The sequence below is a fragment of the Cavia porcellus genome, unplaced genomic scaffold, assembly GCF_034190915.1.
Source record: "Cavia porcellus strain 051 isolate PalLab524CR breed Dunkin Hartley unplaced genomic scaffold, mCavPor4.1 scaffold_1, whole genome shotgun sequence".
NCBI classification, from domain to species: domain Eukaryota; kingdom Metazoa; phylum Chordata; class Mammalia; order Rodentia; family Caviidae; genus Cavia; species Cavia porcellus.
In genome coordinates, this window is record NW_026947484.1 from 215,738,726 (window position 1) to 216,027,083 (window position 288,358).

The window sequence follows — 288,358 nt, forward strand, 5'->3', positions numbered from 1 at the left end:
TCCATTGTTTCACTCCAGAAGTCAGTTGTCCATCTGTTGTATCTTTTTGTTCTGTTTGCTTTTTCAATCTTTTAAACAGTTTTTTAAACTTTAAATACTTTTAAGTTTTTAACAGTTTGGTTAAACTGTTTTTCATATTACATATGATTTGATCTCTTACTGCTCCGAGATGCTCTTTGCCTGCTTTTCAGTATGTAGTTAGTCTCCCCCAGAAGGGCTGAGAAGAAATGAGGGCAGTGGGCAGGCAGGCACGCTTCTGTGACCTCAGACCAGTGTTCATCATCATCATGGTCAGATGAAGCCCTGTGAGGTGTCACCTGAGAGCTCTTAGGGGGTGACTGCCACAACTTGTGACGGTTTCCAAGGAGGACCTTGGGTCTGACCACTGAAAAGCAGGATCATAGCCCCAGAGCTGGGTAGAGTGACATGGCAGGAGGAGAATGGAGGAGACCCCATGCAAACCATTTTCAACCAAGCACGATGGTACGGTCAGAATTTTGAGATGTACACCTCAAGCCAAATAGGTGGAGTCACAGTATGGCACCAAAAATTCAGCACAATCAGAGCAGTGCAGTGGCTTTTGCCTGTTACGTTCAATGTTTTTTTTTTCCTGGTCCCTCAAAGAGTGTCTGGCATGTAGCATGTAATGAATAAGTATTTATTTCATTACTTGGATAGAATGAGTCCTGAATTCTGCCTCAGTAGATTTCTCCCCTAGTCCACAGGCAAGTGAAGTGTTTTCCCAGCCAGACATTTCCCCATCCCAAAATAAATCTTGAGATTAAATCCTCTAACTGCACATCAGCTTCCTCAGTTCTTCTGGTGACCTGCTTCCCCGCCCTTAAAATGCATACCAAGAGAGAAGTCTGCAGCCTCCAATTTCCCCCCACCCTGGCCTTCATTTTGGAGTGCTGCATGACCCATGAGACATGTGTACAGTCATGAACAGACATACAGCAATTGGTGCAGAGCAGGTAAAAGAGAAAACACTTGGATGGAACAGTCACCCCGGAAGTCTTACCTTCCGTGTCAAAACCTGAGGCAGCCAGTATAACCACACTTCTCCCCACAGTGGCAAAAAGCAGGCCTTCAGTGTACCAGGCTTACTCAGCAAAACGTGTCCATGGGAGAGCTCTTCCCACTGTGCTTCAGGCCCCAAATAAGCCTGAGATGCAGACAGCAGCAAAGAAACAGAGCTGTGAAGAATGCCCGCTGACCACTGCCTTCTAAAGTCTAGCGGTGGGCTACTGCCAACAGGACTCTGAAAGTTCCTACCCTGAGAGTCCCCAGCATAAAGGGCATGACTGACATGAAACCATGTAGGGCTCAAAAGGGCTTGGAATAAGGAAAGGATCAGAAAAATGGGAGAGCCTGGACATGGCCACAACTCTGGGCTGGAATGGGCATGGGAACCTTTCTGAATCCCTTGATGAGGAAAGACACATATCTCACGGATTTCTGTCAATACGGTTGCATCTACCTATCCAGAGAAACAAGAGAGGGGAGAGTCTACTTGGGAAATCCTTTTGTTGCCATTGCTGAAGTTCTCAGCTCAAAGACACTTATCCAAAGCCAAGAAGACCCAGATGAACCAGAGGGCCACGTGTCCCAAATGAAGAGCCTGGCCCATGGGCCCCACCAAGATGCCCGGGGAGAACCAGCCTTCTCCCCTCTGGAGCCGCCTGGCGCTGCTTCCTGACATGCACATGGTGGCTTGTTCCTCTCCCAAACTGGTGTCTGTTTCCACACATAGACACACCCTGAAAACTCATATGTTGGTCATTAGAGCAGAAAAGAGAGACTCACGAGATTCTAAATTCCATTTTGTAAATGGCCAGAAAGGTGCCAGCTGGAAAGAGTAACTCGCTCTGGTGAAAGGGTAGCTTACATTTTTCTGGGCCCAACTAGGGAGACTTCTCAGCTACAATGGCCGGCTTGACAGCTAAGAAGGCCTACTGCCTTCTCCCCTAACCCACCTCCCAAGGAAAATTGGAGCCCCAGCCCTCAAAGGACAAGCAGTCACGACCTGTGCTCATTGCAGACAGTTGAGTGGATAGGAAAATGCCACCCAAGCCTCTCCTGGGGACCCTCACAGGGAGTCAGAACCCTGGATGGCCCGTGTGAACCCAGCCCCCAGTAACATCCCCTCTTCTTGGCCCCCAAAAGCAAAAGGAGAAGCAGGGATGGCCTTTGGGGTTTTCTGTAACTGCTTTGTTTGTTTATTTGTGCAGAAGGAAATACTGAGCCTTAGTCCCAAGGGACGCAAGGAGGAGCGGACTGCAGGGTGTTCCTGCAGGTGGGGCCCTGCTCTCCCTCCATGGAAGGGAGTCAGTGGAGGCCTTTTACATTTTGCCACTCTTCAACCCCATTAGTTCACTCTGATAGGTGAGGTGGAAGGAGGTTTATCTTAGTACCATAACCCAAGGGGCTTAAACAGTAATTCTGTTTTCACGGTTCTGGAGCTGGAGCATGAGATCGGGACACCAGGTCTTTTTCAGGCTGCCAGCTGCCCCATTTTCCTGCGTACTCACATGGTGGGTGCTCTGTGTCTTCCTACAGGAGCACTATTCTTATTCGTGGGAGCTTGAATCTTCTAACGCCAGCCTCTTGGAGGTCAGACTCTCAACGAATGAATTTGGAGAGGATGTAGATTTTCAGTCCATATAATAAAGCCATTGTTCCCATTTTACAAGCTGGGAAACTGAGGCTCTGAACTAATCTGTGAGGGAGTGATACAGAGAGAACCCTTATTCCAAAGGTGAGAGAGAGGTGTCTTATCCCACCCCTTCCCAGCACTTCTGGAGCCTCAGTCACACACAGCCCAGCTCCATAACTGTGTCTTGCTGAGTCTCTTCAGACCACATCACAGACAGGACCTCACAGTGTGAAAGCAGTCCAGTCCCCGACCCAGCTCTATCAACAGAGATGTGTGGCTGCAGCTAGCTCATCCCTGGTCTCTCTGGGCCTCAGTTTCTTCATTTGCAAGTGTTGATAATGGTCTGCATTGCCTACCTCTATCAAAGGATGGAAAGATCCATTAAAGTACCATAAAATGACTTTGCAGAATCTAACACTAGCCCTACCCATGCAGGGTTATTGTCACCATGGCAGTGTTGGAAAGACTCCTTGTTCCAAATTCTCTCCCTTTCCTACCAACTATTAGCATTTGGTTTCCTTTGAGCCTTTTCTCTATTAAAAGGCAGACCCTCCTGTGCTAGCACACACCTCTAAACATTCTCAATTGTGAGTTCCTCAGAGTAGACGAGTTTACCAGCCACCCAGGGTCAGGAAGGCATGTGGCAGGAGGTGTCCAAGAGCCGGCCTTAATAGAAACCATATGATGTTCCTCACAGAAGATGGCCTGAATCACCTCTCTCAGGCTGGGAGCCTCCCTCTCAGTTCTGAGCTGTGAGGGCTCCGAGAAGGATTCAGTGCAGAACAGGGATCCTTTTCCATGACACCCGGCCCTACTCCCACACCACATGCAGATGCCAAGGTCTCAGCTGGCACAGAGAATGCTCTGGGGATCCTGACTACTCACACTAACATCTGTGACTGTTAATCCTCCTATGACAACCTCATTAGATTAAAAAATGCCTCACAGATTAGTGGAGCTCATGCTGAGTGTATCTGGGTGGAGCATGGAGATGTGGCCTTGAGTGTCACTGTGCTCCCTGGCCTCTCCCTCTCTCTCTCTGGCACTGTTCCCCTAATGGGCTTCCCAGCCACCATGAACTGAGCAGCCTGCCCTGCCCCGCCATGCCCTTCCACTGTGATGTCTCTGCCTGGAAACCAGCTGACCACTGACTGAATCCCCCAAACCGTGAGCTCAGTGAACTCTCTTCTTTTCTAAACTGGAAATGTTGGCTATTGTATCACAGTAGTGGAACACTGACTAATTTGACACTGCACGGGGCCAGGCAGCTTGTGACCACAGGGCTCTGGATGGGAGGAAGACAACAGACCACCCGTGTGTCCTCAGGCTGTCTTCTCACCTCCCGTTGCACAGCTGCATGGAAGTACCCTGTGCCCACCTGGGCTGCACCCTCTGCTGCTGCAGCTAAAATGGAGCTGAGCTGTGTGTGACTGGAACACAGTACTGCTGGAAACTGCAGCAGTGGTCAGAGCTGACCTGCTCTTTGGCCACACCCCGCCATCCTGTGTCCCCTTCCCACCTCTGAGACAATGCCCTGGCTCTTGTGGTCACGATCCACTCATGATAGTGAGCTCCTGGTGGCTCATGTGGGGTCTTTCTAATGGTGGACCTAGAGGCACCCGGGAAGTTGGCAGGGATGGTGTCATGGGGCCAGTTGATGAAAGGATGCCTGCCCACTCAATCCATGTCCCACTGAGTTTATTGGCCACCTGCTCTGCTACAGAGTTAGCCCAGCCCACCCGGCCCCGAGACCCCAGAACTCTGAGACGTCCGCAGCCTACAAAATTAACCAAGGTGGCTTGAGGGAACGAGGTGGGCATGTGTGCCCTGCTGGAACCTGGCTGCCTGTAGTTCCCCAGCACAGCCCATCGGCTCAGGAAACATAAAAGAGGGCAAGTGTGAGGAAAGTTAATAACTGCTCTTACTTGTTGTGTTTATTCTGTTCGAAGCAGGTTATAAAAAATGCTGTGCAATTAAAGAAAAAAGAAACAGGAAAAGCCTTTGAAAACAGCTTTGAGGTAAGGAACGGGGTGATGCTATGAGCTGGGGGCCAAGTCCTCTGTGGCACAGGGAGTCCCAGGGTGTCAGGCTGCTTTCCCTGAGGACAGGGCGTCATCAGCAAGCCCTGCTCCTGTGTCTGCTTGCTAGGGCCGGTACCACAGTCCCCGAGCCGAGGCGGCTTTGCTTCTCACCTGGTCTGGGCCCCCACGCTGCCCCAGCCAGGGCAGGGCAGGGTGCACGCCAGCCTTCCAGGGACACCTAGGGGAGGCAGCTTCTGCCCCACCCCGTGATGTGGCTGCCGTGGGACTGGCCCTGGTCCGCAACGGTGAAAGCACACTGTATATAATGCTTCATCAAATGATACAGTGAATGTTTTAATTTTAAGAATTGGTTACAGTAAAAGACACATTGTAATTAATCCCACTCAAGTCTCCCAGCTGCTTGGAGTTCACTTACCCCATTACGCTTGCCGCTTTCTGAGGCAGTTCTGAGTCCTCTTTCCTGAATGCCTTTAGTGACACTGTGGCAGCTGCCTCGATGTCCTGAGTCAATCCAAAACATTTGCCTTTCATGGTTATTTTGACTCTGGGGAAGAGCTAGAAGCCACACCACACCAGAGACCGTGAATAGTAAGATGGGAGTGGACAGTGTCATGTATTTTATTCAACAGGAATTGCCATAAATATTTGGTCAACACAGGAAGATCATAACACATACTGCATGTTTTCAGTTAAAAATGTGTTACAGGAAAAGACACGTCGCCATGAACCCCCTCAAACACTCTCACCCCCTCCCTCCACACACACTTGTCTTTTACACACACAATGTGTCTTTTACTGTAACAGGTTTTTTAAAATGTAAGCATTCGTCATAGCTTTCAGTCATGTCTTGGTACCTACCATGTCCCACCGGACACTGCCCCTATCCTTAGTGGCGTGCCCCGGGGAGGGCTGGCTCGCAAGGGCAGAGCCAGTGTGTTCCACGCAGCAGGAAGAAGTGCTCGGCTTTCAAACACCATATGCTGGTCCGGCCTCACCTAGCCCACACGCACACACAGCCTGGCCTCCTCCTGCTCCCCAGTCCCTCAGGGCCCCTGGTCTCCTGGTGCCCTGGCCTGAAGCCTTGGGTCAGAGGCTCCTGCTCAGCCATCTTTACCCTGTGCAGAGGGCTCACCTCCCCCATAGATCAGCTGTGACCTGCACCCAATGCCCAGCGCAGGCCTCTGTCCTGGGCTCCTGGACCCCCATCCCTACTGCCACTGCCCTTCAGTAAGTGTCCCAGGCCCACACTCAGTGGGTCCCCAGCCGCCGGGGCTCACAGACTTCTGAGATGCCACCGCCTACCCAGTGTAGACAGACATCCAAGGCAGCCAGAGAACTGCGCTGGACGCCACTGCAGGGTGCAGGCAGCTGCGCTGTGACCTCCTCCATCCCCCCTGCAGCGAGTCAGGCCAACCCCTCCGCCAGCTGGGCCTGGGTCTGGGGAGAAGGAGGCAGCCTGCACTCCAACCAGGCCTCCCACATCCCTGGGCCGGAAGGGACCTGCATTCTTCTGTCACTGGTGGAGTCCTGTCCGCCCAGGAACAGGCACAAACTCCTCTCCAATGCACCGACCCCATCCTCTCCACACAGCCTGCTTCCCACAAGGCCACCTCAATAAAGAGGCAGCGAGTGCCAGAGGACACCACCTTCTCCCTAGGCCTACAGTGGTGTTTGGAGGCAAAGGATGGTATTCAGCTGAGCATGGTGACGCTCATCTGTAATCGCAGCTTCTCCAAATGCTGAGGCAGGAGGGCTACAAATGCAAGCCCAGCCTCAGCAATATAACAAGTGTGTCTAAGATCCAAAAATAAAAAGGCACCAGGGTACAGCTCCATGACAGAGCATCCCGGGCTTAATTCTCCCTTAGGAAGAACGGAAGCTGCTCTGCCACCAGGCCTACTAGAGTAGGGCTTTGGAGCGGCCTCCTTATGTGACTTTCTATCCCCAGACCCTAATAAAAACCCGAGCATTCCTCCTGCTGTAGGCACATGGAACTCAAGCTCACATGCCCAGTGGCATTCAGGAGTTGGAGAAACTGCACAGAACAGCAAACCCAGTAACAGTGGTTTAAATGAAACACTGGTTCATTTTTCTCTCACAAAATGAAAGACAAAAGGCAGGAAATTCCAAGGTGCACAGCATCTCCTCAGTGTCTGTTTTGCAGGCTTAGTCCAGCTCTTTCCTCTGGCACGATGGGGTTGACTTTTTTTGTGTGTGTGGTTTTTTTTTTTTGTTTGTTTGTTTTTTTTTTTTTTTTTTTGAGACAGGGTCTCTCTATGCAGTTCAGGCTGACCTTGAGCTCACTTTGTAGCCCAGGCTGGTCTCAAACTCGCAACGATCCTCCTGCTTCGGCCTCCTGAGTGCTGGGATTACAGGCATGAGCCATCATGCCCGGCTAGATGGGGTTGCCTTTTAAACTCATGCTCATAAGAGGGTTGCTAGAGTCACTGCCATCACAGCCAGTCCAAGCAGGAGGGAAGGTGAAGGGCTCTGATGCACACTCCCACTGAGTATTCTCTTGTTTTAAGGTGCTGTGCTGGAAGCCCAACCCAACAACCTCTGCTTCCTTTGTATTACCTGGAACTATTTGTGTGGCTGCCCAAGCTTCAAAATGAGGTTGGAAATTGAAGTATTTAAACTGGGCTATTGCCAAACCCTCAGAGCATCAAGAGCCTCCATAGCAAGGAAGGGAGGAGAATGGAGAGCTGGTCAGAAATCGACAGCCTTTCACACATCTCTCATCGCAGTGCTCCGTGGCCTCCAGTCTTCTCATCTTCCCTGGGGCCACCTGTGTCTGCCTCTGCTCCCCTTCCAGTGATGAACCCTTCACAAACAGATCATCTTCATGCCTGCGTGCGTCTGGGGACTGACCCCAGGAACTTCAAACTCAGCAACATTTCCAGTCTTTTTCCGTTTTTGTTTTTTTTTTTTTTGTTTTGTTTTGTTTTGAGACAGTATCTAGCTAAGTCACTAAGTTGGCCAGGCTGGGCTAGAATTTGAGATCCTCCTGCCTCAGCCTCCCAAAATAGAGAGAGTACAAATATCTATCACCATGCAGCTCGTTAATCAATTTTCCTTTCTCTTCCTCTACCCCAACCTTTCCATCCTACTGTCCCAGATCAATAAATGTTTATTGTTTTTAAAAAAGCAGTAATTCTTACTATTAGTGCCTTGGGATGCGTCTTCCATTTCTAACTCCAGTCACTATTTTAACCATGAATTAACATTGTACATCTCATGAGCAGACACAGCAACCCTGACCTCAGTGGTAAACTCGACTGGTCTGGCAGTGCCAAGCCAGCGCCTCTCACACATGGCTAATCAATGAGTTTATTTGGTCTGGGATCCCTGTCATTATCGGTAGCCACAACAATAGTCACTCGGTATCTCTGTGAGCCTTTGAGTCTGTCTAGCTCCTTCACCCACATTATCTGAGTGTCTTTTTAAGTAGCTCTTTTATGTGGCACTGCCGCAATTATCTCCTTTACAGATGATGAAACAGAGGCCAGGAGAAAGTACACTGCTCGCCCACGGCGTGTGATAGAAGTTTGAACTTGAACTTAAATGCCGGTCTTTTGACTTCAGGTCTCGAACTTGGTCATCAGACTTCAGGCCTTGATTCCCTCGCTTTCAAGACGGGGAAATCAATTTACAGAGATGATTTCTAACACAATGTTTCTTTTAGAAACAGAACCTAAGGCGCACTTAAAATTTTTAGTCACCTCTAAAAAGTAAAAGGAAGTAATTGAAATTAATTTTCACAATAGAACTTTATGTGATTCAAGCTATAATTTTAGCATCATGACGAAAATACCAATGAGATTTCATTCTTCCCTCTTCTCCACCTTTAAAAGGCAAAGCGCTGAGAATCACACTCCCTAACCCCTCGTGGCATCTCCTGTGGTGGCCCCTCTGGTTTCCAGCAGGGATTCACCGACAAAGATTTTGCCAAAAGCTTTGGGACCAGCAGCCCCGAGTGCTGGAGCCCAAATGGTGACAGAGCACAGTGGAAACTTAGGAGATGGAAATGTGTGGCTGGGAACCCGAAGACCCCGGCCAAGCGCACTCAGACTCTTTGCAGAAGCTACTGCCTGGGGCCCTGGGGAGAGAAAACCAGGCCAGAGGTCTGACAGGCTCTGGTGTTTCAGAAATAAAAACCCAGATGGCTTGAGATACTTTTCAATGTAAGTGTGTGCGAAAGTTCGGGAGACAGTTACAACGTTCCCCAAAGAAGCAGCTGATGAGCTGGTATCTGGGGTCACCAATTCAAGGTAAGCACTGGTGGCAGATTCAGTCCTGGTCAGGAGCACGTGAGGTGAAGACTTCGTGACCCCTTAAATGTGCTGGTGGCAATGAACATAATTTCTTTTTTTTTTTTTTTTTTTTTTTTTTTGTCTTTTTCGTTTTTATCGGTACCAGGGATCGAACTCACGACTGCCTGCTTGCAAGGCAGGCGCTTATGCCGCTGAGCTAAATCCCCAGCCCCAATGAACATAATTTCAAAGATGGATTGGCGGGCCTGAGCGCTCAGAGATGTCAAAACCTGCAGAGGCAGGAGAATCAAGAAGCTGAAGCAGGCTTCGCCTCAAAGATGCCCCTGACGGCAACTCACTTGCAAAAACTAGTACAGAGAAGCTGGCACAAAGCACAGCAAAACTACGGCCCTGCGGCTCCGAATGCCACACTTAGCTGCCATTTATAATCATCCCCGTGGGCAGAATGGCCACGGATTGCGGCATCTAGGTAACAAGTCTGAATACCTTTTTAAGTTGAGCAACACCTTCGAGATCCACGACACCCCAGAAGCGCTCAAGTGGCCAGAACTATCCCGTGGCTGGGAGTCAGGCAAAGGCTCTGCTGGTCTGCAGCTTGCTAACCTACTTAGAGTCATTTCGCAGTGGCTGCTGTCTCCACAGCAACTTCCTGGTTAAATCGGGACAACTCTGGAGCTCTCCCAAGCCCCTTACAAATTCAGATCACCGTTCCCAATCTAGCAACGTCTCCCCTCCAGAAGGGGCACCCTTGATCATTCAAGATGAACACAGGGATGATGAGGAGGGTTCCTCCATCCCAAAGAATATTTTTAAAAGCCAATGTCTGATTGTACTTTATCACATCTCAGTTCAAGCTAACCACATTTCAGGTGACCAAAAGCCACACATGTTGAAAAGCTCGACTCAAATGTTTCAAAGGTAAATTTAAAGTTGAGCACTGAAGTTTAAGATTTCACAACCAATTTAGTCTATAAATTACCTACAACAGTCACTTGTGTACATTCCCGCCAAAGCCGACCTGTATCTGGAGAAACTCTCCCGAGCAGAAAATGTCTTAGAGCATCACAAAGCGCTACTGCCATCTGGTGTCAATACTGCAAATTGCAAACAGGTTCCCCTAGGAAATAATCAGGTTTTAACAATGTTTCGGGCCTTCTGACCACATCTGATCCAGGAAAGCTTGTTTAAAATGCAGTGCTGCAGACACTCCAGGACAGGCCCCAAATACCCACGCTTTAAATAAATATCCAGAGCGATCTGAGAAGTGCTGATGTAGAGGACATTCTTAGATGATGCAAACGTAGAAAATTCAGGGGCAGCAAATACCAGAAATTTTCCAGTTTTTTGGTGATCATAGCTAGAAGATTATTGTTCTCTTAGTGTACTGGGTTCCATGGAGTTGTCTCTTATTCTAGATAGACACTTCCAATACACACAACGTTCAAAAGAATCCTCAATCAATGTTTTCTACAAGACTTAAAGAACTGTGTGTCACATGCACGCATGTACGTGCCACATAAGCGTGCGCACATGCACACCCTCACCCTTGGGTGCACTCCCTTTAGCGGATATGTGTAACTTCCCACCCCAGCCCCCTCTGCCCTCACCTCTTGCAAACTGTCCCTCTATATGGAATAGCGCCAGCCTTTCCCCTCGACAACCTGCCCTCCCAGAACGTAGGCCAGACATCGCCTGCTTGGGGAGCCTTCCAGGCTGAGCTGGATGTCCCCCCTTTGCCCTTCAAGTGCCCTGTGGGTAACTATGCTTCTGACACAACTGTCACCTTTTCTATGGAAGGGCTGTCTCTCATCTCTGTGACTCCACAACCCAACAAAACCTCTAGCACAAAGCAGGTATAACTAAGTATTTACTAGGTAAATAAGTGTATTCTAAGACAACAGGTAGTCTCATATTTTAAGTTAAAATAATCATGCTAAGGTGTCTACAGGGCACCGACTACAACACCCCCTGCAGCTCGGGCCTTTAACAGGAGTCTGGGCAACTCCCTTCCCAGCTCGGAGGAGTGCAGGGAGAGGGCAGGAAGGAACAGAGCAACCTGGGAATGTCCTCGCCACCTCCCAGGAAGGGAGCCATTTCCCCAGAGGACAGAAGCCTGTCCCATCTCGCCTGGCTAATCTGACAGAAGCCAGCTGCAGCGCTTGGCCTGCCTTGGGGAAGGCGTGCTGAGACCAGGACCCACATGCCGCTGTTTGCCCCCTGGGGACAGGGGCACAGGGGAGGGTAATTGACTTGTCTCCCAAATTTATTAATTCCGAGCTGCACTATTTGATGTGGTTTCCAGGCCAGTGGTTGAAACCTGCCCCCTTCCTTCCCACCTCCCCCGACCCAAGCTGCAGTGACCCCAAAGGAGGTGGTGATATTCCACGTTAGTCCCCCAGTGAGACTCAGTGCTGGTGGGCACTAGAAAGAGAGACTCCATGCAGACAAGAGCTACTGAGATGCAAGTACTGCTGGGCACGGGCAGGTTTTATAGCTAGTGTGCAAGCCCAGGGTGCTCCACAGCCCTGGGTCTTCAAGGCATGATGAGCAGGGGCCCTGGGATGAGTCCTCAGCCGTGAAGAGGAGAAATCAGTGACCGCTGCTGCCGTGTCATGAGGCCATGCGGGAAGACAGGACCAGGACAAGGACAGGAAGTGTTGTTATGGGAAGGGCGCCACCATGCCACTGTCTACCAGAACATGGGACATTCCAGATGGGCAGCACTGTTTATCTCCAAGCACCAGGTTTAGGTCCTAACATTGTTTCCTGCTTTGTGTTCAAATTTCCACATCTCCTACGATTAGCACGAATGGGTTTTATATGCAAGGAAACAGAACAAAGAAAAAAAATGGAAGATTGTGACCCAGAGATCAAGTTTGTGTTCAAATCCGTATCTTGCAGGAAATAAGGCCCAGTGGCCACATCTGAAGAAACAGCTGTGAGCAGTGGGAGAAGGGGGAATCCTCTTTCCAGCAGGGGGGCCTGGAAGGAGGCCCCAAGGGCAGGGAAAGGGGAGAGCCTAGAAGATAAGGGTAGACTGGTGATTTGAATGGAGGTGGTAGTAACAGAACCCAGGCAGAGGAAACAGGAGCCAGGCCTCCAGGGTACTCCAGCATTAACCTAAGGTCACATTCTCATGACTCCAGCCTTCAAAGGCTCATCACAGAGACCTTTATTTAGCCTGAGCATCTGTGCTATATGGTTCCAACAGCCAAAGATGGAGGACCGAGCAACCAGTGGAAGGCCAAGAAGAGCAGTCAAGTAGAGATCAGGGTTTCTCTGCACTGCTTCATGCACACCCTCAGTGTATTGGTCACTGTCCCACTGCTGGGACAAAATATCTGACAGCCACAACTGAAAGGAGGAGCAGTTTATTTTGGCTCACAGTTTCAGTGGGTACAGTGCATGATTGGTTGGCTTCAAGGCAGAAACTCTATGGCCAAAAGATTTAGTGGAATAGCATAGCAGGAAAAAGCTGCTCAGTCCACAGTAGCCAGGATGCAGACAGAGTCACAGACACAGTTGGGAAGAGAATACCCACTTCCAAGTCATGCTCCACCACTTCCAACCAAGATCCCCCTACAATCATGAGAATTTTGAGAAATGTTTTAGAGCTAAATCATAACATTTCACCACTGGCCCCAAAAGGTTCATATCCATCTCATTATGCAAAATGTATTTAGTCCATCTCTAAGCATCAGCAGTCTTTAACAGTTCAAGCACTGCTGAAAAGTCCAAAGTCTCTTCTGAGACTCAAGATAAACTCCTAGCTGTGAGCACCTGTAAAAAAAATTCAAAAACAGTTAAGTACTTCCAACATACAGTGGCACAGAGTGAACATTTCCATTCCAAAAGGAAGGAATAGGGGTAGAACGGAACTGGACCCAGGCAACGCCAATACCCAGCAATCCCCATAGTTCCAGTCCAGCCCACAAGTCAGGTTTTGGTGAGATGGGACTTCCAAAGAGCTGGGGCCAGGCCAGGCCCTGTGGTCTTACTTCTTGTGACCATCATGCCCTTTCTCTCAAGCTAGCATTGCTCATGGCCTGCAGCTCTCCTCAGCAGATACTCTATGTTCTTCACAAGGAGTCTCCAGTACACCTTTGGCTTCACTCTCACAGCTTCACATATTGTCCGGGACTACAAGCCTGTCACATATTTTTCCTCGGTCTCTCAGGTCTTTTTCTGAAACCTGGTGAAAGCCTTTGTGATTCCATAACTGTTCTATTCTGCATGCCTGCAAAACCAGCACCCTGTGAATGATACCAAGGTCAGCTGCCAGCTTGTGCAGTAGCTGGGCCCCTTGGATCATGGCTGCAGTGGCTCCTGAGTCTCTGGTTGGCTGAACTCAGGGATATACTTTCCTAGGCAGCCTTGAATGAGGAAGCATCCCAGGAACTCTCTTCTTAAAATAAATATTTACAGTTTGACACCCTTAGGCATGAAGTTACTGAAGTCTTGCTGATTTCTCAGATGCCTTAAAGCACCTAGTCCCTGTACAAAATACTTTGCTTCCTTTTTAATGCTGATCTTTCCAGCAACCAAGCTCTCCTTTGTCCCAACTCTGCAGGTACTTCCCTTCTGATGAAAATGCAAACTTTTCTTGATTTTCACTGTTGATCTGGCTAAAAGCAGCTTTGAAATTTCCTCTACCAGATTTTTTTTGTTGTTGTTGTCTTTTTCCTTTTTATGGGTACCAGGGATCAAACTCACAACTGCCTGCTTACAAGGCAGGCACTTATGCCGCTGAGCTAAATCCCCAACTCCTCTACCAGAATTTTAAAATCTGCCATATTTAAATTCAAGTTCACATAGTCTTAGGATATGGTCAAATACTTTGCCAGAATGAAATATGCACGGCTTCCAGTCCAGTTTGCAACAGAGTCCTCCTTACCAACGGAGACCTCAGGAGCCTGGGATGCATTCTTCGTCATCCATCAAGCTCTGCTAGGGCTTCCCTAGCCTGCATCTCCAAACTTTTCCAAACTCTCCCCACAAACCAGTTTCAAAGGCTTCTACGTGGTCAGGTACAATCCTGGCAACGACTGCATTCTCAGTAGCAATTTTCTGTATTTGTCAGTTTCCCATTATGGGCACAAAATACCCAACAGCTGCAACATAAAGGGGAAGAGACTTATTCTGGCTCATGGTTTCACAGGCTTCAGTGTGTGGTCAAGGCAGAAATGGCACAGTAGAGGCCATGGGGGAGGACAGCTGCTCAACACATAGCATCCAGAAAGCACAGAGGGAGAAGGAGCTGGGGATGAGAGCACACCCTTGCAAGTCACACCCCAGGGACACCTCCTCTGACCAGGCCCCGCCTAACGTGAGACTATTAGGGGATATTTTAGATTTAAACCTAACATTCTCGGTGCAGTCTAGGTAGGCTGTGAGCTAAGGGTGCAGACTGGCCCCAACCAGCGCAGTCCCACGGAGGTGGCAACGGCTACTTCTCAGCAACATGGCCCTGCCCAAGCCCCAGTGCCACAGCCCTGTCCCCTGGCCTGTGGCTCTCACCACCCTCTGGAGAAGGGGTTAATGAGGAAAATGTGCAAAGATCACAGGAACCCAGCAGTGAGCCACATCTTAGGAGTGCGCAAGCTGGCAAGGCAGGGATGCAGGCCTCAGGCCCCTGTTCTTTGAGATTCCAGGAGAAAGGCTCAGAGTTTCCTCCTGCTTGTGTTTGCCTCTGAGCACCAGCTTCCACAGAATCCACTCACAGACTGGCAGCACTCCACTCTACGTTCATGGAGTTTATTATTTGTGTGTGTGTGTGTGTGTGTGTGTGTGTGTGTGTGTGTGTGTATGTATGTGTTTTCTTTTGTTGTGCAACTGAAGATTGAACCCATCCCTTCCCCCACTGATTGTGAACCTCTCTTAGAAGCGAGGAGTGTGGTCCTCTTCCATCCCTGAGCCTCTCTGCTCTAGGGTACGTGGGGGCCAGATCAAACATTCCTGTCCCTGTCCTTCTCATGGTCTCAGAGCTGGGCGAGGTGGGAACCTAGGCATGGTGGTGCAACCTAAGCCCAGCACTCTAGTGAGCGGAGGCAGAAACATCACAAGTTCAAACCTAGAATGGGCAATTTAATGATGGCAAGACCCTCTCAAAAAATTAATAAGAGCTGGGATATAGCTCAGTGCAAAGATCCTAGGTTCAGTCTCTGGTACAGCAAATGAAAATAATAATGCAAAATATCCAAGATGCATGAAATATCTAAATTTAAAATAAAGGCATGTTTCTTAAAACTGGTTTTCCCTTTTGCATCAGGCCCAACACAATTAAACATGACATGACATAGACTCTAAGGTGACACTACCATAAGCAGAAGGCCACCCTCGACACTACCAGGGACAGCTGGACTCTCAGCTCGGTGGGGCCCAGGAGGCTGCATTGCATTTCTGGGTGCTGCTCCAGCGCTGTGCTGACCCTCAAGACTGTGGCACCCATGAAAAGTCACAGCTCAGCATCCTGCACCAGTGCAGAACGAGACTTGGACCAGAGAGAACTTCACCTGTATGACCAACCCAGGGCTGGACACACTGACTTGCATGGGACTTCCGGCCAAGAGGCAGAGGGGACAGAGAGATGGAAAAGGGAACTGAAGGAAGGGCCCAGAGGCCGGGGAGAGTTGGGAGGTAGCTGGTCATCCAGAGCCACAGAGTGCAGCAGCGGGGACCCTAGCCTGCATGTTTCAGCCTGAGACTCCCACATGCATGGCTGTGAATGCACCCACAGGGAGGGTCACCTCCAGAGCCAGAGATGATGGCACATGCTGGAATTCTTGCTCTCAGGAGGCTGAAGCAAGAGGATGTCAATTTGAGATAGGACCTTGTCTCAAAATAGTAAAAGAGGGTCAGTGCTAGAGCTCAGTGTGAACGGCCTAAGTTCGATGCCTGGTATGAGCCAAAAAAGGGGAAGGTACCAGGAGCAGCAGGAGGACAGGGAAAGGGAAAAGGAAGAAAGAGACAATTGCTTTTCGGTGCCAACAGATGGGCTGCCCACAGCTTGGTAGAGGGGCCAGGCCTTCTGGCCTCTGATTTCCAAGCAGGGAGGTTTGGGCCTGGCTCCCATCTCACAGGGTGAGGAGCTGTGTTCCTGGGATGGGGTATCCAAACCCAGAAGGAAGGCCAATGAATACCTGAAGGTGACACAGATTCAGCTGTGCTCCCCTGCCCCCTGGCATGGTCCCTGGCCTACTCATAGTCCAAGCTTCTTCATCCCAACATGCTCACCCCCTTCTTCTGCTCCCATAGCAGCCTCCAGTCAGAGTCAGTCTGTCCTCTAAGAACCCCACTGCCACCAGCTCGGCCCTCCCCTTGAGAATCTTCAGTAGCCACCCCCGCCCCCATTGCTTAAGGGTGAACTCTGCTTGGCATTTAAAGCCCTACACGTCCCCTCCCTCTGGACTAGTGTACACATGGTTGCCCTGCAAAGGCCTCTGCTGCTTTTGCAAAGCCTCCCTGGATCTCCTCCTTCCCCTCCCCTTCTCTCTCCTTCTCCTGGAATGTCCTCTTGCCCTTCAAATCCCACTCCTGCCTTGCCCTCAGCCCTCACTGCGGGACCAGCGTGCCCTCCCTCTCCAAGAGGCCTGCGTGTCCCCAGCCCCCAGCCCCTCACTCTGCTTCCCTCACCTACACCAGCCCCCTGCTCTCCCTTCTTAGATCCCAGCTCCTTTGGGGTGGGACGGGGCCACCCCCTCTTGCTTGCTGTCTTCCCCAAGCACAGAAGCGGGGACAGCAACTCAGATGCACCAAAGAAGGCCCTCAGGGCGCCTCCCACCTGCACCCTAACCTCATTCTGTGAGGTTGTTGTCCCCTGGAATGGTGTGTCCCCAACCAGCTTAGACGCACCCCCTTCCCAGCTGTCTTGCTGGCTGGGTGGCTCCAAGGCCCTCTGTCAGGCTGGGACCTGCTCTGCTGGGTGGGCGGAACCCACACATTCCTTCAGAATTAAACAAGCTCCCACTGGCTCCAGCGCCCGGAGTGAGAAACATCCGAACATCCGCTGTGCTTTTGGAAGCCACTTTTCCCCCTCCCTATGCAGTGAGGCCCACTTGGCTCCAAAGAAAGTTCCGTGGTCTCTGTTCAGTGACCTCCACAGCCCCCAGGGTGGAGGGGTGAAACGTCATAGCTGTGGTCACTGGAAACTGGGGTCAAGGCCTGAAATGTGCCCTTGGCTACTTCAAGCCTTGTGTTCATCCCGCTACATGTCAGCCATACACACATTCAGAGGCTCAAACACAGAGAGGGACACGCATGTGAGCACATGTGGATAGGCACAAACACATCCACAGGCAGCAAGACATGGATACACACGTGAACACATGCACATTCACACCACGCCAAAATGTACATGTGTGCACATGACATTTTCACATAAACACAAAAGATGCACCCACAAAAACGTGAAAATGCGTATAGGCACAGACACAAGCACGCCAGCATGCACACAGACAGGCATGTCTGCTCCCCCGACCAGCTGGTGGAGGTTAAGGGGGGTGGCCTGGCCACTTGGACAAGGCAAAGTCTCTGGCACAAGCCACCTCTCGTCTCCCCAGAGCAGTGTCAGGAAGGAGCTGGACTGATTTGAGCCATGCAGCTGGACTGATTTTTTCACATTTTACTGTCTTGGCCCAGAGACAGAACACCTTTTAGCAGGGACGAAAAGAGAGGGTGCTAATCATGCTGCTCCAACCTCCGCCAAGAGAAGGGAGAAAGCTAAGTAAGAAAAGAGAGAAGCTAAGTACAGCAGCGGAGAGCGAGCGTGAGACTGAGAGCGGGCTGGGTCTCACTCACTGCTGGCTCTGGGACGAGGCCACAGCCCCATGTGTCAGGAGACAGCAACACGGGAGGAGCTCAAAGGCTGCCCAGCACAGGGCTCCCCACGCCAGCTGACTCCTCTCCCTCATCTTTCTTGTCTTTTCCTGCCTTCCTTTGCTCTTTCTGGCTCTTGAACTAGAAGCATCCAGTACCCAGATGATTCTACCCACAGGGCGGTGAGAGAGGCAATGGTCTGAGATCTCCAGCAGCGGTGGTAGACAGATCCCGGAAGCTTCATGGGGCAGCTTTGACCAAAAGGCGCCCAGGCTGCTCTAGACAGTTGGAGCAGGGCTGGCCCTCCATAGGCTCGGCAGTCTTGCAGAATAGTTGTGTCAGTGGCTGAAGCAGCCCCCTCCTTCCAAGGGCCCGAGAAGCAGCAGCCCCCAGACCTGCCATGCTACGGGGCTGTTGGAGTCACACATTTCCTTTGACTTAGCTGATGAAACTTAGGACATTCGAATGATCCTGCCTGGACTCAGTCAGGATGGCTGGCCACTGTCACAGCCAGGGCCCTGGACAGTCATGGGGCCCGGCCAGTCCAAAAGCACGGTGCTTGTGTAGGCCAAAAGGCTGCTGTTTCAAGATACTCTCTTTCCATTGGTTAGAATAACACGCTGGTAATGTTAGAGGAAGTGCTTTACTGCCATCTGCAGGCCATCCGCCATAAGGAATACACAAATCATCTACCTTTGTAGTCATGAAATTATATAAAAACATGAAGATTTCCAAAGGATTAAAGCTCCCATGATAAGAACAGCTCCTCTTGGCTTGATGCTACTCTGCATGCGGCCTCCATGGCCCCTGTCACAGGCTGAGCTGTGTCCTCTCTAAATTTCTTTGTTGAAATCTTAGGAGATCAGACGTAAGGGCCTTGAAAGAGGCAATCAGGTAAATGGGTAAATAGGGTTGTTAGGTTGGACCCTGACTCCAGTCTGACTGGTGCCCTAAGGAGAATGACAGGGACACAGAAACAGGGGCATGGTGCAGAGGGTTAACCAGGGGAAGAGGGAGCAAGGGGGTGCTCCTGGAAAGCCAAGGAGGAAGCCCCAGAAGAACCTGGCCTTGCTGTCAACTTGTTCCTGGATTTCAGGCCCCCGAGATGTAAAAAGAAATACATCTCTGTCAGTTAAGCCACTCTGTCTGTGGCAGGAGTTCTGACAACCCTTCCTCACTTCCTCTGAACTGTCGCTGCCTCCCCATCCCCAGCTCAGCCCAAAGCCCCCGAGAAATTAAGCTTCACTCTGCAACCTTGGACTGACAGGTCTTTGCCTGGTACACAGCGCATCATGCCTTCAACTTGGACAAGCCCTGGTCCTCAGACCCTGACACAGGTCCCTTCAGGGGCGCTTCTGCCCTCCCAAACTCCACACTTTCCTCCGGAGCCCTCCTCTGCTCAGCCAGGCCCACATGGGACAGCCCAGAGGCCTCCGCCTCCATTAGGCCGCTGAACACACCAGGTCTCTGTTCACATGGCATCAGCCCCCGCAGTGAGACAGGCCGGGGCTGAGGGGAGCCTCATCCTCCCTCTGGTGGGTGCCAGCGGAGAAGGGAGCAGGAGCAGAGAGGGCTGGTCATTCCACAGGGCAGGTGTCGAGCTCTGTGGGACACCAGCCCCCGCAGTCATGGTACCTGGACCAGTGCTTCCTTTAGAGGCCCAGGAAGATGTTCTAATTTCTTTAAAAATCAGAAGAAAAAAAAACTAAATATTGTAATAGTAATGACTAATAAGTACCTCCACCTGGATCATATTCAGTCATACCAGTACAGTCCTGTGATACAATTTTTCATATTTTTTATGAAAGAAGGGGCCTGAGAAGGCCAAAATAATGGCGCAGGGCAGCCCAGGGTATCCTGGTGTTGGGGTTGGGCTAGCATGGGATTCTCTGTGTCACTCCTTGGGAGGGGGCTATGGCGTAAGCCCCTCAGCCCAGGTAGCCTGAAACGGTCTTCCAAAGCTGCACAATGGCCACCTTACAGTCACATAGTAAAACACACCCTGGAGGCCATGGGGCAAGGCAAGGAGGGTCACGCAGAGAGGAAGTGGCCATTGAGCCAGGGTGGCACAGGGGCTGGCGCAGGGCTTGGAAACCCAAGTCCATGCAGGGCACACAAATCTCACTGGTGAGCAGGTCCGAATCAGCCTGGCGATGTGTCTTGGTGCTGGGGCTCTGCTTTTAATGCTGATTTATGGAAACTGTGAGGTTGCCTGAAATCCACTTGGATTCCTCCTCAGTGAAGCAATGGTTCTGCGGAAGGAGGAACAGGGCTCAGCATCCCAAAAGGGTGGCCCTACAACTGGAGCTGTCCCACACCCCATGACCGGAGCCACCCCTCCAGGGTGTGCCCCAGGAGTGCTCCTTGGAGAACCGAAGATTCATACAACAGGATTTGGAAGTAACTGAGCCGGAGTTACTCATGTGAGCTGGTGTGACGCCCATCCGCATGTTGAGAGAGAAGAAAAGCTAATTGCAGAGAACTCGCTGGAATGACATGGTTTACACAGAATTTCAAAGCATGCAAAACACAAAATGTTCTAAGAAAATTTGCATGTGCAGAGGAGAAAGATGGGAAGAGGGAAGGCAGAAGGGACAGAGAAAGGAGGAGGAAGGGAAAAAAGGAAAGGGAAAGGGAAGGAAAAGAAAGGAAAGGAGGAAGGGGAAGAGGAAGAAAAGAAAAAGCGAAACGAAAGCCCCCAATCCAGGGCAGCGGCTCTTCCTTTGGGGTGGGCTGCAGCGGGAGGGAGGAGTCTGGCAGGGCCCCGGGAGGTCTCCAACTGCACTTGTAATCCCATTTCTGAAACCCATTTGCAGCTCCCTGGGTGTTTGTTGTATCACTCTTTGTTTTGGTGTATCTGTTCTTTATTTACTTTTATTCGTGTGTTTATTTACTTTTAATTGCCTTTGTTTTCCTGAATTGTCTTCTTTGTCTATCTGACTTATTGTTGAATGATAGTGCTTTGAGGAGAACAGGACCTGAAGGGGTGAAGAAAATGTTCCAGCCTTACAGACGGTGCCTTTGGGGTCCGAAGTCTCCCAGAAGATTTCCTGGTGCTTCAGCAACTCTGGGAGCAACACCCCTGGGGAGAGAAAATGCCCCCCACCAAGCCTGGGACCTGCACTCCACTCCTGGAGAAGTCAGTTGCCTCCAGGGGGTCCTCACACAGTGGAAGGCACAGGAGCTCAAGGCTGGGTGAGGAAACAGACCCAGACTCCCACTCCACGGCCCCACCCGTGGCTGTCCAGCATCCATGGGCTCCAGGCTCCTTTCCCTCCCCCAGAGCTACTGCCCAGCGTGTGGCCAGTCCCTGCTTCTCCTCCAGCTCCTCCAAGGACCCAGGACTCGACACCCTCCCACCTCCAACAGCAGAACTGGTGGCTCAGTCTCATGTTCCAGTCACCCTCCACGCAGAGCTCGGATTCTCCACCACAAAACCACCAAAGATTTGTGCTCTTAAAACTAGGAACGTTCAGCAGGTGTGGTGATGCACACCTAGAATCCCAGCCCTCTGGGAGGCTGAAGCAGGAGGATCTCAAGTTTGAGCCCAGTCTAAACAAGTTAGCAAGACTCTGTCTCAAAATAGAAGTAAATAGAAAGGAGTGGGGATGTAGTTCAGTGTGAGGGCCCTGGGCTTAATCCCTGGACCTGCACAGTGATGATGACCACAGTCATCCCTGTGGCCGTGGGCCCAGCCCAGGTATCCTGCCCACTGGCTTTCTGTGTATGTAGCCAGCGCCCTGATCCTAGGGTGTGCCCTTGTTCATCCATTCAACATCTAACCAGTATCTACTAGGAAGTTCATGCCTTGACTCGTGCTGGTGAGTTAACAGTGAACAGCTGTCCCCGTGGCTGCTCTGCAAGACACACTGAATTGAGCTATGGTAGCAGCGGGTTAAAGAGTATTAACAGAAAATACAGAAAATGCTGAGGCTGGACGCAGGTTACAGACCAAGTAGCCAGAACTTCAGTTATGTTTTAAATTAAGAAGGAGCCCCAAACGCTCACACACACATACAGGTTTTTGGAAGGTGACTGGATCACAGGAAGCTATAGCTCAGTGTACTCTTAGGAGGTGACCCTGGTTGGAAGAGTTGGATCACCAGAGTGCACCAAAGTGACCTGGAAGGGTGTGTCCCCCTCTTCACTGGCTGAGTCCTGACTGTCCAGATCCTTCCAGGGTGCAGTTTCTGCCTTGGAATCACCCAAGCAGGGATGGTAGCCATGAGCTGAAATAAAGCTCTCCTTCTTTAAGCACCGGTAACACTGTGTCTCAGCAAGGAGCAGGTGACTAAGACTCCTTCCACAGAGGTGGGGACTGACACCCAGGAGTGATATCACGCCTCAGTCACATGCTAATTAAGTACTAGGCCACTACTTGGAACTCTTTCTGATTCATTAGATGACCCAGAAGCCGTGGATATCTGGGACCAAAGCATGTGTCCTGTCCATGTTGGTGGTGGTTGCCAAGCTGGCCTTGGGGTGCCTCAGAATATCTGGGATGGTGCTGGGGCTGTGTCCCCTCCACCTAGATGCTGCCCTTGGGGACTAAACTTACCAGGCTGAATCAAAGGAGGAAAAGTGGAGATTTGGGGTTGTTCCCAGCCCCCAGACTTTCTCTGGGAGAGGGGCCACATCTGCCACCTGCACAGAGAGCAGAACCCAGGAGCTGAGCTGAGCACCCCTTCTCCCCACTTTCAGTCCTGTCACCCCTATGATATGAGGCTCCTTATCCAGGGCCCCAGGCCCAGAAGGCTCCACAGTATCTGCTCAGGAGAGGAAGGAGCCTCTGTCCCTGCGGGAGGAAAAGCAGGACAGCTCGGGCCCCGTGCCTGGCCCTCAGGACATGGGCTACGTTTGTCACCCTTTCAGAACTATAGCAAACCTCTGAGCTGGATTCAAACCCAGGAATTCAGACACCAGTGCAGGTGGAGATCCCGGGTCTTGTGCACATCTCCAAATGTCAGTGGCTCTGCCATCTTTCACAATGGCAGGGGGTACACTGGCCACAGTCAGCCAGGGACGTGTCTCGGTTGACTCACAGCATGTCTGACATTGGAATCTGTTGCCAACACGTAGAGTAGGAGAATTCTCATAAAAACACAGATGCGGAAATAGAAGAACTGGCTTCCCAGGGCTGCATTCCCCCACTACAACGTCCTGCTGCCAAGAGGGGAGACGCCTTGGTTCCTACCACTCCCTGACCGACCCAATGGGAGACCAGGGGCCATTTACCATCTTTCATCAGCCCTGAGTCAGCGCACAGCACATTACCTTCCTGGCCCTGGGGCACTGGAGCTTGGGAACCTCATCTTAGGACCCAAGAATGATTCTGCTAGTGGAAAATGTGGCTCCTCGATCTTTATATTTAGTAGATGGCCCTTTCCCAGCTTGCAGGAGCAAGAAACAGGGTAAAGGAAGGGCAGAAGGAAAGCAGGTACATTAGCCCAGCAGAAAGCGGCACTGTGCGGGGTGTGGGGGTGCATCCCTGCAATCCCAGCACTGCGGGAGGCTGAGGCAGGAGGATTGTAAACTGGAGCCAAGCAAGCCCGGACAACCTAGCAACTTAGTAACTTAGGGAGACCCTGTCTCAAAAAATAAAAGGGGGGCTGGGGATTTAGCTCAGCGGCATAACTGCCTGCCTTGCAAGCAGACAGTCCATGAGTTCGATTCCTGGTACCAATAAAAAGGAAAAAGACCAAAAAAATAAAAAATAAAAAATAAAAGGGCTACGATGTAGCTCATTGTGAAGGTCCTAGATTTCTTCAATCCCCAGCACTGCAAAATAAATAAACCAATCAAGCAGGACTGACTGAGGCCAGGAGAGTGAGAGTTGAGCCTCATAAGGGCTGTGGGCCAGCCCTGCACTTCCGTCTCTTCAGATTCTAAAGGTGGGCTGAGTCCTAGAGCAGGTGCTGGTGGCCACAGGGGAGGGAAGGGGTCCCCAGGCCTTGTGGCCTATGCAGGGACCCAAGACACTCACACAGCACCCCACGCGGACACTGCATGCCGCCTACTCTGCGTTTAAACAAATATCTACTCACTTATCAGAGGCTTGGTGGACTCGCACTGGAATAACCCGAGGTGTGGAGCTGAAAAAGCAAATGAGATGTTTTCCTGCACGTTGGGACAAGAAAGCCACAATCCTATCTGAGCTGGCAGAGGACATTTGTTACAGTGAATGGGCACCCAGCTCCCTCAGGCACGTGGTTTAGGAACCACTGACCTGTACACCATTGTGGCTTTGGGGCCCTCTTGATAGGACAAGACAGACTGCCATGATGGCCTGCCGTGTCTCCAGGCACCAGGCATCACTTTCCAGCCTTTAGTAGCTGCTGTGTGAGATGGCTTCTGGGTCAGAGTGACATTAAAGGGACACAGCTGGCCACCCCAAGAGCCACCAGACCCCTCCCCAGCCCAGTGGCTGTCTGTCCTTCTGTGGCTGAGTCCAAGCATTCAGTCCACTCCCAACCCGGTCCCTGCTGTATCCCCCTCATCCCATTTCTCCGTTTCTTTCCCTCAAAATCCAGTTGTCAACTGGAGATGTCTCTCCAAACAGGCCCACGGAGCATCCCCTCCCCCACCGGGCGGACTGCCAATTCTGAAGGAAAACAGGCGAAATGGCCAGTTACCCAGGCAGGAGCGAGAGCCCGGGCACTCTGCCTCCAAAGGTCACCAGGGACAGGCCTGTGTGCTCCTCGTCTCATGTTCCTTCTCCCACAAAGCCAAGCATCCCCCTTTCACCCTCCCCCATCATCATCCCCCTCCTCCCTCGGGCTTCCCCCTCCAGCCCTTTCACCCCAATAACCCACTTTCCCAACTTTGACTTATGGTGACCAGCAGGAATAGCACCAGCCCCACTGCCAACATCCTTTTAAAATCACCCAGTACTCCTGGGCAGAACTGAGATTCAGAGGCAAACTCTCAGAGCCCGCCATCACAGACAGACCACAGACACACCTCCGCAGAGCCCCTGCCCGCTCCCTCACACCCTGGACCCCAGAGGCTCGGCCCAGTGGCCTATCCTGTCCCGACAGCCATTTGGAACTTCTTTTGAAGAAAAACATGCCACTCCCAAGAAGACTCCTGACAGGACCATTTTTTTCTTTTTTTCTTTTCTTTTTTTTCAGAGTGCCTGGATAAATTGCTTTTGTGCAAAAATAAACACAAGTGGACTGCATTAGCTGAGCAAGTAACACATTGGTTGCAGATGCAGGGCCTGTCAGGACATTGAAGGAACAGCTTTTATTGGGGGAAGGCCGAGAGGCTCATAAATAACCGGCTGGCAATCTCACATAAACATTTGTGCGTTCACATAAACACCACCTCCCACAAATGCAGCCCGGCTGCCAGCACAGCTCGGAAGAGCGCTCGCTGCCTGTCTCAGGAGAATAAGGACCAGACAGGGAGGCAGGAAGGGTCACCAGCCCTTTTCTCCCACAGTTCCCGGCTCCTTGGATTGGCACTCCATCTCTGCAGGGTGGAGGAGAGATCCAAGCTCTGACTCCCAAACGCCTGCCAGAGAAAGAGGGTCAGTGCCCAACCCCAACTGACAACTGGACCATTCTCCTCCCTCTGCAGAGCTCTCACATTTTCCCGGCTGGGCCCAGAGAGAATGAGCTATGTCAGAGCCCTGGGCCCAGCCTGGTCACCCCGGCCAAGTAAAGGATTTGACAAGAGCTGGGAAATTCCTCCTCCAATGCAACCCCAGTGATTCCCATCCGAATCACCGGGAAGGTGAGGTGAGGCCAGCTTCCCCTTGGCACCAAGCACAGAGGCCACAATGCCCTAAGACATGGGCAGCCTGGTCTTCCTGCCACTGACACTCAGGGATGCCCTTGTCTGGAGCCCTGGGCTTCTCTCCTGACCACCACTGCAGGTCACACTGACTGCTTCCACAGAGAAGGGCAAGGTGGCCACGGGAGGTGACAATGACACACTCCACACCTTTCTGGAGCAAAAGCCACTTTTAGGAAGGCTCTCGTGCTTGTGTTTGCACTGAGGTAAAGTGTAGGGGTGTAGTGTGCACAAACATACACACACTCACACACTTAAGGCAAGGGGACAAAGTACAAAAGAGTAGGACTTAAAGCATATGGCAAGCACTCAAAATTGGTGTTGAATTTTTTAACTACCCTGTGGGAAGTGAGGGGGACTGGGCACCTTTTAGGGAAGAGAGTATGGAGAGACTCTTCACAGGGCCCGACCACCCACAGAGGGACTGTGTCCAGCACCCACCGCCCTCCCACAGCTCAGTGGCTCCGGTGCTCCTCCACCTCTCCACCAGGGAAAAGGCCACGAGCCTCAGGCTAAGTGGGTTCTCTTTTATGCTTCCTGTTCCTTGATCTCATCCCAGCCGCCCCTCAACCCGCTGTCCTATCTGTGCCTCAGAATCCTTGGGGTACAGCTCAGCTGAATTCAATTCTCATTCCCATCTCTGTGTCCATTTCTCTTCCAGAGGGGCCTTTCCCTGTTTTGTTTCCATAGGTCCAGAGTAAAATCCACTTCCTTCTACAAGTCTCTGTCTGTCTCTATCTCTGTCTCTCTGTTTTCATTTTCATTTTGTCTTCTTGTTTTGTCTTGTTTTGTGTGCAGTAAGGTCTTGCTATGTAGCTCAGGCTGGCCTCAAACTCAAGACCCTACTGCCTCAGCCTCCTGAGTGCTGGGATGATAAAGATGCTCCCTCTCATCCATTTTTCTGTCTCTCTTTGAACTCTGGGAGAATTCTTCAGTTCTTTTTGTCTTGATAACTTTCCTTTGGTTCTAAATTTTTTACACAGCTACCTGTATCTCCCTGGAGAATTTAAGCCTCCATCTCTGTCACATCATCACTCTCCTAGGTTCCCCCTCCCCCTAGCGCTTATCTGACACCAGGAAGTGATGCATGAGCTACATCGGGTAAAAAGACGGTGCAGGGTCTTGACTTGTGGCAGAGGGCTGACGACGAGGGTGGCGACTGTCGTGATGGAAGCCGGCCAGCAATGCTCCCCTGGGCAGACTCCTTTTTTGCCTTCATTTTGCAGCTGAACAACTCTGCTTTGGAAGAAAAATTAAGATGCCAGGCAGGTACGGCCAGCCAAGCACCACAGCTCTACTGAATAGACTTCCGTCATCCAGGCCCTTTCTTCCCAGGACCAGTGGGGCGCTTTCTGAGGAAACACAAGCCAACATCCTAGAGGGGAACGTTGGATGCTCTCTGACCAGGGCATCCCTCAGGAGAGAAACTGTGCAGCTATAACTTACTGCATTTGATATTTTTACTTGCAATTCTGTTTTTATAGACACAATTTCATAGGCCGCAGCTTCAACACAGATGGAAAAGATGCTGGCTTTGCACTAAGAGATGGTTGGTGGCGGGAAGTCTGCTGCCCTAGGGATGTGCGTGAGTGACCGCACACCATGCATTCTTTAGGTGGAGCTGGGAGGCGCCTTTATTATATGCATGGACCTTGAGCCAGCAATTCTGCCTTCATCTTTCTCCATGGCCAGGCCCTCCAGATACTCCCAGGGGAGGAAAGTGACAAAGATCACAGTGGCCAAGGGAAAAGAGAGACGGCTCAACCTTTGAAGTGTATATTCCTGGCTCTGGTTGGGCCTGCCATCCCTTGAGTCTTCAAAGGGCATCGATCCCGAGACTTGGACCTAGACCCCAAAGGGCAGAGTTGAAGGGAGACTATGATGGTATCTATACAACCCTGTGCTGTGGATTTGCATTCCTTTTACAGGAAGCAAGGGTTGGAGTAGCCAGAAAACCAAGCTCCCAGGTGGGAGCGGTGATGCAGGCCCGTAATCCCAGTACTCTGAGAGGCTGAAGGAGGAGGGTCACAAAGTTTAAGTTCAGCCCGGGCAGTTTAGCAACTCAGCAGGATTCAGTCTCAAAATAAAAAAACAGCTGGAAATTCAGCTCAGTGCAAAAGCCCTGGATTCAATCCTAGTGCTGCAAAGAGGAAAGCTCAGCTCTCACTGCCTATCAGGTCTCCTGAGCTCTGTCTCGCCCCAAACTAGACACAGGCAGTTGCACAGCAACATCCTTGAAAGCGCATCTGGGCTTACGGCATGCAGAGTCTGATACACCAAGTCACGTTTAGCCCCCTTCACTTGGGTCAGGGAGAAAGAGCACAAGACGGGAAGGCGATGCAGAGAAACATGAAGGAAGAAGCAGAGAGAGGGAGGGACAGTGAGGCGGACAAGCAGGACTGGCACCCGAGGCAGCAGCCCCGAAGCCGTGCCTTAGCAGCCCTCCTCCTGTCTCCCAGAGTCTCTGAGAAGTCTTGCGAGTGTGTGTGAGGAAACACCAGAGGCTTGCAGTTGATCCATGGGAGATGAGCAGAGAGAGGAGAAACTCAGCTTCAGGAGATTCCGCGCAGAAGAGCTGCTTTCAAAAGCTTCATGGGTTTCTTATGCATCAGACTATAGCCTGCTCTGGTGGACAAAAGGCACAGCTCCAATTCTTGCAGCAAGGCCTTTGTCTCCTTACACCAGCACGCTGCGTGGTCCGGGGGAGGATCTAAGAGGTACAGCCTAAGATTCCCGGAAGCACTGGTGACTGCCAAACAGTCTACAAGAGGTGCCTAAATTGTTCCAAGGCATTAAGACAGGTTTTTCAGCCACACCCTTGGCTCCGTCTTTACTTGAAACAGTGGTTTACCAGCAGCTCCTGGATTTTCCTTTGCCTTTTCTTCCACGGAAGCTTTTTGCAGAAACAACAGTGCTGCAAAATCCCAGATTCTAGGTTAACAACAGCACACACCCTCTCCCAGCACTGTGGGGCCAGTCTTCCAACATAACCCCAGCGCACAAGTCCTCCTGTGCTTGCGCCTCTGTTCTCTCCCCAGCTACTCCAGGCAAGCCCGAGACTCATGCTAACTAGAGATGTTGGTGGGATTACAGTGCCTAAATTTGGAAGGCACCCAGTAAGACAGTTGGTGACTTCTTTGTCCCTTTAAAATGCTTGTTTCAGGGAGTGCTGAGCGTCTTGTGAACAAGCCCGGCTACTCTGGGAGAGAGGCCAAGGGTCACATGGGTGATAGAAAGGACCAGAACCTCCCGCATCCCAGGGGACTCCTGATTGGCTCCAGCCCCACCCACAACCTACCCACTGTGGCAAGAGACCTCCTCAGGCCAGAGCCAAGATTGGAATGAGCCCCACTCGGCCCAGCACCCCCAAACCAGGAGAGAGGGTAAAGTAGTGGTGAGACCACTAAACAGGGAAGCAATTTGCTATGCAGCAACGGACAACTAAACTCCAAGCACAGCCTTTTTAATCTTTTAGATCACAACCAGAACTAGAAGACAAATCAGTTCTCAGTTTAAAAAATGTGATTATTAATTTTGCCGAAACTAAGGCAAGAAAATTAATCTTACAGGATAAATACTACTAATTTATAAATTATACACCTTCATTACCCATTCCCATATCAGTAGCCCATCGACAGGGTCCCAGACATGCTAACAATAATAATGAAACTCAGTTGTCTTCAATATTTTACGCACTGTTATTCACCTAAAAATAATAACTTCAGCCAAGCATGAAGTGAATTCTAGCACTCTGGGAGACTGAGACAATATCACAAGTTCCAGCCCTGCCTAGACAATTTTCCAACTTGATTAAGACAATGTTTCAGGGGCTGGGGATTTAGCTCAGCGGCATAAGCACCTGCCTTGCAAGCAGGCGGTCGTGAGTTCGATCCCTGGTACCGGTAAAAATGAAAAAGACAAAAAAAAAAAAAAAAAAAAAAAGACAATGTTTCAACATACATATATAAATATATAAATGGTCGAGACATAGTTAAGGGCAAAAGCTTTGGATCCAATCTCCAGTACCTCAAAAAAAAATTATTTCTGAAAAAGCTTGATTTCTTTAGCAAAATTAAAGTAGGAGGGATCTGCTGTGCTTTAATCAAAAGGGGAAGAAAGAAAGGAGATGGGGTGGTTGAGGTAAGGAGGTGGTAGCAGCCCCAGCTCCTTGATGACCAGGACAGCACAGTGAAGACACATGTCCCCTGCGGGTGGATGATCTTGACCCGGGGCCGGCTTCCTCTTTCTGGTCCACAGGATGGGGCTCTCAGAACCTCCCTAGCTGAACAGCGGCATCCAGGACCAGGCCCACAGCTGGGCTGAGTCCCATGTGGTCACCTAACTAGGGCCTCGGGCAGGTTCCTTAGTCCCTTTGTCCCTCAGTTTCCTAATGAATAAAATGGAAGGGGGACAGAAAGGCTGCACTGACTGTCCACCAGGCTGCTGGGAGGCTTTCCTGGGAGATGATGGTGAAGCACAGGGGCAGACTGGCCAGGACGTGAAGCACAGGAACCCTGAAGCCTTGGGCGGTGAGCAGCCCAGTGGCAGTGCAGATTGCTTTCAGTGAACTGCAAACCCAGGCCCAGGGCTTCTGGTGAGGCCCAGGGCTTCTGGTGAGTATGCAGCCTTTTTTCTGGGCTCTGTTCTGGAGAGAAAATGCCCCTATGTCCCACCAAGCCACAGTCAGAGTTGTCTCCAAAGGTCATGGGTCTGGATCACATTCTCAATCAGCCGCACAGAGAAGCACTGTGACTCTTCCGGCCTCTGTCCCAGTTCACCCTGAATTTCCACCGTGTGTGCACTTAGGACATTTGCCCTGTTCACCTTTGTCCTCCCTGCACAGAGCTCCTTCTGTGACCCTGAACCCTGGGTCAGAGTCAAGACCTACCGCTGAGGCCTGCAGGGTGACCGGGGCACACCCCTTCCTACCTCAGGCTCCATTTCCCCACTTATAAAATGAGAAGGCTGAACAGGGTGATCTCAGAGTCTCCAACTTGCTGGAACTTTCCCGGATGACAACTCTTCCCTCAGCACCTTCCAAGCCCAGCTCCAGCTCAGAGCCACACTCAGCCCCACGTCCACTGGGCCAGGGCCACGGTGAGACAACGCGGTGGCCCCTCAGGCTGAAGGCTTGCTGAGCACCCTGGACCTTTCTGCAGAGACCCCTCCCCCAAAAGCCCAGGAGGCCCAGGAAGCCCCTTCAAGGCCTCCAGCTGGGAATGCATGGCCCCAGGAAGGTGGAAAACCGGGTTGAGAGAAGAAATTAAGACAGTCCATGGGGCAGGGAGCAGCATACACAGAGGACGAGGTGGGGGAGGCCAGGAGTCTTGGAGTCCTTAGCCAAGCTAAATCAGAACCCGGTATAGCTATCTAAAGGCTGGCCTGGCATCCTCCCCAGATTCCCCCAGCCTGACCCCTGCAAGTTCCAAAGCTCCCACACGAAGTCTGTGCTTGGGCCTGTGTGTGGATGGCCCAAGAGCCCCTGGTTCAGCTGGCCAGCCCTGAGGCCACACTGCCCAGCTCACTGCTGACTTGCTCTGTGATCCTGAACTGGCCTCCCTGACTCCAGCCACACATCTGTTAAATGGGGTAAATAATACTGCTTCATGAAGTTGTTCTAAGGATTAAATTACATGATCGTTTTACAGTGTTATACAATGTCTGCAGTGTGGTCTGTTTCAAAGAGGTGTTAGTTGTAATTATTATGTGCGTATCCACACCCACAGGTTTAGACTCAGATGCGTGGTATAAAGGTGTATGTGTGTCTTCTCACCTGGAAGGGGAGATGCCAGCATCAAGAAGGAGGTTTTCCCAGGGTGAGGTGTGGCCATTGCCTCCATCTTCTTTTCTCTAATTGGAAACGGCACGTGAGGGGTGGGACCAGAGCCCACCAATCCCAGTCTTCCTTTCATCCATCAATCACAGCCTTCCTTTCTGGCATTGGGCTGATATCTCTCCCAAAAGGATTCCTCCTGCACCAGGAATCCTTTCCACAGTGTGATCCTCCTGTAACCCGAGTGGCAACTGTCTCACTGTGCACCTTCCCCAGGAAGACGAAGTCTCATCCCAGCACAAAGGTGAAGTTTCCTTGTGGATGAGGCACCCACTGTGTACCTGTTATGGTTTCTTCGGTTCCATCATCCACTCTTGGAACCATTTCAGGTGCGGCATTTGAAAATCTGTGGACTGAGTTTTTCTCTTTTGCCTTGATGCAGACCCCATGAGCTTCATCTTCTTCGCAAGCTTTCGGAAACAATCTCTGCTTCAAGAGAAAGTGGGATTTGATAGAAAAAAACATTGTGGGCCATGCATGGTGGCGCATACCTGTAGTCCCAGAACTCAGGAGGCTGACGCAGGAGGATCACCAAGAGTTCAAGGTTAGACTGGACTACATATCAAAATCCTGCCTCAAAAACAAACAAACAACAATAAGACAGAAAAAGAAAAAAAGAGAGAAAAAGCATGGTAATGTTTGGCATCAGTCTTACAAAATAGGCTTATGCTGTGAGCCGGCAGTCTGGTAAACCAGGCTCTCCTCTTGAGAACATATGTTCTGGAACCCTGCATCTCTCCTTGGGTGTGACTGGGAATTTTTTTTTTTTTTTTAAATCGGTATCAGGGATTGAACTTACGTCCGCCTGCTTGCAAGGCAGGTGCTTATGCCGTTGAGCTAAATCCCCAGCCCCATGACTGGGAATTTTTATGGAATGGATGTCAGGGCAGAACAGTTTCAGTCCTCATCTTGGGGGATGGTGGCAAGCCAACTAGGAAGAAGGCCACCAACAGGACCTAAGGGGCCATGTCTGTCCAGCTCACCCTGCCTGGGAGAGGGACCTGGTCCCTTGTGGGCCTTGGAGCTCTACAGAAGATCACCCAGGCTGCCCAGAACCACCGCCTCCGCCACCACAGCAGGGCTCCAGGTTCCCACCCAGCGGCCTGGCTGCTGAGCTGTAAGCCGCCAGGCCTGCCAGGCGCACAGCTGCATAGCTAGGAGACCCCACAGGAGAGAGGGGCCAGAGCTGGTGGGGCTTGGATTAGCCCACAACCCAGGGCAAACTCTCTGCAAGGGGAATCAGTTTGAGATGGTAAGGGGGGCAGGGTGAGAAAGGGAAACCAAGGCCCTGCCAGGAAATCAGCAGACACCACACCCAGGATCCCAACCCCTTCCTCCTGACAGATGTCACACAGCTGTCCTTGTCCATCCATGCACCCTGACCCCAATGTAGGGGGAAGCTGGGGAAGGAATCTGAAACCTGAGCACTTTGATGCGAGAGAAATTAAGATTGCATAACAAGACAGGCTAAGCACTCTGGTCCCATGACATTTAAATCAAAGTGAGCATTTCATTGTTCTTCTCACTAATCATCACGCAGCGACTGGGAGAGAGGCCAGATTATAAAGTAATAAATAAAGGACCCAACCCCCCATGCCACCACTCATATGAACTGTAGAATGATGTGAATTCTCAATCCTTTCACACACACAAAAACAAAAGACCCACCCCTTCCTCGCTGAAATGCCAGCAGCCTTTCCAACAACAGAGGACAAGTCCTGGCCTTCTGGGTCCCAAACTACCTCCTCCCGGAGGGCTGGGAGACCATGGCGGCAGCAAAGGACAGGGTCACTCTTCAGCCCAAGTCTCTCACCCTTTCTCACCCTCCTTTCTGATCTCTGCTTTCTCATTCTCTTTCCAAGACCTTTTAAGGCCAGGCGTTCTGGACCCGCCTTCCCCTGACCCCTTTGCACCTAGGGAAGTGGGAATGTGGCGGTCAGTTGTGCCTGGCTACCCTGATCCTACACATTGTGAGTCTGGAAGGGGGCCGGGGTGGAGCTGAGACACACGGAATGAAATGCTGCCACCTGCTGGAGCTAACAGGAGAAGCAGGCTCCATTCCCCTTTGGGAGCAGCCACAGGAGGGTGTGTTGCAGCTGACGATTCACCTTCCTTTGTCTTCGTTTGATCATCTGCAATGCAGGTTGGAGCCACAGCCACATCCCATTTTTTGGCTGTTTTGTAATTTTATTTGACAATAAGTAGTTAGTTCTCATCCACATTGTCTAAATTTTAATGCTACAACAGAGACATAAATTAGCAAAACATACAACTTGTTTAGTGACTCTTCATCATTCTGTTTCCTGAACAGCTTCGCACAGGTGGGATATGTGGAATGCCTGTTCCTTTGCTGAAGCTGACATCAGTGTGCACTCATGGAATCCCTATTCCCTTAAGGGCAAATTCTGATATCTTTGAGGGTCATGCCCCTCGAAGCCCACTCCACAGCAGCGCTTGCAAATAGTTACGGTTATCCCCAGGCAACCCCTTGTGGGGACAGGATGGCTCCTCTTGTTCTTCCATTCTTCCTTGAGGGGCCCAGGTTGCAAAGGCATCACCCCACTGTATGGATGATGAAAGCAGAGCCTGCAATCTGAGGCCACAGGACGCAGGTGGCACAAAGTGGGTTGCCTGCTTTCCAGCCATAAGCTGTGTCCCCTCCTCGGTGCCCAGACAAGGGACCCCCTGTGAACAGGTCCATATAGGCACTTCAGCATCCAGAGACATGGAGAGAGAGGAGGGAGGAGGGACCAGGCTCCACGCAGGAGAACTGTCCCTGAAGATGCTCCCGGCCCGACATGTACACAGGGGCTCCATTTCCTGAGTGCTCAGAGACATAAACACCATTTTCTGAAATGCAACAAGGACAGATTGGACACCTTGAGCAATGGCTATTATGATTCTCCAAGTCCTTCACTGCCCACTGGTATTGAGGACCACAAATTCACAGCGGCTAATTTTGCATATTTCCTTATGGGATAATAGGAAGGATTGGGATTATTGATACCACCATCTGGGATTTCCCACTGAGTCATCTACACCCTCTTGAGTCATCTCAGGATGATACTCCAGGTCAAGATATTTCTAAACATAAGATTATCTATGCCCTGTGAAGTGGGAGTCTTGGACAAATTGTAATATGCTACTAACCCCACCTATCACTGTATATGCCTAATCAATAGTGGCTGCTCTGGGAGCAGCCGACCCAGAGACACTGCCTTCCCAGCCATTGCTGGAATACTGTATTTGTCTCTGTTTTTATTTTTCTTGCCACATTCTTGAGACTGATGATGAGGATTCTTGCCTGGGTTCCCAATACACTGGGACACCTTGGTCCCTGTTCAGAGTTCTCAGTCTTACAACTTCCCTGGCTCCCCAGTCTCTGAGCTCTGGGTTCTGGCCACCCAGAGGACAGAACTCGTGACAGGCCATCCCCTAGAGCCACCCAGATGATCCTTATGTCCTGACCTCATGCCCTGGGAGTCCTGCTCACTGGGCTCACAGGTCACGATGGCCAGCCTGTGAGCCCAGTCTGCCCTGGACAAGTCAGTTCCCAGACCTCAGCAAAAAGGGCTCCCTCCGGAAGTGGACCCCTCTCAGCCAGCTTGTCCTGTCTTGGATAACTGCTGCTGCTGGCCGAAACTCCAGACAGAGGCAGGACCATGGTCCCAGACCAACTGTCCTCCCAACGCACCGTTCTCACCACTCTAGGCCCCATCTCTCCATCATGTCACTAATGATAAAACATCTCTGAGGTGGATAAGACAGCAAACTATGAAACCATGAGGAAACCAATGAAGAAAATGAGGAAAAAAGACTACTCTCAGGATGAGAGCAACGACTCTCTATACAGAAACAAGATCACAGTGAGAAACCACATGACTTCATACAACCTGGAATCCTGCACATCAAAAATATCCTCCAACACTGGTAATCCTCAGGACTCAAGAAGAAAGTTTTTGCAGCCCCAAGGGTGACACTTTCCACCTGGTTTTAATGCTTCTCTTTCAAGGTCCTTGCCGCTTTTCTGTTAGGAATTGTTGGCAACCGGTTTGTTCATATATTCAGTAGGAAAAGCCTTTTGAATTTTGAACCCATCAGTTTATTACCTATGAAAAAACTTACATGACATTTTAAATTTAAATCAAATATTTTAATTGATTCTATGCAACGAGTTAATGACTCAGCCCTCAGCCCAGAGACGGGGAAAAGACAGAATTAAGAAGCTGATCGCTCTCAGCAGGCTCCCAGCGGTGCTGGGCAGGCTTCGAAGGATTAAACGTTTACAGATGGCAGTGCTGCTTTTTGCCGAGAATCGAGAATCGACAATGGCCCAGTGGAGACCTAGGCCCATGCATAAATCCTTTCTGCATCTTTCTACCAGCTGGGCGGCCAGGACCCTCCTGTCTGCCTGCCTTCCTGTTCCCCAGCCCGGGCCTTCACTTGCCCTTTCTCCCACTCCCGCCCACTGCTCCCAAGCTGCTGTGCGTGTTTTGTGCACCCTGAGGGTCGATCCGGGCCACTGTTAAAGCTACAGAGAGGCTGCAGCTGCAGCTGTCCTGCAGTCTCAGGGTGAAATCCGGCCAGTGGCTGCTCCTGCCCAGGTACCAGAGGTGAAGACCCTTCCTGAACAGGGCCACAGCGCCACCGTGCGGTAGAAGACTGCGCAGCCGGGCACAGCCACTCATCTGGCAAAAGAAAGCCCCTTACCCAGCTCACAGTGGGGGCACCGAGGAGGGCTGGGTTCCAGAGACTGTGGAATGACTGTCAGACCGAGGTCCCAGCCACACCTCTGGGCCTCGCCCTCACATGAAACAGCTGGGGAGGTCTGGACCAAGGTGTGAACAAAACCAGTCACTCTCACCTCCTCTGTCCCATAGAGTCCGTCTAAATTGGGCAATCACACAACCTTATTGAGCCTCAGTGTGTGTCTCCAAAATGGAAACAATAAGAACAGTCAAGGAATACATTAGGCAAGCAAGGACAGAGACCTGTGGTCAGGTCACTGCAGGAGTTTAAGAAACTACAACTTCTCCTTCCCTCCAGGCCTGGCGCCTGGGAAAGTCAAAGCTGGATTGCTCAGGATCCGTCACCAGCCAAAGTGGACACACTCATGCCTCAGCTCCAGCACAAAACCATCCCTCACCATCAGCCACTGTCTGCCATCAGAACACTTCAGCTGAGAGCAACAGGCCACCCTGAGGTGCCAGGGACAAGGTATTTCCTGGAACATGACACCTTCCATGCTAAAATTGGACAAGCTCATGGCCCAGGCCTACCTTCCCCCTGGAGTAGCTCTGGACCTCCTAAGGTACTCGACAGCATCTCAGGGCACTGGGTCCTCACTCAGCTCGAGTCTGTGCCCATGTGCTGCTTGAGTCATCCTGCTTCACGCACTGAATACGTGCCGCACGCTGGTAGCTTGGCACCATGGGGGAGTACAGCCAAGTGATGGGCGATGAACCAGGAACACTGAGATAAATGTGATAATTTTAGATAGTCATCGACATAATAAGCAAGTGCCAAACAAGGCCAAGTGACAGGGAGGGACTGTGCTCAGCCCGATCTGTGAGGAGCTACACCTGGCTGAGCCCTCTCCGTGGAGTGAGCAGCCTCCAAAGACCTGGGGAAGCTGTTCTAAGAGCAGCAGTGGGCCCTGCCAGGCTCTAAAGCAGACACAAGGAAAAGGCAGAGAAAGATGAGACTAGATTCAGCCCAGAGAGCCAGGGCAGGGAGACGGAGCTGAGCTTGAAGAGGTCACAGGGGCCAGCTCGGACACCAGGCCTGCAGCACCACTGCGGGCCTTTGTGTCTCAGTCCATGTGCACGGGAGAGCCCTGCCACGGCAGGATCTCATGCGCGTTCCTGAGGGCTCCTAAGGAAATCTCCTCAGTCCTCCAGGCCTTCCCAGAGCTGGCTACCCCAGCCGTCTGCCTATCCTCCCAGTGGCCATCCAACCAGTGGGGAAAATAAAAACAATTAAGGAGAATTTAGTTTTACAGTTTCAGCTTAAGAAACTATAAAAAGGGAGAAAAAATAAAACTGAGTATAAAAAGAAAGAAGAACAATAGCCACATACCATGTTTCAGGCCCCCACAGACCACATACACAGGGTGACCTCATAAAACTGTAACAGCAATGTGATGGCACTGACAGGGTTAGCAAGCCCACTGTGTTGCCAAAATTCACTACATTCTGATTCTCTAGAAAGCCCTAACTTGTAAGCTGTGGAAATTATTCGCAAAACATAGCCGACAAAGAAACTATCTAAAATATACCCCCAAACTCTTGTAATTCATCAACAAAAGAGGCAAACAATTCCATTTAAAAAGTTCAAAAATTCTGAACACTCACTTCACCAAAAAGAATCTACACAAATGTCTAATAAGCACATAAAAATGACTTCCCACTATCAGTGATGCTCATTGGACATCACCCATAACTCCAACAAAGCTACGAAGCTAAAACATAATTGTCCACTTTTGAAAATCACTAGAGCATCAACTCATTATTATAAAATACTAGTAGAAAAAAGAACCAAGCAATTATTCGATCCTTTCTATATGAATTGTGCCTTAGGAAAACTAAATAATTTTTAGAATCATAGTTATAAAAGGAATAATACCATTAGAAAGCTATCATTGTGTAGCTGGGTGTAGTGGTGCATACCTGTGATCCCAGCACTCAGGAGGCTGAGACAGGAGGATTGCCATGAGTTCAAGGCCAATCTGAACTACATGGTAAGATCTTGTCTCAACCACCCCTAAATAATAATAATAATATTTTTTAAGATAATAATAGATCTAGACACCGATCATAAAAGGTTACTAAAAGCATTTGTCAGTGGTTGATGAGGAAATCACTAATGGTCAGAGTAGAATTACATCTAGAATTACCAACCAAAATCAGCATCATTAGACGAGGGACAAGACATTATGTAGTTTCTGGGGTGGTGTAATCATGCAGAGTCGTGCCTGAAATATATATTTTTCAAATAAATAAATCCCAATATTGTGTCAATCTAACTGCCACTGGAGACTGATGGGCATGTCAAAAGATGCCTTAAGGGTGCAATTAGCCAACTTCTGTGGGAAACTCTGTAGGCAAACCAAAAAGGTACCTTTCAAGGACGTGAGAAGAAAAGGAATTAGTTCAGGTTAATACACGGTCAAATACAAAGGGTGGACCTTGTTTGGATCTCGATTTGAAACGTCTTTTAGAGACAAGTGTGGAGAACTTTTGTTACTCTAGTTAAGTGTCATAACGGTACCGTGATTTTGCTTTTTTTGTTTAAAGTGGTTACCTGTTGCATATATCTACTGCAATATTTGCAAGACAATTTTTTTTCTTTTTGGGGAGGGGCAGTTAGGAGACAGGGTCTCACTAGGCTGCAAAGGATGGAAGAGTCGAGTGACTCAGCGGCAGCCTTTCGCATGACAGCGTCAGAGGCTAAAGGACAGTGACAGGGACTCTAGCAGCTAAAGACCACACGGACATCCAAAAGGGGAAGTGAAGTTGCTGTGGAGGAATAAGGGCCCTGATGGCAGTCTTCTGGGTTTTTGCTAAAACTGGAAATCTAGGCTGTTTCTATGAAATCTCCCAGGATGTCGACAAATGATTTTTTTAAAATATAAATGTAAGGGCTGGTCCGATGGCAGTGGGTTATCAGAACTTATTAACATTAGTGTCACTAAAGTTGGTATACCACCCCCCCCCACTGCTAAATTTGACTGGCTTTAAAAAAAATAAAATAAAATAAATATATATATATATATATATAAATGTAAGTCAATCCTGAAAAGGAAAAAAGAAAAACCGTCTGCAAGCTAGATTTGTTCCCCCACTGACGGCCGTCTCAGCACCCCGTGTGAGGCATGGTACAGAGCGCATTAATAAGCGGCTGCCTCTCCCAGCAGCTGGGTCAACTGCCGGAACCACTAAGCTCACCTGCATCTGAACCCCCAGATCTCCTACACGCAAACAGCTGCGGCGTCTGCCACAACCACACTCTGCACTTTGAACAGAACGTGGACTTGGAACCGTCTCTCAAACCCTGTCTTGTCCCACTTGTCATTTGTCTGCAGACTGGCTCTGCTCTTCCTCCAAATTCTACTGAATCTGTACTATGTCACTCATGGTTTTGAGGAGCCTGTCTTTTTCTAAGCTGTTCCCAAGGCTGATGTCACCCCGGAAGAGTGCAGGCTTCTCTCCTGCTAAGGATTGTTGTGGTCCAGCTTCCTAGTTTGTTTACCTTGTACATAGTCATCTTCCTCCCGGGAGCCACTGTACATAATACGCAGCCCTGATCCACTAGTCTGTCAGTAATAATAATAATAATAATAATAATCATGTTATAGTCTGTATGATTTAGAAAGCATTTTCTCAAAATTTTCTGAGTTGATTTTTATTACCCACCACTACCCTAAAAAAATCCTATCAACATTACTGAGATGCTGGGCTACAAATCTGCCTACAGAGTAGTCTATTTGTTGGCCACTGATAATTTTCTAGTTTGGGTTTCTATGCCACTAGTTTAGCTTCCTTCCTTCCCACTCCACCATTTTACGAGGAAAAAAAAATGATCTCCCAAGCCACCTCAGTTCCAGCCATAACCAACAGAGACAGAAATGATGTGTAAGAAGAATGTTCTAACCACCAGAGTTGCCAGAAAAGAGAATGGGCTGCCTTGAAAGGAAAGTCAATTCTGAGGCTGGATGTTTTAAAGTCAGAGTGAGGTTTTGTACCAGTTGTTTCTCTGCAGCCAGGAAGCCGGAGGGGGTGCTTTTTCACTCATTTATGCTTTTCTATGTTGGCAATCTGCTCTGTGCTCAGCTCTCAGAAGACAACAGCCTCTAGTGGTTAGGGGGTAAGCTCTGGAGGTCAGAAACCTGCACTTGACAGGTCTGATCACTTTCATGCTTTGCACATTTAAAACTAATTCCATCTTGAAGTTTCCAGCAACTTTTCTGTTGAAAATGCCAGCATTTTCTGCAAATAATTCATGCAATGGAATATTGTTCAGTTATAAAAAGAAATGAACAAGGCACGGGGGTGTATTCCCAGCTACTTTGAGATGAGGCAGGAGGATCCCTGGATCCAAGAACTTGGAATATGTGGAATCCTAGCCATTAGATCACCAGGAAGATGATTGCAGGACTTTGAGACCATCCTAGGCAGTACAGTGAGCCATCATCTAAAAAAAAAAGGAAAAATAAATAAATAAAATGAGGACGTACAACAGGTATGGATCTAGAAAAATGTTATAGTTAGTAGGAGAAAAAAAGCCACAAAAGGACACTGCTGTATGACTGTACTTCTAGAAATAGCTAAAAGATAAGGGGTTTCTTGCTGAGGTGATATAAACATTCAAGATTGATGGTTGCACACACGTATCTGTGACTAGATTAAAATCGAGTTGTGCATTTTAAATAAGTAAATTACATTGCATGTGACTTATATCTCACTAATGGCTTTCTGGTTTTTTGTTTTGTTGTTTTTGAGACAAAGTCTTGCTGTGTAGTCCAGACTGGCCTCAAACTCACGGTGATTTTTTTGCCTCAGCTTCCCAAGTGCTAGGATTACAGGTGTCTGCCATCACTCCCGGTATCAATAAAGTTTCTTTTATTTAAGAAGACGTTAAGGAAACTTTTTTTTCTAATGAGTAGAGATTTGTTTCCAGGCCTGTATTGGATCTCTGGAAGGAGGGCTCACCGCTCTGCTGATGATGATCCCACCTACTTGGGGTGCGGACCGACACGCAGCTGGAAACTGCCCTTTGAGAGTGGTCCAGCGGCCTTCTGAGCTCCAATCCAACCCCCCCCCCCCGCCAGCGCCTCAGGGTGACCGAGCGGCCCCCGCGGAGCTGGGGATGGTCCTGAGCTGGTCGCAAACCCGGCGGCCGCGGGGCGACTCCTGAGCCTAGAAACCCTCTCCATTTCAGGGCGACACTTTCTCCAAACCGCACACCGCCCCTGGAGGGCGCTGTCCGGGTCTGCACCCCCGGGAGGGGTCGGGACGGTGGAGCCGCCGCCCGAGTCCCCACCTCGCCGGCCCCAGCTGTCGGCCCGACCTCCTCCGGGACGCGGAGTTTGGCCTTCCCCAGGGGAGAGAAGCGACCTGGATCGCGATGCCCATTCCCCGCCCCTAGGCCCCAGCTCCAGGGCAGCGCCCGAGACCTCCGCCCCACGTCGCCGTCGCCAGTGAGGAACTAAGTTACAGAAGCGCCTAAGAGAAGCAGGAGGAAGCAGAAGGTGGACGTGGGGACCTGAGCGCTGGATGCTGCGCTGGGGCTACAAGTAGCTCAGAAAAGTAACCGGTAAAGAGCTGTTTCCTGCCGCGGCAACGCGGATCGTGGGGCAAATTAGTTAACAGGCCGGAAATGAAACCAAACGACTGGCTCCGTTCGAGCAAGGAGATAAAATGGGGCGTGCGGACACCCAAAATGGTAGTGCTCCAGGTGAGGCTCGAACTCACAACCTCGGCATCGCTCTGACGTACTGCCATATAAGTACCGCGCGCTAACCGATTGCGCCACTGGAGCTCCGTAGAACCAGCCGCGCGATGGCCCTATCAGGGCTCCCTAAGCCCGCCATGGAGCATGCGCAACCGCTTAGGCTCGGACCCGCGCCTTCTGCAACTCGGGCCGCGCTCCCGGGTGCGGTGCGGTACCCGCGTCCCAAAGAGCCGGGGAGTGCGGCGAGGGTCCGGTTCGCGCGTGGAGCGTTGGGTTAGCCGCTGCCTTTAGGGCCTCGGAAGTGCGCAGGCCGAGCCACGGGGGGGCAGCCCGGCCCCGCGGGAGCCGTCGCGCGTCCTCGGGGAGGCGGCGGAGAGGCAGGCGCGGCGCGGAGGGGCCTGGCGGCCGTCGAGACACACGACAGGGGTGGGAGCGGGCGCTGGGCTCCGGGATGCAGGTGCCCGCCTTCCCGCGCGGCCTGGGCTCCGAAAGCGGCCTCTGCCCGCGACGGCGACCGCCGCTCCCGCCCTGCCGGAGCGGGCACGTCCCGAGTCGACTCGCGCGCCCCCTGTCGAGGGGCGGAGTAACCCGGGCTCCGGGGACGCTGCAGCCTAGACGAATGTTTCGCTTTTCTTTCATTTGAAAACGCGCTTTCAATCTTTAAAATGAAATGATCTCATAAAAGCATCCGAATATCCGTTTTGTAAATCAGAAAATGTAAACACTATATCCAGGACCGGATTATGGCTGTTCCGGGTCATAAGCACTTTCGTTTTCCGGGACCGCTTTCCTCAGTTTAAAAAAATAAAAGCTTTTTCAAAAATTATATTTTACTGTGCGATGGTATAAAAAATGAGTATAATTCAAGCTAAATTTGTAGTTACATTCACTCTCTGTCTCTGTCTCTGTCTCTGTCTGTCTGTCTGTCTCTCTCTCTCTCTCTCTCTCTCTCTCTGTGTGTCTCATTTCAAAAGGAATTAAAATGTGAACATTGGTGTTGGCCTTAGGACCATCCTTAAGTCTCCGAGGAATCTATGTCCTCCTTCGATCCCAGCGGTTGCCACCTTCTCGGTCCATCTCCTCCGCCAGCCACTCTTCCTCTGGCTTGTTCTGATCATCTTGTCTCTTGAGCACCTGTTAGCTTGTTTGGTGACCGCTCTACTCACTTAGCCCAGGAGACCAAACAGCACAAGACCAGGGCTCTTCATGCGGGACCAGCGTGAGAAAGCCATGCAGGCAGATCACTGGTGCAGTCAGCTTCATGGTGACTTGACCCCAGAAACAGGTTGTGTTAGGGTGACAAATGTCTAGCAGTAGCTTGGTTCCAGATTATAGAAGACCTTGAATTCAAGCAGGAGAGGTGTCAGTATCCAGGGTGGCAGTGAAGGGACAGCCACAGATTCTATGAAATCTGTGGAGGTGTGGACCTCCTGAGTGGGTTTTTTGTTTTGCTTTGTTTTGTGTTTGTTTTGTGGTACTGGGGATCAAACCTAGGGCCTTCACACTGATCTACATACCAGATCTCTGTACTTTTTATTTTGAGGCGGTGTCTCTAACTTGTCTGGGCCAGACTCAAACTTGTAATCTTTCTGCCCCAGCCTCCCAGAACCTTGACATTACTGGCATATGGGGCCACATCAGCTCTGATGTTATCAGAACACTCCAAGCCATGTTCAGATTGGACTGATCCACCCATAGAAAGGAGCTAGGTGAGGCTGTCTCTGGTTGTTTTGTAACTGTAGGAGACACATCATGAGCAGCTCCAAAATGTGGTGGGCTGCACCCTAGTGTATCCTATCAGACACCTGGCAGATGGGGGTTGCAGGGCTGGGGCTTCCTGGACTGTGTGCAGGCATCGCAGGGTAAAACAAGGGCTGATGTTACCTGGACTTGCACTTGACTTAGCTGAATTTCTTCCTGGTCCTAATCGTGTGTGTCTAAGGGCAGGACACCAGTGAACCAAAAGTCCCTCTTTGGATGGGCTGGCTGAGACCAGGTGGGCCCTAGGTGGCCACCAGAGTGACTGCCAGACAGCTTCCTTATAATCCCATCTGCGTGTTCAGTGACAAACTCCCCAGTACAATGTGACAATGACTGGAAAGAACGGTGAGTAACAGGAAGAGGAGGCACCCGAATGCCCAGAAAAGACGTAACTAACTACTCCTCCCTTTTCTAGCCTATCTTTCCCCCTCTTTTCTTTTACCTTATATCCATAGTCCCTGGACCCCCAATTTGTGGCCAAGAGTGAAATTCTTCACTGTTCCTTCAGTGCTTGGTCTTTTGGTTCTGCTGTTCTGAGACGGATAAAGAACCCAGTTTGGGAGAAGAAATTGGTGGCACAGTGATCCTTTGAAATAAGTTTTTCCCCAAAGCTGAGAAAGGCTGAAGAGGTAGATACAAGGTTTGCTCCAGGATGAACGTAATTTTTTCTCAATAGAAAGAGGTTAATTTCCTGGTAAGAAGGAGAGTACAGTTGTGAACCTTTTTACAGTATTTTCTAAATCCACTCCCATTTGAAGAACGCACCCCTCGTCCTTCCTCAGTCACCCCATGATGGGTGCTCAGCCTTCTCCCCTCTCCGTCCATTTATCTGCTCCTCTATTGGGTTGGTAGACAGTGACACATCCCAATTGTGTGTGCAAAAAGACAGCTCCTTCTAAAGGGAACTAAGTGGGCTTAGCCCACAAGGAAACCGAGGAACCTAGACAGGAAATGCTGAACCTGGAGAGGGGACAGGGTCAGCACCCCAGCTGCTGGAGACCCGGTCCAGTGAAGACCTGTCTGGTGGGACCCGCAGACATGTACCCTCAGCCACGCTGGCTCTGCAGAGCAGTGAGCTCAGAGTTTAGCTCCGCTGCTCCCTGGCCCTGCGTGTAAAGAAATCTTATGTAAGTCTCTTCCTCCACCTCCGCCTCAGCTTCCTCCTGTGTAAATGGAAAAACCTGGAGCAGATTAAGATCACCCCGGCCTCCCTTGACCGGAGAACCCCTTTCACCATGTAACTCCTTCAACACCTTGAAATTAGCTTGGTGGAGGCTGGGGATTTAGCTCAGCGGCATAAGCACCTGCCTTGCAAGCAGTCAGTTGTGAGTTTGATCCCCGGTACTGACAAAAAAGGAAAAAAAGAAAAATGTAAAAAAAGAAATTAGCTTGCCCATTAAAAAACCTGTAAAGTGTCTACTAAAAACTGAATTTTAAATATGACTTATTTTAGATACATGTACAATATTAAAATGGCAATGCCTGTAGTATAAAAAGACTAGTCTCAACATTTTCCCATTTACCAAGTAATGCACGATGTTTAATTTAATTATGTAAGGGGAGACCATGTTTTGTTCATAACTTTTAAAATAACGTGTCCTTGGGTATTGGGACAAATGGACTGTATATTAAAATGTATGAAATTTAATGACTCATTATAGCATCAAAAATAGACAAAGTCTGCTTTCCTAAATGAATGTTCGGAATGTATGCCTGTTGTACTTTTTAAAAACTGGTTTATTTTTATTACTTCCATGTTTTTGTGTCTAAATGATGAGCTAAAACAGAAGAGTTCAAATTGCTGTGTGTAAGTGCCAGTAACACAAAGTGGGTATAGAGGATCTTTATTGCTAATAATGAAAAGCCAAATTGGATCTAACAGCCACTGTATTTTCTCTCTATGAGTTTGGTTCCTGATACACAGGAGACACCATGATGCACCATACAAACATTTTGATTAACTAAATGCAATTTATGGTCTAATGAATGAAGATTATCTTGATTCAAATTTATGGAAAGGTACAGATACAGATATATGCCCGTGTTTCCTCGTGGTTGTGCATAGTGCAGTATTTGATTACAAAAAGTTGCTGTGGAGAAGTCAAATCCCACTTGAGAAGCCACCTGAGCAGTAGTCACAGGAACAGGCTGTGGCAGGCGGGGCCTGCTGTGCCTCCTGGGCGTCTCACATCCACAGGCTCTGTTTGCCAGCCCAGCCTGCAGGAGTGATTCCATTATAAAGGATTTTGTCTTAATAATTATTTCAATTATTATTTTTGTAAACAGAAATGCAAAAGATGCCCCGCTACCTCTAACAGTGGGGACCATCTTGATTGGCTCTCAGAGTGCCTACAATCCCTTTCTGTCCTGATAACCTCCCCTAGTGCCACCAGCACCACATAGAGGAAATGTAATCTACTCAGACCCACGTGGTAAACCCCGGAGCACGTGGCCCTTCACCTGAGTTAAAGCCAAAAAGAAGAAATGATGAGAGCCAGTTAGGTGGAGAAAACTCAGGAGACTCTCCATATTGATGAGAGGAAGGGGACGTGGACACTGTTCTGTTTGGTTTGTTTTTTAAGATCACTTGGCAAAATCTGTCAAAGTTGAAAATATATGTGTCGGTGTGACCCAGCGGATCTTATAGGATACTCCCCTATAAAAGAAAGCTACCCTTTTAACTATAGCTTAGTATTTTCATGTCACTTTGCAGCATCTTAATTACTTCCACCTACAAATCAGCAAAAGCTTCTAGGAGGGAAGTGGCCCAGGGAGTCAAGCTCACCTCCGGGCCTCTTTCCTCTCCCTTGGCTCTTAACTCCTGGGCTGCCTTGATAGTTCACTGTTGACTTTGAGCAGAATGTTTTGCTTTGTTTTGTTTTGTTTTGTTTTGCTGCTGGGATTGAACCCAGAGCCTTTGCATTGAACTCAATCCCAACTCTTTGTTTCTTTTCTTTTTATTTATTTGAAACAAGATCTCCCTAAATCCCTAAGCTTCCTAGCTAGGGATTGCAGGTGTGCCCCACCACATTCTGCTAAATTGTGCTTGTTTATAGTTACAGGTTTTCTAGCTACTACCGGCAGGAGGGTTTCCCAGAAGCAGATGCATCCATATCTAGTGTAAGACCACATAACATTAATAGCACATAGAGGGTGCTATTAATAATACTGCACGAATGGGCATGGACTGGGACTCTTGAACACCTAGAACTTATGGGCACCCTACTCAGCTTCCTTTTGTAAACAGATAATTAGGATAATTAGCTTCCTTTTGTAAATAGGTAACTAGGAGAAACTTCCTTCTGAAGCTTTTTAAATTGTGAGAACACAGATGGGAAGCAGTTCAGTGCTTCATCTTCTTTGCCCATTCAGGGTATCCTGGAACTGGACCCTGAAAGAAGGGTCCTCTATTAGATGGTCACCCCAGTAAGGCTCCCAGGGACAGTGTCAGAGGCTCACTGAGTAGCCTTCTCTCCCTTGGTAAAGGGCTTTTCTTCCTTGGTAAAGGGCTCCTGCAGCACAGCTGCTAGTGGGTGGCTTCCCAGTGGGATTTTGCCAGCTCCCAGCAGGCGATGTCCCATTTGCCAGCCCAGCCTGCAGCAGCACCTCAGCCAGCTCCTCTGCCACCCACAGGGCCACAAGCACACCCTCCCCTGGGAGCTCTGGATCTCAGCCCCAGCTGGGGAAGGGGCATTCACTCCTCTCTCTGTCAGTCCTGGAGACTCTGGAGTGGCTGCTCCTTTAACTCTCATTCCCGTATTCTTCGTCGCCATTTACTGGTTAGCAATTCTTTAAACTAGATTTTCCCTATTGAAACAGCTGGTGTGGTGTCCTGTCTCCTGACCAAATCCTGGCTGATATACATGTATTTGTTCTTTTCAGCTGTCATCTGAGAACAAAAATCCTTCAAAGAATGTAGAGAACATGGTACAAAGTAGGTACAAATACCACACTTCTATAGTGCCAGCATCACCAGACACTGCTCTAAGAGCTTTACACTTTTTTTTTTTTTTTTTGGTACCAAGAATCAAACTCATGACCTCGTGCTTGCCAGGCAGGCACTGTGCCACTGAGCTATATCCCCATCCCTGAACTTTATACTTTATTAACTTTATCCTCACAATTCTCACCACAACCATGAAGGAAGCAGCATGATTTTTCCTCTTATAGATTATGAAATTTTGACACAAAGAAGTGTTAAGAGTCACCAGTATGTTATAAAATTCAGATTCAAAACCAGATGGAACCTGGGTGTGATGAATACCTGTAATCCCAGCTCTTGGGAGCTGAGGCAGGAGGATCACTGAGTTTGAGGCCAGTCTGGGTTACAAAGTGAGTTCAAGGCCACCCTGGACCATATAATGAAACTCTGCCTCAAAAAAGACCAAATAAATACATAAACAAACAAACAAAACACTAGATTAAAACCAGGCGTGGTGGTGCACGCCTGTAATCCCAGTACTCAGGAGGCTGAGGCAGGAGGATCTTACAAATTCAAAACCAACCTGGGCTACAAAATGAGCTCAAGACCAATCTGAACTGCATAGCGAGACCCTGTCTCAAAAAGAGAAGATTAAAAAAAAAAAGGTCAAGTGGCTGAGGAGTCCGTGCCTTCACACACTGCACAGAGAACACTGCTCATCTGTCTCCTTGTAGAGTGCCCGGCACTGGGCACCGTTCCTCAGAGGTCATCAACAAGAGGGGCATGAGCAGAGCTCACAGAGCCCTGTGTGATGGTGGCCAAAGGATGCCCATTTGAAATACAGAAAAGAGCAGCTAGAGCTATGACCACTAGGGAGATGGAAACCAGGACCCGGGTAAACCAGAGCACCCAGTGCCTAGCTTCCCTCCCGCGGAGAGCAGGGGTGTTCCACCCGTCAGTTCTGGCAAGAGCTGGACCAAAACTTAGTGGACCATGTGCAGGAAAGCAGGTCTTAGAGGCTGTGCACAGATAGCAGGAGAGCCTTCCCTTTGGAAAGACAGTCTTAACAGAAGTAACCATGCAGATCTAAGACTCAGTAGTCTCGGATGGTCCTCAGGTCAAAGTCTGGAAGTGAATAGGAAAGCCCACTTGCGGCCAAAGAAAAATAAGCAACTAGAGTAAAACCACCTGTGTTCAGGCCTGTGTTCGGACAGCTAGCTGAATAAGTTCAATAATTTTCGCGGTCGGTTTGGTCTTTCTAATGTGCACGGACATCGTGGGCTGCTTTCTTTTGGGGGCTGTTATAAATAAAGCTGCTCACAATATTCTTGAACATGTCTTTTTTGTTTTTATTTCTTGAGTAAATTCAGGAATAGAATTGTTGGGTCATGAGGTAGTTTTATGTACAGTTTATTTAGCATTTTTTATTGTGGTAAATTACACATAACAAAATTTACCAACTTAACCATTTTTAATGCGTGCAGGTCAGTGACATTTTTGTATTCACCCTGTTATATTACCATCACCATCATTTTATTTGGTAAAATATACACAACATAAAATCTACTGCTTTAACCATATGAACTGTACAATTTAGTGGCATTAAATATATTTGCATGGTTGAATAATCATTGCCACTCTCCAACTGACCATTTTCATTATCTTCCTGTGAAATTCTGCACTTTACAGTAATTCCCCGTGTCCTTCACCCTCCAGCCCTGGTCACCACTAGACTAGATTCTGTCTCTAAAAACTTGGCTATTTTAGGTGTTGGTGTAGGTGGAATAGTACAGTATTTGTCCATATTTCACTAGTGTATTTTAAAGGCTTACCCAAGTTGTAACGCATATCAAAATTTCATTTTTTTAACTCTGACAATATTCCATTGTACGTACACACCACATCTGAATTATCCATTCATCTGCCAATGAACATTTGGGTTGTTTCCATCTTTTGCTCACTGTGAATAACGCTGCTGTGAACACTGGCGTGCAAACATCTGTCTGGGTGTCTGCTTTCAATTCCTTTGGGCATCTCTCTCAAAGTGTTCATTCTGTTGAGTTTTTTAATGAATGCCATACTGTTGGCCGCAGCAGCTGTAGCATTTAACATTCCCACTAACGACATCCCCACATCCCCACCAATACCTGTCACTTTCTGTTTTGGTTTTGCGGTTGCTGTTACTGCTATTTTGAATAACATCGTCACAACAGATGTGCAGTGGTTCCTTGTTGTACTTTTTTGTTTGTTTATTTGTTTGTTTGTTTTGGTGCCAGGGATTGAACTCATGACTGCATGCTTGCCAGTTTCCTTATTTATTTGTAGGGGGTATTGGGGCCACAGGAACTATCGAACTGGACTACTGCCCATAGTGAGCTGGATTTCTAAGTGCTGGCTCTTAGAAATCCACTGTTGTCCAAAGCATGCAAGACCTGTGCCAGGAAGGACGTGGGCATTGCCCCCAGGAGATCTGGGGGAGGGTGGCCAACACAGGGAAAGTTGAAGAAGGGCAATAGTCAGTGGCCCCTGGGAAAGAGTGGGAAGAGGAGCAGCAGGTGTAGAATGTCTCCATGGGGGGAAGGAGGAGAAAAGGGTCAGGGAGCCCTCTGGCCCTGGAGCGGGGAAAATGGAAATGTAGTCCATATATAAGCTAAGCTGGAGCTCAGTACAGAACCGACCTGTGACTGTCTCTGGAGGGCTTCTGCGTGCGAAGTAAGAGGCAAACATAAACCTGCTGTTCTGTCTGCAGAGTCCCAGAGAAATGCCTCTGACTCGAACAGAGAAGGGACTTTTCCTCAGCTGCTCTATGCAGCAGGAATAGGGGGTTCCACACTAAGGAGGCAGTGCATTACAGGGCCAAGCAGCTTTATTATCCGATGTCTTTCCTGATCTTAGATCCTATCCTCGGAGATACAAATCCCAGCCATAAACAAATCTGTGGATATAGCAAGTAAAGTTTAGAAAGATTTAATAGTCAGGAGATAGAAAGCATGTTGGTTACTTAACAGAGAGATTACAACACAGAAAATAGTTGCTTAGGTTTAAAGTTGTTAGGTAATTGACAGATCAAAAAAAGAAATCCGAGGTGTCACATAAGTGTAGTAACTGCAAGAAGCAGCTCCCTGTAGTAAGAAAAGGTTGAATCACTCTGCAAGCTACAACTTGGAGAAAGATGGTTCCAGAATGTGAGCTTGTAGAGGCTCTGACCTTCCTGGAAAGTACCAGTACCTGAACTGCTGTCTCTAATGGGGTCACGTAAAAGCTAATTATGCCTTGTGCTGGGAAAAGCTGAACACTGCATTTAGAAACTGTGGTAGGAAAGAACTGGCGTGCAAGCCAGGAGCCACAGGCAGAGGGGTGGGTAGGAAGCGACAGATAGGAACCAAGTCCTGCCTCCTCCTCCACCCGTGCAGTCTCCCTGCCTTGCCTCCTCCGGGCAGCGCCTTGCACAGAACCAGCTGGCAAAGCGCAGGTGGAGCCTGCAGAGCCTGGAGTGCAGAGTGTGAGCGTGGAGGTAAAAGATGATAACAAAGGGCCTAGTGCCGTGCAGAAGCTGGTGACCTCGCAGACAAATAGAAACCTTTTTGGAATATGCCACCCATCCTCTATTCTACTCACCCAGAAATGGGAGCATTATCGAAAGAGCAAATAGGCCAAAAGGCCACACTTCTGCGATATGGACTTCCTAATTGCTATTTCCTTCATTTGTCTCTGGCTCAGTGGCTAAGTGTCAAAGAGTTACCGCACATTCTCATTTATACTTGACATGAAGAGATTTCTAATTTGATATGCAACTTTTGATGTACTAACTTTATTTATTTATTTTGGTCTTTTTCCTTTTTATCAGTACCGGGGATCGAACTCACGACTGCCTGCTTGCAAGGCAGGCGCTTATGCCGCTGAGCTAAATCCCCAGCCCCTTGATGTACTAACTTTAAAACCAAGCCCCCACCCCCCTCAATACTCATTGAAGTCAACCGTAGCCACGGAAGAAGCCGGGAGCAGGTGGGCACACGTTCCTTTACATCCTGCTGCCTCCGTTTACCCAGCTGTCTAACTCGGTTCCAGTTAATACTCGGAGCCCCAGTTTCAGTTTATGGAGACTGAATAAGAGCGCTGTGGTGCTTCCCACAGGTCTGCTGTGGAGTGGTCACTCAGTATGCGGTAGCCGCAGAGGATGCTACACTTTTGTACTGGTTATTCTCAGACTTTGCACCAGGCAGCAAAGGGAGCCCAGGAAGAGACAGCTCTGGTTCCTGGAAGAGAGGTCTGGTGGTGGAGCATAACGGTGAATAGCAGGTTCACACCTGCAAGAGTTTCCACTGAGTACCCCAAGTGATGCGCCATGGAGAGTCTAAGGGTGCTGGGGCCCAAAAGACGGACAACCACAAACGATTCAAGAACGTGGAGCAGTCAGAAACCTCCCACACAGCTGCTGGGAGTGCAAAATGGAGCAGGAGTCTCTTGAGGAAACGGGCCGGCAGTCTTTCAAAATGCTAAACACCAAATCCAATAAATGAGAGATGCAAACATAAACTGAATCATAAATATACAAGAAGAGAGACTCTCACTAGCAGCTGAGGAGCTGAACCTGCAAGGGACAAGTAAAAGGCAGGGAGATGAGACTAGAGAAGGCAGCCTGAACCTGGGACACATAGTGGGTCCAACAGCAGAAGCCTCCCAGCGAGACTGGGAGAAACCCAAGGGGACTGGAGACATAGGAGGGACCAGGTAAGTGTGATGGGTGGGTGGTCTACTCCAGGCAGGAAGGAGCAAAGAATGTGGGAGTTTAGAGTAGACAGAAAGGCAGCACTTGGTGACTAGGATCACCCAGGGGGACTCGGGAGTGCCATGCCCAGAAGACCAGCTACTAAGGTGCCCTGTCCAGTAGCGTGCCTTGGCTCTCCCCACACCCTCTGTAACTAGCATGGAGCACAATGCTTGTCTCTTTCCCTAAGCATGCTCCACAAGAGATCGCACAGAATAACCAAGAAGGTCCACTGCAGAGATGATTTTGCACGAGGATTTCTAAACTGGAGAAAAGCCAAAACCAACCAAGAGAAACCAGGGAGGAAAGAATGGTACCTGGGAGAATTAATAGGCAAACCAGAACAGGACTTTCTGGCAAAAGCTGCCAAATTGTTACCGATCCTATTTCTTTCTCTCCAGCACATGCTAGGATTTCTCCCAGGTTCCTATGAAGTTAGATGAGACCATGTGACTGGGCTCCAGCCTCCAGAATGTGAACAGGATGGCAAATGTCACTGGGGCAAGGCCTGGCTTATAAGAACCACTACTCTCGAGCAGTGTCTCCTGAGATCCACGCCATGTTGGAACTTAGGACTCTGGGAAGCCAAGCCAGCACCTCCCCTCCCTGGTAAGCGGAGGCAGGCTGGCAGACTGCAGCCCTTCCAGGGGGAGACCCAGCAGTGTCTCCTGAGATCCACACCATGTTGGAACTGAGGACACTGTGAAAACAAATGACCATCCTGCCTCCCTGCTTAGCAGTAGTGAACCTACTGCTACATGGGCTAGAGTCAAATATCCCACTTCCCCTATCCTCCTTCTCCCCTCCCCCAGCCGCCGCCCATTAGCAAATGGGAACCAGAAATCTGAGCATCTCCTGGCAGGTTGACCATAGCAAATAAGGAGGACTTCCTTCTACCATTTCTTTGAAGGCAAATATTTTTATTTCTGTTTTGTTCTTTTTTAATTAATGGTACTGCTCTATTCAATATTCTGTTTTGATAAGTTCTGTAGTGTTCTATATTTCATCTCATTTTGATATATGTGACTCAAAGAACAACTATTATAAAGATAACAAAATATATTGTGATACTTAAAAAAAAAAAAAAATTTAACCCTGAAGAGCAAAATTGACTTATTAAGGACTTGTATACTACATATAATTTTCTAGTTTGTTTTAGATTTTGTTATATGATCACAATTCTAGTTCATATGGTTTAATGTAGCAAATAAATAGCTCAGTTTGTCATCTTAAAAAAAAAAAAAAAAAAGAAAAGAAAGAACCACTACTCTCTCTGATCCTCTTTCTGCCAGTCAGATGTCAGTGCCCAGGCAATGCTGGATGTTACATGGTGTTGCAGCTTAGATCTGAAATGTCTCCAAAAGTTTCATGTGTTCAGGGACGGTGCTGTCAGATTGGGTCATGACGGGGCTACACTCATCGGTGGAATGAATTCTTTAATGAGTTCATAGCTTGAAAGGTGGGGCCTGATTGGAGGAGACAGATCGCTGAGGGTGTTACCTGAAAGACTGAAAGGGGAGCAGGAAGAGGAGGAGGAGAAGGGGAAGAAGGAGCAGAAGCAGATGGATGTGACGGTACCTGTCTATAATCCTAGTACCCCAGAGCTGAGGCGGGAGGATTGTAAATTCAAGGCCAGCCTCGACTACACAGTGAGACTTGATCTCAAGAAAAAATGAAAACCAAAACCCTACAAGTTAAATGCATATATGCATTTATTTAAAGAATAATCACTTAACACACAGGACCAGAATGTAGAGGTGAAATGAATCAAAGAAACTGACTTAAAAGCCAGGGATGCTGGACATTGTTAGCCGCTTCCAAAGTGTTCTTTCCCACCACCCAGTCGTGAGTTTCTCAGTGCTGGCACTGCAGACATTTGGGGCCGGAGAATTCTTTGCTGTGGGGCTACACTCTGATCAGAGATGTTTAGGAACATCCCTGGCTTCTTTCTACCTAAATGCCAGCGGCTCATCCCCCCACCCCAGTTCAGAGTTTAACTGGTTGTTGGTTACAAGACCTCCTGCCACCAGGAGGGTCAGGACAACCAAAAACATTTTCAGACACGCCAGATGCCCCTGGGAGGAGCCCAATTCCCCAGGTGAGAAGCAAGTTTGTTCACTGGCCACCTGAGGCCCTCAGGCCCATACAGGAACCAATTCCTGGGGTAAGCACAGTGGGAGACTGTCAGGTTGTGGTTGATACTTAAAGCTAAACGTGAAATCAGCTCCTCCAAATCCTCCAAAGTTCATGGTCCTGTAACCAATTAAACATTTCAGTTTAACCAACTGGCTGTCTGTTTGACCCAACTACCGCCAACTTAAATTGTTTGCTTGTTTTGTGTTTTTGAGGCTATGCAGTTCAGGCTACCCCTGCCCTGGCTTGTAGCTTAGGCTGGTTAAGTTGTTTCCTATGGATCATTCTGCTTTGCTCTCTCTCCTCTCTCCCTTTTTTCTGTTTTATTATTGTGCTAATGACACAGGCTGCCTCCCCAGACCTTTCTTTATTTTTTTATTTTATTTTCATTGTGTCACTAAGTTGCTCAGGCTGGGCTGGAATTTGGAACCTTCTCGCCTCAACCTCACAGAATGCCACAATGGCGGGCGTGCCCTACCATGCCCAGCTAGACTCACTTCTGTTTTTCTATGAATAACATCAGGTCCCATCATTGGTTGGCATTCTCAGAACCTGCCTGATTACAGGAACTGCTCTGTTAGTAAATCATTTTTATTCTGTTTTGTTTTACATTACTCTTCTTCTTTGCTTGAATAAACTCTATTTGACATAACTGGCCTGCGGAATTTTCCCTTTTAATGGAACAAATATTTCAAGAGTTAAATATGAAATATGAAAGCACTGAATTCAGCTCCTAGGCTACCAGACTGGGTTTTTAAAACTCCAGCCATGTGCCTTTAGGTTTCGTAAGATACGTATCTAAAACAAAACGGACAGTGATAGCTATGGGAAAACCACCCAAACATGTTGTCCCCAAAGTCCACTATAGAGCAACAAACCACCTCCCAAATCAAATGACTTACAGTAACAGCCACTGTACTGCTCCTGCTGCAGGGGTCAGCAACTTGAGCTGGGCTCAGCTGGGCAGGCCTGCCAGTCTCCCCAGGCTCACCAGGCCTGCAGTCATCCACACTGGCTGCCTCCTTGTCACGGGTCCCCTAAACCTCAAGAAGGCCACTGGGAGTGTCTGTTCATAGTGGCGGCAGCAGGCCACGTGACGAGCTCAGCAGCTGCAAGGCCTCATGGGATCAGTCTCAGTTGAGTCACAACATCCGTTCTGGTGCCTTTCAAATTCAGAGCACGTCAGTGACAGTCATGATTCAATAGTCAGGGAAATGGGTTCCATTTCTCACTGGAAAAATGCAGACTCCTAAGACAAGCGGTAAGGACCGGGAAGGGAATGGGTGATGAGAGCAACTTCCCACTCAAGGGACCATGCCTGGAAAATAGTAACACACAGAACAGGTGTGGCGATCTGAGTATCAGCCAAAGCTGAAGTCAAGGTGAAATATTTTCTAGTGTTAAAAGAAATATTATAACAAGAGGGTAAAATACTTATGAGCTTTTTTTTTTCATCCAACAACATAGATTCAAAATATATAACCAATATATATATATTTTTCTTCCCCAAGGCAGGTCACAGAGACTAACCTGCCCAGCCACTGGCCACACCAACCTCCTCTACCCTACTCTTCAGAGTAGATGACCCCACTTCAGGGGCTCTGCTTCACACCCACAGGCGAGTCACACTGCATAGAAAGGGATGTGACACCAACTTGGGGGTGCAGATGTTCTTGTGCTCAGGACTCCTCCAGAGCAGACTTCACCCACTGCATCTCTCCATCTGGCTGCTGACTTGTGTCTTTTAAAATATCCTTTACAATGCACCAGTAAATGTAAGCACAATATACCGTATTTCTTTGTGTGAGTTGTTCTAGCAAATGAATCCAGCTCAGGACTTTGAAGGCACTTGGTCTGAAGCTCCAGAGGCCCAGACTTATGGCTGGCTCTGAACTTGATGACCCTCTCTCTGTGGGATCCAAAGCCACGTCCAAGTAGGCTAATTCAATCGGGACACTGAGCTGGTGTCCAGTGAAGGACAAGGTGTTTGAAGGCTGATGGGGATAAATCTTCACAATTTTTGGCATCACAAAAGCAATTGGTATTGTCAGAAGATCATGGGAGAGAGGCTGGGGATTTAGCTCAGCAGGATAAGCGCCTGCCTTGCAAGTGTGTGGTTGTGAGTTTGATCCCTGGTACGGATAAAAACAAAAAAGACAAAATAAATAAATAAAGCTATATGGATTTCTTTAAAAAAAAAAAAGAAGAAGAAGATCATGGGAGAGTGAAAATTTGGTTTGTTTTTTCTACTTGCCAATGTGTTTCATAATCTAGACCTTTGATTCATACAAAGGGATTCACTCTTAAATATTTGCCAAGTTATATAAAAGGAGGAGAAAGAGGAGACACAGTGAGATAGAGAATCTTTACTAAGGCAGGCTGAGGAAGGATTCTGCTGAAATAACTATTCAGCCCACTGAGGCAATGAAGGACCAGACAGTCATCACCAGCCAGGTTCAGCCAAGCCCCCGACTGGTCCCAGCCACCAGGCAGGCACAGGGTCCAGGGAGGCAAGACCCGGTGGGCAGGACCCAGGCGCACTCTCCTCCTGGGGTAGATGCTGTTTGCTTCTGATTCTGAGGGGCACCCGAGCTTCCTTATTCAGAGCAGGTCAGGTCCAGAATCCAAAAGAGGCCAAGGGCCATTGGCCAGAAGGACACCCAGAAGGCGGTGACCGAACAATGGCAGAAGATCTGGATAAAAGGGACACAGTCCATTTTCTGATATAGAAGTCAAATGGTGGCCAGCAGCCAAACTAGAAGGTTTGCCAATTGAACAGAGTAGATGTGGTGGCCTACACATGGCACAGAGCAGAGGGCAGATTTGACAGTGATTTGACAGATTAGACTGCATATAGATTAACCTGGATAATTCTTTTTTTTTTTTTTTATCAGTACCGGGGATCGGACTCACGACTGACTGCTTGCAAGCAGGTGCTTATGCCGCTGAGCTAAATCCCCAGCCCAACCTGGAAAATTCGGATCCCAAAATTCGACTTATGGCCTCAATTATTCAAGTACTTGACTGCATCCATTAAAACACAGAGCAAAGATCATTTTCCTTTGGACTGTGCAAGAGAACATCTTGGGGCCGAAAGCACTTTTCTTTCCTCTTTGAGTCTGCATTCATTCAGGCCTTCATCCAGCTGCCCACCCGTCTCTCCAATTTAACAAACTTCCAAAACAAACATAACGCATCATAGATTCTTGGCCTTTCCTGTGTCATGGTTTACCTCTGCTCTGAGTACTGGTGGATGACAAAAATAAAGAAGGTGGTTTGAATTCTTTGGGCACCAAACCACACTGGAGAAATGGTCATCCCAAATGTGCTAAATAAATAAATAAAAAGAAAGCGGGGGGGGGGGGGGGTGGACAGCAAGCAGTGGAGTCCTTGACAGGCGGAGTCCCGCCTTGAGTCTGTCTGGGTCTGGACTTGTACCTGGGAGCCTGGTGTCCCCAGTGCGGAGAAAAGCATCCCACCCCGGGCAGCAGGGAGCAAGGGTGGCTGTGACCGCGGGAGAGTTAGAATTTCTGCAGCTCTGCACCCCCATTCCGGTATCAGACCCTCTACCACACCCCCATGTCAGATGCCCACTCTACCTTCCTCCAATTTCCCTAAAAATTCTACTTGGGGGAGAGAGGAAAAGCAGGTGGTAATCGCCCCCCACACCCTCACAAGGCCCCTCCCGCCCCAGACCACCTTGATAAGGCCCCTCCCAGAGCTGGAATCTAGCACCCGGAGATTCGGGAGGGCTCCAAAAGTCTTCACTCAGGCACGGTAAGGCGTGCAGCACAGCGCCCTCTAGGGCTCCGGCGGAGAGCGCAGTGTCCTGCCCCGGTCCCCACACGCCCCGGGCTCTGCGCGCCCTCCAGCCCGCGCCCGGGGTCCCCCGCCCGGCGCCCGCGCTCCTGCAGCGCTGCGCACCGCCGCTTCTCCGCCTGCCGGCGCAGCTCCCGGGCCGCGGGCTGCAACGGCGGGGCCTGCGCCGGAGAGGGCTACTGGCGCCGGGCTTCACCCCCGCTCGCCGCTGCACACCTTTGCTTCCATGCGCACCCCAGCCTCTGTGCATCCAGGTGAGAACACTGAGGCTTCCGTCCAGTGTCGACACCGCTACGCAAAAGGCTCGCGTTTCACATTTGAGCTCTCTCCGCCACATTTCTGAGTTTGTTTGCTGGACTAAGGATTGAACTCAAGACTTTCCGCACTGACCTACCACTCCAGCTCTATCTATGTTTTAATTTTGAGATAAGATTTCGCTAAATTGCAAAATTCCCCAGGTAGGACCCGACAGTTCCATCCTCCTGTCTCAGCCTCCTTGAGTGCTGAGATTACAGGCGTGTGCGCCCCTGCACCCCGCTTCCCGTTACAGTATTTCTTTGGGGCCTCGTCGGGGATTGCCTGGGGCGCAACTAGAAACTCTGGGAACAAACGGCTAGGACGGGTCTGGATCCCAATGGGGGGCAGACTCCCACCTCCAGCTCGGGTGCGGGGCGCCCCGGACGCTGGCGAGGTCGCCGCTCCCCGCCCTGCAGACCACTCGGCCCTGCTCCCCACCAGGGCGCCGAGGTCCTAGCGCTGGGGCTCAGACCTAAATTCCCGCCCGGGAGTGGTGGGCGTTGCTCCGCCCTTTGACCTCCGGGATGTTGATCGGCTAGAGCCCGCAGGCGCCGGGCAGAGCCTCACTCCTCCTACTGGGAGGACACTCGCGACCGCGAAGGCTGGGGGATCGCACCCAGAGGCGGCGGCCGGGCTTGAGGCATGGAGCGCCTCTTGCGCGTGAAAACCTGGGTGGAGGAGAACCGGGCCTCCTTCCAGCCACCGGTCTGCAACAAACTCATGTGAGTCCCCGGGACCCCCATATCCACCCGCTGTCCTCACCTCCTGCTCCTGTTCGAACACTTCGCCGCCCCGCTGCCCGAGAATCCTCTCACGGGGGAGCCTGCAAAAGGGCGATGCTGTTCTCCCCGCTCTAGGATTCAGGGATGGCGAGGACAGCTGTTCCGGGTTCCGCTTGGGTCTGTTCCTCTTTCTGGGGACTGTGGCCTTGACTCAGGCTGTGAGAGATGAGGTGGCACGGTGCACTTCTCCCAGGCCCAAGCACCTTTGCTGCACTTGGGGGAAACTCAAAAGTTGGAGAGCTGGCTTTCAGGGCCCGGAGTGCCAGCAGAACCTGGGTCTGGGGACAGCTGAATCCCTCACTCCAGCCCGGTTCAGGAAGCCACAAGCAAAGATGGAGTCCCAGCATCAGCTCTTTGGGGAACTTTGATTTATTTGTCTTCCCAGGGCCTCTTTGCAGGTGCAGATGTGTGTACTGGAGCATGAACACATACATTTACAATAGAACCCCACCACCACCTGTCCTCTCTCTCCCAAAGACCTCTGGGGCCCTCACCTCTGGTCTTCTCCCTCTCCAGACCCTCAGCTCCCACATCTAGGTCACTCCCCCAAATTACTGCAAGTCATCTCTGCCCAGATGGCTACCTTCACTGCCCCCAGACAGGCCACAGACTCCAAGTGTCATCAACTCATGTGATTCTCACAGGAGTCCTGGGAGGTGGGGCTTAATAAGTAACTTTCTCACACAGCCAGTGCAGGACAGGGTCTGAACTCAAGCCTATGCAACAGTTTGACTCCAAAGTCCAAGGACCCTCTTGGTCACCTGTCTGACACCACCATGGCTCACAGGCAACATTGCCCCAAAGCTGGGTCTATTCTAGCCCCTAGTGCCTGAGCATTTCCTGGGCATGAAAGAACCTCGGTCCTGTTAGCTAAGGGGCGCACCCCGGCCCCCAGTGTAACCTCATCCTAGCATAACATCTGTGAGGACCCTGCTTTTAAATGAGGTCACATTCTAGGACTTAGACACAAGAATGGGGCAGGAGTCAGCCTGTCACACCCCCGGGAGGGGAGCAGCTGTGGGAGTTCTGAGCAGAGGAGGGGCGTGATCTGGCTTATGTGTTCTGACTGGTGGGTTGAAATAATTGTGGCATGGACTTGCAAGGCCTTTCCATGTGCACCTAAATTATAGTTCAGTAAAGTTAATATAAGGAAAAAATTTCTGATTCTCCTAGGTACCCTGAGGCCAAGTCCATACTTGGGGCTGGTCTCAGCATGCGTCCTAGTCCAGCCTCCTCAAATCATTCCCAAGACCAACCCCACCACTAGGGCTGTGCACCTTTCAGCCTCGGCTCTGTCCTGAGCTGTCCTTCCCCCAGTGTCTCAGAGCATGTCTCCCCTGCACACAGCTTAAGATCCTGAAGCTCAGACGTGCAGGGGCCAGCTGCTTCCTGCCAGATAACCTCAACCATCTTTTTAAACTTCAGGGCATGAGAAATGTGTGTTTCTCCCCCAAAACAAGGCACTATGTCCCCACCCCTGGGCTGGAAAATAACTCACAGAAAAGGGCACTTGGCAGGACATGTAATCTAAGTGTGGGGGCTCAGGCCCCCAGCCCCTCACTGCCTTCCTACCTCATCTGTACTGGTAGCCTCTCTGCTGCAGAGATCTGGGTTCACAAATGGTTTCTATGCCTGTCTTTGGTGATGCTCCAGGCCCTAGGAAAGACCTGGCCCCACCTGCTGTTGTTGGGCCCTGTGCACACAACCCATGCTTAGCAACTCCAGCTCCTGCTCCTCCCCTGCCAGGGGGCTGGCTGTGTCCTGCTGGAGGAACAGCAGTATCTGTCCTGTAAAAGATGACACAACAGGAGACAGCAGAGATTTGGCTCCCTGTCAAGTTCCAAACAGCTGGCTGTGTGCACTGTGAGGCAGGGGGTGGACTCTGGCTCAGACTCTGTCACTCTCCAATTATGTGACCCCCTCTGAGCTTGTCAAAGTCAGCTGTAAACAAGAGGGCTACGTTAGGTGTCTTTATGTTAGCACACTTTAAATAGTGCTTCCCATATTCAAGACACTGTTCTGAGAGCCTCCAGATATGAGTTTACATAATTCACTTAAACTCTATGAGTTAAGTGCTATCTCTCCATTTTACAGATGAAGAAACTGAGGCCGGCAGTGTCAAGCAATATGCCTGAGGTTGGTGCCCAGCAGTCTGGCTGTAGCACCTGTACTTTTAAACACACACCACACTGCCTCAGTGCTATCTGGAGCCCCTGCTAGATGTCACAGTCTCCTGAGCTCCCCGAGGCAGGCCTCCCCAGCCAGTGGAGACTGGAGGGTCTCATAACCAGATGGCATGGAGGGTTCCACTAGCATTCCTGGAATTAGAGACCCTGAGCACAGCCCTGGGACCCAGGTAGAGAAGGCATGGACCCCCTGCCATGCTGCTCCCCACTGAGTCAGAGGATAGGGGGGCATACACAGTCCCAGACAGCTGGGGGTGAGGGTGAGGCCCTTCCCCCAAGGGTGCCAGGCCCCCTCCTGTCCCCTGTAGGCCCTGTGCCCCCTCCCTCCTCACTCCAGGACCTCCCTCGCCTCTTCCACTGCAGGCACCAGGAACAGCTCAAAATCATGTTCGTTGGTGGCCCCAACATCAGGAAGGACTATCACATCGAGGAGGGCGAGGAGGTAGGCCGTGGCTGCCTCTGCCCCAGCTTGGCCTGGGTGCCTGGGGAAGGAGACACTCACCTGTGGGCCGGAGACGAGGACAGGTGATTGCAGCTGGAGGAGGACAGCTAGAGTCACAGGGAAACTGCTGGGCGTGAACAGGGACACCTTTGGCAGCCTCCTCAAGGATGAGCCGGGGACCTTTGCAGGAGGAGCTCCAGGGCACAGCCCTGCTCCTGGGGTGACAGCTGTGGCTCTGGGGGCATCCACTCTGGGATACACAGGCAGGCTGTCCCTACTTCAGTGCTCCCCATCCTAACCTCTGTCACACAATTGGTCTCCAGAAGAGCTGCTAGCATTAGGGGACCATGGCCAAGTCACCTCTTCTGATGCCAGGAGCCAGGTTCTCTCCCGGTGAAGACAGGGTCAAAGTCCAGGAACACAAAGTGACAGTAGGCTGGGCCTAGCCCAGGCGGAGGGGATTCAGGGACCAGGAGGGGAGTAAGGAAGGGAACAAAGGGCGGAGTAGTGGGCCTGGGTTGAAGGCCCAGGGCTGAGGAAGTGGGCTAGGGCTGGGTGACCCCTCCTTACCTAGAGGGTGCCCGGGCAGGGACCGCACTGATCGCCCTTTCACACCTTGAATTTTGAACTCTGTTTTGCTACTACCTAACCAAAAACACATAGACAAAAATAAAATGGAAAGTTAGAAACAGCCCCCATAGGACAGACAGACAGGTTCCCAGCCAGTGGTCTCTAGGGGGAAAAACTCAGTATAGAGGCCCAAAGTTCAGCTCGGGCACCAGCCTCCCCCGCCACTGCTGGCATCTCCCTACAGCGTAGGATGGCAGTGAACCCTGGAGAATCACTCGGGCAGTGTTTTCTCACACTGTTCCCTGGCATGTGCCAGCACAGGGGCAGAGAAACTGTGGGCTCCCGGCTCTGCACTGCCCCTTGGGCCTTGTCCCTCTGTGGGCACCTGCTCGCAGCCACGCCTCCCCGGGGACCACTTGCCTCTGTGGAAGTGACAGAGAGGAGAGGGAAGAGGCCTGGTGTGGTGGGCAAGGCATGGCTGGCCTTTCCACTTGCCTTGGGCAGCCTCACCCTGGTGGCTGTGGTGGCCCTGATGTCACCTCCACGACTCCCCACCTCCTTCCCTTCTGGCTTCTAACCATCTGCCCCCCACCCCTCTCCTGGGCTGTCCTTGCTGCTGGCAGGTAGGTGTCCACCGAGGCCCCGAAGGCAGGCAGATGGAGAGGAGGTGAGTCCTGGGTGGCAGCTTAGTGAGGAGCAGGCCGGGCTGTGCAAATGTCCTTGCTCTGGAAGGACACTCAGGTGACCCGGAGCCTGGCTGGGTGTGGCTTTGTGATGGCGTGGTCCTCCCCAGCAGACAGGCAGAGTACCATACATGCCACAGGTCCCGGGTGGGTGGGGAGGCCTCAGAGCTGGATAGAGTCTTCTCTAGCCCTGCTGTCTTCACCCAACTAGAATCTGAGAAGTTGCTTAGATCTGGGTTCAAATCACACCTCTTACTGACTGAGCCAGATTTTCCTCCTTGCTGAGTGTAGCCTCTGTGACAGCCTTCCCAGGGCCCTGGCTCCTTTCCCCGGAGGAACCCCAGCGCCACCACCCACTGCTCTGAGCCCTCTGAGCCCACTGAGCCCATGCCTTGTTTGGGGGCAGACGAATCACTTACTAACCATGCCATCCTGGACAGGTGGAGTTGTGTGCTTCTCTGAACCTTTCCTAGCCTCACAGGGGACCATGCTGGATGGGGGACTCAGTGTGCTCAGCAGGCTTTGGTCCATCCAGTCTCACTCCCTCTCCATCCGCCTGCCGCAGAGCCTTCCCAGGCCCTGAAGCCAGACACTAGCTTCTATCAGCCGGAGCGGTACCCCTAACCTTCCAGCTCTCCGCAGACCTCTCAATGTTGTTTAATTCCTTATGCACTGCCCACAGCGCTGCCATCAGTGACCTGTCTTCTGCTCCAGAACAGGACTGCCCCCATCACCTGGAAGGCCTCTGGCAGGGACAAGATAGGACAATTCCGATGCCTCCTCATGTTTTTGTTCCACGATACTAATACCCTGCAGCCTGTCTGGAGAGGCTTTGAATCTGGCCCAGACATCCCTGCAGACTCCTGCCTTCTCCAGAAGTCTGGGACCTCTGTTTCCCTCCTCTTGAGACACACACACACACACACACACACACACACACACACAGAGGTCTCCTCAGTTTGGGCAGGAGGATGGGTATATTCAGTGGTTCCCTCTAGGGGAACATGTAGGGGTTTTTTTTCTTGCCATTTTTGTAATAATGAAAGTATTTTTCATTCTAGGAAACATGAGTAATACAGAAAGAAAAATGCTTACCTCATTCAAAACCTCACCCGTCAGGCAGAGCCCGCTGGAGCTCAGTGCCTGAGCTAGGCATAGAGCCTCCCCAGTCTCATGATAACATTTTCCATTTTTATTGTTAGTTTTTCAGAAGCTCCATCTTTGTTTTGTTTTGGTGGTGCTGGCATTGAGCCTGGGGACTTCACACTGAACTACATCCCAGGCCCTTTTTAAAAAATATTTTAGGCAGTCTCACTAAGTCACTAAATTGTCAAGGTTGAACTCGAGCTTGTGATCCTCCTGCATCAGCCTCTCAGGCTGCTGGGATTACAGGCGTGTGCCACCATGTCTGGCAAAAGCGAAGTTTTCAATGGCTGCATAGAGTTTCGTATTTTGACTCTCCCATCAAATATTGACATTTTCCTTATTGTCATCAGTTTTAATATTTTGACCTTTTTTTTTTCAATTCCTGCCCTCCTTCATGTTGACAGCTAGAGTGCTTATCCTGTGATGCCGAGTACCTTCATGTACAGATTCCCGGGCAGGTTTCACAGCATCTCGTTGTTAGTAGATTCTGTCATGTTGTAGGTGAGGAAGCTGAGGCACAGGAAAGCTAACTGAGCTGGCCAAGGGCACACAGTGGCCTGGCAGAGCTGAGGGCAGGTTGTCTGGCCCTGGAGTGTATACTTGTAACCGTGAGCTGTGGTCACACAAATGAGTGTGCCCAGCACCAGGGGGCGCTCTTCTCAATGGCTAGGGCCGCATGCTGGAGAAGGAAGCCCAGAGTGGCTACAGGTGTGAACTGGGTGGGGGGTTTGCTTTGCACCTTGCTTTGCAAGGTTGTTCTTCTCTACTTCCTTGTGCTCCCTGCATTTCCCTGCGATGTTGTGAATAGACCCTTTACCTCTTCTAATTCCTCACATGATAATGATAATAATAATTACTATTAAAATCCCTTCAACCATTTGATTGCAGCTTTTAACGCCTGTGTAACGTATAGCCTGGAGAGGGAAAGCTGGTCTGTTTCCTCCCTCTCTCCCTCCTCCTCCTGCTTCGTGGGAGAGCTCATTAGTACATGAAGAGGGATCACGGGACTTAGGGGGGAAGAGGATAAACGTGGTAGGAGCCCCCCGCAGGGAGCATACCCCCCACCCCACCCTGGGCTGACCTCCACAGTCCACCTCGCTGGGCACCTCAAGGGCCGCACACGGGCTCCCATCCCAGCTGCCGATCCACAATGAAGCCGCCCTTGGCCTTGACTGAGCTGCTTTACCCTCTGGGCCTCAGGCTTTTTTTTTCCCTGTAGAATTGGCTACCCTTGGAGACAGTTGTGAAGTTGTTTTTTTTGTTTATCAGTACTGAAAATTAAACTGAACTACAACCCCAGCCCTTTTTAAAAAATTTTTTTATTTGAAAGAGAGTCTTAAAAAGTCACTAAAGTGCCTGGGTGTGGTTTGAATCTGGAATCCTCTTGCCTCAGTCTTGCAGGGTGCTGGGATTCTAGGCATGTGCCACCACATCTGCCTATAAAGGTTTCTGACAACATACAGGGAAGCCCTGGGAACAGCCGCTGACCCACAGCATGCGGGAATTCTGTATGCTGGTGTTCTCCAGCGAGCCCAGTCTCAGTCCCCTGCCACATGCCCTGAACCTGCTGTGGCATTCTGGGTATTTTCATCACTACTCTGCTTGTTTGAGACATGGTCCCTGTGTGACTCCAGCCCTCCTGTGTGTGGCCTGGGTCAGGGAAGTAAGGCCCTCAAAGGAGCAGAGACGGATCTTCGAGAAGTTTCTCGGGTTCAGGGGAACCCGGGGCAGAGGGAGAGGGAGGGTCCCAGGCTCTCTGCTGTTCCACAGGTGTTTTACCAGCTGGAAGGGGACATGGTTCTCCGAATCCTGGAGCAAGAGAAGCACCGGGATGTGGTCATTCGGCAGGGGGAGGTGAGGTGGACCTGTCCCACTACCCTGCTACCACCCCTTGACCAAGGCCCTGACCCACTCTTTCCCTCTCCTGCACACCTACCTGCCCCACCCTGGCCTCAGCACAGTGTGGCATTCCCTGCAGGGGAAGGGGCTGGCCAAGAGCAGGCCCAAAGTGGGCGGGCATGGCCCCTGGTGCCCGTGGGTCAGCTGGGATGCCCGGATGCTGCAGGCTTCGAGGTCCCTGTAAGAGACCACAGCCCTGTGGGTCCCTGCTCTCACCCTGCAGATATTTCTGCTGCCCGCCAGGGTGCCTCACTCCCCGCAGAGGTTTGCCAACACCATGGGGCTGGTGATCGAGCGGACGCGGCTGGAGACAGAGCTGGATGGGCTCAGGTAGCTTCTCCTGGCCCTGGAGTTGGAGGGTGGACAGAGGGTTGCAGCTCCAAACCACAGCAGAGAGAATCCTACAGGGACTCAAGTACTCCCTGGCCATGGAGAGAGGAAGGCTTGGAGACAGGGTGCTGTGGGGAGCCTGCACATGCAGGTTTGCTGGCTGACAGGGCAGGGTGGAGTGGGGGTACGAGGAGGTGTTCCTGTGACCCCCTGGGAGCTGTTATAGACCAGATTCAGAATCTGCGCTTTCTCATGAGGTCTGCTGCTCCCCACGCCCTCAGGGCCAGGGCTCAGTTCCACCAGTTCTCTGGTTGTGTCTCTGCCCCAGACATCGGGGCAGAGACACTTGCTGTGGGCCAGAAGCTTTGTGTGTATTTATCCACTGAGTGCTCAGGGTAGGTACTGCTATCGTCTGTACCTTACCGGAGAAGAAGCTGCGCACTGGGAGATGAATTTGCTAGAGCAGAGCTTGCTACCCTAGCTCCTCAGCTTAGAGAATCACGAAGTTGGGGCGAGCCAGCAGACCCAGCACCATGAAGGGGAAGCACTTTACAACCGAGCTTGTTCATTTTTTAAAAAATGAAGATTTAAAAATGTAACAGAAGGGGCTGGGGATTTAGCTCAGCGGCATAAGCGCCCACCTTGCAAGCAGGCAGTCGTGAGTTCGATCCCTGGTACCGATAAAAACGAAAAAAAGACAAATAAAATAAATTAAAATGAACAATCTCATGCACACTCACTTTCAAAGTCTGGAAAAGCACAGAAATGTAAAATGAACAAAATTAAAATTACTTACTATAAAAAAGGTATGTGAATTATATTTCAAGAACAAAAAAGGGAAAACAAAAGAACACTAAAGTAACCCTAAAGAAGCACTTAGACTTCCCTTGTGGTTTTTTCTATGCATATCTGTACCTTGACCACACTGCAGCCTTGTTATATACATTGGTGTGAGTTTTGTGCATTAACTTTAAAAACTCCTGAATATTTCTTATGTTATTTTAAAAACAAAATGTTGCTGAGTTTATAATTCAGGGTACTTGGGAGGCTGAGGCAGGAAGTTTACAAATTCAAGGCCAGCTTGGGCAACTTATGGAGACCTTGTCTCAAAAAGGGCTGCTGACGTAGCTGAGTGTTCCCGAGGTTCAGTCCCCAGAACCACCAAAAAATAAAATCACCCCACAGTGTTAATGGCTGCATAATAATCTACTGCATTATTCTGTTATGGTCTCTTACAGAGACAGATACTAGGCCGTAAAGTTTTAGAGGAATTTCTCCAAGCCCAGGGGCTTTAGAGAGACAGCCTCCACTGATGTGAAGACAGTGTCCCCAATAACATTTTATAGCAAATTCAATAATGGATTTATCTGGCTGCTTTGACCTTTAATAAAATCCAGGACTCAACATTAAAATACAACTCCAACAGCAATTCCAGGAGGACACTGCAGTCCGATTATGCAGCCTGCTAGTAGCTAGGTCCGTCATAACGGAATTTAGGGTGCCAGCTGGGACCCCATGTGGCTCCTCAGGACTGCTTATCTTTCATGAGGGCTGAAAAGCAGATAGAACTGGCCGGTGGCAGTGGGGCCTTGGGACTCGGTTAACTGATGCTCCTGACACCTGCCAGGCTTAGGCTCCTCAGGCCAGGGGAGGAGGGCACTGCCCTGGTACGGCTCGGGTGACCTATTGAAGGCAGTGTGCGTGCACACGGGCCGCCTTTCAAAGGGGCCCAGAGCTCTGCTATGGTTCTCAAGGGCAGCCATGACCTGAGAGAAGACACTCTCATTGGGGACATCTCCACATGCCGGCTGCTGGAACTTGTTACTCTGACTAAAAGCAGCCAGCCACCAACCCTGGATTCAAACTCGACCTCAGCCTTCTCTTTGGGAAAAATACTTGTGGCTCAGATGCTCTTTAAACCCTGAAGATTGTCATCAGTTGGGCCTGCTTTGGTTGTGTAATCCCTGCCAAGGCACCCAGTGTCCCTGGGTCCCAGAGTTCTCTCGGCTCTCTAAAGGGGCATAAGTGAGCTTTGCAAAAGCAAGGGTTAGGTGTATGGGAAAATCAGCCCCTGGACTGCACCTGCAGAGGTAACACAGGCACGAGACTCCTCTGTGCCAGGGCTCAGACACCCACAAGCAGAGCCAGAGCTGAGTGGGGCTGTATTGAAGCCCCTAGATGGGGCTCTGTTATCTTAGTTACTTCTCTCATTGCTGAGACAAAATACCCCACACCCAAGTTTGAAGGAGGAAAGGTCCAGGTTGTAGAGGTTTCAGTTCATAGTCAGCTGGCTCCCAGATAGCTGGCATGGCAGGGGAGCATGGCAGAGGAGATCCATGGCAAAGCGGGGCATGCGGAAGGCAGCAAAGAAGCAAACAGCATCCGTCTCCCACTCTCTGTCCCTTACATTCCATCCCAGCTACCTGCCCTAGCACTCGCCTGCAGGGCGGGCCATCACAGCAGCACCCCAGCATCACACACGCTAGAACAAGGCACCGCCAAGGAGCTCCACCGAGGACTGCATGAGGCCCGGGGGAACGTCTAGATTCAAGTGGTAACCTCTGCTTTGGCAGGTACTATGTGGGGGACACCGTGGACGTCCTGTATGAGAAGTGGTTCCACTGCAAGGACCTTGGCACACAGTTGGCCCCCATCATCCAAGAGTAAGCCCTGGCATGCGCCTTCCCCTCACTTGCCCTGGGGTCTGCAACAGCACCGTTGGAGCTGCAAACTGGGGAGAAGTCTCCCCTCTTGGGATGGGGTACAGAGGGGCTCCCATAGTGCTGGGAGGGAAAGGTTGGTGAGGACGGAAGTCCCAACACTGGTCTGTCCCTGCAGGTTCTTCCGCTCAGAGCAGTACAGAACAGGAAAGCCCATCCCTGGTGAGACCATGGCAGCCCCCATTCCCCTACACACAAGATGGGTCTATGTTGAGCCCCAAGAGGAGTCTCTTAGAGTACTCCACCTAGTACCCAGGGTACTAAGACAACACCAGGCGTACCTCATATGGCTGCTTGATCATAGACCTGGGTGTTAAATGTTGGGTTCCTGGAATCTGTGGGGCTGGGCAGGCCCACTGACCTAGCTGTGCACTGCGCAGACCAGCTGCTCAAGAAGCCACCGTTCCCTCTGAACACACGCTCCGTCATGGAGCCCATGTCCCTGAAGGCCTGGCTGGATGGTCACCGCAAGGAGCTGCAGGCGGGCACATCTCTCAACCTGTTTGGTGACACCTATGAGACCCAGGTAAACAGCCCTGGGTTTCTGGGAACCCAGTCTCAAACCCTGGCTGGGAGAGAAGTCAGGGAAGGTTACCTGAGGAGGTGACACACACGTAGTATTTTAAAGATTGTGTAAGAATTTGCAAAAAGAAAAAAGGGAGGTGGCGAGAGCATTGTAGGTTAGAGAGAAGCATGAAGATTTAGAGGTGTGGAGGTTGGGTCAGCCTCCTGCAAGCTGCTGGGATCTGTAAGAGCCGGGGTGGGAGGGAGGCTGCGAACTGGATTGCTGACTGTGGAGTGCCCGCAGGCAGGCCCAGGCCTTGGGGATCCGCCGAGCTGTGCAAGGTGGGAGACCTCATCCGAGAGACAGTGGGCTTCCCCAGTGATGAGGAAAGAGGCCCGAGTGTGTGGCCGCATCATGGGACCAATCAGGAGGCAGGGTGTGCAGGGAGCCCTGGGGTTCACTGCGCCTTTGTTTGCCCCCCTGCAATCTGTGCAGTTGGAATTAATCACCCCAGGAGGGATGCTCGCTGGACACAGGCCTGCCGTGCCTCTGGGGCCCAGGGGCCCTTGCACCACAAACCCTCCCTAACTGTCACAACCACAGCCACCTGGCACTCTGCTGCTCCTACCGCACGCTTCCACTCCCTGCCGTCAGGAACCCTGAGTCCTGCAGGTCAGGGAGGCCACAGGCTCACCCTCCTCCTCCCTCCTCCCTATGCCCAAGGAAGGGAGGGAGGTGAGCTGAGGAGTGTGTGGCCCTGTGTACCTAGGAGGCACCATGAGAGGGGCCTCCGGCACATGCGCGTGTGAGGGGCCAGCACACAGGGCACCCTCCTTCCTGGCTCTCAGTCTCTGCTCCTGGTGGTGTCCACCTCACCAGCCTGCTGACTGGTGGCCAGCCAGGGTCAGAGGCATCGACTGTGTGGGGCAGGAAACACCAGAAAAGTCTGTTTCTCTTCCATCAGGTAGTCGCGCACGGACGAGGCAGCAGCAAAGGTCCAGGAGAGGACGTGGACGTGTGGCTGTGGCAGCTGGCACGTGGGACCTGGGATGGGGTGGCACCACCTCCCATCCACAGGGATTGGGCTGCGACTCCCGTAGCCTGCCCTGCAGGACAGACCTGGGACATCCAGACAGGTGTTGGGGCTGGACAGCTGTTAAATTCTGCTGCTTTTCTTTCACAGGAGGGTTCGTCAGTGGTGATGATGGGGGGCCAGCACCTGAGCCTGGCCCCTGATGACAGCGTCCTGGTGCCAGCTGGGACCTCGTGAGTGGGCAGAGGGGACTTTCCCCTACATTCATGACCACCCCCTTTCCTTGGGGTCATCATAGTCTGGCCTCGCCTATGCCCTGTCCACTTGTGTCCCCACAGGTACCTGTGGGAGCGAGCACAAGACTCTGTGGCCCTGTCTGTGACTCAGGATCCTGCCCGCAAGAAGCCACTGGGGTGACCCTCTCGCTGGGGGTCCAGAGCAGCCTCGGTGCTGTCGTGGGAGCCGTGCTGCCAAACAGCCCTCCTGGTCTCCGCTGCTGTTCCATGTTTGGCTGCTGAGGACCTGTGTGGCCCTGCCAGGTCCCGACCTCATGTCCCTCACCCTCCTGCCACTCTCAGCCAGGATGCCAGGCTCCTGGGACACTAGAGGCCCCCTTTCTCTTACCAGCCATCAGCCCCTCAGGCTTGGCCAGGTGGTGTGGTGCCCCACCCTCTGTCCCTGCAGCCCACTTGCTGCCACCAGGGAGACCCTCGATAAGGGCTCCTGGTGAGGCAAGAGGATTGCAAGTTTGGTTGAGCCTGGGCAATTTAGCAAGATCCTGTCTCAAAATAAAAAAAGAATAAGGCAGCGGGTGGGTGCTGGTCAGGGCAGAGGGCCTGGGTTCAATTTCCAGTATCACACACAAAAATCCTAATAAAATAACAAAGAATGAGAGCCGGTGGGTCACACACAAAGGCCGTCCTGGGCATCTGACCCCTTGTGTTCCCCAGTGATTGTGCTGCATCTGGGATGCTACAGCATCACGTGACTGCAGATATTTGTTGATTGGTTGGTTGGTTGATCTAACATAATTTTTTAAAAAAGCTTCTGTTGAGTTTCCTTCCGAACAACAGAAGTGATTTGTGCTACTGTAGAAAACACAGGAAGGTTACAATACAAATACCTGCCCAATGTGCAGCGCCATTAATATGGTTTGGGGCAAGGGCCTGCAAGCGGTGGTGATGGTCCAGGCTCGCCCTGGGACTTCAGTGACAGGCTGGGAAAGGTCACCTAGCAATGCGGAAGCTGGGCCTGGGTAGAACAGCTGGAGGCCAGAGCTTCCTCTACAAAAAAGAACCTGAGCCCTGTCTCTGTGACCCCAGCCTGATGGCTCACAGCTTTGATGACAGCGTAGGGGTCTGACTTTGCTGAAGGTACTTCTGGCCTTGGACGGGGCACCTTCCTCACCTCTGTACTCCAAGGCTTTCCTCTCCTGAAAGTTGAGAAGGGACATCTCTGGCCTCCTCCAAATGCCCATGCAGCCAGGACAGAGGCCTGGTGCACCGAGGCTGTGGCAGTGTGTGGTGCTGCCGTGCACAGAGAGGAAGGAGAACCCAGATGTCCTGGGGAAAAGGTCACAGACGAGCAGCCTGGAGAAAAGTGTGGGCTTTGCACCGATGGTGGGCCTGATCCAAAACAGGAAGGCACGGAAAATACGCCTTCTCTTTTTCTGAACCGCAGCTCCATGCCCCGGCATCCCCTGGTAGTTGTTATATAAATGACCTCACATTCTCCTCAATCTCTCCAAGAAGATGACAGCACCAGATTTTATGACGATGCTCAGCGAGGCATGGAAGCCTCTGCTTCCCCTGTGGTCACAGCCTCTTTGCCTTTGGCCTTGGTCAGATGGAAGTTGGGGGTACGAGTGAAGCCCAGAGGATCCTGGGAGGGTGCAGGGTTCACACTGCCTGAAATCCCGAGGCTGAGGGCAGGAGGTGTAGGACCCTGGAGACTTTGAACCACCAGAGCCCAGTTTTTCAGGAGCCAGAGACCTCATCACCACTGGCCCAGCTGTAAGCTCCAAAGAACACCTGGGGGGGGGGGGCACTTGTACCTTGTACTTCAGAGCCCACCTCCCGTTCTCCACCCTGCAGTGAATGCTGGTGGGGCTGCCAGGGTGGCTCCTGGGAAGAAGCCTCTGGGATCCAGTGCTGTGACAGTGGAAACTTGGCAGGGGAGCCTTCTGCCTGAGGGAACTTTATTATGTACACAGACTTGGAACCATCACAGACTTGGGAGCATCGGGGATCTGGGAGCAATGGAAAGTTGGACTGCAGTAGGCCCGGGACACACCGTAGGCTCGGGACACACAGCAGGCAGACAGAGCTAAGCAGCCCTCGTAGCTGGAGTCAGGAGCAGGATGGTGGGTCTTGCTTGGCTTCTCATCTCCTCCTCCCAGGACAGTGCACTGCTGCCTCCAGAGTCCTGGCAGCCAGCACTGGCGGGGCAGGAGATGCCACTCAGCCCCTACCTATAAAATAGGTGCATGTGACCCTGAGAGCCCAGGGTGCTAGGACCAGCTCCCACCTTCAGGAAGTTAACATCTGGGCTGTGAATACTCTCCGCACCTCATCCCTGCGAGGCTTTCACCTCACCCCTGCTGAGCCTGCTTTCCCCCTGCCAGGGATGTGATGGCCAGACTGGCTCAGAGCCCCCGTGTGAGGCCACTCAGTGCCCGGCATGGAGGGAGGGCTGCAGGGTCAACACTGGATCTCCCTCCACAGTGAAAACCAGGGTGTTGAGCCGCTGTGGTGGCTGGTGATGGGACACTCATCTCATCTTTCCCTCAACACTCACACAGGGCTAGGACTCCAGGATCTCTCAGGTCCCTGGCCCTAGCAGCCTGTGGAATTTTCCAGCCTGAGCTCCCGCTCCCCCTCTTCCTCTCTCCCTCACTTTCACCACTGTGCTGGGGCTTCAGAAGAGGCCTGCTCCCCACTGCTTCCCCACCCACCACCTCCTAGCCTGATGAGGAACAGTGTGGCACTTTACCTTCTGTGTCCCCACCCGGCCCAGGACCTCCACCATAGCGTGCCTGATAAGCCTGGTCCAGGCTGCGTTTCTCCTCACCAGCCTGTCCCCTCGTGGGAACTAGCATTTCCTCTGAAAAACTGACACTTTGAGGCCACTGCCTGTGACATTGGCCTGTTCACAATTTCCCCAGCCACTCTGTGGCTTTAGGTCAGTGTGCTCAGCAGCTTCCTGCAGGTGGAGTACTGATCGGGCTTCAGTGAGCACAGCTCACTCGGGTCAGGCCATCTGGGGCTGGATGGTTGATCTTGATTGTCAGCTTGATGGACTGAGACCCCTGGAGAGGCCCTGAGACTACTAACCTTATCGGGGCTAACCTGTCAAAGTGCTCATCACTGAATGGGTTACGAGGCAGTGGGGCCAGGTGGAGGAAGTGGGCCACTGCAATGTGACCTTGGAGGTGTCACTTTCCCCAGGCCCTTCCTCGCTCATGCTGCTTCCTGGCTGCCATGGAGGTGAGCAACTTTCCTTTGCCACATCTGTCTGCCGAGATGTCTCTGCTTCAACACGCCTAAAGCAATAGAACCAGCAGACCAGGGACTAGAATGCTTGCAGCGTGAGCCAGAATCAACCTTTCTTCCTTGAAGTTGTTAATGTCTGGCACTTTGTCACAGCGACAGAAGACTGACACAGGACAATCTGCTCCCCAACACCGATTCCAGTCTCTCAAGTCTGTTACAGGAAGGGCACGAAACCTCAGGCTCGCTCCCAGGTGTCAGGCACTGCATACGCTGCAGCTGAGTGCCACCGGTCCCCATGCCCTTGGTCATTGTGAGCATCACATTGTGACTGGGTCGCTGGTCAGCCAGATGGGCAGTCCACAGAGGGCTGTGGGCACGCTGGCCATGCCGGTGACCATCTGTGCTGTCTGCTTCTCACCTGGCACCATCTTGGCATGGGTCTGTGGCCCTCTTCTGGCTGTACTCTGGTGGCACCCTAGTTACTGCCCTTGTGCAGCTCCCTGCCTCCACTTATCCCAGTGTGATCCTGGGCCCTGGGTTATGCTGCTTCCCAGGCCTGTACCCTCCACCAGAGCTGGACCTGCTGTGCCTCATGAGGGGCTGCAAGGCCCAGTGAGCTGTGTACCACAAGCTACAAAGGAGGTGCCTGCCAGGACTGAGGGACTGCTGCAGGGGGCAGTGCCACAGGGGTAAGTCCTGGCCTGGAGGAACGAGGTCACTCTGTGCACTACTGCCTCAGCCAGCTGGACACATCTGCAGGCCAGGAGCCAGGCAAGGCAAGGCTGGGCCCAGGTGGGTGGATGGGCATTTTCAAAAGCGATTCCTAGTTGCATGCTGCAAGGAAGCTGATCTGAAAACCCAAGTGTACCTTTTGACCTTGTCTGATCAAGCATCTGTGATAGATACCCTACTGGGTTAACAATGCCTTCCCTGTTTTAAAAAAGCTTTTCGAGAAGTGATAGGTTATCATTTACATAAAATTTAATACACAAGCATGTTCTAGTTGATTACGGGCTCATACATATGCATCGGTAGTATAAAGATAATGAACTGGAGGGGTAAACCAAGACAGGAGCCAATAGGAGGGACACACAGGTGACTAACACCACATCTGAAATTACCTGTGTAAAAACATCTGAAAAAGTAGTTCACAGAAACATCTGAATGTATTTAGCATTGTTCGGGGGCTGGTGTGACGAAGGAAGGAAAGTAACTATGTGACCGAGACCATGACCGCAGCTCCCAAGCCTGCTGCTCAGACAGGGTGGCTAAGAATAGCCCTGCTCGCAGTCAGCAGTCATTAGAGACTTCACGGCAGCAGCTTCCCAGAGCGCTGGGGGAGGGCGGGGCAGGGGCTGGGAGCACTACAATGAGCTGAGGCATGAATGAGATTTGCAGAAATGGAGACAACTCTTGCGCCTTTCAGTAAACTTGCCCGTTAGCCGTGGGGGGCAGAGGTTTTGCTGGCTCAACAGAAGTTGTTTCCTGACTTGAATGGGGAGTCTGGAATACAGTGGCAAGGGGAGAAGGGAAAGGAGATGAACAGGTGCAAAGTGAGAATGAAATGACCAATCCCAATTATCTACACTAATTTTCTTAGGCCTAGGTGGTAGATACTATTATTATCCCATTTTACAGATGAAAACACTGAGGTGCAGAAGTTGAGTGACTTGCCCAAGGTCATACAGCTAGTAAGTAGCAGTCCAACCTGACTCAGGACCCTCTACTGCAAGGCTCAAAAGGAGTGGGGACAGATCCAGCCTATGGGTGGCAGGAGGATGGATCTGTTCTCAAGAGATAGGACACATCCTCAGCTGAGGGAAGGCACCACTGCCACAGGTCTTGGGGTGGACAGGAAGAAGGTTGCCAGGTTCTCAGGAGGCTTGAGTCTGAGTGGGTGAAGCCTTAGGGGGGCACATGACTGGAATAGCTGGTTCCGGGAGTAAGAAAACATGTTGCCAGTGAAAAACCTACATGAGGAGCCTGGAGAGTTGAGCACCCGAACCTCCACTGGTTATGAGATTTACTGCCAGAGGCAGATAGAGGAGAAGCAGCTCCCCAGAAAGCTTGGCCATAAAAACACAGCCCTGGCATGGAACTAAGGGCTGAGAGGGAGGCACTGAGCTGCAGGGAGACTCCAGAAAGAGGGGGCACTATCAGGCCTCAGGAGAAGAAGCCAAGAACCGCAGAGTCCCTTAAGGGCTTATTCAAAGGGACTACTGTGTCTAAGCTTAGCGTCCTCAGCTTCTACAAAACGCTCCCTGACTGTGACTCATCTGTACCTTCTCCTCAGCTCCAGACTCCTACACATCCCGCCGCAGCCATAATCACACTTTCTCATCTCCAGGACCCTTTGCACGTGTGACAGTTAATCTTCATTGTCAACTTGACTGGCTTGGGAGAGGCCTAGTGTAGCAGAGCAGGCTTCTGGTTTGCCGGGGTAGATCATGGGGGGTGACTTTACAGATTCTTTCCAGCTCCTCTCTGGCTCCTTATCTTGCACACTGCTTCCTGGGTGCCATGAGCTAAGCAGCTTTCCTCCGCCGTGCCCATTCACCATGATGTTTGCTTGGAGCCGGCCACGGGGACTGAGACTCTGAGCCCAAATAAATCCGTCCTCCACAGAGTTGTGTGTCACGTATTTTGTCCCAGAAAAGGAAAGTGGCTAATACAATGTGTGTCACGTCTTGTTTTTCCAAGGAAATTTTGGAACTGTGTCTCCTTTTCGGTTTTTGCCCTTCACTCTCTCACAAAGCCCAGCAAACAAGTGTCATCCACGAAGGAAAGAGGGGTCTCAGGCAAGCCACACTTCATCCCCTGCAATAACCCTGGCACAGCAACTGAGGCAGAGCCCACAGAAACAGTGTGGCAAAGCAGCCCTGTGCGGGGCACACCAGCCCCACGCGCCCTTGTGTGTCTCCAGAACGTGACCCCAGCAGTGGTTGATGTGGAAATCTCAGCCTGTTGCTCTTCTCACTACCAGGCCTGGGGGACACGAGGTCAAAGGTCACTATTAGGTGACCTGGGCTGTGGGCCCCTCTGTATGCCCAGCCCATGGCCAGTGAGACAGAGGAAGATGCAGTCCCGAGAAGGGCTGCTAGCGTCCCCGTGTGCCTGGGAGCATGGATCATCTGGCCCTCCCTATTGTCCTGGGGGTGGAGAGGGGGACTCAGCCTGGACGGAAAGACCTCCTGGAGTGTGCAGGGTCACAGCCTCCCAGCCGAGCCACTGCTTCAGCAAAGGACAGCCTAAAACCAGGCAGAATTTCCAGAAATTTATTGGAAACACGATACAAACTGATTAGTAGACAGATCTTTATACAGACAGTCCACTCCGAGCCCACACTGGGATGTGCTGGCCTGGGGAAGCACTCTGGGCACTGAGGCAGGCTCGGGGACAGGATCACTGGCTAGGAAAACCAGAGATGTGCAAGAGAGGGACAGAGGGGTACACGAAAAACCGGGACATGGCTTTCCTGAGGGAAAACAGGGACAAATGTAAAGGAAAGAGGCTCCCCCTCCCTTCCAAAAGCACTCTCCTCTCTAGGAACCCCAGGGAGGCGATCTTGTCTCCTTCAGCAGGTCTCTAGACAAGAGCTACAAGCATCAGACTGGGACAGGACACAGCAGATCAAGGCCAGGGCTCGTGCGCCTCCTCATCCCTCACTGCTGCGTGCTAGGGCTGACCTGAGAGCGGCCGTCCCAGGCCCTTAGGCCATGCATCAGCTAGGAAGGCGAGAGGGACAGAGAGGTCAGCCTTCTCCGCCCTCTCTGCCTGGGACTGTGCCTCTTTCTGGCTCCAGCTCCTAACAAATGGGCCTCTGTGGTCCCAGGCCCGAGCTGGTGACTTGGGCCGCGGGGCTCTGGTAACACGGCCTCCTCACTCTGTCCAGGTTTCCAGAGGGTGGTGGCAGCTTCCTGTTATTCCCCACTTCCAGGTTGCCTCAGCTCCCATTTCAGCTCTTGCTCTGTGTCAAACGAATCACTGGGCTTAAAATCGCTCAGTTTAAATACATACAGTGTTCCTGCTTCCTGGTTGGACAAGCTGTGGACAAGGAAGAGCTGTGAGAGGTTCCAGCAATTACATCCTGACTGTCATCTTTTGCACACAGAGAACATCAGATCTGGTGGCAATGACTGGGCAGAGGAGCTGTCACAGAGCTTATGTCCTTACACAGGAAGCCCAGAGCCAAGGCACATCCACACAGGCTGTGCAGATGGCCTGGGCATGTCCACTCACACCCGCTAAACCATGGTGTCCATCCACTGACACGGCTCCAGAAAGTGCATGACTGATAGCAAAGTCCTCCCCAACACCAAGTGCTCAATCGGTAAAGAGTAGGGGCTCTTTAGCATCTGCCTGCCATTCCTTGGAGAGTTCCACTGCAAGGCTGAGCACTTTCCAGAGATGAAACAAGATCTCTGGCCACATAATCTGCCCAGGGGATGAATCTGCAAAACCAAGAGCTCGTACTGACAAGGTGAGAGGCAGCCTTGCGGGCGTAAGTAGCTCAAAATGAGCAGTTTCCCAAAGCTAACTGTGCATGAGGGCAGGATGACAGCCCTGCTCCTCTTCTGGCCTAGCCTGACTCCGGGTCTCCTGCACCTGGGCGAAAGGGCTCCCCCACAGGGAGAAGGGACAGAGTCAGCAGCTTGTTCTCACGGGGATGCGGATGCTTCTAGGATCAGCAGTCACTGTGTGATGGTAGTCAGGAGAAGGACAGTGAAAGGGAAAGCAGTCACCTCCCCGTGTATGTCCATGGCCACAGTCAACACACAGCAGGGCACAGACAGGCACAACCAGGCACTTTCTCTCTCCTGGGGTCTTGGTGAAAAGGACCTCTCTGTGGAAACCTGGGGTGCCCGCCACCTCCATCTGCCTCTCTCAGAGTACCTCTGACACGGGTCCCGCCCTTGGGGCCCCAAACCAAGACCAGGACAATCCAACAGATGGCAATGGTGAGAAGGATCCCTGCCCCATCAACTGCACAGAAGGCTAAGATAAGAAGCCACCCCTCAGATGAGCCAAGGTGCCTGCAAAACTGGGGAAGGACCAGGGAGCCTGCAACTGGAGACCTGTCCTCAGACATCACATGCCTCACTGTCTGTTGGGCTGAGCCAGACATGAGGGACATTAGCATCAGTTCTGTGCCTGTTCTCTTTTCCTGGGAGGGGGGTCAGTACAATTGTGGCCTCTCTGCCCCGCAACAGCCCATTTGGGCATCACACTGGTCATCTATCTGCTACTCAAGGAGGCTGGCAGTTGGTGTTAAGACTCCGGTCGTATTTTAGACTCAGATCCTGTGCCCAGCAGTCTGTCCCTGCCACCGGAGAGGGAAGTGGCCAGGCTCCATCTGATTAGGGAGCTAACCAAGAACTGAGTTAATCTGACACCTGCACCTCTATGTGGTGGCAGCAGAGTGACCAGCTGAAATGCCACCAAAGGCTGAGCCAGAGGAGACAGGAGGACTTCATATCAATAAAACAGGGGAGGCTCCTGGGCCTAGGCACATCTGCTTGCAGAAATACAGGGCTCGAGGGGTGGTGAGCATGGGCACCTGCATGCTCATGCCCACAATCCTGGTTCTCTCACGAGCCCTGGTGACACCAACAGTGGTCTATCTTCTTAAAATAAAGCAGGGTGATATGCAACCTGCTGCAGGCCCCCTCTGGAGATGGTACTGCACCAGCTGGTTTGTTGTAAGGAAGCAGGGTAGTAAGCAAGTGGCTCTGTCACAGTGTTACGCATGCTTGGCACATTTAACAGCTGTTCTCCTTGGAGCTGCTGGGGGACCAAGCACAGCCGGGCTGGACACCACCTCTCTCTAGTAATGGAGATGCTGAAAAGTGCCCACAGGCTGCCAGGCAATCTTTCCATTAGAGCCCGGTACCCTGTCCAGGGGCAGGATGGAGTGCAGGATGCAGCAGGGGAGGAGTAACACTTCCCCTGCAGGGAAAAAGCAGCCTATCAAGAAAAAGCTGAGACAGTAACCGCGGAGGCAGGCAACACCTAGGACTGCGTAAACACTGGCACGTTTCTTAAGAAGCATCCGCTCAGATGGATGCCACGTCCCTCCTGTACATAATTACACAGCATGAAACAGAGCTGAACAGATGCATGCAGGCCGCCATTCCAGGGAGAGGGGCCCTGAGGAGCAGCGAGGGGTGGCATAGCTCCCTCCTCCCCTTGATGCTCAGGCAGCTCTGCTCCAGGACAGCAACAGAGAGGTCTCCGAGGGGGAAGCGCAGCGAGGTCCACACATGGAGGTGCAGATGCGCAAGGTGCACTGCTACAGGTCCTTCCCTGCCCATCAGGGCACAAAGAGGTCCCCACTGATGGGGCTGCCTCCTTCCCAGGCACAGCTGTGAACAGCAGCAGGACGGCAGCAGGTCTTGACCGTAGGGTGGAACAGGGGTAGCTCAGTCTGACACACAGCACGTGAGTTCTGGCAAAGGGAAGAAATGAGATGATGGTTAAAGGAAGAGTTCTGATGGTAGAAGACGGGAGGGGAGATGGGAGGAGCCCTCCCACCTACACAACAGGCTTCAGGAGAGGAGGCCAAGCTCATGACGGTGTTCAATTAAGGCTGGACAAGGGGGAAGCTCAGGCAGATGAACAGAGTAACTGAGTGGTACTGAAGAGCCCTCAAAGCCGGGTTTGGGGTGGGGAGGGAAGCAGCAGCTGGCCAGGCACTACAGGACACCAGGCAAGAGCTTCCGTGCTTAGCAGCAGACCTTCCGGAACTTTCCAGCCTGACACAAAGCAATGGGAAGCATGACTGGTTGGGAGAGGCAGGACCAGGGTTACTCATCTCCAGGCAGGTACACGTGGGCTAGGAACATGCTTTTTGTTGCAGGGGAATGAACTTCAATCCCCCACAGAATCGCAGAGCTAATCGCTGTTCCTGTGTTCCTCTACTTCCCTCAAGCTTTCGAGATAAATGAGTCAACAAAAAGCAGCCATGGCCTGCAGACCATGTCACCACCATCAGGGGCTGCTCAGCAGCTGTGAGACCTTTCTCTTGGTTATCTGGAAGGGAGCTGCTAAGACAGGGCGAGATGCTCAGGCAGTCTCTCCCCCTGTGAACCTGCAGTCAGGAAAGGACCCGGGGACGCTCACCTGCACAGCCTTGTGCCATCCTGAGGGAGGCTGAGGCCGGAGCAGAGCTGTGCCTTCACTTCATAAGCTTTGCTGGAACAGGGAAGGCACACGGGCTCAGCAAATACGTGTGAAAGCCTCAGATTCAGTTTGGGCATCATTACACTTTTGATTTATTGATGCTTGGGTAGCTTATATAACTGCCTTATTTAACTTTCAGCAGAACCTTAGGCAGATCAGAAATGTTAGGAAATTGCTCCAAGTCACGGAACCCAGATCTTCTTAATTCAGGTCAAGCTCTTCCTTATACACCAAGCCTTCCTTTCCCCATCTAGCCCAGTGTTCTCTAACAGCCCAGTAAGAGCATACCACCCATCTGTCCTCTTCAGCGTCTATGTTAAAGGCTGGGCACACATCAGCAGCACTCAGCTCCCCACCCTGTCTCCCTGGAGAAAGGGGGTTCTCGCACGTACATTTCTCCAAATCCCCATCAAATTAAACTGAATTCCAGAAGAACTAGTTGTATCAGTTTTCCAAGTTTCTGACCTACCATGGCAAATGTGTGCTACATTTATGGCCTGCAGTTTTGAGAGTAACCCTCCGGTAGCTCAGGGTCTGGTACCTGCTTTCTCCACACTGGCTGTGGTTTAAATTGAATATTCGCTTCTTTATGCCCCAGATGAAGGGTCCCAGAGCTTAGCACCTATTGTTGTAAAGCTGTCACTTCACTCTAATATGCTCAGAGTGTCCACAGCCCTACCTCATTTCCTTGAAGCGAAACACAAGAGCCACCCACCCATGGCATCTCAGACACAGAGGGCCCCAGGATAAGGTCTACCTGCATCTCCTGCCTCCTCCTGCAGCACAGTGCAATCCAACTCATTCACCTTTTTGTTTGTCTTTAAATGCATTAACCTACATTTGCCACTATTGTATGTACTCACCCTAATTCTGAAGCATTTCTTTTGGTTTATTAGCAAAATGTTCCCTATTGGTCTGATTGCCCCAAAGTACTTGAAGTTCATGGACTCTGATTGCCCCAAAGTACTCAAGTTCATGGACTCAAGATGCTGAAACCTAATCAACTAATCAATGAAAGCAGCTTCTGAAGGTTGCCAGCTGTTAGTGTCTGAGTTTGCTGCCTTCCCTTCTGAAAATCAGAGAAGAAACCGCCTTCAGAATTTGAGGCTGCAAAGCAGGTAAGAATCGGTAGCAGGGTATGTACTGAAGAAATCAAGAGCTGAGAGTGGCAGCAAGAAAATGTTCCAGAAGGACATTCTAGAAAGAGAATGAGGACTATAGTGCCATGAATCCCAACAGAAGGAATCCACCAGGGAAGACAAACAATTAGAAGGAGGAGAAAAAGGGCGGGGAGCCAACAACAGGAAAACGGCATGACAAGGGTAAGTCAGTACCTATCAGTTCTAACCATCAATGTCAGTGGTCTCGGTTCACCAGTCAGAAGATGCAGACTGGGGCAGAACGGATCGGGAAGCAAGACCCAGCCATATGCTGCAAACGCCAGCGGCAGCACGGAAACTCAAGCGCCGCTTTGCCAAGGGGCTCCGGAGCAGACAGCAGGTGCCTCTGCGAGCGGGAGGGGAACTGAAGCAAGGCAGCTGAGTCCGAGGTTGAGGAGCAGCCTCAGAGCCCCCCTGACTCCAAACCCTGCGCTGCTACCTGGCTCCCACCAGTCTGGGTGTTTATTCTCCAAAAGGAACAAAGCCGAGGGTCCCATGACACCAGGCATCAAGTACACGTGAGGGCCGAACTGCTAGTTCCCAAGGAGGGGGACAGAGGACCACCTGCCTGCTGAATGAGCTCCCAGAAAGCGGGCAGCCAAACATCCCCCTCCGCAGACGAGACAGGAAGAAATCCCTTGGAGAATCTGAGCAGGCGCTTAGAAAACGGAAGACACTGGCACTCGGGGATACCCGATCGGCAGCCGCCAGCCACTGCTGTGACCTGCACCACACAGCTCCAGCACAGCTCTCAGCCTGACCTTCAGCCTCCTACTCTGAAGCATTTTACAGAGCAAAAGGCACCAGGAAAAGGCCCGAAACAAATGCTAAAGATCAAAACAAGTAAATGGAAGAACACAAACTATTCTTGGGAAAGAAAACTAAAAAGAAAAAAAATAAAACAACTATCATATCCTCAGAGAAGTATTAAAGATACAGTATCACGAAACATAAACATTATGCAATTTTTTCATACTGGAGGTAATTAAAGGGGAGGAACCCAGAGAAAAACTGAGGAATTTTGCTTCATATGATGGTAAGCTAATTTATATTGAACAAAGCCTCCAGCCAGTAATTTCTGTGCAAAATATAAAACAGTATCTTGGAAGTGGTGGAGACCAACTAAAATCAAGCAAAACCCAGAAAGGCTCTGCCCTGGAACAGGGAGCCAGGTGAGAGCCACACTCAGCTGTGGTCACAGTGCAGTGCAGGATCAGCTCAGGCAGGGGCCGAGATCGAACTGGGGCGAGGGACCCAGGCTAGGCATATAGCTCGGCCCCTAGCACCAAAAAACAAAACCAAAAGCCAAAAAATAAACAAAACAAAAAACAGGAAGTAAAAGCTAATGGGAGAAACTCAAAAATCAAAACAGGAAAATGAAGCTGAGAAAATAGAAAGTTGAGTGAAAGACGCAGATATGGAAAACTGAAGACAGCAAATGTCCCGTCCTAAATGTCTGCAGTGTGGGTCGCCCTGTTTTCCCAAGACTCATCTCTATCTTGTTTACCACCGGGGAGGCCCCCAAGGCTGCAGTCAGATGTGCTCTCAAGGTCTCTGCGCTTTAGGGACATCCGTCTCTCAGTTAGTACTGGTCCAGGGCTCGGTTTTACATCTATCACTTTTTGTATTCATTTATATGTATACAGTTACTGACAAAAATAAATACGTGGTTGAAGGAGCCAAGTGTACACATTATAACTTAGATGTTTCTCAGCTGAAAGTACGCTCAATCATTTGGAAGGGAAAATAGGAAAAAGGAAAAGATAATAATGAGCAGGGTTGAAAAGCTTAAAATGCTCCCCGTGGGGGTTTCCAAGTCAACTGGACTAGGAGGAACACCTCACCTCCACGTCCTGAGGCTGTGGTCAGCCCTTTCCTTTCATCGCTGTGTGGAACCCAGGAGATCTCTGCAGGTGGAGGAGCCTGAACTGATTGGGTTCTGTGGCTGGTGTTTACTTCCTGGGCATCAAGATCCAACAGTGAGATCCCCATGGCCTCCTCAGACATTCAGACCTGTACTCTGTCAAACTTCTTCTAGCTAAACCTTTCATCAGGAACTTAATTGCACTCTGTTTTTGTTTTTTTTCTTTTTGGTCTCCTTTTCCAAACATCTAAGTTTTTCCCAAAAACTTGAGATCCAGCTCCCCAGCCAGAGGCTCCCTACCCTCCAAAGAGGTCACCCTCTATGTATCATTGACAGAGACAGGTTGGTGAACAAGAAATGACTCTGCAGGTAATCAGCAATGCTTCCTGAGAGGCCAGTGCTGATCCTTACACCTGAGAATCTGAGTGGTTACCACAGGCTCTGTCAATATGTAGGTCTAGGACCTCCATATGGCTGAGAGGGTCTCAAGTCTAGACCTTTTTGGGGCTCCCAACTAGTATTTCACTCAGGAACAAGACGTAAGTGCTCTCTGGGAGAAACTGTGGTATCAGTAGACTCACTCATCAGTAGGTTCACAGGTGGTCAATTTAGCATTTTTCCAGAATATTCCAAAATACCAGACTGTTTACTACTCCTGCTTGACTCACTTGGATCTGTCTTCGATGATCTCTACTCCTGTAGCTTCAAAAGCTGAGAGGATACACGTGGCCCTTAGACAATGCTTTAGTAATCCTGAAACCCACTTGAAGTATCAGGAACTCCACTTTTTAAAGCTCAAAGGTTTTTTAAAAATAGAATTAACCAGGATACAACATGGAATAAGCAGATCAGAAATGAGTCTAGGGACACTTGATATGCTCCCATAAACAATGTTTTAGAACATTTTTTTAAAAAACTGCAGTCTTTTGAAATGGCATGAAATTGTTGACAGAAGGCAGCCTGGGCCTAAGCATGCCTGGGAGTGCCATCAGCTGTCCCCGGCAATCTATTTTTATTGGAGTTTGTGAAGACAGCAGACACGTTCCCAGAGCTCCCTCGCTCACTGTACCATGGCCCCCACCACCCATTTCCCAGGCTGGCATGCCAACAGTTGGAATTGTTGAATCACTCATTTCAGAAACAAGTCATCAAAAGGACAGCCTTCACACCCCAGATCACAATATTATCCTTACAGAGGCATCCACAGTGGCTACCCTCTTCATGGGAGAGTTGGAAAATGATATTACTCAGTGCAAAAGATAAATAAGAAAAATCGGCAGTGTGCTCACATGTCTCAGGGGAAATAAGCCAAAGGAGCAGAGATTAAAAAGGGATTTATTACAGTTTGTCTCTTTTTCTGACCCAGATGTCCTGACTCTGTCCTACTGGAAACTCACCTCTCCTCTGGGCCTGTGGCTCTGGCTTCCCTGACGGGGTCTCGATTCAGTGCCCCGGGACAAGAAAAGTTTAGGAGCACCTCCAACCCATGCTCTCTTGGTCTGTGGCCCCCATAAGCAGACATTTTCTTCCAGCTTCCATCTGATGATGACCGAACCACAGCAGGCAGGTGGGATGGGAGATCTGCAGGTTCACCTTGCAGGGGCACCTGGGTGGCGAAGGGCTATTCTCTTATTCCCAGGGGGTCAGGAGAGGATGAGTCCTGTGTAGCCCACCTACCCCTTCTCTCTGGAATTTTTTGATTCAGTCTCCACCCGTAAGACCATGATGTTCCGGCCCTCTGCTGCCAGGCTTCTCACTATGAAGCCTACAAGAAACTAAGTAAGCCCTTGCTGTTCTTTGAGACAGAGTCAAGCTATGTATTCCAGGCTGGCCTTGAACTCACTGTATTCCAGGCTGACCTCAAATCTAGTGTAATCCTCCTGCCTAAACCTCCTGAATGCTGGGATTACAGGCATGTACAGCCATGCCCAGCAGTGAGTCTTTTTCTACAAACCTAATTTCCTGTCTTCAGTGCCCCTCAGAATTACTTAATGAAGGGTAATTTCTCTTTATAGCTACGAGTTTCCTCCAAAGTACAAACATACTCACTGGAAGGTACTCATTTACTTTCAAGCAAATCTATGGACCCTTTTTTTTTTTTTCTTTAAACTGCATTTTGCAAACTGGGTATGGTGGTGCCTGGCTGTAATCCTAGCACTTGGGAGGCTAAAGCAGAAGGATCATTGCAAATTTCAGACCAGGCTGGGCTACAAAGTGAGCTCAAGAAACAAACAGACAAACAGGGGCTGGGAATTTAGTTCAGTGACATTAGCACCTGCCTGGCGAGTACAAGGACATGAGTTCCATCCCTGGTACCAAAAAAAAAAAAAAAACCTAAAGTGAGCTCAAAACCAGCCAGAACCCTGTCTCAAAAAGACAAATTAATTAATTAATTAAAAATAAAACAAACAGCATCTTGCTTGTGTTGCTCAGGCTGGCCTTGAACTCCCTAGCTCCAAAGATCCTCCTGCCTCAGCCTCCCAAGTAGCTAGAACTACAAGAAGTCATCACTAAACATAGCACTAAAAGTCATTTTTTTCAGACTCATTCTTTTAGGTGAGAAATGTAGTTAATAAAAAAGCACTGATATTTTGTGTAAACTTCACATGACTTTAGTCGACATCTCAATGATTTTTCAAATAACTTTCACAGCATTTATTGAAATGTGGAAGCTGAATCTTAACACTTAACACTGCCACGACTATGCTGTAAATAGTGCGTAATTTTATTTAAACACATTTCATTTTTGGTGATTCTGTAACTCTTCTTTTCTTTTTTCCTCTCTCCCTAACAGCAGTGTAGCTCCTAAGCCCCAGCTCAGGTAAAGGAATGGTGTTGCAGGAGGAACAGAGCAGAAAATGGAGGGAAAGGGATTTTGTTAGACAATGCTGGCTTCTACGGCATAGTCTGAGCACGGAAAACTCCCTACTCTATCTCTTATAAATCTGCAAATATCCAGCTTTTATACATAGAAAAAAAAATATGTACCATATTTATACTGCACTCAACCCGCAAATCTGGATCTTTATTGATTTGGAAGAAAATACTGGATTTGGAGTTTAAATTCTATTGCTGCTACTTGCTAGCAGTGTGACTTGAGCAACTGTTGAACATCTTTTGAGCACTAATGTTTTTCATTACTAAATTGCAAGTTTTGGCCAGGCATGATGGCACATGCTTATAATCCCAGTCCTCGGGAGGCTGAGACAGAGAACTGTTAGGAGTTTGAGCCAGCCTGGGTTACACAGCGAGTTCAAGGCAAACTTGGACTGCACAGTGAGACTTCGTCTTAAACCCGTGATGCACTGCTGGGCCAATAGCCTGAGAGGAAAGACCCTGTCTGCTGCCTGATAAGCTACTGTGTGTGTCTATAATTCTGAGCTTCATTCTTACTGTCGTGAGTGACACCTTGCACTGAAGCTCCTCCTGGGACTTCACCGTCATTCTCAGAGTTTAAATTCCATGAGGGTGGTCACAGAGTCTGGTGGCCAAGTGGCGCAGGGTTAGCATCACAGAGCACACGGAATGCTAACTCCCTGACCGCAGTCCACATCAGGGCCTTTAAAGGACCCTTACCAGGGCCACATAACAACAGTGAGGGGCTGGGGATTTAGCTCAGTGGCATAAGCGCCTGCCTTGCAAGCAGGCAGTCGTGAGTTCAATCCCTGGTACCGATAAAAAAGAAAAAGACAAAAAAAAAAAAAAAAAAAAAAACCACATAACAACAGTGATTAGCCAGGTAGAGTGGTGCACAGTTATAATCCAAGGTCTCTGGGAGGCTGAGGCAGGAGGGTTGCAAATTAGAGCCCAGCCCCGGTAATGAAGTCTCTTAATGAGATCCTGTCTCAAGATAAAAATTTTTAAAAGGGCTGGGGATGTAGCTCTGGGAAGTTCCCAGGTTCTACTTCCTGTACCACCACAAAAAAAAAAAAAAAAAAAAAAAGAAAAAAGAAGAGTAGGAAGAAGAAGAGGAAGAAGAAAGACAGTGACTTTCAGAAGGCAATAAGAAGCTATCCATTATCTTTAAAAATGCCAGGCAAAATCCTTTATGGTAGCAGAAATCAAGAGACTTCCCATCATCAAGAACTCAAAATGCTAACGTGGAAGGTAAGTGGACACGGCAGGCCAGCCTGGAGGAAATCTCAGCCCCTAAGGCAACAGACCAAACATCCCAGGAGAAGCCAGTTTTGTTTCCAGTTAAATTAGTTCCATTCATCAGCGCCCTGTCTGGTGTGCCCCTCTGTCTGACATGCTGATGATGATTAATCAGTTAGCAGGGCTAGCTGATTTCACTATTGCGTCACACAGGGCCAGACTTTCCCTCATACACACTATTTCCGTATATAATGTTAACTACCTCACGCAAACTCACTACAGCCAAACATTTTTTCCCAGATTTTGAATTCATACTGGAAATTCAAATTAGTCAGGATCCTATATCCTGAAGAAATAAACAGACCCATTATCCCAAAGAGGCAGAAAACTCAACTCAGCTTTGCCATGTAGCTCCTGGTTCCGCCAGAAGGTGGTGATGGAGAGCCTGCAGGGCGGGAGGAGCGGGAAGGGCAGGTTTTTTGTTTTTTTGGTTTTTTTTGGTACTGGGGATGGAACTCAAGAGCTAATGTTTACCAGGGAAGTGCTTACACCGCTAAGCTAAATCTCCAGCATGAGACAGGCTCTGCCCTTTTCCTGTCACCAGTGTGTCCCAGAAGCTGCCTCCTCACATCTCCTGAGGATGCCTGCATTGCTCCTCAGAGGTTGGGTTTCAGCTCCTGGGCTGCAGGCTGGAAGATCTGTTAGGATAACCCTCACTTCCTTGTGTGCTCAGCCCTAAGAATAGCAGCTGTTTCCTGTACCTGCCATGTTCCTCATTTATCTACGCTGCTTTTCAATATCTGCTTTTCTGGTAGAGCCTAACATAGCATACTCAAGAGCCAAACATCATCTATAACAGCAGTGAATAACACAGATTCTGTGCCGGGCATAGTGAGGCATGCCTGTAATCCCAGCACTCTGGAGGCTGAGGCAGGAGGATCTCAAGTGCAAGGTCAGCTTGGGCTACGTAGTGAGTTTAAGGTAAGTGTGAACTACATAGCAAAAAAAAAAAAAAAGGCTTAGATTCTGAAACGAGTCACAAGTGATAATTCCAGTGCATTTACAACGAGTGATCAAAATATGATATATGGCGAATGCTTAAATTTTAAAAATTACAGTAAAACACATATGGCCATTTACTCCCACTCAAAATACTTCCCCACCCTGACCCCATTGTTCTCGCCACGTGTGAAGCAATTCTAGAAGCCCTCTTTCATATCTTTATGAGGTGTAATCAAAAATACAGTGAATGCTGCTGCCAACTGCCAGCCAACAGAAAGACAGGCTTCTAAAATCCACGCTGCTGTGTCCTCCCCCAGCTCATTCACTCACTGGATCTGGAGCCGTGTGACTTCTGGTTCTTCCCCGGAGTCAAAATGACCATGAAAGGTAAATGAATCAATTTAGGGCACAGAGGCAGTCACGACAGGGCAACTAAGATGAAGGGTGTGTTTGGAGGAGGATTCACTAGCTATGTGTGTCTATGTAACACATTTTGAAAACTTCAACACTTGCCGTATTTTTCTATCATATAGCATATACAGTCATACCTACTAGTGATGGAAATTTTAATTCACCTCTCTAGATTCTTATTTTCCTTAATCAATTTCCTTCGTATATTTATTAAAATCTAGTAAGCCTACTCAGTACCAGGTATAATGGTATGCAAAACAAATTCCCTGACTTCCCAGGTCTTCCATCATGGGAATTAAAGAGCATGAGGCCAGCGGTAGGCACAATGTCTCAGCTTCAAAGACAAATGGACCCTGCACACAGGACTCTGTGAGCAGCTAGGTCTCTTCAGAAAATGGGACTGAAGCTGTTCCCAGCAAGTCAACATCACACCATGGATTCCTGAGTGCTCTGTCCACACCTCCTGCTCAGCGCAGAAAAGCAACGGTTGGGTGGCAGCCGCGTCATTCAAAAGAAAACGAGACAAATGCCCCGGAGAGGGAACACTATGAAGAAGGTCTGAGGAGCCAGGGAGTTAGCTCAGTGGCACGTGTGCTTGTCTGGCAAGCACGAAGTTGGCAGTTTCGATCCCTGGTTCCAAAAAAAAGAAGCAATTCTGAAGAGACCATTAAGTACCCACAGTACTGAGTACCAGGTGCTGACGCACAGCTGGGACTGCAGGTTCAGAGCCACCACAGAGTAGGAGAGGAGGAAGACACTAGAAAGCTGTCACTCCAGCATCAGAAACAGTGGTTTTATAAATATGTAACAAATCATAACATAGGCTTTCTACAGCAGATTACACACCAGGGAGGCAGGAGGAGGAAAAGAACGCTTCTGGGTTCTACTTAAGCTTGGGTCCAAGGAAAAGCTGAACAGAAATTCAGTCTTTACGTGCTGACATAATCCATCCTCAGGCTTCTACTACTCACACAGTGAACATTTGGGGGCAGGCTGAAGTTGTTGCTGCAAGACTGCTGTGTGGCCAAATTTTTGAAAGTCATATCTACAGCAAATTGAGACCTTATAAATCTAAACAAAACACTCCTATTTTTTCAAACTCATTTTGACATGACTATGACCAGCAAGTCATATTGAAGGAAAGCAACCACAGGAAATTATTGTTAGAAGGTCTGTTCCACTCCTTGCTCTAGGGCCTTGTTATAAGCAATTTATCGTCACTGAATGAATTTAAAGTTCCATAAGTCATGAAAAGCCTGAAGAGTTTTATTCATAAATAAATGTCAACACTTAACAGTAAAGACAGTTTTAAAACTCCAGAACTATTGAAACCAACAATTTATACTGCCTAGATGACTTATTACAGTAGTTTATAGTCCGAATGGTAAGATAATTCAATTCCACCTGAAGAGTCATTATGTTGCCAAGTCTAAGAAAAGTACTTTGGGTAAAAGTAGTATTTCTTGGTGTTTCAATTTCAAACAAATTATTATTTCTGTATTTAGTACATCAACCAGGAAATTCCTTTCATGATTTGTCATACTCTTGGGTAATTAAATATTTTATAAGGAAATAGGTACAAATACTAAATTCAAAAAATGATCCACAGAAAACTGAAGGACCCCCAGAGAGTGCTGATATCTGACATAAGGCAAAATAATCCCCTCTGCTCAAGAAAACTTCAAATGAGCACTGAATGTGCATCATAGCAAGAACATTATTATCCAGCAGAAGCAACTTGCTAAAAACCTGCTCCGAAGCAGTCTCCTAACAGATGTGAGCAAAAGGTGTCCCCTAGGAAACGGAGAACTTTCACTTGGCACAAAGTCTTCACCATGGCACATGGCAGTTTTCCCTTTAATCCTCTTAACACACATTCACATCAATCACAGGGAATCTGTAATACATTCTTGGACTCGGTGGGCCCAGTGGGCCCGGCAGGTAAGAACAGAGGGGCCCTGCTAATCAGAACAGCTTCCAGTATTCCTGAGCTTACATACCATCCAGGCCATTGTGATGACTATAGTTTCTTTTCCCCAGAATGCTCAGAGATGTGTGATTCGGGGTGGTTAGCATCCGCTTGGTGGCTGGGGTTTGCAGGCTTGGTGTAGATCGAATTACATTAGGTTTCTTCGCAGGATGGATCTCTGACAGGAGGGAAAAAGGTTTTTCAACTCAGAACATGGTATTAAAGTCTCTCTGCTAACAGCATAGAGAAGGCTAACAGCACACATCTTATTTTTTAATGAGCTGAGAGGTCCTCATAAGTCAGCCACAGACTCGCATAATGAAGCAGTTCCAAGTGGTGTTGCCATGGCTTTGCTTATCAAATAAGCAGTTTTCCCCCTGCTGGCCAGAGCTAGTCTCAGGTTGTGAATACAAACACAACACAAAAGCCACTTGAGAAGGTCACTTATGATGTGAGAGTTACTAAGGGAATAAAGCGTCTGACTCTTCAAGGTATCAGAAACCAAGTGATTATCTGAAGAGGTAGATTCAGGAAAAAGTCCCTCTGTGCTCTGTTCAGTCAGTGACATGGAACTGGTCTTGTGGGGGCTGTTTGAAAACCAGGACTCTTTTCCCTGGGCCTGCCACAGGGAGTGGGATCAGGGGCAACTACTCCCAGCCATAGTTCAAATATAATAGTCATATAATAGATGAAATGCTTTGACCGAAAACACATGTTAAAAAATGGGAAGTGTAGGTGGTGTGTGTTTAAGTATACTGTTGTGAGCCACACAGCTCAGAACTATCAGTTTTTTGTAGATGGATAGAAATTGCAATACTGTAGGACCTCCATATAGGAACCTCAGTATGTTACCAGTATTTTTTCTCCAAAGCTGAACCTGTTTGCCAACTATGTGCAAGCCACTGTCTCCCCTCTCACCCAAGGAAAAGGCCAAGACAACCTGACTTACTGCAATTCGGAAAAGCCCATTTTGGGGGGTCAGGGATTATCTCAATGGCATAAGCACCTGCCTGGCAAGTGCAAGGTCGTGAGTTTGATCCTCCTTACCCAAAAAAAAAAAAAAAAAGCCAATTTTTCTTTTGGTTTCAGGAATCAAACTTAGGACCCTGTACCTGCCAGGCAGGCACTTATGCTGCTGAGGTAGATCCCCAGGCCCAGAAAAATCCATTTTAATTGTTACAATTTCTACAACGTGGTCTGGCCAAAATCTTATACTTGTCAAAATTTAGGAATGGCTTAAATACTACCCCATTCTTAATTTTTTTTCCAACATGGCATTGAAGGTCTGTCAGTCTTGTTTGTCTTTATAACCTCCATATCCTGTACTTCATCCAGAACAATTTACTTTCTTAATCTCTTCCTTAGACTTAATGGAGACTTTGTCCATCTAGTTTTCTTAGCTTCATGAGAAAATACTTTTTTCCTATATTTCCATCTATTTAAATTTTATCTATCTTTCAAGGCTGAGATCAACTATTATTCTCTTCAAATAGGCAACCCTAAGACACAAGGGCTGGGGATATAGCACTTGCCTGGCATGAGGGCCTAGGTTTGAGCCTCAGCGCGCGCACACACACACAGACACACACAGACACACACAGACACACAGACACACACACACACACACACACACACACACACACACACACACACACACACACGTATGCCCTCAGCAAGATTTTTAAGTCCAAGGCCTTATTCATCTTGGTGTTCCCCAAATCGTGCACTACGCGTATCTTGAATATAGTAAATACACAGAAATGTTATGTAGGGATGAGCTAAGAACAGCTAAGAACAGAACAGTTTGGGGTCATCTGGTGGGACTAGAAGCCGATCTGCCCACAGAAGAAATACACAGGTACCCATGGGAAGGCTGACTACAATGGAGAGCTATATTCTACATTATAACCAGGTACCTTCCCTTGCAAGACGGGGAATTTACATAGCACTGCTAAGGGCATTATCACCACTACTTAGACCATGTCAAAACTGTTTGGTATTTTGGGGGAATATAAAAGCAACTTTTTAGCCCTTGAGAAATAGAGCAAGAAAGTGGCAGAGTAACAACGAAGAGGGAACTGTGAGCTTCTGAGTAGGGACATGTTGATGAGAACCAGGTAATATACTAAGTTCAAGGAGTTTCACTCTGATTTTTAAGTCTGGATGTCTAAATTCTGAATACTTCATAACTACAATCCCTCCTGACAGAGAAATAAGGTTAATGCAACTCTGAGTATATTTCACTTTTACTAAGAGAATGAAAAAGAAATTATTAGAAGCACAAAAACAAGCCATTCTTGCTTTTAGGTGTATTATAAACTATTTATCATAAACTTTTTTTAAAAATTACTGCTTAATAATATTGATATTATTTTAAAATATTCCTAATTGTGGTTATTTCCACATGTGAATGGAACCACATCTTTGGAAATTTCTCAGTTAGCTGGTGTAATAAAAACCAGGAAGTAGTACAAATGTTTCCCTTTCAAAGCAAACCTTTTGGCATACTGATATTGTAACTTTGAGGGCTGGGGATGCTAGTGATCAAATCCAGTGCCTTGCACATGGTAGGCAAGTGCTTTACCACTGAGCTATACATCTGGCTGTGCAGTATTCTGAAAATGTTGGCTAAAGATGGATTTGACAAGGAAGAAAGAAAGAAAGAAAGAAAGAAAGAAAGAAAGAAAGAAAGAAAGGGAGACAGAAAAGAAAAGAAAAGGAAAAGAAAAAGAAAAGAAAAGAAAAAAGAAAAGAACACAAGTGTGCTGGTACACACTTATAATCCCAGCAGTCAGGAGGCTGAAGGATCACTATGAGTTCAGGACCAGTCTGGGCTACAAAGTGAGTTCAAGGCCAGCCTGAATTACAGTGCAAAACTCTGTTTCAAAAAAAAAAAAAAAACAAAAACATAGCTCAGCAGCATAAGCACCTGCCTTGTAAGGATATGGTCATTAGTTCGATCCCTGGTACCAAAAAAAAAAAAAAAAAAAAAAAAAAAAATTAAACAAACAAACAAGTAAAGCAATTATCTACTTAAAGGAAAGAGTGATGTAAATTAGAGATACAGTAATTGGTGGGGCTGGGGATTTAGCTCAGCAGCATAAGCACCTGCCTTGCATGCAGGCGGTCATGAGTTTGATCCCCAGTACCAATAAAAAGTTAAAAAAGACGAAAAAAAAAAATAGAGATACAGTAATTGGTGCTGAGCAGCACAGTAAGTACCCAAAACAACCATACCAAACAAACTGTTTTGGCTGGAAAGGTAATAAACCACAAGGCAATCAACACCAACAATTCTGACTTACAGGTTGAGTACCAAAGAATGAGTATCAGAACAAAATTTTTGCATCAAAATGTGTTGAGTATCAATTTTATGAGAACTAAGACATGACTGAGTTTAAGAATGTAAGTATTAAAAATATGAATACCTATCCTGTAAGTAATAACTGAACTCATTTGCCTCTTTTTGCTTAATCTGTATTTATCTCCCTGAAAATAATTTTCATGCAAATATTTTTGTAAAAAGTAAACATACCCACAATTTCATTTGTGTTGGTAATAAAGTTTCTAAACAAAAAAAGTTATATACACAGAGATAACCATTTTCATCCATTTGGAAAGCTTGAATTTAGTTTAGACATGCATTTAAAATGGCTAAATATAACACGTAGAAATTATTTTTCTTCTTCCCCATTAGCAAATACCCACCTAAATACCCAATGATACATGCCAAAGGCTTCCTAGTGCTTTTGCCTTTCAGTGGACTTCCAGATAGCTCAGCATGTCTGTCTGCATCTGAGGAGAGAAAGAAACACGGAGACAACCAGTGAGGTGGGTTTCTCTACCTGTACCACCCACACCGCAGAAAGAAAGGTGCAAGTGGAAAACAGTGCAAAGCATCTAGCAGGTTCCTGCATGATTTCCTTTTGGGTTAGGAAAACGGTTTCTAGTTCTGGATCTCAATACTACATCAGGGGTTTAACATGAGAGCACTCACTATAAAGCCCCATGCCAGTGCTGCACACAAATACACACACACACACTCCTTTTTCATTGTGTGCCCACCTGAAAAGTGATGGAAATATACTACTGTTCTTGCCATAGTATTTCTGTGGTACAGTAGGAAAGTGCCCATAGCATGAAGTGAACCAGTCCTAACATACAACCGATCTGGTTTGAAATAATCAGAGCTGTGAAGGCAGCACACTCTTCCATTCCTAGAGTGTGGTGGGTTCCTTACTGGCAAGTCTTCACTTATCTTGGCAAAACTCAATTCTATTAGGTAAGAACCTGGCCAGATTAATAACATGGCCATTTGAGCAACAACAGGTTTCCTATCCCTCTTACCCTACTATGACGGCACCTGTGCTGAGATGTAAACAGTTACCCATGTGCAGAGTTATTTCCTCTAACTCTTGGAATGGTAAGATGATGCAAGGGTGGGTATTAGCTCATAAACATTTTCATCACATACCTCATTCCTTATCATGACATTTTAGAGGGAAAAAAAATAAAGTATATAACAGTGTTTTAACTGTCACTAGGAAAGAAGAGTAGATGAGATACAGAAATGTCTCTCATACTAAGAGTTGATATAAAAATTTAGAAGGGAAAAAACAAAATATGCATTGAAACTTTTTAAAAAATCCAGGTATTGTCATAAAACTTAAGAGTGGCTTTAGTTTATTTCATTGTATGTTTATACCTTTCCACACCTTCAAGTATTTGAGAAGAATGTCATACAGATTTTGATTCCACTAGAGAATTTTTCCTTTTGCATGTGAGTTCACTTTTCTAGGAATACATAAAGGAAATGTCCTTTAACAACTATAAATTCTTAGCACTACTTGTGTTAAAATGTACAACTTAATTTGAAACCTCACATAAATTAAAAACTGACTTTGTCATAAGCGCCATCCTTTTTTCTCCAAGAAAATATTTTCCTAGAAACTATTAAACAGATGGGAAAATAGCATTTTTTTAAAAAGCATTAAAATTAGCACATACTGCAAGGGCCTCAAACACCACGAATCTGAGTATGTACTCGAAGCACTAGTGAATTATCATGCAACCATTGATAACCATAAATGATCCCATTCCTTTCCTCCTATTCAGCTGATTTCCTTTGGGACAGAAATAAATTATGAAGCTTTTCACCTGCTGTTGCATTAACAGTGAAGACACAGGCAGAAATACTAATAAGCACATTTTGGAGATATAAGCTAACACACATTAGAAAGTGCCTCTAACCCTGCAAGCATCAAACATTAATACCAAATTCCGGCCTAGCATCACCATTTCACTGAAAATTCAGTCTATGTAGGAAAAGGAGGAAACATTCTTCTCTAATTTAAAAGAAAAAGCTTGAATGAATCATGTTGGTTATTTCCTCAATTACCTTGGACAAAGGGAACTACTGTAATTCTAGGAATAAGGCTAATTTCACTCTTTATTCCAGCTTATTAACGCCTAAGGAAAGCTATCAAAATGGTTGCAACTGACAGACTTTGACATACACCATCACTTTGACAAGAATCAACTAATGCATCAGAGGGTCATTAACACAATAAATCAAAGACACTCCATTCTAAACTACACTAATTTGCTTTTTTTTTCATTAAATCAGTAGAATTAATTATATGATGTTCCAAGTAAAAACTTTATATTATAGGGTACCTCTTGATAAGAGATCAAAGCTCTTTAGAAGGATCCATACTTCACCAATATTCATTATAAAGTAGTTGGTGGTAAGAGTTACCAGTCTCAGTTATTTAAAAATCAAAGTGAGGTGCCAAGGTGACCTAATTATTTGAACATGAGAAAAATGACAGCTACAGTATTTAGTAGAAAGAATCCATTCTGTCCCTAGGAAATGACCATGCATAGGGTTAATGCCCAAGACCAAACTTGATGCCACCTGTCAGTCAGTCCTTGCTTCCAAATTACTCATCCATTTCTATTTAGATAGCTACTAAAAGTGCATGGACTAGGAGCTGGGGATTTAGTTCAGCGGCATAAGCGCCTGCCTTGCCAGCAGGCGGAAGAGCATGGATAAGAAAGCACTCTAAAAAACATCCAAAGAACCAAATCACCTACTCAGAGATGGAAAACACCAGCAGCTCAACCACTTGACTGGGCATAAGGCAGTTTTTAGCTTCCTACAAAATACTTCTGGTTTCCTTGAGGTAAACATGGTAGAATGCTATCATTGTTATTGCAATTATGACCATTTTTCTGCAATGTTTTGAAAACACTGGAGCAGGGGAAGTTACATAGAAAAGCTTCAAATATAGAAACTGAGGTAAAATTCACAATGACATCTACATCAGATTTCAATATCCCAGTCAAAATAAAACCACTGGTAGGATTTGCTTATAGAATTGTAAAGGTATTTCTTAACAAGACACAAAACTCAAGTACTATAAAACAACTTTTTGTTTTGTTTTTTTAGATGGTCTGGATGTAGTTCGGGTTGGCTGTGAACTCATTATGCAGCCCAAGCTGGTCTCAGACTCATGGTAATCCACCTGCCTCACTCCCATGCCGAGATTTCAGGTGTGTGCTACTATGTCCAGCAAAATAATTATGTTAAGTTTAGCAAATATAAACAAGTCAAAGACAAAATGGGGGAGATGATCTGCATCACATCTCTGATCAAAGCTAACTTTGTTAAGATATAAAAACTTCCCACAAGTCAAGAAGACTTCTAACAGAAAATAGAACAGGGTCAAAACATAGCTGACAAAGGAAATACAAATGGCTTTCAAAAAAGGAATAATTTCAGAGGCTGGAGGTTTAGCTCAGCGGCTTACGTGCCTGCCTTCCAAGCAGGCAGTCATGAGTTAGATCCCCGGTACCGATAAAAAGGAAAAAGACGAGAAAAAAAAAAAGGAATGATTTCTGTCATTCAAAATGGGAAATGCAAGCTGATACAAGACATATTTCTCATCAGCTAATAAAGGACTTCAATGGCGAGTGACGGCACGATTCTAGAGACGCAGGTATTCTGGAGAAGTGGGAGAAATTATAAACTGTAATTTTTCTGAGGGCAACAGTGCAACTCAAAACGTACATTCTAGCTAGGCTCTCGTATTTAGATGTCTACCTTACAAAAATGTTTTTTGTTGTTTTGGTCCCAAAAACTGAATCATAGGCCTCAAGAGCATGCCAAGGTGGGGCTCTATCACTGAGCTATACTTCCAGCTTACCTAATTTTCAAGCACAAGGATGAAAAACGTATCAAGAAAATGTTAGAAATAGCAAAAAATTTAAACACAGCACTGGTTACAGTAAAATTGGTACAGTGGTACAGTGGTACAATAAAATTGCACAGTAGCCCTGCCAAAATGAAGTAACTCCCAATGTACAAACATTAAATAAAAAAAAGTGAACAATGAGACTGTATAAAAATGATACATGTAATGGATCCTTAGAGATCCCTAGAATACCTTGAATACTTAAAATGATAATGGGGTGAAAGCTACCAAAACTAGTGACAATTACCTATAAAAAGGGTAAACCAAGAATGAAAAAGATATGTAACCACTTTTATAGTTTAAAACCATTTAAGTACCCGCTTGAAAAAATACACTGCCAAAACAAACCTATTGATGTTATCATGCACAAATTTTTAAAAGTAGTAAAAACACAAAATAGAGGACAGTGGCTACTGATACAAAATGAGCAAAACAAAACTGTTCTCTTTAGGGGCTGGGGATTTAGCTCAGCGGCATAAGCACCTGCCTTGCAAGCGGGCGGTCGTGAGTTTAATCCCCGGTACCGATTTAAAAAAAAAAAAAAAAAACAAAAACTGTTCTCTTCTGATTAATTTAAGACTACACAAATTCAGAAAAGCTAGACAATGACTAATTTTTGCTGAAAAATGACTAGAAAAACTCATGCCTAATAAATTTCTCATGAACAGGCTCTTAGGGTACTTTCAAAGTTGAATAAGTATCTTCAAACAGACGCCCCAAAAATGTCTCAATGAGAAGGCAAGTGTGGTGGTATACATCTGTAATCCAAGCAACTAACAGGCTGAGACAGGAGGACAGCTAAACGTTTTAAGCCAGTCTGGAGACCAGCCTAAACCGCCTCAGAAAACACCAAAAAATGTCATATTGGGAAACACAGCTGCCATGCATTGCTGGTGCATTAATTCAGAACCACTTAATTACCCTCGAATGCTTTCCAGATAACAGGGAAATCATCGGGACCTACATTTTTAGGGACTCTGGTTTCATCTGTGGAGCTGCCAACACATGTACTTAACCTCAGTCTAAGGAGCCTGAATCTTAAACAGTGGTCATCCTAAGATCAGATGCTTTAATTCTGTGTATTTTAGACAAAGCCAACTGGTACCTGAAAGAAATGTCTGGTGGCAATTAACAAAGACTGAACACCACTGTCACATCACAGTTTTTTTTTACTGGGGAGAGGACAGCCAAAAAGGAGACACTATGTCTAAACATGATGCTTTATAAACTGTGCTGTTGGGGTACAAACCTCATATTTTTTTTTTTTTTTTCTTTTTGGTCTTTTTCCTTTTTATCAGTATCAGGGATCGAACTCAGGACTGCCTGCTTGCAAGGCAGGTGCTTATGCCGCTGAGCTAAATCTCCAGGCCCCGGTACAAACCTCATTAAAGACACTGGTAATTTTCCTTATGCTACCTTGGATTTTGGTTTACTACTTTTAAGAGCTACAATCTGCATGGCGGAATAGTTAGGGTATTTTGGCAGGCTTATATATGCACACACGTAAGTACAATATTAACATAACTATCTGGGAAAATTCATTTTAAAAACCACCTTTTCATAAATACATATTCATGTATTATTGTATTATTCATGTATAAATTCATTTTTCCTCTTACATATTTTTTCTCATCCATATTCTTAAATGTTGGTAATATTAGATAGTTGAGGCTTTTGGAGACAAACTCTTGCTATGTAACAAACCCAGGCTGGCCTCAGACTTGTGGTGCTCCTCCTGTCATAGCCTCCCACGTGCTGGGCTTCCAGGTGTGCGCCACCATGCCTGGTTTATATGGTATCTCTAAATCACTTAACAGGGAACATTTTCATAGCTCCAACTGATTAAAAAGGATGAAGGAATCTCCCTTCCACTGGTGTATCTCCTTTGCACTCCTTTCCCTTCCAATAAATATTGGCTTAGGAAGATTCCCCGTTTGTACTATATTAAATGTCTTGGTACACATTCCTTAATGAAAATAAAAGTATTCTGCAGCCAATCAAAAGTTTTTCCTCCAAGTAAGCATTACTTCATAAATCAAGTACTCTGAACTTTGATCATGCTTTCGCTACACTACCTGAGTTTACCTCCTTGTCTTGCTGCTTCTGTCCAGCCTGTGACCCCCATAAACTCCTGCATTGTGATGTTGCCACTAAGGCTAGAAGCCATGAAACAGATCAATTTCTACAGTACTTATTGAAAAATCTCAAGCTCAGAATTAATTTTCTTTTCTCAATATAAAGGTTATTCTAAAATGCATTAATTAGAACTTTTTTTTATCAATATTATAGAATTATAAACTTTCATCTGATTTGAAACATTCACATTGCCTTATAGTGATTTCAAGTTTTTCCAGGGGGAGCAGGGACCAGGGAAAGCGTACTACACACACACACACACACTCACTCACTCTCTCTTTCATTTCCCAGATACTAGACTCAGCTGTCAGACATCAGGTTATTAACACCTAATCTTCTTATTAACAAGGTAATATAAAGGCATCTGCAGTAGAGGATATACAAGATATATATAAGCAGGGAAAAATCAATTCATTAGTTGTTTGAAAATGTATGTAACCTGAGTACATGGCTGCTCAAACGCTGTAATTTTAAATTATTTGGGTAAAACTAACTATTCTAGAATCAGATTCTATGTGAACCTCATGACCAGTGAGTACAAATAACTATGCTCTTTGAATCTCATTCCAACAAATGACTATTTTTCAGAAGCCCGCAGAAATACAGGTAATTTAATCACAACCTGCACCCCCCTTTCTTGCAGCATGGCCTTTTAAGAGGGAGAAAATTAAGAGTAATGTGACAGAAAACCATACTTTACTCAAAGATGGTATGCAAATTAAATGAAAATTAACGAAGAGCCAAGGGAAAAGCAAGTATCTCAGTAGCTAATTAGGTTGATTGTAGTCTCTTTTCCATTATAGAAAAAAGGATGATACTGGATCTTTAATGGGTACTGAACTTTAATGGAAGAACTGCAGTAATTTTTTCTCATGGTCTAATTGTTTTAAGAAACTGTATGTAAATGTAAGTGTTAAAAATCAACTGAATAGTTTGGATCAATACATTTATTTTCCAGTTGCTCAAAATGATTATGATTGCTCAAAGTGATTATGTAAGTCCAGGAACTCAGCAATTCTAGGTCAGACCTAAAGATAAGCCAGACATGAATGTAACATGGCTCTTAAACCTTGCATGAGCCCCTGACATTACTGCCCATTTCTACTCCCTTCACAAAAAGCGTTTCTTCTTACACAGCTTTTGCCAGTAAGTTTTCAACTTTTAATTTTCTGCTGAAAATTATCTCCTGAAACAAAAAGTAACTTCTCCAGTGTCATTCCTTTCATGGATATCCTCTTTAAACCAAAGTGGAAAATCTCATTATACGACTTCTTATATCACAGATGAAGTATCTGAATCCATTTAAGGTTTCCCATCTTAAGCCAGACAGCAGCAAGTCATCTTATTCCTTAGGGGAAAATACTGTATGGCTCTGCTAGCCAGAGCTAACACCAATTCTGTACACATTTCCAGATACACAGTAATGACAAGACAATCCACAATTCATGGTACATATGACCTTTGTTCTGACAAAAATAGGAAACATACGCAAGACCAAATGTGTTGAAAACAACAGTAATGAGTTATGTACGTGTTATATGATTATGAAATGGAAACCAAATTGAACAGATTACTCAACCACAAATTTAGAGGCTAGCTTAAAAAAATAAAAATGTCTTTTCAAAAAATTCACCCAAAATGATTTCAAATTTTATTTATAATTTGTTAAGCTTTCTAATAAATACAACATGTTTTATGAAGCCCTGTGAATTTCCATAATGTTGTATGACTGTAAAGGTTCCTGGGACAATGAATTTACAAAGACACCTGATTTCTAATGAGTATGAATTAATAAATTTTATTTGAACTTAATGAACCCATCCATGTTAGACTGGACATGCATGCTGTCTCCACTGGGGAGTTTCACTGGAATACCATCCTTAAAGGTCATCCTGGGACATCGCCTAACAGGTGAAAGTGCTCTGATAAGAGACCTTTTGGCAATTCCGTCACAAAACCCCACTGGATGTTCGCCTCCCACCCCTCTCTACTGAAAACTACTCTCACAGAGATTAGATTTCAATGCCCACCCCTGGCATGATACAAATGGCAGCAGACAAAAAACAATGTTTAAAAAAAAACCAAATAAAAGGCTGTACACAAGAACTTATGTTTATTGCAAACAAACAAACAAAAAAGAGAGAAGGAAAGAAAGAAAATGGTCAGAAAAGCACAACATGTAAGGTTAAGAATTTAAAAACGTCTTACATTCTGCCCTAATGGCAGCATAATTAATAGCAACAAACGGACGTCTTGCTGCCTGCCGCAACCGGAGGGTATTTTTGCAGACCTGACGAGCAAATTTTGTGAAATAAGTGGTGTGGAGGAAGAAAGCTTGGCGAGTCTTCACCGCAGACTTTGGGCTCCCAGTGTTTCGGACCGGCATTCCCTGCATGGCCTGCCGGGACAGGTGACTTCTAACTCGGGCATCCTGCAGAACCACAAACCAACAAATGTTTACAGAAGAGAACTTGTCCAAACACTGCCATTTGCATCATATACCCACAAAAGTCTGATTTTTAAATCAATCACTGAGGCATCTATACCCTAGGACCCCAGTCCTAAAAAGTCATTTAAAAGTGCGCACTTTCGGGCAGGGAACTTAGCTCTGCAGCACAAGCACCTGTCTGGCAAGCACAGGGTCATGAATTCAATTCCCGATACAACAACAACAAAAATATGTGCTTTTGGGAGAAATATGAGCACAACAGAGGGGAGTGGGATCGAGATGTAATACAACAATCCAAAATCATATATATGATAGTAGTAACTTACAAAGGGGTTAGATTCTTTATCATTAAGGAGTCCTGAGATCACATTAGCACTGAAAAAGAACAGTCCACCGTCGGTGAACACAGGTGTTTGTCATCTTCAATCTACAACGATTTTACCAAAATCATGTTTCAACTACTGCTCACCTCAAAATTGAGTCCAATACCTTCCTGCCCTTCCACAACAGCCAGGCAGACAGAAAATGTTCAATTTGTGTTTACTACTTTACGTAAGACGTTTTCAACAGTATCTAAAGGTTACAAACTGTTTTCCACAGCAATTAAAACATATTTTGTAAATCTCTACTTATGCTAATACCACCCACACGCATTATTCTTTTGTCTGAGCAATCAGACAAGATCATATTTTGAATACCTCAAAGAAAACTGATTTTTTCCTTGTTCCCCTCTCTCTCCTTGTTCCACCCACCCTGAATAATGTAACACTATGTTTACCTAAAAAAGTAGCATTGTTTATTTTTAAACTCTCCTATACAGTACTTCTTCTCTTTCCAAGGAATGAGCCAACTATTGAAAAACATGATGTTTTCCAGGACTAAAACCTACTGTGGTATACCTCTGCAGATGGGCTGGGAGATAACTTCTCCTCTTCTGATTGGGTGGGCATTTTTAGGCCTCCATATTTTTTCCAATACAGCCAACAAGTTGCACACAATCTACACTGCATGTTAGGTGGGCCCCAAGAATACCACTGGTGAGACTGTGATGCTAAAGACAGGAGAAAAAAAAAAAAAAAAAGATACTAAGAATTTTGCAACATCAATAGAAATAGGATCTAATATCTCAAAAATATTCCAAAGCTACTCTTCATTTACAATGTTAACTTTTCTTTCACTAGTTTATAAGTCAAACATGAAAACAACATATACATGTACTTTTCACTACTCAGAATTCAATAAAGCACAGATTTCTACTATGTATTGATTGCCTATACCATTTAACAGAGGCTAGTTGAAGCATCTTATATTACACATTGTTCGGCTGAGTTTTTGTTCTATTATTTTTTTTTAAACATTCCATACTTTTTTTTTCCTTTTTTATTTTTATTGGTACTGGGGATCGAACTCATGACTGCCTGCTTGCAAGGCAGGTACTTATGCCACTGAGCTAAATCCCCAGCCCCTTGTTCCTATTGTTTAAAAATGCTTTAATTACATATCTGGAAATAAGTTTTCAGATGTTATTATTATGATCTTGGGGAGGAGAGAAAAGTCTTCACTATGTAGCCCAGGCTGGCCTTGAACTCAGCAATCCTTCCTCAGCCTCCTGTTGGGATTACCAGACACATACCACTACATCAGACAAATTATCATGATTAATATTAGTATTAAAGGGTAAATCCAAGTTCCCACACCAAGCTCAGAAGGTACCTTACGGCTTACTTGAGGGGCTCCATTTATAAAAGCAAGACTCTAATAGAAATTGTAGTCTATTTGCCATTGCTTCATTTTAATTAAGACAAAATATTGAATTTCTTCCTAGGAAATCAAAATGTCTTTCAACAATATAAATCCATATCAAGTGAGCATGTCAGCTGATATCACAACACATTTTAAGACCCAATCACAGCCGATTTATTGATTGGTTAAACACTGTAAGCCTGTATTTGGTCTGCTTCACAATTTAAACTCCTGTCACGTAGCACTAAAAACACTTACCACGAGACTGAAATTTAACACAGAAAACACTGGTGCTGAAACAGTAAATTAATGAAGTGCATAAAAACCATTGAAACTGCAATTGCCTTGGAAGTTTTCCTCTGAACAGTACACTGAAGGCATCAACTAACACCTCCAGAACCAATGTTAACAAGAGCAAAAGCTTGGACTGGCCTGTGGGAACACTTGCCTAATGGGGGGTGGGGGGTGTGTGCTCGTGCACATAGGGTCAAGGAGAGGAGAAGCAGCGGGAGACAGAAAGGACAGGAAACAGACAGGCACAGTTCAGTGAGCGTTATGTGCAAGGCCTTGGCTTAGGCCCTCAGCCCCTCCCCACAGAAAGACTGCAAAAATACAGTGACCACTGCATTTAATGCTTAGTTTCCTGAGAATATATGCACTCGCTGTTATGCTATTTTGGGAGAATTTCTTATAAATAGAAACCTAGATATTTTCTTCTTATTTAAAATAAGTCAAAATTATTTTTTAAAGAAGTTTTTTGAGTCAGGGTCTCATTGTATGGCAACCCACCTGCCCACAAAAGGAACATCATTTGACAAGAAAATTATACTTTTAAAAAATTTTTATGTGTGTATTATATTAAAATATTTTGATAGAAATACTTGGATAAAAATATAAAATCACTTGTTATACACATAAATGTCAGTAATTATTTGAAGTAATACATATAAGTGGGAAAGGCTTGACGGTTAAAAAAAAAAATGAAACAGATTATTAGATGTGGTTGTGCACACCTATAGTCCCAACTACATAGGAGGATGAGGCAGGAGGACAGTGTGAGCCCAGGGATACAGGGTCACCGTGTGACCATAACAAGATCTTGTCTCAAAAATGATTAAACTACTACCGTTTATCTTCCGGGTTCTTTTTTTAAACTTTCATTGCAATATACATGCACATCAAAATACAAAATTCCCAACTCAAAGACACTTATGATGCTACTTCATGTAAAATCTACACCAGAAGAATCTAGTTTTTTCTGGTGCTCCCATGGTGCAAAAAATGATTAGACATGTCCCAAAGTCCCTTTCTATTATAGTCAGGAATCTGTCCAGCTCACACGTTCCTTGGCACTGAGAGAATTATGTGATTAGGTTTTTAAAGTCTTTTCTACAGCTGATGCCTCGTATAGTGTACAGAGCAGTCATGAAACCCCATGCTTCTATGTCAATAAGGACAGTAAGCAGGCAATTCTAGGTTTCTACCTCCAAAAGGCTGCTGAAAGCCAAAGACTGAGCACAGCAAACTTGTAGTAAACACTAGGTGCCTTTTTCCCCACTCCAGGCCACCTTGATATACAAGATGTCACCCATGTCCTATTAAGAGATTATACTCTTGCTTCAGGTTGGTTGGCTGGCCTGTCATTCATTCATTTACTGGCAACAGGGTCTGCTATATAGTCCAAGCGGCCCTTGAACTCACAGCAATCTTTCTGCCTCAGCTTCCTCTCCCAAGTGCTAGGATTACAAGTGTGTACCACCACACCTGGCTGTTGCTCGAAATTTAAATGAACACACCAATTACCCCACTTACCACCCAAAGAACATATAACACAATACTGCCAGCAGAGATAAATACAAACAGGCCCTGAGGCCAAAGGAAGTATCACAGAGCAGCACCTCCCAAACCGGTGTCCTGAGGATTATAAACAGCACTTTATTTATATACATGCCGTTTCTACAGAATTATGGGGCATCTTTGCCAAAGGACCTAGAGAAACTCCTAAAGGACATTTAGTATGCATCTCAGGACTGCGGTTTAGGCAAAGCTAATACAACTCTGCAAACTCTGTTTAGCAAACACTGCCATCAAATACTCAACAAACACAGAGGCCCAAGAAGAAAATCAAAAGAAACTCTAGGCCTCTTCCTAGTACATATAGAGTAAGTCAGTGAAAGGGCCTCTGTTCCTTACAGAAGCAGGAATGGGCGCCTACTCACTCCAAAGAAACACTGCCCAGCCTCTATGCTGTTCATTCGGAGCACACAGTTCCGAGGCTGCGCGGCATCCCACCCCACAGTGCAGGAGTGGTCCCTGCAGGTTAACACAGGACAGGCCTCAGAGGGAAGGGACAAAGCCTGCTGAAGCAAACTTACCATAGCAGCTCTCACAGGCGCGACCTAACAGGGGATTCTGGGGCTGGAACGTGCTCCCCACAGCTCCATTCACAGTGCCAGGCTTGCCATTGTTGGTGGATATTTGGTTGGGATTTGGTTTGCTGCTTTCAATGAAACGTAAAGTGAGGTGATAAAAAATGTTTTGTATAACAAGACAAAAAGCTCAGTATCTCCTTACTAATTTACTTTAGCTAAACAGAAATACACTGCTAAAAACAAGGTGTTGAAATGAACCCATTCCAGTTTACACAACAAAGCGATATAATAAACAGTCTCTTGTGCCTGATCCTTTCCCAGTAAAAGCAGCACCTCTTGTCTATACAAATGCACTTAAAAGACCATCCTTGGAGGCTTCCGAAACATGCAAATTATTAGGATTCACCGCTCATAAATTCTTAAGAAATAACAGTTTGGCTCAAATAACGAGCTGAAGACAGCATCGTGTAACTGCAGCAATCAAGGCGCTCTCCATTCCTGCCGCTGCCTCTAAAGCTGCCCTGGACGGAGCAGTGTCCACAGCACGTGGGGCGCCCTAACGCCTTTTTCTGCAGCCCGGTTAGCACTGCAGAGATCCTGATCCCCTTTCCTATTCCTAGGACAATTCCCAGTGTGTTTCAATTTCTATGAAGAATATTAAAGAGCACTTAAAATTAGAAAAATCAGTAATTTTGAGATTTAAACCTTTTAACAAAATCATTTGTAAGAGTAAAAGGAGGCATCAAAAGGCTATACGCAAATTTCCTAGACAGCAAGTCAACATAATCACTAATTCTTCACAACTATACAGTTCAGACACATTCAAATACAGCTAACTCCCTGTGGATAAGCCAGGACCAAGAACACTACACAGGTGCACATGGCATGCATAGTTTATTCAGCACCTATCTATTCAGTGTCTAGTATACAAAAGTCTTTGGCTTTAAGGAGCTTCATTCTAAACAATCTTCCATGGGTATTTTCTAGACAGAAAAACTAACTGGCAAATTTAGAAATTAATACTGAGTGAACAAATGGAGATTATGCACATATGCAAACTATGTTCTGTCTTTCGATGGCCACTGATGCAATGCGATGTCTCAACCATCAAGACACCTGGAATCTCAACAGAATGGGCTCGGGGATTTCTTTTCCATGATGTGACTTAACAATCAAAGCCTGGTGTGTAGACTGGTTTGCCTGAGAACACACACCTTACTTAACATTTCCTTTCAGCACTCTCTCTTAACTCTCAGGTGACGCCCCACCCCACCTCCAGGAGTCATCCTAACTTTTGGGTGTACCAAGTGCCTATTTTGTAAGTGAGAGCTGTACTTTACACCTTTAACTTTTGTCAGCAATGCCTTTTACATTTTTTATTTTTCAGTGCTGGGGATCAAATCAGGGATTCACAAATGCTAATTTTCCACAATTGCTACCACTGCACTATAGCCCCAGTATGTTTTTAAAAAATATTAAATGAGACAGATGTTTTCTCTTAGTTTTCAGCTAAAAATATACAAAATGAAAAATGAGTGGTTTAGAACAATCAAGTTTTCCAACGATACATATCTATTTAAACTTTTAAAAAATATTATACGCCAGACATGGAGGCACATGCCTGTATTCTCATCTACTCAGGAGGCTAAGGCACAAGGATCACAAGTCTGAGGCCTGTCTGGGCCACTTAGCAACATCTTGTCTCAAAATTTTAAAAGATTTTAAAGGGGTAGATAGGGATGTAGTAGGAAACTGCCAGGCTCAAAAAGCTAGCAGAAGAAAATCATTTTTTGTTTCAGAAACAATTTGGAAATACAACAAAGACCTCAGACCTTTATCCAATTCAGTAACTCAGCTGCGTAGTTTTGAACAATTTATATGACTTACATATACTTTTTAGAAGTAGGATCTCTAAAAATAATTCTTAAGTTAGGGATTGGAAAACTTCTGTAAGGGGCAGAGAGTTCAGTATTTTAAGTTGTGTGGGTAATACAATTTCTCTTAATTCTGCCATTGTAGCCTTATATTAGACAAAGACAATGCAAAAATGAACAAGTACATCTATGCTATTTACAAAAATAGATGCTAGCTTAAAAATTTGGCCCACAGGGCTGGGGATTCAGCGGCATAAGCACCTGCCTGGCAAGCACGCAGTTATGAGTTCGATCCTTGGTACCAAAAAAAAAAAAAAAGATTTGGCCCATAGACTATACAATTAGATCAAGGCACTAAAGTCAATGTAAAGTTATTGTGTATGCAATGCAATGCAATGCAATGCAGTGTAAATGGGTTTGCATGGTCAAAAATGGTCTTGTGATATAGAAAGCGTAGTGAGACGTAAGTTGCTATGTTTCTGAAATTTTAACAAATGAGTTCCAATGGTAAATTCTTTGGAGAATGTCAATTTCGTACACAGTTAAATAAAATATATAATTTAAATGGAATTAAAAATCATTGCAGAAGGGATGTAATTATGGGCCAAATAAATTATGTATTTTTAAAAAGTAAACATGTTACTTCCATTGAGGTAAAAAATTAATATGAAAGATCATAAGTCATTTCCATAAGTCATCTTATATGTAAAAAACATGTACTATACAATATACAAGAATCCAGTAAACAAGAGTATATTTAAAAAACTGTATTCAGGTCTAAGAATGAAAAAAACTCTTGGAACAACAACAACAAAAAGTTTATAATAGGCGGGGTATGGTGGTGCACACCCGTAATCCTAGCACTTGGGAGGCTGAGGCAGGATCATCACCATGAGTCCGAGACCAGCTTGGATTACACAGTGAGTTGAACGTCAGCTAAACTACACAGTGAGCTTCTGTCCCCTGCCCCCCACAAAAGTTTGTAGTAAATTTCATTTTAATCCCAAAAGTCTAGGATAGTACTATACACACAAGTGTTCAATAAATAAAATTTTACCTAGACAAAGGAATGAGCAAATCCCAAAGATCTCAACAAAGGGGTACAGTAATTCAATTAAAGCACAGTAAACAAAAACTGGCACTCATTTTGATATGACAATGATTTGTAAGCTCAAAGGGTAATAGAATACTAGGCACCTAAAACACACTGAATCCCATGCATTATTTATTAAACATTCACAATAAGTATGGTTCTAATTGGTAAATCAGACAAGACAATGAGGTAAAAACCAAATAATGTGAACAACATACCACCTCGAAGTAGCAATACACACTTTGTAAGGAAAATTCCTTCTATAACGTAGAAGTATCAAAAGGTGCTAACTATGAAACACATTTACTTCAAATAATGTAATTAGCCCCACAGGTTAGGGCTCTGTGTTTTGTTTTGTTTGAGACAGGGTCTTTTTATATGGTTCAGGCTGGCCTGGATTCACTATGTAGCCAAAGCTGGACTCAAACTCTCAGCAATCCTCCTGCCTCAGCCTCCTGAGGCACCACCACACACAGATTAGTTTTCTGATACTTCCCTGAATCCTTTGTAAAGTACATGGCACTCTTTTATCTCTAGCTTCATGTTAATCTGCTATGGTTCTCTCGGTCATTTCTTTTCCTTTTAAAAAATCTATACAGTTGTATAAAAGAAACAGAAAGGCTCCTAATTTTAGGACAAGAAAGTAATATACACAAAGAAATTCAAATTTACCTGAAACTGAACAAAATGACATGTTTTATCATAACAGAATTAAGACCAGGTAAATATCATAAAAGATGTCAGTTACTTACTACGTTGGGATATATACTTGTTTCAGTTTACTCTCAGCTTCTGCAGCTTTTAGCCGTTTCTAATTCAAAAGATGAAGGAAATATTTCATATGCGGTCATTAGTTATTACCACTGCATTGTCTTAAAAACTTCACAATAAATATTAAAGCACACTTTAAAACAAGCTTCTTTCATCATATGCATATCATTAAGCTATAGTAACCTGTGAGAAAAATCACTGGATTCTGGGATACAGAACTGTAAATATTAACAATTTAAACATAGACTTTTGAAACAGAGCAATAAATAGTGCATTCCCCATTCCTCAATGGGTAAGTAAAAAGGAACTTTTTTCATGTTACAGACTGAACAGGGGCCTTTACACACTAATAAGCATGTACTCTACCACTGAGCAATACTTGTGGTCCCAACCAGACCTCTAGAATTCACCCTTTTACGTTTACAAATTTAGATTCTACTTTCTAACTCGCTTTTCTAAAAGAAAAAAAGCACAAAATCTTTGCTTTTAGACAAATATTCAGAGAAAATCAGTTTCTAAACCAAACAAGGGAAAGAGACTTACTGTATGTAAAGCTAAGCAAGCCTTTATCTTTAAATGTGGGGAGGGAAGTAGTCACTACATGGCTGAAGCTAGTTAACCAACGGCAGGGAAAGGAATGGGAAAGGGACGCTGTTCAACACAGTGACAAATGGGGAAGGAAAATAAGAGAAGGTCAGGGTCCAACAGTAAAACAAAACAGACGTAAGGCTATTCTCCATTTTCCCAACTGAAGAAAAGAAAACACTTACGGATAGCTTGAAATTTTTAGAACAGAGCTGAAATCTCAGGACTATTTTTTTCTAAGTACTTTCAACCATTGTTGATGTCACTGTCTCCACCATTAGGGGACTTGATTAAGTAACACAAGTTTCCAGATTACATCACTTTCTCTTCTAACCAACTTGTTCAAACAAGCACTTTTCTGAATTATATATGATGTTGACAGTAGAAACTGCTCCATGGGCAACAGATATTTATTCATTTTCATGACCTTGAGCAACTCATTATAGTACCTTCTAAAGTGATCCTTAAAATGTATTTGTTCAATATCCAGTATGTGTCACTGTGTGACCTACATAACTTACGAAAAATAATGTCTGTGTTAAATCTATTTGCCCTTCTTAATCAGTTCTGACAAGTGGTTGTAAGAATATAAAGCTGTGGCCATTTTAGGGAAATGGGATTTTTTTCCCAAAGGTAATATTATTCAAAGAAAGTAACTGAGTTACTTGGATTTAGAACATTTGGGAGGAACTCAGAATTTAAATGATTCCCTACTTTTAAATAATCTTGGAAAAGAATCCTAAGTATAGTAGCAAAGAATCAAACTAGTCAAACTAAAATAAAAACAAACTCAGGATGTTATCCACACAAATGTCACAGAAGGAGGGTTCAGAAGATACTAATAAATATCTCAAAGTATAAGGCTGATGACATTATCTCAATTTCTGATACTTCATCAAACAGTTTGTTCAAGAGGCTTGTGGCATCACCACTTCTCTGATAATTCCTACCAACTACACTCGCAAACAGATGAAGAACCAGTTAAACGGAAGGAAAATAATGCCTCTTTAGTGGTATGTCTGTGTCTCTCTGAAAAATACTTAATCAAAATAAATGCTAGATTCAAGGACATATTAAGATGAAACTTTAAAAAAGAATATCCTTGAGATATGGAATCATGTAGTTTAAACAGTCTAGAAAAGATAAAGCAAACTAAGTTAGAATTAGTGCACTGCTAAGAAACATTAAAATAAGCAAAGTTCAATGCACGCACACTAGTGACAACGAAAACATTACCTGCTGCACATATCTGTCAGTAGTTTTCCACATGTAATAATATTCGATGATGCTAGTCAAAGATTTCCAAGGGAGCTGAAAGAATATTTAACATGATAATGAAAATAATATTGTATAGAAAGTGCTTTTCTTTAAAGTCATGTAAGTCAAATATTCATACTGAAGACACTATAGAAAGATTTATTCAGAAAAAATGTCTTGCAAATATCAAAATTCTTACCAAAAGGTGCCCTGGACAAGAAAGTTCTAATCAGGAAGAGACTCAATATATTCTGTCTTTCATCAATTCAATTTAAAGTTGTAGACATGATAACTGATAATATTCATGTTTAGAAAAGGGCTCGGGCTACAAGGGAGGCTGCAGCAGAGTTTTAGAAATGCTATTCAATGGCTTTCCCCTGAGCTACTTTAACTTCCCAGGATGACCGCCAAATAAGTGGCTTCTGGCTTCTAGCATATTTCTCATTCTTTTCAAAACCACTCTATTTTGTCTTATTTTGCTATAAATAAAACAAAAAGGTAAGTCTCTCAAAAAGAACACAGCCAAGTGTGTTAGATAACATTAGAAAATTATTAAGCTTGCTATGATTGTTTTCCATGAGCATTCAAAAATGGCCAAATGGGGGCTGGGGATTTAGCTCAGCGGCATAAGTACCTGCCTTGGAAGCAGACAGTCGTGGGTTCAATCCCTGGTACCGATAAAAAGGAAAAAGACCAAAAAAATAAATAAATAAATAAATAAAAAAATAAAAAATGGCCAAATGAAATCCTATTCATGAGCTCTGCAACTAAAGAATACATTCAATATGCCTCCTCAAAAAGGGAGATCTGTTAGCTACCCAAGATGCAAGAGGGCAGATCAGACTTTCCTGATGACATCAATGGCAGATAAAGGAAGCCTTGAGCGGCGGCAGCAGGCTTTACAGGCTCCGTCCTCCACCCTCCGCTAAGCTTCTCCACCACCCTGGGAGGCCTGGAGAGGTAGATAGTACTTCCCCTACTCCTTACAGCAGGTGTTTGCTAGTGGCCACCTGGATAGGGTGCACGCTGAATCTCTCACATTCCAACTGAACTTAGCTGTTTGGTCTGAAGAGAAACAGATGGATTTTTTAGAAAAAAATTGTTTTTAAGCTTAATTGGGTGGCAACTCCAACAGTAGCTACAAATGTGGTCACCCCACAGGACCACAACAGTATAACCATTAACTCTGAACTGCAGGTAAAGCAAACAGTTTTTGTTATGTTTTGTTACTGGTACCAGAAATCAAACTCACGACCCTGCACTTGCCAAGCAGGCACTTATACCACTGAGCTACATCCCCGGCTGGTTTGCTTTTCAAACCCAATGTGTCCATTTGATAGGGTGCAGCAAGACCTGACAGGATCAGTCAAGGCACAGTTTGCTAAGGGATTTTAAGCAAGCTGAGATGCTACTACCTATTCTTCTTCTGAGAAATAGGCCCTGATGTACACTTTCCTGGAAACCTGAGAGAAGGAAGAGCCTGATGACCCTGTAAAAACTTTACTGTGAACTTTGTATTATCCAGTCCAGAGAGTTCCATCAGCTGTGCCTACCAGCAGCACTTCATCACTGGGGAGGTGCGGCAGGCTGTGGCAGCTGCACACCTCAAGCGTGATCCTGATGCAGAACCACTTCTCCTTAAGTCCTCACCGCCAGCATCACAGGAGTTCCCTGCGACACAGCCACTGAGCAGGGAAAAATCTCAGTGTGGCTGTTGGTTGTGCATGATACACTTGGTACCTGCTAGAATTCTACTGCTGCAGCATTTCAGCCTCACGCAGTAGTGGCCCTGTGGCACAGTGAAGGAGGGGGATCCTTTGGGTTAGAACTCTAAGGTGAACATCTGGTTTACTACTTTTAATGGAAGGCAAGATGGCCTCTTAAAATTATAGTCAAAAGCACTCTGGCCAATATAAAACTGATAAGGAACAGCCATTCTAATAACAGATCCTAGAAATGTAGCTCAGACTGACAAGAGTCAAGGTGGAGCAAAACCAAGCCCAACTGGTGGTAGAGAACAGATGCTGTGGTGGGAATTCTGCTGTCACAGGCCACCGCGGGGTTAGACAGCACCTTTGCTTCACTGCTTCTGGCTGTGAAGTATCCAAACCTGGATCATGGCTTCCCCACTAAGTTCTCTTATGCTTCTAGCTCCAAGCAACACATTTTGTTCTGCAAACTAGAGCAGTCAAACAGATTCTAGTATCTCCAATCATGGTTTGTTTAGGACCTCCTCCCAGAATGTTAATTAGCTCACTTTCCTATATTGTAAAGGCGAAAGCTGTTGTCATTTATTCCTGCTAATCAGATACATGTGTCCAGACCCAAATTCAAAACTGAACTAAGCATGGTGGGGCTGGCAATGCCATTCAGTTGGCAGAGCAGTTTCCCACATATTCAAGGCCCTAGGTTCAATTCTCAACAATTTCAACAACAAAATTGTCTGAGAAAGAAAGACCATAATCTATAGTCACAACAGATGCATAAAATATTTTACAAAACTCAACATGCACTCTTACGTAATAAAAACTCTTAGAAAACTACAGTAGAAGGGAATTTCTTCATCTCATATAGAAGACCCATCCAAAAATGGGTCTCATCCCTGACATTAAAGAGAAAAATAAACTGGACTTCGAGTGTGTGCTGGTAATCGAGCCCAGGACCTCATATGTGCCTCTCAATGCTGTCTTCTTTTTTTTCCCAACATTTTATAGTATCAAATACACATCGTATTCAAATGGGAAAATCAAGACACTGGAATTGGAAACAATGTTTATTTCTGAGTAAGTGTGGTGACACAAAACTGACCACTGTGATATAGTTGTTTAGGGCGGCAGTGAAGTTCAACTACTGGGGAGTTAGGCATGGAGAGTTTATTTTACACATACTTGCTACCCATTTCTAGAGAAAATACTTACTAAAATCTCTGAGCAGTACAGGGCCCCAACACCACCATGTCCGTGTGATGACACTGTAGGCTGTATGCATGTGTTTTTCATGCTCTACGGAAGTATATACAATACTTTCAAAAGTGGTGAAACCAGTTTTGGTGTTGTATGCCTGTAATCCCACATAGGGCAACTCAGCGACTTAGCAAAACCCTATCTCAAAATATAAAATTAAAAAGGGGGTTAGGAATGTAGCTCATCAGGAAGGCTACAGGTTCAATGCCCAATATTCTCAAAAAAGGGGAGGCATGGTGGCACATGCATGTAATGCCAGAACTGCAGGAAGCTGAGCCAGAAAGATTACAAGTCCAGCTGCGACAATTTAATTACTGAATGACACTCTGAGGTGTTAGGAATACAGCACTCGGTACAAAGGTCCTGGGTTTAATCCTGGATATCAAAATGAATGAGTAACAACCCTAAAAATAGCCACTACTACAAATAAACACCAAAACTCTTAGAGCAGTTCACCTCTTGACATTCTTTTTCATGAATATTTGGGTATTATTTTTTGTTAGATGCATGATCTAACAAAATTCTCACATGGTATATGTAAGTTTGCATGGAAAGCATAATGAAAAATTAAGTACTAGAGGACATGAATAAAAGACTTTAGACGAGCCGGGCATGTTGGCTCATGTCTGTAATCCCAGCACTCGGGAGGCTGAGGCAGGAGGATCGTTGTGAGTTCGAGACCAGCCTGGGCTACAAAGTGAGCTCAAGGCCAGCCTGAACTGCATAGAGACACCTTGTCTCAAAAAAGAAAGAAAGAAACACAACCTTAAGACAGTGGCCGGGGATTTAGCTCAGTGGCATCAGTGCCTATCTGGCAAGCAGAAGGTCATGTGTTTGATCTCTGGTACAAAAAAGAAAAGACAGGCCTTCTAAAAATGACTCTGTACATCTTACTGCAGGATTGGCTAATGAACAACGCTGCCACCAATGTTGTGACCAGAAACCTGACTATTTAACTGGCTCCAAGATACTCTGCCTCTGCACGATCCCTACAGGCTTGACACTTTCTAAAGCAGATCTCACTCTCTCTCTCTCTGTCTCTCTCTCGCCACTACATCTATGGCACAACCCAAATTATATCCATAATCTTAGATCCAAGGGAGTCTGGGAAATGCAGATTATAACACAGATGCTTCCCTAGAATGTGGTTAGTACATGTGGTTGATAAAGCCAAACTACTTTACATTTGCTGTATTTTGGAAGTTGGAATTGGCCACCAGAGTCAAAAATCTCAAAACTTTTTGTCAGATCATAAAGGTAACCAAAAATTACATTCATTTTCATATAGTAATTTTATTTTGTGACAGTATAAGCCTCTATGTACAAAAATATTGCACCAATACAGTGTTCAGATTCCCTTCCTAGTCCTCTATTAGACACCTGGGAATGGGCCCCAAGTCTTGTACCTGTTTTGACTCTGCCACTGACTCTTCTCTACCTTTATCTTCAGAGATCGAACTGAAACACCAGGTATTCGGGTAAGCCTCTCTTTACTGGCATAACTGCTCCTCCAATACTCCCAGAACAGGTTATCTGATAGGAATGCACTCCATTTTATTTGGCTGTACACTTTTCAATCTCTTAGCCTTGATTAATTCGCCGAAGGCAGAATCATATTCAATTCCTACTGCATGCATTCTGGCTCCATAAGGGCCTGGCATCTTAAAGATGCTGAATAAACAACATCTGTTGAACTAAACTAAGTTCAAAATGACTGTTACAACACAAAATGAGAGTTTTATATACAGCTGGTACAACAAGAAGGGAATTTATTTATTTATTTATCCCTTTAGAGACACGGTCATGAGGGAGTCTAGACTGGCCTCAAATTCATGGCATTCCTCCTGCCTCAGGCTCCCAATTGCTGGAATTACAGGCATGCACTACTACACCTCATTGGAAAAGGAGTTTCACCTAACATTTCTCATCTTCTATTCCTTTTTCAGATCTGTAGATTGTGTGTGTGTGTGTTCCACTTTTTGAGATAGTGTTTCACTATGCAGTTCAAAATGGCCTTCAATTCACTTTGTAACCCTGGCTGGCCTCGAATTCACTGTGATCCTCTTGCCTCAGCCTCTCAAATGCTGGGATTACAGGTGTGTAGCACCACGTCTGGCTAGATTTTGTTCTTCAGAGAAATTTTGCTCTTGCAATTTTCATGTAGTTATGTAGCTCCACTATATGAATAACTGCTATATTAATAACTTTGTACTGTTATGATATTCAGACCATCTGAAGCTAAACACCACTAATGCATTTAAATTCTCAGGTGCACATGACAAATTTAAAGCATGGCATATAACTGTTTGGGTATGAATGAGTTATGCCAGAACAAATGTCAGTGACACTAACAGCTTTAGTTACTGTGCTTAGAATTCAATGTATCAACCCATATTGATACGTAATAATTTTGCTTCATAAACAGTTCAGGAGTGATAACAGCACATAAAAGGCAGGATAGTGGCTCACATCAAACACAAAAGAATCTTGTAGAAAGACTGTATTTCCATAATTTAAAATAAAAGGTAGCTTCTATGAAAAGCTACTTAAAATCTTTATAACAAAATCTTCCCTTATTTCAAAGAGCTTCACTAGAGAGAGTAAGTCCATAAATACAAAGACAAAAGGAAGTACATAATATAGCAGGCAGAATTACGTAGAATTTAAAATGTAAAATGAAGCTATCAGGTCTCAAGTGCCCTCAACACACACAGTAAGTGTCAGAGTACATGGATAAACATACTGTGATTGGGACTATTAAATCTTTTTTTCTTTTTTTGTCTTTTTTGAGACGGGGTCTCTCTATGCAGTTCAGGCTGGCCTTGAGCTCAATTTGTAGCCCAGGCTGGTTTTGAACGTGCAATGATCCTCATATCTCAGTCTCCTGAGTGCTGGGATAACAGGCGTGAGCCACCACAGCTGGCTTTTGTGACTATTAAATCTTGATATGTCAGCTTCATTGGATCAAGAAAACACCTTGCAGATTAGTAAAGCACATTCCTGTGCATGTGTTTGCATAGGTCATAGAAGAGGAAACTCAGGACCCATACATAGCTTTGTTCCTCTCCAGTACCATTCTGCTCTGCTTTGTAGCAGGTAGCTGAGTTCCACCACACCCTTCCATCACAATGTTCTTACCTTGCAACCTGCTTCCCATGAACTGAATTCTCTTAGAATGTGAGCAAAATTAACTTTTCTTCCATTAAATTATGAGTGTTGGGTACTGTGTCCAGCAATGAGAAAGTTGATTAATACAAAATACCCATTCCAGAGATGTAGGTTTTTGCTGTAACCATTAGGTTTAGAAGCTTTTGGAACTGGTTTGTACAAGAATTTTGGAAAGATATAGGGATGCACACTAATGAAGCCTTAGAACACAGTAAGCAAAGCCTGATGAATAATTCCAGTCAAAACTCAGGAAACCAGAATCTTGACAGGAAAGAGGACAATACAGGGCAGGGTCAGGATGTTTCATGGGAGAAAAGACTTTATTGGCAATTATACTACAAATCATGTGTGCTACAATCTGGAAGAAAACGTTACTTGTATTTTGCCCATGTCCTGAGATTTTGTGAGACATGAAGATTAGGGCAATGGACTGATCCAGTACAGAAAATTCTCAAGCAGCCCAACATTCAAGTTGAGGCATGGATACTGCTGGCTACTTTTGGCCAGATTTATCATAAGAACTAAAGGCAAAAGGAAGAGCAGGTAATTATGAAAACCTTAAATTGTGGCCCCAAAGTAACCAGATTTAAGTAAAATCAAGGCCAAAAAGGTATGGTTGCTACAGAGATTAGCACCATTAAAAATAAATCAAGTACCTGCCGCAGGGCCAAGAAGAAAGATGCCTGGAGGGCACCTAAGAAATCAGCAAAATCCTGGCTGGGAATTTAGCTCAGCAGTGTAAGTGCCTGGCAAGTGTGAGGTCATGAATTTGATACTCCGTAACAAAAAAAAAAAGAAGAAGAAGAAGAAGAAGAAGAAGAAGAAGAAGAAGAAGAAGAAGAAGAAGAAGAAGAAGAAGAAGAAGGAAGAAGAAGGAAGAAGAAGGAAGAAGAAGGAAGAAGAAGGAAGAAGAAGGAAGAAGAAGGAAGAAGAAGGAAGAAGAAGGAAGAAGAAGGAAGAAGAAGGAAGAAGAAGGAAGAAGAAGGAAGAAGAAGGAAGAAGAAGGAAGAAGAAGGAAGAAGAAGGAAGAAGAAGGAAGAAGAAGGAAGAAGAAGGAAGAAGAAGGAAGAAGAAGGAAGAAGAAGGAAGAAGAAGGAAGAAGAAGGAAGAAGAAGGAAGAAGAAGGAAGAAGAAGGAAGAAGAAGAAGAAGAAGAAGAAGAAGAAGAAGAAGAAGAAGAAGAAGAAAGAAAGAAAGAAAGAAAGAAAGAAAGAAAGAAAGAAAGAAAGAAAGAAAGAAAGAAAAAGAAAAAACACAAACAATCTCAGCAAGATCTCACCCAGGAGTGCTAAAATGCCAACTTTTCATTTGAGAAGAGTCCCTGCAGTCCTGCTCAGAAAGCGCATCTTAGGGAATTGATTCCTTGGGATTCATTTCACTGTTCTTTGTCAACCAGGTCCCTACTGTATATCCATGATCCAAGGGACCTGCCTGCTGCTCTGCTGACAGCAGATCTCAGCATCAGTCATGAGATGCTGATTTTATTGGCATGTGGAATGTGACAGCTGTGGTATCCAAGAGGCTTCCACCCAGATTTCAGAATAAGGCCTAGCAGACCAGGCAAGAAGTATCTAAGAAGCCAGTAGTACTAGAAGTTATGAGAATATAGCCGAAGTGCAGACTTCGGAAATCAAAGATTCCAGGAATACAAAATATAAGAAAAGCAAAACTGCAGGCTGTACATGCAGTCAGAGGCGGGGACAAGCCTTGTGAGCTACAAGCAGCATCCTCAGAAGGATGGGATTGCTCACGCCTTTTGGAACTCATCTCACAAGGATGTGCCCTGATGCCAGATTCAGAGCTATATACAAGACTTAATGTGTGCCCACATGGATTTTGCTCTTCTTTTGGTCCTATTCTTTTCTATCCCCTCTACCTTCCTTACATAACTTGCTAAACAGTTTACTTTGAATCTTAGGGGAGAGTTGGACTTTTGAAAAGTTCTGGAACTACTGAGATGTTAAGAAAGGGACTACTGCATTTCCTGCTGTAAGCAGGATAGCTGTAATATGTTACTTGAAAATATAAGCTTGCTATTGTCTTTATTTGAAAATTAAGTATGGTTTAAGGTGAGATGAGGTGTGAATTGTGACCTCCTTATCAACTTTACTGGATGAAGAAATGCCTAGCACATTACTAATGTACAAGCCTGGGTATGTCCGTGTGGGTCACTGAGGCATTACCTTGGATATGCTGGCACTGATTCCCTTGCACAGCACCACCACCACACTTTTCTTTCTTTTTTTTTTTTTTGTCTTTTTCCTTTTTATCGGTACCAGGGATTGAACTCACGACTGCTTGCTTGCAAGGCAGGCGCTTATGCCACTGAGCTAAATCCCCAGCCCCACCACCACACCTTTCTACCAAGATGTCTCTGCCTTGGTGCCTACTACTAAACCCTTCTTTAAGCTCTGTCAGAAACAGTGTCCAGCAACAAGAAATTTAAGACAGTAGAAACCATTTCTCAATGTATGTATATCAAATAATTATATTGTACCCCTTGGACATAATTTTTTATTTTTTAATTATACTTCAATAAAGCTAAAATATAAAAAATTTTAAAGTAATAAAGTAAGTAGGATACTGTATAATCATCTGGAAGAGTCAAAGACCAACTCCAACCATAATGTAAATTTTGCTAATCTGCTTCAAGTGATCACTTTTCTATTACAAGTCTGCTTCAAATCTGGGTTCAATGATTACTAAAACAACAAAAAATAAAAAAGAAGAAGAAGAAATTTTAAAGGAGAATCATGGGCCTACATGCAGAGAACAGAAATGCTTAACACAAGGGGTCAGAGTTGTCCATATAACTTAGAGCTAAAGAGAATAATGCCTTGAGAACTCAGGACTTCCTACCAGTGAATGTCATTTACATTTACTGTGCAGAACAAATACTAGTTTCTTCCTTGAAGGATGTACTTTCGTTATATTTTGAGCAGAGAAAAACTAGTATGTCAGGGGACAGGAGTATATAGCTCAATGACAGAGCATGTGCTCAGCCTGCTCAAAGCCCGGGTTTGATCCACAGCTCAAACAAAATATTTACTACATCCTATGTAAGCTTGATAAATTCATACCACAGCAAGACTTACCAGATTTTTAAATGAGATAAAATATTCCTAGCCCAATGTTTTATATTATTCACAATTTTTCTACTTACAAAGTCTTGACGTATATCATTGAAGTCTTTGCCATATTTTTCCAATGCCTCTTCAAATAAGCTAGCTTCAGAGGCTGACCATTCTTCCATTTCATCTCTGCATAAAACCGGTCCTCCAAGTGGTACTAAGACACTAATTGCACTGCTCAAGTCATAGCCATGTCTGTATAATGTATCCATAGCATGAAACTAGAGGAAAAATGGATAGGAAGTGTCAGCTAGATATACATACTTGCTGGATTACTTAGTAAGAAAACATTACAACACGTAACAACAACAAAATGCTTTAGTGCTTTAAAAAAAAAGAGAGAACGGATTACCAAGTACGTATTTAAAATTTCATCTCTTGCTTAAAAAATTGTTGACCTGTTCCCGATGTAGTGGTACATGCCTTATAATTACAACTACTTGAAAGACTGACACGAATTCAAGACCCTATCTCATAAACAGGCTAAGGATACAGCTCAGTGGTAGCATGTTTGTGTATGCATGACCCTGGATTCAATCTCTAGCACCATAGGGGGGGGGATGGGATGTGAAAATGCTGATTTGTACCTTTTTTTAGGGTATGTATGCCAAAGTTATTCCAGTTACTGCATAAAGTACATATAGCTTTCCTTGGCTAGGGAAAAACACATGATGTATCAGAGAGCTGAGAAAAAATATTCTAAGGTTAGAATAAGAGGTAAAATAATAATAAAAGACAATAATAAGAGATGGAAAGAAACCAATAGACTGGCATATGATAATTAAGATGAAACAAAATTACAAATCCATGTTAAACAGGCAAAACAAAAACAAAAGTATGTATCTATGTTAAAATGATAACCTGACCAAGATTTTGGAAGACCAATAACAGATGACCAGGTTTGGCTGTAACAGCTAGGCAGATGTGTTTCCTATACATTTCAACCAAGAGAATTTGAAAAGAGGAAAAACAGATTGGTGAACAGAGTCACCTGGTGCATACAATCAGCTTTTTCTTCTTCCCATTTTTGAAAAAGCATCTCAAGACTAGCTTATTAAAAAAGCATATTTTTCTCCAATCAGAACAATGAATAAAGTAGGCTTGAAAACCTCAAGTTTTAAAATTTATTGATGGTTTTTCTGCTGGAGAGACATTCATTCAGAACATCTATGTACTCTTTGTATAGCAGGAAAACTACAAAACAGGATAATCAGTTGTGTATACCCATGGGTTTGCCAGACTGGTTGGCAAGGTAAATCAACCCCTGCCCAAGTGAAAACTGGTTCTGTTTTCATTCTCTACCCCCTCAGACTTTCTAACATATGAACACCAAGTCTTCCATCTTTTACACTTTTCTGCTATTTATTAATAACTTCACAGATGGAAATAGCTTCACTTCTAAAGAACAATTAAGTCTCTTAAAAATTACTATTTCAGTGATTCCTGAATATGTAGCAGGAACTGTGGAAGGTTCCCTACTTGTATGAGAACATACAATAAATTCAAATATCAACTAATACATATAAGAAAAATTACTAGCCAAGTGTACACTAATAGTATATATTTGCACTGAATAAGAGTGTGTGAATCTATTGGCAAAGCTAATGCAGTATTTAGAATATGCAAACAAGCTTAGAAATAGTAACTAACTGTTTTAACTAGGGTTGACCTCTCACTTAAACCACTGGACTCTACTGAATAAAAGCCAAGCAGAGACTTTATTATCAGTTTCCTAGTTAGAATCACCAAGATCACTAACCATGTGCAGTCTTGCTGCATGTGTGTTGCAGTCATGGAACAGTAACTTCCAAAGTGAATTTCTTCTCGCCCTTCTTTTTTTGCAGGAGTATTTGGGGGGGGGGGGATGGTGCACCAGTATGAAATCAGGGTCTCACTATATAGATTAAACTGGCCTGGAACTCAGTATGTATATCCCGGCTGGCCCTGCAATCCTCTGGACGCAGGTGCACACATGCTAGGATTATGATCGCGCACCACCACAGCTGGCTTTCCACCCTTCTGTGGAAAAGGGACAGTGCAAAAATCTCAGACAAGAACTGATCTGATTCCTTGCTTGTGCTCCACAAATTACAAATATCAACTTAAGTTTGCTCCTCTAGCTAAACTCATTAAGCAGACTGCAATTTAGCTACAACTTGGCGTTTCTTTCATGTACCTCTGAAACTAATTAGTTTCTGAATAACCGATCTATGAAAATGAAAAGATCACTATCTTTTAGAGAGTCTTTCAATTAACAATACCCCATAATCATTATTTTATAACTTCCTAAATTTATAACTGATAACAAAGCTAAAAGATTAAGCTGGATGTGACACTTAAATAGTCTTAGCATTTGGGAAGCTGAAAGCAGGATACCTGAAGCAAGTTCAAGGCCGGCATAAAATACACACTAATACCCTGTGTCTCAAAATAAAACAAAACAAAAAACAAGCAAACAAACAAAACTAACAGCTTAAATGGTTTTCAAAATTCAATAATACAAATTAACCAATGATGAAATTTCTCAAGAGATAAAAAGTAATGTTTATAATTAACAGGTACTCTGAAACCAAAAGACACAGAATTAAATGCATTTGTCTCAGCTAATATTACACCAACCACTCAAAACCTCTCAAGCCCACATGCAAACCACAGCCAGGAGCAGAATGCAGTACTATTTCATAGGGCAGAAAGTAAACATCTCACCAAGCTTGTGCACTTTGGAATTCCTAGGGTAGAATTCTGTTGAAATCAATGACAACAATGCAAGGTGTAGAGAATCACATTATTTGCTAGAAGTCCATATTAATCTCATCTTTTGACAAAGATGTTTTTTCTAAAGAAATTTTTACATAGTCTAACTCTACCCTTTTTTAAAAACCCTTTAACTGGCTAGGCATAGTGGCACATGACTGTAATCCCAGCTCTTGGCAGCTTGAGGCAAGAGGATAGCAGCAAGTTCAAGACCAGCCTAGGCTACAAGGCTGCCTCAACTGCACACCAAAATTCTGGCTCAAAAAAAAAAAAAAAAAAAAAAAAAAAGCCTTTAAATAAAACATAGGTATAATTTCTGCTACAAAAGAGATAATATCCAACAGAGCAACTGAAAAGAAGAACATACCATAAAGGAACATAGTAGTATGACATATAACCAACAACTTAAAAGTTCACCACCAAGACCATAAAAATTTAAAGATCCAGACAAGTTTAAAAACAGGAACAACTAACCAATGGTGAAAAACATCAGAACACTAGCTGGCAAACGACACGAAAGGATACTTTTGGGATACTGATACACTTTCTCTAAATCAGATATTTGTACACATAAATTTATAAAATTTACAACAAAGCACAGGACAATATACATATTACTACAAGTATAACTCAAATAAATTTAATAAGCATAAAACTCCTAAAGTATTTCTTCCAGATATTTTGTAAAACTACCATCTTTCCAATAGATACACACATTGCAAGAAACATTCAAATCTAAATTTTAAAAACCACCAAGCACAAGCTGTTCTCTCTGCCAATAAGTAGTGAAGGTGTTGTCACATTTCATCTCATTCATAACAGATGGAAATGACAAATAGAAGTATTTTAGGAAGAAGACTGACAAGGAAATCTTGGCAGTGGAATTCTCATCTTTTGTTCATTAAGCAAAATCACACTACAGTAAACTGGATTGTTGTTCAGCAAATACTTACTCTTTCCCCAGAGCCTCCCCAGGAAACTATTCTCTCACCCCGCTCATGTGGAACCTGCCCAAGTGACTTGGCCGGCCAGTACAATATTAAGATATGTACCTTAACAGAGACTTGACATGTGTTTGTACACCTGGTCTTGCCCTCTTGTGCACACAGGGCACATTTAGGCCCCACTTATGTCAGCTCATGTAGTCTACCAGAATCCTTGCTGATCTGCAGATGAGTGTATTAGAAACCAATGTTTGTTGTCATATCCCACAGAAATTTGAGGAAATGCAATGGATTGCCCCGACCACTCCTTTTAAGAAGAGAGACTTAACCTAGCTGCTAGAAGGATTCAAACACACAGTCCTGCTCCCCCTTGGTTTTCCCTAGAATTACCTCAATTTATAAAAGTTACTTCTGGGTAGCCTATGCTCAGGGATGAAAGGCGCAACAGAAACAAACCACACAATGGAGTCAGATGTGGCCTTCATTCAGAATGCATCACCACAGCCTGCCACCTTCCTCTTGATAGCCAATCCTCCCTCAACCTCTTCTCTACAGGTGTTAATCCCAAAGACACTTTTTTTTTTTCATCTTTTTCTCGTTTTTTATCGGTACCGGGGATCGAACTCACGACCGCCTGCTTGCAAGGCAGGTGCTTATGCCGCTGAGCTAAATCCCCAGCCCCTCAAAGACACTTCTTAATAAATGTCCCGCATGAAAAGCATCCTTGGAATCTGCTTCCCAGGTGATACAACCTGTCACACGTTAGCACTGTTATGACAATGCTTACATACACATATGTTTGATACTAACTACTGATTTGCAAAGTAATTTTATAAAAGCTTTACACTTATAATTCTAGTACAAATTATAACATGCAAAACATCATCCTCTTAAACATTACTGAGCATAAAGTTTTTTCTCTAAGCAGAAAGTAAATGAATATAAACTCTCAGGAATAAAACCTAAAACTACAATCAGGGCAAAACTTCTATATACCAAAACAAACAGTGGCCAATGTGATGGCACACACCTGTGACTCTAGCAGTCTGGAAGCCTGAGGCAGGCAGATCGCAATTTCCAGCCTACTCTGGGTAACTTGGTAAGACCTTGCTTCAAAATAACAAATACAAAAAGGGTTTGGGGAGAGAGGTAGCCCAGTGTGAAGGTCGTGGGTTCAATCTTTCGTATTCACACACAAAGAGAAAAACAAAAAACACTTTCAATTTTACTGAAGAATCATATTTCAGGTCTGAAGAGAAAACACAATACATGGAAAGAATTTGGTGCATGCACATTCTGGGACCACAAGGCCCTGCTCAAGGCAACTAACATGCATTTACAATCTTCATCTCACCTAGGAAATTATCACAACGCAAATAAAGAATCATAATGTAAATTAGGAGATACGGGGGCTCAGCAGCACAAGTGCTTGCCTAGCAAGCATGAGGTCCTGAGTTCAATCTCTAGTACCAAAAAAAAAGAAAGCAAGAGAGAGAGAGAGAGAGAGAGAGAGAGAGAGAAAAGTGGTTTTAAAAGCTGAAAAACAGTATCAGAGTATGCCTGAAAGAAAAACAGAAGAAAACAATAAGCAAAAGCTTAAATAGAAAACAGGATAAAGAAAATAAAACTATAATCTCACTGTTTTAGAAAACTAATAGTTGGGTACCTTTAAGTCCCAACACTCAGGAGGCTGAGGCAGGAGAATTGCTGTGATACAAAGTGAGTTCAAGGTCAGCCTGAACTGCACAGTGAAACCCTGTCCCAAAAAGACATAACAAGCAAACAAACAAGAAACCTCTGGCAAAACTATCAATAAAAAATAAATAAACGAGATGATACATATTAAACTGCCATGGTCATGAACTACAGAGATAGCCTAAGGAAACATTCACGAAAAAGAGATTATGAGGAACTGGAAACGAAATGTCCTAAATCCTGGATCACAGGTTTTCTTCTTTTACTCTGCAAGAATATTATGGGGATAGCTAACAAACCTGATTATAACAATGTTGTTTTTAAAGGAGATGTTACAACAGTGGCAATTTCTTTCATCTGTGATAATTGTATTAAGCTTGTTTTTTAAGAAATATTCCTACAAACACTGATAAAAAGACATTCATTCTGAAAGTCTGACTCAAACTGACCAGGAACAATAATAATATGTATACATGACTGGGCAGCGTAGTGCACATTGGTAATTCCAGAACTTAGGAGGCTGAGGCAGATTGCCACAAGTTCAAGGCCAACTTGGGCTACACAGTGAGCTCAGAATTGGCCGGGACTACATAGCAAGACCATGCCGCAGAAGCACTTTCTGTATAGTGTCAAAGTCTATCGGAAGCCATTATATATTTGGACAGAGCTCTGCCCTACATTTCAACAAGCCAGAGCAAACCAGAAGGGAGTGAGTTCTGCTAAATCCCATTAATCAAAACTGAATAGGAGATTCACAGTCACTAAGCAGAAGAGGCCCAATTATTTAAGCAGTTAAGGAAAACCCCTCTTCTTTAACCCTGTAAGGACTGTAACTTCGGAAATCTTTCCTGTCCCTGCTTCTGTTTCTTCAGTCCTTTTCCATCCATAAAGCTCCTCTGGTTCAGCTTATCTAAATAATCACTCTCTTTCACAGACTGAGATGATACCACTTCTAGAAATGTATAAAAAAGCCAATCTTTACCTTCAATTGGTTGAAATTTTGTCTTTTTTTTTTTTGGCTTCTTCACAATAGACAAAGAATGACGAAACAAGTAGTAAAACAGTAAAAATTGTGCAAACTAGTTGAAGGGAATAGTGAAAGTCTCTGCAATTGTATTGTATCAAAATACAAAGATAGCTGCAAGAAGTTAGAACCATATGCTATAATTATCTCACATTTAAAAATCAAAATCTCTTTAATAATAACCTAGACAAAGCTATTAAAATTTTTTCCATTGCATTTTCTCAAGCTCAAATCTACAGCGATTGTCTGAGTTTCCCTATATTAGTGTTAAATTCATGAGAGACAAAGTTAGGGAAGGACAATGTTTATCCCCCTCAAAAAAACTTATTTACACTTAAAATTTGAGAAAAAGATGGACAAATAGACAATTTTCCTAGAGGAGGACACAGTACCTCCATACTCATCTGTAACAGACCAAAAAGAGTAAGTGTGGCTAATGGAGAATATTGTTGCCCTAATAATTTATTAAGCAGGAAGAAAAATTTCCTATTTCCTGTTTCCTATTTCCTGCTCTAGAAGAGCGTTGGGCAAAATAATCCAAGCCTTGAAAGAAAATAACCACCAGCCAAGATTGATGTATCCTATACAATTATCCCTAGAAATTAATGGAGAAACAAGATGCTTCCAAGACAAAGAGGAACTGGGGGAATTTGCAACCACCAATCCAACTCTACAGAGAATACTACAGGACATTCTAAAGAGAGAGAAAAGTGCCAGGATTCCAGAAACAATGGCAGAGAGGAAGACAAACAGACAACTAATGACAGAAAAAGAGCACAACAGAAATGAGGTAAAGAAGGTTGGATATAATTTCTAATATAGATGGCCTAAATACACTAACTTAAGGGAAAAAAGAGAAGAATCGCAGGCAGAGTGGATCAAGAGGTGGGTCCACCGAGAGGCTCTTTATAGGAAATATAATTAGCCACAAGAAGGTTATATAGACCGAAATCAAATATGAAAAAATGCAACTCGAAGTGATAGGGAACCAGAGAGTAATAGGGGTAACTGAGCCAGTAATTATGGACAGATTGAACAGACAGGCTTTAATAAATGGAGAAATATAACTGGAAATCCAGTCTAGGAATGAGAAAGTTTGGAAACACTTAGGTAAATAGCAGGTTGCCTTCCCCCAATATAAAACCGTGAGTGATGGGGAGACCCAAAAATACACAGTTCATTCTGGGAGAATACAGAGGAGGAATAGTCTTCAAAAAAAAAAAAAAAAAAAAAAAAAACAGCAGAAGATATAGCTAATAGTGTATCAGGAATTAAAACCCTTATTACTCACGCCACTCTGCTTGGTTGGAACTTGTTCCATCCTAGTTTGTATGCAAGCACTGGATCTGAGGGCACAGACAGCTGTCCCAAAGATATCAGGACATAGCACAGTGGTCATCTTTAATTTCCTATTAACTCAACCAGGATCCCTGTATGACTTAGATTGTTGTATCATGACTGATCTTAGTTAAATATGACTTGTTTGAATATTGCTTATTATTGACAGATTTTCTTCAAAACTGTTATCAAGTTGAGGAGTACAGACAACTACACTGAAAATGACAATGATTCACCATGATACCGTTCTGATTTGATTACTACCTGTTTTTGTAGCTCTACACTATCTACAAAGTTGTATTTCTGTTAATTCTGTTATGTACTGATATGTTCAATTATACTTTATCTGATGATATAGCCAATTCGGTTGATGGTAACAAGAAACAGCACAGTGACCATGGAAGAACTCCTCATACATCAGTTTTACATGTCTTTTTAGTTTTATGTGTCTATGCTTAGTTCTGTCCTGCTTTGTTCTGTTTCTTCCTCTAATATAGAAAGGATAGAAATACATGTTAAGACTCATACTTGCATAAAACCTATAAACAGTTTATGAGAACTGATCTTAGGACCCATGATGAAATGAACAAATACTCTGAAGGAAAGAAAGGGGCACTGCAGTACCCAGTGCTGATTCTGGAGTGTTATGATGTGAAATCCAGCAATGAAGGATTTTAATCTAACGAGTTTTGTTAGGTCCTATTTTGTTTTATCTTTCTTTAAATAAAAGTTACAGAAATCCTTTATTTTATCGATTTTATGTTAATTTTGAAGCCTAGATTTCATGTTAATATCTAAGCATAATATCATATGTTAAATGTGTTAATCAAGAGATTTACGCATTCTGAAGCCCAGTCTGGGAACCAGCACCATGCGTGTGCCCCTGCCAGACTGGAAGAGACAGACCCCAGCCCCTTTTAGTATGCGGGCTGGCAAACAAGAAATATCAATCTTTCCCTAACCCCCACCCCAACCCTCTCCACCAAAAGTGACAGGCTTATCAGGAGACACACAGGCTGATAGCTATGGAAGTGAAATGCAACTGGATGCCTGTGGTGCTTTGGGGTTTCACTAACATTGCAGGTCTAGGGCCAGTGGTCTGCTCATAGGTTTAGAGGACAGCAGTACGCGGTGTGACATCTAGGGGGGATCTACTTCTGAGGGTTACAGCCATTGTTGATTCCCTATGATCTTGTTTTTGCAAGTCCGGTATCATTTCCACTGTTTTGTTGGGTTGGGTTTTATTCTCTTTTGTTTTGTTTGGCTATGTCGAATCTGATGGCATGAAAAGCCACTTCAAAGATAGCAAGATATATTATGGTAGCAATTTTGGATTTACTATTGGCTGTTTTTAAGTCCTTAATTAAATCCATTGTTTTGTTTTTATTGCTTCTATTCTATTCTGTTTTGTTTGATTTTTACTATGTCAGAAGTTACCTGCAGCTATTGTGAAAACATAAAGGGGCATTATGGGAGACCGGGCCATGTTGGGACTTAGGCAGCTGCACAAGGAGGCAATTTGCTCGCCATCTTGGTAAGCGCCCCTGGGGCCGGTTGGGTGAAAACCACTCTGCTGTTCCCATGAGCCTACCGATGCAGGCTGAGAATCAAACATGTCCCACATCCCCCATCAGCAACTGGGGACAGAGTTCTGAGCATCTCTCGGGAGGATGACCATCTGCAATATAGCAAATAAGGGGGATTTCCTTCTATGTTCTGTTTGAAGGCAAAGTTTATTTTCACTGTTATGATTGTTATGCTCTATTCAATATTCTCCTTCAATTGGTTTTACAATGGTCTGTTATTGGTTTGATTTCGCTACATCTAATTGACTGGACAAGTATTGTGAAGATAATGAGATATTCTGTATCACTACCACCCCAGTATCCTGCTTTGAATTTCTGTACCAATGTTACTACATGGTCTCAAATGGCTTTATCTTGTTCTGTTGTGTTTTTACTACATTCTAAATAAAATTTAAGAAAGGGGGGGCCATTATGGTAACTATCGCTGATTTTGTTTTTTTTTTTTTTTTTTTTACATTTTTACCGGTACCAGGGATCGAACTCAAGACCACAGGCTTGCAAGGCAGGCGCTTATGCTGCTGAGCTAAATCCCCAGCCCCCTATCGCAGATTTTGTAATGTTTTGAAGGCCTGTTTCCCTTGCACTGGTTTGTTTAGATTGGTTTTATTTTGTTTTCTCCTTTTTAAAATTAAAAAAAAAAAAGATTTACACATTCTATATGCCTTTTCAACTATCCTCAAATCAGACATGGTAGTCCACACCTGTAAATCTCAGCAATCAGGAGGCTGAGGTAGGAGGATTGCTGGAAGTTCGAGACCTTGCTACAATAGCAAGGCCCTATTACAAAAACAAAAGAAATAAATAAATAAACTATCCTTAAATTCCCAGGGCCCTCCAGGCTCTAAATGAAATGTGTGTTTTGAATAGGACTCATGAATGAACAATAATGAAGTAGACTAAAGTCAACATTTCTACAAAATTTGACCACTGCCAATTAAATTAATAGTCCCTTAGAAAAACAGGTAGCTTTTTCTGAATTATTCTTTTTTTATTGAAAGAAAGAAAAGAAAATTTAAAAAAACAAAATAGAAAAAAAGGTAGAATACAGAATTAAAAAAAATTAACATAAAATCACTAGTTGACATATTACAAATTGTCATCTTAAAAATACTTATACAAAATCTAAGCATAAAAAGTAGCTAGACACTCAAACATTGACAGTGCAAATCCTTCTATTCAATGAAATTTAGTAATATGGTCATCTATCTCACACAGTATACATACCGTTATATCCTTTAAGAGCACTTTCCTTCCCTTTCACTTTCCCAACATCTACTATACCTTTTGGATCCCATTACTCTGTCAGTTTTTATTATTATCTACATTAGAGAGACAATGTGATATTTACTAATGTTAGTCTTGTTTATTTCACTAATGAGGATATTCTTCTAAATTATTCTTAAAGGAAAAATTTTTATTTTATTGTAAAATTTATAGTTTATTTCCACAGAAAGATAATCATGGCAAGGAAAACTTATTTTTGTTAAGTCACTTTAAATCTGTCATTTCATTGTCAATTACATTAAAAGGCATAGCTACTCATTATCTAATGACTATATTCTTGATAGTCTAGTGTATTAACAGAAATAAGGCACAATGAAATCTTTGTGAATAATCAATAAAGGTATAAAATCAGAAACAATTGAGATTCAACAAAAATTAGGTTGAAAAAAATCAAGTTCGTCACTGTCATTATGACCTTCCCAACAACAAGACCTGGCATGGTGGTGCTCACCTGAGGCAGGAGGATAGCCACAAGCTCAAGGCCAGCCTGGACTACAACAGTAAGATCCTTTCTCGGGAAAAAATAAACAAACAAAACAGCAAGGACTGTAGCATATACTGAGTTCCTGAGTTCGGACACAGTGCCAGACAATACTCTAAACCCTTCCAAAGTAACTCACTGCCCGAGCTAAAGCCACATGGGAGCCTGAAGGCGAATTTGTTCAGAGGCTGGAAAGGAGGTGCTGGAGGTCTGGTTCAAACCTCTGGGCACCACTTGCTTTTCTTCCCAGTGTAGGCCTGCCAGAGCCAGGAGAGACCAGTGCTTGAGAACATCACCTGCACTGACAGTCCAAGGCTGAGCTGGCTGCCTAACCCTGAGGATCCCTGCAGTTCATCAAGTTCTGCACTCTGTTGTTACAGGGATCAGCAGCAACTTCCAGAGCAAGGCTGCATACCCTTTTCTTACCCATTTACAATGCTCTGGAAACAGCAAGTAGTCTGCATCATTACTATTACTACTGTGGATGAAGAGGCTCAGACATGGATAGGTTATAAAGCTAGCATAGGGCTACATAAACCATAAGCTATAGGATCCTCGGGTGGTGGTGACCATGGGAACAAACCACAAAAATCACATCAACTTGAACGCCTTTGTCATGGCAGCATTATAAACAATAGCCAACAAAAACTACAAGCAATGCTGGTGGGTGAATATAATGTGCCACGTATTTACAATGGAAGTTTATTCAGACAGGGGAGGAGATAATGTAAAATGATTTTTCTCCTTTTGCATGTTGTACAACACATACTTTCTATTTTAGTAAAACAAGGATCAAATCTATGAAGATTTTCAGTGTTCTTAACAACTACAAATCTTACAGAGATTAGCAGTATTTGAAATTCATAGTTCAGTAGCATTCATAACAAACCTCAAAATGAGGAAGTCAGAGCTAATGATGTACAAATTACCTGCTCCCAAAATACTGTTGGTGACTTGACAAGTGCCATAAGGTTTCACGGCTAAACAAATGTTGGATTAGGAATGTTAAAAGCCCATGCAGTTCTTTTAGTAAAAGTGACAAGGAAAATTACCCAAGAACAGCTGCCAAGGTTCCAGCAGTGTCAGGCTTGGCCCTCTGCCCTCTGCAGCAGGGTGCCTTCACAAGCTGTTGGTTAGCCGAATGTGATGGCACATGCCTGTAATTCCAGCACTCAGGAAGCTGAGGCAGGAGGATTGCTGTGAGTTCAAGACCAGCCTGGGATACCAAGCAAGACCCTATCTCAAAAACACTACACACACACACACACACACACACACACACACACACACACACACAAAGTTGTTGGCTGCCTACTGATGAAAGTGCTAAGTCATACTCTTGTTTCTACAGGGAAATACTCTTTCAGCTGTAGACAACCAAAATATGAAACTATTTTGGAACTCCTAAACTTTTGCATAAAGGATTAATGTAGCAGTCGAGAAAACAAGACTTTTATTTTGTACTAAAAAAGAATTCTGGTCTTTGAGAAAGAAAAAGAGTTTAATAATAGCTGCAGACTACTAATGCTGTCATCACAATCTGCAGCGGTACAATATATATATATACTTAATATGCAGAAAAATACAATATGCTGGGTATAAAAAACAGGATATACACTTCAGACGCATTTTTCATTATCGGTATTTTGCAGAAAGTATCTCAAACTGGAATATAATCATAAAGTAATAAAGCCTATCATTATATTCCCATCCCATCAGAAAACAAAATTGAAATTTTTAGTTATATGGAACGAGTACTGCTCAAATAACTTAGCCTGATCAAACCTCAGTTTTCTCTGTAAAACAAGCACTGCATCATGTCTCTCACAAAAGATCACAGGAAGCAAATAAAGTACATAACTTCTTCTTTTTTTTTTTTTTGTCTTTTCGTTTTTATTGTACCAGGGATCGAACTCATGACCGCACACTTGCAAGGCAGGCGCTTATGCCACTGAGCTAAATCCTCAACCCCAAAAGTACATAACTTCAATTGACCAGCAGGTCTACTTCTTTCAAAGTGCAGAGAAAGAAGAAAGGGCCATCACATTAAGCAGCACAGTGGGCAGAGTGGAAGAAACACACTGAGGGAGGGAAGCCTCAATGGACTGCTAAAGGAAACAGAAAACAGATTTATATAACAACCACAACAGAGTCAAGTAAGAAAGAGAACCTCCTTCTAGCTTAAACACACAAAACCTTAAACATTGACACTTTAAACACTGACACAGGGGCTAGGGATATAGCTCAGCAGCACAAGCACCTGTTTGGCAAGTGTGAGGTTTTGAGTTCAATCCCTGGTACAAAAAACAAAAAAACCACTGACATACAACAGAATAACTACAACAGCAATAGCTTCAAAACATGATTGCTTAGACATAAAAGTAAAACATTATGATGATCTAACTCAGTGAATACATAAATATAATAGATAGTACATAGGAAAGAAGCAGATTATGTCAAAATGGTGAGCTGAATGCGGCCCCAAATTGCTTTTATGCCCTTTATACCTACTCCATGAAACAATCAACTCTTATTTGTCCCATCTCACAAAAAGAAGTGACTTCAGGAACCAAGTTAACCAATAAATCAACACAAATCAACCCACGTAATCAGCAGGGCTAAGAGCCAGAAAGATCTCAAGTCCTTAATACTGCTACAATGGCTGGCTCCTGCTTTTCTTCCACTTTTGTTTTTGAAGACTAGGTCTCTATGTATTCGGGGTAGCCTTGAACCCATGGTGATCCTCCTGCCTCAGCTTCCATGTTCAGCTATAATGATTTTTTAATTAAACAAGTAGCAAAATCAAAACCTCAAAACTTGAAATAGTATCTTACCAAGGTGATGTCTCGGGAAGCAGCAGCTGCACTCATGTGCAAGCTCGGCTGCCTCACAGAGCTGCTGCAATCAAGGGCTCGAGCAAACGTCCCCACGGCACTAAAGAAGCCAAACACAAACAGGAAACATTAAGCTTGTCATTTTCTTGTTTTAAAATTAAAAAAACTTTGAGTACTGAACGATAAATTAAAAAAAAGAAAGACAAAACAAGTTGTTTAATGTTTGAGAATGAAATTAAAAATTTTTTTCTATAAAAGTGGCTATGGGTTTAACAAGCATAATCTGAAAATCAAAAGTGTTCCAAAACCTAAAACTCTGCATAGGATGCAAGTGGAACTCCACATCCTGAAGCTTTGTTTCATGTACAAAATCACTGAAAATATTGCAAAAAGTTGCCTTCTGCTATAGTAATAAGCTACACATGAAATGTAGTGTCCTTATTTAGACTCGGAAACCATCTCCAAGGCATCTAATTATATATATGTACATATTCCATAATCCAAAAATTGAAATCGCAAATGCTTCTGGTCCCAAGCATTTTAGACAACAGACATTATCATGTAACTGACAAGTTAATTTACTACCTACAGAGTTAATTATAACTAAATCAAGAAAAAATAACTTGTGTGGACATAAAGGAAGAAAGGGAAGACCTATCATAAAATGCCACTGAATAAATCATTCAGTAATCACGTGTGCTCAAAAAAACTGCAAGTTATAATCCCCCTTTAACCTAATCATGAAATCCCAATAAAACTTTTTCCCTAGCATGAGATAGCATTAATTAGCAATCCTTATGAGCACTCAATATATATAATAGACTTGTATTAAATCCTATTTTTAAAAGGCAGGCAATTTACAGAATGCTGATTTTCATTTATAGCAATTTATAAGGTCTTCCTGTGATGTAATGCAGAACCTCACCCTCAAGCGTGTAGTACACGAAGAAGAGACTCACTACCCACTGTCTGCATTTTACCTGATATTTTTAACATTTTAATTAACACATACACCAAAAACTATTGCCATATACAGTTAATCGCAAAGTGAGTGTACTCAGGTTACCAGCATCAAAGCGTAGGAACACAATGCAACTAGGCGCAGCAGACTCCTGTGCTCCTTTCCAATTTCTACCTCAGCTTCCTTCTCAACAGGAACCACCACTATGGACTCAACACCACATACTAGTTTTGCACATATTTAAAAAAAAATTTTTTTTTGGCTCACACAATATACAGACAATTTTAATGATCAGCTTCCTTAGTCTAAAATTGTGTTTGCAGAGTCACCTGTGTGGCCAAATGGAGCATTTTCCTTGCTTTGGAGCATTCTTTTGGGTTTCTACTCTCCATCCCCTCCTATACCACTGATCAATATTACATGCTGCTCCCACAATGATTAATATCACTAATGCCATCTGAGTATGCACAGATGTATGCATTTCTGTGGATATAATTTTAAGAAGTGAAACGTAAGAGATATTCATTAAGTGACAGTACAGTACATCCCCGAAATTCATGGGGGTTACATTTGTAGAGCACCAGAAAACTGCACAAAACCTTGAATCCATCAAAAACCAATTGCAGAGGATATTTGTGATTTCAGAGAAATCGCAGGGGGTTTCTGAGAACAATTATTAGTTAGAGTCTAAGGAAAACTCTGGGAACAAAACTGAGGCTACAAACTGAACTGCAATTTCACAGGGATACTGCAAATAGCTTGTCCAAGCAGCTGAACTAGTCTGTAGGCACACAAGCTGGGTGTGAGAACGCTGACTGTTCCATATCTTCATTACTCCTTGGCACTTTAAAATTCAGCCTTTCCAGAGTGGTGCATGCCTGTAATTCCAGCACTTGAGGAGACTGAGGCAGGAAAACTGCTGAGAGTCTGACGCTAGCCTGGGATACACAGTGAGTTCAAGGAAAACCTGAATCACACAGCAAGATCCTGTCTCAAAAACAACCAAAGATAAATAAATAAACATTGGCCTTGACCAAGTGTGGTAGCAAAGGTCTATAATCTCAACACCTGGAAGGCTGAGGCAAGAAGATCTGCAGGCATTCAAGGCAAGTCTGGGCTACTTAATGAGTTCAAAGCCAGCCCAAACTACAGTGAGACCCTGTCTCAAAAAACAAAAACAAAACAAATGAAATTGGCCTTAATTTATATTTACAAAGTATTTTTTTAAAACAAATATTGGAGAAAAAAAAGATACAAGATAATATGCTTTACAACATTCTAGCTTCAAGGAAAAAGAAAACATACCTTTAGCAATGACAAAAGGAAAAAAACAATGCAAATTAAATTTGAACACTTCAAATTGTTTCCTAAAGAATCTATAATTCAGAAACCTTTATTATTGTCTCTAGCCAGGGGTTCCTCCTACGGTTCATTTCTATTTCTGAATCTTCAGAAAACAAAATTCTGCCTTATTCATTCTCCAAAGCAAAGAGGAGCGAAGACAAGCTAGGCAAGCTAAAAGCTCTGAAGAAAAGCCCTAGGCTGCACTTGCGGGCTCCTTCCCACCAGTGCACTGGCATGTGGCTTGATCCAATCCCCTAGAAGGTTGAGCCTCTGACCTCTCACCTTAAAACTTCTGACTCCCTATGTGGTGTGTCCTTCCACAATGACTCTCTATAAACAAGGCTGTCCAAGGATCAGCTAAGACTACTAACGAAGTTCACCAAAAAAAATCAGAATATTATAATGAAGAACTCAGCACCCACTGCCCAAATGTAACTGAGTGTAATATTTGGCTACGCCTGATGATTTGGTAGGGGAGAAAGTCTCAATATGTAAGTCTGGGCTGGCCTTTAACTTACAGCAATCCTCCTTGCCTCCAGAATACTGAGATTACAGGTTGAGCCACAACATCCTGTCCTGTACATTTTTAAAGTACATAATTATCAATTTAACTAGAGTCCCCATATATACATACATCCAAGATTAAATATTCATGAATGTAGTTTTATAAACATGTACCTTAATGATAAATAACTGTTTTACACAATGTATAACTTTATAAATGATCACACTTTATGTACATAAATCATACTGTATCTTTATTCAACAATACTTCTGAGATTTATCTCTTTGCTACACTGAGCTCTAATATATTCATTTTAATGGCTTTAAAGTAACATTCCATTGTATAAGTATGCCTCAATTCTGTCATTGATGGCTTCCTGAAACACTTTTGGGTTTTTTCCAATTTATCCACCATTATGTTATGATAATCTCATTTGCTTTCTGCTTTGTGGCATTTCACCCTGAGAATGACTTACTTTCATAAGTGAAAAAATACAAATAAAATTCTCATTCATTTTCATAAGCAAAGGAGAGGGAAAAGCAAATCAGTCAGGCTGAAAGCTCTCAAAGGCAAGCCCTAGGCTTAGCACGAGGCTTTATGCATGTGTGATAAGACCCTAACCTACATACTTCTGCAGGTACATTTCACTCTATGAAAGCCCTATCCGGATACCATTAAATAAGGGCATTTGAGATGCAGAATTTCTTCATTACGCATTTCTGTTTTCAGAAGGCTGAAGCAAAAAGATAGTGATTTCAAGGTCAGCCTAGGCTACAAAGTAATTACAAAGCCAACTTGGCTGCAAAGAAAAACCCTGCCTCAAAATAGTAGAACAAATCAGGAAACTGAGGCAGGAGGACGGCAGCAAGCTCAAGTGCCAGGCCGGGCTACATATGAGTTCAAGGTGAGCCTGAGGTACAAAACAAAAAAATGTGTTGTTTTCAATATTTGGTAAAAATGAAATCTATTTTCATCTAAAACTGATATACTGACATTAATAACAAATTCTGTTTTTAGGAAGTGATATGACATGAAATACACTATTAAGCTTTCTTACATAACTAGAAAAAGAATGATACAACCAATCTGGGGATAGACTACAAAAAATGGAAAATACATACACCTATAAATTATATCACAAAAAGAATAATCTCTTGATTCACTAATTCCATACTCACCGTGCTACAACTAAAAACTGGTCAATCTGTCGGTCCGTAAGTGGGCTATTTGGATCCCAAACTTTAACCTCCAATTTCGACTGTTCCCTCTCATCTGATTCTCCTGCCCGAGAATAAAGGAAATGGAACACTGTTACACAAAGCACACGGTCACACACAGCTGATGACTGTGTGTGACTCCACAGTACTGGAAATGCTCTTGCGTAAGGTAAACAGTCACAGTTTTGGTACATTCTTTCAGACAGCAGATATACAACACCTGGTAAAGGGAACACCGATGATAATAACCAACCAACTACATGGTATTCATGTAAGCACGCATGTCCATACCTGTGTGAGGCACAAAGGCCCACACCAAGGATGAAGATGAAATAGCAGCTCTGCCACAAGACACCTTGACTACAGTAAAATGCCATTATCAACGTATACGTTACAAAAGAGATGTCAAAGAAACATTATGGTTGCAAGAATCCAAAGATTAGAGAAGTAATTTCAGGCTAGCTAGGAAACAGCACTGTGAACAAGGCAGCAGCAGTTCTATTAAGAACTGATGGTTATGGCCCTGGCATGACGATGTACTTCTGTAACCCTAGATACACAAGAAACCAAGTAGGAGAATCAAAAGTTCTTGGGCTCAGGGGCTGGGGATTTAGCTCAGCGGCATAAGCGCCTGTCTTGCAAGCAGGCAGTCGTGGGTTCAATCCCTGGTACCGATAAAAAGGAAAAAGACCAAAAAAAAAAAAAAAAAAAGAATGTAAAAGTTCTAGGGCTCACTGGGCAACTCACAGTCTCAAAATAAAAAGAGCTAGGAATGCAGCTCAGCATTACAGCACTTGCCTAGAATATGTGAATCCCAAGGTTCACTCCCTGGTATCAGCAAGGAGAGGGGGAAAAACCCTGGAAAGTATAAACACACTGCTATGAGAAAAGGACTTAAAATCATGAACAAAATCACAATATATTAAAATGAAACACTGAAAAAAACAGCACATTTTGCTGGAGGACGCTAAGTGAAATGAGAAGCAATCACTAAGACAAAGGGGATCTGAACATATTACTGAAGATCCTACGTAGGTTCTTTTATTTATTGTTTTAAAAGACAGGATCTCATTAAGTTGTCCAGGCTGGCTCTGAACTAATGATCCTCCTAACTCAAGCAACCAAGTGGCCAGGATTATAGGAACATGCCACCATGCCCAACTCACTGTGTGTTGCTTTTTCTAAAGAGATATTTGGAGGTAAGGAGAAGTCCTGGCTTTCTGAGGAAGGGAATTAACCAGACCAAAACAAAATCTCAAACATCATAATAACTGATTTACTTTACAGACAAACCTAATGAAGTCAGAATGATGAACTCAGTTTGATTGGTTCCACCTGGTAGTAATGAGGAGCTGAAAGGTGACAGTAGTGGGTCAGGTATTTAGCTTGGCACCACAAGCACTGGTCTGGCAAGTAAAGGCCCTGAGTTTGATCCCTGGTATCCCTGGTGACAGTAGCAACAGAGCAAAGAAACAAGATTCTGCAGGCTGTTTAGCTCAACAGCATAGGCACTCGCCTAGCAAGTGTGAGGTCGTGAGTTCGATCCCCGGTACCAAAAAAGAAAAAAGATTCAGAAATGCCAGTGATGCAGGAGTTGTCCAGCGTAGATTTTTGAGAGCTGTATCAATAGAGTAGCATCAATAGAAAGAAAACTCAAACAGAAGGTGAGGGCGAAGGCAAGACACTAGAATGCAGGCTGCTCTGTTTCAGCATCTCACAAGAAGGTATGACCACTGGTGGGCAGTACTGATGACACTACGATGGATAGTAACTGAAAACAGACTGGGGGTCAGTTGAAATTCTGCTTCATAGCTATGGGTTCTGTGAGGGAAGGAGCTTCCGGATAGGAGCAACTGGTTTTGGTTTTGTTTGGATTCTAATCACTGCATACTAGAGAGGATGCCTTATTCTCACTGACATCACACTGTAAAGCCAAAAAATTCGGACAACTAACAAACACAAGCCATGGGGCTCCCGGCAGAGGAGCAAGTAGGCATCATTAGAATGGCAAACGAGAGACTCAGGTCCACGCCCCCTGCAGCCCCCTAGCCAGCCAGTGTTGACAGGCAGGACAGCTGTTTGAAGGCAGCTGTGTCTCCAACTACCACCCCATTCAAACAAGCACAAGTAGAGAGCAAGACCTAAGAAACATGAAAGGATTTTGATTTTCATACCTTTGTTTACCATTATGTTCTTTGTACCTTGAAAAAAATTATACACACACACACACACACACACACACTTTTTTTGGGGGGGGTACAGAGATCAAACTCACGACTGTGTGTTTGTAAGACAGGCACTTATACCGCTGAGCTAAATCCCCAGCCTCCTCAAAATATATTTTATATAAGGTAAGAAAGGTAGTAATGATAAAAATGATTATATAGTGGCTGGGATTGGTATACAACTTGATTAGTATACATGAAGTCCTGGGTTCAATCCCAAATCCCAGGAAAAAATATGAGTAAGAAAATAAACGTATCTTTCATAAATAAATAAATCTTAAGTAATGGATTATATAATGCTAGTCAGAATTTAACCATTTCTGCTATATTCTGCAGAATTTAACGAGGCTATTTATTCAAACTTGAGATAAAATGATAAATTTTGATTCCATACATAGAGTCTATAGCATACAGCACACATAAAGTTTAGTTTAAGAATTCTCAATGAATTCACTGCAAACAATAACAGTACTCATACTAACACCAAATTACAGACAATGCCAGAAGAATAAAAAATAGCAACAAAAGAATAAGTATGTTAATATTCTATGTGAAATAGTCTTCATTAGATGGAAGGTCTCATATTTATATTCATATTACAGTCTGATCACCTCCTCAGAGGAAACACTGCCAAAATTTTGAATTCACTTATAATTTGCATAAGCCTCCAGCAACCCGTGGCAAAAGCCCTATGACAGTAGTGATGAATTCCATGGTCCGGTTATGTCTAGTCTAGTCAGTGTAATTAATCTCCGTTCTCTGTTCCATTTATGATTTTGGGGGGAACATACTGGGGATGGAACTCATGACCTCAATGCTTCCTAGGCAGCCCATTTCCTATTAATCAGGACAACTGCCACATCATTCAAAAAAAAAAACCAAACCCATAGAGCTTCCCCTTGGTGGTGGTGGTGGTGCTGGTGGGGATCTTCCTAACTTCCAATTCCAGAAATGTATTTACCAACTAATTACATGACTCTATGTTTCTTGCTTTCTATTTTTGCTTCACAGATGCTGGAAGAAATGGAGACCCAGAATTGATTTTAAATGTTAGTCCTAATCCTCCCTGGGCTATATTTTAACATTTCTAGAAATCTCTGACAGTGTACTTCTTCAGTATATCCCTTAAGATCACCTAAGGGTATATACATACTCAAAAGAACTAAGACAGTATCACAGTGTCATCCTAGAGGCCCTTTCCTGAACAAGTAAAATATTCTTTGCCCTAAATACAACTCATTTCCTTTGTACTAGCCATCACAGGAATGTGTTTATTATGCTACATTTAATTCAGAAACACAAGATGCTATTTCTCACTTTTTGTTCAACACTGTATTGAAAGTTATGTATTAAGACAGGAATCAAAGAAATAATACGTTAGTAAAGGCATCATAATAATGAATACAGAAGGGGTCAGGGATACAGCTCAGTGGCACAAATGCCAGCCTTGCAAGTGCAAGGTCCTGAGCTCGAATCCTGGTATCTAAATTTTTTTTAAAAAATGATTTAAAAAAATGAATATAGAAACTCAGTGGGGGGCTGGGGGTTTAGCTCAGCGGCATAAGCGCCTGCCTTGCAAGCAGGCAGTCGTGAGTTCGATCCCTGGTACCAATAAAAATGAAAAAGACCAAAAAAAGAAACTCAGTGGGATTCCAAACCAAACAATAGTAAAAATAATAATGTGAAAAATCATATTCATTGTGACAATAAAAATATAAAATACTAAGAAATAAAATTGAAGGTAGGTTTTACATAAATGTTCAAGGAAAAGATGATTTAAATAAAGAAAGATAAAGACAAGTTTTAATGATGTAATTCTAGCTATGAATGGCTAAGTCAGGAAAAACACACATTACAGTTCAGTTTGGACCACATACAAAGTTCAAGGCTAACCTGGATCTGGAGAGAGGTCTCATATCAAAAAAACAAAACAAGACCAAAAAAAAATCCACACAAAACCCAAAAATACTAAAGTTAAATTAAAAAAAAAAATAAAAATAAAAATAGGGTCTGGAGATTTAGCTCAGTGGCATAAGCGCCTGCCTTGCAAGCAGGCAGTTGTGAGTTCGATCCCTGGTATCAATAAAAAAAAAAACGAAAAAGACCAAAAAAAAAAAAAAAGAAAGAAAGAAAGAAAGAAAGAAAGAAAAAAGAAAAAGAAAAATAAGTAAGAGCTGGAGGTGTCGTCCAATGTGCCTCCTAGGTTTGATCCTCGGTGCCACAATTTAAAAAAAAGAAAAAAACTTTATAAAAAGCCTTCCCCTACTAAAAAATAAAAGAATTGAAGTTTACACGTAGACAAATGACTTTAACAATCTATAAATCTAACAGCATTATTATCAAAATAAAACAAGATTCTAATTGAATGGGATTATAATGTAGAGTAACAATAATCAAAACAATGAGGCTCAGTGGCTGAGCATTTGCTTAGCCTACACAAGGCTTGGTTCAGTCGTTAATACCACCAAAAACAGGTTGTTCAGGACTGCAGAAACAGACTAGGAGTCTAAGAGCGTATATGTGAAATTTTAAGTATCACTGGGATTATGTAAACATTTACTAACACTTGTTCAGCACTTACTTTAGCCCAAGAACCAGCATAATAGACACTGTGACAAGGGTTTAGTAGCATTCCTAGTCTCTACTCAGAGGTGCCAATAGCATTTCATCTACCCACTCCGTGGTCAAGAACCAAAAATGGCTGTTCATTGTCTAACACTCCCTGGGAGACAAAACTGCCCTGGAGTTGAAAATTAATGTTCGTAGCATTTGCAATCAATTCTTGCTGGGGGGGGGGGGGCGGTATTAGAGATCAAATTCAGTGTATCACAGAACTACATCCCCATGCCCTTTTTTTGGGAGGAGATGGCAGATGACAGGATCTAATTAAATTGTCCAGGCAGGACTCAAAATTTGCAGTCCTCCTGCCTCAGCCTCCCTAAACCCTGGGATTACAGGCATGTGCCACTGCACCCAGCTTTATGTTTTCCATTTTACTAACATCTTGTAGCACAGACAGGAAATTTGTATTTTACAAAAGTAGATGCTGGGCCAGGCATGGTGGCTCATGCCTGTAATTCCAATATTTAGAAGGCTGAGGCAGGAGGATGGTTGCAAGTTCAAGAACAGCCTGGCCTACAAAGTGAGCTCAGGGTCAGCCTGAACTGCATAGTGAAACCCTATCTCAAAAAGACCAAAAAATAAAATAAAATAACATAAAATAAAATAGTAGATGCTGGGCCAGCCCGGGGAACTAAGAGACCTCATTTGGAAAGGAAAGGAAGAAAGGTGGGGAGGGAAGGAGAGACAAAAGGAAAGGGAAGATGCAGAATAGTTCAGTGTAAAGGTCCCTGATTGAATCTTCAGCACCCACGCAACTTCCAGAAATGAAGGAAACTGGTAATCAAAGCAACATTTTTAAAAGGATGACAATAAAACATTAACAATGAAATCTCTACTGACAGGCCAATGAATCCTTTATCTCCTTAAACTTCAGATTCTGGACTCATGTTTCCTGCTCTGAGATGCAGGTCCTAAAGTACAGTTTCAGTGAAATTAAAGACTGAATACAAGGTGCAGAGATTTTTCAATTCTGTTACAAACACAAGGAAATTTCCTCACAGCTCCTTCATCTCAAAGCTTCCTCATTTGGTTTTTAACACAGTACAAAAAGGTACAGATTTCAAAGCCACTAAATCAGCTTCTACTTGCATTAAAGGAAGACACTTCTGTAGAATTCCCACCTTTTTTCCCTTAAACTCTCCTTAATTTTTCTCTTTTGTTGGGAAAAACCTCTTCTCATGAACAGACACAATTTCTAATTCTTGACATTTTCCTACTTATGAACTGTAAATGAGCTACTTCCAGTTTTTAAACATGTTAGCAAAAGATCTATTAATTCATTCTTCCTTCTCAGAGACATCTCTTGAAATTCTCAATCACTGACAACTGCTATTTTATTAGTAGCAATAAACACAGTGGCCAGGGCGAAACAACAGTAACAGGTAACAAGTTTTGGGCACTGCACTAAGTGCACCAACAACAACATTTCCTTTTCACAACATACTATGATTACCACAATGCTATGATACACCTGTACAAATTACCACTCCCTAAAGAGGAAGAAATGGGAAGCTAAAGGTTAAATCATTTCCCAAGTTTATTCAATGAAAGACTATCAGCTAGGTTTTACCCAAATCTGTGCAGTTAATTCTAGTTTAGTAACATTTTAACATTTAAATTTCTAATTAATGTGTAAAATACATTTCATTCTTTAAATTCTAATATTATAACATATCTAAATTAATAATTCAAAACTTTCCATGTATGACATTTCTTCTATGGAAAAATTTCTAGGTTGTTTACCAAAATTTAAAGACTAATCTTTAGTTCTCACATGTCTGTTAGGTGGTGGGTAGCCATAAATGAATCTTAAAATTACAAAAGCAACAAAAAAGACTTTTTCACTGGCAAGAAAATGATGTAACAATCTTTAAGACTCCAAGACATGTTCACAACAAAGTCAGCCTGTATAGTATTCTTAGTGCTGACACTGCTACCTACCCGCGATATTAATCCCAGTTCTACACCCCATGCCAATGCAAGCTAGAATCTGGCCACTGGTTAAAATATATTCTTTTGAGAGTATCAAAAAGACTACAGGAAAGGGGAAAAAAAGGCAAAACCAGGCATGGAGGCACGTGCCTATAATTCCAGCACTTGGGAGGCTGAGGCAAGGGAATGGTCAAAAATTCAAGGCTAGCCTGAGCTAAGAAGTCAATGCAAGCCAGCCTGAAGTGCACAGTGAAATCCTGTATCAAAAAGAAAAAAAAGACTATAGTAAGTTCTAAATGTTTACCTCTGAATATGATGTTTTCTATACTACCTAATTTTCCTACAATCAAGTATTAGCTACATACAGATGTTTCTGTGATGCAACGCCTGCTTTATTTACTGGTGATACCTTCAGGTAGCTTGTTATGGCTTACATGTGGGTGACATCCTAAAGTCTCATCCACTCAAGAGGTAAGGCTTTTGGAAGTGGTTGGATTACAGAGCCTTACGGCTGGTTCCCTAGAGGTAGGGAGCTGAGTACACTGGCACACACCTTTAATCCCAGCAGTTGAGAGGCTGAGGCTGCAGGATCTCTTCAAATTCAAGGCCAGGCTGGGCTACAAATGAACTACATAGCCAAACCCTGTCTCAACTACCCCCTAAAAAAATTAGAGGGTGGGGTCCAGTCAGAACAGGCAGGTCCCTGAGGGTGCGCTTTGAAGGGTTTAAATCCCTGCCTTGCTCCTCACTTCACTGCCGGCTTCCTATCCACCAAACCTTGAGCAGCTCTCCTCTGCCACACCTCCCTGCCACGCCATCCTCCCTGGGAACCAGCCTGCTATGAACTGAAACCTCTACAAACTGTGAGCCAAAATGAACTTTCCCTCTAATTTGTAGGTGCTAGTTTTGTGTCCAGGTGAAAAGGAAAGTGACTAAGACATGTCTCTAGTCATCCTCTCTCTCCAAAAAAATGAAATGGGGGGGGGGCGCAATTGGGGGTTTTCTTGTCTGATTTGTTCTTCATTGCTGGGAACTGTATCTAGCTGGGCTCCTATAAGTGGCAGGCAAGCACTTTGCTACTGAGCTGTACACCCACCCAGAAGGGGACTCTTCAAACCTTGTTTCTAGTTAATTGCCTGGTTAAAAGAGAGAAGAACCATTTTAGACATCCTAAATTACATTAAGAATCCAAAATGACTTGTTTTTTATTTTTAAAATATATATCGTATTTCTCTAAAATCTACAAACGTGTTGTTTTTCTTTGTTAAAAGATGAATGCACAGAAAGCCAAAAAGTTATAAACTTAAAAATAAACTTAACAAGAAATATATAAAACCTATATGACTAAAACTATATTTTTAAAAAGAATTCTCACTCCCACAATATTCAAAAGTAGCCTTGAAGAAATGGATGCTTGCGTGTGTGTGTATGTGTGTGTGTGTGGGGGGGGGGTACTGGAGATTGAACTTGGTTAGGACTTTCCAACATCATCAAAATATCTGTTCTCCCTAGATTAATTTACAAGTTACCTGCAACCACAGCAGCAGTAGAAAGGAGGGGTCCTTTTTACCCTGGTGCCAAACAGATAATAAAGATCACTGGGAAGCAGCAGCAGCAATAGGTAAGAGAACCCTGAGAAGCAAGAGCTGTAAAAAGGAACTAGCTCTTAAGAGGCCCCGCTGCAGCTACCAATCCTCTAATTAAACAGCGAGGAGTAGCAAAGGATCCTGCGGGCCCCTGCGACCATGGAGGAAATCCCCGAACTAGATGCTCAGTATTTTAATATGATCACTATCTCCCAACAGTTAAGAATCCTAAGAATCCTAATGAAATCCAAAGGGGAAAAACTGACAAACTGATGATAAGCTTCGACATTAATGAAAAAATGTTTCAGAAGAGTTTCTTTCCCAGGAATTTTTGAAGGGCAGTAAGAGGAAAACTTGCTCCACCATAAAACACAAAAAACAGATGTATGAAGATCTGTCACACAATGAATGGAATAGACTATAAATTTCAAGGCTCTCTAACAGTCTAGAAGAACATACAAAATATGGAAAAGCAAGAGAGTGTACTGAAGACCTTCTATTATGCTAGGTTACGAAAGAGCATGATTCACCAACCGCCACTAACTGTGCAGGTTATATGGGAAGTTCACACAAAGTGTGGAGGTGGAGTGTGGAGCAGCGGCCAGCACACTGCAATTCCTGGAGCCCACGGTTCACCTGGGTGTCATGGGAGACTCACCAGGGTCAGTAACAATCTGACTCTTCTTGTTTTATTTAAGGTTGTGTTGTATAGTATTTTCATTTAAAGAAAGAATTCTAAGGGCCAGGGATATAGCTCAGCAGCAAGTGCAAAATCGTGAGTTTGATCCCTGGAACCTAAATAAATAAATAAATAAATGAAACAAACAAACAAAAAAAAGCACTCTGGCCTAAATAAACCACTCACACATGGAGGACTACTGTAATAAATAGTATCTTAAGAGTAAATGCAGGGGCTGGGGAGTTAGCTCAGCAGCATAAGCGCCTGCCTGGCAAGCGTGTGGTTGTGAGTTCGATCCCCGGTACCGATTAAAAACAAAGAGCAAATGCACACTTGTTAACAAAGTGCAAGATCTATTATATTAAATAATACACAATCACATTTTCTAAATACAAAGGCTACCTTTGACAGAGACCCACCTAAGTCACAAGCTGTTAAGAATGATATTACTGCCAGGGACATAGCTCAGTGGCACAAGAGCCTCCCTGGCAAGCATGAGGTTGTAAGTTCAGTCCCTGGTACCAAAAAGAGTGATATCACCTACAAAATAAACCTCAAAAGCTGCAGGTCCTTTGTGAGATTGTAGAACTGTAAGCTTACTTTGTACATAGCTTTATGGCTTTATGCTCAGTGCTCCAGAGAACACAGATCAATAGCTCAAGAGTCCACTATTCTGAAAGTCAAGTGGTAAAAACAGTATAAAAGAATACATGAATGATGTTGTCTCAGAATTGAAATAAAGAGACCACAATTCAGGAAAAAGTAACCAAAGGCTTCTTCAGGAAATCAGGGTTGAGACTGTACATACATGTACATAGATGGGACTTTCTCAATTATTAAGGATTACCATACATTTGTCAAATACTCCCTGAATTGTTATGTGAAGGAGAGCTTTACTACAGATAAACAAATTAAAATAAGGAAAATATCCTTAGATGGTAGAAGACAATTTGGCACTTTCAGTAGAATTTAAAACATATGAGCCTAAGGCTTAGCAGTTTTACATCAAGGAACATATTTTCTAGTTATATTTGAAAGTGCACAATGATTCATCACAGAAGGGGATACTCACTGTAGCACTATGTATAAAATTCAAAAACCAAGTGTTTAAATGAAACAATATTCAGTAAAGTTTTAGGTACACTATTGCAAGTCTAATATCGAACATAAGAAACACAAATATCCAAAACTAATTCTATAGGACAAGATGACCCGCATAGATCAGGAGATCAACAAGCAATCTCTAAACCTATACACTGATTCACTACAAACAAATTATTGTTTTAAAAACTGAGAAAACAATTGAATCTAAACAGGGACACTCACCCTTCACCATTACTGACTGATCCTGATGGTACCTGAGCTGAGAATACAGCAGTATGTAACCTAACATGACTCACAAGGATCTCATTTACCCACCAAGGGCGCTAAAATATTCTATGGTCTATAAAACCCCCTTGAAAGTATCTTTTGATTTAACTTTTCAGCTTCCATTTTCCACAACTGAAAAAAGATAGGCAGGGAAATCTATAAGAGAGTGCATACTTTTTAAATAATCAGATGCAACATGGAAGTGGAGGCTTTTACATCTAATACAAATAATTAAAGCCTTTTAGGGTGCTCACTCAGCAGCACATATACTAAAATTGGAATGATACAGAGATTAGCAAGGGTGACCTGCAAATTTGTGAAGCATTCCATATTTTAAAATTATACTATTAATCTCTGTTAGCCCAACAAAAAGAACAGTTTGAAGCCGGGCGTGGTGGTTCATGCCTGTAATCCCACCACTCTGGAGGCTGAGATAGGAGGATCATTGCAAGTTCGAGACCAGCCTGGGCTACAAAGTGAGCTCAAGGCCAGGCTGAACTGCATAGCAAGACCCTGTCTCAAAAAGACCAAAAAAAAAAAGAGAATGGTTTGAGCCTTCATTGATCATTTAAAAATACTTTGAAAACAATACACAACACAGTGAACATTGTTAATTCCCTAATATTCAGCTCTGAAATTCATTTTTACCTGTTTTTTTTTTTTAAGAGCCTTTAAGAAAAAAAGTAAAAAGCTCAACTTTTATGAAACAAAAAAAAAAAAAAAAAAAAAAGTGTTAAATTTTTTTGAAAGTCAAGTAATAGGAGCTGGGGATTTAGCTCACTGGCATAAACACCTGCTTTGCAAGTGTGTGGTCGTGAGTTCGATCCCCAGTACCGATAAAAAAGAAAAAGACACACACACAAAAAAAGAAAGTCAAATAATAAAGTGGGAAGAAGTATTTGGAAGTAGCTATGGACAAAGGACAAATGCCTTTACTAGTCAAAAAAGATCCTTGCCAATAAAAAAAAAGATAAATAACCAAGTAGGAGACACATGAAAATTTTCCAAAAGAGCTAAAGGAAACTCAGACAAATGCAATCACAACCTTTAAAAATTAAAACACAAAAAACAAAAACAATGACACATCAGAATGTGGGGAGAGAGAGATAAAGGGAGGACAGCGAGCGAGAGCACAATCATGTGGTATCTCCTGCAGCTCACCTGCAGAACACTGCCTAATGTGCAGGGGTGCTGGGTTTCTTCCTCAGCATCACAGAAAAGGGAAGGATATGCCATTTCACTTCCAGAGAGTTACAGTGAAAAAAATCTCCACCTCACAAGTATATGTATGCATTATCTGCAAGAATAATTTCTAATATCATAAAAAGTGAACACCTTTCATCAGGAGAGTAGAAAAGGAAATTAATAATGTATCCAAGGAGATAAAAGAACAATCACTATTCAGCTTTGTTTTGTTTGGTACTGAAAATCAAACTCAAGATCTTGTGCTTGCTAGAAAGGCGCTCATGCTGTGAGCAACATTCCTGCCCAAGATCAATCACTAAAGTCATGGTAAAGTCTCTTTCTTTAAGGAAAGAAGGGAACAGTGCAGCTAAGAAGACTGAAAGCAGAAGCTGCAGAACATAACATGCACTTCACCGCAGCACATGAGCTGCCTTCCAGGGCCTATAAACCAGAGTGTGAAGAAAGAAACATTCTGCATTCTGAACAGTCACAATAAGGAAAGGGTGACCGTTTGTTGTCTGCATAACACACTGCCTTAAATGGTGTTTTGTTTTTAATGGCTGTTTTGTTGGGTTTGCCAGTCCTGACGAATGAACCCAGGGCCTTTGCATTGAGCCACACCTTTCATACAGTTTATTTTTGGAATAAGCTCGCTCTAAGTTGCCCAGACTGGCCTCCATCTTTCACTCCTCCTAACTCATTCTCACCTGTGTGTGTCACTGTGATTGGCAGTGCTAGAATTAAAGAAATAAAGTGTAAGGTGTTAACTGGAAAAAGAAAAGGAAGGCTTACTGGGAAGATGTGGTTTTAAAATGCAAATGTCCCAATCTTTCTGGTATACACACTACCCAGGTCAAAAAAATCCCCACCAGAATGTCAGTGTTCTTGAGACTTCACAGCCAGCTGGGATAGAGGACTTGAAGAGTCCAGAATCTCAGGGCATGAGTGTATCACATTAAAATACAATTTCAACACTAACAAACTTAAAGCTGTACTTTAAAATACAGCTATACGAATAGAAAGTCATAAATGAATAGCCCATTGGATAAAATTTTTCCATGGCTATTTATTATGTTTTTAAAATTATAAAGACTCATAACTTTTAAATTCTCCCCTGAAAGTTACTGCTTCTTCCATATGAGGACAAAAATAATTTTTGGATTTGAAGACACAAGTTTTCATGGGACTTGAAAGCTAAGGAAAAACATACCTTCTAGGAGCATTTCTGGAATGTCTGCTTGGTATCTAGGACCCACTCGGATTTCACCTTTGTCAGCTAATAATGTTTTCACTGAGGGGTCATAAACCAATGAGTAGAAAAAAGTGTCCTGGAAAAAAATGACAGAGAATACCTAGTAAACAATTTCTTCTACTTCCTATAAAAGCAATAAAATCAATGTCACAATGATGAAAACATCAACTTCAGAGTGGTGAGTAAATTCATAAATCTTTAAGAAGAGTATAGTGTTGTCATAAAGTAGTGTTAATGACAAAAGAAACAGCTTTAAATAAAATAAACTATAAAGTTTTATTGTGTGTTTCAGTTTGAAAGAAAATCATTAACTGCTCTAAGAATTTTGAATAGCTAACAAAATCAAACCACTCAAAGATAAAACCCCTAAAATCAAATATTGTATCTGCTAACCAATAAATCCACACCAAACATCAGGGACACCTCTGTGGATACCAGGCACTTTTACTCTTGAAATGTCCCTCACACATTTTATTGAAAATTGTAAAGGCACATTTATAACACATTTACAATATAAGAGATGAACTTATAAGAAGTCTGTCGATATCACTGCACAAATTTAATATTAATTATGACTGTAATCTTCCCCACTTGGAAGGACACATGTCTACAGAGTAAGGCATATAAACACAATTAAGTACACGTCTCATACAGTCCAAAAATCCCAAGCCTCAAGTGCCCTGAAAGGCTTCTGTCGAATTCTGCAGAAGCACTGGAGTATGAACCAGAAAAGTCCTATCTTCTGCTTTCCGTTAGGATTCAAAAATTGTCTACTGCAAACCTCTGCATTATACGCAGAAGGCTTATGTTAACCATCAGCAAGTCACCTAGCTGCAAGAGGAGGTATCTATCAGACAACAAAAATCTCTCTCCTTTTAGGCTTACACACTGTAAAACAAGGAGAAAGGAATAAAAAGTTATTCCATCCAATGTGAATCTCTGCACTGCATTTTAACAATAGGCTACTGTCAAGGGGAAAGATTAAATAACTATTAAAAAGGAAACCAAAAATGTGATGTTTGTGCATAGCTTAAAATGCTACGGAGAAAAAAAGTGCACAAACATACAAGCTATTCTCCTTCACAGAGAGAATGGTCAGTGTGTACTTAGTTTTCATGGTCATTTTGCTTTGCAGGTATCAGCAACAAAGTTAGGAACTCAAGATGTTGCCACTGACTCATCATCATATTTAAAGGCAGAAGCATTTCAGGGCACTTTTAATCTGTAAAATTTATTAACATGATACTATAATTTTAAAGAGGGCCTTGCCATAACCCATACAAAAATGAAATAAAACCATTACTTAGGTTCACATACATGATTAGCTACGTTTAGTTTACCACAGAAGTTACAACAAGTACAGGAAGGGTCTATTGTGGGGCGGTGACAAGGGCCTTCCCAATGACCTACACCTACACCCTCCCCTTTTTTCTGCTTAGGGTCTAGCTAAGCTGCTAAGGTATCCAGGCAAGCCTCAAAACTATGATCCTCCTGCCCTAGATACTTTTAGAGTGCTGAGATTATAGGTGACGTGCAAATTTCAAAAACAGAGTTCAAGTAAGAGATGAAGACCACAAGTTTGTTCTTTGGAGTGCCATCGTCAAATATGCCTATCTCAATAATATGACTAAGAAAATGGGACAAATCTCTCAAGGATGGTCATGTAATAAACAGTATCGCAAAACTAAACAACACCAAATGTTTTCAATTTGAATAAAGTATATGACTCAACTTTTTCTTATTTTCCCTCGTTCAAAGACAGAAATCCATACAAACAGAATGGTTTCTTTACTGAGACAAGGTCTTACTGTGTAGTCCGGGCTAGCCTCAAATTCGCTACGGTCCTACTGCCTCAGCCTCCCAAATGCTGGGATTACAGGAATGTGCCACCACATGTGGCTATAGACTGGTTTCTAAAATACACTGACAGAGGTCAGTTCCTACTCTAAAGCCTGATAAAGAACTAAATGGTTAAAAATCAAGTGTATGGGGTGAACTTCTAAAGATCTTTACTAATTTCCATCAACTAAAATCCTTAGTATACAGAATAAACTGGAAAAGATTCTTCCCTGTACTGGAGCCTGAAGCTGGGCCTCCAGCATGGCAGACCAAGTCCTGCACCACTGAGCTACATCTCTAGTCCTCCATTTTCATTTTATATGCTCCTCTTTTAGGCAGCTATACCAGCAAAATACACTGAAATATACTATTTTGCCATTTTAATTTCTGCTTCTGTAAACTAGTACTGATTTCTGAATATTGTCACTATCAATCACTGTTGTGCATAGTGATGGTAAAAACCTATCTTCTACAGTTCCAAGCTTAAGGTATAAAAACTATTGTTTAAGTGCCTTGTAATTTTTTAAAATATTGTTTTAGACGTTCTAACAAATAGCAGCTTCATGAATATGTATAAAAGCTTTCTTCTATGTTATCTTTATTTGTGATAAGGGAACAACACTTCTGAGAAAAGTAATTTTTTAGACTATATATATTTAATTGTTTAAAAAGGAAAAACACAGTAAAATAAAGAATTGGGAAAGCAGCTCAGCAGTAGAACACTTGCCTGATTCTGTCCCTAGTACTGCTCCCCTGATAAAGGACACAAAACAATAGATTAAATACTAAAACACAAGTCCCATAATACAAATAATAGTGTTTTAAAGATTGTCTAAAATTACGCTTAAGGTAGAATGTTCTATTTATAAGAATGTCCTCTTTCTGATGAAGTTTATATAACTGAACCTGTTAAATATATTTCTTGTTTGAAATTTGTGAAGGAAATATTTTTAACTAACAAACTTCATTAGGATTTCAGAAACAGAACACACCAACAATGGCAAAATTTAATCTGGAAAAAATCCAGAAGACAAGACCCTTGCCCTCTTGTGGAGAGGATCTCAGTATGTAGTCCAGGCTAGCCTAGAACTCTCAGCAATTCTCCTGCCTCAGCCTTCCCAGTGCTGGAACTCATTTTTTTAAAAATGAAAACTAAACTGGGTCAGTGACCCATATTTGTATCCGAGCCACTTGCGAGGCTGAGGTAAGAGTCATTTGAACCAAAGCAGGCAACTTAGACCCTGTCTCAAGTAAAAATGGTAGAGTGGCCCTGTGGTCAATCCCTAGTACATTGAGAATGGGATAGTGAACAAGTGTCATGATAAAGCATTTGTTTCACGAAGCCAAAAGTATTTACCTAAATCATTTGCTATAGTTTATAAAGCCTTTCACTGGTGACTGAAAAAGTTTCGCTCTTAGCTCACTTAGCCAGGAAAACAAAAAATCACTCTAGTCAATACGCCTTTATTACAACACTTTTAAACAGTGCAGTAGACCATAGTACAAAAGGAAATAGGTATGAACTTCAGCAACAGAAAAAACACAAAACAAGAATGACTGTGAATTACCTCTTTGTCAAGATAGGACAACACGGATTCTGTCTCATTTAAAAGGGCAACACTGCACTTTCCCCTGTTGAAAGAGAAAAAATATAAACAAAAGTGATTGCTTACCTTCACAAGACATATACAAAAAGTTAAGAATATTCAAACTGCAGGATTAAATTCAACTGCAGGATGACAATTAGGAACATACTTACATGTACATTTTTTTTTTTTTTTTAAATCGGTACCAAGGATTGAACTCATGACTGCCTGCTTGAAGGCAGGTGCTTATGCCGCTGAGCTAAATCCTCAGCCATATTTTAGATTATTTACACTTGCTTTCTAACCCTGGTACCTGGTTATCCGTAAAACAAGACCATCTTTTCTCCTCTCTCTCTTTTTTCCCCTCCAGGAATCAAACTCACAACCTCACACTCGCCAGGCAGGCGCTGTGCTGCTGAGCTACATCCCTGGCAACAAAGCCATCTTTGAAGACAACTACAGAGCCCAGCCTGGATAAGGAGTGGAGGTGAACCAGTAAACCCACACAACATACATAGATTTCATAGATAATTCCTAATCAAAGGAGAAGAAAAGGAAGATGTTGAGACCTTCAGATTAAGATTCTGAAACCATAAACAGGTACAAAGAAAGCCATGTAAGAGGTTAGATGCCTGCAACACCAGTTACTTGGGAGGCTGAAGAAGGAGAAATCTCAATTCAAACTCAGCCTGGGCAACTTAGCAAGATCCTGTCTCCAAAAAATATAAAGATGCTTCAGTGATCTCTGTGCTCAATTTCCAATACTGTCCCCCTCCAAGTATTATCAGATGATTTTATCCAGGGAATCCTCAGACAAAGATATAATCATATAAACTGCTCCTAAAATAATGTTCAAATTTTGGCCCAGGTATGGTGTTTTATACCTGCAATCCCAGCACTAGCACATCTGAGGCAGGAGGATCGTTTTGAGTTCCAGGCTAGACTGGACTACATAGTGTATTCAAGCCCAGGCTAAACTACACAGCAAGATCCTGAATTAAAAAAAAATAATAATAATTTCTTAAGCAATCAATGTACATAAGAAGTGAAAAATAATACACATTCATACCATGATGTAAATATCTTTACCAAAACTGCTACAAAAACTAGTCAAACTTTAAACACAATGAACTGCTATACAACAAGGAATAAAATGAAGGTCTACGAATTCACCGACCTTGAGGTATCATTTACCTCTGGTCACAGCTTTGGGTGTGATTCCACCAATGATGATTTATTTTAAAATAGCTTGTTCAGACTTTGGGTAAAACTACAGTTATCCAGATAAGAAGACAATCCATTCTGATTTGATTACTACCTGTTTTTTGTAGCTCTACACTATCTACAAAGTTGTATTTCTATTAATTCTGCTATGTACTGATATATTCAATTATACTTTATCTGATGATATAGCCAATTCAGTTGATGATAACAAGAAATAGCACAGTGACCATGGAAGAACTCCTCATACAGCAGTTTTACATGTCTTTTTAGTTTTATGTGTCTATAGGAATGTTTAGTTCTGTCCCGCTTTGTTCTGTTTCTCCCTCTAATATAGAAAGGATAGAAATACATGTTAAGACTCATGCTTGCATAAAACCTATAAACAGTTTATGAGAACTGATCTTAGGACCCATGATGAAATGAACAAATACTCTGAAGGAAAGAAAGGGGCACTGCAGTACCCAGTGCTGATTCTGGAGTGTTATGATGTGAAATCCAGCAATGAAGGATTTTAATCTAACGAGTTTTGTTAGGTCTCAACATAAACAAAGATATGGATAAATGTGTACAAGTCTAAGTGTATAGGATTGATAGCCATATTACTTAGTTTTTGTTGGGTAGCTGAATAGAACTGTTTGCAGTCTCCCTGGTTGAATTCCCATTTATATGTTCCACTTTTGTATCTTGAACAACTATTTGTGGGGGGACAATATGTATACATCAAGTAGTGATTTATTACTGTTTATTTCTTTTCTTTGAAAGTATGTACTATTTCTGCCCATTTTCTATTTTGTTTTGTCTTTCTTTAAATAATAATAAAAAAAGACAATATAAGAACTTTCAAAATTGTTCTCACTAGCTTGAAAAAACTCACTACAGCTCCAATGTTAGCAGGGATGACAAACTATACAGGTTTTAGATATTGGTCAGGATATACAAAATAACTGAAATGTCCTAATGGCTGGCTGGGGGTGTAGCCCAATAGTAGAGTACTTGCCTACCATGCACAAAGCCCTGCTCACCTAGTACCGAAAATGGAAACACCTAAAATGTTGTATCATTCGATTTTTCTACAGTCACAAAAGTCTCACCAAGACAAGTACATCACATAAGAAACAAGAACTTATGCTTTGATTACCACAGCAAAGTACAATTCAAAACAAAACAAAACAAAAAAAAAAATCACTGAAAGCAACATAAAATACAAAAATTAAAATGCTAACATATATCAAAAAGTTTTTGAAATGTTTGCAACACCATACACCCTTGAGTTTTAAAAAAATAATTCTTGTCACAATCTGGGCACAGAGTCACACTCCTACAATCCCCACACTAGGGAGGCTAAGGCTGGGGAATCACCAGGAGTTGTTCAGGCCAGCCTGGGCAACACACTGAGTTCAAGGCCATTCTGAAACATATCACAATGCCTTACCTACAAAAATTTTAAAAAGCAGAAAAAAAGAAAAACCCTCTCATGAAAAAAAAAATCTCCAGTCAGGCATGGTGGTACACACCTATAATCCCAGCACACCCGAAACTGAGGCAGGAAGAGCTGGAGACCAACAGCTGCATGAACTCAAGGCCAGCCTGCACTGCACAGCAAGACTCTGTTGATCAAATAATAACGATAATGATAATCTCCAAACCTCTTTGAATTAATCTCACTTAGGTTTCTCTCAGAACATATGGTTATTTCTCTGTCAAATTTCTATTTGGTTAAGGGAAGAGTTAAAGAGTTTATTTCTCTAATGTTTTTTATTTAGGTATTAGTGAAGCAGAAAAACTGACATTACTTCATCATGAATAACAACACCGAAAGTCAAAAAATATCTGACGTGCTCATATAAACCACAGAACGCCAACCAAGGACATCACTCTGACACAGGGGCACAAGCAGCCGTCACATGAGTGACCGTGAGCTCGCACAGGCAGCGCGCTACAGGAATGCACCCAGCTTCTGGCAATAGCCCATGTGTGCTCTTTTCCCTCAAGAGCTAACAAAGCAGTCATACTAAATCACTAGATGAAATAAAAGTTTTTGTTTAAAGATCTTTAAAGTTGGATCTGCTGGGTTTCACGGATAAGGGCAGAACCTACAGAAGCTTGTTTCAAAGGTTCCTACTTGCTTCAACAGCCACTTGAATCTGAACAACAGACACTAAAAACTCATACAAACAATACTTAACCTCTCTTCTATATTGTGTTAAATGGTAATATAACTTTAATTAACAAAAACATATTTTTTTCTTTCATTCATTCAAAGCTAGGCATGGTAGCTAGTACACATTTGTACTTCCAGCTCTCTGGGAGGCTCCAGTGCTAAATTCAGCCCTGTCCTGGGCAACTTACCGAGACTGTCTCAAAATAAAGGCCAGGGGTTTAGAGCTCAGCAGTGTAAGTGCCTCTTGGCAAACATGAGGTCGTGAGTTTGATCCCCCGCACAAAAAAAAGTCAAAAATAAAAAATATAGGGCTGTGGAGCAGAGCCTGGTGAGGTGGCACATGCCTGAAATCTCAACCCTTGGGAGATCTGTGAGTTCGAGGCAAGCCTGGGCTACATAGTTTACAGACAGTCTGAACTATGCAGCAAGACTCTGTCTGAAAAAAAAACAAGAAAGAGAAAGAAAGAATAGGGGCTGGGGATTTAGCTCAGCGGCATAAGCATCTGCCTTGCAAGGGTGTGGTCATGAGTTCAATCTCCAGTACCGATAAAAAAGAAAAAGACAAAAAAACAAAAACACCAGAGAAATAAAGAATAAATAAATAAAATAAAGTTTAAAAAAAGAGAGAAAAGAAAAATCAAAGAGGTTGGAGGAGGCTCAGTGTAAAGATCCTGGGTTCAACCGCTAGTACCAAAATAACAAGACAAAAATAAAATAAATAAATAAATAACACAAAAGCTGGTTTTACTATTTCATTCACAGCCCAAGATCAGCAAACCAACAAAAGGATTCTCAGCCAAACTAGAACACAAATTATTTTGGGGACTGCAGGTTTTAAGCAAAGATGAAAGGATAACAAGGATTTTAGTTTTTAAATTTCTTTAATGTAACTATATCATATTTTTCCCAAATTAAAATAAAGATCTAACACTTAAATTTTTTATGTACATATATTAACAGCTAAGAAAGTAAAAGATTTTAGGCAGAATGATCTTACAAAGTAAATATGAATATGTAATGAATACATGTACTACCATGCCAAAAGTTGTTCACTAAATAAGAGATTTAAAGCACTGGCTTCTGTTATGCCTAACAAATTTTGGCTCATAGATTTTTAAAAAATTTTTTAGCTAACCCAACCTATGGTATTATCAAATTCTAAATGATTTATGTTGAGCCTAGGGTGATGAACCTATGCCTGTGTCACAATATTTTAACCCTTAAGAAGTAAAAACACAACACAACACAAACAACATCAAAGACTTTAACCCAAAGCAAGATCATCCTAGGGCCATATAATCATTCATATTGTTTTCCACATGAAACCACAAAGAAGTATGCAACTATCATAGAAAAACACATTCCCCACAGCATTCAAAAGCTTTTAGAAGTCTACTGTTTCAGAGAATATGCAGAGACTTTACATACATAATTATGATACAAACATGGCCTCATGTTCAACGAAAGGCGACAATCAGCATGGAATCTACTATTGCTTAATACTACATTCAAAATAATCCTAGACTCAAAATCAGTGCAGTGCATACAGGACTGGAAATGTAGCTTGAGCACATGCTTAGCACACAGAAGGTTTTGGGTTCAATTCCCAGTATTCAAAAACAAATTTGTAAAACAAAACTAAAAAGGAAATGGGATGAGCCAGTGTGGTGGCGCACACCAGGCTGAGCTACATAGTGAGTTCAAGGTCAACCTGAATTATATAGAGGCCTTGTCTCCAAACAAACAAACAAAAAAGGTTAAGTGAGAGCCACATATGATGAAAAACACCAGCAATCTGTTTCCCTCAAAGTAAGTCCTAGCCAAAAATCACTCTTGAAAACTAGAAATAAAAAATGCCAGTCCCAAAAAGCGTATCTCTCTCATCTTACAGAGTGGCCACTGTAAGAAAGTAGTGATCGCAGGTAAGGTGAGGATAAACTGACTGAGAGTGGCGTTTCTGATCTCCAGTTTTCAAAGCCGATTATTTTCTAGGCAGGTATTTATTATTTTCCGGAAAGGGAGATCCCCACAACTCACTTTCTGAGAGCCTGAAGCAAGAGGACGGAAAATTCAAGCCAAGATTGGTGAACTTAGTGACTTTTCAAGACCCTTTCAACAAAATAAAAAAAAGCTTGGGCAAGATGGTGCATACCTGTAATTTCAGTACTTGGGAGGCTGAGACAGGAGGATCACCACAGTTCAAGACCACCCTCCACAACACAACAATATTCTATCTCAAAAATAAAAATAAAACAAAAACAAAAATACAACTGAGGATGTGGCTCAGTGTGAAGGCCCTGAGTTCAACACCCACTGTCAAAACAAAACAAACAAACAAAAAAACTTACCCAAAGATTTTATTTTTAATCAAAAGAAGAAGGAATTTAAATTTGTGTCTATTTCTCCACTAAATGCAGACTTTCCTTTAGTTTCATATACCTGAAGCTTGTTTAAGACCAAGCACAGAAAATGTACCACACCAGACTCACTTACTCTTAATGAATTTCAAGCCCATCCTGGGCAACCTGTATCTTAGCAAGACGTTGTCTCAAAAGGAATCAAAAGGGTTTAAAAAAAGGAATCAAAAGAAAAAAATAAAAAGGGCTGAGGAGTAGCTCAGTGCAAAGGCTCTGGGTTCAGTGTGCAACAAGGTACCACCAAAAGAGGAAATTGAGGGGAGGCGTGCAAACACAGAAAAGCACTTTTTTTGTTGCTTTTCTGAGCACTACATTTGCCATAAACTAAGAATTCTAAGCATTTATTCTAATAAAGAATAGTTTTAAAATACTAGTTTGACCCAGCATCTAATCTGAATATAATAAACCACCAAACAAAACAGGAATAAAGTTCAAAGATCCAAAATGCTTTGTGATAAGACCTCTCAACAGAAACACTTTTAAAATAGACTAGAGGTGGAGGAATTAAATTATGAGGAAACAAAATTATGAGGAACAAAATTATGAGGAATGAAATTATGAGGAAAATGATTTCCAAACCAGAATTATATGCCTAAACAAACCACCAGCCAAGCATGAAAAATATTTTCAGACATGTAAACCGTCTTACATTTGAGAAGAACAATCAAAAAGAAAAAGGAAAACAATTATTAACTCCAAGGGAGACTAAAGGTTATACAAGAAAGAATATGCTAAGAATATTTATTTCTTCAGGAAACACAAAAAATAAGTCAAAAACAATGTCACACATACTGGAAACAGCAGAAGGGAATAAGCAAGAGGGGAAGTTAAAAGAGACTTCTAAAATTTAAAAATTAATACTGGCAGTAAGAATGGTGTGGGCGAGCCAGACACACACCCTGTAATCCCAGCACTCTGAAAGACTCAGGTTGAAAGAGGATTCAAAGGATTAAAAATTCAAGGCCTCCCTGGATACTGTAATAAGGGAAAGGGCAAGGGTGGGTGGATGCAGCTTTCAGGCAAAGGCCCTGAGATTCAATCCCCAGAATCACCAAAGGAAAGGGGCAAATTAGGATGCACTGTGTACAAGTATCAACTCCCCACAATGAATGTAATCATTCTGTACTGCAAACATGTATTAACTTTTTTTAATTTTTAAAATGAATGGTAAGAGGCAGGAGGATCGTTATGAGTTCAAGACCAGCCTAGACTACAAAGTAAGCTCAAGGCCAGCCTGAACTGCATAGAAAGACCCTGTCTCAAAAAGACAAAAAAAAATAAAAATAAAAAATAAAAAGAACGTTAAGTGCCAGGTCCTGAGTTTGATTCCAGGTACCCAAAAAATAAAATAAATAAACTAAAAAGAATGATATATATATGCAGACCGCACTTTAAAGAAGTTGAAAATGATTCCAGAGTGAAAAGCAACCATATAATTGTCTTGGATATTATTAGACAACTGCATATGTAACTCAATTTTTTAAAATAAGAAAAGGGAGAGAAGCCACAGAGATCTGTATGAATAACGTACTACGCCACTGATGATGACGGTTTTCCATCAGGGTTTTCAGCGCTGGCACTGCAGCCAGACTCCGGGGCCAGATGAGTGTTGTCAGGGCTAACCCGCATGGTGCTACTGGCAGCATCCCTGGCCTTTACTCAGCAGCTGAGTGACAGTAAGGAGCACTCCCTCATCCACAGTGACAACCAAAACTGTCCAAGGATGATCTGGTGTCACATAAGTGCCTAAATGGCAAGCACAAGATCCTAAGTTCGACTGCTGGTACCAAAAAGAAATTGGTGCTGACTGAAAGCCACAGTTCTACATTATGTGATCTGTAAACTATGGCTTCCGTAACTGTATCTCAGGAACATTTAAGTTTGTTTCAATAAGAAAACAATATGATTTTATGGATCGTTAAGGCAAAGAGATGGAAAACTCTCAATATTTCTATTGAAATATTCCTTTTCTTTTAATATTGCTTTTAACAGATGTTAACAAAAACTAAAAGAAACTGAAAACATCTCTGAGGAGTTAAAGGAATGAAAGCTGAGAAGTTTGGGCTTAATGTCATACAGGCCAATGGATTTCATAAAGAAAAATAAATAGCAAAATGGCCTAATCTGTAATCCCAGCACTATGAGAAGCTGAGGCAGGACAATTGCAAGTCTGAACTTAACCTGGGAAACTCAGCAATTTAGAAAATTTAAAAGGAGGGGGTTTCAAAATTTAAAGAAGGGTTGAGTGGGGGACATGTTTCAATGTGAAGGTTCTAGTTTCAGTTCCCAGCACTGCTATATAAAAAAGAGAACAGGGCTGGGGATTTAGCTCAGTGGCACACGCGCCTGTCTTGTGTTTACCAAGGTGGTGAATTCAATTCCTGGTACCAGAAAATAAAAATTTTTAAAAATTTTTAAAAGAGAACAGAAAACATAAAGCAAAGCAAGCAGTTTTGGGAAGCTCATTCTGTGGCACGTGGAGAGTGTTGACTTGCTAATATGAAAAAAACTATCAAGCTGAGGACATAGCTCAGCGGCACAGTGCCTGACCTCCAAGCTCAAGGTCATGAGTTCAATTCTTAGTATCAAAGAAAGAAAAAAAAAAGAGGCATTAAAGAGGGAAAACACCTTTCTCTTCAGAAAATGGAATGCTCCAAAGATGGCAGTAAGTAGAGGGAGAGAGTCTCCTCTCAATGGCAAGACCATAAACAACACTGTTTTGAGACCCTCAGACAGCCCCCTACACCTCATGGAACAGCACAAATGAGGACAACACACAGGATCTGCATCCGCACTGTGATGTGGGTAAAGAATACAGAACCCTCACTCCGTAAGAGGGTAAAAGGGATTTAGGACGCGGCTCACTGCGAGAGCACCTACTTAGCATGCGCTAGTCATGCACACCTTAAAATTTTAAGTGCACTGTGAGTTTTCTCCACTTACTGTATTTTTCATACAGTTGTCCTCCTACTACTTACTAACCACCTTAGGAGCCTAATAAGTAAACTCAGTAACTAACTGTCCCATGTTTAATTCATTTCTGTGATACGACTTAGTCATCAATAGTACCTTTAACTTAATTGCAATTTTTCATACAGATTATCCAGAAAACTACAGAAGTATAACTTCTCAAAATACAAACTAACAGATTAATAAAGTGTGCAGGAAGAAAATCAACTCCATTAGAACTTTATTCACAGATTCCAAAACATTTCCTTAACATTAATAGCCAAATTGGAACAGCTGATGATCTATGAGTGTTCTATTTTATTACTTAATAAACAAAGATCTATAAATTACAGAAAACTTGATTAGAACATTTTCAGCAATGTTATTTCATGTAACTGTGCAGACACACATTTTTTCTTCTTCATTTTCTGGCACTGCACTGGGGATTGTACCCAGAATCTCACACCTGCTCAGTAAGTGAGCAGCCTCCAGGAGTGTTCTCATGCCAGGTGACCGCAGTAAAAATTTATTCTGTACTTCATTGTTTTTAACAGTAAGAGGTTAAAATGAGCCAAATATCCATCAGTTCGGGTTAAATGTACAAAGCCACTAAAAAGAACGAGGCAGGCAGTGGCCGAGGCATTGGACCATCACTGGTTGAAGTATACAGAGCCTGGGTCACTGCCATGAAAGGGTTTTATACCTGTGACCAAGGACTCCCTGGATGAAACCAGGTGCACTCTGACAAGCAATAACCTGAAGGAGCTGTGTGCTGGACCCAGAGGTCATCCAGCAGACCACAGAGCTCAAGGAGGAATACAAGGATTTTAAGAACAAAACTAGTCAGCTTCCGGAAATAGCTGGTGGCCTGAGCTTGTTGATCAACTGATAAACACAGAACAAGAGAAGATAAAGCCCAATGGCGCTCAGAACTTGCTCCAATCTATAGCAAAGCAAAGAACCCAAACACTAACAACAAAAAAGAAAATGAGGCTACAAAGGTGTGGAATTAAACATGAAGTATAAAACAGAAGCAGAATAAAATGAATTTACTGATCAATTTGGTTTGCAGAAATGAATAGAAAAGTTCACTTTTACAGCAGGAAACAAAACAAACAAAAAAACCAAACTGAAAAAGCCTTGACACCATTGCAGTCACTTGACTGATGAACAATGTCTAAGGAACTCAGTCCTCTGGAGGCAGTAATCAAGTCTGAGGGAGCAGGTGTTACACAGGGCGGGTCTTGCCTCCTGCGTTCTCAGCATGAACTGAGTGCTCTGTCAACTTTGCTCTTCTTTTAACTCCTAATGCTTTGCAAGGAAAAGCAATAAATTACTGTTTTCAAAAACAAGAACCAGACAGAGCTGGAAGGTCATGATAAGGAAAACATAAGGCAGATTGTTAGTAACCAAATATGGAGCTATACCCAAATTTCATTTAAAAAACACAACATACACCTAAGTTTCTAGAAACCCCAATGGGCTGACTGTGAGACTACAGGAATGAAGTATTTTCTTGTGTACCTCAATTTTATGTATTTTAATTTCTAAGCCATATCAGTGTTACATCTCTTATACTCTTACATCCACAAGATTAAAGGGAGTAGCCAGTTTTCCACAGTTCTTATAGTAAAGATTACTCTATCATCCTCTACTACCCTTCTTTGTGGGGGGCACCTGGGGCTCTTCCATGCCAGTCACACACTCACCCACTCAGCTATGCCATATTCACTGCATTTGGTTCCAGAATAAACCAAACCCTCAACTAACCCAAGTTCAAACCATGCTAAACATAAAAATACATAAATCCACTTTGGCAATTGATTCCCATCTACCAAATATAGCTTCACGCAGTACTTGAAACATTTTTATTCACAGAAAAAAAAAACTACTTACAGAAAAATATTTTGATAATTTGCTATGTATGACCACCTAAGCAAGAATTTTACCTTCAAAACATCCCCTTAATAAAATATGTAGAAAAAATTAAAATACAGAAAAAGAGTATTTTTATCCAGTGATTTAATTCAAAGTTTCAAAGCATCCCAATTGGGGGGAAGGGATGATATTTTAGAGTCTCAACAGAATGAATTAGTGACAAATGACAGGCAAAATCCACATTTCTCTTTCCTGAAATGTCATTAACAAGTGAATTAAAAACAAAATAAAACCACTACAAAAAGAATCTGACAGGCCATCAGCAAGTGAAATATTTCAGCTAACTTCTGGAAAATAGCTGGGTCAGACTGAGCAGAGTTAAACCCAGGGCCAGGTGGAGCCTTTCACTCAAAGGAGCAACACCAAAGACCCAGCACTAGGCACAAAACAATTAGAATACAATGCAGAGAAAGTTCACCTAGAAGACGACAGAACTGGCCTGTCTAGCAGGACACTGAAGAACACAACGTCTGATAGAGAGGGAGCTTCACAGCTAGTGGCAGATAAAGTCTGCCACACAGGCAGAGCCCCTAGTCAGCCTTGTTTTTTATCTAGTTTGATTAAGAAGAAATAGCTATGAATCATCCAATACTTTATTTTCAGAAAAGACACAGCACAATACACAAAGAATTAAAAACTAAACAGAGGAAAAAGGTGATCTCAGAAACAAAATTATGAAGATACTAATAAGAAGCATTAAAAAGATCTGTAAAGATAGCACATCATAAAACAAAAATAGGTTGGGGAGGTGGGGGTGATATAACTCAGCAGCACAGCACCTGCCCAGCAAGCGTAAGGTCCTCAGTTCAATACCGGGGACCAAAAGTTGGAGGGAGGGGGGCTGGCATGGTGGGTGACACACGCTTGTACTCCCAGCCCTGAGGAGGCTTAGGCAGGAGGCTCACCACAAGTTTGAGGCCAGCCTGGACTACATAGTGAATTCAAGGCCAAGCTAAACTACACAGAGAGAACCTGTTCACAAAACAAAATGAAAAAATAGAATGCACTGAAAAGAACATTCAGAAAACAAAAAGAATCTTTGAAATTTTAAAATCTGATTGGTAAAATATAAAGTATCAATCAATGGGCTGGTACATAGTATGATTTAGTATAAAATAGCTATCAAAAAAGTAGAAAAGATGACAAAAAAACTAGAAACAAAGAATCTGAGAGCTCTAACAAATATCTAACAGTAATTAGAAAAAATACGAAAAATTCAATGGGAAAATTTTCATCCTACCAAATATTCTCACCAGTTGATATATCTGTAACTGCACTATTTCAGGGCACAAGGGATGAGAATCTTTTAAAAAGAGCAGAGAACAATGCAGATAATGTGCAAAGCATACAATCTAAAACCCGTAATACTCAGTGACAGCATACTGGACAGCAATAGGTATTCCTTCAGGCTTGAAGAAAGACCACTTTCAAGCCAAAATTCCAAACGTACAGTACTAAATTCTTTACATTTCATTCCAAGAGAGTATCAACTACTGTAGCATATGCAAAAGAGCAACTGAGTCCAATAAAGTTGAAATTTTCTGCTGTAAGTTTATATACATTAAACATAAAACTAAAATTACTAAGGATCAGAACCAAAGCAATCTAGAGCTTATTTTAATTAACTTCTAAAATTATAAATATAGGGCTGGGGATTTAGCTCAGCGGCATAAGCGCCTGCCTTGCAAGGCAGTCGTGAGTTTGATCCCTGGTACCGATAAAAATGAAAAAGACAAAAAAAAAAAAAAAAAAGAAAGAAAGAAAAGAAAAAGACATAAATAAATAAAATTATAAATATAACTTAGTTTTGTGAGTTACAAAGAAATCAAATATTAAAGGAGAATTTCTTTTTTGCAGAAGTATTCCAGCTACTCTATGGGAAAAAAAATTCTTACACATTCTTACTTTATAGCAACTATCAATTTATAGATCTCTACACTGAACATGGGGGTACATGCCTATATGTAATCCCAGAATCTAAGAGGCTGACGCAGGAGGATCACTGCAAGTTTGAGACCAGCCTGGGCTACAAAGTGAGTCCAAGGCCAGCGACAACCAGATAGTGAGACCCTGTCTCAAAAAGAGGTCCCCCCCCTCGAAAAAAAAAACTATTTAGATCTCTATAAATCAACTGCCAATAACATTCTGAAAAGACAACCGAACAGTACATATATAATTCTAGACATGCAAATACAACCTATGAAGTTGTATTAATCTCTCACATCACCCAACTACAACTTTAAACCTAACTATTATGAGAGGGAGAAAAGAAAGTGATTAAAGACAGTAGGGGATGGGGAGGAGGTGTGCCAGGTATTTAGCTCAGTGCCACAGCACTTGCCTGGCAAGCACGAGGTCCTGAGTTCAAGTCTTAGTACCTACCCCCCCAAAAAAAAACATACACAGCATGGGGGACACCATCAGCAAAATCCAAACAAAAAACAATCCATTCTCTTCCTCTCTCTCTCTCTCTCTCTCTCTCTCTCTCATCCATTCTCTTCCTCTCTCTCTCTCTCTCTCTCTCTCTCTCTCTCACACACACACACACACACACACACACAAAGCAAGAAGAGAGAAGAAAAACAAAAGAAAGCTTTCACTTTCCTTGAGGCCACCTCACTGACTGAACATCCTCTTCCTCACTAAATCGCCATGGTGCCTTTGTCACAAATCATAAACCATACTCCAAAACTTCTTTTCCTTGTTCTTGGTCCTTTCATTTACATAATTCTCAGAATCGGCTTCTCAATTTACACACACCTCACACATACAAAAGCCTGCCCAGGTGGTATTTGGAACTGTATTAAATCTTTGGATCAACCTGGGAAAATCCATGTACTGTCATACACATCCTGCAGTAAAAGCCTTCTTTACGTCCCTCAGCAACACTCTGTAGTTATGTAAAGGTGCAGTTATGTAGAGGTGTAAAGCCTTTATATGTCTTTCTTTACACTCACCTGTAGGAGGGTAAGGTGGCTATATAGCCTACCCTTTTAAATTTATTTTCTGGGCTGAGGATTTCGTTCAGTGGCACAAAAGCCTGCCCGGCAAGTCCAAGGTCATGAATTCGATTCCCAGTATCAAGAAAAGAAAATAAGAATTCAATTTATTTTCTCTGTGTACAATGCTAAGACCTCGTGCAAGCCAGGCAAACACTCTGCCACTGACCTACAACCCCAGCTCATTGTAGCTACACTAAAGAAGAGGTGGAGAGTAAAACTTCTAGAAGAAATACAACAGCACATATTCACATTACTAAGAAATCTGTGTCCATTCCAAAACAGTGACCCTGGATGAGTTTTTGAGTTGTGTTCCTTCCATTCAAGTCTCTTTCTGTTTCTTCAGTTGTATCAAACCCAGCAGTCCTGTTTGTTAATTTTATTTAGCTTTTCTCCCCTCTCACTGTTGCATCATTCACTTTGTAATCATTTATCTATCATCCTTAAAAACCCAATCAACCAACCTGGTAAACAGCAAGATGACAAAACCAGCAGTGAAGATAACACTATTAATAAGGGAGCAGCCTACACACAAATAGCCTGGCTTCTCAGCCCCTCCAAGAAAACTTCAGCAGCAACAGTGGCCAAAATCCAGACCTCAGCGCACTTATCAATAGAAAATAAAAATGCATTAATGACATGCAAGAATGTTAGTAGTACTTGTAGATGGAATACAGATGTGTATGTGGAAAAGGGAGGAACTATTTCTGTACTTTCCACATTTCACCAATCAATTACACTGCTCATTATTTAAAAAATAAAGTTTATTTTTTAAAACTTTAATATTCAGTAATGCTAAAAGAACAGTAAAACTCACATTTGTAATACACTATAGTGAGAAAAAAAGCTGATGGAGTATTCTGAAAAGAAACAGCATTTTGGTTTTGTTAAAATTGTTATTAGTATATGTTTCCAGTACATAATGACTATATTCATTGTAGGAAACTGGTCCATGTACATAATACATCTCAATCCCCCCGCTTTTCTCAATCCTTTTGTTTATTTGTTTTTTGAAGACAGAGTCTTACCATGTTGTTCAGTCTGGTCTTGAGCTCACTATGTAAGGGGGGGGGGCCTCACACAGTGGCACAAAAGCCTGCCTGGCAAGTGCAAGGTCATGAATTCGATCCCCAGTATCAAGAAAATCCTTCTGCCTCAACCTCCCAAGTGCTGGGATTACAAGCATTGTTTTGTTTTGTGCCAGCATCCAATTCACTTCTTACAAATTCTTTAAAGAGTTAATTATCATACATACATACAGATTAACAACCAGAGTAACAGACCAAAAACTCACAAAACAGCTATATTCAATCAAGGTACACTATTAGATACAGTCCATGCTGGATTACAGTACCTTTTTTTCTCTCTTTTCCTATTATCAGTCTTTTATTCCAGATTTTATTTATATATTTAGGGGTTTTGTTTCAGTTTTTTGAGACAGAGTCTCACTATGTAGTTCAGGCCAGCCTTAAACTCACTATGTAGCTCAGGCTGGCTCAAGCGAGCAGCAATCCTCTTGCCTCTGCCTCACAGGTGCTAGGATTACAGATGTGTGGACCATGCTCTGCCTCAGTTTTTCGTATGAGAGAGACCATGGGATATTTAAGCTTCTGGGTCTGATCTACCTCAATAAATTCTGCTGTGTATAAATACTGTATTTTCTTCACCCATTCCTCTGTTGATGAACACATGGGCTGTTTTCCCAGATTTAGCCTATTATGAACTATGTCACTATAAATAGGGGTAGGCCACATCACTGTGGTATGTCTGTACCTCCTTTGGGATGATAATCTACAATGAGATAAACTGGGTCAAATGGAATTTCTATTTTTAGTTTTTTCTGGGTAATCTCCGTGATTTCCATAGTGGTTCACCAGTTTACCTTCCCACTAACAATGAAGATGTCCCGCAGCCTCCACCCCCCAGCCTCACCAGCATCTGTTATCCATTGATTTTTTTAATGACAGCCCCTCTTTCTGGAATGAGGTAGAATCTCGAAAGGTCAGTGATGCTGAACACTTTTTTCATGTATTTATTGGCCATTTGTATTTCTTCATCAAGAAGTATCCATTTCAAATTCCCAATTTTTAAGTGGGTCTTTGGGGAGGGAAGTCTACCAGCAATCGAACTCAGGAACTTGCACTTGTAAGGTAGGCACTTGTGCCACTGAGCTATATCCCTGGCTTTAACTGGGTCTTTAAATTTTAGGTCTAGAACCGGGCATGGTGGTGCACACCTCTAATCCCAGCCCTAAGGAGGCTGAGGGCAGGAGGATCATTGTGAGCTCAAGACCAGCCTAGGCTACAAAGTGAGCTCAAGGCCAGCTTGAACTGCATAGTGAAACCTTGTCTCAAAAAGATGAAATAATAGGAAGAAGAAGGAGGAAGAGGAAGAACAGGAAGAAAGAAGAAGAAATAGAAATAAATTTAGGGTCTAGATCTAGAAGAGTAAAAGCAATTCTGGGCAACAAAGGCAAGGGCAGAGAGCATCACAATCCTTGACTTGAAACTGTACTACAAAACTATTGTGATAAAAACAGCATGGTACTGGCAAAAAAAAGAGACAGACTTGGGGGTCATGTGGAACAGATTAAAAGATGCAGAAACTCCATACACACTCAGCCACATCATAATGTGAAACATATCTCACAAAGGAGCCAAATATCTTCACCAGAAGACAGCCTCTTTAATAAGTGGTGCTGGAAAACTGGTTTTCCACATACTGAAAATTAAAACTAGATCTGTATCTTTCACCATGCTCTAAATTAAAGTAAAAATGGATCAAAAATCTAACAGAAATACTAAATCTACTGGAAGATAGAATAGATAGAACCCTTGAAGCCATAGGGGTAGGCAAAGACTTTAACAAAGCACTGATCACACACGAACTATCACCAAAAAAATCAGCAACTGGGAACTCATTTTTACTAAAAAGTTTTTGCAGAGCAAAACAAAATCAACCGGAGGGCCCCTTGCAGCCTGGATGGTATAAAGGGGAAGTGAAGAAGGATGCATCTGCTTCTGTTTCTTCAGAGGAGCTCTAGCCCTCACTCTCAGCTTAGACAACATCTTCTGGCTTTCCGTGCAGGCCTGTCAGCCTCCTGACAGAGGCTCGCACAGGACACTGCAAGTCCCCACTCCTCATCTGATTCTCTGTGTAGCCACTGCAAGCCAAATTTGTACAACCTTATACATTTGTATACCTTGTGTTATTCCTGTTTCTCTAGTAAAGACTGATACATATGCTTGAGGACATATTAGGAACACACTACCCTCCTAAGGCTCAGATAGAAGAAACACAAATTGGATTCAAAGACTTAACCAGAGCAGAATCTTTTTCAAGGAAAGCTACCAGGCACCCTGCCTGCACAGTACTACCTAGGTCAGAATTTCACTCAGAAGCCGATACAGTCATGATCCAACCTGACTGCTCCAATCAATCGCACACAATGGTATCATCCACAACATGCTGGCTTTACAGGTGTGGATAATAGAAAAACTAATGGCACCATGGAGGCTTCAACTGAGATTTAAAAAGAAAGCCTTTGAGACCAAGCAGTAAGTATTAGTGGCAAGGTCAAAGTCCCTAAAAGCAACACCCTTGATAAAGCCACATGTGGAGCTATGAGAATGAAACTTAGGCTGCAAATCTTGAGAAAGAAGAGGTATTGGGAACATGGAATAGCAGCCAGGGAAAGCTTTAAGTAGTGTGAAAAGTCAGCATAAAAAAGCAAGTCATTGGAGTAAGGTAGGTAAGGTCTTTAAATTTTAAAGTAGAGTAGGACTGCCCAAGCCACTTGGACCCCATGTGCCAACACAATATGGGGTCTCTGCCATCGTGTAAAATACCAGACTTAGGAGTAATAGAATTTAATGTTTGCTTCTGATGAACTTAAGTCTTGCTTTTTCATCTGATCCCTCCTTGCTATTCTCCTAACCCTCCCTTTTGAAACAGGAATGTTTATCCTACGCTATTTTATACTGCAAAAGTACAGAACTTCTTATTAATCTTTCTTTATACACACAGCCAGGTATGATGGCACATGCCTTTAATGCCAGCACTCAGGAGGCTGAGGCAAAAAAGTGTCACAAGTTTGTGGCCAACCTGGGCTTAGTTAATTCAAGGCCAGCCTGAGTTACACAGGGAGATTCTGTGTCACACTTTTAGAGGCTCACAACTACTATGCCTTTTGTCTCCAGAGAAGATTCTGAGACTCCTGAAATGGACTGTATGCATTTTGTTCTGTGAAATGAACTTGAGCCTTTTGGGGCCAGAAGCAGAATGCTATAGCTTGGCATCGCTGGGAGGTGATGAGAACCTGTTAATTAAGATAAACTGATTGACTCACTGAGTTTTACAAACTTACATGAGAACTTCTACACAATAAAGTTCTAAAAGCAGAACTGTAGAGTCAAAGATATATACACATTTCAATGTGATTTTCTGATACATTAACACTCTAAAAATACAAGAGCATCTATGCCTTTCTATTACCAACAGCTGATACTAGCACAAGAAGCATGGTACTCCCTCCCCTACAATGCTCTTCTTGGCTGGCAACAACTCCACTTCTCTCTTTCCTATGTCACTATAAAATGTTCACAAACTGATTTTTTTTCCGAGGGGTCTTTTTGAGACAGGGTCTCATGGCTACACAATTCAGGCTGGCCTTGGGTTCGCTTCATAGCCCAGGTGGTCTAGAACTTGCAACGATTCTCATGCCTCAGCCTCCTGAGTGCTGGGATTACAGGCATGTACCACAATCATGCCGGGCTTCCATAAACTGATTTTGTGTCATGACAAGTAACAAGCATACAAAGAAAATTTCCTGATCCTCTGTTTTGTGTTCCAAATAAAAGTTTAATATTAACAGAAGTCATTCTCCCTAAATTCCAAATATTGTCTTTAGTTCTCATTCTAATGAGTTAAATGAAGTTTAATTCTAATTTTTTTCCAAGATAAGTTAGGTATGTTGTTTTCTGCTTAACTGTATCCTCTCACAACTACATGATGTCTGCTAAAATCACAATTAATTTTCTTCTTAATCCTTACACCATGTTCCAATGGGAAATCAAATGTTTTCATTAACTAGGCCCAGCAACAACAAAGATACATGCTGGGCTTGTGGCAAATTGCCAACTGACTCTAGTGTACCTGGACTACCATGGTAGGTATCTCCTCTACAGGCAGACGACTGGATAAAGCTTTAAAATTTTAAAGTGCCTGCACTTTTTTTTTTTCTTTTTGTCTTTCCTTTTTATCGGTACCGGGGATCGAACAAAGTGCCTGCACTTTAAGGTGCACTTTTAAAGTGCCTGGCCAGGAATTTAGCTCAGCAGTGTAAGTGCCTGCCTGGCAAGGGCGAGGTCGTGAGTTCAATCCCCGGTAATAAAAAAAAAATTTTTTTTTAAGTGCAAAGACAACTTTATTCGTTTTAGTACCAGGGGTCAAACTCATGACCTTGCCTTTGCCAGACAGGCACTGATGCCACTGAGCTAAACCCTCAGCCTGACAACTTTGAAGTTTGGTTTAATGTTTTCACTGGTGAATAAATGAGCCTATTTATCAAAAGGGCCATAGGAAGGATTTTTCTCTGGTCACAATTACTTCTTAGATATGGAGAAAAAGAAATCCTGATCTACCCCAGCCTCCCATGATGAAAGATAAGCATCAATTCATCGAAAAATATTTTCAGATCTGGAATGAACACTCTCTTATTACTTTTCTCTTGCTGCTGCAACAAAACACCTGACACTAAGGAAAGATTTATTTAGCTCAGTTTGTAGGGTTTTCAGTCCATAACCTGCTGACTCCAAAGTAGGATGGCATGGCACAGGGGCCACACTTCAAAGCAGCAGAAGACAGCAAGCAGAAGAGCAAAACCGGGAGGGCAGCAAGCCCCTTTTCCTCCCTTATATTGTAAGCTCGCCACCCACCTAGAACTCACACAGGATGCCTCCTTGCTCTCCTCTGCTGGGGATGAGGATGTTTACAAAGTGAGGACCCTAGGACCCCTGCTGAGTCATTTTGTTAAGCTTTCTTAACTTTTCAAGTTGATACAATATATCAATCATTTCAAATATATGGCTGACACACATTCTGGGGCGGATCAGCCAACTAGCACACCTTTGTTGGGCTGAAGGGAAGGGACAGGATGGGGAAAAAAAAAAGCAAAGTATACCATCTATAGGTACAAATTCTCTATGATGAATGTTATCACTAAGAATATAAAATGTACCAATAAAATAAAAAACATGGCAGGGAGTGGGGGGAACCAGGAATCTACACTTGCCTGGCAGGTGCCATGCCACTGAGCAATATCTCCAGCCCAAAATGAAAATTTTTTAAAAAGAAAGAAGGGGTAGAGTCACATGAGATGTTAGCTCACAACGACAATGGATCATGCAATGCAAAATAATCCCAACACAGAGCTCGAAAGAGAAATGGGAACTTGTTTCCATCAGGTGATCAAGAAAACCTGGTTATTAGCGAGCCATTACTGTTTCAAGGGGAGTCTGACTCTGCACCGGTCAGTGAACAGTAGCTCTTGCAGTGCAGAAGACACATCTGTAGAGAGGTCAGGAACATACACACAACATTCTGTTTTCATAACCACACAGACCGCACCCTGTGCTGCTATTAAAGAGTATCTAGGGCAATTTTTTTGTTTTATTGGTCTTTTTTAAGGCATGGATTCACTATATGGTTCAGGCTGGCCTTGAACTCACCTTGTTGCATAGTCTGGCCTCAAACTCATGGTGATCCTCCTGCCTCACCCTCCCTTAGTTGGGATTACAGGATTACAGGCATTCTCTTCATTTCTACTTTCAGATTTTAGTTAATGAAATACTCTCTACAATCACTGAGAGCTTTCTGTGTACAGTTATACCCTATTTCATTCTCAAATCCCATTTGGGGAATAAACACAGAAGCCAAATGATCATACCAGTGAAAAACTGATCTGGTCCATAATGTCACAAAACTGGAAGGTTCGCTAGTCAGTCTGTTTTTAAGCCAGTATCCTTGTACCGACAGGAACCCTAAAGCACATCTTCCTACCTACCCTGGAAATGGCCAAAGGTCTGTGTAACAGAGCCGCTGAGTAATGTGTGGGACTCGTCACCTTCTTCCAGCTCTTCCTTCCACTCAGTAACGTACTGTCAGTATCTAACACACAGTGTGACTACCACTCTGTGTAAGAGCCCACCCCATATTGTGAGCTGCATTGCTCCATTCATGAGAAGTGGTTTCTTTTAATTCTAATTTATAATCTAAAATTTCATTGTTAAGATCAACTGCAAGAAGAGACTATTAACTGTCGGTGACTTTTATATCCTTGAACAAAAATTAAACGCAAACAATGCCAACTACAAATTCTGAATGGCTATTTTGAACAATATTTCACAATAGATACAAAAATTTAAATAAAACACTGACCTTGAAGAACCTTACAATCTACAATGAAGTCACACTGACAAATTTCATGTAAGATATAAGATTCTTGCCAGCTTTTCAGGAATTTTTCTTTCTTTTTTTGAGAAAAGGTTTCTTCACTATGCAGTTCAGGTTGGCCTTGAACTCATTTTGTAGCCCCGCCTTGCCTCAAATTTATAACAATCCTCCTGCCTCAACCACCCAAGTGCTGGGATTACAGGCATGCAACACCACACCTGATAAACCTTTGGAAACTAAATTAATATTTTTTTAACTTGTAATTTTGGAGGACAAACAATGAAAGTAATATGGCATGTTTTGATTTACAAAAAGTTCACTACTGATAAAATGTGGTTGCAGCCATCTACATGACAATGGAGATAATAATCATGTCTATATCCTGGGTTCCTAACTTGACAGTTGTTTAAAAGGAAGGCCAGGGGGGCTGGGAGTTTAGTTGGGGGCTGGGGGTTTAGCTCAGCGGCGTAAACGCCTGCCTTGCAAGCAGGCAGTCGTGAGTTCGATCCCTGGTACTGATAAAAACGAAAAAGACCAAAAAAAAAAAAAAAAACCAGATAAAAGGAAAGCCAGGCACAGGAGCACACATCTGTAATCCCAGCATTCAGGAGGCTGAGGCAAGGGGATTCCAAATTAAGGCCAACCTAAACTACATAGTGACACCCCGTCTCTTTAAAAAAAAAAAAAAAAAAAGGAAAAGATTATACTCTTAAAAAAGGATTATAATCTGAAACATCATACCATTGAGAGACTATGCACCTATGTACATTTATGTGTTTACAGCCTATCCAAAAATGACACCAAATTCTGCTTCTAGTTAGTTCGTATGGTGCCTTTTAAAAAAGTACAGTAAGGCTTGGAACACTTGTACAAGGTCCTGAATTCAATTTTTAGCACTGAAAAGAAAAAAGAAAAGAGTAAATCATGAATCCCAAAAGTGATACTCTAGAACCAGGCCATATTCACCAGGATAGATGTAATGGGTTTCTCTATCACCTTTCACTCCTTGAAATCAGATTTACTTGGACAATGAATACACAGGCCCCACATCCTTTACTGTGTGGCAAACTGAGGCCAGAAATGAACATGCACCTATGCGAGGAAGTGCTTTGAATACACAGTGAAACCTAACTTCAAAGTCTGCTGTCTGAATCTCAGAGGCGGCGAACAGGAAAGAACTGGTTCTTAATAAACACGACTAAATAGCTGCAGTAGAGGCTGAAAAGAGACATTCCTCATCACCAATGCTGCACTTAACCGCTTTTTAAAACCAGGCTTTGTGAATTATAAACTCACCCCAATCAAGAGGGCATTCCCAGTTTCTACTACATGACTAGTACTGTGACATTTTCTTTTAGTACAAAACTACAGTTTGTATGCTTAAGAGTTTTTTGGGAGACAGGGGAGAGTAGGGGATTGGGCCTTTGCATGGTTACATCTTCGTAGCTTTTCGTTTTTGAGACAGTATCTCACTAAGCTGCTCACTAAGACTGAGCTGCAACTTGCAATCTTCCTGCTTCATCCTCCCAGAGTACTAGGATTACACCAGACCTGGCTTCCCCACTGCAGTATTTCTTTGGCTTTTTAATTTAGTTCTACCTATCTGACTTGAGGATTTATAGCAGAATTTTTTGAAACATAAATTCAAAGAGCCTACACACTCAACATGCTACTGAATAGTTTTCGGTCTGATGTTAACTAACATAGTTATGCACTCATCTCCGTACTGTACACCCACATCCAGCCAAAAAATTGTCAGGTTCAATTCTCAACATGTTCCATGAGCTTACAAATTTATGATTAATTAATCTTTTTGTGCTTTGGTTTCCTCATCCATCAAACGTAGTAAATAACAGGATCTATTCTATAGTGTTACTCTAAGGATTAAATAAGAACATGCAAATTAACTATAGGGGTACCTATCACAAAAAGTTCAAGAAGTACTGGAATTTTTAAAAGCCAAATTCAATATACATGAATATAAGACTCCTAATGTCACAAAACAGAGTGGAAGACGATACTTCGACAAGAGCTAAACACAACAATCTTCTCCAATCATAACTGTGTTGTTTTCCTCAAATTTACAATTTTTCAGTTTACTTACGGAATTAAGGGATATCTGTGAATCAGTGATACTAATTTAAGGAGCAATGAATATATAATGTACATAAGAAAATCTCTAAGGGATGGAGATGCAGCCCTGTGGTAAAGTCTGCCTAACAAGCCTTGGGTTTAAATCCTATTACCACAAAAATAAAGAAATAAGGAAAGGAAGTCTATTAGTAATATACTAGTCATACACACAAAGACTAAATACAGTAAAATATAGATTGATAAGTTAGAAGCTAGCTAGCGTAACAATAAACCTTACAGTGCTTTATAATATATCAGCATATATACCTGTCAAATGACCTAGGTCACTTTAAGTGAGTAAACATGCTGCCTCGCTCCTTCTCTCAGGAGCACGCTGAAGGGATTCTCCCTGCTCAGGCCCTGTCTCACACACAAGCGGTGAATCGCCAGCTCTACCCAGAACCAGCCCGGGCTTGTTCATTCTCTCTCAGTCCCACTGCAATCAGAAGAAACAACTGCCTCCTTGCCACATGGGGAAGCTCAGGGCATTGGGTAAGCCTTATATTCAGACTACAAAAGAACTTAAGAATACCTCCCTCCGGTTTTCTCCTATAGGAGCAAGGAAATTCTGGGCACTCAGCAATGTCCCCAAGGAAAAAAAGTCAGTATTCACCAAATTACCCCTCTTGGCCGCCAAAGAACAATGGGGCTTCAGTAATTTCCTTCTTTTATTTTTTTTTTTTTTTCCTTTTTATCGGTACCAGGGATCGAACTCACGACCGCCTGCTTGCAAGGCAGGTGCTTATGCCGCTGAACTAAACCCCCAGCCCCTAATTTCCTTCTTTTAAAGCAGAAATAGATAGAGCGTGACTTCAACATTAGCCAAATGTCAACTAACTGCAAGGTGCACTTGTTCCATGTCAGCACGTGGGCTGGTTAGCAGGGATCCGGGCCTTGGCCACAGACTGCCCCAGCCCTACTGAGCTGTCTAAAAATGACAGCCACAGATGAGAAAGTGGGCGCTACTGTCCTCCCTCTCAACTGGGAAAAAACACAAAGGCAAAAAGCCCCAAATGTCTGTCACCTCATCCTAATTCAAATGAATTACTACTTGTCAAGCTTGAACTGACAAGCTAGGGCCCTTAGTTAACAAAGATTCAATCAGCAAGCTCCCAACCCAGAAGATACCCAGTGGCTCTTTAAGAGTGTATACTAGGAAAGTTTAAAGTACCACACAGAAGTGTCTTGAAAATTGCATTTCAATAATATTCTTAGTCCTCATGGAAGATGAAAAACCTAGTTTTTTTCATTCCAAGCAGTCTGTTAAAGGAAATCAACATTACTTGTAAACAGATTCCAAGCCATCAGAAAGGTAAAATAAAAATACACTTGTGTGTTTTAGATACATTTTTTAAATCATTTGTCAGATTTGTGTTCTAGCAAAATTCTTATAACTGACCACATAAATTCAAACTTACAATGAATCTTTACAGTCTCATGTCTTTGAATACATAATAAATGCATGACTCCTTATCACATTATAAGACATCTGTAAGAAAACTCAAAACAAGTAAGGCACAATGGTGCACACCTGTAACCCCGGCACTTTGAGCACCTCAAACAAGATCATGTTCCAGGTCAGCCTGAGCGACATAGTGAGACCTTGTCTCAAAACCAAACAAGCAAAAAAAAAAAAAAAGAGGGCAAGGAAGAAAAAGGAAAATAAAATTACAATATGATATGTATGTGTACCAATTCCCCAAGATGAATTATTATGTATTGCTAACAAATACTAATTAAGGAAAGAAAAACTGGGTTGGTTTTGTTGTTTTTTGCCAATGAATACTAATTAAAAAAAGAAAAAATGGGTTTTCTTTAAAAAAAGGTGCTTGTATTCTCTTTGGGTAAAAAGTGATTTAATTTATAACTTTATTTTTCTTTTTCTTTGTGTGTGTGTCTTTTACAAACAGGGTCTTGCTAAGCAGTTCAGGCTGGCCTTGGGCTCACTTTGTAGCCTAGGCTGGTCTTGAACTTGCAAATGATTGTCCTGCCTCAGCCTCCCCAGTGCTGGGATTTCAGAAGTGTGCCAGCATACATGGTTCAACTTTATTTTTCTTAAAAAAGCTCTACTGGTAAAAAGACTTTCACATTGCCAGGTATAGTAATATTTTCCAGCAAAGAGTTACCACACAAAATACAATTACCTTAGCCAAAGTGTCCCCTAGTGTCTCCTAAATACAAACCTAAATAAACAGGGTGTGGTGGTGCATGCCTGTAATCCCAGCACTTGGGAGGCTGAGGCAGAACTGATGCAAGTTTGAGGTCTGCTTGGGCTACAAAGTGAGTTCAAGGCCAGCCTGAACTGCATTAATGAAACCCTGTCTCAAAAAGACAAAAATACGTAAAATAAATAAATAAACCTAAATAAAGCAATGTTAGAATGCTTACTATCAGGGAGGATCAATTTTATTTTTGAAATATTTGGAGAAAAATGAAGTCTATTTTGGCTAACCTATACTTCTTTTTTTTTTTTTTTTTTTTTTTTCCTGACCTATACTTGTTGCCATGGAAGATTAGGGTTTATTTCCAGGAGAAAAAAAAAAGAAGAAGAAATTACCCAAAAGGTCTCTGGAGTTAATGTGTGTATAGGTACAAACAGCAAATTATACCTCTGAAAAAACTACAAACCTGCCAGAGGCAATAAGTGACTGAGATTTAATCCCAAAACAGGGAATTTAGAAGGCGGGCAACTACTAAAGTGGTTAAGTCATTTTATTTCTTTCAGACTGTTGTTTGTGAGGGTTTGGGGTTTTTGTTTTGTTTTGTTTTGTTTTGAGATAGGGCCTCACTATGTATTCCAGGTTAGCCTTAAACTCACTATGTAACCCAGGCTAGCCTCAAACTTCTGACAGTCCTCTTGCCTCAGCCTCCTGAGATTTTCCATGTGTACTAACATGCCTGGCAGTTCTTATGATCACCATGACTAGAAAGAACTAAATAGAAGAAATAGATTATGAAGTACCATGTTGACAGAACTTCCTTACCTGAACTGAAACATTCAATCCCTTCCCACTCCCATCACCCTAGACCCACATTGATGCTGGCCCAGCCCCATGCTCACCTGTTCCCTCTATCTGACATGTCCTACACTCTCCTGAAAGATGAGGAGACAAATGCCAACCTCTCTGAAGCTCTCCCAACTGAAGAGTTAGAACCTACCTGTCTATGAGTTCAAATATTTTGTTATGCCTCTAAAGGGTACCTATTACAAACTACATTGAAAAACAGTTCAGCTACACTTGTGCTCAAATTCTATCACCACCAGCAGATCATAAAACAGTATCACCACTGCAGTATAATGCTCAAAACCATAAACGAGGAACTTGGTTTTTATCACTTTTGCATGCAGAGGGCATTGGCTATACATGAGCAATATAGACTACAAAGTCTTCATCCCAAAAACCTCAAAAGAAAAGAAAAAGTCATATCCCACAAGGCCAAGAGTCACCCATCTATAAACCAGACCCCGAGTTCTAGTCCTTGGATTCTAATGACTATACACTCGGCTAGGAATACTTCCCATTTTGTTCGGCATGATAACAAGATACTCAAACACATTCCAACACAGGAATAAAACAAAGTCTGAAATGGTTGCATTACAGTGAAACTCCTATAGGAATTAATACGCTAACACACAATGTAAATTTCAATTATGAAACTTACAGTTAGGGCTGGTCTGGTGGCCCATGCTTATAATCCTGGCACTCAGGAGGCTGAGGCAGCAGTGTCATGAGTTCAAGATTCATGAGTTCCAGACCAGCCTCTACTATACTAGATAGGCCCTGACTCAAAACATCAAAAATAACTTTAGTACACTAAGTTGAGCAAGATCCTGAGAAGCATTTGAAATGTTTCAAAGGTATCTTAGGATTTAATCAAAAGGTCACTAGGTACATCACAGTAACATCTAAAAGCTATTTACCTGATGTGTGTTGCAGGTAGAGATTCGTACTGGCGTGACAAGAAGAGCTCCCGATGTTTCAGCTGATGCTTCTGTTTATCAGTCAACTCGATCTCAACTGTTGTTTCAGATTCTTCCTCAATTTCCTCTATATAAATAAAATTCAAAGAATCCATTATTACAAAGCCTGGTGGCCAAAGAATCCATTATAACATTATTATCATCTCTCTGAATACTAAGAATTAAAAAGATAGGTCAAGGACTTAGCGGTTTAGCTCAGTAGCTCAAGCGCTTGCCTGGGAAATACAAAGTCATGAGTTTGATCCCCAAAACATAAGCACCTAAAGAGAACATAGAGAAACTGAATTTAATTTTAAAATGTTTATGCTTAGAAGGGCACTTATCAAGGCTGGGTATGATAGCACATACCTGTAATTCCAGACCTGGGGAGACTGAGGCAGGATCCCTGCAAGTTCCAGACCAGTGTGAGTTCAAAGCCAGCCTAAACTGCATAGTGAAACCCTCCAAACACAGTTTAAAAAAAAAGAAGACACTACTGAGAAAGCAAAGAGACCAAAAGGACCCAGCATCAACAAGGAACATTCAAGCCCCTAACTCCAATTATGTGTGCTCACTGCAACTTGTTCCAGTGCAGAAGTCCTTCCTCCTGGGAAATGTGTGCAGAAAGGAATCTAACTTCTACCAGCCTCTCTCAAGAAAAGGCTCTCAAACAGTCACTGATAACCTGCTTCTATCAGTTTCTATGTAGCACAAGAGCTCCCTGGCTGTTATCTACTCAGTCAATCCTCTATACACAGATTTATTCATTTAAAAACAAAAGCAAAGGGATGAACCACAGCACAGGAGAAATTTCTACTAATCACGTAACTGGATAAAGGTCTAGGATCCATCATACAAAAGACAATTCTCAGGGTGTTATGGTACACATCTGTAGTCCTACCACTTGGGAGGCTGAGACAGATTCTCATGAGTTCAAGGCCAACCTGGACTACACAGTGAAATTCTGATTCAAAAAAACTAAAAATAAATAAATAAATAAATAACAGAACAAGACAATCCAATTAAAAAAGGATTTGAATGGGCAATTCTTCAAAAACATATACATATGGCCAGTAAGTAAAGACACTCAGTATCAGACATTAGAAAACGCAAATCAAAGCCACAATGAAATTACACTCATGAATTGCTTTGGATAAAAAAAATGCTCCATAATAAATTTGATCATCATGCATATTTAAAATGTACCCATAAATTCTAATTAAAAGAAAAAAGAAAAACATGTTTTCACTGTGGTGTGAACATCACAGAATGTACTTCCACAAGTCTAGATGATACAGTCTACTACACAGCTAGGCTATATGCAGTGGCCTACTGCTTGCAAGCCTGGATGCTTATCACTGAATACTGTAAGCAATTCTAACACAGTATCTGTGTGTCTAAATATAGAAAAGATAAATACTTAGGAGACAGATTTTTCAGCTCTGTTATAATCTTACAGGACATCACCTGGAATATGCAACTGGTCCTAACTGAAATATCCGTACATTGTTCATGACTCTGCTCCACGCCAGCTGGAATGGCCACCATCAGGACAGCTTCACAGTTACCAAAGCCAATTTCACATGAACAGAACAAAAATTATCCCTTCTATATAAAAATCCAGAATAGCGGGGCTGGGGATTTAGCTCAGCGGCGTAAGCGCCTGCCTTGGAAGCAGGCAGTTGTGAATTCCATCCCGGTACTGGTAAAAACGAAAAAGACAAAAAAAAAAGGAAAAAAAAAATCCAGAATAGGCAAATGCAGAGGCAGAAAGAAGATTAGTAATCACCACTAGAAGGGGGAAATGGGGAATGTTAAAGGACAGAGTGTCTTTCATAGGCAAACAAAAAAACTGTCCTAGACTTGAAAGTTATATAAATTTATGAATATACTAACTCCACTGAAGTACACACCTTTTTACAGGGGTAAACTATATGTGAATTATGTCAACTTAAAAAAAAAAAAAAAAAAGATAAATCCACCCCAAAAAGACAAATAATGGTCAAGCGCAGCTCATTCATCTTTGGCTACTAAATAGTGAGGTTTTATGGGGGGTTTTATTTTTTTTGAGATGAGCATCTTGCTATGTTGCTCACCCTGCCTTCAAACTAACAGTTCTCTTGCTTCAGCCGCTGAATTGAGACTACAGCTATCTGGGAGGCTGACGCAGAAATACCACAAATTCGAGTACAATCAAGGCAACTTAGGAAGATTCTGTCTCCAAAAAAAATTTACTTTGTTGTCATTTTTTGTAGACAGAAACACACATCCAGACCCCTCTCACCCCAACCCAGGACACCCAGGTTTAGAAGCTCAGGTAAAGTCACACACATTCACGCTCAGTGAAAAATTTATAGCACTAATTTTAAAACATTTTTAACACCTTGCAAGCACTTCTCAATTTTTTTTTTTTTTTTACAGGATCCACACTTCTTGTCACACTGAGAACCTCGAAGAGGTTTCATTTTTTGTTGTTTTTTGTTTTGGGGTTTTTTGTTTTTTGAGACAGGGTCTCATTATTTTGTTCAGGCTGGCCTCAAATTTGCAGCAATCCTCCTACCTCAGCCTCCCAAGTGCTAGGATTACAAGTGTGCCACCACAACAGACCAAGAGCTTTTGTTTCTATGGACTATCCAATATTTATTAAAGAGTAAACAGCATGTATTTTTTGAGTTTTTGTTGGTTTTTGCTTATTTGTTTTTGTTGTTTTGGACATGGTCTCAGTATGTAGTTCAGGCTGGCCTTGAACTTACTATGGAGCCCAGTGTGGCCTTGAACCCACAGCACTCCTACTGCCTCAGCCTCCCAAGTAATAAATTTAAAAGTGTGTGCTACCACACCTGGCCAAAAAAATTCCCCCCACCAAAAAAAAAAAAAAATTTTTTTTTTTGAAACAGGTTCTATCTAGTTCAGAGTGGCCTTGAACTCACTATGCAGCCCAGGCTGGCTTCAAATTTGTGATCCTCCCAAGCGCTGATATTACAAGCATGTGCCACCATACCTGGGTAAAAATTTTAAACCACAAAAAATTGCAGCACACATCCCATTAATCAGCATGGAGTCTCTGGAAAACTCAGTGGGAGAACCGGCAACACAGTTCAATGCCACCCTGGCATGATATGATCAAAATCACTGTGACCTCACAGAGCCCCCGAGAGAAAGTCAGGAGCAACTGATCTATGCAAAAGAAATCTTTCCTGAAAGTCTAACAGGGAAGGGGCTGGGGATTTAGCTCAGCGGCATAAGTGCCTGCCTTGAAAGCAGGCAGTCGTGAGTTCGATCCCTGGTGCCAATAAAAACGAAAAAGACCAAAGGAAAAAAAAAAGAAAGTCTAACTCCAAGGAAAAATCCAGCTAGCACTAGAGCTTTGTTCCCCAACTTTAAGAAGTCTATCTTAAAAAAAAAAAAAAGAAAGAAAGAAATCTCAGAGATTTTATCTTCACATTATGAGATACAATGACTCATCAGTTCTGCTGCAAGTGAAGATCCCATCAGAATTTTAGCTATTTCTGCTTTATATTTATTCAAAGAACACTTCATCCGGCAAAGGCTGCCCAATTTTATAGCAAATTCAAAGTCCATCTGGAATTATATACAGCCTTAACATGTCACCATGCAATTTTCCATGTTATCAACTGTAAAACCTAAGGCACAAAAGCATTTGAAGTAATCAAATTATTTAGTACCACCAGAGCATCATTCTTTTTAATCCGTTACCAATATAGCAGCCAGATTTTCCTCTAGTATAATTTAAATTTCTTTCCCACTTTAATAAAAAGACCTCAACTCCTGGGCATGGTGGCATGTCTATAATCCCAGTACTCAGGAGGCTGAGGCAGGAAGACTGCTGCTAGTTGAAACCAGCCTGGGCTACACAGAGAATCCAAGGTCATCCTGAACTATACAGCGAGCCTCAAAAAAACCAAAACAAAAAATGTTTTTTAATTAAAAACAAACAGTCCTCAACAGTTTTCACATACCATTCAGATAAAAATTCAACTTTCATGGCTATAAATCTCCCCACATCTGTCCTGTCATCATACATATCGTAAGGAGCTATGGTCTACCTTCTATCTGACCCAGAGCTAAAAAAACATACAAGGGCCAAGTACACAGCTCAGCGGCGTAAGCACCTGCCTGGTAAGCATGAGGTCATGAGTTTGATACCCAGTACCAAAAACCAACCAACAAACAAAAAAATCCCAACACCCAAAAACCTATTACTGATGTGCCGAATGTGTTCTGAAGACATTTTAAGGAAACTTACAAGTCCTGTCTAGGATTACAGTTCACAAAAAAAATTTTTTAATTAAAAAAAAAAAAGATTATAGTACTGAATTCTACACAAGAATACAGTAGATGCTTTTAAGTTTATGACATGAGATAGGATACACCAAAGTAGAACGTAAACTGGGTATGGCAGTGCATGCCTGTAACCCCAGCACTTGGGAGGCTGAGGCAGGAGGATTGTCGCATGTTCAAGGCCAACTTGAGCTACATAGTGAATTCAATACCAAAAACTATATGGCAAGACCCTAAAAACAAAAAATAAAAGCCCAAACCCACAGCTTCAGAAACCAGCGAGGTTTTCTCTGAAGAAACATGCTTATGCTAAAATGGTGAGTATCAGCCTGTTACAACTAGAGAATACCTAGAGAGGATGGCTGGGATCCTCATGTATATAGTTAAGCTTCGATGGACCGTGTTGAAAGTGTTGCTTTTATCATCACAGAGTGGTGACTAAATCAGCTGGCAGCCTGTGCTCCCTAGTACTGGGGATTAAACCCAGGGCCTTCACGCTAAATTACATCCCCAGCCTTTTTATGTTTTTGTTATTTTGACACGAGATCTCCCAAATTGCCCAGACAGAGCTGGAACTTGCAATTTTCCTGACTTAGTTTCCCACTAGCTGGTATTAGCAGAGAGCGGACGACCTCTTTATAACGACTGTACCACTTTTAAAACTGAAAGTATCTCATTTAAAGAAGCCCTCAATGCCAAACAAATGAGGAAGCTGGTCATCTTACCTGACCTACTACTCAACTGATACATTACAGTCTGACCTACTATGTGGTACAGCAACAGCTAAAATCCAAAAACTGAAAATACCAAGTCACATCACACCTCAATCACACAGTAAGTTCAAAGCCACTCTGAACTACATAGTGAGATGTCTCAAAATTTAAACAAAAGACAAATGGAGGACTAAACATATTTGTTTTCAAAAAGAATTAGCATAGTATTAGCAAAAGAAAGAAAAAACCATTTGTGGAACATTAGGAAAGAATAAAAAAGCAACGATAAAATCCATAAATGTATCACCAAGTCACAAAAGTAACACAGAGCTACAGCATGCACCACATACAAAAATAACTACAGCTGGGTGGGTGGCACATGCCTGTAATCTCAGCACTCGAAAGGCTCAAGCAGGAGGATCACTGTGAGTTCAAGGCCAGCCTGGGCTACAAAATGAGTTCAAGGTCGGCTTGAATTGCATATTAACACCCTGTCTTTAAAAAAAATCTATAGGGGGCTGGGGATTTAGCTCAGCGGCATAAGCGCCTGCCTTGCAAGCAGGCAGTCGTGAGTTCAATCCCCGGTACTGATAAAAAGGAAAAAGACAAAAAAAAAATCTATAAATGAATATTTCAGTTGTTAACATAAACTAGAAAACTTCTAGAAGAAAATACAGGAGAAGAATAAATAATAACAAAATATGAAAGTACAACTAAGAATTTCAGAGAGTTGTTTGGGAATATTAGAAAATTTGCTGCCTGTGAAAACTCACAAAGAAACCAACCATATTATATATCAATAACAAAAATATTACATAAAAACAAGAAATATAGTATTTTGTTATTTCTAGAGATATCCTTCCAACTCCTTTTCCAGGATGAAATTAACTCCTGTCAGGAATTAAAAGCTTCACTTACATGAATTATCACTAACCTACAACATAATCCAGACACAGTGGCACATTTATAATTCAAGGATTATGAGAGGCTGAGAAAGAGAAATCACAAATTCAAGCTCAGCCTGGGCAGTTTTAAGAGACTGAGCAAGATCCTGTTTCAAAGTTAAAAAAAGACCAGAGCCTGTAATCCCAGCACTCAGGAGGCTAAGGCAGGAGGATCACTGCCAAATTCAAGGCCAGCCTGAACTGAATAGCCAGACATTATCTCAAAAAGGCAAAAAAAAAAAAAAAAAAAAAGATTAGGGAGAGAGTTCAATGCAAAGGCCTTGGGTTCAATCCCCTAGTATGGGTGGGGGTGGGAATACAAAGCAAGCTTGGCTAATCAGCTAATTTGTTTAATGGTAGCAAAGTTTGGGAGGAAAAAAAATGGCAGCAAAGTTTTATTAATACTTGGGGCATAACACTAGGTTTACAATGACTCACCTCATACCTATCTACTGTAAATTTGTACGTTAGCATAATAATAGCTGGCTATTTGTTTCAGTAGCTGTGCCTAGGGGATATAGGAAGCAATCCTTTACCCATTTGGGATGATAAACATAAAGGTGTGTGCATGTGTGCAAAAATGTCAAACCAGGATTTTTAGCTATATATCGCTGTCTTACAGGTTTTTGTACACCTTCACCAGAAAAATCACAGGAGGTAAAATACACCCACACCACTCCTGTTTTGTAACCATCTATTTTACCAAACGTGAGATATAGATATAATTCATAGTAGCTGTGTGCCTGGGGAAAGCAAAGCCCTGTGTGTGCATTCACTCACTTAAAGACCAATGGCCAGATCTGTGCAGGAGATCCAAAGCAGCAACAGATGAGTTTTCCCCTTTAGCAATCCTTATTGCTAAATTTCTGTGCATTTACGATGGGGTTTGTTTTTTGTTTTGGGTTTTTTTGTTTGTTTGTTTAATTTTCTTTTAGCAGGGCACACTGGCACACACCTGTAATCCAAGGACTCAGAGGAGGAGGCAGGATGATCACTGCAAGTTCAAGACCAGCCGGGGTTACAAAGTGAGTTCAAGGTCAGCCTGAACTACACAATTGAGACCATGTCTCAAAGGGACAAAAGAAAGTTTTCTTTTGATTTTTCTGGTACGCTAACTCAGTTACAATTGTGGGGAACCACTCAGATGATTCTCCTTGACTCACCCTGAAAAAACAGCAACTATCTCCATATTGGATAAAGTTGGCCCTATCTCCATGTACTGATAAATACAGAGCTAGCTAGGCTATTTCTTTGTCTCTTCAATTGGCTTTAAACCATGTAAACTGGGCTACCTAAGGAGCTGACCTGTTACCTTTGAAGCAGATTACCCTGCCCAGTGACTCTTTCCAAATATGTGATTGAGCCAGGTGAGATGGAGAACCATGCTTCACGCTGCTGGGCCTCAAGAAAGAGGCTATGACTTTCCAGGGCAAAAAGGATTACACATCAGAAATGAAGCACTAAAAAATAAATAAATAAATAAATAAATAAATAAGGAATGAAGCACTGACCCAAAATTATTAGATACTACCCCAGTTGTGCTATGCAGATTACTATCGCTGCATTTCTTGCTCTCTGAATATCACAGAACTGACTCAGGCCTCCTACCTAGCCCAGGTCATGGCAGTCACTGTCACTCACCCATGAACCACAAAATTGAAGCATACAAAGTGGACATTCAAAGAGTGGAGACTGCTCAACAATCCAACAAGAACTTAGCAATATGGGTATCTGTCTTACACATTTAAACATGCATGCAGTTATATCCTTGAGAGCATTTTCTTTCCCTCTTTTTTATAATAGCAATTACACACAATGTGATATTTATAAATATGGTTTTTTTATTTCACTTATGATTTGGGGCATTCAACAATTATTTTTTTCCAAAGCTAGTGATCAAATTCAGATCCTGACACACACTGGGCAAGTGCACTCACGGTAAGCTACATCCCCAGATTCTTTCAACAACTAAAAACAAAAGGACACAGGGTAAAATAAAGTCCTTTCACTAAAAACTACTGGAAGTGGGATTTTTAAAAATTTTCCCTACAAGCTTAAAAAAAAAAAAAATCAGGATTCAAACTAAAAAACAGGTTTACCTCTAAGACATTGAGAAAATACTACAGGGCTAGGAGAGTAGGTCAGTGGTAGAGCATTTGTGTGCATGAGCCCTTGAGTTCTATCTCTGCCACTCAAACTTGTAACTAATTATTCCCTAAAAGCACCTGGTTATCACTTTAGAAGTTCCGTGACAGGGCCTAGTATCCTGCCTGAGGGTTTCAAGTGTTCACCTCTACCACGGCACTTATGATAGGTACTCTATGGGGAATCAGATTTTAACTGTGACCCACAGGACTAAAGATTTCCTAAGCAGGGACAGTATCTTGCTCACTACCATTCCCAGCACCCACAGAGGCATCTATTCATACTGAGCTGCTCCATGAAGCGTACACTGAGTGATGAAGGATCTATAAGAAGAGGAACAAGGTGCTTGAAAATAACCAAGTTTAAAATTTTCGGGTTCCCATTCTAGAATATCAGACACTTGTACAATTCCAAACAACACATACTGACTACAACAATACCAATCCTCTGCAGCACCATCATCATAACCCTGAAGACTCAGACTTTACTACATTACTGGGTTTTCTCAACCTCCTTCCTTCTTTCCTTCCACATGGAGAGCTCAGAAAGCTTAAATCTCATTCCCTAGCTGGCCCTGGAGCCACATGCCTATAATCCCCTACTTGAGAAACTGGAGCAGGAAGACAGTAAGTCTGAAAGCAACGTAGGCAATTCAGGAGACCCCAACTCAAAATGTTAAAAAGCTGTGGATGCAGCTCTGTGATGCAGTGCTTGGTACTGTATACAAGGTTCTGCATTTGATTCTGAGAACCACAACAAAAAAAGGAAAAAAGAAAAAACACAAAACATGGAGGCACTATGGTGACTACTATTGTTAGATTATCTGATGGTGAAACACAATGATGCTTAAGTTGTTTGGTTCTGACCTGCGTTGTTCTGTTACAATGTCCTCTTTTATCTCAATCTCCCGCCTTTTTTTAATTAATCCATTTTTTCTCATTTTTTTTTCAATTAAGGGAAAACTAAGTTAAAAAGTAGCGGGATATCTTATAGTAACTCTTTTGTTTTCCTATTGACCTGATTGGAACCCCAGTATTGCTCTCCCATCTTGTTCTGTCTGATTATACTATATTCTATTTTGTTTGATAGTATCAAGTTTGAGGGTATAGGCAACCACTGTGAAGGCAATAAGATATACTATGATGCCCATTATGGTTTGACTATTATCTTTTTTTGAAGTCCTGTAAGGTCTCCAGTGTAGGTTTTATTGGTCTTGTTCTGTACTGTTTTGATCAATTCTATTATAATTGATGATGTAGGCAACTCAATTTAAAAATAGCAAGAGGCAGGGCTGGGGATTTAGCTCAGCGGCATAAGCACCTGCCTTGCAAGCAGGCAGGTCGTGAGTTCGATCCCCCATACCGATAAAAATGAAGACAAAAAAAATAGCAAGAGGCATAATGGTAACCACTTTGATCACCTGGTATTCTATTTTTGCATCATGTACTATGCCCATCCTTCTGTTCTAACTGACTCTGTTTTGCTTAATCACGTTTGGTTTTATTCTCTTCAAAAAAAGTACTAAGAACTGTGGGAGTAATAAAACCCCAAAAGTGTAATTGTTATTGTAAAAATGAGAGGAAAGAAAGGTAGACTAAGGCATATAACTGCATGTATGTTTGAGTGTGTAGGATGGAAAACCATATTACTGAGCTTTTGTTGGATCATTGAACGGAACTAGCTCCAATCTCACTGTATGAATGTCCACTTTAATATGCTTTAGTTTTATAATTTGGACAACTGTTTCTAAGAAGACAATATGTAACCTATTAATATTAACTAGTGATTTCTTACTGCATATTCTTTTTTCTTGAAATTCTGTATTACTTGAACCCTTTTACTGCTTTGTTTTTTTTATGTCCTTTCTTTTTCTCTTTAAATAAAAAAAAATGAGTATTTTCCCTACCCATATATTATACCACAATTATAAAAAGTTGCCCTTAAGGCTGGGTGTGGTAGCTCATGCCTGTAATTCCAGCACTCGGGAGGCAAATCCTTGAGTTGGAGACCAGCCTAGGCTACAAAGTGAGCTCAAGGCCAGCCTGAACTGCACAGTAAGACCCTGTCTCAAAAAGAAAAAAAGCTGCCCTTAAAAAAGCTAGGTGAGGTGATACACGCCCATAATCCCAGCACTTAGGGGGCTGAGGCAAGAGGATTCTTTTAAGATTGAGACCAGCCTGAGATACAAGTGAACTCAATGCCAGTTTGAACTGCATAGCAAGACCTTGTCTCAAAAAGACAAAAAAAGGATTAATATAGCTGTTGCTTTGCTTAACAGCAGCCATTAACATTCAAAGGAGATCAATAGAAAATGTGTATCATAAAACATAATTAACTTGTCAAATAATAAAACTTTAAAATACTAATAGTTGATAATGATCTGGCAGGCAAACTTGCCTTTACTGATAATTATAAAATGTCAGTTGGGGGTTTAGCTCAGTGGCTTAAGTGCCTGCTTGGCAAACCCTAGGTCATGAGTTCGATCCCCGGTACCAAAAAAAAAAAAAGAAAGAAAGAAAGAAAGATCTAATTATAAAATGTCATTTACAAATATAAAAGCATTATAAAGTAGTAAAAGAAAAACGATCTTAGCCAAGCATGGTGACACATTCCTGTAACCCCAGCACTTGGGAGGCTGAGGCAAGAGGATCACTGCAAGTTTAAGATCAGTCTAGGCTACAAAGTGAGTCTAAGGCCAGCCTAAACTGTTTAGTGAGATCCTGTCTCAAAAAGACAAAAATGAATAAATGCCCTTACAAATGATTGTTATCTCAAAGATTTTTATGCCAACTCCAATCAAATGGTAGTAATAGCCTAGAAAGAACCAAGAAGAGTAGCTAAAACAGGGTTAAGGTTCAGTGACTCAAAAGATCCATGGTGGCCCTGAATTACCAAGGGTTGATTACTGAGGTTGATTGTGTCTCCATGTTTACAAGTAAAACTTCCTAACCAAGTATAATAGACACCTACAGCAAACGTTTAGTTTTATCCCTACTAATAACATTTTTGTTGTTTTGCTTTTGGTACTGGGAACCAAACCTAAGGCCGTGCTTGCCAGGAAGGCACTGTGCCACTGAGCTACATCCCTGGCCCCTAAAATTTTTGGTTGAAGTGTAGAATTTAGAAACCAAAAGTAAGCCTTTTTTGTCCTTTTATAGTTTCCATCTCTTCTTAATATTTCTCTTATAAATATTAAAATTTTAACAAATGGGCTAAATAAACCATAGGACACCATCAAACAATAACCTCAAAACCAGGGCCAGGGGTTTAGCTCAGCGGCGTAAGCACCTGCTTGGCAAATGCAAGGTTGTAAGTTCCATCCCCAGCACTGAAAACAAAACTTCAAAACCTAACTTCCTGAGCTAAACAGTAATCCCCATTCCACAATACTCATCAACAATAACCCCAGCATTTGGGAGACTGACCCAAGAGAAATGCTGTGAGTTTAAGGCCAGCCTGAACTACCCAGGGAAACCCTGTCTCAGAAAAAACAGAACTGGGGCTGGGGATTGAGCTCAGCGGCATAAGCACCTGTCTTACAAGCAGGCAGTCGTGAATTCGATGCCTGGTACCGATAAAAACGAAAAAGATAAAAAAAAGAAAAAAAGAAAAAACAGAACTACCAGAAATGCACAAAAGGCCTACTGCAATAAATCCAACAGACACCCTAGCAAAATTTCAGTCCATTTTATTTTGGGTAGTAGGGTTTACTGGAGATCCCACCCAGGGCCATCACACAGATACATCTCAGTCTCTTATTTATTTAGAGAAAACAGTTCAGGCTGAGCCCATACCCGCTATCTTCCTGCCTCAGGCTCCCAGAGTGCTGGGATTACATGCATGTGCTAGCATTTCTGACCTGACAGACTTCTTACCAACACCAGATACAAGACAGGCAATTTCTTTAAGGTTCTAAGAGAAAACTATTCTGAACCCCAAATTCTATAAAGATCCAAACTAACATTCATGTATTATGGTAAAATGACATTTTGGGCCACAGTACCTGCCTGGCAAGCATGAGGTCGTGAGTTCGATCCCCCATGCCAAGAAAAAAAAAAAAAAATACATTTTAAGGCATGGAAAAATTCAGAAGGTTTATTACCAGCAGATGCTTTTTTTGTGTGAAAAATTTAAATGAGGGCACCTTTCACCAAAGCAAATTCAAAAGATAATGTGACAAAGGAAACTGTGAGTAAACACTTAAAATTGAAATCTAAATCTTGAAACAAAGCTGTGTAATATAAAAAGGGCTTTCACTCAGGGTTAATGATGCAGCTCAGTGGTTACAGTGCTTTCCTGGCATGTACAAGCCCTCAGGGTTCCATTACCAGTACTAGACCAAAAGAAGACTTTAAACCAGGCATGAGGCGCACTCTTGTAATCCCAGCACTTGGGAGGCTGAGGCAGAATGGTTGCCAGTTCAAGACGAGCCTGAGCTACAAAGTAAGCTCAAGGCCAGCCTGAACTGCATGGCAAGACCCTGTCTCAAAAAGACCAATAAATAGGGGGCTGGGGATTTAGCTCAGTGGCCTAAGCGCCTGCCTTGCAAGCAAGCAGTCGTGAGTTCGACACCCGGTACCGATAAAAAGGAAAAAGACCAAAAAAAAAAAAAAAAAAAAAAAGACCAATAAATAAATAATAAGACTTCACATAAAAGCATTTAGAACACACTATTGTCTGTCATGTTAGCTGCTATTCTGATCAGATCATTATGATACATTAGTAAGAATCTAGACTTATATGTTGTATTACGGGAGTATATATCTCACAGCTATATTTGTCTAACATGCACTCTGCTTTGGGTTCACTTCCCAACCCAGAAAAAAAATGTATTTTTATGTTTAGTAATTAATGAGAGTATTTTACAGTATCTATGCAATGGTTATAATGCAACAGAAAACTGCAAGGCTCTGAGACTCATTTATGGGTTCAGGAAATATATTAAGGGCTGAGGGTTTACTCAACAGTAGAAGCACCTGCCTGGTAAACGTGAAGTTGTGAGTTCAATATGAAAAAAAAAATTTTTTATATATATATATATATATATATATATATATGGACTGGAGATTTAGCTCAGTGGCTTCAGGGCTTGCCTGGTACACGCAAGGTCGTGAGTTTGATCCCTGGTACCAAAAAAAAAAAGGAGGGGGAAATATTGAGGTTTTTTTTCCTGACTAGGAAAAAATCAGGACCTCAACCTTACCTATTCAAGCCACAAACTGTCACTAAGCTACATCCCCAGCCATATATATTCCCCAACCAACAGGATGAAGAATAAAATTTTCAGCTGTGCTCGGTGGCCTGTAATCCTGGCACTCCAGAGGCTGAGACAGGAGGATTGTTATAAGTTCAAAAGCAGCCTGGGCTACAAAGTGAACTCAAGGGCAGCCTGAATGGCACAGCGAGATCCTGTCTCAATAAGACAAAAAATAAAAAATGAAATTTTCAAGTATATAAAATACATTAGGTCAAAATTCCATGAAGACAGCAAACTGAAAACCAAGCAGAAAAAAGCAGCATGAAAAATTTCAAAGCCAGGTATGATGGGCGGCACATGCCTATAATCCCAGCACTCACCAGAGATGGGATCATCAGGAGTTCGAGGCCAGTTTGACTACATGATCATGTCTCAAAAATGCAAATGCTTTAAGATTTCATCTCACTCCAGAAAGACCAGTTAGCAGCAAGAAATCAAACAACATGCTGGTGAGGCTGGCGGAGAAGACTACTTCAACATTGTTAGTGGGAAGCAACCAGTACAATACCACGGAAATCAGTATGAGATGCCTCAAAAAACTAAAACTAAAAACACAGAAATAAAAAACTAAAATAGAGGGGCTGGGGATTTAGCTCAGTGGCGTAAGCGCCTGCCTTGCAAGCAGGCAGTCATGAGTTCAATCCCTGGTACCGATAAAAACGAAAAAGACCAAAAAAAAAAAAAAAAAAAAAAAAAAACTAAAATAGAAATTTCATTTGACCCAGGTATTTCCCTTCTTGGTATCTTTTTAAAAAGAATTAAAAACATAGGCCGGGCGTGGTGGCACACTCCTGTAATCCCCGCACTCGGGAGGCTGAGGCAGAATTGTCTGCAAGTTCAAGATCACCCTGGGCTACAAAGTGAGCCCAAGGCCAGCCTGAACTGCATACTGAGAGGTCTCGAAAAGACAACAACAATTCTATTTGAGATAGCGGGAGGCATTATGGTAACCATTGTTGATCACCTTGTATTATGTTTTTACATTATCTATTATGTCCACCCTTTTGATTTGACTAACTCTGTTCTACTGTCACATTTGGTTTTACTCTCTTCCAAAAAAGTAGTAAGAACTGTGGGAGTAATAAAACCCAAAATGTGTAATAGTCATTGTACAAAAGAGAGGAAAAGAAAGTGCTCTAAACAATATAACTGCATGTATATTTAAGGGTATAAGATAGACAATAATATTACTGAGTTCTGTTGGATCATTGAACAGAACTTTTTGCAGTCTCACTGTTTGAATATCCACTTTATATGCTTTAATTTTGTAACTTGAACAACTATTTCTAAGATGACAATGTGTAAGCCATTAACTAGTGATTTCCTGTTTATTTTTTTCTGAAATTCTGTATAACTTGTACCTTTTCTGCTTTTTTTCTCCTTAAAAAAAATTTTAAAAAATTTTTAAAAAAAGACAACAACAAAAAAAGAATTAAAGACATCATATACAGTTATACGTGCATACCCACATTTACAGTAGCACAATTCATAACAGCTAACTAATGGAAACAATCTAAAGATCTATGAACAGATGAATGGACAATGAAAATATGGTGTAACTCAGCCATAGAGAAGATAAATTTAAGTCATTTGTAGAAAAATAGATGTACCTTACAACCACAACACTAAGTAAAATAAAGCAGACACAGGAGATTAAATATCACATGGTTTTTCTAATGTGAGAAACCTAAAAATCAGTAATTTAAAAAGCAAGATGAAAGATTATAGCAAACATGGAGAAAGACTTTTTGCAGATGGGAAGTGGAATTAAAGGTGGATGAGGAATAAAGGGAAAAGAAGTAAGAAGGATTAAGATACAATATGCACGCACACCAACTCCCCAGGATAAATGTGTCCATCATGTACGGCAAACACATACTAAAAAAATAACAAAACTTTTAGGACTATAGTAAATAAAATTTTTTAAAGGTCAGGAAGGTAGGTCAGTGGCAAAACTTACCTACCACATGAGGCCTTGAGTTCAATCCTCAGTGCCATAAAAAAATAGAATGTAGGGGCTGGGGATTTAGCTCAGTGGCATAAGCGCCTGCCTTGCAAGCGTGTGGTCATGAGTTCGATCCATGGTACCGGTAAAAATACAAAAATACAAAAAAAAATAGAATGTAAAGCCAGATGTGGTGGCATACTCCTGTGATCCCAGCACTCAGGAGGAGGCTGAAGCAGAGGATGTTGGGAAATTAAGACCAGCATGAGCTACAAAGAACTGCATAGTGAAACCCTGTCTCAAAAAAAAAAAACCTTTTGAGGTCATTTTTTTTAAGACAAGGCCTCACTATGAAGCCCAAATTGGCCTTAAACTCAACACAATCCTCTTGTCTCAACCTCCTAAGAAGCTGGGATTCTAGGCATTAGCCAGAAGGCCCAGCTTAAATTATTTTTAAAAAAGAATCCATGTAAAGGAACAACTTTCATATACTTGATGTTATTTCACAATCAAAAACTACTATTTTTGGGACATTAGCTCAGTGGGAGGGACTTTACCTACAGTGAGGCCCTAAGTTTTCCTGAAAAAAAATTGTTTTTTTTTTTTTAATTTCAGGATATACTGGCTTACCTTATCTTTGACAAAGGTGCCAAACATTCACTGGAAGAAAGCTAGCCTCTTTAATAAATGGTGCTGGAAAAACTGATTCTGCAATGATTAAAACTGGACTCATCTCTTTCACCATGTACTAAGCTCAAATCAAAATGAATCAAAAATCTTAATGTTGGGGCTGGGGATTTAGATCAGTGGCATAAGCACCTGCCTTGCAAGCAGGCGGTCATGAGTTCGATCCCTGGTACCAATAAAAAAAAAGAAAAAGACGAAAAAAAAATCTTAATGTTGGGGCCAGGGATTTAGCGCACACACCTGCTTAAGCATCTGCCTGTTGGGCACAAAGTCATGAGTTCGACCCCCAGTACAAAAAAAAAAAAAAAATCTTAATGTTAAAATAGAAAGATTAAATCTGCTGGAAGATAGAACAAGTAAACTCTTGAAGACACTGGTGTAGGCAAAAACTTTATAAACAAAACCCAGATTGCAAAGGAACTATCACAAAGAATCAACAACTGGAATCTCATCCTACTGAAAAGCTTTTTGCATAGCAAGAGAAACCATTAACACAATGAAGAGACAACACAGTGTGGGAGAAAATGTTTACCAGCTGTTCCTCAGAAAAAAGATTACTATCAAGAACTGATAATTTGGCCCGGGATTTAGCTCAGTGGCATAAGAGCCTGCTTGGCAAAGGCAAGGTCGTGAGTTCGATCCCTGGCACCCAAAAAAAAAAAAGAATAAGTGATAAGCAACTCAAAAAAGATCAATCCTTTCAGATTTAAAGACCCAATCCAAAAATGGGCATCTGAGATGAATATACACTTCTCAGATAAAGAAATACGAATAGCAAATAAATATGTGAAAAAATGTTCAACATCACTGGTCATCCGAGAGATGCAGATTTTACCTCACCCCAGAAAGAATGGCTAGTATCAAGAAATCAAGCAATAATAAATGCTGGTGGGCCTTGATGGGAAATGAAACCCTTCTCCACTGTTGGTGGGAATGCAGACTGGTGCAACCACTATGGAAATCGTGTGGAGATTCCTCAAAAAACTAGGATTATAGGTTCCAGTAAACCCAGCTATTCCCTTTCTAGGTATCTTTCAGGAAGAATTAAAAAACATCATGCCACAGCAATATATGGGGATGCATGTTTTTAGCAGCACAATTTGTAATAGCCACATCTTGAAAACAACCTAAATGCTCACTGACTAAGGAATATATAAAAAAGATGTGGTATTTTTATACAACGGAATACTATTCAGTCATGAAGAAAGATAAACTGGAGACACAGATAAATCAATGCACCTTGAGAACATACTCATTAGTGAAGTAAGATGTGTAACACATGTGTAAACATCATTGTTTCATCAGTGTGACAAGCTAAAAGAAAAAAATATGTATATGTGTATGTATATATATATTAAAAAACTAGTTAAGAGAGTTATACTACTGATGTGCTTGAGTTTGCTGAAGAGAAAGATCTGTGCTGGTACTGTTTGAACAAAATAAGAGGGTACAGGGATTTAGCTCAGTAGCATAAGCACCTGCCTGGCGAGCATGAGGTCATGAGTTCAATCCCCAGTACCAAAAGAAGGTTAAAAAAAAAGGCTTAGGGAGGAAGATCACTAGTTTCAGGACTGCCTGAGCTATGCAGCAAGACTTCTTTTGTTGAGTTTTGGTTGTCTTTTTTTCAAGGCAGGGTCTCAGTAACTAGCGCAGGCTGACCTTGAACTCTAGGTGAACCTCCTGCATCAGCTGCAGGAGTGCACAATCATGCCTACCTAACAAGGCCCTCTCTTTTAAAAATTTTTTTATTTTGTTTTTAAATCAAAAGATAGAAGGAAAAAAAAGTGCATACTAAGGTTAACATGAAAAGATATGTTTACAGGAGCACTGAGACCGGAGGAGGCATGCTGAACACAGGCAGTAGCACACCTTAGGTGTCGGTAATTGGGATGGTTACACGGGATCCTAGTGCCGAGCTACATTTTTGCTGTCTGAAAACATATACTGTTCAAGGACAGCTCAAGAGTTCTATCCTAGACCATGTGGATGGCAGCTAACATATTCTATACACAATGCTGGGGGAGGAACAAGTGTTCTCAATGACAATGACAATGACAATGACAATGTGAGGCAATGCATGCACTACTTAAGTAAGTCACTGCACAATGTATAATACTCAAAAACATGTTGTGCAACATGCATACAATTTTATGTGTCAATTTTTTGGTAAATAACAAACATTATATTGCAAATCCTACAACAGACATTAAATATTCTGTTCTACTTCTGTACTAGTTTGTATGTACAATTTTAAAAGAATTTACTGTACGACAAAAAAAAAAAAAATAAAAGAACCTGACTTTTACTGACTACTTTTCCCTCCCAATAAATAAGAAAATGACCCTGCCAAGTTCCATGTAGTCTTGTTAGACTTTGGCGGAGATTTCATTAAACTTAACATATTAATTTGGGGATAACTCAACCACTGGCAATACTGAACACAAACACAGTACTGAAGAAATATTTTCAAAAACCAACTTGTAGTTTTTTCCTGCTGTTTTGTCTGCTTTTTGTGGTGCTGGAGATGGGACACAACTGCACTGCACATGTGTTCCTACCACTCACCCACAAACCCAGCCCCTAAAATATTTTTAATTGTTTTTTGAAAATTACTTTGAAGACTTTAAGTTTTCTTGTGAGTATCACTCTCATTTCACCCTATAGGTATTAGAAATACAGCAGTTCATTTTTGTTTTGTAATTATAACTGCAATTTTATTTCCTTAGTACAAACAGGACATCTAGGTTTTTTGGTCAGTAATGAGATACAGGCTTTTTATAATCTCAAATTGGGTAATGACACTACTGCCTTTCCTCTTATTTATAGTTGTTTTTTACTGCCTTGCAAACGGTTAACTGCAGTTTCAGCTTTTTGATATTTGTGAAAACTTCTAGAGTCTCACAGATTTTATTAAGTAATACTATTAAAAGGAGACTATGAAAATGCATTTTTATCAGTGACACGTTTGGACTGTCTATGACTTCTTATTTTACATTCACTGTAAGACCTTTTGCAGGGTGAAGAACTCATGGTCCCACTCATAGTAGGCAAGTGCACTATCACTGAACTCCACCTCCAACCCAGACTTACAGCGCAACTTCTTATTGTTCCTTTGCTTCCTACTTACTCAGTTGGGGCCTATGTCAGTCTTTTTTGCGGGGGGAGCAGTCTCATTTTTTATTTTGGGCTGGTCTCTTAACTCACTGCAATCCTCCTGTCTCAACCTCCAGACGGCGTGCACCACTACCCCAATTTACTTCCATCCACTTTAAATTCATCTGTTTAGTAACCTAAGTGATATAAAACTGAGTCATTCATGTCCTTCCATTGGTTATTCTTAAATTATTAAGAAATACAACTCTAGTTCAATTTATCTCCTGTCAACATAATAAACTCAACAGGGGCTGAGGAAGTAGCTTACTGATAGGCACTCACGAAGTATATGCAAGGCCTAAGGTTCAAACTCCAGCACTACCAAAAATAAACAAACTGAACAGTACCTGTAACATTCCCTTTGCATGAAAAATATAACACTTCATGCTTGGCATTTTGGTGCCTGCCTGTGACCTCAGGACTATGGGCAACTGAGGCAAAAAGATCACAGGTTCTAGCCTCAACAACTTTACAAGACCCTACCTCAAAACTAAAGAATATGCAGCGGAGCGTGGTAGCTCATCCCAGTAATCCCAGCACTCAGGAGGCTGAGACAGGAAGATCACTGTGAGTTTGAGACCAGCCTGGGCTACAAAGTGAGCTCAAGGCCAGCCTGAAAAAAACATACAAAGGACTGGGGACATGTAGCTCAATTCAGAGACCTACTGCCAGTCCCCTAAAAAGGAAAAAAAAAAAAAAAATACACACACACACACACACACACACACAAACTATATGTAGACATTTAAACTGTACAAAACATTTACTTTGGCTCACTGCTTCTAATTGTCTGATAAAATAATCTGGGTATTTTTTCCTAATTATTGACTTATGTTATTGTCAAGTATTAAAAAGCACCTTCATTTGCTCTTTCAAATTATTACTGAATTCTCAGCTTAAAAAGTTTCACTTTAGTACTAAGAAATCTGACCCTTCCTGTGTTAATTTTATTTCTAAAAGCCTTATAGCATCCTGTGTTTCCCTTTGGTGCCCTAAAATGAGGTTATCTATTTCTTTTCTCATTCACTCTAAAGATTCTCATCCGTCTCTGGAGAAGCATTTTTTAATAACTTCCTTTTTTTGTGTTCATTTTCATTCTATGGTTGGTGGACCCACTTTGCAAGTGTCAATATATCTTATTTTATATTGGTCTTTTTTTTTTTGAGATAAGGACTCACTATCTCAGGCTGTCCTTGAGCTGTGTAGCCCAGGCTGGCCTCGAACTCACAGCAGTCCTGTCTCCATCTCCTGAGTGCTGGAATTATAGACGTGCACCACCATGCCTGGCCTCTGCTGGTCTTTCTGATATATATTCTGAGATAATTTCAATATTTTTAAATTATCCACACTTTCTTTTGAAACAGTCTCACTACACAGCAGAGGCCAGCCTCAAACCAGTGTAACCCTCTTGCTTCCCCTTCCTGAGTGCTGGGATAGATACAGCAGTGCCCCATCATGTTCCGCCATCTACACTATTTATACTCAGCCTTTCCAGTCACTGTTTCACTTTAACAAGCATTTTTAAATTTCCTGATACTTTGATACTGGGTTCGTTTTTTTGAAGGGGTATTTTGAGTTTGAGATAAGGTCTCAATATGTAGCCCAGACTGGTAACAAGCTCACCATCTGTCTGCCTCCTGCTTCTTTGGGGTGGTAAAGTGCTTTGAGACATGGTCTCAATTTGTGCTGCTCTCAAACTTGAGGTGACCCTCTTGCCTCACCATCCTGAGTGCAAGCGTTATACCCATACCACTATGCCCAGCTACCACTGATCTCTATACAACTTTTTACATTACAGAATCGGTATCTGTGGCTGAGTTTGGTGGAACACACATATATAAGCCCAGTTACTCAGGAAGCTGAATCATGAGGGTCACAAGTTTAGGTCTAGCTTGGGAAACTTAGTAAGTCCTAGTCTCAAAACAATAAAATGAAGGGCTGGGGATTTAGCCCAGCAGTACAGCACCTGCCAGGGGAGAGTAATGTCCTGAGTTCAATTCCAAGTTCCAAAAAAAATTAAAATAAAATAAAAATCTGAGCATGGAGACTCATCTCTAATCCTAGCACTCAAAGACTGAACCAACAGGATCACAAGTTCAAGCCCAACATGGGCTACATGGTGAGTAGAAAGCCAGGCTGGATACATAATGAGATCATGGGCAAAAGCCAAAAGAAGCTGGGTGTGGTGGCACATGCCTACAGTTCCAGCACTCGGGAGACTGAGGCAGGAAGGTCACTGCAGGTTCCAGTTCAGTCTGGGCTACAAAGTAAGTCCAAGGCCAGTTTGAATTACACAGCAAGGCCCTGTCTCAGAAAAAGATAAATCAGGCTGGGGACACAGCTCAGTGGTAGAATGACTATCTATCATGCACAAAGCCCTGAGTTCAATCCCCAGTACTACCAAAAACAAAGCAAAACAAAACAAAAAAAATTAAATCAGCCTCTAAATAGGACTGGAAATGTAGCTCAGTACTCCCTATGTTCAATGCCCAGGATAAAGGGGAAGAAAAAAAACCTCTTACATTATCAATGCTGGCTTTTAAAGAACATGAGATCAGAGGGCTGGGGACATAGCTCACTGGCACAGTGCCTGCCTGGCGAGTACAAGGTCCCAAGTTTGATTTCTGGTTTCAAAAAAAAAAAGAGAGAGAATATGAGCATCTTGGCACACACCGGTAATCCCAGAATATACCTGTATTCTGGAAGTTGAGGGAAGAAGAACATAAATTTTAGGCCAGCCTAGGCAATTTAGCAAAAGTATCTCAAAATAAAAGAATAAAAAAGGGCTGAGAGTGTAGGTTAATGCCATGGCTCTCGGCTTAATCCCCATCAGAATAATGGGGATTATTCCCCATTAATAATATAGAAATACATATCTCCCAGTTGTTTTACAGGAAATAAATGTCTCCCAAAATACCAGTGAAGTACACATTTCCTTCCATCTGTGCCTTCAAAAAATTACTCGACTGTGCTTATGGGAAGAAAAAAAAAAAAAAATTACCAGAGGTGGCTGGGCAGTGCTCCACACCTATAATTCCAGCACTTGGGAGGCTGAGACACGAGGACTGTTGTGAGTTCAAGGCGAGTCTGAGTTACACAGAGCATTCAAGGGCAGCTTGAACTACATAGTGAGATCCTGTCTCAAAGAAAACCCCAAAACTACCTCTGATAGGTAGGAAGAGAAGGGTCTCAAAACTTGGAAGAAGGATCTGAAATCCAATGTCCTTTATACAGCAAGTTCAAGGCCAAATTGGTTATATTATGAGATTCTATTGCAAAATAAAAAAAAACCACCACTGAAAAAAGGAGTTCTTATTTCTTGTTTGTAAAGCCCACTTGCAAAGAATTATACTTTAACATTCTAATTTAGTAAGTTATAGATGGGCTGGGGATTTAGCTCGGCGGCATAAGCACCTGCCTTGAAATCAGGCAGTTGTGAGTTCGATCCCCAGTACCAATAAAAAAGAAAAAGACAAAAAAAAAAAAAAAAAACAAGTAAGTTATAGATGGGCCACCTAAGAAAATTTAAACTGGGGCTAGAGTAGTAGCTCAGAAGTAGGGTGCTTCCCTAGCATAAGGGAGGTCTTATGTTCCACCAACAGTGCCATGAAAAAAAAAGAAGACAAGAGAAAACATAAAACTAAACCACCACCCAAAAAGTTACTATCACTTAAACTACATTGAAGATATATGAGGCAAAAGGTTTCAGGTAACAGAAAGCATCTTCCTCAACACAAAAAAACATAAGACAAACTTTTTTTTTGACCCAAGAGAAAGACATTTAACTTACTAGCATGCTTGTCCGCAAGCATTATAAGCGTATTGGAAATATCTCGTCTTCTATAAAAACACACTACTTTCGCTTCCACGTTTCCACTTGCAGTCTAAGAAATGAGAAAAATAACAGTTATCTGGGCAGTAAAGGCATAGCTCAGTAAAAAAAAAAAAAAAAAAAAAAAAAAAAAAAAACAATGGAAAGTTATCTGAATTGTCTAAGTTTATGAAACAAAACCAGTTACACCAGTTATAAGGTCACTTGTATTAACACCACCAACTATAGCTACAGGATAAAAAGACAGTTAAAAAATGCAAATAAGAATAATAATACAATATCTGTTCAGGCTCTGAACACTTAGAATGCCAAATATACAATAATAGTTTACTAGAATCAATTACACAAACATAAGCATGTTAGTTTAACAACTAAAGCCGTACATAATTAAATCTGATTAGCTTTTAAGAAATTAATCCAAAAAACTTTTTAAAAACATATTTATGACATTTAAGCCTATTTCCTCCAAACCCATTCCCATGAAGCCCCAGTTAACCACAAAATCTCTTAGCCTTTCCCCAACATTCAACTGACGGCAAAGCAGTCCCTGAGAGAACAGCAGCCACGTAGACTGCACCAGACTCCCTTGAAAACCACCCTCCGCCGAGGGCATCTATCGCCTCTGTCTATATTCTCAGTAGTCCTTGGTCCACCTTCACAGGTGAAAGTACTGAAAGCCTGGGGTTATCAACACTGAAGCTCTCATTCCTTGTTGACTACAGTCTAGATATAATCAATATTCAGTCCGGCTGTAATTTAACGCAGCTGAGGCCAGGTTCCTACTCTATTCTCTGAAGTCTGAGGGCTTTCAAAGAAGTCAATCATTCCTTACTACATTCCTTGTAAAAACATACAGATTATAATGAAATGCTGCTGCAATTTTCAATGTCTAACAAACTTCAGAACATGTTTTCAGAATTTCTGAGTTAACCGATATATTCAAATATACAAAATGATTATCTATGTGCTGCAACAAAATCTGTCAATTTTTTGAAATTGAGCATTATTTTATAGTAAAACTAAAAAAGGACACTAGAGAAATATTACCCCTTAAAATTGAACTCATTTAAATTTCTAACCAAAATGCTTTTGTTTCACAATCTTGTGATCAAATATATCGTCCAAAAGTAATGGTCCAGCAGTCTGCTAAATGAACATACCAGTATCTCCATGTAAAAAAAATCTATGACTTCAACTCTAAGCTTTTTTATCATCTTGGTCTCATTAGTGACTTCCTCTAATATTCTATAAAAACACTTAAATTATCTTAAAAATGCTTGATGGGTAGGAGTATAGTTCAAAGTAAATATTTTTGGGCCTGAGGCTGTAGCTTACCCATAGTAGCATGCACAAGGCCTTAGTTTCAATCCCCAGCACCAAAATAGATTCTCTTCTGGACCATGCCCACCTTTAGCTACTGGATACTTCATAAGTATAACACAGTATTCTTCGTCCTTTCTACAAAATACACACACTCCCTTCAAAAGTTTTGTGAAGCTTTGCTACTCAAAATAGGGATTCACAACGCAGTACAAATCCAAAACTGCTACTAATACATAATAAACCGAACAGAGGGCTGCAGGTATAGCTAGCAGCACAGATCTTACTTGCTTAGCATGTTTGAGGCCTTGCGTCCTAACCCCAGCACCAAAAACAGTTAAGTGAATAAAAGGAGTAGAGGAGCCAGCATGGTGGGGCTCATGCTTATAATCCCAGCACTCAGCAGGCTGAGGCAAGAGGATGATTTTAAATTTGAGATCAGCCTAAACTACAAAGTGAGCTCAAGGCCAGCCTGAACTGCTTAGAGACCCTGTCTCAAAAAAAAAGAGTAGAGGGTCAACCATAGTTGAATATGCCAATAATCCCAACTACTGGAGAAATCAAGGCAGAAGGATAACAACTTTTGGGCCAGGCTGGACAATACTGTACTACAAGATCTCTTCTCAAAATTCAGAAAAGGACTGGGAATATACCTCAGTGATACAGTGCTTGCCTAGCAAAGGCCCTGGCTTCAACTCTCAGTAACAAAAAACACTAAAGACATAGTAAACCAGGTGTGGTGGCACACACCCATAATCCCAGCAGCTGGGAGGCTGAGGCAAGAGGATTGCTGAAAATTGAGGCCCGCCTGGGCTACAAAATGAGTTCAAGGCCAGCCTAAACTGCACAGTGCAACCCTGTGCCAAAACACCAAGGGAAAAAAACTAAAAATGTAAATCCTTCCCCACAGTTTCAGAAGCATCTACCCAAAAGACATAGGTGAGTGGACAAACCTATGGCACGTGTGCTACAGCAGGCTGTTTGTGTCAGTTAGGAGCTCTAAAAGGCTCACCACCACAGATCTAGGTTTAAGCCAGGTATATGAAACACGCCTTAGTCAAGCCAAAATTCCAAGTTGAGTCCACTTGGATAACGCATACTTAGGAAAACTCTCATAAAATAAAGTTGGGGGAAGAGCTGGAGATAGTTTGGCACCAAGGCCCTGGATTCAATCCCCAGTACTAGGTGGTGACTCAGGTTAAAGTTAGGGTTAGGAGTCTCATTTTTCTGCCATTCACCCAGTATCTTTGGAACCTTCCCCTGAGCCAATGCGATGCTACATACTGGTTCCCAAAGAGGAGCCCAACTGCATGGAACACGACATCCTCTCCTCACCTAATTTCAGTGGTTTCCCACAACTATAGCACAAAAGTAAAGCATTCCTGACAATACATTCAGATCTTCTTTCCTTTCCCTTCTGGACTTCATTTCTCAATCATGCAATCAAGAAAGTACAATCTATTGGGGGCAGGACCAAGAAATCCACTGAAAGGCAATAAGAAGGCAGAAAGTCCTTAGTAGGCTTAAAAACAAAAACAAACAAGGAGAAAGACAAAGAACTGCGCATATCGACATAACCCTATAGTCCCAACACCCAGAACACTAAGGCAGAAGGATAGCTATGAGTTTGGGCTACATAGTGAGTTCAATTAGTAAACTCTGGAAGCCTGAAAGACTGAGCACTCTGGGAAAAAAAGATGATTCCCCTCAGGAAGAAAAAGTGAGATACTTATAAAGATCCTACAGTAAACATTTGATTTTCTTCTTCCATGTAGGTTGTAGAGTCTGTTAAATCTGTTAAAAAAAACAAAACAAAACAAAACAAAAAACCCTCAAAACTTAAAAAAACCTCTTATTACTAGGAGATGTTTTAGTAAATGTTTTCAGCAGAATGGAGATTTAACAGACTCTACAACCTACAATATATACAACAACAGGGGCAGAAATTAGAATATATATATATATATATATATATATATATATATTAACTCACTAAAAAAAAAAAATCAAAACAAACAACAGGTGAGCATGATGGCACACACCCAAATCCCTGCACTTGCCAGGGTGAGGCAACAGAATCCTGAGTTGAAGGGCATCCTGGACTACAAAGTGAGAGCCTAGCTCAAAAACACAACACTAGGCCTGGCTTGGTGGTACACACCCGTAATCTCGGCACTCACAAGACTGAGACAGTACAATCACAGGCTCCAGCCCAACCTGGGCAATTTGGCAATTTATTGAGACCCTGTGTTAAAATAAGAAACAAAAGGGCCAGGAGTAGCTCAGTACAAAGGCCATGGGTTCAATCCCCAACACCGCAAAAATAACTAAATGTATCATACACATTAAAACCTCCCAAAAAATGTGAAATTAAGGGTAGGAGGGAAGCAAGAGGAAGGACGGGGGAATGACTGAACTATGTTACATGCACAAAACCACCATAATGAATCCCACTGATCCGTATATCCAAGAGGTACTAATTCAAAAGTGAAGCCAGGGATTTAGCTTAGCTTAAGCGCCTGCCTGGCAAATGCAAGGTCCATGAGCTCCATCCTTGGGACAAATAAAAAAAAAAGTGTAGAAGAAATAAATAACATGTAACATGCTATATTATCTGTAGGTATAACTTCCTCATTTTTCCTGAGACTACATATATTTTTTTTAAAAAGCTTACTATCTCTTAAATATCTTTCAAATATCTACAGCATTTTTTTTTTTTTTTGTACCAGGAATTGATCTTATAAAGATCTCTTCCCCATCCTCGTCACCATCTGGGAATGTTTGTTTGTAATCCCATGAAGAAGTTATTAGAATTCTAGTGAGTTAATTCCAATCTATCACTTTCAGTGCAACCCAAGCAAGAACAAATACATACTTACAGCTATGGGGAGCCAAGGAATCCTAAGACCAGCCAAGATGGTGGTTCACCAGAACAAAAGCCACAACCCAGAGCTCAACTCAGGTGTTAATTCTCCATGAGGGTAGTGGTTCAGGAACGAGTGACAGTGAAAGTGGTTGGGAAATACGAGACTGCCGTGACTACCATGAATTGGACCAAGTAGGAGGTCTGAGATCATCTCTGCAATATGCAGAGAGCAAGAAATAGAGTAGTATCTAATAATTTGGGATTGGTGCTTCAGTTTTGATGTATAATCCTTTTTGTCCTGGGAAGTCATAGCCTCTTTTCTCAAGGCTTGGTCCCAGCTGACAGCATGGAGCATGGCTCTCCATCCTGACTCAAGCACATATTCCGGGAGTCACTGGGCAGGGTAACACTGACCTATCACCTTTCTTCAAAGATTACACATCAGCTCCTCAGCTGGCCCAATTTACATTGCTTAAAGCCAATTGAAGGGTTGGGGCTACAGTTCAGTGGCACATTGTCTGCCTGGCAAGCACAACATCATGAGTTGCTGATAGCAACTAAAAAAAAAAAGCCAATTGAAGAGACAAAGAAATAGCTTAGCCAGTTCTGTACATATCAATACATGGATATATGGCCAAGTTTATCCAAAATGGAGATAGCTGCTCTTCAAGAATAGTCGTCTAAGGGGCTGGAGGTTTAGCTCAGCAGCATATGCGCCTGCCTTCAAGCAGGTAGTCACAAGTTCGATCCCCGGTACGATAAATAGAAAAAAAAAAAAAAGTCATCTAGGGACTGGGATTTAGCTCAGCGGCATAAGCGCCTGCCTGGCAAGCACTAGGTCGTAAATTCAATCCCCAGTACCACCAAAAAAAAAGAAAGAAATAAAGGCCTTATGTAAGTAAAGGCCAGGCAGGGTGGTACACACCTGCCAATCACAGGCAGGGTATTTGAAGTTTGAACCCAGCCCTTGAACTCTGAGACCTTTTTTTTTTTTTTTTTTTTTTTTGGTACCAGGGATTGAACTTATGACTTCAAGCTGGCCAAGCAGGCACTTGTGCCACCCCCAACCCTGAGACCTTATTTAAAAAAAAAAAAAGCCAGGTATAGCAGTACAACCTGTAATCCCAGTACTTGAGAGGCTGAGACAGGAGGATCACCACAACAAATATGAGGCTATCCTCGGCACACAGCAAGTTCAAGGCTAGCCTGGACTACATTACAAGACCCTGCCTCAAAAAAAAGGGGGGGGGGGGTTACTGGGGCTGCAGCTGTGTGAAATGTGAATTTCCAGTACAAAAAAAAAAAAGTATGATGGTTTCTACCTATAATCTTCTTGGGACTGGTAAAGCTGGGGCAGGTTTCTGAATCCCATGCCATCCCAAAGGACTTAGTAAAATTCTATTTCACAATAAATGGGTTGTACTAGGAGTAGTGATGCACATCTGTAATCACAGCCCTCTCGAGGCAGAGGCAGGAGGATCCCAACAAGACTGAAGTCACCCTGGACTACAAGGAAAGACCCTGTCTCAAAAAACAAAAACAACAAAGTAATGAGCTGGGGCTGTAAATCAGTGCAACAGCCCAGGATTCACACTGTGTGCTATGATAGCACACAGGCATGTTCACTTTTTTTTTTTTTTTTTTTTTTTTTTTGGTTTGAGACAGGGTCTCACTAAGCAGATCAGGCTAGCACTGAACTCACTAGAAGCCTTGGACTGCCTCTGCTTTAATGTCTCAAATGCTGGGATTATAGCATTTGGGATTATAGTGGATTGTCACCACACCCAGCTTTACAGAATTTTTAAAAATGCCTATTCCAAAAACAAACCTTAAGGGTCTGCAAATAAACCAAGTCGGGCCTGGCTTCCTAGGACTCAAAATTACAGTCTTCCTACGGCATTTCTGAGGAAAAATATTTCCAAAGACGTTAACAGTAAGAATTCTCATAATCACACAACCTCAAAGTGGTCTGGCACAAACCTGAGGATTGTTGGAAAACCTGTGGTTATACCTGTTCCAATGCCTCAACTTCAAAACCTTATCTACTGCAAATAATCACACTGATTCTGTGACCTAGACATCTGCAATCAATCAGAGATAATCCTTAAACCTTTATTTTACTTGAGCCAAAATCACAAAGCTACCTTATCAATATCAAAAATGTTTTTTTGGTACCAGGAAAAAAAATATATATATTCTTCCCACAAATAAGCATGAAAAAAAAAAAAAATATATATATATATATCTATATATATATAGATATATATATATACTTATCTTTATGTATTATATATACACACACACACACATTCCCCACCACCACCACCAAGGATCGAAGTCATAACCTTGTGCATGCTAGGCAGGTGCTTATGCCACTGAACTAAATCCCCAACCCTAAATATATTTTTATTCGTTAGCCAAATCTAGAATTTGGCAAATCTCCTTCAATACTGTATTTTCTAATTTCTTCTTTTTTTTTTTTCCTTTGGTCTTTTTCCTTTTTATCAGTACCGGGGATCCAACTCAGGACTGCCTGCCTGCTTGCAAGGCAGGCGCTTATGCCGCTGAGCTAAATCCCCAACCCTTAATTTCTTCTTTCTAAAGCTAGAAAAGGAAAATACTAGCTCACTAACAAGAGAAAAATATCTATGACAACTAAATATAAAAACGGACTGTGTTACAAAAGTAAGGTTTGCTCATTGAAGAGCTGAGCAATTTCAGGAAACTTGCAGATTTGTAGGTAATGTTTAATACCAGAGAGAAAAAAATTATAAACAGCAAGAGAAAAATAATTACAAAAAGAGAATATTCACAATCCTGCATAACTCTCTAATCTAAAATCTCTACTTTCAAAGTGCCTATGTCCTGGACTGGGGATTTAGCTCAGCGTCATAAGCGCCTGCCTTGCAAGCAGGCAGTTTGTCAGTTCGATCCCTGGTACCCATAAAAACGAAAAAGACCAAAAAAAAAAAAAAAAAAAAAAAAAGTGCCTATGCCCTTTACCCAATTACCTTTCAATAGAGAACACTTAGTTTTTAATAGTGGAATCAAGAACACTCAGTCTATATACCTTGTTGAGTTCTTCTATTCTTCTAATTAGGTAAGGGTTGCTAGAGGAATTCTCAAAGTAGACATAATCTGTAATTAAAAGAAGTTGCAGAATGTAATCTTTTCAACAGAAAAATTCATTCAGAAAATCATTCTTTTCTATAGTCTAAAATTCACGGTAAGTAAACAACCCTAATATACTCTCTAGGATACTCTCTACGATCCATAGACCTTTATTTTCCTTTCACTTCAATTAATGTTTTAGCAACTTCTCCCAGACTTTTGTCCTACATGTCACTTCTGGAATAAACAAAGACACCTCATCACACACCTTTCCCCTCCAATCCAATCTGCCCTGGAGTACGCTTCTCGTATAAAACTAGTGACCTAAGACATTCTGGGAAGGAAGAGGCTTTAACAATCCGAAAATTTAAAAACAGAAACAAACAAAAAAAAATCATGTGGGCAGGGCCGGACAAGGAAGTAGTGACAAACTTTTCCAAAGCTCTACCTGGGAAGAGGAAAAAGGGGGGGAGGGGGATCACGTGCGGAGAGGCAGAGCCCTCTGGGGGTGATGTTAGAATCTTTTCACCTTTCACCACACTTCAGCCAGGCTCTTGTTATAAAGAAATTGCTGCAGGCTTTCAACAAAAAAAGACAGAAATGTTCAAGTGTGGCTTTTCCTCCCATCTTAATAGGCTCAATGCAAACTCCCCACTGAGGGTCTGAGAGGCTGAAACGCATTGTTACTGTCTACCTTAGCGGCTCGCTCCCGTCTGCTCCGCAGAGTGGCCTCGTTTAGCCAGGCCGTTCCTACCGCCATCCATCGGGAGCTCGGCTAATGAGCAGAGGAGGAAGAGCCGAGTCTCGCTCACACACCAACACGCCACTTATCTGAATTATTATTTTACCAGCAAAGAGGGGAGGAGGGCGTCGCGAGCAGGGAGAAAGTTTGTTTGACCTTATTTCCCTCTTCCGCAGCAGGCTGGGAAGGCAGGCAGCTGAGCCCACGTCCAGGCTGAGCTCAACTCCCCACCTCCACCTGCGGACCCTGAACCCTACAGAGCCCCACTGTCGGGGGCGTGGGGGGTCCGACGAAACACGGGGGAGAGAGGAAGGAGGGAAGGCGCAGGGCTCACGGTAACCCTAAAAACAGGCCAGTCCCGCTGGGCCCCGGGCAGGGCGCCCGCCCTCACCGCGCACCCACTGAAGGGAGGCGGGGAGGGGGTGCCCCATGCTCCTCCCCGAGCACAGGGGACACGCGAGGGCCAGGCCGCCCAGGTGGGGCTCGACGGTCCCTTCCCCCACGGGGGGCTGAGGGGCGTCTGGCTCCTGCCCCAAGGGGAGGCCCGGCCCGGCCCGAGGAGCCGGGCGGGTGCGGGGGCTGCAGGGCCGCGGCCCGCCGTGGGGGAGGGGAGGCAGGGAGGGCTGGGGACCCCGCGCCCCCCGCCCCGGCCCCCGCAGCCCGCTGCACACGCACGGGTCGGGCCGAGCCTGCCTACCTCCGACCCGGTACATGTTGGCCGCCATGTCGGCGCGCCCGCCCGCCGAGCCGAGCCGAGCCGAGCCCCGCCCGCCGCTCCGCCGCCTCAGCCTCGGCCGCCGCCGCCGCCGTCTCCTCGCGCCGGGCCGCGGGGGGTGGGGGAGGGGACGCGGGGGGTGGGGAGGGGTGGTGCCCGCCCCCTGCGCCGGCAGCGCCGCGACTGGGCCGGGTTGGGGGTAGGGTAGGGTGGGGGCCAGCGAAGGGCGGGGACTCGGGCCGGGGGGTCTTGCGAGGAGCGGGGGACCCTAAGACCTGCCAAAACCCGTGCTCGAAGCCCGTATTCGCAACTGCTGCCCAAGGACTCTGGGGAATTGGGGTGGGGGACCGAAGCTCAGGTCCCCCGAGCGCCCTGGGCCCCACCCCGGGTCCCCTGTCATCTGCCTACTCCAACCCAGATTCTGCTCTGCGCTGTCCCTGGGGAACCCGGGTAGGTGCGACCTCGAGCACGTGAGCGCCAAGCTCGTTTGCAAACTTGGATGCAAATAAGCGCAGAGAGCAGGCGCCTTCATCCAGGGAGGTGCGTGGTGCTTTAGGACCCCCTGGCCTGGGGACCAGCCACACTCAGGTGCCTTCTGATTCCCCAGCGGGAGACCGAGCGGGGGACCGGCCTGGAAATACTAGCTCCTTTCCAAGTCCTAACCGCCCCAGCAGGTCCATCGTGGTTCACCCCGAACTGCCGAGAACCAACGCCCCAGCACCCCGAGGTCCTGCCTCTAAACACACAGGACCTCAGACTGCGACTGCGAGTGTTTTAACAACAAAAGACCCTTAGAAGAGCAGCGCTTTCTTTGTGTATGGGGGAGCACGGCCCCACACTCATTACTACCCCTCCCCCAGAGGAGGGCCTGTCAATCAGCTTGCCTGGATGGACAGTTTACTGGTTAGGTGCCCAAACCTATTCTTTTGTTTTGCTGTGCTGGGAATGGAACCCAGGGGAACCCAGGGTCTGGCACGTGCTAGGCAGGCCTTCTACCGCAGAGCTACATCCCCAGCCTTCTTTTTATTTCTATTTTGAAACTAGGTCTCCCAAAGGTACCCATGCTGGCCTCGAATTTAGAATAGGTCGCTGGGATTACAGGTGTGCACTACTACATCCTGATTGGCCTAAACCTTTTAAATGATTATTTTTTCATGCTGCTTTTAGTCAACTCATTTTCAAGCCTTCATGCCACATAGAAGCAAGTAAAAATGTTATTTCTTGACTGGCTAGCTCCCAAAAGATTAGGTTTTTCTGTTTGTTTTGTTTCATCTGTGATACTAGTGGCTGAACCCAAGGGCAGCTTTTTTCTTTTTCAGCAACCCTTTTTAAATTTTTATATTAAGACACAGTCTCACTAAATTGTCCAGGCTGGGCTCAAATGTGCAATCCTCTTGCCTCAGCCTTCCACAACGTTGGGATTACCTGTGTACACCAAGGTGCCCGGCTAAAAATAATTTTCTTTAGAGAAGCTAGTCCATTCCAAACTACTGAAATTGTTGCATAATAAGCATGAAGAGCAGGACGTGTTGGTGCAAGCTGCAATCCCAGTGGGCCCTTTGGAGGCTGAGACATGAGGACTGCTGTGAGCTTGATATCAGGGAAATGCAGCTCCTTACATGCTAGATTTACTCCAAGTTGGTGTTCCCTAAAATCAAAGAATGAATTCTAAGGAGCAATACAGATTAAGAATAGGAAAAATGTATTGAAAGAGAGAGCTCCTGAGAGACAAGAAGGGACCCAAAAGGTAGGTTGCCACAGATCCTACTTCTCAGAGGGAGTTTTATACAGCAAAATTATGAAGTGGGTACAGAATCATGAGATAGGGACAGCATGGATTAAAACTATGATTGGCCAGGTGTGATGGCACACACCTGAAATTCCGGGATTTGGGAGGCTGAGCCAGGAATATTGCTGGCAAGTTTGAGGCCAGCCTGGGCTAAAGTAACTTCAAGGCCAGCCTGAACTACGCAGTGAGACCTTGTCTCAAAAAACTTTTAAAAAAGGAAAAAAACTGTGATCAATAAGGTTGTAAGTGTTATCATTTAGGTAATACTGATCCAGTGAGGAAGCAGGTCACATGGCAAGTATGCAAGGAAAGAACAAAGACCTTTATGGGAAAGAATGGATTAGAGGCCCTTGTCACCCACCTGGATGACTGACTAGCTAAACTATTGGGCCAGATGTATATAATCTTGAATTTATTGCTCATCCCTGGGGGAGCCACATGGGCCTAGTCATTCCATTTTTATTCTGCAACCTGTCTTTCAACAGATGTGCCTCCGGCCACAGGTGTGATGCATTCTCCCCCTGACTCTAAGGGTACAGCCCTGCCTGATGGCCTGTAATATTTCTGCCTAATTTAGCTGTCTATAATAAGTTGAGGCCAACCTGGGCTACACAGTGAGTTCAAGAACAGTCTCAGCGAATCAATCAATAATCCCTGACAGTTGTGATGGGTTTCTTTGAGAGTCTGATGATACCAACTGTGTGTTGCTAACTCTGGGCTTCAGATCTGTGCCAGGACAAGAGATGTCCCCAGAAGAGAATGTGATGTTTTGGTCACCTTGTGACAGATACTTTTTAAGAATGTTGAGATCAAAAAAATAACTTTCTGGACAGCTGAGTAAAAGTTAAATAATAATAGCAAAAAATAAAATCCTTTTTCCTGAATTATATTGATTGACTCTGTGATGACCTTTTCCCCATCTACAAAATGGAGACACTTGGGGCTGCGGATTTAGCTCAGCGGCATAAACACCTCACTTGCAAGCAGGTGGTCATGGAGTTCGATCCCCGGTACCAATTAAAAAAAAAAAAAAGGCAAAATTGAGACACTGATTCTACTTTACATATACTTCATAGGTCGCTAAGAATCAGTGGTGATGATATCTGAAAATGCTTTGTAAACCAGAGAGCATAATGCACTATGCAAATAACAGGTGTATGTTGCGTTCTTTTTACCTACAGAAAGCCTCAGAGACCCAAGGGTTTTATGCCACGTGTCAAGTTGTAAGCTCATCTCAGCTCTTCTGACCTAGAGAAGTAACCAGAAGAGTTCTGTGATGAACACTGCTTAGCTAGTGTTTCTCAGAATTCTTTCCCTGGAAATCCCACCAAAAACCGATTGTGACATCTGACATCATTCTCTGCACTTCTGAGATGACACACAAACAGGCTGAAAAGTTCACCTAGAGTAATGTAACAGCTTTAGGATTGTAATTCAGTGCTGTCCTCTGGCCAAAATATTTTGAACCATCTAATGAAAAGACCATACGTTGCAAAGAAATAGATCACCAGTTTTTGGGTGCTTTTTCATTATTTTTAAATAAATGACCAATTTCGTTTCTTCTCAGAATATTTCTGCATGTGGGTTAGTTCACTCTCTGCCTGTCTCCTTCCCCCAACTTTGCACTTCTTAACAAGTGTTGGGACTGGGGATTTAGCTCAGCGGCATAAGCACCTGCCTTGCAAGCAGGCGGTCGTGAGTTCGATCCCTGGTACCGATAAAAATGAAAAAGACAAAAAAAAAAAAATTAAAAAAAAAAAAAAAAAAAAAACATGTGTTGGTCCCTACACTAACCACAGTTAATGAGCAGCATAAAGTGCCAAGAAAACCCCCATATCTGCACTCTTCTCCCCGCATGGCACAGTCCTATACAGAAACCCCCAAACAGGGCTGGGGATTCAGTTCAGTGGCATAAGCGCCTGCCTGGCAAGCACTAGGTTGAAAGTTCCATCCCCAGTACCACAAAAAAAGAAAAGAAGAAGAAGCCCCCAACAATGGCCTTAGAGATTAAGAAGCTGCTTCCCCTAAATTCTGTATATAAATTTTTTTAAATTCTATATATTTAGCCTCTTCCACTGCCAGCTCCCAGGCCAATGACCTTTACATAGATACCCAGTATCTTTTTTTTTTCTCTATTCCAGTTAAAAAGTAAAGTATCTTTTTTTTTTAACTATATCTATTTTTTTTTTTTTTTTATCGGTACCAGGGCTCTAACTCAACGACTGTCTGCTTGCAAGGCAGGGGCTTACGCCGCTGAGCTAAATCCCCAGCCCCTATACCTTAATCTTTTGAGGTAGGTATCCCACACAGCCCAAATTTTGTAGCACCTGAGGCTCCGAGGGGTTAAATCTTTTGCATTTATTAAGATACTGAGCACCAGCAGCATGATGATGCACATTTGAAATACCAGTGCTTTGGGAGGCTGAGGTGATTACAAGCTCCAGTCCAGCTTGGTCAGTTTAGCAAGACACTGCTTCAAAATACAATGAAATATTAAAAATTACAATTAAAAAGTGCTGGGGCCAGGGGTTTAGCTCCAAGGCACAAGCGCCTACCTGGTCACCACAAGGTTGTGAGTTCAATCCCCAGTACCAAAAATAAATAGATAAATAAATACATAATAAAATAAAATTTAAAATGCTGAGAAACCTAATCTTAGCAAGCTCAGCAGGAAGCTGAGGCAAGAGGATCACTGCAAGTTCAGCCTGGGCTACAGAGTAAGTTCAAGGCCAGCCTGAACTGTCTAGTGAAACCCTATCTCGAAAAGATTTAATAAAAATAAATAAATAAAAAGATTAAATAAATAAATGAATAAAAAGGGATGGAATGTGATTCAATGATAAATATACCTGGGTTCTATCCTCGATACTATTTTTAAAAGTCCCACTGTCAATCCTCATCATTTACTTGAAACAAAATGAACACGGCAAGAAAGCTATAGATGGGCAGAAAATTGGTTTTCTTTCTTTCTTTTATTTTTTATTTGTTTGTTTTTTGAGACAGGGTAGATGTAGTCTAGCAGGCTGGCCTCCAACTCATAGCACTGCTCCTGCCTCAACCTCCCAAGTGCCAGGACTACAGGTGTGCAACTTCACACCTGGCTAGAGAGTTGGTCTTCATCATAATTTAAGGATGGAGTTTTTATACATGCAAAAATAAATAAAGAAATAAACCCTAATTACTAGCTGCTTAGGGTGAGCTTGAACTCGTGATCCTCTAGAGTCATCTTGCCTCCTCCTGCCTCAGCCACCCAAAATGCTGAAATGTCCTCAGATTGTAGGGAGGTCTGGCGTTTTCCCGATAGATGAATGACTCCCAGCAGAAAGAAAGAAAGACATGCAACAGCAAGAATGAAAACAAAAGAGGCCTGAGGGTAAGGAAACCAGAGCAGAGGCTTTATGGCTTCTCCAGCCATGTAGCTTCTGCTTCCTGGGCCAAACACATGAAATCCAAGACTAGTTCCAAAATATCCCAGATTTTGGAAGTTATACATTTTAGGATCCCATAATTTCCTTGTGGCATCACAGAGTAGATAGCTCAGTCATTTGGTGACAATTCTCAAGCAAGAGCACTGCTTCCACCTGGTAGAAAAGGACCGGAGCTCAGCGTGGTGGTGCACAACTTGATGTTCAAACCTGCAGGCGGCTGAGGCAGGAGGAAGTGAGGTGTGTCGATAGGATCACGTGTTCCAGTTCCGCCTAAGCAACAGGGTGACCCAGAAGTTTTTTTTTTTGTTGTTGTCTTTTTCCTTTTTATCGGTACTGGGGATCAAACTCACGACTGCCTGCTTTCAAGGCAGGCGCTTATGCCGCTGAGCTAAACCCCCAGCCCCTGAGAAGTTTTAAAAAGGGCTGCCGGTGTGGCTCAGTGTAAAATCCCAGGGTTCAATCTCCATGACTGAAACATTAAGAAAAAGGACTGAAAGTCACTATGAGGACAGAGATGAGTCCCCAAATGACTAGTCTTCATGAGCCTGGTGTTTGCCTTTTGGAGCCCACCGTGGAGCTGAGTGAGAGAGGCCTGGACAGTACAGGGTGTGGGATCAGGAGGCAATGGGAAGTGTTGACCGGACGTTACAGGGAAGGCTTGTGAGGATGAGTCAGGCCTAGTGCGGCGCATGAGTCAGGGGCAGCAGAGAGGCCAGGCAGGAGGCTGGGTGGGAGGCCAGTGAGAAGGGCCGCCGGCCTGGCCTAGGGCAGAGGCAGAGGCTGAGAGAAGCACAAGTGTTTTGGGGCTGGGGCGCTGTGGGATCTGGTGACTTAGGGGAGACAGGGTGGTGGCCAGGCTTGTGTGCAGCAGGTGAAGTAGGGAGTGGTTCCTGGCAGAGAACTCAAGATAGTGACCAGGTACAGTGTTAGCAGGCTATGTCCGAGGTGCCTTTGGGAACATTGTGGTAACTGCTTCCTCTTTAAAAACAATTGGATGAACAGCCTGGAGTCCAGGAGAAAAATCTGAGCAGGGCATGTCCTCTTCTGTGTTACCATCAGCCTACAGCCTAGCTTGTCTGGGCTGAGGAATACACCAAACCCTGGCCCCGGGCGAAGTAGCAGGTTCCTTGGGCCCTTCAACTGGAGTAGAACAGGTCTGACAGGTTAGACTTGGGATGGCAGTCCAGGTCCAACTGTGCAAACAGCCAGGGCTTGGGCAGAGCCTTGCAAGTCACTGCCCAGGCAGAGGGTGAGGCCAAGGGGAAAGCCCAGGGCTGACCATCCCAGCACGCCCAGAGAGTGAAGGCGTAGCAGGCATGGACAGAGCTCTGTCTCCACCCACATTCTGGTGTCTCAAGGGCAGAAAGGGAAAGTGGACAGAATGGAGAGAGGATGGCACAAAGACCTAGAAAAGCAATTCAATTACTTCCTAACTGACCTTTTTCTCTCTAAAATGGTGGAATAGGTTAAACAGTGCCCATTGTCCAAGAGGAGAGGAAAAAAATAAGTAAATAAAGCTACACGTGGCAACATACACCTGTGGTCCCAGCACTCAGGAGGCTGAGCCAGCAGAATGACTGGGAGTTGAAGCCCAGCCTGGGCTACACAGTGAGTTCAAGGCCAGCCTGAACTGCACAGCAAGACCCTGTCTCAACCCCTGCCCCCATTAAAATAGCTAAAACAGGTAAATCTACCAGGAAGCTATAAATATGACTTTATTTGGAAGAAGGGTGTTCACAGACTTAATTAAGAATTCCAAGATGAGATCATTGTGTGTAAGAGAGAGCCCTAAGAGAGAGATTTAGGTGACAAGTATCCCTATGAGACAAAGAGGAGAAAGCCAGTTAAAAGAAGAGGCACAGATTGCTGTTCCATATCCAGGAGCCCAGAAACAGTGAGAACTGCCCACCACCACCAAGTCCTAGAGAACAGAATGGGCTGGATCCTCCCTCAAACCCTGCAGAAAGAATGGCCCGAGGACCCTTCATTTCAAGCTTCCAGGCTGCACAGCTGTGAAAGTATAAAGCTCTGGTTTTTTGAAACCACTCCATTTGTGATCATTTGTTACTGCAGCCCTAGGGAACTAATAGTAGATGATACCTACCACTCTTTTTATCCTTTTTTTTCCACTGCTCAATCTAGAAATTCAGCCAGGAAGCGCAAAGGGTATATTTCCATAGTAGAGCACTTGCTTTGTCAAGAAGCACTCAGACTCCTCAGATGCTGATTCATGCTTCCATGGGGCGCCTAGCTCCTCTGTGTCCACTGGTATAATAAACTGATTTCCTCATCTCTCTGGTGACTGGTTGGATGCAACACCAAGGAGCAGAGAAAATTTGAGGCCAGCTGGTGCAATCTGTGGAGACCCTGCTTTAGAAATTAAAGATAAAAAGAGCTGAAGTTGTAACTCAGTGTGAAGGCTGTGGGTTCAGTCCTCACTACCGTAATGCTGTCTATAAAATGCCCTTTATTTAACAAATATATATTGAACATTGCTCAAGGCATTGAGGATATACAATTGAATAGAATAGATCCCTCTCAGGCAAGCGTGGTGGCAAATGCCTTTAATTTCAACACTCTGGAAAGCTAAGGCAAGAGGATCATAAATTTGAACCTAGCCTGGGGAATTTAGTGACTTTATGAGAACCTATCTCAAAAAAAAAAAAAAAAATTAAAGGCTGGGGACATAGCTCAGTGCAAAAGCCCTGGGTTCAACCTCAAGGCCCACAAGAAAAAGTTTAAGGTAGACTCTTCCTGGGCTTGTATTCTACTGTAGGACAATCCCTCAGTCAAACAATCCATGGATAGACTGGTATGGAATGATAAATGATACATAGAGTAAATCAGGATAAGGAAGCAGAGTGCAGTATTTCAGGAGGTGCAGGAATTCCTCTATCTGTTCCTGGCATGGGCTGGAGGGTAGGAGGCAAGGCCAGGAGGTGAGTAGTATTCTGACCAGGTAGGTCCCTGTGGCCTTAGAAAAGGGTTTGGGTTTGATTCTAAGTATAACAGGAAGCCTTTGGAAGGCTTTTCACATGAAGTGATGCAGATGCAGATGTGGTTTATGTTGCTTTTTTTTTTTTTTTTTTTTTTTTTTCTTTTTCATTGGTACCAGGGATCGAACTCACGACTGCCTGCTTCCAAGGCAGGTGCTTATGTCGCTGAGCTAAACCTCCAGCCCCCTGGTTTATGCTTCTTAAAGATCACTTGGTTGCTGTGGGGAATGGAAACTGGTGCGCCCAAGACACTAACACTGTTCAAGGAGAGGAGAGGTAATAAAGGCTTGGAGTTAAATGATAGGTGTCATGGTGATGGAGACAGGTACTTTTTATTTTATATGTATGTATCTATCTCTATGTAGATATTTCTTTTCTACAGTGCTGGAGATCAAACCTAGGGCCTCACTTATGCCAGGCAAGCACTCTTGAGCTGAGGTTCATTCCTGGTGCCCCCTTAGGGGGGTAAAGGCTGTGCTTTTAAGGTAAAGGCAATTGCACTTACTAAAGGATTGGATGTGGGAGATGAAAGGGCAGAAGAGATGGATGGTAGTACGTTCAGGTGTCCATAGATGCGTTTGCAGGGCTGAACAAGGCTGCCCAAGGCCAGTACTGCACCAGAGCTCAGCAGAGAAGCCCGGGCTTCTGGTGTCAGGATGAGTCAGGCTACACAGACACCCCGGGAGCTGGGAACAGGTGAGACCTCCTCCAAGAAGGGAGTGTAGGTGAGGATGAGGGCAGAAGTCTAAAGCCTGGGAAACCACACTGAGAGCAGAGGCTGGTTCTGTATTCTGGCTGCATCAGGGGAACTGTTTAAAATGCCAAGTCCCACACCAAGAGTCTTTTTTTTTTTTTTTTTTTTTTTTTTTGTATGTGGGATCAAACTCATGATCTCCCATTTGCCAGGCAGGAATTTATGCTTCAGAGCTAAATTCCTGGCCCTATAGTCATAATTTAACTAGTAGGGAGTGGCTCTGATTTTCATGTGAAAAACAAACTGTATGGTAGTGCACACCTATAATCCCATCCCTTTGGGAAGCTGAAACAGGAGGATTCCAATTCAAACCCCGCCCCGGCAACTGAATGATTTAGGGAGAACCTGTCCCAAAATAAAAAATAAAAATGGATGAGGATGTAGCTCGGTTCGAAGCCACTGGATTCCCTCCTCAGCCAACTCCTCCCCCAGTTCACTAAATCCTATACAGCTCTGGTTGGACTGGCAGGGTTCTGGTCAGGCTCCAAGAGTACAGAGAGAGACTCATGAAACACCCACCCTCCCCCTCCCCCAGACTCAGGAATGGAGCCTGGGATCTGCTCCTCTCATCAGTTCCTTTTATCTTTTGTGTTTTGGCTTTTTTTTCTTTTTTAGTACTGGGGATCGAACTCACAACTACATATCTATGCCGCTGAGCTAAATCCCCAGCCCAATTCCTTTTATCTTTATCTGTAGATTTGTAACAGCTGCCCTTCCCATAAGAGAAAGAAGGATGTTTATTTGCACTCTTTATTTCAAAAAGAACCAAAAATGTTGGAGCGCTCAAAGCTAAACTTTGAACTCCTGGATAAATAAATCATTGTTTATGTCTCCTTTTATGTCCACAGAGTTTTGGAGCAAACAAAAAATATTACAGAGATGCCCTCAAAAAGCAGCTTTTACAAAGCCAGGCCAAGATCCTCTTGTTAGTGGCAACTAGCGTAGTATTCCACATTTGATTGCCTGACTGGGCAGCCTGAGGAGCCGCCACAGAGCCAGGGCACTAAGAGAAGGTCGCGCCTTTTCGAGGTCTTGGCAGAGGATGCCCAGGACATGTCCAGCCAAAGTCCTCGGTTGGATCCTTTCTGAATGACAAGACACAGTGTCCATCCTCTGAAAGCCCCTCTGTTTCTCCTGATGATTCTCTGATAAAGGGGCCAAATCTGGACAGTGTCCTTGGAATGTGGGGTGGTGGAGCTAAAATTCCAGAAACAGGGGAGAGGGGGTCTCACATTTCTCCAACCAAGTCTCCAGCTTTCTCTAACCTGAACTCACTTGCCCCTGAATCTGGGGATCTTCTCTGCCCTGCATGCCCAGGAAGCAGACATCAGGCCTTTTTTGAGGACCCATACCCATTGTGGCCTCAACCCTCCCTCAGAGGACCCTCAGAGCTGGGCTGCCTTGGGGACCACATGCCCGCCACAGCATTTTCCTCCAGGAGTGGCTTTGAGGTCCAGCCCTTCGGTGCTGCAGACCGACTTTTCCCTGTGGCCAGGCAGGCTTCCCTGAAGCTTCTGCGCTGGAGGGACTGAGGGATGGAGTCTGTCCAGCATGGTCCTGCTGCTAGGATCAGATGCATTATTTATGATGCTGGTGTCAGCATGGCTCCCAGGCACCAGGGGAAATGGAAAAGGCACTTGGGTCTGTGCTGATTAAACTAAATATTTAAACAGGAATCAGGAATTGAGGCAAAATCCATTTTTCTTCAGTAAGGCAGACAGGACCACAAATGACTGCAGGGCTCGGGCTTAATAAACACTACCCAGATCAGAAGGGAAGGCTGGGGCCCTAGATTCCTACTGGGCTCCTGGCCTCCTCTCTGGGGTCTGCGGGGGATTCCAGAGGAGGGAGGGAGGGAAGCACAGCAGAGCAAAGGTTTGAGAGCCACTGTGAGAATGAGACAGGCGGCACCAGAGCAAAGCCAGGCTGATTCATGCTTCTGGTTATATTTTCCTTCCACAGGGGCCCTCCATCTCTTTGTCGCAAAAAAACAGACATTCTAGGGGTGGGAGGAATTTCAACAAAAGACACCAATAATACTAGCACTCCGGGATGCTGAGGCAGGAGGACCACCAGGAGTTCAAGGTCTGTGCTACATTATGAGTTCAAGCCCAGACTGCACCACAGAATAAGAACCTGTCTCAAAAAGTAAAACAAAACAAAATAAAGCAAGGGGAATGGGAGTCAGGCAAGGTGACACACATCTGTAATCCCAGGAAACTGAACAGGAGTATGATGAATTTGAGTCCAGCTGATATGGGCAAATTAGCAATCTAATCTCCTGAAATTCCAGCACTCACCAGGGTGAGGCAGGGGGATCACTGTGAATTTGAGGCCAGCCTAGACTACATGGTTTAGGGTCAATCTAAACTATACAGCAAGACCCTGTCTCTCCTCCCTTCCCAGAAAAAGGGCTGGGGATGCAGCTCAGTATAAACTCTGGGTTCAATCCCCAGTACTGTGGGGAGGGGAGGAGAGATTCAGCATGTACCCACTTTATCTATGTATTTATTTGTTTGTTTGTTTATTTATTTTTGGTATCAGGAATCAAAGCGCCCACTTTATAGTACTTTTTTTTTGAGACAGGTTCTCAATGAGTTGTCCAATGTAGGCTGGAATTTATAATGCTCCTGCCTCAGCCTCCCAGATTGTGGGGTTACACACCTGGCTATCACACTTCTTTTGCTCTGCAGGAAGGCAAGTGTTAGGATATGAAGTTATAATACACAGCTAAGTTAGGTAGAAATATAACAGGCAGTGAGACAGGGCTGGATCGTCAAGGGTCCCAATGCAGAAATTGAGAACTCATCATAGCTGTGGGTGGAGGTGCACGCATAGAAAGCCAAGCCTGAACACAAAAATAAAGTGGCTACACCTACTTCATCGAGGATAAACCATAATGATTGATATTCTAAACAGGCATCAATCACCAAGACCTCCACCTATTCCGTCCAGGAAAGGTCCTTGTTCTTTCATGCACACTTGCCACATCACCTGCCTCCCTGTTTGATCAGTATGTGTAACTAAGTGACCATACTTGTCATCTCATTGGTTGACCATAGTTTTGTATTATCTTATTCCCACCTCATGATTTTATACCTACCTTGTGATTTTTGCTCTATAAAACCTCTCCTGTAAGCAGAGTCCACAGCAACCCACTTACTGGGTCCTCTTTTGTCTCTTTTAGGCAGAAGTTGTCTTTCCATCAAAAAATATTTCCTACTTTTAACCTCTGTTGTTCCTTAGAAATTGTTCTTCAGATGTGAGGAACATGAATGTGACATATCAGACATGGAGCAGTTTGGGAGTTGTAATATTTTCCTTAGAGGAGAACAAGGAAAAAAGGGAAAGTGAAAAAATAAAAATCGGGGCTGGGGATTTTAGCTCAGCGGCATAAGTGCCTGCCTTGCAAGTATATGGTCCTGAGGTTGATCCCTGGTACCAATAAAAAAGAAAAAGACAAAATAATAATAATAATAAATAAAAATTTAAAAAAAGAGAAAAGAAGAAAAACATAGAAACAAAGGTTTTATAAATGGGGCAGGGAGGAGTGATTGAATGGAGGGTAGAGGAATGAAAAAAAGCAAGTTATGGCGGCTGGGGATTTAGCTCAGCAGCATAAGCATCTGCCTTGCAAGCAGGCAGTCATGAGTTTGATCCCCAGTACCAATAAAAAAGGAAAAAGACAAACAAACAAAAAAAAAAAAGTAAGTTATATCGTGTGCAGGTACAAATTCTCTATGACAAATGTATATGTAAAATGTACAAATATACAATAAAATCGGGTTGTAAAAATATGTATTTCCCTTAAACTATTTGGATTATTTGGAACACCTATATCATATTTGGAGGTCCCACCAAGATAACTGAATGGATATAAGAGTTTGCTTTTGTTTCATAGATTCTGGATAGTGACTCACTTAGGTCATCAAGAATTTTTGTGCCTTGTCTTTGTCAATTGCTTATGCTTTGAATTTTATGACTTGATTTTGTCAGTTGTTTATGCCTTCTCTCTCTCTCTCTCTCTCTCTCTCTCTCTCTCTCTCTGTGTTTTTGTTGTTGTTGTTTTGTTTTTGCTTTTTTGAAACTGGGGATCAAACTCATGACCTTGCACTTGCCAGGCAGGCACTTATGCCACTGAGCTAAACCCCCAGCCCTGCCTTGTCTTTGTTATGTATTGTCCTTTGTCCTTTTTAGTTTTCTGTATTTTTTCTTTATTTTAAATAGAATAAAACAAAAGAAAACAATGGGAACAATCTTAGATGTCAACAACAAGACAATAGGAAATCAACAATAGTTACTACCTTGCATATTGTTATCCTCTAAATTGTTGCTCGGACTACCAGATATAGGCATGCAAAGTTAATCAAAATTACAAGCCCTAATTTGTTTCTTTATCCCTCTGCCATCATTTTGGAAATTTCAGGTGTGTGACTCTCGGTTTCTCTGGTGTCTATGTCTCTTGGACTTGCTCTGGGTGGGCTGGAGGTCTGTACTGCACCTTGCTCCTTCCTCTTGATACTCTCCAGTGCTTCCCCAGTCAGCTGGCTGGCAAGTCCCAGGTGCTTCGTCCACTGGCTGCCCACCCGTGGTACAGGGGATTCGGCCAAGCACCTGGGTTCTTCTGACTTGAGACCCCAAGGGTGATGGAGAGGTGTGGCGCAGCAGCCCACAAGTGCTCCCTGGGCATGGCTTTACCTCTGGCCCATGGCACTGAGCTTACTGGAGTGCATGGCCTTCCCTCCTCCAGGACTGCCGCAGCTGATTCACCAAGGGACGTGGTTTCTCCTCCAGGCCTGCGGTGGCTGGCTCACTGTGGGGCATAGCTTCTACTGGAGACTGCATGGTGGGCCCACAGGGGTCATAGCTTTCTCTCCTCAGGCCCACAGTGGCCAGCGTGGTTTTCTTATACTTTTGCAGGATTCCTGCATTATCTCTCTCCATGGGCTTCGAGTCTCACTTCAGATCATTTCTGGGTCCAGAGGACCCATTTCCCTCCTTCTTTTCTTCCTCAGGTTGCTTTATTCCAGTGTCTGGACACCAAATCTCAGAGAGGCTCTTTCTCTGTTGCTTATCACTCTGCCACTTTCCTGGAAGTCCCTCTGGGGATTGAACTCATGACCTCGCACTTGCAAGGCAGGCACTTATGCCATTGAGCTAAATCCCTGGCCCTGATTTTTGTCTTTTCAAGACAGGATTTCATATGCCATTCAGGCTGACATTGAACTCACTTTGTTCCAGGTCCAGGCTGGCCTGGAACTCACCACAATCTTCCTTCCTCAGCCCCGTGAGTGCTGGGATTGCAAGTGTGTGCCACCATGCCCAGCAGTCCTTTGTTAAAAACACTGGTAAATTTAAATTGAGAATATGGGTATAATTTGCCTTTACAGGCAAGATCTTGTATTTTTTACATGTTGTGTTTGGACAAGTTACTGAATTTACTGGTTTTAAATGTGATGGGTCATTATCTTGTTTTAGACAGCATAGGTAAAAGCAATGTTAGAGTACCCTCTACTGGACCTTGATATGAAATGCTGTAAAAGGAGGATTTTAGAAAATACATGTGCCTATTAATAAATCACAGGACTCCCAGTTGCCAGTTAAAAGGCAACAGGCCAGAATGCATTCTTAGGACTTAGAGGATCGGTTTTACTGGGACAGGTTAGCCCTGATCCCTCTCTACGCCCTAGAAGCAATGTCAAGACTTTTGCCTCAGTTTATTTCTGGTCTGATCTTCTGCTGATTTTACTTCTGATCTTTGTACTTTGTTTCTTTTTTGAAATCATGTAAGATTAGAGAAAGAAGAACTCTAAACTACACCAACATTTCCATCTACCCAACAACTAAGAATCTTCAAGTTGAGCCCATAGAAAATGAGCGTTTATTAACATTGAAGACAGAGAAGTCACCCTAGAGGAAGGCTCTTATCTATCCCTTATAGAACTCTACCAAGCAGTGGTAGCCTATCAAGTGGTTAAATGCTCTTGGAGCAGCTGGTACTCTTCAAGTAAAGGATGGGCTCCCCAGCACCTTTTTGCTCAATCCTCATTTAAGTTGATGGAGTGTTTGCCAGACAGGCAGTTGAATTTCTTTTTTTTTTTTTTTTTTTTTTTTTTTTTTTGGTCTTTTTCGTTTTTATTGGTACCAGGGATTGAACTCTCGACTGCTTGCTTGCAAGGCAAGTGGTTATGCCGCTGAGCTAAACCCCCAGCCCCGCAGTTGAATTTCTTTCCAGAGAGAAATCTCTGTTTTCACAGAACCAGTGAAAGCTGGAAGGACAACTGAAGGCTTATGGCCAGGGTGATTCTCTGGCAGATTCCCAGGTGTTCGTGAGTGGAAGCTGGGTCCTGACAGCCTGACTGGGTAACCAAAACAATCTCCATTTATCTATGAGTTGAGCTATAGGTTTGGACTTTTCTCTCTCCCAGTAAGTTAGAAACTTCCCCTCAGTTCTTTTTTTTTTTTTTTCAACTCACTTGGAATTAATTTTAAAGCCACCTTGCGGTTAGATCTCCCCTTCCCTTGCAGGAGGTCAGGATAAGGCAGCTTACAAGAGTTGCTTTACCTTTGCAGAGGAAAAACAGCTACCAGAACAAAGGTTTATACTTGTGTCATGCATGTGCTAGCTGAGTATAACAAGGTTTTACTCAGCCTTTATCTTCTGTCATGTGCATATTTAAAGATGATAGAGTGCTGGGGATATAGCTCAGTGGCACAAGCACCTGCCTGGCAAGCATGAGGTCGTGAGTTTAATCCCTGGTATCAAAAAGAAAAAAGGGGGCTGGGGATTGGGGATTTAGCTCAACGGCATAAGCGCCTGCCTTGCAAGCACGGGCTCGTGAGTTCGATCCCTGGTACCGATAAAAAAAAAAAAAAGAAAGAAAAAAGAAAAAATACATCTTTACTAACATGTAAATTATGGTTGCTATACGATGGGCTAAGTTTAACCTGTGAATTTCAGAGACACAGAAATTCTACAATATATTTTGAATAAAACTAAAAATAGGAAGGTTACCTAGGTGATGAGGTAGATAACTTGACTATCTATCTATCTATCTGTCGTCTCTCTCTACAGGTGATCGCTGTGGCAGGCTGGGAGGTGCTCCAATCACTTTCAGTTTGGCCTTTGCTATTTTCTCACTCCCTTTCAAAGAACTGGAAGTCAGTAGTTTAGGCCTCTGGCATACTGGTTTTGCTAGCAACGCTTTCTTGGTTGAACATGACTGTTACAGCTCTTACCAAATGCAGCCTGTGCTTTTGGAAACACCTGCTGGAATTAGGGGGCTAAATTTCCAGGGAAGATATGGTCATGAATGGTAAAAGGTAGCTAGTCCAACCCAGCCTATCTTCTGGTTCCTCTCCAAACAGCAGGTGCCTGCTGTGGAGTGGGTCACTTTGAGTGCTACCTTGAGGATATAGAAATCAAGTAGAGGGGCTGGGGATTTAGCTCAGTGGCATAAGCTCCTGCCTTGCAAGCAGGCAGTTGTGAGTTCGATCCCTGGTACCAATAAAAAAGGAAAAAAGACAAAAGAAAAAGTAATCGAGTAGAAACTATATGGGTGCCAATTCTTTTGCTTACATTTCAGATGGGCAACTCAATGTCTTACTCCTCTGAAATGTATACTGTGTGTGTGTGTGTGTGTGTGTGTGTGTGTGTGTGTGTGTGCATGTGTGTGTAGACAGTGTCTCATTATGTAGTCTAGGCTGGCCTTAAACTCACTATGTGGCACAGGCTGGCCTTGAACTTGCAGCAACCTTCCTGCCTCAGCCTCCCATGTGTGGGATAACAGACATACTCTACCACACCTGGCTAGAATGTATTCATTGTTGCTGTTGTTGTTATCATTGTTAGAATGCATTCTTGAATGCTGAAAAATGCTCAACCCTCACATATTGAAAAAAATTAGTTTTAATATTTCTCAGGGGCTGGGGATTTAGCTCAGCGGCATAAGCGCCTGCCTTGCAAGCAGGCAGTCGTGAGTTCAATCCCCGGTACCGATAAAAAGGAAAAAAGACAAAAAAAAAAAAAATTTCTCTGCACTTGCACATGCCTGCCTATCCCCTAGAACCAAAATGGAATGCAGAGGGAAAGTTTTTTTGTTTGGTTGTTTTTTTTTTTTTTTTTTTTTTTGTCTTTTTGAGATAGGGTCTCACTGTGTAGTTCAGGCTGGCCTTGAGCTCACATTGTAGCCTAGGCTGGTCTCAAACTTGCAATAATCCTCCTGCCTCAGCCTCCCGAGTGCTGGGATTACAGGCCTGAGCCACCATGCCTGGCTCAGAGGGAAGCGTTGATTATGATACTATTTCTTTTTTTCTTTTTTACCAGTACCAGGGATTGAACTCACGACCACATATTTGCAAGGCAGGCGCTTACGCTGCTGAGCTAAATCCCCAGCCCTATGATACTATTTCATAACTAGAATTGTACTGTAAGTGAGAGGGAAGATGTTCAGAATTGTCTCATCTTCAAGTTTGTTTTTTTCACCACTGAAAAATAATCCTTATTTGTGTTTAAAACACAAGCGTAAACCACAGGATAACCTGACACCTGGGCCCTTTAGGAAGCCACCATCACTGAGCCTGAGGTTACTGTTTGTCACCCTTTGTGTTTTGAGGACAGTATTTCCAAGGGAACATTAATTGAAACTTTGTCTGTTTTGAACCTGGAGTAAAGTTTTCCAAGAGATTCTTCTTCAAAGCCTCGGTCACTATTGCTGAGCCTGAGGCTTTCCCCACTTGACTTTGGGTCCTAAGGCTGGGGCTTCTAGGCCAGCCGTAACTGAAGTCTCTACAGGGCTATATATTTCTTCTGGTGATTTTGTTCAAACTCCCCAAGGGCAGTACCTCTTATAGGAAGTAGATAGCAAACATGAAGCTGCCCACGTTCCTGTGTCCTTTTCTCTCAGTGACCTAAAATAGATCGACAAGATGTAGGAAGGTTTTCAAATGACCTGGTAAGTACAGTGAGCACTTACTCAGACCTATGAGCTACACTGGAAAGATGTAATGGTACCCTTTCTTTTTCTTCTTCTTCTTCTTCTTCTTCTTCTTCTTCTTCTTCTTCTTCTTCTTCTTCTTCTTCTTCTTCTTCTTTTTCTTCTTCTTCTCCTTCTTCTTCTTCCTCTTCTTTGTCATTTTGAGATAGCATCTCACTCTGTAGTTCAGGCTGGACTTGAGCTCACTTTGTAGTCCAGGCTGGTCTCAAACCTGCAACAAACTTCCTGCCTCAGCCTCCTGAGTGCTAGGATTATAGGCATGTGTGCCATCATACCTGGCTGGGTGTAATGTTACTCTTAAATCAAACATTGACTTCTAATGACTGACTAGCGACATTTGAGGATGAACAACATATTGTTAATTTTAGAAGGCCAAACGAGAGGCAGTGAGGAAAACAGCTGATTCCCCCTTGAATTCATGCAATCCCTACCTAAGGTCCCTTCTGGTCTTCCAACCAGGAGACCAGAATAGGAGACACCTTGAGACATTTTATTTATTTATTTTTACTTTTGTCTTTTTGAGTCAGGGTCTCACTATGCAGTTCAAGCTCGCCTTGAGCTCACTATGTACCCATGCTGGCCTTGAACGCACAGGAATCCTCTTGCCTCAAGTCTCCTGAGTGCTGGAATTACAGGTTTGTGCCACCATGCCTGGTCCTCAGGTAAGTATTTTTGATGGTCTAAGGAGGATGAGAAATAAGCCCTTCAATTATTTTATATTATCAACTATTCATCAGGATAAGGGCTAGGGATATAGCTCAGGAGGAGCACAGACCCTGCCTGGCAAGTACAAGGTCCTGAATTCGATTCCTGTACAAGAAGAAGAAAAAGGAGAAGGAGGAGGAGGAGGAGGAGGAGGAGGAGGAGGAGGAGGAGGAGGAGAAGAAGAAGAAGAAGAAGAAGAAGAAGAAGAAGAAGAAGAAGAAGGAGAATCCCTCTACCTTCTTCAATTGTTTACAAGACGCATTAATAAAACAGACCTCCCTTGCTCCTGATTCACTACAAGAACAGATTTTTCCTAAAGACAAGTTTATTTCCCAGTCAGCCTTAGATATTAGGAAAAAGCTACAAGGGATGATTTTTGCTCCAGATAGCTCACTTGATATTTTATTGAGAATGGCCTCCTCAGCATTTTATAATCAAGAGGAGGAAACAGAAACTAAGATAATGCAGCTGCCTTGGTTGTGGCCTTAAAAGAAATAGGCCCTTGGGCTGGGGATTTAGCTCAGAGGCATAAGCGCTGCCTAGCAAGCTGGTGAGCTCGGTGAACTGGGTTCCCAGTACCAAAATAAATAAATAAAAGGCCCTAAGCCAAATTCTTGGGGATCCAAGAAGAGTTTTATTACTCAACTCACTTGCTGTCACTGTGGCAATCCAGGCCACCTTAGAAGAGCCTAGAATAAGACCACCTTGATTGCCAACATGACCGCCCGCCTTCTGAGATGGAGGCCCCAGAGCTCAGGCCCATCTTCCCAGCTGATCCAGCAAGACTGGAGGGCACTTTCCACCCTCTCCCTCAGGCTGGACTGCCATCTCCATGGAGGAGCCCCAGGCAGTCATGACTATGGAGGGAAAAGAAAGCAGCCCATTGCTGGACACTGGCGTGAGTCTCTGAGTCCTTCCCAACCCTGGCCTTCCTTGCAGCCAGCTGCCTCAGTGAAAGGAGTCACTGGAGAGGAGGTAACGCGCTATTTCTCACAATCCTGAGGTATCACTGGGACAGTTTTCCTTTTACACATTCCTTTTTAATTATGGCTCAAAGTCCAGTTGTGCTCCTCGGGAGAGATATTTTATCTTGTCTGCATACTGTAAAATAGATTCACCCAGGTCAGGTATGCTGCCTCATGAGACAGACATAAAGCCCTAAGTGAGGGAAATAAAGCTAGAATAGGCAGAACATTAAGAGGTGCTCCAGTACAACTGCGTGTCAAAGAGCCTATTATTTTTATTCACTGGAGACAATGCGTCTAAGGCCTGAAATTAAAAGAAGATTATCACTTAAAATTGATAGTTTAAAGGCACAAGGTTTGCTTAAAGTTTGTAACAGCCCAAGCAACACTATGATCTTGGGAGTCCAAAAATCCGCTGGGGAACAGAGGCTGGTAGAGGATCTTAGACTGATAAACAAGGCAGTAGCGGCAATCCTCCCCGTGGTACCTAACATGTGCGCTCTCCTGCCTCAGACTCTAGAAGATGCCAGTTGGTTTTCCTTTTGCCTCTGAAAATCCTCACCACCAGGCCCCTCAACTGACATTGAATATACTTCCTCGAGGCTTCAGACAGTCTTCATCTTTCTGGGCAAGTGCTTTCACACAACTTGGCATGTTTTGAATTTTCCCTACTCATGGTCTTCCAATATGCAGATGATACACTGTTAACATGCCCCCTCAGAAGAACTCTCCAAGCTGGGCATGGTGGCTCATGCCTGTAATCCCAGCACTAGGGAGACTGAGGCAGGAGGATCGTTGAGAGTTCGAGACTAGCCTGGGCTACAGAGTGAGCTCAAGGCCAGCCTGAACTGCATAGCGAGACCCTGTCTCAAAAAGACAAAAAAAAAAAGTCTCCAGCCAAGGCACCCATGCTCTCCCAAATTTTCTAGCAGACAGAGGTTATAAGGTTTCTAGGTTGAAGACACAACTTTGCAACTGCAAGGTAGAATACCTGGGCCTTATCATATCTAAGGGAACCCGAAGGCTGGAAGAAGAGAGAATTAAATCTTTCCTTCCAGCAGCCCAAGACTCTAAAACAGCTAAGAAAATTCCTAGGCTTTTGTAACCTTTGGATAGTAGGCTATGATAAAATTGCATGACTCCTCTATAAGTTTATAAAGGAAGCCTAAAAGGCAGATACCCATATTTTGTCTGGAAGCGTGATTTCCAAACTGCATTCCAGAAGCTTAAATAAATACTTCTCTTTTTTTTTGTCTTATTGGGGTGGGAGGCAAGGTCTCACTATGTAGTTCAGGCTGGCCTTGGGAGCTCAAGCTGGTCTCAAATTCTCAATGATCCTCTTGCCCCCACACTCCACCACCCTGAATTCTGGGATTACAGGCCTATGCCACCATAAGCATTTCTTTCTGTACCAGGGATCAAACTCATGACTGCCTGCTTCCAAGGCAGGCGTTTATGCCTCTGAGCTAAATCCCCAGCCCCTAAATAAGCATTTCTAAAATGCTTAAACACTGAGGCTACCAAAAGGACACCATTTTAATCTGTATGTCGCTCTGGGGATTTAGGTTAGTGGCTCAAGTGCTTGCCTGATAAATTCGAGGTTGTGAGTTTGATCCCCGGTACCAAAAAGTAAAAATAAAAATAAAAACAAAAACCAAAAAAGACACCCCCTCCCCCCAAAAGCCAGGTGTGGTGGTACACTCCTGTAATTCCAGCACTTTTTGGCAGGATGGCTTTAAGAGCGCTTATATGGGTCAGGGATTTAGCTCAGCTGCATAAGCGCCTGCCTGCCAAGCACTAGGTCATGAGTTCGATCCCCGGCACACACAAAAAAAAGAGTGCTTACCTGGATTAGGGACCTGCTAAATAGCCTCTAGGATATCTTAATTATAAATTAGACATTGTTGCAAAGGGATGACCCGCGTACTTTAGGGCTGTGGCCACAGTGGCTCTCCTGGTAGTACAGGCATCTAAGCTGACTTTAGGCAAAGATCTCACTGTTTATACACCTCATGTGTCGCAAAACTTTTTTCTTCCAAAGACAGCCTATGAGGCTCTACTTCTAGAATGACCAGCCATTCAAATAAAAATGTGTTCCTCCTTAAACCCTGCCATCTTTCTATCAGAAAAAGGAGGAAATTGAGGCTGTAAGACATGACTGTGAACAGGTAATTCTCTCTATATACATGCAGCCAAAGAAGACTTATTAGACACATGCTTTCCTGACCCTAATTTTATTTATTTACTTGTTTATTTTTGACACAAGGTCTTGCTATGTAGTTCACATTTGTCTTGGACTCACTTACAGAGCCCAGGTTGATCTCAAATTCGCAGCAATCCTCTTACCTCCGCCTCCTGAGTACTGGTGTTATGCTTTCTGTCTGGATGACCCCCCAAAGCCTCATGCGGTCACAGACAGTCAGTCTTTCAAAGGTGGCTGAATCTAGAGTTTGTAATGGGTTCATTTGCTAGTGCTGGGACTGGCACCATGAGTGCGGGTAACCTGCGTACAATAATAGAGAGGGAAAGAGGCTTGCACCTCTCTTTGCTCCTCCCTGTTTGCTCTTGCTGCATTTGGTATCTACCATTGCCATAAAGTTGTCCCTGTACCATGCTACCCTGCTTTGGAGCCAGCTGATTATGGACTAAGACCTCCATAAACTATGAGCTAAATAAACTTTTCCTTCCTTGATTCTGGGCATCAGGTACCACATCACCACGTCTGGCACCTGGCCTCAATTTAACCTTCCAGTGATGGCAGTTCCTTCCTGGAAAATGGGGCAAAAAAGACTGGGTAAGATGGTGTAGTGGCAAACACCTGTAACCATTATACTCAGGAGGCTGAGGCAGGAGAATCACTGTGAGTTTCAGGTCAGTCTGGGCTACAGAAGTGAGTCCAAGGCTAGCTTGCATTACATAGTGAGACCCTGTCTCAAAACAACCAGAAGCAAGCAAGCAAGCTGGGGATTTAGCTCAGTGGCACAAGTGCTTCCCTGGCAAGTGTAAGCTTCTGAGTTTGATCCCCAGCACAAGAAAAGAAACAAAAAAAAAGGGTATGCAATGGTGGCTCTACATCAGACATTAAAAAGTTCCTCACTTGGGGCTGGGGATTTAGCTCAGTGGCATAAGCACCTGCCTTGCAAGCAGGTGGTCTTACATTCGATCCCTCGTACTGATAAAAAAGAAAAAAAAAAAAGTTCCTCACTTGCCCCGGGACTAGCACTAACCTAGAAGAGCTCACAGCTCTGACAAGGGTTTTACAACTCATTGAAGGAAAAATAACAACATATACATTGATTCCAAGTGTTCTTTCCTAGTATTGCATACCCATGTAGCCATGGAGAAAGAATTTTCTGACAGCCAATGAATCTCTCATAAACTATCAAAAGGAGACAGATGAACTTTTATCATCTGTCTATATGCCCTCCAAAGTTTATTCACTGTCGAGGACCCCAAAGAGTTGACAGTGTATCTCAGGGTAATCAATTAGCTGACACAGCAGCAAAAAATGCTGCTCGAGGATTCCCCAGGCAGAACTCCCAGATTTGGGAAGTATCCCTTGATCATACTCAGCGCAAATATTCTCAGTCAGAAATCAAATGGGCGCTCTCCAAGGGTGTTAGTTCCTTCCATTAGGATGGTTATAATCAGATGATAATAAGCTGTTCCTTTCTAGTGTTAGTCTGTGGAGAATTATTAAGTCTTTACATCAAATCTTTCACTTGAGGAGAGACAAGACTTACCAGATGGCCTCAAAGTTATTTATAGGGAAGGAATTTCTCAGACAGTACAACAGAGAATTAAGATATAGTGAGTTAGGGGCTGGGGATTTAGCTTAGCGGCATAAGCACCTGCCTTGTAAGCAGGTGGTCGTGAGTTTGATCCCTGGTACCAATAAAAATGAAAAAGACAAAAAAAAAAAAAAAAAAAAAAAAAAGATATAGTGAGTTCTGCTGAAAGAACGCTCCTCTTAACTGGACAAGAGCTCCTCTGGGTATACAGAGACATCAATGTCCTGGTGAAGATCGGCAGCTTGATTTTACTCATCTGCCATCAGTAAGGGACTTCAGTAGTAATTGGTCTGTGTAAACACCTACACATACTGGATTGAGGCCTTCCCTTAAAGAGCAGGAAAGGTGTAAGAGGTGGTAAAGGTTTTGGTCTCAGAAATCGTCCCCAGATTTGGGCTTCCTAAAAACCTACTTTTTTTTTTTTTAAGTTTTTGGTCCCGGGGATTGAACTCCCACCTCCCACTTGGCAGGCGGGTACTGTGCTGCTGAGCCATTTCCCTACCCCTGGGCCTTCCTTTAACACAACAGTCACACAGAGTGTTTCTCAGGCAATGGGCATTCTCTGTCACATCCATTGTGTATGGAGCCCACAGTCATTAGGAAAGGTAGAAATGAGTGAGACCTTCAAGCGACATCTTTGCAAAATGGCCCAGGACATCCATCTATAGTGACCTCACCACTACCTATAGTTCATATCAAAGTATGAAATTCACTTCAAATTCCAGGCCTCAGTCCATTTGAAATGTTTTGTGGCTGTACTTTTCTCACTAATATTTTTCTCTTCAATAGAGAAACAGATGCCTTACAAAAAGATGTTATCTCAGCCGGGCATGGTGGCACACTCCTATAATCCCAGCTCTCAGGAGGCTGAGGCAGGAGAATCATTGAAAGTTCGAGACTCTTATGGGCTGCAAGTAAGCCCACGGTCAGCTGTACTGCATAGCAAGACCCCGTCTCAAAAAAATGTCACTTCACTGGCTAAATTGAAACAGACTCTTCAACAGCTTAGCCTAAAGAAAAGGAAAATTCAATATTCCACCCCAGAGATTTAGTACTGGTAAAGTCTCTTCCTTTATCATCTCTTTCCCTAGGACCAACATGGAAAGGACCATATACCTCAACTCTATCAGCTGTCAAGGTCACAGGCCTGAACTCCTGAATACACCACACTCAACTCAAGCCCTGAGAACTTGAGTTCCCAGTGTAAGCAAACAACCAAATACTCCTATGAACCCATAAAAAACTTAAAATTATTGTCCAAAAAGAAAACAAAGACTTTAGATAAGAAAGCTAAGATGTTACTGCTTGCCAGGGGTTAGCTCAGTGGCTCAGCTTCTGCCTGGCAAATATGAAGTCCTGATTTCCCAGAACCAAAAAGGCATGGGAGGTCATGCCTGTAATCCCAGCACTCAGAAGGCTGAGGCAGGAGGATTGTTGTGAGTTCAAGACCAGCCTGGGCTACAAAGTGAACTCCACACCATCCTGAACTGCATAGTGAGACCCTCTCTCAAAAAGCAAAAACAAAAAACTTAGGAATCAATCTAACAAATGAAATAAAAACCTTTACATTAAAAACAACAGTACTCTGAAAAAGGAGATGGAATTGGGTATCAGACAATGGAATGATATGCTTTGTTCTTGAGTAGAAAGAACCAATATAGTGAAAATGGCCACACTTCTTAAATTGTTATACAGATTTAATTTATTATATTTCCAAACAAAATTCCAACAGCACATTTCACAGAATTACAGAAAACAATCCTGAAATGTATTTGGAACCAGAGACCTACAATAGCAAAGGCAATTCTGGTCAATAAGGACAAAGCAGAGAGCATCACAATCCCTTACTGTGATAAAACTACTGTGATAAAAACATGGTGGAACCAGGGATATAGCTCAGTGGCAAAGTGCCTGCCTGGTAAGGGCAAGGTTGTGAGTTCAAGCCCCAGTACCAAAACAAACAAATGAAAAAAGTATGTTACTGGAAAAAAAAAAAAAAAAAAAAGACATCAGGATCAATAGAACAGACTAGAAGATGCAGACACAACTGCAAACACAGGCAGGTGTCTTATCATTCACAACGGAGCCAGACACCTTCATTGGAAGAAAACATAGACTCTTTAATAAATGGTGCTGGAAAACTGGCTTTCCACACACTGAACCTTAAAGTTACATCCATATCTTTCATCATACACTAAACAAAAATTGAAATGGAGCAAAGATCTAAATATTAAAACAGAAACACCAAATCTGCTGAAACACAGAATAGGTAGAACACTGGAAGACATTGGTATAGGCAAATACTTCAGGAAGAAAACCCAACTGCACAGAACTATCACAGAGAATCAACAACTAGGAGCTCATTAAAATCTTGTGCAGTATCAGGATTTAGCTCAGTGGCGTAAGTGCCTGCCTGGCAAGCATGAGGTCATGAGTTCCAACCCCAGTACAAAAAAAAAAAAAAAAAAAAAAAAAAAAAACTTCTCTATGGAAAACACCCCAACAGATGAAGATTAACCAACAGTGTGGGGATAAATTTTTGCCAGTGTTGCTCAAAGGTCTAATATTTAGAATATATAAATAACTCAAAAAAACAAAACAACCACAACAAAAAACCACTTTTAAAGACCCAATACAAAAATGGGCATCTGAGACGAATACATACTTCTCACTTGAAGAAGTAGAAGTGGCAAAAATAAATATATGAAGAAATCTTCAACATTGTTGGGAGCACAAACTCACAGTGGCTGGTTTTGCATATGACCCTAAGGGATGAATGGAGGTTTGGAATTTTTGGTATCATCCTTATTTTTTGGTCTTTTTTTGAGACGGGGTCTTACTATGCAGTTCAGGCTGGCCTTGAGCTCACTTTGTAGCCCAGGCTGGTCTGGAACTCTCAACAATCCTCCTGCCTCAGCCTCCTGAGTGCTGGGATTATAGGCGTGAGCCACTACGCCTGACTGGGTATCATCCTTTTGAAATTTCCCATTATCCCATTAGGGATGTGCCTTCCTCTCCCACCAGCTAAGACCAAGACCAAGACTGCTAAGACTAAAGATGCTCCAAGGCAAGATCCTTCTCAGAATAAGACCACCACTGTGGGGGTTGAGGTGTCACTTTGTAGGCCCAACCCTCTCTAACCTGCAATTTACAATAGCCGCCCTGGTATGCGAGAAGGAGGTAGAACGGGAATGCCCGTTCTCAGTGAGCCCTCACCCTCTGGAATCCATACTGTGAGCTGGCTTTGTTTTGCAGAAGTCTTGAGGAAGTGGCTGGCCACCCTTTGTGACACTAACAGCAGACAAATTAACAACATTCTTGAGCTAATGAATTTCTTCCTGGGCTAGAAAAGTTGTGAGAACTGGTTGTGATTATTTACTTCACTTAGATAGTTTTAGAATAAACATTGTAGTCTGTCACGTTGTAGCTTGCCACAAAGAATGCCTTTTCACTACTTAATTATCTGGGCTCTGTAAATTGATCGGGTTTACTATATATGAATCCTAAAATAAAGATTGTGCGTACAGTGCAGTGCAGTGCAGTGTAACGCGGTGCAGACAGCAAAGGTGTCTCTCCTGTCTTTCTTTTCCAAGCGCTGTACCCCCCGTGTCCCGACAAGGCGTGCGTGTTTACCTTGCCCAGAGTTCAGAGTGCTCTAGACACTCACGACAAGTGGCGCCCGAACAGGGACTCCGAAGGTCGCTTAGGAAGGTAAGTATAATTTTATTACGGGGAAATGGGACAATCTGCTTCCTCTCCTTTCTTAAAAATTCTTAAACATTTATTATCTATATATGGCATATCGCTCAGGTCAGCTGACTTGGATATGTGTATTGATACAATTAAAGAATATAATCCTTGGTTTCCAGATGAAGGAACTTTGGATGTAGAAGTATGGAGGAAGGCAAGGGTTAGTATAGAAAGGGCTATGCAACAGGAGGAAAAGATTCCTTTACGTTTTTGGGCTATTTGGTCGGTTGTGTACTCTTTATTAAAAGCTATGGAAGATGAACATATTGTAGAAAATCTTCAACTAGAAATTAAGCCAGTTATTCAGGAATTGCCCCTCACAGAGGAGGAGCAGAATGTAGTTCAAAATGACGCTATCGCTTTAAGTAGTGAAAAGGCGTCCAAACCAAAAGTAAAATCCGCTACAGCCGACTCAGCTTTAGCTGCCGCAGCAATATCAAATTATGACAATCGCCCAATTTTACAGGCTATACAGCATTTAACACAAGAGGTGAAACAACTCTCCGTTAAGCAGAACCCGCCTGTAGTTCCCTCTGCACCTCCTCCATCTAACCCTAATTGGAGTAAAGCCAAGCTAGCTTTGGCTGATTTACCAAAATTAGGGGATTCTGATGAGGAAAAGCCTGCCTTTGCTTTCCCTGTAATCAGGCCTCAGCCAATAGATGGAGAGGCAGTTCCCCCTAGATGGGAAGCATTTAATATGGATGATTTAGCAAAATTAAAAAAGGCTGTAACCCTTTATGGCCCTCAGGCTCATTACACTAGAGAATTAATAACATCAGTAGCAGATCAGTATGGTAATCTTGCTCCTTATGATTGGAAAGCCTTGGCCAAAATTCTTTTAAAGGAGCCAAAATATTTACAGTGGCACATGTGGTTTATGGAAGGTTGTGCGGAAAAGGCAAGACAAAATGCTGACGATCGAGATCCGAATATTAGACTCCTTTCTTATCCCATGCTCTCTGGTACAGGTTTCTTTGATACTGTTGAGCATCAGGCAGGAGCTCCAAGAGAGATTCATGCTCAATTAAAAGATATTGCTTTAAAAGCTTGGGATAAAATACGGCCTAAAGGATCAGAATATGGATCTTGGGCTAAAGTTCTGCAAGGAGCCAATGAACCGTATGTTGAGTTCGTTGCAAGACTTCAAAATGTTATAGAAAAAACAGTAGTGGGACAAGACTTACAAGAGCATCTCTTAAAAATGTTAGCTTTTGAAAATACTAATGATGAATGCAAAAGGGCTTTAATTCCAATAAAAGATACTGGAACGATTGACAATTTTATAAAACAATGTAAAGATTTAAATTCAGAATCTAAGAAAATGCAACTGTTTGCTGAGACCATGACAACCACGTGGACTAATTGGCATTCTAAAAAGAAACAGTCTTTAAAATGTTTTAATTGGTAATAGCACAGGATAAAATTCAAAAAAAAAGAAGTTAGTCATTATTTGGGATATATTCTTACTAGACAAAAGGTGATTCCACAAAAAATGTCTATTAGGAGAGATAAGTTATCCACTTTAAATGATTTTCAAAAATTATTAGGGGATATTAATTGGCTTCGTCCCACACTAGGTATTCCTACCCATGCATTACAGCATTTGTTTGCTACTCTACAGGGCTCTTCAGATCCATCCAGCCCTCGTTCTTTAACAACAAAAGCCGAGCAAGAATTACAGTTTGTAGAACAACGAATTAAGGATACATTTTTAATTAGGATTGATCCTAAATTGCCTCTAACTTTATATATTATTAATACTTTTCAATATCCCTCTGCAGTTTTAGGTCAAAATGCTATGCCAGTAGAATGGGTATTCACTAAAACTAAGCAATCTAAAAATGTTATGCCTTATATTGACATGGTTGCAGCTTTAATTATGAATGGTAGAGCTCGTTCTATAACTTTGATAGGAGAAGATATAAACAATATAGTTATCCCTTTAACTAAGGAACAATGGGAATATTTGTTGTCAATTACTAAAACCTTACAAATTGCTTTAGCAGATTTCATGGGAACTTTTTCATATCATTTTCCTAAAAGTAAATTATGGGATTTTTTTAGACGTCAACAATTTGTGGTTAATACCTTATTAGCTGTACAGCCAATTCCACAAGCTTTGACTATATTTACAGATGGATCTAAAAATAAAGCTGCATATTGGACTCAAAAATCTTACTGGGTACGTCAGACAAATTTTAACTCTGTACAACAAAATAAACTTTTTGCTATATTACAAGTGTTTTTAGATTTTCATAACCAACCTATTAATATTATAGCCGATTCGGCCTATTCTGTTGGAGTAGTGACAAATATCTATTCAGCTGTGTTATATTCTAATAAGCCTGCTTTATTGTCTTTATTTCAAAATTTACAAATACATGTTCAAAAAAAAAATCATTCTTATTTTATTACTCATTTACGTTCTCATTCTCAGTTACCCAGACCATTAATATCAGGTAACAATGCAGTGGATTCCTTAGTTATGTTCACCACACCCGTTAAAGAACATCAATTTAATCATGCAAATACAGGACATTTGCATCTTAAATATAAGATACCTTTTACAAAAGCTAAACAAATTGTAAAAGCCTGCCCTATTTGTAGACCATTACATTTAAAAATTATTCCCGCAGGTGTCAACCCTCGAGGAACTCAACCTAATAAATTATGGCAAATGGATATTACACATGTACCTTCTTTTGGTCGGCTTTCTTATGTACATGTAGTTATTGATACCTATTCTTCATTTCTATGGGCTACTGCTCAACAGGGAGAATCCACTAAAAATGTTATTGTACATTTATTGGAGACTTTTACAGTTATGGGAATTCCTTCTAAAATCAAAACAGATAATGGACCTGCTTATACTAGCAGAACATTTAAACAATTTTGTGATCTCCATAATATTATTCATATTACAGGGATTAAATATAACCCCCAGGGTCAAGCTATTGTTAAAAGAGCACATGGCACTCTTAAATTGCAAATTAAAAAATTAAAAAGGAGGAGTCAGGAGGATATTCAGATACCAATACTGTTTAAATTGCAAAACAGTCCAAAAACATTACTGCATCAAGCATTGTTTATTTTAAATTTTCTCAATTTACCACAAGGTGAAATATTAACAAGAGCTGAAAAACATTTTGAACAGCAACAACAGCCTTTTGTGATTAATGAACCTATTTGAACTAAAACAGCTCCAGAGGCTGAATGGGAGAGGGGCACATTGCTCTATAGGGGGAAAGGTTTTGGTTATATCTCCACAGAAAATGGAATTCAGCAGTGGGTCCCTGGACGATGGATCAGGACCCGCGTCTCCAGATCCTGTTCACCAGCCCCGGAGACAACTCCCCAAGGAACCGGAACCGTGCCTTCAGAAGCGAGCGCGAAACCAGCTAGAAGCTGAGGATGCTGAGTTTGTTCCTATCGCAGCCATGGCCAGATTACAGCTAAGAAAATCCCGCCGCTCACAGCGACCAAATTTAAATCCCCTCCCTACATGGGGACAATTAAAGAAATTGACCATAGAAGGGCAACGGCTTGTCCTTCAAGCAGGAAAGCCTTTAAACCCTAAAAACTTGTTTTTAGCTTTATGTGCCTTGCTCACCGTTACATCGGGGACTGAGGTACCTCCGCATTCGTACTGGGCATATATTCCAAACCCCCCTTTATTAGAACCTGTAAAATGGGGAACTAGTGATATTTTACTTTATACCACACCTAGAGAAATTTTGTCAGCACCGTGGGCTGATTTAACCCCCCACAATCAAGATGATGGGACACTATTCAATTTTACTTATTATGGTAATCAAAGGCCTATTTGCATTGGGGAACCGCCTTGCATCCCTCTGGGATGGCAGTATTGGATTCAACATAGAATAAAAGCAGGCAACAAAAAGACAAGGCTTCAAGCCTTGGCTGCTCAAACCTTTAATGTTACCTGGAAAAATTTAACAGCACCTGATACAAATACATTTCCTGTATGCCCTGAATTTACTTATAAAAATATTTCTTATAATCCCATAATTTGGCAACTATGTATGGGAAAATTTGCTAAAAATATTGATGGGTATATTATTTGGGGACCATTTGGAAAATTCGTTAATAGATGTGCTAAATGGAATGAGACAAGATGTAATCTCTCTGTTGTGTATAGTCTTCCAGATCCAAAGAAAATAACTGACGGAGCTCCTATATTTCAACAAAAGACGGCTCTCTTGTGGTGGGGAGATGGTGGAATCGCTAACCCTGCTGTTGCAGCCGAAGAATACCCTCATCACCTTCAAAATCATATTTGGAAGATCCCAGCCGCTATGCAACCTGTAACCTTGTACAATGTTTCATATTCAGGGACTAGTCGATCTGTATCTACTACTTATAATTTTACTAGGTTTAAAATATATAATATTACTGTTTGTGCACCTCTGCCTTATGTCTTTTTAGTGGGAACTTTTAATTTTACACATTTTTCTTGTACTTGTTTAAATTGTCAATTGTTTACATGCTTAAATAACACACTAAATTTCACTAAGCCTTATACAGTTATGCTGTTACAACAAAAAACTCATATTTGGTTGCCTGTAAATTTAACTCGACCTTGGTCTCAAGACCCGGTAATTTCTGTTACTACTAAATTTTTTAAACATCTGTTAAAACGTACAAAAAGATTTATTGGAATAGTGGTTGCTATACTGTTAAGTCTAATAACTGTAGCCTCTCTAGCAGCAGTCTCAGGAGTAGCTTTACAAACCTCTTTACAAAAAAAACATGTTGTCGAATTATGGCATGAGAATTCTCATAAACTTTGGTTAACTCAGTGGCAGATAAACGCCAGACTACAACAACAAATAGACCTCCTTAAACAAACAGTTAAATAGATGGGTAAAAAAATATTGGCTCTTCAGCATCAAGTGTTTTTAAAATGTGATTGGAATTCAACTACTTTCTGTATAACCCAACGACCTTATAATCAGACAAAACATAAATGGAAAATGATTAGAATGTATTTAAATGAAAACACCTCTGCCCAGGAGGAAATAGAATCTTTGCATAATCAAATTGACAAGGATTTTGCAAAGCAAAATGATGATAAATCTCTAGCACAATTCGCGCAATTGCTTGCTCAATCTTTAAAAGGATTAGATTCCAAAGGAATCTGGCAGAGCATTACCCACACTTTTAGTGGCATGGGACTTAGTTTAATTATAGTTCTCATTGCCATAGTTCTTATATATTTTTACTGCATAAGACAAAATGCTATTAATAACCTGATCTTATGGAAATTGTTGTTAAAAAATAAAAAGGAAGGAAGTGTGGGGGTTGAGGTGTCACTTTGTAGGCCCAACCCCCTCTAACCTGCAATTTACAATAGCCGCCCTGGTATGCGAGAAGGAGGTAGAACGGGAATGCCCGTTCTCAGTGAGCCCTCACCCTCTGGAATCCATACTGTGAGCTGGCTTTGTTTTGCAGAAGTCTTGAGGAAGTGGCTGGCCACCCTTTGTGACACTAACAGCAGACAAATTAACAACATTCTTGAGCTAATGAATTTCTTCCTGGGCTAGAAAAGTTGTGAGAACTGGTTGTGATTATTTACTTCACTTAGATAGTTTTAGAATAAACATTGTAGTCTGTCACGTTGTAGCTTGCCACAAAGAATGCCTTTTCACTACTTAATTATCTGGGCTCTGTAAATTGATCGGGTTTACTATATATGAATCCTAAAATAAAGATTGTGCGTACAGTGCAGTGCAGTGCAGTGTAACGCGGTGCAGACAGCAAAGGTGTCTCTCCTGTCTTTCTTTTCCAAGCGCTGTACCCCCCGTGTCCCGACAAGGCGTGCGTGTTTACCTTGCCCAGAGTTCAGAGTGCTCTAGACACTCACGACACACCACCACTGCCCTCTGAGTCACCTGATAATCCTTTCCAGCTCAGGTTCTGGCTGGCTCATAGCTTTTGTTCCTGGTGAATAACTGATTATTCCAGATCTCTCCTGTACCATCTTTTTTTTTTTGGTACTGGGTATAGAACTCATGACCTTGAGCTTGCCAGGCAGGCAATTACACCACTGAGCTGTACCCCAGGCCCAACCATGCTGCATTCTAAAATTCCTCAGAGCTTTTCCATACCCTCTTTGTGGGAGGCTTTTACCAACTCTTCCTAGGAGAAACTTGTTCGCCGATTTATAATAATCTTGATCATGTTATTATTTGACCCATGCATACCGAACTGGTTTTTTTTGCTTTGTCTCCTCCAGAGTTAACACTGTGTGCCTACCCAAGAGGAGAATGCCTGGCATCTACTGAGAGCCCTGAGATGGACCCTCTCTAGATGACTACTAAGCACCACTATAACCCCGTTCAGCCAGAAGTAGCCAGAACAGTCATTGGCCTCTGCTCCTCATGGCAGTTAGAGTTACCTCTTCAGAGGAGAGAATATTACAGACAGTCAAGTTAGGTAGAAATGTACAGTCAGACAGGGCTAGGCCCTTGAGGCAGTCAGCACAGAGGATACGTAAAACTGTGGCTGGACACATTAGTAGAGGGCCAGACCTCCAGGCAAATGAAGTGACTACACCAATCTCCCCAGGGATAAACCATAATGAGTGATATTCTAAATAGGCATCAGTCCCCTGGGTGGGGTCCAGGACCTGACCCACCCCTTCCAGGAAAGGTCCTTGTTCTTTCCACGCACAGTTGCTATGTGGCCTGCCTCCCCATTGGATCAACATTACCTGAGCCATAACGCTAACTGTCATCTATTGGTTGATCATAATTTTTTTTGGTTGATCATAATTTTGTCTCACCTTATACCCACCTCACAATTATTGCTCGATAAACCTCCCCTGTAAATGGAGTCCACAGCGACCTACTTTCTGGGTCCCCTTCTGTCTCTTTTAGACAGAAGCTGTCTTTCCCTCAGTAAATATTTCCTAATTTTTGAAAGTTTTCGGTGCAGTTAGAAGACAGAATATAAAGTAAGATGGCCTTTATTTTAAGAATGTGGAGAGAAACTCCATGACCTCCTCCGGGGTCTGGCTTTCTCTCTGCCCACATGTGTTGTGGGGCATATATATAGCTTAGGTTTGCAGTGGAGCCTAAGGGGCATTACTGATGCACAGGTAGCCCTTTGGAATTTATTTCGCACCACAGGGAGATTGCTTAGGGGCAGGGAAGGTGACCTTTGGCCTCCCAGCGCCTCCCTCCGCTACAGCGCCCTCTCCAGGGCAAAATCCTTTCACTTTTATCCTCCATTATTTCTTAGAATTCATTCTTGGATTTTGGGGACCACAAACTCGGTGTATCAGACATCTAGCAGCTTGGGGGGTGTACTTCCCTTATGTTGTTTGGATGTCTTATAGCATCCTTCTATCAAGGCTACCACTTACCAACACACAGGTCTTGATTCTTCGGGTACCACTGGAGACAGGGGCCAGTCAGGAAGCTGCCCTCATGCCCAGCAGGGGAAGGAGGGGACCTTCACAAACAGAGTGGACACATAAAGCAGAGCCTTCTACTGAGAAATACAAGAATCTCCAGATTTGCAGGAGCATAAGGGGGCCAGAGGAAATCTCCAGGTGCAAATGATCCCTGCCTTTGATCCGAGTTTTCCCACTAGCTTTTCCCTCCCTGTGTGGTCTCTCATTTGCATTTTATAGCTGTCACTATCTCTGGCCCCAGGGACATGCTTTTTCTCATTCCCTGAAAGAACAAGTGCCCTTTTCCTCCCTTCCCCAAGGACAGCTGAGACAGGCTGACATTTTCCAAATTAACTTTTGCAAGAATTTAGAAAAGAAAAGGAAATAATTGAAGAAAATACAAACGCGTTAAGTTTAATTCAGTTCAGCATGAATGGAGATTCTCGTGTTCAGCGCCACAGTCAGGGTTCCCATGAGAAACAGGACAGGCTTGCAGCCCTCTGGAGCCCACCACCTCAGTAAGGGGCCACACCAGCCCAGGATGAGATCTAAGGAAAAGCAGAGCTGGAGGGGTTGCTCCCCTGTAATCCAGCTAGGCTGGAGGCAGAAGCCGAAGGATCACAAATTCTAGCCCAGCTGAAGTGACTCAGTGAGGACCTGTCACAAAGTAAAAAGTCAAGAGTGAAGAGTGTTTGTCTAGTCTGCTCCAGGCCCTAGGTTCAATTCCCAGACTTGTAAAAAAAAAAAAAAAAAAGAAACCCACCTCACACATTATTAATGAAAAACCAAATATTTGCTTCTTTTTTGAGACAGGATCTTGCTAAGTCTAAATTGCCCACTATGGACTCAAACTTACCATCTTTTGACTTCAGCCACCCAGAATTCATTTAACTTTGAGTCAAAGTCTTGCTAAATTCCCCAGGCTGACCTTGAATTTGCAAACCTACCTTGGTCATCCCCAGTGCTGAGATTGCACATACACACACCTGTCTTTTTTTTTTTTTTGTACTGGGGATGGAACTCACAATCTTGTGCTTCTCCTGCTTTTCCCCCACAAACTCACTACAGAGTTCAGGCTGCCTTGGACCCACTATGTAGTCCAGTTTGGCTTCAGACTCCCAGAAGTTCCCCTGTCTCAGCCTCCTGATTCCTGTGTTTCAGGAGCCAGGGCAAGAGTCCTGATCATCTGTTTTAAAAGTATAGAGAGAAAAATAACAAACAGAAACAAGTATAGTAGTGCATCCATGGCCTGGGAAGTCAATATCCCTGGAAGGGTTCTTCTCTACTCCCAAAGCCTAGGTGTACACAGTGACAGATGGGGCCAGGAAAGGGTTACAATTCAGTGGAGGACTCAGACTCAAGAGGGAGTACGTGATCATATGTTAAGAAGGATCTTGTTGGGGCTGGGGATTTAGCTCAGTGGCATAAGCGCCTGCCTTGGAAGCAGGCAGTCGTGAGTTCAATCCCTGGTACCGGTAAAAACGAAAAAGACCAAAAAAAAAAAAAAAAGAAGGATCTTGTCCTGCAGTATAATCCCGGAATGATCCTGGTGTAGATGACTTTAGAAGAGGCAATGAGAAATCTCAGATGGGCGGCACCAAAATCCCAGACCTCCATTTTATCCCATAGGGAAATATGCAGAATTAGCCATTGTGGGTTTGTTGTCCCCAACACCGGGATCACAGGCATGCACTACCACACCTGGGTCCAGCCCTCATCTTATTTTTTAAAAATTTTTCTTATTTATCTTATTTTTCCCTTTTCTTATTTTTATTTTAGGACAGGTATGGCTAAATTGCCCACATTGGCCTGGAACTCTTTGTTTTGTTTTGTTGTTGTTTGAGGAAGGGTCTTGCTGCGTAGTCCAGGTTGAGCTTGAGTTCAGGTATATCTCAGGGTCTCCTCAAATTCACAGAGATATAGGCCCAAGAATTTAGTTCAGTGGCATAAGTGCCTACCTGGCAAGTGTGAGGTTGTGAGTTTGATCCCTGTTATCAAAAATAATAAACAAATAAAGGCCTTTTAAAAAAATCAATACCAGGGATTGAACTCACAACTGTGTGCTTGCAAGGTAGCAGCTTATGCCGCTGAGCTAAATCCCCAGCCCCAAGACCTTTCTCTTTAAAAAATTTTTTTTTCACAGAAATCCTTCTGCCTCAGCCTCCTATATACTGGGAACATAGGCATGCACCGCCATGCCTGGCTGGCCTGGAATTCTTGATCCTCCTGCTCAGCCTACTGTGATTACAGACTTGGGCAACCATAGCTTTCCCCTAAATTATTTGAGGCCAGGGATTTAGCTCAATGGCATAAGTACCTGCCTGACAAGCATGAGGTCATGAGTTCAATCCCTGGTACCACACACACACAAAATTAGATGTTAATAAATAGTGTAAACATGTAAGTGCGTAGAAGAGATGCTACAGGTTGTGTAGAGAGAGTAAATCAATTTTACTGTGTATATTTCCATACTGTTTGATTTTATGTTTTCTAGTACTAGGGATTGAACCCAGGGCCTCAGTACTCTATCAACAATCTTTTTAATTTCTTATTTTGAGACACGGTCTTGGTACATTTCTAAAATGCTGTGTTAGGGGGCTGGGGCTGTACCTCAGTGGTGAAGCACTTGACTAGCATAGGCAAGGCCTTGGGTTCAATCCCCAGCATACACACAAAAAAGCAAAATCAAAGGCTGTGCTCAAACCCGCAGTCCTGCCTCAGCCTACCAGAGTTCTGGGATTACAGACATGTGTCATTGCATTCAACTGTATTACACTTCATAAATATCTTTTTTTTTTTTTTTGAGACAGGGTTTCCCTGTAATGCAGGCTAGCCTTGAACTCACAATGATCTTCTTGCCTCAGCCTCCCCTGTGCTGAGATTACAGACATGTACCACCACTACCCACTTAAACATCATTTTTTTTTTTGTTTTTATGGGTACCAGGGATCGAACTCACGGCTGCCTGCTTGCAAGGCAGGCGCTTATGCCGCTAAGCTAAATCCCCAGCCCCTTAAATATCATTTTTATAACTTAAGGGAAAAATAAAAATCATGGACATAGACACAGAACTCTATTCTTTCTCTTTTTTTGCTACTGGAGATCAAACTCATGACCTCATTCCTTCCAGGCAGGTGCTTACGCCACTAAACTAAATCTCCAGCCCTGACACGGAACTCTAAGAGTACAATTTTCAAATGGGGCACGGTGGTACATGCCTATAATCTGGGGAGGCTGAGGCAGGATTGCTGTGAGTTCAAGGCCAGCATGGACTGCATAGTGAGAACCTGCCTCAAAAAAAAAAATAGCACAACTTTCTAAGGCCAGCTGTGTCACATCCGGGAGCCTATATATCCTTGTCCTTGAGTACATTTGCCTGCCTGTGCAGGAGCCAACAAGTCTGCCCCGCAGGAAAGAGAGAAAGGTGTTAAAGGCTGGAGGGGAAGGTAGATTTCCATAGCCTTCCATGCGCCCTGCCCCCAGTCACTGTCACTGTCTAGGGAGGTACAGCCTGTTCTGCCTCAGGTGCTGAGCTACTCCTCTCTCCTGAATCCACAGATACCACCGTGAATGCCCTTGTGCACCGGGCTAAAATGCAGCTTTCCTGTGTGGAGTGCGTGGGAAGTCACTGAGGGACTTCAAGTGAGAATGTGAGGAGCAGCCTCGCATGGTAATCCCAGCACTCAGGAGGCTGAGGCAGGGGGATCTTTGGGAGATTAAGACCAGCCTACGCTACAAAGTGAGCTCAAGGCCAAGCCGAACTGCATAGAGACCTTGTCTCAAAAAGACAAAAACAAAAGACACGCACACACAAAAGACAAAGCGTCATAGAGATGGCCCCATTTTGAGGCTGCTCTCTTTACTGCCTAATAGAATCTTAACTCCTGTTTCACTATTTTTTTCACATTGCCTCCTCTGAACAGATGACCTCAGCTGCTGTTGGGAAAAGGAGAGGTAGGGGCTGGGGATTTAGCTCAGCGGCATAAGCGCCTTCCTTGCAAGCAGGCAGTCGTGAGTTTGATTCCCGGTACCATAAAAAGGAAAAAGACCAAAAAAAAAAAAAAAGGAAAAGGAGAGGTAAACATTCTTGCTGCTTTGAGCTGAAAGGGGCACAGAGAAGGAGCTAGTGGTCAAGGGCACTAGAAGGCCTGTGACCCAGAAATAAAACCAATGAAGATTTTTTTTTAACATGGTCACACTATGTAGTTCACGTTGGCTTTGAACTCACAGCAATCCTCCTGCCTCAGCTTCCTGAGTACTGGAATTACAGGCATGTGCCACCATGCCTGACCTGTCCATGTTTTTGAATAATTATGGTGCTTATTTTCCTACCAAAAGGAGGTGTCTTAGCTACTATTCTTATAGCTGAGACAAACTACACCCACAAGTTAAGGGAGGAAGGTTTATTTCAGCTCATAGTTTGTAGAGGTTTCGGCCCACAGTTAGCTGGCTCCAAGGCAGGGCTGCATGGCAGAGGAGCAACAGTCCATGGCCGAGTAGGCAGGAGGCAGCAAACAAAAAGCCTGCTTTTTCCCTTTATCCTGTCCAGCCTACAAACCTTTTGAATGGTGCCAATCACACCTCTGATGGGTTTTGTCTTCCTAGAAATCCATGAGCCACACCCAGAAATATGCTAATTCCAATCAGCAGACTAATTCAGTACCACACACCCTTAACCCCAGTATCCTGCCGCCTAGATCCAACCAGCTCCAAAAAGCCCCATATATGAGTGTGTAAAGATTTGGGGGAACATCGAGATACACTCACAACAAGAGGAGTGAGAGAAGAGGGATGTTAAGGTGTACCCTCCACTGGTGTTTTTTGGGGGTGTGGTGAGGTCTTTCCTTTCTTTTTTTTTAATCATAGACTCATACATACTGGAAGCAGACAGAGGAGAATCCAAGGAACCTCAGTACAGGTCCTGTGTCATTTAGGTTAAGAAGCCACAGGAAGGCTTAAGAAGTAGAGATGTCACCTGGCCTGCTGCCTGACAGTTTTGCCCTGAAGAGTATTATTTTAATTGGGGATTGAAGGCTAAAGCCATCTTCTAATGCCGTAGGCCAAGTATAGATGTAAAAGAAGGTCAGACAGAACTCTTTCCAGGTCTGGGCACCAAAGCAGTCCCTGTTTTTGAGAATATATTTCAGGAGAGTAATAGAGATGAGGCTGAGCTCTCCATTTCTGAAAAACACCAAATGGAGATCAGGTGTCCCTGGCACTCCCACTGAACACACTCCCCAAAGCATTCCTTGGCCACCTGGCGGGTCCTAGTCACTAGCGACCACAAATGAGGACTGAGAGGGGCTGGGGCTTCCAGATAGTCACCGTGACCAGCATATCTTATGTGTTATCCTGTGCCCTTGAAGTACTTTGGGTGTGATCGGAAGTTGGACTTCGTTTACCCAAAAGAAACGGAAATACTCTGCAAGTGTAACTGACAGTTATATCTTCTGTTATGTGTTGAAGGGTAATGTGGGGCAGGGTCCCCACACCTCAATGCCATGTTGTCACTAAACTAAATGCTTATAGGGTCGTATTGGATGTGGGTGGTTATCTGTTGCTCTGTCACCAGCTTCTGCCCCCTCATACCATCCCCATCTCAGAGGACAGAAAATCCTACTTCTGCTCCACTGAGGTGTCCTTCACTGTCAGGGACCACAAATTCACAATGGTTAATTTTGCATACTTCCCTAATGGATGATTTTCCACTGACTTTTCTTAGAATAAAACCATCCTCACTCTCCACCCTCTTTTTTTTTTTTTTTTTAAACCAGGGATTGAATTTATGACCTTGCACTTACCAAGCAAGTGCTTCAACTGCTGAGCTACATCCCAGCCCTATCTACACCCTCTTGAGTCTGAGTCTTCCTCCATTTGGAATCTTTCCCTGGCCCCGCCTATCACTGTGTACACCTAACAAATAGTGGCTGTTTTGGAGTGTCAGAAGAAGGACCCATCGGGAGACATAGACTTCCCAACCATTCACGTATTACTAAACTTCTGTTTCTCACCTAACCCTTAGCATGGACAACGGGGGTGGGGGGCTCTTTACCGAGTCCCAATACCTTATCCTTGCATTCTCAGCACAGGCGGCAGTAAAGAAAGAGCATTGCTAACAGTCTGACTAGAGAGGGGAATTGGGGAGTCAGGGAGGAAAGATTGACGATTCAACATCAGCGGTAACAGAGTCAGAGTCTGGAGTGGTGGTATAGTAGATGGCTAAGTCAGGTAGAAATACTACAGCAGGCAGACAGGGCTGGGCCCTGGAAGGCGTCAGTGTAGCAGTGAGAACACACTACAACTGTGGGTGGAGGCACACTGGCTGAGGGGCAGGCCTCAGCACAAAGATGAAGTACTGCTTGTGGTGGTGCATGTCTGTAATCCCAGCACTGGGGAGTTCAAGACCAGCCTGGGCTACAAAGTGAGCTCAAGGCCAATCTGAACCATAGTGAGACCTAGTCTCAAAAGACAAAAAAAAAAAAAAAGACAAAGACAAGTGACCTACTTCCCCAGGGATAAACAAATTCTAAATAGGCATCAGTCACCTGGGTGGGGGCCAGGACCTGACCCACCCCTTCCAGGAAAGGTCCTTGTTCTTTCCATGCACAGTTGCTATGTGACCTGCTTCCTCATTGGATGAACATTACCTAAGCGACGGTACTTCTCATCTTATTGGTTGATCATAAATTTGTCCCACCTTATACCCACCTCATGGTGTTGTACCCGACTCATGATTTTGCTTTATAAAACTACTCCTGAGAAGCAGGCTCTTCCCTACCCACCAGGGGCTTCTGCCCCTCTCCCTCTCAACAGGTGCTTTTTACTCTTTTTTTTTTTTTTTTTTTTTTTTTTTTTGGTCTTTTTGAGACAGGGTCTCTCTATGCAGTTCAGGCTAGCCTTGAGCTCACTTTGTAGGCCAGGCTGGTCTGGAACTCGAAAGGATCCTCCTGGCTCAGTCTCCTGAGTGCTGGGATTACAGGCATGAGCCACCACACCTGGCCATTTCTTTCTTTTTTTGACATGGGAATTGAACTTAGGAACTTGTGCTTGCCAGGCAGATGCGGTACAGCTGAGCTAAATCCCTGGCTCCTATGTTCCCTACTCTTTTTTTCTTTTCTTTTTTTTTTTTTTGTCTTTTTCATTTTTATCAGTACTGAGGATCAAACTCACGACCACCTGCTTGCAAGGCAGGTGCTTATGCCACTGAGCTAAATCCCCAGCCCCTGTTCCCTACTCTTAACCTCTGTTGTTCCTTAAGTTCATTCTTTAATTTCAGTGTATTAGACATCTAGCAGGTTGGCGGTTATAATGTTTGCCTTTGATTATTTGGACTATTTGGAAATCCTATATCATCCCTTTATCAGTGGTGCACACCTGTAATCCTAGCACTTGAGGCTGAGATAAGAGGGTCACCCAAGTTCAAAGCCAGCCTGGGTTACACAGTGAGTTCACGGGCAGCCTGAACTACATAGCAAGACCCTGTCTCAAAAAAAAGGAAAACAGGTCATAAGCTGACTTGTTAAACATAGCACTTTCAGCACTTCTGAGGAACAAGGAGCTTGAGAAGGAACAGCATAGGCCCAATCAAACCAACATGAACCAGAATTTAAAGTAAACCAGCTTATATACTTCCTTTCTTAAGTCTCACCACTTATAAACATTTTGACATACTTAGACTTCCTACTTTTGCCACTATGTATACACATATACATATAAATATAAATATATATATATATTAATCCTGATAGAGCAAATTTTTTTTTTTTTTTTTTGGTATCAGGGTTGGAACTCATGACCTTGCACTTGCCAGACAGGTGCTTATACCACTGAACTAAATCCCTGGCCCCTGCCCACGCTTTATCATATAACATCTCTTACCAAAAAAAAAAAAAAAAAAAAAAAAAAAAAAATATATATATATATATATATATATATAATTTATTTATTTTTATTTTAAAGAGGATAAAATAATAAAACCATTCAAAACAAACAAGTGCAAAAGAAACAGGACTTCAAAGCATTACAAAATCAACAATATTTATCAATATCAAAATTTAACAATATCAAAATTTCTTTTGATGTCAAGATAGCTGCAGATAACCTCAGCCATAGTAAAAAATCAAACAGTACAGAATAGAATAAAACAATAAAAACAAAACAATGAATGCAATAAAGGATTTCAAAACATGCTAATAGTAAATTCAAAACTGCTACCATAATGTATCTTGCTATCTTTTAAATAGTTGCTCCTGTCATCAGATTAACACAATCAAGTAAAACAACACAAAATAAAACGAAACCCACCCAACAAAACAATGGAAATGATATAGGGCCATAGGGAATCAACAATGGCTGCAACCCCCAGGTAGAGATCCCCTGCTAGATGTCACACTGTATACCACTATCCTCTGATCAGACCACTGGCCCTAGACCCGCAAGGTCAGTGAAACCCCAAACACCACAGGCATCCAATTGCATTTCGCCTCCATAGCTACCATCACAGCCTGTGTTTCTCTGGATAAGCTGGGGGTATGTGGTGGGGGGTTTGGCACTTCTTGGTTTGAAAGCCCACGTGCCAAAAGGGGCTGGAGTCTGGCTTTTCCCAGTCCAGTGGCAGCACGTGGCGCTGGTTCCCAGACGGGGCTTGTTTACTGGTGTGATCTTCTTCTCTCCCCCAGTCCATGAATGGCCTAATATATATTTTAAAAATAGGGTCTCCTTGTGTAACTCAGGCTACCCTTGAACTCATCACATATCTTAGGCTGGGCTCAAACTCACAGCCATCCTCCTGTCTCATCCTCCCAAATTGTGGAATTACAGGTGTGCACCACCATGCTTGGCTTCAAAATCCATATTTACAGTTTTAACTTTACATTTTCTTCTTTGTCTTTCTATTGGTTTTGAACACATAGCCATCCTCTTGCCTCAGGCTCTGAGTGTGTGGCACCATGCCTGTCAGCTATGGCTTTATAAAATCTCCTGAGCTTCCTCTGTAAACTTAAGAGCTGTGACCACTAGGCAGGATGGAAGTTTAGGGAAATGGCTCACCTCTGCCACCTTCCTGGCTTACTGCCGGTAAAGCTCTTTCTTTCTCCTTTCATTCTGGGGCGGAGTTGCTGGCCTCCCTGGGCAGCAGCGAAGTGGAACCTTTTATTTCAGGTTGTCCTGCACCATACTGGTGAGCTCCAAACCTGGCTGACCTTCAGAACCACAGTACACCTTCTATCATTATTGTTTTCCCTTAGCAGATTTTTAGCCCCCGCACTGGATCGAACCCCGGGGTAGGGATGAGTAAGGTGGGGTGAAGGCCTTTGGCAGCTCAAAGACCACATCTTTGTGGAGCCTCCCCGGCTAGCCCCTTTGGTCCCACCTCTGCTCTTCTTCACAGTGGGCTTCTTATCAGGTCGTTTGTCCACCCTAATCCCATTCTATCTGTGGTCCTACTGTGCGTCCCAATACATACCCTTCAAGTTCTGCCGCAGACCCCAAGAGTCTGGACAGTTGACCAGACTTGCAATAGTCGGAGGCGGTGGCCCATGCTTAGGGCCCGCACACTCTGGGAGGCTGAAGCTGGAGGATCGTAAGTGTAAGCTGCTATCCTTATAGTCCAAACTTCTGAGGGTTACACCAGCCAATTTATTGAAAATGCCAGGAATCAGGCACTAAGCTAGTAGCTTTGCACAATGTATTGAATGCACTAGTCCTGTGCCTTCACAAGAAGAAACCAGATTCCTTGATGGGAACTCACTTGTTTTTTTTGGGGTGGGGGCTCACTTCTGAAGCACACATTTTTTATTGACTGCAACTGGGCAGTTAAACAATTTAGAAAACCTTGTCTCCAGCTATTTTTTTTTTCTTACTTTTTTTTTTTTTTTGAGGCAGAACCTTGCTATATACTTCAGGCTGTCCTTGAAGTCACTATGTAACACAGGCTGGCTTTGAACTCAAGGCAATCCTACTGCCTCAGCCTCCCAAGTGCTGGTGATACTGCTGAGCTAGTTAGGAAAATTATAGGCAGTCAGACAGGGCTAGGCCCTCAAAGAAGCCGGCACAGAGGACCAGATGTCTGATGACCTTGGAGGGGACACACACCTCTTGCTGTGGGCCAGATCTTGGGACAGAAGACAAAACAAATGAAACCACACCCTGAAGTATAATACCTAGGAATTAAGTCTGGATCACTTTGAGAAGCCAAGAATCACCATCCCAACCTCCAATAGAAAGTCACTGATCCATAAAGAATGCTGGTTTGCTTCCCCATTTGTTCCCAATTTAATGTTTTACCTGAGCAATTCATCTCATTGGCTAAACATAGGGAGTTCCCAGTTTTCCCTAATTTTAGACCTGCCTTACCTCATGATTTTCCTCTATAAAAATCCCAAGATAATACAGAATCTTGCCGGGGACTTAGCTCAATGGCCTTGCAAGTGTGAGGTCTTGAGTTAAGTCTCCGGTCCAAAAAAAAAAAAAAAAAAGAAAGAAAGAAAAGAAAATACAGGATCTTTGGCAACCCACCCGGGGACCCCTTCTGTCTCTCTCGGTAAATATTTCTACTCTTATCCTGGGTCAGTCCTAAAATACATTCTTGATTTTAGAGAACACGAACTCGTTCTGGACATACATAGTAGGTTGGGAGTTTCATTCTCCTATATCAATACGGGGGAAATAAACTAACCTGCTGGATACGAGTATAAGTTTGTGTTCTCTAAAGCTGAAGAATTAATTTTAGTAACAACGGAGGTTAAGAGCAGAATATATATTTATTGAGAGAAAGTAAGCTTCGGTCAGAGATAAACAGAAGAAATCTGAGTGGGTTGCTGAGGATCCCACTGCTAGCTTACTGCAGGTAAAGCTCTTAGTTTTCTAGGGATTTTTATAGAGGGAAACCATAAGGTGAAGTGGGTCCAAGGGAAAAATGGGAAATTGCAAGGTGGGCACGAGGTGGGACAGAACTATGGTCAGCCAATAAGATCACGAGTATAACTGCTCAGGTAAAATTGATTAAGTTGGGGCAAATGGGAAGAGAGTCTCACAGCAAGGGGCATGAATACAGAACAGGGCCTTTTCCCGTAGGGGTTAGGTGGATGGCTCCTTCTGACTTCCTCAAGGCTATTGATACTGATTTAGAATATCAGTCCCTGATGTTTGTCCTTAGGAGGCTTGTGGGTGCATTTGTTTTATCCTTTGTCTTGAGACCTGGTCCCCAGTGGGAGGTGTCTGTCTCCCACAGTTGGGAGATATCTGGCCTTCTGTCCTGGTTCCTTCAAGGGCCCACCCCTTCTGACTGCTTTCAATGTTTTTTCCTAACTTCCCCGTAACACTAGAATTACAGGTTCAAAGTTTTTTATTTTTTGCAACAGGAATTGAACTCATGGCCTTGCACTTACCAGGCAGACACTTATGCCACTGAGCTAGATCCCTAAACCCAGGTTCAAAATAATAAAAAGGAGCTGCCGGGTATGGTGGTGCATGCCTGTAATCCCGGGACTAATCCTGGGTACCGTAAAAATGCCTAAGTAATAAACCCTTTAAACAGAGTACAGAGAGGAAACTGCATGTGTTAATTTTCAGTTCTTTTTGGTTTGACTAGAAAAAAAGGTGCCCCACTGTTTGGTTGCTAGGTTGGAGAGCAGGTAACAATCATGCTCAAATTTGATTAATCACATTTTACTGATTTCTAGGGAACTACAGGGGTGCAAAGCCAAATAGGAGAGACGAGGACGCCCTCTTTCTTGCCCCCAAATGGTGGCGCCCCACACGGACTTCTCACCCTGCTAAAGCCAGCCACACCCTCTGTGACAACCCCAGGCTTTTGTTTGAGTCACCACTTCATTAGCATGTAACAATGGACAAATCCAAAGTGCCCGGCTGGCTTCCATTTACAAGTTAAGAGTCCAGGAGCCTTCATTCTTATTGCTATTAACTGAAGATAATGGGTATTTTTTTTTAAATTAAAATTGTAAGGCACTCCACACACACACCAACACCACCAGCACCACAATGTTGTCTAAAGAGTGAATTCCGGGATCAGCCCGCCCCCCTTTTGGGAGAGGCTCCTTTTTAAATAATACCATAGTCATTGTGATTAGCATGTTCCCCACCCTTACTTTCTTTTCTGGGCATCATTTTAGGGAAAGTGAATTCAAATACTCATTTGAAAAAGAATTTGAACTTGTAACCTCAGCTACTTAGGGAAAGTTTACTTTGTAACCAGGTTGGTCTTGAATTCACAACAGTCCTCCTGCCTCAGCCTCCCGAGTGCTGGGATGACGGGCGTGTGGCACCACGCCTGGCCAGGTTACATTTCTTCCAGGTGCCTTGTGGTACTGGGGAAGGAGATCTCAGGTTAGAAGGTCACATTCCCAACCAGAATTTCAGTCTGAAATCTGTGGCCCCCATGATCATATCTGCATGCTGCAATCCCTTCTTAGCGTCTAAACTTCTGAGGATCATACCAGCTAAACTATTGAAAATGCCAGGAACTAGGCACGACACTAGAGGGTTTATTTAATGTAGTGCTCATCATGTCTTTAATAGGGAAGGAAGAAACCAGATTCTTCCTGGACGCAACCTCCTTTCTGAAGCACACACTTTTTTTTTTTTTTTTTTTTTTTTTTTTTAACCAACTTCAGCAAACTAATTGCACCTGGATGGCCCAGAGCGTTTCTCTCCTGAGTTACTTGGGCTGTTTGCAACCCCAGCAGATCAGTTTGTCCTGCAAGGCTCTGGCAGCCACGGGGATGTGCCCCACTTCCCTTTTCAGGTCAGCTAGCCCACAGCAATGCAGATGCACTGAAAGGTACCTTGTGCTCCTTTGCCCTGAGGCTTATGCCCGCCGGTCTTCTGTCCTCTGTCTTTCCTGGCAATTCCGACCTGGTCTTGCAGGCACCTGACCTGCTCCCGGAGCTGGACTGGTGAGTGCCCTGCTCACCTCCACTGCAGTGCAGTGCATGCTTGTTGATTCTCCTCGGAATATAATTTCTGGCATCTAAGTAGAGAAGTGCTTGAAAATTTGACTGTTTTGGAGACAAGCTCTTGCTGTGCAGTTCAGGCTTGCGCCACCGCATCCAGTCTGAAAAATCAACTTTAACAGGGTATAAAGCCAAGCTGAGGTGGTGTCTCGCATTGGAATGGGAGATGAGCCTGGGTCGGCAAAATCTGGAAATCTCAAGAGCCTTAATTGTTATTAAGTTTTGGGTGCCAACCTAGGTGACTAGGTGGTTTTTAAACAAGGAGCAACACTGAGCTTCTGTTTATATTTTGTTTTCCAGCACTGGGGATTGAACCCAGGGCCTTCACGCAACCTCAAACTGATACAGAGAAACAAGCTCCCAATCTACTCTGTCTGGTAGGAATTGGTGTTCTCTAAGAATGAATTTAGGAACAATGGAGGTGAAAAGCAGAATATGTTTACTTTTATTTATTTATTTACTTTTTGGTACCAGGGATCGAACTCACACACATTAGTGCTTGCCAGGCAGGTGCTTATGCTTGCCAGGCCACTTGCTATGCCCCTGAGCTAAATCTCCGGCCCTAGAATATGTTTATTGAGAGAAAGAAAGACAGAAGGGGTCCCGAGTGGGTTGTCTTTTCTAGGAACTTTTGTAGAATAAATCCACAAAGTGGCCAGTCTAAGGTGGAGAAAACACTGGAACTTGAAAGGCAGGCAGGCAGGCATGAGGTGGGACTGAACTATGGTCAACCGGTAAGATTAATTGCTTAACTAAAATTGATTAAGTGGGGGGGATGGAGAAGTGATGATGTAGCAAGCAAGCATGCCTAGAGTCTTCCTGTAGGGGGTTGGGGTGGTGACTCCTGGCTTCCTCAGGCTGATAGAGGACTATTTAGAGTATCAGCCCTTAGGAAGTGGGTGCGTTTGCTTGACCTTCTGTCTTGAGTTCTTCCTTAGTGGAGGTGGCTGTCTCCCCAACAATTGCAAGGTATCTGGCCTTCTGCACTGGTTTCTTAGAGCCCTGTCTGATTGCTTGTAATATTTCTGTCTAGCTCAGTTGCCTGTAACAATACCCCCCACACCTTTCTGTTTGTTTGTGTATTTATTTTGAGTCAGGTCTTGCTATGCAGTTCAAGCTGGCTTTGAGCTCACCGTCTTCCAGGCAGGTTAGCTTCAAGCTTACAGCAATCATCCTGCTTCAGGCGCCTGAGTACAGGTCTTATAGGCATGTCCCACCATACCTGGTTTGTTTGTTTGTTTTGGTACCTGTGATCTAAGTCATGACCTTGCACTTGCCAGGCAGGTACTTACGCCACTGAACTAAATCCCCAGCCCTGGGCTTGTTTTTAGACAGGGTTTTATTATAGGTAGCTATGTTAGGTAAAAATATAGACAGTCAGGCAGGCAGGGCAGGGACCTCAAAGGAGTCAGGGCAGATACTTTACTACTATGGAGAAGGTGTGTTCATTAAAGGCCAGATCTCAAGACAAAAGATAAAATGGGATAAACAGCAGGGACTGATATTCTAAATAGGTACCCATCACTTTGGGTAGGAGGGGCAGGAGGAGCCACTGACCCACCCCTCCAGGAAAAGCCCCTATTGCTCTATATACTTGCTATGTGACTTCCCCATTTGATCCCCATTTAATCACTATTACCTATGCAATTTTACTCAGAATCTTATTGGATGACAACAGTGCTACAGGCAGCTGAGTTAGATGGAAATATTACGGGCAATCTGATAGGGCTGGTCCCCAGAAAGGAGCTAGTGCAGAAGGCCAGATAAGGACACCTCCTCTGTGGGCCAGATCTCAAACAAAAGATAAATCAAATGCACCCTAAGGATAAGCATCGGGAATTGATATTCTAAATAGGTCTCTTATCACCCTGATCAAGCCAGGCGTCACCATCCCAACCCCCCAGGAAGAATTACTGTTTTGTAAGGAAATCAGCTTGCTGCATGGCTTGCTTCCCCATCTGTCCCCACTTTAAGCAATTTTACCTGAGCAATTATACTCATAATCTTATTGGTTGGCCATAGCTCTCTCCCACCTCGTGTCGCCTTGTGAGTTCCCGTTTAAGACCTGCTTCACTTTGTGGTTTCACTCTATACAATCCCTGCACCCCTTATGTCTTTTTCTCTCACACAGAAGCTTTCTCTCTCTCTTAATAAATATATTCTGCTCTTAACCTCCATTGTTCCTAAAACATTCTTCGATTTTAGAGAACACCTACTTGTACTGGCTATCTAGTAGGTTGGGAATTTCATTCCCTTATATCAATAGTTTATCCTACATTTTACCCACTTTATGATTTCCCATTGGACCAATGTCACCTAAGTGACTATACTTGTAATCTTATTAATTGATTATAATTTTTCCCATCTGAGGGAAAACCACCTCATGTTTTGCTGTATAAAACTCCCTTGAAATATGGGATCCTTAGCCGGGCATGGTGGCTCACACCTGTAATCCCAGCACTCGGGAGGCTGAGGTGGGAGGATCGTGGGAGGATCCTTGCTAGTTCAAGACCAGCCTGGGCTACAAAGTGAGCTCAAGGCCAGCCTAAACTGCATAGCGAGACCCCATCTCAAAAAAGACAAAAAAAGAAAGAAATATGGGATCCTCAACAACTTCTCTTAGAAACAGGCTTTCTGAAAGAGTTTTCAGCGCAGTTATAAAGTAAAGTGCCCTTTATTTTAAGGATGCGGAGAGAGACTCCATGTCCTCCGGGGTGTGGCTTTCTCTCTGCCGGACACGTGATGGGGGAGCATACAGGTAGCTTAGGTTTGGGGTGGTACCTAAGGGGCATTACTGATGCACAGGTAGCCCATTGGAATTTATTTCGCACCACAGGTAAATTGCCTAGGGCTGGGGAAGTTGATCTTTTGCCTCCCAGCCCCTCCCACCGCTACAGCATCCCCTCCAGGGCAAAATCCTTTCACTTTCTTTTCCCAATTAATAGATTCTGCTCTTGACCTGTGGTGTTTCTAGAATTCATTATTCTATTTATTTTATTTTTGTCTTTTTCAGATAGAGTTTCATTACAGTTCAGGCTGGCCTTGAACTCACTTCATGGCCCAGGCTGGCCTCAAACTCGAAGCAATCCTCCTGTCTCAGCTTCCCAAGTGTTAGGTTTACAGGTATGTACTACCACGCCCGGCTCAGTATTCAGTTTTAGAGAACACAAAGCACTACCAGATATCTAACTGATTGAGAATTCTTTTCCCCTATATTGTTTTGGCTCATCAAAAATGGACTGGGGGGGGGCTGGGGATTTAGCTCAGCGGCATAAGCGCCTGCCTTGCAAGCAGGCAGTCATGGGTTTGATCCCTGGTACCGATAAAAAGGAAAAAGACAAAAAAAAAAAAAAAAAAAAAAAAAAAAATGGACTGGGGAACCAAAGAGGAAAAAAAGGTAGGGAAGTCAGTAAATCAGAGAGAAAGCGGAAGCAGGAGGCAGGATGGCTCCTGGCCAGACAGGGAAATGCCAGAGTTTGCTTGTTGAGGTAGAAAGCAAACATGTGGAAGAGGAGAGTGAGCTTTGTTTAGTTCTTGATGAATTTGGAATATGCAGAGTTCTCTATAGTAGTTAGAGATCTATATTCAATGTACTCTGAGTGTATTCAATGTACTCTGAGTGAGCTAAATCTGACACACGTGTAGGTACCACATTTCTTTCTGTTTTAAAGCAACAGGCCCATAAATCAGGTGTCTTCTATTAGTCCAGGTGAGAATTTACTTTGAGCACATGATTCTTGGGGATTTAAAACTTTGATGCCCATTTTCTTTTTTTTTTTTTTTTTTTTTTGTCTTTTTCCTTTTTATCGGTACCGGGGATCGAACTCACGACTGCCTGCTTGCAAGGCAGGCGCTTATGCCACTGAGCTAAATCTCCAGCCCCTAGATGCCCATTTTCTGCTATGGTCATCACCCGGACCTGGAGCACCCAGCTTCTGTCTCTCTGGGAGACCCAAACAAGCCCTGCTGTTGATCAGAGCAGGCTGTCCGAGGTCAGTTATTGACTGTCACCTGACGCCATCACCTAGTTTGCCAGGCAAGTGAAGGACAGAATATTCCTTGGTGAGCAGCACCATCAGGGAGCGCTCCCTAAGGCTCTAACATGACCTTGAGGACTTAAACCCCCACCCAAAATTGGACGCCAGGCCATGTTTATCACTGACTGCTCCCTGACCACAGCTGCCTGGAGCAGACACTGAGCACTCACTGTAAGAGCCAATTACCCAGCCCCTCTGGGAGGCGGAGGAAGGAGAAGTTTCAACCCAGCCCAGGCAATTTAGTGACTAAGGGAAATCCTGTCTCAAAATGTTACATTCTTTTTTTCCTTTTGGTACCTGGGGGATTGAACTCATTAAAATGTTAAAAAGAAGGCTGGCATGTAGTTCACTGTAAAAGTCCTGAGTTCAATCTGCAGTACAAAAAAAAAAAAAAAAGGAAAAGAAATGGGGGGTTAGGGGTGGGGGTTAGCTCAGCAGACAAGCGTCAGATCCCGGTGAAAGGCTGGGGGGCAGAACCAAGGGGCTCTATGTTTCTGCTCCTAGGAATTTACCTGTGGCGCCAAATGAATACCAATGGGCTACCTGTGCATCACTAATGCCCCTTAGGCTGCACCCCAAACCTAAGCTACATGTATGCCCCCACTCCACGTGTCCGATGGAGAGATTGCCAGACCCCAGAGGGTCAGGGGGTCTCTCCCCGCATTCTTAAAATAAAGGTCATTTATATTTCATACTTCTTATCTTTTTAGCCGTACCAGAATTCTATCATATGGTTTCCTGACTGGGAATCCAATTCTATCACCCAGTACCAAAAAAAAAGGGGTCATTTACTCTGAGTTAAGAGAGCTGGGCATAGCTGCACACACCTGTAATCCTAGCGCTCAGGAGGCTGAGGCAGAATGATCATGAAATTTGAGGCCCGCTGGGCAACACAGGGAATTCAAAGCCAGGCTGGATTACATAGCAAAACCTTGTTTCTAAAAACAAAAACAAAAAAGAATCCACATTCAGGGCAGGTACTTAGAGTCTGTACTTGATATAGTAGGGCATGTGCTTTGCAACTCTGTGGGCCTCCTTGTCTTCACCAGGAGAACCGAGCAGCAATAAGGAATAAGCAGTAATAAGGAGCATTGTGGCGTTCAGAAAGAGGGAGCCCACGCCCTGAAAATCAGAGGAAACCACTGCTTTGGCTCCTCACGGTCATCTCTGTCAGGTTTCAGCGCCCCCGGATGCTTGTGTTTTGGACTCATGGGTTCTGTATTGGTTTTCCCCAAGCTGATCTGAGCAGGCTTCTGTTATTTGCAACCAAAGAGCTTCTCTAATTGACAATAGCCATGGGGGTAAAGACCCAGACATGGGAACCGCTTTGAATAGGCAGTACGGAGCCAGCTCAGGAAATCCTAGCAGGATGCTGGAGAACGTCCTCAGGACTAAAAGGATTTAGTGAAAGCTATCAGCTACCCGACTGTGCCTATTGCTAACCACAGAGGTCCAGCTCAAAAAGGGTGCTTGGACATGTTTATGGACTTTGCGAAATTACAGGCAAATCAAAACAGGAAAAATATTCACCACAAAAGGCCATTACTTCTAAAAACATCATTTTCACCTTTCAAATATATCTTTCAAGCTAATGCCCACTGATGACTGTAATGGGCATTGTTTTGTCCTCCTTCACCTTATTTGCCCCCTGGTAAACCAGGTGTACATGCTTGTAATCCTTGCACCTCTCCTGACTCAGCCTCCCAGGTGCTAGGCTGAGTCAGGAGGCGTGCCATGAGTTTGAGGCCAGCCTGGACTACACAGTGAGACCTTGTCTCAAGAACACAAGAAAACAAACTCATCTCTGGTGACTGGACAGCACCCTTGACACAGGCTGGACGACTCAAGGCCCTTTCTTGGCACAGGGCCAGAGGGATATACACTCCATCCAGGGGGAAAAGAGAAACTGGAAGCAGATTTAGCAGCAGTTTCCAGCTGACCGGAAGTCATTGTGTAACAAGAAAGGAAGCAGACAGACAAGGTGGCATTTCAGTATGCAACTCAGCTGGCCCCGAGTCCTGCCCCCACCCTTCCTGAAATTTAGTTACATGAGCTGAAAAGTCTCCTCTTTGCCTAAGCCAGTGTAAGTTGGGTCCCTATTAACCAAAGAGTACACACAGGGCCACTTTGGGGAAAGAGCATAAAGAGGTGGGAAGGTACAGGTGTTTCTTGATTTTTGGTGGTAGCGCTGAGGTAGATCAGCAATGGGGCAAAGATGATCAAGCAAATGGCAAAAGCTGTCAAAATCACAAGGCTCGGGACACATGGGCAACCCCAGAAGCCAGGATGGCCCTGCAGCTGCTGAGCATTGTCCAGAGAGCCAATCAGAAAGTGCTGTGTTCAGTTCTTCACTTACATACGGTGTGAGACCAGGTGAGCCTTTCGGAGGGTGTTTAAGCCTGACACCAGGCCCAGCGAGCTTCAGATGAGACAACCATCCCAGATGCTCTACCCGGTAGGGAAGAAGCCAATGCCAGCATGAAACACTCCTCTCTGTTGTGCTGTGGGTCTATTCACCAGCCTCTTCTTACTCTGCAGAGCATATTTCTTTCTTTTTTTTTTTTTTTTTTTTGTCTTTTTTCTTTTTTATCGGTACCAGGGATCGAACTCACGACTGCCTGCTTGCAAGGCAGGCGCTTATGCCGCTGAGCTAAATCCCCAGCCCCAGAGCATATTTCTTTTCCACCTTTAATAAATGTAAACCCTCCCTGCCTTTTCCATGTATCTTTGTCCATTTCTTTAAGAATCAAGAATCTGGAAAAAAATTTCTTTGGGACCCAAAAGCCCGTCATGGTACTAGGGAGAGAACCCAGGGCCTTCATACATAACCACAGCCACATTTACTTATTCAAGACAGAGTCTTGCTAAATTGTAAGACTGGCACGGAATTTGCCATCCTTCTGTCTCGCCCTACTGAGTAGCTAGAATGACAGGCATGTGCCATCACACCTGGCTTGTTAATATTCTTTTACCCATTATGCTCCAGAGAAAATTACAAGCATGGAAGAAAACAAAAACCCAAAACTTTATGCACTCCTGAGTATGGCGGCATACATCTGTAGTCCTTGTGATTCGGAGGCTGACCCAGGAGGATCACTGTAAAACTGAGGCCACTATAGGCTCTCTGTCATAAAGAGTTCAAGGCCCTACCTCAGAAGAAAAGGAAAAAAAGGCAAGAAAAGAGAAAGAAAAGAAAAGAAAATTTACAAGGACAGTATAATGAATCCCAATAAACCAAACTTATGACTGACCAATCCCCCAGCTTTCTCTGTATTTATACCCACACATTTGTTATTATTACTCAAATTATTATTTGCTGAACTACTTGATAATTGGCATCAGATATCATGATAATCCAAATGTAAATTCCCCCCACATAGATTTCCCCCAAACAGAACACTTAACACAGCCACAGAGCAATGATCAATCACATCCAGGAATTTCAACATTCCATGGGTTCTTTGTTTGTTTTGGTTATTTGAGATATGGTCTCTCTATGTAATTCAGGATGGCCTTGAAGTCATTGTGCAGCCAAGACTGGCCTTGAACTCAAAGAGACCCTCCTGCCTCAGCCTCCTGAGTGCTGGGATTACAGGCATGCATCACTGTACTTGGCGAGGTTTTTGTTGGTGGGTAATGACAGTGGTAGTCTTCTATCTCTTTCTCTTGCTTCTCTCCCTCTTCCTCTCCCTCTTCCTCCTCTGCCTCTGCCCCCTCCCTGTATTTTCCTTCCTCTTCTTCTTTTTCTTTTTCTCTTCTTTCTCGCCTTCTTCCTCTCCTTCTTTCTTTTTTATGGTGCAAGACATCTAACCCAGAGCCTCCTGTAATGAAGACCTACTGCCTACCATGGAGTAACGCTCCCAGACCCATACATCCTGTGTAATGATTAATTTTAGGCATCAGTTTGACTGGATTAATGTCTACCTTGAGAACTGATAAAGGATTATTTCTGGGTGTATTTGTGAGGCGGTTTCTAGGGGAGATTGGCCCTGGTCTTAGTAGACTGTATGGAGAAGCTTGTCCCCAGTTTGGGCAGCACTGTCTAATCAGCTGCCTGTACCAATCCCAGGCCCCCGGCCCTCTGTGGAATGGGAGCCACTCTTCTCCTAACCTTGGACATCAGGACTCTGGGTTCTGTGACCTTTTTTTTTTTCACAATCCCATGGAATAGTGGCCTTTGAACTGCAAACTTTCCATCAGTGACTTCCCCTCCCAGTCTCAGGCCTTCCCTATGGGTTGGGGGTTACACCATCTGCTCCCTGGTTCTGAGTCCTCTAGACTTAGGTGGAGTTACACTACCACCTGCCTGGGTCTCCAGCTGTCACATGGCACGTCATGGGACGTCTCAGTCTCCATGATGCATGAGCTGATTGTACTATAAATCCTCTGTCATCCGGTCTCCCGTGGTTCTGTCTCTCCGGAGAACCCTGACATGTGCTGCAGTTCATCAACCAGGACGCCTGTGCTGGGGTCAGACGTGGAGGGGGCATGAGAGGCCACTACACACTCCTGGTCACCCAGCTGCTACCCAAGCAGATCGCCTGAATGGTGCCCATCCTCCCTGTGCTCGCAGAGGTGGCTTACGCTGTGTCTCCTAATTTGCGTACTGCCCAGTGGGACATGGCTGTCGGTTAGGTGCTTTACAGCTCCTCTTTGATCTGTATATCCGTGCTGGAAGTCACAGAATCACTGTCCAGGGCCTTTTAGAGTGATGCGAGCCATCACCTCATACCCAAGGGGCACAAAGTTTGTTGATTGCAACCTTCACTTTTCTCCCTTTTTTGGTGGCATACCCCTGATTTTATTGAAATCAACAGTTCACCTAGCTACGAGACATTTCCTCTCCTAAAGCTAAGTATACCATGTAACAAAGTTCTAGCCAAGGAAATGCAACTGTAAGTGCTGTGTAGCACTTCTGGGGAGATTCCTGTCAAGCTACATAACAATCTGAGAAAGACTCTGCAAAGAAAAAAAAAGCTATACAAAGAATGATCTGTATTTGCTGATAAAATATATTTTGGATTTCATGTACGTTGGAAAAAAAAATATTAAAAGGGCTGCAGATACAGCTCAGTGGTGGAGCATTTGCCTCGTCTGCTTGAAACCATGGGCTCAATCCTCAGTACTGCCCATTAATTAATTTTGATTCAGGGCTAAGTTGCCCCAGGCTGACCTTAAATTCACAATCTTCCTCCTAAGTACCTGGGATTATAAATCTGTCATTGTACTCAGCTACAAAGGGAAGTTTTTTTTTTTTTTTTTGTCTTTTTCGTTTTTTATCGGTACCAGGGATCGAACTCACGACGGCCTGCTTGCAAGGCAGGCGCTTATACCGCTGAGCTAAACCCCCAGCCCCTAAAGGGAAGTTTTTAAAAGAAAAAAATGAGGATTACATCACCTATATTTGTGGAGAGCTAGTCTAGATATATTTTTTGGAAAGAATCATTTCATAATTAAACTGTGATTAGGTTTGTCTGAGGCCTTGTATCTTGCCGTGTAAGTGGCGCTGGTATGCGGAAACATAACTGTGTGCCTTCTGTCATGATTGAGGTCTCAGTGGTCCCATGATGTGTGACACTCTGGGGCAAGATTACATGAGTTGAAAACATCTCGGTTTCTTGAAGGTAAAGCAGTAATAAAAAATAGGTTTTGCTGGGTGTGAAGGTGCACACCTGTAATCCCAGCTCTCCAGAGGCTGAGGCAGGAAGAGCAGTTCAAGTTCGAGACCAGCCTGGGCTACAGAGCAAGCTCAAGGTCATCCTGAACTGCATAGTGGGACCTTGTCTCAAAAAGACAAAAAACAAATAAACAAACAAACAAAGGTTTCACAGCATAAGGACCACAGAAAGACCACTTCCCTTCTCTAAGTAATCCAATAACCCCCTCACCATTTTCCTAATGTAAATGTGTCCAGTAAACACCAAGGTTCTGGCTGTCTCGAGGCTTTTCTTGCTGTGAACAACCTGCCCTCCTGGCTCCCCGATGCACCGTCATTTTGTCTCTTGCTTTTTCTTTTTACTCTGTGGTACAATACAGCTCCTTGTGGGAGCCTGGGGTCCACTGCAGGAGTCCCTAATGTATTTTGACTGACTGATTGACTGATTACTGGTGTCTACCTCAATGCTAAGCACATACTCTCTGCTGCTGCTGTCCAGCATCTTGTGTGCGCACTTGCCTCAAACCTTGACTCTGTCTTCCCATAAGACTTTCAGAAACAAGTGATCCCTGCCAAGGAACAGGAGCAGCATCTCAGGGGATTCCCATGAAGACTGGTAATAAAATCTGGTAAACTTCAAGGGGAAACACTGGATGAGGACCGAGCTGGGACGATAAGGAACTGCACTCAAGCTGCAGCGTATTTAGTGTCTGTATGGGAACACAAGATGATACCTTCACTGTCACAGTCAAGTTGATATCACCATAGCAAGCTGAAAAATACTACTGGTGAACAGTTGAACCAGGCTTAATTGGGAATCTTTATTTTTCTTTTTTTCTGTGATCAGCCCTACTAAGTCAACAGTAAATGTTTGAAACCTTTTTTTTAAATTGATACCAGGGATCGAACTCATGACTGCATGCTTGCAAGGCAGGTGCTTATGCCACTGAGCTAAAACCCCAGCCCCTTGAAACCTTAAGAAAATAAACAAAAAAGCAAAAAAACCCCAACACTCTACCACTGGACCACTGGGCTATATCCATACCCTACATCAGCTATCTTGAAACAATTACTTTTAGCCACAGTGATTAATATCCGGGTGGTATTAGTTCAAGATTAAATAGACAATTGCTGTAGAAATGTCCTTGCAAACAAAATGCTTTCTGGGGCTGGGGATTTAGCTCAGTGGCATAAGCGCTTGGCTGGCAGGTGTGAGGTCATGAGTTCGATCCCTGGTACCAGAAAAAGAAAAAAATGCTCTTTGTATAAGGTTGTGATGGTCTTTGCCTAAGCCTGTGGTTCTGGAACAGTCTTTGTGGCAGTTACTGAGAGGTAATCATGTGTAAGAGCCCTTTTTTCTTTCTTTCTTTCTTTTGGTCTTTTTCGTTTTTATGGGTACCAGGGATTGAACTCAAGACTGCCTGCTTGCAAGGCAGGCGCTTATGCCTTGAGCTAAATCCCCAGCCCAGGCAACTCCATTTCTGGCAGCTTTTAGGTTTGTGTCACACTTCTTGTGTCACCTATCTGTTAGCTTATACACACAATTTAAAGGAGTGAGGTTGGTTTGGACTTATGGTTTTGTAGAAGGGTGTGGCAGAGGAAAGCTACTCACCTCATGGCCTCAGGGAAGAAGAATGAGAGGGCAAAGAACCAAGAAAGGGCCCAGGGACAGGAGCACACCCTCCCAGGTTCCGCTGCAGTGATTGCTTTGGTAAGCAGGTCCCACCTCCTAGTGGCAGTCAGCGGTAAACTCATCAAAGCGTCAGTCCACTGATGGGAGTGGTTCTCCCAGATCCAAGCACTTCTCCAGGCTCTGAACACTGGCCAACCCCCCAGTGCAGGAGTCTTTGGGGGACCCTTAATACTTAAGCCAAAATGCTTAACAGGTGGGCAAAGCTCACTTTTCTTCCCCTTTCATGCTTCTTACTGCCTGGAATGTGGGGTTCTGATCTCCATCTTGGGCCGTGATACATAGGCCAGTGATAATTCCACTGTCATCCGGGACCTGGTTTCCTGCAGTCAGACTGCTCTGCTTCATTCACAGATGTCTGGAGGTGCAAGACGGCTGTGTGAAACCCACACAACACTCGTGGTCGTGTTCGGTGCCATACTAGAGGTCAAATTCAAATACAAGTAGTATAGGGCCAGGGAAACAGCTCAGTGGCACAGAGCCTGCGTGGCGCGCGTGAGGTCCTGAGTTTGATTCCCGGTGCCAAAACAACACAAAAACAAAAACAACTGGACTCAGACTGTCCTTCAGAGTTACGCCAGTAGGTCCTTCCCAGAGCCCCGAATTCAGGCTGGCTGTGCTCTTTACTGGTCATCACTATGTACCTAACATTTGGTTGAAGGGATGGATCCTGGGGGTGTGACCTGGGGGGCTGTATCTGGTCCCTGGCATCTTCCTGTCTGATTCTTCTCTCCTTCATCTACTTTCTGGCTGCCCACAAGGTGAGCAGCTCCACCCTGCCATGGCCTTCAACTATGATGTTTCTGTCTCACCTCAGGCCTAGAAGCAGTGGAGCAAAGTGACCATGGACTAAAACCCAGAAACTGTGAGCCAAAAAAACCCTTTTCTCCTTTATGTTGTTTATCTCAGGCATTTTGTCATAGCAATGAAAATCTCCTAACTGTACTCTATGATAGCCACCTCAGCCACGGGGACGCAGTGTCTCTAACTCTAGAAACATGACTGCACTTAGTTGTGATTGGTTGTTTTGTAAGTTACAATTGCAGAGAGAATGTCAAAATTCTTTTTTTTTTTTTTTTTTTGTCTTTTTGTTTTTTTATCGGTACCGGGGATCAAACTCGCGACTGCCTGCTTGCAAGGCAGGCACTTATGCCGGTGAGCTAAATCCCCAGCCCCAAATGTCAAAATTCAGTGGCATAAAGAGCAAGGAAAATTGTTTTTTTCTTTTGTCTTTTTGAGACAGGGTCTCGCTATGCAGTTCAGGCTGGTCTTCAACTCACTTTGTAGACCAGGCTGGCCTCAAACTTGCAGCAGTTCGTCTGCCTCGGCTTCCCAAGTGCTGGGGTTATGGGTGTGCACCACCACTCCTGGTTAAGAAAACTCTCAGAGCATCCGAAATGAGTGCCAGTAGGTAACTCTGCTTCTTCAGATCACTTAGAGGCCTTCCCTTGGTGTTCTTCCCATCCCTGTGGCCTTGTGGTACTTTCCCGATTGAGCTAGGTTACTTCTTTGTCCATGATTCAGCATCAGGAAGCAAGGAAGAAACCTTGTGGAGGAGACACTGCTGACTTTAGGTCCTGTGCTCCCTGCTGCTGAGAACCCCCCAGGTGGTCACCCCTCACCCCAAGGTTGCCTAGGAGCCAAGAGGGTGGTACATGTACATGCCTGTAGTCCCAGAACTCTGGGTGACTGAGGCAGGGAGATCTTATGCCTCTCCTGGGAAATAGAGAGACCCTCCTCTGAATGTAAAAAAATCAGTAGACATAGCTCGATATAAAGGTCCTGGGTTCAAATCCTGATGCTAAAAGTTAAATACATAAATAAATAAATAAAGATTGCCTAGGTCTAGGACATGCAGGCTTGCGAGGGCCCCTTGCTTAACTAGGGGAAAGAAAAACTTTCTCTTTACTCTCTGAAGGTTTGATAATTGAGTCTATGAAATAAACTGGCAGTAGACAGATTAAAAGGAGAAAGCCCATTTTAATTATGAGCGTACACATGGGAGTCCCACATGATAACAGGCTTGAAGAAGGGCCAAATGATTGATGCTTATGTAGCAGCCTAAGCTACCGAAAGGAATAGCAGGTTGGCGCTCATGGGATGTGGCAGGGACATCAGTAATAGGAGGCTGAGCAGAGGACATGGACGGGGAGTGAAATTGGTCCTGTTAGGCAGATGAAAGTCTCGGTTCATGAACAGCCCTGGAATTGGGGGTAGTGACACTCATGCTCCTCCTTCTGTCTTTCTTTCTTGCCTGCTCACGTTCCCATTTCTTCCTCTCCCCCTCTTCCCTTCTCTTTGCAGTGCTGGGGATCATACCCAAGGCCTAGAGCACGCTGTACCCCAGCCTGCTCCCAGTCTCTGGCCATGTAAAGACTTAAGCCATCTTGGGTCTCTGCCAGCAAGAAGGCCATCACTAGAGTCCCCAAATCACCCCACCACCATGCACAAAATCTGCTATTTCACTTTGATCTTCCTTCTCAGGGCCAAACCAAAACTCTTGTCTTTATAAAATGAAGGAGGCCAGGCTTGTGGCACATGCCTATAATTCCAGCACTCAGAAGACTGAGACGAGAACACTTGCAAGTTTGAGATCAGCCTGGACTACAAAGAGAGCTTGACCCAGCCTGGGCTGCATAACAAGACCCTGTCACAAAGAGAATAAAAAAAAAAAGATGAAAGAAAGAGTGTGTGACACCTGTGACTGAGTCTGTGGGTCTAGGGTCAGTCTCTTCAGTGACACTGTTCATCTCTCCTGACTGGTGAGGGTCTCAGGGAGGATGCGGGACAACGGAGTTCCCTTTGGAGAATTTTGTCTTTAGGCAAATAAAGAAACTGCAAATAAAGCCCCTTCCTCTGTTTCGGGGCTAAAGGGAGGGAGGCAGGGAAGATGGGCCTCAGGCCTCCTCTTTGGGGGCTCCCCCACTGTTCCCTCCATATCCTCCCCACTGGGAATTGAACTCACAGCCTTCACACTGACCTGTATCCCCTGCCTTTTTTGTGTATTTTTTTATTAATTAATTATTGGCACTGGGGATCAAACCTAGGGATGTTCTATTACTGAGTTATATCTCCAGTTCTTTTTAGTTTTTTACAGTACTGGGGATTGAACCCAGGCTTTCACACTGAGCTATACTCCCCGCTCTTTTATATTTTATTTGGAGACAGAGTCTTGCTAAATTGCTAAATTGGCCAGGCTGGGCTTAAATTTGCAATCTCCTGCCTCAGTCTCCCAGGTGCTGGGATTACAGATATACACTACCATGCTAGGCTTGGAGTATCATTTTCTGAGCCCACACCTAGGAAAAAATTAAGAATGAATCTGGGTGCCAGGGATATGGCTCAGCAGCACAGGGCCTGCCTGGCAAGTGCAAGGTAGTGAGTTCAAGTCCCAGTATCAAAAAAATAAAAAAGAAAAAAGAAGAGAGATAGCACATGGATTTCAGAGGCATCTATATATTCATCCTTATGGTAGTGGTGAAGTTAATCCAGATTAGAACTATGAACCAAGTTTCTATTGAATTATAAATCACTTTAAGATTAATTTTAAAGCCTTTTTAGTCCCCTCCCCCTTCTGCCCATCCCCCTTCCAGTATTCATGAATCATTTGTTCAGATTAAATTATCTGAGTAGACAATCAGGGCAATCACAATGTTGTCTTTCGTTTCATTCCAATTTTTTTTTTTTTTTTTTTTTGTGTGTGTGTCTTTTTGGGACAGGGTGTCATTATGAGGTTCAGGCTGGCCTTGGGCTCATTTTGTAGCTCAGGTTGGTCTCCTTGCAACAACCTGCCTGCCTCAGCCTCCTGAGTTCTGGAATTACAGGAGTACACCACCACACCCAGCTTTTCATTCCAATTTCAATTACTAATATCTATAACAGTTGAGCTGTACTTCATATATATATATAGGTTACAAGAGACTAAGAAAAGGGTAAACAGGCCCCCAGGGTTTCAGGAGGCCTACAGAGAGAAAGCAGAGGGCAGAGGCACAAGTAAAGGATCCCTGTGGGTGGGCAGATAAGATTAATGAAACCAAAAAAAAAAAGATTAATGAAACCAACCTGAAAGCCCAGAGCTGTCAGGCAGTCAGGTCTGGAGGATGGGACAGGTAGCTGTCACTGTGCAAGTGACAGCTTGAAGTGAGCCATATTTTGCAAGCTCAAGAAACTGTGCAGAACTGAATGCCCCCACCCCACAAGGACAGATGAAGGGAATTGCCTGGTCATTTTCCTGAGCACAGCTTGTTCCTTAGCTTGTTTGGGGGCATCCCTCCTTTCAAGGGTCTCAGGCAAGGGGGTTGCATCTGGTATATTTGATAAACCTGTGCTTTTTAAAATTTTGCGGTACTGGGGAATCAAATGCATGCCTCATGCATAGTAGGCAAGCGCTGTGCCTCTGAACTACAGCCCGCCTTCATTTTATTTCTTACTTTGAGACAGAGTCTCAATAAGTCACCAGGGTTGGCCTGGAACTTGCAATACTTCTGCCTCAGCATCCTGAGTACTAGGGATTCCAGGCATGTACTTCTAGCTGAACCCATGGGTTCAAGTGCTCCTGATAATTAATTTGATAAGTAAATTTTTTATCAGCTTGTATAAGCAATTTATGTGCCTTGCGGTTGTAGTGTGCAGGTGGTTGCAGAGTTGTATACAAAGTACAGAGCCATGGTGCTTGGCTCCAAAGGGTGCAACTGAGGGAGAGGTTTGAAAATTGTGTAATAGTCATTGTACAAAAGAGAGGAAAAGAAAGTGCTCTAAACTATATAACTGCATGTATATTTAAGTGTATAAGATAGAAAATGATATCACTGAGTTTTATTGGATCATTGAACAGAACTGTTTGCAGTATCATTGTTGGAATGTCCACTTTGCAAGCTTTAATTTTGTGACTTGAACAATTATTTCTAAGATGACAATATGTAATCCATTAACTAGTGATTTCTTACTGTTTATTTTTTTTTCTGTAAATCTGTATAACTTGTACCCTTTCTCTGCTTTTTTTTCTCCTTAAATAAAATTAAAAAAAAAAAAAAAGAAAGCGGTCATTCTATATTGCATGCTTAGCACAACGTGGCCTGTTCTTACGCCTAGCTCTTTTTTTTTTTTTTTTTGGTCTTTTTCCTTTTTATCGGTACCAGGGATCGAACTCACGACCGCCTGCTTGCCAGGCAGGTGCTTATGCTGCTGAGCTAAATCCCCAGCCCGAGCTATTGTTTTTTAATTGAATTTTTGGTCTGGTTGTCTTTTTGAGACAGGTTCTCACTATATAAATCAGCTGGCCTTGAGCTCACTTTGTAGCCTCAACTGGCCTTGCACTCACTATGATTGTCCTGCCGCAGCCTCTCACATTCTGGGGTTATAGGTGTGCACCACCATGCTTGACTATTTTATATATCTTGATAATCATTCTCCTTTTCATTTTCTCTCTCTGGTTAATCTATAGTTAAAGCTGCTTGAATGGGCTTGGCTGAACTCATATCTATGGGTTGTTACTGAGATTCCTTAAATGCAATACCTCAGTTCATGAATGCTTCTCTTCAAAACTGTTCATGAACACAACCTTCGCAAAATTTTGCTTCCATTGGCAAAGTCCACATAGAGTGAGAAACACAGGCATGGTCATCTCCCGCTCTGACACATGATGGTGGTTTCCTGTACTCAAGATGGTGCTTGCAGACAGGCCTGTGCACACATGCTGTGAAGCTTTTTTGTATACTTTTTAGCACATGTGGGACTTTACAGTGTTATTCAATCCAGCATGGCTCCAAACAAAGTGCAGAGCCAGCACAGTGGTAAAAGAAAGTGCACAGAGGTGATGAAGGTGATGAGAATTGCGCTGCAATAATAAAGGTAAGAAGAGAGTGCGGAGCAAGAATGCTAAGAAGATTTTGAAGAAAAACACATCGAAGAAGGAAATCACAGGAAAGCATGCAACCATAGAACACTGGTGGTGTTCATGTGACTGATCTGGAATGTGAGTACAAGATGGCAGTCAGCAATCTCAACTATTTTGAAGAATAAAGATGCATCAAGGAAGCTGATATGGCAAAAGGAGCAACAATGCTTTGTTTGTTTTTTGATTTTTGAGACGATCTCACTATGCAGTTGAGGTCGGCCTTGAACTCACTTTGTAGCCCAGGCTGGTCTTGAACTTGCCACAATCTTCCTGCCTCAGTCTCCCCAGTGCTGGAATTACAGGCCTGTATCACCAATGCCTGGCTAAGGAGAAACAATGCTAACCAACCAGAGGACACGTCCTGGAAAGGTGGAGAAGCTTTTTTACTGTTGTTGAATGAGAAACACCTGGCAGGTGACAGCCTCAGTGAAGCTGTGAAAATGCCAGGAAATTGCACAGTGCTTTACGGCAAGAAAACCCCTCGGCATGTGCAGCAAGTGATGAATTTGAAGCCAGTAGAAGGTGGCTTAATATATTTTCTGAGAAGTGGCATCCACAGTGTGATAAGACGTAGTAAGGTTTCCAGGTCTGACAAGGCTACTGTAAAAGCTTACAAGAAAGAATTCGTAGCTAGGTGCGGTTGTGCACGTCTGTAATCCCAGCATTCAGGAGGTGAGATAAGAGGATGGTTTCGAGTTCGAGAACAGCCTGGGGTACAAAGTGAGCTCCAGGGCCTGCCGGAATGACATAGCGAGAGCACTTCTCAAAGAGACAGAAAACAAACAAACAAAAAAGAACTTGTGAAATTCATAAAGGCAGAATAATGCATTGTGCAACAAGTGTTCAGCCATGATGACACGGGGCTCTTCTGAAGGAAGATGTGGGACAGAACCTCTATTATGCAGGAGGAAAAGCACTGCCAGGGCACAAGCCCAACAGGCACACAGTGACTCTTTTGCTGTGTGTGAATGCAAGCGCTAATCTGAAGGTTAAGCCGTTACTGGTGGACCATTCCAGGTCCCTGGGGCATTCAAGGAATAGACAGTGCACAAGGTCCAGCTGCCTGTCACATGGAGGGCCAGAGTGAAAGCTTGGGACACAAGGCAATGCTCATGGAATGGATACATGAGGTGTTTGCACCCACTGTTAAGAACTATCTGCTGGGGATTTAGCTCAGTGGCATAAGTGCCTGCCTGGCAAGCGCAAGGTCATGAGTTCAAACCCCATACCAAAAAAAAAAAAAGTCATCAACCAATAACAGATGCTGGAGGGGCTGTGGGGAAAAAACGAGCCCTGCTACACTGTTGGTGGGAATGCAGATTGGTGCAACCACTGTGGAAATCAGTGTGGAGACTCCTCAAAAAACTAGGATTGGAGGTCTCCTTCAACCCAGCTATTCCCCTTCTAGGTATCATCCCGGAAGAATTAAAAACATCACACCACAGAGATATATGTGCACCTATGTTTATAGCAGCACAGTTTACAACAGCCAGATCTGGGAAGCAAGCTAAATGCCCATCAACTGAGGAATGGATAAGAAAGATGTATTTTTTTAAATAGAATAGAGTGCTATCAGCCATAAAGAAGGGTAGACTGGAGACTTTTATAGGTAAATAGATGCAACTTGAGAACATACTCACTAATGAAATAAATCAGACACACATGTGTAAACATCTTTTGTTTCACTAGTGTGAGAAGCTGAAAGAAGCAACATATGTATATGTATAAGTATATAAAAACCAGTTAAGATATAGGGCCGGGGATTTAGCTCAGCAGCATAAGCACCTGTGTGGCAAGCACGAGGTCCTGAGTTCAATCCCTGGTACCAAAAAAAAAAAAAAAAAAAAAAAAAAAAAGATATTTATACTACTGATTCCTCTGAGTTCACTGAGGAGAAAGATTTGTGCTGGTGTTATTCAGACAATTGTTTCTTTTTCTTTCTTTTTTTTTTTTTTTTTGGTCTTTTTCCTTTTTATCGGTACCAGATCGAACTCACGACTGCCTGCTTGCAAGGCAGGCGCTTATGCTGCTGAGCTAAATCCCCAGCCCCGGGTTCTTTGTTTCTTTCTTTCTTTTTTTTGTCTTATTCAGACAATTGAATGCAGATATCTCGTGCTCTGGGTGAATGGTTAGGGATAACAATGTGCAATGTATGTACCACTGTTGCTCCCAACTGACATGTTTGGAAACTTTGTTTTAGTTTTCTTCTTCCTCCTCCTCCTCCTCTGCTGCCACCCTTTTTCTTCTTCTCCTTCTCCTTTTTCTTCTTCTTTTCTTTTTCTCCTTGAATAAAATGGATTTGGAAGAAAGAAAGAAAGAAAGAAAAAAAGAAAGAAAGAAAGAAAGAAAAAAAGAAAGAAAGTGAAAGAAAGAAAAATCCTTCTGACAAACAAATGCCTGAAAGGTGCATTCTTCTGATGGGCAGTGCCTCAGCACGTCCCCCATCATTAGTAGATGTTACGTATGCTGAGTGTGACTTCATAAAAGTCAAGTCCCTCCCCCCATGGCACCTCTTCTGCAGTCATGGGTCAGCAAGTGATCTGCAACTTAAAGAATCTGTACACAAAGGCCCTCGTCCTCAGGTGCTTTAATGTCACTGAAGAGATGTTGTTGACTCTGAAAGAGTTCTGGAAGAAACATTTCAATGTCCTCCAATGCATCAGCTCAGTGACAAAGCCTGGAAAAATGTCACACAATGAAGGAAACTGTGATTAGAATGTGTCACTGGATGTGACTTTGAAGAGTCTAATGTACAGATATCAGAGGTGATTGTGTCCATGGGCAAGAGCATGGGTCTGGACATTGATGGTGCAGACATAGAGGAGCTTGTTGAGAGCCATAAGGAGGAGCTGATGAAGAATTTGCTGGGCTCCAGAGTGAGTAGCAGAAGGTGCTTGTTGAGGAGTATCCCACTGAGGAAGAGGAAGATGAGGGAGGTTACCAGTAATGGGTCAGCATTCATTATGGAAAGATGAATGAGTTCCATGATTTCTTAGAGAAGCATCATCCTTTTGTAGTCAGGGACTGCAAGGAGATCAATTATATACAGGATTCATAATTTATAGTATTATTATATCACCCAAAGAGTTAAATACAAGACGTGCAGAAAATCTGTCCACACACTAAAGACCTAGTGAATCCAGCCGAGGGCCTGGATCCCATGGCAATGTCCTGCATGAGTCTAGCTGAAGAACTAGCACCCATGACAATGCTCACGACTGGAGGCCAACTGGAGGCCTAGAGCCCACAACAATGACTTACACAAGTCTGTTTCATGGATCTGTGCTGGGAAGGCCCCAAGGTCAGTGGTGGAAGCTAGACAGTCTATGCCAGCCGGGTGAAGGATCTGTGCCAATAGGTTGAGGGCTCTGCACTGTAAGCCAATAAGGGATTCTCAAAATAAGGATCACAGCCATCCTCAGGGACAATGAGGTCCCAAGTTCCTCTGGCAATAACAGCCAAGTTCATATCTGGAAGCCAGCATGACAAACATCCAGAACCAGCAGCTCCAAAAGAACCAACAATCTCCAAACAACAACATTCACTCAGGAGAACCCACAGTGCTACTCTTCCTCTCCAGGTCTCCTTTTTATGCTGGCAGTAGTCCTCAGGTGGGTCATCTACATTTAGCGCCATGCAGATTCAGTTCAGTGAGTGTTTAAATTGACTATCAGTTTTCAATCCACCACACACCCCAACGTAACTGTAATGATCACTGTTGAATCCAATGAATGATTATGTGGTTTTTCATATGCAGAAAGTTATGCAGCTCAGGAAAAAGCAAGTGACCTTTGAAAGACTGAGGACTGCGTTTAGGGTGAGCATTGATGACAGGTGAGCAGCTGATTGGGACTCTTCTCGTGCCCCTGCTCTCTGGCAGCTGTAATTTATTTTAGGGCAAAATCTTTTCATTCCCATCTTTTTATTGTTAGAAAAAGGGTGAAGTCTCTTTCTTACTACTTCCTGCTGAAAGGGGGGGGCACCATATTGGGGGTTAGGAAGGTTGATGGGATGATGGTTGATGCCCATGTAGATGCTGGTGCCAGGTGTTTTATCCAGGACAACTTCATCATTGGTGAATGCCTGCATGTTAGACTGGAAATACAGAGACAAGGTGCTATGAGGAGGAAGGCCACTATAATACTCAAGGACCCAGGTGAGGTAGAAGGAAAGGTGCCTTTGATTTAAATATGCCATTCCACAGGACCACAATGAGGTAGAATTCTGAAAAATAAGTGTGGAGTTAGAAGGAGTGAAGTTATGAGAGGTGATTATTCCCCTATCTGAAAGGGTAAAAGTTGAAAGTGTAGGTAGGTAGGGCTTGTCTGTGGTCTAGGAGTTGAGCAGGAAAGAATAAGAGGGATGGGGAGGGCCGTGGCTATGTCACTATAAGGGAGGCAAGAACCTAGGCCCTCAGGGATCTCACATTTGACTAAACAGCTGACAGTAGAGAGAACTAAGACAGTTGTCACGTAGAACAACCTGAAGATGATCTTACACATGATGTGGGAATCTAGGAAAGCCTGTCAAGAGTCCTGATGTAAAAAAGATAATTAATAGAATGTAAGGAATTAAGAACCAAATTGGATAACAAAACATGACTTAGCCTGAGCATTGTGGCTGTGAGGCCTTGGTGAGACAGAGACAGGTGAGCAATAGAAGATGAGATGACCACTCAGGATGATTAGATTTAGGGCTGGGAGGGCACCGCTTAGCTTGAGTGATGTGGAAGCCAGATGGCAGGGTAGCAACTTTGAACACCTGTTGGGTTGCCAAGAAGACCAGGTAGGGGCTGATCCATCTTGGTTGTAGTCATTGGGATGATTTCCTGTAACAGGACTTTAGTAAGTATATCAGCAGTCTCACTGGTTGTGGGAAAGGCTTTTATTTATCCTGAAAAGGTATAAACAAAGGTGAGAAGATATTTTGTGAGAAGAGCTTTGTGGCGGGGCATGTGTGTGAAGTCTACCTGCCAGTCCTGACCAGGGTTTTGTCCTAGGAATTAATGAATAGGAAAGGAAGGGGGTGCTATGTGTCACTGAGGAGAGGCTTTACTATAGAGATGACAGGTGCAAGTTCTTGAGACCTCAGAGTGTCTGGGTCAGTCTGCATTAACACAAAGGAATAAAAAAAAGGCATTAAAAAAAAATCTTTTTCATTTTTATTGGTACCATGGATCGAACTCATGACCACCTGCTTGCAAGGCAAGTGCTTATGCTGCTGAGCTAAATCCCCAGCCCCCAAAAAAGGCATTTTTAAGATCTACAACTGTAAGGTAAGTGGTGGAGGGAGGGATATGAGAGAGCATGGTATAAGGGTTTGGCACCACTGGGCGGATTGGGGTAATGGCATTATTGATTACCTCGAGGTCCTGCACTAGATGATAACACTCATCAGGCTTGAGTACCAGGAGAATGAGAATATTATGGGGTGAATGGGTAGGTTTAAGAAAATCATTGTCTAAAAGACACTTAATTATAGGTGTAAGTCCCTGTAAATGTTTGGGAAACACAGGAAAAATTGAAGGATCCCTGAGATAAATTAAAATAGGCATGGCATGGGCAGCACAGGTGGGATTGGAGGTATCTCAAACTATGAGATCGACCAGAGAAGAAGTGAGTCTGGAACCTGCATGGAATAGGCCCTGTCTGCAAAGGCTGCGTAGGTTGCCCATCAACACCCCCTATAGAGACTGAGGACTTAATATAGCAGCCTAAAAACTCAGGAAGAACACTATATATGGCCTCTATGTCCACAAGTACAGAGATTGTCTTACCTGAGACCTCCAGTGGGACTTGGGACTCTGAGAAGGATACCTTAATGAAGGGCTGTGGACTCCAAGCCCCATCAGTTTTCAGCAGCAAGTCCGAGTAGATCAGTTAGCGATGAATCTGGTGGTGATGAGATCTCCTATGAGGGCAGGGAGTTAGAGGATGGCTTACTTGCTCTCTTGTAGATAGGAAAGTCACTCTTCCAATGGTCCTTGAGAATGCAATACAGGCAAGGCCCCAGAAAAATGCCAGGGTTGGGGCACTCTCTTGCCCAATGTCCTTTTTGTTGCACCTGAAGCATGGTCTGGGAGGGGCTTGGGCAGCTCCACCTTGTCTCTGTTTACCTGTCTCAGAGCTCCAAGTGTCACTGCTAAAAGATCAGATTGTTACTTTTCCTTTTGATTTTTATCTCTGTTGTTGAAAACATGAAAAGCCATATTAGGAAGGTCTCTCTGTGGAGTCTGAGGGCCAAGTGTAGCCTTTTATCTTAGGATCTGGCCCATAGTGGAAGGTATCTGTCTCCTCCACAGTCACAAGACATCTGGTTTTTATCTTGGGGAGGTGTATAGCTTTAAGTCTAAAGGAGACAAAGCAAAGAATCAATTAAATATGCAGGAGTCAAATAATACAATCAAAATGATATTTATGATTATAACTTTAGTAATGGCTTCCCATAAGGAGGATAAGGATAAGGTCCAGGGAATTTTAGAGACTGACATGTCATTTATTTGTCATTACACACATTTATGTTTTACAACTGTATAAGTATCTCCTGTGCTGTTAGAATGTCTACTGCCACCTGATTTTTGGAGGATGGCCTGTTTTATTAATTGTGCCTTTTTATTTAGGAGAGAGACCAGCTGCGGTGTCATTTAACACCAGTTGAGTATAGTTAATCACGGCCACAATATGTATCATTTCACCTTTTTTTGGAAAAGATCTGATGGATTCCTGCAAAAGGAATTTTAAAAGAGTTTATAATCATCTCTTGATTTTAGTTTTTGAACATTCTGAAGATTGATAACATTACAGTGCAGAAGAGGCAGTAAGCTTAACACAGAGCAATTAAATGGAACTACTATTTTCTATTAACCATGGGTGTTTTAGCATTTGAGCACTGAAGAATTTTGTGACATTGTTTGGACTGCTATTTAAGCATCTCTAAGTATAACATATACATTACATAAATTTTTGTTTAAAAATTACTATTTGACTGGTGACTTTGTGTTGGTCTGACCTGAATCTCCTGGCTGGAGCACAAGAAAAAGACAGACATCTGGGTCTGAAAGAAAACACTTGTCATCATAAATAATCCCAATTTTATTTGAAGGCTTAATATACCATCAGGTCAGCAACAATGAATTGTCTTAGTCATATGAACTTTAGTTGAGGTGTCTCCCATAAGGCTATGGAGATTATTGGGGCCTCCAATTAATGAACAAGAGCTGGTTAAAGTTACCAGGTGACCACTTTTGTGTTTATCAGTTGAAGTCCTGTCCAATGTCTCCTCACCCCAATGATTTTGTTTAATCAATTTTAGCATCAGTTTGACCAGCTGCCACCAGGTTGGCAACCTAGGTGGAAGCATGTTTTTAAAATCTATAACTCAAATAAACCTTGATTAAATGATCTGAAAATGTAAAAGAAGAAGAAAAATTGTTGAGCTCAAATAAAAAGAAACAGCTGTTTATAGAGCAGGCA

The 288,358-nt window shown here is 43.7% G+C and overlaps 3 protein-coding genes, 4 long non-coding RNA genes, 1 other non-coding gene and 1 pseudogene across 16 annotated transcripts; 5 read left to right on the forward strand and 4 right to left on the reverse strand.

Annotated features, from left to right (window-relative positions):
• Window positions 1–12,327: 12,327 nt before the first annotated feature.
• LOC134471211 (uncharacterized) lies at window positions 12,328–18,674 on the reverse strand. The gene is made up of 2 exons (XR_010040522.1): window positions 17,769–18,674; window positions 12,328–14,083 (listed from the first exon to the last, which is right to left on the reverse strand). It is a non-coding gene; the product is annotated as an uncharacterized LOC134471211 (long non-coding RNA).
• Window positions 18,675–24,990: 6,316 nt separating this feature from the next.
• On the reverse strand, window positions 24,991–62,615 carry LOC106028337 (uncharacterized). 2 transcript variants are annotated; one of them, XR_010040525.1, is made up of 5 exons: window positions 62,039–62,615; window positions 59,331–59,763; window positions 55,355–55,770; window positions 31,357–54,572; window positions 24,991–28,497 (listed from the first exon to the last, which is right to left on the reverse strand). It is a non-coding gene; the product is annotated as an uncharacterized LOC106028337 (long non-coding RNA). The 2 variants fall into 2 exon arrangements; XR_001201937.2 differs by lacking the exon at window positions 62,039–62,615 and having other exon boundaries at window positions 59,331–60,135.
• LOC134471226 (uncharacterized) lies at window positions 41,737–57,767 on the forward strand. Of its 2 annotated transcripts, XR_010040526.1 has the most exons (3): window positions 55,602–55,713; window positions 55,964–56,227; window positions 57,347–57,767. It is a non-coding gene; the product is annotated as an uncharacterized LOC134471226 (long non-coding RNA). The 2 variants fall into 2 exon arrangements; XR_010040528.1 differs by lacking the exons at window positions 55,602–55,713; window positions 55,964–56,227 and adding an exon at window positions 41,737–41,871.
• Window positions 41,864–41,955, reverse strand: Trnai-uau (transfer RNA isoleucine (anticodon UAU)). Its single transcript is given in 2 exon segments — window positions 41,864–41,899; window positions 41,918–41,955. It is a non-coding gene; the product is annotated as a tRNA-Ile (tRNA).
• Haao (3-hydroxyanthranilate 3,4-dioxygenase) lies at window positions 59,086–71,758 on the forward strand. Its single transcript, XM_003473053.4, has 10 exons — window positions 59,086–59,290; window positions 61,900–61,978; window positions 66,148–66,231; window positions 66,500–66,606; window positions 69,180–69,269; window positions 69,445–69,488; window positions 69,707–69,852; window positions 70,796–70,864; window positions 71,015–71,097; window positions 71,203–71,758. The coding sequence occupies exons 1-10, from the start codon at window positions 59,211–59,213 to the stop codon at window positions 71,279–71,281; spliced, it is 861 nt and encodes a 286-aa protein (XP_003473101.1). The 5' UTR covers window positions 59,086–59,210; the 3' UTR covers window positions 71,282–71,758.
• Window positions 71,759–77,616: 5,858 nt separating this feature from the next.
• Window positions 77,617–216,179, reverse strand: Mta3 (metastasis associated 1 family member 3). Of its 6 annotated transcripts, XM_063229271.1 has the most exons (18): window positions 216,025–216,178; window positions 214,545–214,612; window positions 207,247–207,340; window positions 184,272–184,398; window positions 157,059–157,122; window positions 153,610–153,727; window positions 140,761–140,863; window positions 136,773–136,872; window positions 122,865–123,053; window positions 113,551–113,625; window positions 111,711–111,769; window positions 107,995–108,119; window positions 104,776–104,927; window positions 103,636–103,858; window positions 95,744–95,830; window positions 92,067–92,213; window positions 81,475–81,546; window positions 77,617–80,800 (listed from the first exon to the last, which is right to left on the reverse strand). In XM_063229271.1, the coding sequence occupies exons 1-17, from the start codon at window positions 216,050–216,052 to the stop codon at window positions 81,530–81,532; spliced, it is 1,776 nt and encodes a 591-aa protein (XP_063085341.1). In that variant the 5' UTR covers window positions 216,053–216,178; the 3' UTR covers window positions 77,617–80,800; window positions 81,475–81,529. The 6 variants fall into 6 exon arrangements, with proteins under 6 accessions (XP_063085341.1, XP_063085340.1, XP_063085338.1 ...); XM_063229270.1 differs by lacking the exon at window positions 81,475–81,546 and having other exon boundaries at window positions 107,995–108,116; XM_063229268.1 differs by lacking the exon at window positions 81,475–81,546.
• Window positions 151,461–151,550, forward strand: LOC111757765 (U6 spliceosomal RNA; annotated as a pseudogene).
• On the forward strand, window positions 215,114–219,400 carry LOC106028338 (uncharacterized). Its single transcript, XR_001201938.3, has 2 exons — window positions 215,114–215,662; window positions 219,013–219,400. It is a non-coding gene; the product is annotated as an uncharacterized LOC106028338 (long non-coding RNA).
• Window positions 219,401–241,470: 22,070 nt separating this feature from the next.
• On the forward strand, window positions 241,471–249,001 carry LOC134471227 (endogenous retrovirus group K member 25 Env polyprotein-like). Of its 2 annotated transcripts, none has more exons than XM_063229299.1 (2): window positions 241,471–243,177; window positions 246,468–249,001. In XM_063229299.1, exon 2 carries the CDS (start codon window positions 246,492–246,494, stop codon window positions 248,097–248,099), a length of 1,608 nt encoding a protein of 535 aa, XP_063085369.1. In that variant the 5' UTR covers window positions 241,471–243,177; window positions 246,468–246,491; the 3' UTR covers window positions 248,100–249,001. The 2 variants fall into 2 exon arrangements, with proteins under 2 accessions (XP_063085369.1, XP_063085365.1); XM_063229295.1 differs by having other exon boundaries at window positions 246,489–249,001.
• Window positions 249,002–288,358: the final 39,357 nt, after the last annotated feature.

Bases quoted from the DNA above. Each gene is read 5' to 3' on its own strand.
- Haao (XM_003473053.4), top strand. From the start codon at position 59,211: ATGGAGCGCCTCTTGCGCGTGAAAACCTGGGTGGAGGAGAACCGGGCC. The intron at 66,232-66,499 runs GTGAGGTGGACC...CTCACCCTGCAG, and splicing joins TGGTCATTCGGCAGGGGGAG to ATATTTCTGCTGCCCGCCAG. The intron at 69,270-69,444 runs GTAAGCCCTGGC...CTGTCCCTGCAG, and splicing joins TTGGCCCCCATCATCCAAGA to GTTCTTCCGCTCAGAGCAGT.
- Mta3 (XM_063229268.1), bottom strand. From the start codon at position 216,052: ATGGCGGCCAACATGTACCGGGTCGGAG. The intron at 157,123-184,271 runs GTAAATAGCTTT...CTCTTTCAACAG, and splicing joins CTACCTGCAACACACATCAG to GGGAAAGTGCAGTGTTGCCC. The intron at 140,864-153,609 runs GTATGTTTTTCC...ATTCTCGGGCAG, and splicing joins TCCAGAAATGCTCCTAGAAG to GAGAATCAGATGAGAGGGAA.
- LOC134471227 (XM_063229299.1), top strand. From the start codon at position 246,492: ATGGAATTCAGCAGTGGGTCCCTGGACGATGGATCAGGACCCGCGTCT.